This window comes from Prionailurus bengalensis, chromosome A1, assembly GCF_016509475.1.
Source record: "Prionailurus bengalensis isolate Pbe53 chromosome A1, Fcat_Pben_1.1_paternal_pri, whole genome shotgun sequence".
NCBI lineage: Eukaryota > Metazoa > Chordata > Mammalia > Carnivora > Felidae > Prionailurus > Prionailurus bengalensis.
This window is the reverse complement of record NC_057343.1, coordinates 69,167,088-69,455,445: the sequence shown is the minus strand read 5'-3', so window position 1 is coordinate 69,455,445 and position 288,358 is coordinate 69,167,088. Positions and strand designations below refer to the sequence as shown.

The following is a 288,358-nucleotide window of genomic DNA, read 5'->3' as shown; positions in this document are numbered from 1 at the left end:
CCTTTCCCCGGGCCAAACTCCCACCTACAACACTTTTCCCTAAGTTCTGTTGCTGCTTCCTCCTCATCCATCAGGTCTCTTTTTCCACATTCTCCCAGGAGCCAATTAGAAGCCTCTCCTATGTCCACCAAACTTGCCCTTAATAAACTATTTACTGTATTAAACAAAATAACTGCATTAGTGTACTACCAGCAGTTACAAACCAAGTGTTCCCTGGTTCTCCTTCTTACCTCCCCAACTGCCGTTCTCCTCTCTACCCTTTTGTGTCAATACCGCCCTCTATTTCAAATATTCTTTTATACATGTCTGTCCACTAGATCATGAGCTGTTGGAATGATGCCGAAATCTGAAGCTATCAATACATCCTTGTCAAATCGCACTGACCTGAAATAATGGCTCCAAAACAGTACATTATTTACATGGCTATTTTTTACTATCATTTACTTAGCCATTCTCTTACTTTTAGACATTTGGGGTTTTATTGTTGTCTACTGTTTGCATTACTGAATAATGCTGCGATGACAATCATTGTTATTAAAGCTTACTTCTGTTGTTTCAGACTATTTACACAGGTTTGAGTTCTAAGAGTAGAGTTATTCAGGCCCAAGGTATGATAATTTTAAAGACATCAACATGCATCTTCAAGTTGTTTTCCAAAATTGCTGATTAGAATTCCCATTTTTGTGACTGTTTTACAGATTGTATTTTAAACCTTTCTGTAGCATGAATACACATCTAAAAACATCACCGCATTGGAAAATTGCTAGTTCTAGCTGCACCAATATTTACCTTCTCTAAGAACATGGCCTAAGTGTGGAGGTCTTGAGGAGCTGGGATCTTGCAGGCCTTAAAAAGAAAATAAAAGAAAGGACATGTTCAAAAGGCCCCGTACAGATAGTGCAATCTACCAGGTAGGCAGTTTAAAAGGGCCAGGTACAAGGGCTAGGGATTTTTGAATTTTAGTCTCTCATCATTTCCTTCTCAGCTAGCTCAAGATGTAATAGTGATTGCTAATAATGGATGTTAAAGGCTATGATGCAATGTATAGACAAAGCAGAAAGACTTCTTTTGTCACTAGAGTGACAGTGTTCTCAGACCAATTATAAAAAGCCAATATCTCTTTGTTGAGTCATTTGTTATGAGTTACAATAGCCCTTGTCACTTGTAGTGTTAGAATGTTGAGAGACATAAAGGCATAATATTGATGTGGAGAGAAATACACGGGTCCCCCAAGTTTGTGACTATTGATTTGGTTCTCCTTTTTCAATTGGGATGTCTCTTCTGAGTAACGATTCAGCTGATCCAACAGCTAGTTATTTTCCCTGCATGCCCTGACTCAGCTAGGCCCCACAGGCCCTTCTGCAGACTAAATGTCTCATTGGCTTGTTTCTGGGTTCCAGCCTCATAGTCTGCAGGAAGAGAGGAGGATGGAGATGGTCAAATAGACAGGATGGAGGCTGGTGGGGAGGAGACAGTAGGTAGAAGGGGTTATTTAAACAGAAATAATAACTAGAGAGTAGAAAATGGAGATGGTCAAGATGAGTGTCATTCTCCTCTGGCTCTGAACTCTGTCAGTGACAACAAGGTTAGAAAGAGAAGGTCTGTCATGGAACCATCTGAACATGGTTTACGTCTGCACCAGGCCAATTGTTTTGAAATAAAATCAATTCAGTTCAATAAATATTTTTTCTTTAAAAAAAATTTTTTAACATTTATTTATTATTGAGAGACAGAGAGAGACAGAGCATGAGTGTGGGAGGGGCAGAGAGAAGAGGAGACACAGAATTTGAAGCAGGCTCCAGGCTCTGAACTGTTAGCACAGAGCCTGAAGCGGGGCTCGAACTCACAAACCATGAGATCATGACCCGAGTCAAGGTCAGACGCTCAACTGAGTAAGCCACCCAAGCGCCCCTCAATAAACGTTTTTTCTGAGTGTCAAGACTGTGCTAAGAGTATGATGGGAATGCAACCCTGCTTTCAGAGAGCTCACAGTTTCCTAAGGGAGATAGGTTATAAGCCAATCTAAATAGAAAGCATTAACAACATAAGCAATGCATTAATGACATAGGTAACCCGAAGGGGGGAATGTTCACCTGTCACTGAGGGTCAGAGAAGCCAAGTTTTCTCAATAGTTATTTTCTAGGTCATCAAATAAAGAAGTGGGGAAAAGGAGCTTTTGCAAAGACATAGTGGAATGATACACCAAGAGGTATTAGGGAACTACAGCAGTATGACATTACTGAGGAGGAAAATGCACTGTGGATTATTAAGATATGAGTAGGGTAGGAGGCTGGGGAAGTTTCCCCAGATGGGATGATAAAGGGCCTTGTAAGCCTTACAGAAAGACACTTTTATCTGCAGGAAATAAGGAACTGGAGAAGGGCCGTAAGCAATGGAAATGCAGCTGGCAGTAGCTGGGAGTGCAGGCCCTGATCAAACAGATGGCACTGATATCCTGGGACTGTCAGGTATCCTCTTGGAGTTTTGGGCAAATTCCTTAGCCTGTCAAATGCTGTTTTCTCAGTTTTATAGAACAATGTAATAAGTGTATCTGCTTCATCAATTCATTATGAGAATTAAATGAGAAAATGCCTAAAAAATACTGTGTATCATCATCACCATCATCTTCATCATCACCATCACCATCATCACCATCACTGTCATCACCATCACCATCATCATCACCATCACCATCACCATCACCACCATTATCATCATCATTACCATCATCACCATCACCATCACCATCATCATCACCATCACCATCACCATCACCATCACCAGCATCACCATCACCATCATCACCATTATCATTATCATCATCATCATCATCATCATCACCATTATCATTATCATCATCATCATCATCACCATCATCCTTACTATCATCAACATCATCATAATTTTTCTATTACCACTTTGGTTTCAAGACAGAGAATGATTTTTAAAGGGAGAAGGGAAAATAAGAAAGATAACCAGTTGTGAATCTATTGCAATGTTCCAGATGCGAAGTGATAAAACCCTGAACAGAGAGCATGGTAGGAGCAGGCTGATCTGAGAAATGTGTAGGAAGTCAAATCAACTGTTGTTAATGAATATAAAGAGAGGAGTAGAGGGTGGCCTATACATTTCTGGTTTAGAAGACCAGGGAAGAGCAACATCACCATGGTTAAGTAAAGCAGAATGAAGAAAAATTAAATGTGTTTTTAAATCCCTTGTCTAACTTGATGATAACAATAACAATAGCTAACATTTTACATAGACTTTACCATGTGCAATATACTGTGCTAAGTACTTCACATATGAGTAATTTATTGTACCTCACAACCAATCAGAATAGGTAATAACATTATTATTATTCCAATTTCCCAGATGGGGAAACTGAGGCCCAGAGAGGTTAAATAATTTGCCTAATGTTCCACAGCCAGGCACCCAGCAGAGTGACATTTTGAACACAGGCCTAATCCCTGCTCTTTATCTCTTCACTACACAGCCTCCTGGGGGGTGCTCCAGGAGGAGATTTCCAGCTCTTGGCTATGTGGGTTGCAGCAGAAAAGTGTGGCCTCATTATATATCTATCTCCATATGCTGTCAGTCAGCACACTGATTGGAGCAAAACTATGGAAGTAGATGGAGGTACTGACTAGGAAGACCAAGGAACTAAGAAGGATCAGCACAGAGGGATGGGCAAAAGGAGTAGATTCAAGGACAAGATTGCTGCAGGAGAGGTGGAAGTGAGACAGGAAATATGGGACAGAATGAATGTGTTAAGGATACCAGCCTAGGGGACAATTTCAAGATGAAGCATCTTGTCAGCATGTCCCTACACCACAGATGCCAGAATGGATTATTTCAGAGAGAGGGAGGGAGACAGGAAGAGAGGGAGAGGAGGAGGGAGAGGAGGGAAGGACGGGGAGAGAGAGAAAGAGGGAGAGAGAGAGAGGCTCAGAAACACGTCTTGTTGAAAGTTTAATGGTGCGATGACTTTGGCCAAAAAACTCTTCAGTCTGGTGGTGGTGCGAGCCAGACTCTAGAGGGCTAGAGGTCCCTAGTGGGGTGGGAATAAGTGCTATCTCACAAATAGACATTTGTGAGAAATTACTGATGAGCCGAATAGAGTATGGGGAGTTAGCTCATCATTATTGTCTCTGATACTGTCTCTAACAAGCAGGTTTCGGGAATTATGCTTGTATTTTTTTTTAATTTTTTTTAATGTTTTATTTAATTTTGACAGAGAGAGAGAGACAGAGAGAGAGAGACAGAGAGAGAGAGAGAGAGAGCATGAGTGGGGGAGGGGCAGAGAGAGAGGGAGACACAGAATCTGAAGCAGGCTCCAGGCTCTGAGCTGTCAGCACAGAGCCCGACGTGGGGCTTGAACACACAGACCACGAGATCATGACCTGAGCTGAATTCAGACGCTCAACCGACTGAGCCACCCAGGCGCCCCGAATTATGCTTGTATTAAATAGTTTTATTATTTATCATTTAAGTTTGCTAAATCCATTTATTAGTCCCCTATCAGAGATATATTGAAGATATAAACTATTAAGATAGCATAGTCTCCTTGTTTTATTTCTGCTTCACTTAGGGGTCATGAAAGGCAATGAGGAAATATTGTGGGTTTTTATGGGTCTTGATATATAATAGTTTATATAATAAGATATATAATATTTAATATAACAAAATATATAATAATATAATAAGATATATATATATATGTTTATATAATAAGAAAATCCTGGAGGTATGATTGACATGAAGTAGCATGTCTAGCATCTAGTGCCTTCCACATTTGTTTGTTGAATGAAAGCAGGAACCTAGTCCAACCATCTGTTTTCCAACAGGAAGGCACAAAGAACACGGGAATAAAATTCTAAATCCAGGCCTGTGGATTTGAAAGCCTATTTTAATGCTTAATCTCCTGAACCAATAGGAAGTTCCTCTGTAAATTTCACTCTCTCATTGGGTTTACAAACTATTTTCTCTAGACCGGCCTTCAGGAGAGGGCCAGATGTGAGTCTTGTGCCTGGGGAATAGGTGCCAAGCCATTCCTGATCACTGTTTCTGGATTCCCAGATTTCAACCCACCCCGGCACCTGCCCAGTCTCTCCTCCAGGACTCACTTGTGCAGAGTGAATGGGCTCTCCTCCCTGCAGTAGCCACTTTTATGAGGATAGCCTCCTCTCCTTTGCTAAATCAGTCTCCAAGTCTTCATTTTTCGTCTGCATTTCCAAAAACCATTTTACCCCCTTGATGTTATCTGTCCTATTCTTTGCTTTTGCTGGCTAGATTTCTGCAGTTTTCCCCTTTAATTGTAGTAGGTTCTTGGGAGGGAAAGATGAACACCTTCAACCTGCCATTTTGTCTCTCAACTCCTTATAAACAAAATTTGCTTCCGGTCTTTGGGGGTCACGGAAAGGTTATAAATGATCCTAAGTTCTACAGAGTCTTCATAGCTTTGGATATACTTAGCCTTGGGGATCTTCCTGTACCAGTTGGCTGGGCAGAGGGTATCTTTCCAAAGGGGACCACACCAGCAGATCTGGTGGAGGTGGACGGGGGAAGAAAGACCAGAGTGAAGCCTACCCTTCCCTCTGTGCCTGGGGGGTGTCTTCAGACTAGGAGGGTTTTACCTCTCAGCCCTCAGGTCCCAGCCCTGTGCACTTATTCACTAGTGACCTACTCAAGGAGTAAAAAGCACGCACACCTTCCACTGCCTGTCAGTTTTCCACCACCCCAGATACCCAGCAGCTGGCTTTGCATCTTTTTTGCTGAAGAAACCCACACTCACTGACTTGAGTAGGAAAAGAAAAGGACAAATCATCTTCACGGACATAACAGCTTGAACAACTCGATGACACAGATCCTATTGAGGCAGAATTAATGGAAAAACAGACCAGAGAGTTAACAAAAATGTAATGAGAAGTCGTAAGGAGATAAGAGAATGTAAAAGATTTCTGGAAACTTTTTAATTAATTAATTAATTAATTAATTAAAAATTTTAAATGTTTTTTATTTATTTTTGAGACAGAGAGAGACAGAGCATGAGTAGGGGAGGGGCAGAGAGAGAGGGAGACACAGAATCTGAAGCAGGCTCCATGCTGAGCTGTCAGCACAGAGCCTGATGCGGGGCTCGAGCTCACAGACTATGAGATCATGACCTGAGCTGAAGTCAGACACTTAACCAACTGAGCCACCCAGGTGCCCCTGGAAACTTTTTAAAAAGCTCCCCACCAATGTCCACATTGAAAGTTAGGAGGTGAATATCATCACAATCAAATTGATCACCTCACCTAAAATATGGAGTGCAGGAACAGTCGGCAATACAGATCAAAAATACAAAGAAACGAAAAGCATAGGTGAAAAGGGTGAAAAGACAAAAGACACAGAAGATGCAGATAATCTGAGTTATAGGGAAAGGGAAGAGGAATATATAAAAGATAAATACAGATTAAATAACAATAGATAAACCTCCCTGTGCTAAACAAAATCTTGCTTTTTCAGATTGAAAGGGGTTCGATTAACACCAGGAAGTATTTCTAATAATGACATATTAGATCTATCCAACTGAATCTTCTGAAATCCAAAAAGAAAAAGAAGGCTGCTGTTGCATCAAGAGAATTAGACTATCATCCAGACTTGTTATTCATAGCATAGGAAGTTAGAAAACAGTAAAGATCACTTACAGGAGTTTGAAGGAAATGGAGACAGTATTATATTTGTTTTGATCCTACATGTGAAAATTCCAAATATTTAAATTGGATTCTGCTTACTGTATATGTTACTAAATTTTCCTAGACTTACTCTTCTACTGAAAACAGAGTCTTCTCTCTCTCTCTCTCTCTATATATATATGTATGTATATATATATATATATGTGTGTGTGTGTGTGTGTGTGTATTATATACATATGTACATATATATGACAGTAACAAAAGAAGTCCTATCCCTGTTATGGACTAAATGTGTTCTCCCTGAAATTCCTATATTGAAGCTCTAAGCCCCCTTGTGAGGGTGTTTAGAGAAGAGGACTTAAGGAGGCAACTAAAGCTACATTAGAACGTAAGAGTGGGACTGTCATGATGGAATGAGTGGCCTTACAAGAAGAGGAAGAGAGAGATGTCTCTGTCCTCATGCAGCCAAGCTGAGGAAAGGCCATGTGATGACAAAGTGAGAAACAGGCTATCTGCAACTTAGGAGGAGAGCTCTTACTAGGAACTACATTGGTTGGCACCTTGGTCTTGGATTTTCCAGCCTCCAGAGCTGTGAGAAAATAGATTTCTGTTGTTGAAACCACTCAGTCTATGGTTTTTGTATGGTGGCCTGGGCCAACAATGACAGTACCTGATACACGATGATAGTAATAAGGGGTGAATGCCCAATGTATGTTGGGCTAATTACGACCTTCATAATATCCTCCTAAGTGGGGTGGAAAAACTAGAACAATAAATACTAGGGTCATAGAAGTTAAATGATTTGCCTGAAATCAATAGGAAAAGGCAATTTAGAATGCCTTTATTTCCAGTGAATTTCTCACAGTGTACCTTATTTGCTTATTTGATATGTGAAGAAATAATATATTTCTTTTTTATTTAAAAGTATCTATTAAAATATCTCAAACACCTAGACAGAAGGTTGAATGGTTTGCCTGAGTTCTCTCACTGGATTCGGGAACCAGGGTATTGCCAGCGCCCAAATCTAATTATTAATCATCGAATTGAAAGGGTCAGTAGGATTGGTCTCCTAGAAGTCCCACATGACAGGTTTTAATTCGGAGGGAAATTTCAGTGGTAAGGAGAATTGAGATTACTCAATTAATCAGGAAGCATTTAATTAATCAGATTAGAAGAGCTTGCAAAGGGTTTGCTGTGCTCTGTTATGTTTAGTTTGCACAACAGTGGATATGGTAATGATGATCTCCATATCACAGAAGAGGAAACTGAGGTTCAAAGAAGTTAAGTGATTTTTTCAAGCTCACCTAGCTGCTCTATGACAGAATCCAAACATCATTCCAAAGCCTTTCATGATAAAACTCATGATCTTTCTGCAGAGCTTAGGAACAACAGGAAGAGATGGGCTCCCTCATAGGTACAGTTGTCTGTCATGGCTGATCTCATTATTTCCTGACCCTTGACTCAATGCCAGACCACTGATAGTGACTGAGAACCAAGACTCTCTGATTCATGAACACCATGCTCATATAGTCACTGAGTGCTTAATAAGCCTGAGTTGATAATGACGGCCACAGCAATAAGACAGCTACATGCATAACACACAGTTGGAAAAGGCTTAGAATGGGGCCACCAACCTCAGGACATATAGGATATAAAAATCAGAGAGAAGAACCTGTTATCTGATCAAACAATTGACTGCCATTGACCTTTGAGGAACTGGAGTAAAATGAAAAGAGTAAGAAACTCAAATAGACTAATCCAAGCTGCAACAGAAAAATGAGGTGAGCTTAATGAGAAATGCAATGTCAAGCTCAGCTGACTTAAAGGAACCAGGGTTGCAGGAGAATAGTTTGTACCAAAAAAATGAAAGCTGTAATTGAAGCCATAGTTGTCATTTAAAATACCATGAAGCCATTAGAAGTGAATCAAAAATTAATTGATTTCACCTGAAAATTTGTTGAACCCTAATGAGAGGGTTGGTCCATGAGTGAATGCCATGAATCCACACAATAAAGATTCGATTAAAGGGTAAATCCGTAGAACATAAGCCAAAGTTGTAGAAATCAAGGCAAGGCAGGGGTGGTGCTGTTAAAATAACTCAGGTAAGGAAATAGAATAAAAAGATGATACTTTGGGGGCACCTGGATGGCTCAGTCAGTTGAGTGTCTGTCTCTTGATTTCGGCTCAGGTCATGATCCCAGAGTTGAGGTTGAGCCCTGTGTTGGACTTCAGCACTGAGTGTGGATCCTGCTTGGGATTCCCTCTCTCTTCCTCTCTCTCTTTCTCTCCCTCTACTCCTGTTTTCCTTAGGCTCTCAAGCAGCCTCCAAGCTCTCAACTCCAAATCCAACTCATGGCTTAAACTCAGGAACTATGAGATTGTGACCTGAGCCAAGATCAAGAGTCAGATGCTTAATCGACTGAGCCACCCAGGGGGGTGCCCCATATTTTGTCCTCATTCTTGAGAGCTGTTGTTGTTTTTGACCTCTGCATTGGCATTTATTTTCCCCCAATACATTGTATGTATCTGTTGTTTTCAAGTTCCTGTGGTTGTCATCAAGCTGTGGGCTAAGCACTACTTCTTGGAAGCCTGTGTCTTCTTGGTATAGAGGCTTTTAGCATCTTCTCATGGTTATTCAGTCTTCATTTTGCTCTCCAGAGTGGATTCCTTTATGTTCATCCCGCTTCCTATTTATAGTTGGATGGATGTGCTCGGCTATCTCTCTCTTCAAATATCGTTTCTACCTGATTGTTTCTCTCTCTCCTTCTGGCACCTCAGACCTGTGTTAGTCTTTCTCGTTCTGTCTACCATGACCCTCTCTTTCATGTTTCCCACTTCTTTACTTCTCTACGTTTCATTCGGTGCACTGTGTTGGCTCTACCTTCCAATTTGCAATTGTCCCTTAGGCCATATTTTACCTTCTGTTTCTGGGAATGAAGGTAGTTCTTTCAGACCAGAACTATATTTGGTTCTACCAGGGAAGTGGCACTGCTGCCATTCTGGAATCACTTTAAACTACATTTTTGACTTGATATATTTTGGACAACATCAGGTTGTGTGAATTAGGGTTGCAAACTAGCATGTGCTCACAAACTTTTAGGGGAGATTTTTCCCTTCTACTGAGTGACAAGGCTCCAGACAGTGCACATCCTCACTGTCTGGGGAGAGGGGTGGAGTGAGTTTATGTCCAGAGAAAACCTTTAGAGATGGCCTTTGGGGTCCCGAGTTGACGATGGGGTTTCCTGCTAAATCACATCTTGAAAAGACCCTGGTCCTTACCTTCTCTTTTCTAAACCTTTCAAGACCTTGAACCCCAAGGCTTAAGTTCATGGGAAATATGCTCAACACAAAAGTTGACTGCTTTTGTTTCTGGCTGCTTGTCATTGTTAATTTTTTTAAATCTGAGGATTCCTTAAGTTTTTTGCCAGTTTGTAGATGTAGTTAAGATAATTTTCTGCTTGTTTTTATTTTATCCATCATTTCTAGTTTTAAATGGAAACTAGTTACGCTGGATATCTAAATCTATTGTTATTTCTTGAAATCCACAGGACATGGGGCTGCTGCTGTGGGGAATTCTAGAAATCCACAAGAGTAGGCAATGGATGGGACTAAGGCACAGCCAACCTGTCTCTCAGGATGACAGCTGTTGCTAGGGAACCACAATTACCAAACAAAGGCCCTGGGGGGAATCCATCAAGAGGTTATGAAAAAATGAGCACTTCCTTTATGATTGACAGGTGTTTATAATATCTGCTTCTAAGTTACTAGTTCATTATTTTGTTCAGCAATCATTTAGCAAGTGCCCATAGCATTTCCAGCTTTGGACACTTAGTGAATATTCAATGAATTTTCTGAATTAGCAGAACTATGGGAAAAAACAGCCAATACACAGCCTTGGTTAATTACCCATGTCATGGATTCCAAGTTTTTTAAAATGCAATAAAATTTGACACAATTTAAATCACTTCTCGATATGTAAGAGAGACTAAATTTGTTACAAGACTTCATGTATTCTTTTGATTTCTTTTTCCAAAATATGGGATATTTTCACCATCCCTACAACTGAGAGATAATACTGATCCCATTTCCTCTCTGCTTTAGACATAAGCAATATTACAAACTCCCCCCACCCCATGGATGTCACTCTATTATTTTTAGCAATGTTAATTGAATATTTTTGCCCAGATTCAATGTGTTCTTGTGTCCAGATGATCACAGAAGTGAAACTCCTAGTTTTGATGGTGAGCTCAGGAAATACTGCGAATCATCTGTATGCTGTTGAGAGTTTCTCAACTGAATATTGGATCCTAAATTCAGTTATAGAGTGACTCAGACTTTGGTGATTTCTAGGTGAAACTTGGCTGGCCTGTGGGCACTGACATCTTTCTGTTCTGATATCTCCATATGTGACATTTCCTCATGCCGTCTATCTTGGGATTTTCTTTTCAAAAGCAATCACAGTGGTTGAACTCTTAAGGCCCTCCCAAATGCTTCCTCCAAATGCCAGCAGCTTTTGAATTTATATCAGGGTTTGTGTGTGTGTATGTGTTCCTTCTTTTGCTTCTCTCTCTCCCACTCTTTCCTGCTCTCTTTTCCACCCTTTCTTCTCCCTTTCTTCTGGCTCCCCTTTCCTTCTTCTTTCTTGTCCTTTGTTTCTTGTTACTATTTAAAAGCTAATGACTTGGAGACACCTGGGTGGCTCAGTCAGTTGAGCATTTGACTTCGGCTCAGGTCATGATTTCATGGTTCGTGAGTTCGAGCCCCATGTCAGGCTCTGTGCTGACAACTCGGAGCCTGGAGCCTGCTTCGGATTCTGTGTCTCCCTCTCTCTGCCTCTCCACCACTTGTGCTCTCTCCCTCTCTCTGCCTCTCCACCACTTGTGCTCTCTCTCTCTCTCTCTCTCTCTCAAAAATAAATAAAACATTAAAAAAATTAAAAAAATAAAGCTAATGACTTCTTTGGGTTATTCTTAGAGACTTCTATCTTCTTTTCCTCTGCTGAATTTTTATCTTATGCCCTCACCTCTTTAAATCCTTTATTTTTTGTACATGAGAAGGATTCTTTCTATCTAAGTTTCTCTTTTAATCCAGTAAGCCTGCAGCCATTGAGTTTCCAAGATCAACTGTTTGGGCTCATTTGATTAGTGATTATAGACAGTCAGTCTTTTTAAAATTATTATTCACTTAGCTCAGTTGGCTAGTTCCTTTATACTGGGTACACATGATCATAGAGAGAGTGGAAAGATAATTATCATCAACTTTGTTGCTTAGTCTACCCAAACCATTGTTTTCTGTTAATTTTTACTAGATTTGATTTGAATACATTTTTGCTTTGTTTCATTTTGAGTCCTTCCCCCTTCTAGTCTCTCTTTACCATGCTATTTAGACTCTAGATCTGTGCTAATTTAAATTGAATTTAAATTGGGGCATCTGGGTGGCTCCATCAGTTAAGCATCTGACTTCAGCCCAGGTCATGATCTCCCAGTTTGTGAGTTGGAGCCCCGTGTCAGGCTCTCTGCTGACAGCTCAAAGCCTGGAACCTGCTTCGGATTCCTTGTCTCCCTCTCTCTCTGCCCCTCCTCTGCTCGTACTCTTTCTCCTTTAAAAATAAACATTAAAAAAATAAAATCATAATAATAAATTGAGTTTAAATTAATTACATTTGAAATTCAGGTTATGGGTCACACCAGCCACATTTCATGTGCTCAGTAGCTACTTGTGGCTCATGGCTCTCATACTGGATGGAGCAGATTATTGATGCAGAAAATCCTAGTGAAAAGCCCAGTTCTGTATTCTTCTAGGTTCTTCCTTGAACCACTCGTGAGGAGTAAACCTTTCCTGTGTGTCCACCCTATATTTTCTTCTCAGATCCCAGGTGTAATGTTCCATCCTGTTTCAGTCTGTCTCAGCTTCATGGCAGCCTGTTGAACTTGTGACACACATAGTACCCCACACACTGTATTTCTGTGCAAAAAAAGCAAGGAGTCACAACATGACTTAGAAGGTCTAAGAAAGAATTTCCATTTGCAAATCAGATCACTGGTGAGCAGAGAACTGATTAAGTAGTCACAATACGAAGCCTCACTGTGAGGAGTGTTGTGAAAGGTGCTGTATTCTTGCTGCCCACAGGCTCAACACCTTCCATATGATCTGTGCTTTTTGCCTACAGACCCTGGTGGAATTTCAAGTATGGGGACTGTTCCGCAAAGGTGTTTTTCCGGAAGCCTCTCCTGTCGTCAGATTTATCATTCTGGAGCTTATCCCTATGAATTATGAGTTCATTTTCCCATAAAAGAAATCTATTGGAAGTGTGTTCCCATAGATAAAGAATCTCTTGGTTAGTCAAAACAGCATTCAAGTCCTTTAATATTAATAGATTAGAAATAGAAGGGGAAATGTAAAGAGAAAAGAAATCAACCGTGTGTACTTCTTTTTGCAATGTCATGGCTAATGGCCATCTAAAAAAAAAAAAAAAAAAAAAAAAGCTCTCAACTGTTGGGCTAGTTTTCTTTAAAAGGAGTTGACACTCATAGACCAGAATAGACTTGTTTACAATAGGTACTCCACATCTCTTCCCACATTCCACTCTGGGTTAAGAGGATCCTGTAGAAGGTGATAAGCAGCCTGATTGGACTTCTCCTGAATGAAACAGAAACACCACAGCTGTTGTCTTATTCAAAGTCACAGTTAACCTTTAAAAGCTGAGCTGATCAGAACTTGACCCCAGTGAAGGAGAATTTATAATTTTAATATTCCCCTTCAGTAAGATTTGCTTTGAATTGATCTCTGGCTTGACAGGAGCACCTTCTACTAACATGTCAGCCTTGGGTAAACCCTAGTTTAGATGGTCAGGGCAGGTCTGAGCTACGGTAAAAGCATGAGAATCTTGGTCTCCATGGAACCCAGGAGATTAAAGGGAATTGCCCTCTGAGGCCTGTGTTATGGTGGGAGTCATGGAGGTAAAGCAGAACCTCTCAGGGAGGGATCATCCACAGGACACAGAGTCAGGCTGCACATCCTGTCCTCTCTCCCCACTCAGAGATTTTATCACCAGAGTCAAAATTGGCTTTCCCAAAGGCATGCTTGACATCCTGATGGATAAGCCTTTGAGAGAAAGTTTTTAGTGGCAAGTGGGATTGAAAGTCACAAACTTTGTGGTATGAGAAGTGAAAGAATGAGAAGTCAATTTGTTTGGGAAGGAAGAAAAATAGTTACTAAAAACCTGGGTTTCAGATTAAATGAATCACCTTCATGCTCTGGCTCTATCTGTGATGGGGCATTTTGTGTCAAATGGTGAAATGATAGCATCTACTTAGTTAAAAAGCATTCAGGCAATTGGGTTATGAGCTTGTGTCAAAATTTTATGAAAACCTTGCAACAAGTGGGGGGGGGGGGAATCCTCTTACAGGCCAAGGAGGATTCACTTTTGGTAAAGATATTTTACAGGAAAAGACAATAAGTAGATTATCCTTGTTTGGCTGATTATTGAAAGAAAAAGAAGCTATTAGAAATGGCCACCAGACTCTGTCTGATTAGTCAGCTGTGTGGTGGGTGAGGATTTCCCCAAGCAAGGCTTAATCCCATTAAAGTGAATCAGAAAACTGTTCAAACATTTGATCAATATAATCCCAATATCTTTTTGGAAGGAGGCTATGAATTACATCACACAGACCAGGTTGGGGACAATTTTTTGCTATTATAACCTCATAGAGTTGTTGTGGAGACCAAACGAGATATTACAGGAAAGATGCCTTAGTCCAGTGCCCAATCCATAGGAAGCTCTTGATTCACATTCATTGTCAGGTTGTTGTTTCCAGAACAACACTCCTCTCCACTCCCAACTTTGAATGGGCCCTGATGGGTCTGGTCAGGAGCACTGCCTAAGAATCTGATGCTCATTCACTTGATTATTTGTTGGTTGCTACAGAAAGAAATCCTAGAAACAAGGTCCTTTGTGAAGCAGGGTCTCCTCAATACAATTGTTGACATTTTTTGGATGTTTAAAGGTAAGTCTAAAGCCTAATTTGAGGGGTTAGAAAATTTAACATAACAAAGGAATTGGAATTGGATGATTGAAGATTGGTAGTTGGAAAATGGAAGAGGAGGTGATGAAAGAACAAGAGAGGCAGGCAGATGACAGTGGGCTCAGACCTAAGGGTTTATGTGGCCAGTTTCCTATTTGGGGAAATGGCTACTTAATTCTTAGTACAACGATGTCAAATATTGCATTTAAGACTTTTGCTGGTCCTATGATTTTCTTGGGCAACAATCCCTTTTGGTAACTACAAAACTTACTTAACCAGCTTCCTCATTTACCCCAAAGGATGACTACATTGGGCTGTGGAGTGTAGCTTCCTGAACTCGTTAATTTGGTTGTGTTTGGCTTCAGAGAGGCCACCCTGTGGAATGAAGAGTACTCACTAATGGAAGCACTAAGAAACATGCTTGCAGGCACGTCTAATTTGGGAAGTGGGTGTTGTGGGCTCCTGGAACATACTCCCTTTAGTGCTGAGCTTGAATGAACCACAATTTTCCAAGATCCAGTATGGGAGAATTATGGATCCTTTTTGTTTTTGAAATAAAAGAATTCTTTTTAGAATAAAGTCAAGCAGAGAAGAAATAACTACATGTTATTCTGAAAATCCCTAATCTTCTCATTATCCCCAATTCTATTTCCTAGGGGAAATTGATGGACATCCCTTCAAATATTTTTTAAGCCTCTACAAACATATTCCTATTATACATAATTCATGTATACTTTTATATACAAATGAAAGGATTTTCATACTCTTGTAGTGAGTTTTTTGGCATTATCTCATTGACACAAATGCAGCATATTATCAGCATACAATCTGGGCATTTATTTTCCTTTGCTTTACTGGTTAATACAAGAACATGCATTTTTGTGCTTACCTTTCTTGGTTAACTCTAAGAGTGAAAAACAAACTTACATTGGTAGGCAACCAAACTCAATACAATGGAAATAAAAGCATGAACTGAGCATTTAAAACTTCCTAGAGAGTGGGCCCAGGGTCAGGGCTCAAGGATGAGTTAGCATTCCTCAAGCAGCATAAAACTGGAAGGGAGAGACTTCTAGAAAAGAAAGCAGTGGGAACAAAGCCTTGGAGGCACACGGATATGGATCCGAACCTGGAAATGAAATCATGGAGGTTCTACAACCTGCATCATTCTGAATAGAATTCACAGCATTCATTCTCGGGAGATATTTCCTAGGTGATCTAATGACATCCTCATGCAATGGAAGGCTTATTTAAGGTTTTGCTGAACAGAGTTACATTTTCTTGTTAAATTTTCTCTATTCCTCAACTCTGTCTTCAGTATGTATTATGGCGAAGGGACCACGCTTAGAAAAAATGGACTCAGGGAAAATGTCAGGGAAGATATTTTTAATTTTTGTCAAGAACTCTAGGACAAATTTTCTGATAAGGAAAACCCTAAAGGGATACGTATAGGAGGTTGTAAATTGAATTAAGTTGCAATGCCCTCCTTTACTTCCAAAACAGGTGTTGGGCTTCCACTGACCCAACCACTTTTCTCTGGAATCTTGCCTTAGGCTGAAAAGTCACAGGAGAGTCTCCACCAGGCAATCTCCTGTAAGAACTGTATCTGCTCTTTAAAACATGCCCTCACCTGTCCCACTGCTAAACAAATCACTTCCCACTTGCTTGTATTCATGGTTAATTTTTCTTTCTTTCAGTGTTACTTTATTTGGGGCTATACTTCTTCTACAGTGAGATACTTAAGGGTACCTATTGTGAAATATGTTGGAATTTCATGTGACTACTGATAATCAACCATTTTTTTTACCTACAAAAATGGTAGTTTCACATTATGTAATCCAAATCTTTAACTATATTATTTCTTGTTATTAAGACTGGGATTCCTCAGTACTTTCTTTCTTACTGATTTTCTCACTTTTACCTCTAGGGTTAGTCAAAATGAATTTTTATAAACTTCCAAATATCTTCATTGCCGTTCTTTCATTTGACTGTTACTATATAAGTTAGAACCCCCATCCATTACCTTGACTATTTGAAGTGTCTTCCTACCAGGCTTCCAGTCTCCTGAAAAATTTGCCAGTTTTTGCCAGTTTCTTGTTGTCAGCGTTACCTTCCATAAGCACGGTTCTTGATGGCCTATCAGGTTAAGACCAGAAACGGGAGGTTCACAAGACAAGCCAGCTACCTCTTCTCCCTTCTCTCCCTTTTCCTTTGACCACGGCTTGTATCTTGAGTTACCTCTGAGTTCATTTTTTGGTTACTTACTTCCATTTTGCTACTGAGCTCACTTTCCTGGGTATCATAGTTGCTTCTGTAGCAATCTTTTCCTGCCCCGGACCACAAGCTCTTTGAAGGCAGCCAGAGCCCTTCTCGGACTTTGAAACACCTGCAGCGTCTGCCATGATGGTCACGTGTATGGCCATGCAAGCTTTGGACAGCACGGTGCGGGGGTGGCTGTTCTGAGAGACCGTGGTGAATGGCTCCCCAGGAGTCACGTAAAGAGACGGCCATGTGTAGCACAGTCACACACAGAGCCCATTCTCCATCGGTAACTCACAGAGTTCAATTGAGTCTAAATTGAGATTCAGCCGTGAAAAGGGCTGCAGAAGCATTAAAGTCTCCCACCTTCTAGCCTGGAGTTACACTCTGATCTTAAACCGAAGCAGACAACCCTGGGGATCAGATGCTGAGGACAGCATCTCCACATAGTTCAGCAAGCCCTGGAGCTGCAGCAGGGTCTGTTGACAGTCTCTCCAAGGTTTGAAAATATTCCCAGCCTTTGGCCCCTCCTAGCAAAGGGCTTCCCTGCTGCTGTAGGGTGTACTGGCTCTCTGTTCTGCAGATATTCGGCACCATTTTCTGACTCGCAGGACGGCTTATGATGACGAAGTGAAGCTAAGAATTTCAGCAGAGAGTTTTCACGGGCTTATTCTGATGGCAGACAGGCAAGATATGAACTAGTTGGTTATACTTTCTGACTGGTGCACTCTCCCTTCAAAATGAAGAGTCACCTCTGTGAAATGACCCCCTGGAATGTTCTAACTGGAACCTTGTTCTGTCGGCATCAACCACTTCTGGTTTATCTTCATTGAGTCCCCACTTCCTGTTGCTGTGGTGCCTCATGTGTAACTAGAAGACAAAATCTGGTGCACAGTTACTGGCTTGGAGAGTTGGTGGGGCTTGTGTTACATGGCCAGCCCCATGAGGAGCCCTTAACACTGCAGTGAAGAGAAAATGATGAGTTTGAACCTAGGAAAGATGAAAAAATAATGGGTTCCAATTGGCTTTTGGAGATGCGTCCTATGTATGAAGAGGAGTCCTGAACAAGGCAATAGCGAAGATTTACCAAGCAAATAAGAAAACTGGTCTTACACTGGTCTCACACTGCTATGAGGTGTCAGATTAGGAGAAATGTCCCTAATGAGCAGCCCAGGGATTTCCTAAAGAGGGAAACATGGGGGGCAAATGATCAATTTAGGAATGCACACTAACTGTAAAGTTTCCTGTGGGAAAAATAAGCAAATATTTAAAACATCAGAAAGAAAATGCCCTGGGGAATTTCAGCCTCTCTTAAATGCAGTATGTCTTGGCGTAGATACAAGAAGAGGGTTGGGGTTACTACTCTCCGGAACAGGGCAAATGCAGCCCAAATGGTCAACTCAGGCAGAGGGTGGCATCCAAACTCTTTCATGAGGAGAATTAAAGAGGTGATTTTGTTGCTTTATATCTTTAAAAAAAAATCTTAAGGGCAATTTTAGTTAGCTGGAATTCAAATGTGGAGTGAGGATAAGGAGATGTGGTGAAGGCACAAGGCTGGAGATAAAAAGATTCTTTTTCTGCCTCCAGCGTGGGAAAGGGCAACAATCCATAGGAAAACAATTGGGCCCACAATGCATATTTGGAGGGCTCTGAAGGGTGCTCTGTGGGACCAGCTGAGCTGAAGGAACCCCGAGTGCAGAGGCTGCAGGAAATCCTGAACTTTATTCGTGTTAACTCTGGACTGTGTCCCAGGCCTGGGAAACCCTAGTTCCCACCCCATGCTGCAGAGACTTGCTGGCTCCCAGGCAAATGGGGGAGGGGTAGAAGAGGCCTATCCACTTAAGGCTCTAGGAACCAAATCTTCAACCAGTCCCCTACAGAGCTGTGGTAGCCAGTTATCCTCAGTCCTGCTGAGAAGTTGCCCCTCTGGACCATCATGGGAGCTTTGTAGACCTTCTCTAATCTTACCTCCACCCTGCGGTTCACAGACCCCTGGGGTTCTTGGATTGGAGGGTGGGTCACACAGCTTCTTTGCACACTCTGAGATGTGTGAAGGCTTTGTTTCAACCAGCACTGAAGGCCCTCTCATTGATCAGGGCAAGAGAGATAGTGGCTAGATGTTCATGCTAAGCTCTCATCTCGGTACAATGCTCCTGGAGTGGTTTTGTGAATGATTCAAGCTGGTTGGCCAAACCAGTGAAGTTTTCCAGGAGGTCATTTGCCATGGTTTTCAGTGTGTTCAGGGCATGCTTCAGATCAAGCCCTGCCCCCAGGGCCTGCTTTCTTACAGAGCATAGCACTGCTGGGTAGGCCTTGGCAAGTGCAAAGGAGGATTTTCATAGGTGACCACTGAGCCCTCTGATCAGAATTTCTGAAGCACTGCGTCCTTCCATCCATTTGGAAAATGCCCAGGAAGTGAAGGGAGTATGAGAGAATAGTTCCCTGGCTCACCCACATGTCCGGGCCCTATGAGTAAATGTCTACATCAGTTTGGAAAGCCTGTTGCCAAGTTGCCTGCATCAATCAACCTTTGTGTTCTGTTTCTGGACTTTCTGGGTGGACCAAGGTACCACCTCACTTGGCCCCATGGGTTACAGCAAAGGTGCAGACAAGAAGCTCAAGGCAGGGGATGAATTGCCACTGTTCCAGTGCTAAGAGTTTCAAGCCTCAGCACAGGTGAATTTTCCATAAATGACTTCTTTTCCTTTCATCCCTGAGGTGAGGATCAGATAGCCAACGACCTTTCTAGTACAATGATGGTGGTGTTTCTTCTGATAATGCTGAATGTTAAGGAAAGAGCTCATTAACCTACCACCATGACCGTGAATAGGGAGACTGTATTCCAGATTATCAATAGATATTTCAAATACATCAAGGGATATGCTACTTGAAGTTTCCCCCCTTCTCAGCCTAGCGCTCTCTCTCATCCTTTCTTGCTTTATTTTTCTCTGTAAAACTTATCACTATCTGGGGCGCCTGGGTGGCGCAGTCGGTTGAGCGTCCGACTTCAGCCAGGTCATGATCTCGCGGTCCGGGAGTTCGAGCCCCGCGTCGGGCTCTGGGCTGATGGCTCAGAGCCTGGAGCCTGTTTCTGATTCTGTGTCTCCCTCTCTCTCTCTCTGCCCCTCCCCCGTTCATGCTCTGTCTCTCTCTGTCCCAAAAATAAATAAACGTTGAAAAAAAAAATTTAAAAAAAAAAACAAAAAAAAAAACTTATCACTATCTGACATACTCTATGTTTACTCAATGTAACCAAAAACTTTTTAAAAGATATTTAGTTATTTTTGAGAGAGAGAAGAGTGGGAGCAAGTGAGTGGCAGGAAGAGAGGGAGAAAGAGAGAATCCTAAGCAGGCTCCTCACTGTCAGCACAGAGCCCAACACGGGGCTCGAACTCATGAACTGTGAGATCATGACCTGAGCCAAAATCAAGAGTTGCATGCTTAACTGACGGAGCCACTCAGGCACCCGGAAATAAATTTGCCTCTCTCCCTCTCTTACACACACACACACACACACACACACACATACATGTACACACACATAACCAGAATGTTTATGAGGGCAAGAATTTTATTTTATTTTTGCCTGTTTTGTTTGCTGCCACATCTCCTATACCTAGATGAATGCTCAGCATTGAATAGCCACTTAATAAACAATTATTGAATGAATGAATGCCTTGGAAGATACCATTTTCTCTGAAGTGAATATTTTTACTTTCGTTCTTAGCCCACACACTTGGAAGTCAGGTCACTTGACTTGCATGAAGTCTCACCCTTCACACAGCAAAGTCTGAGAAAAACCTGGCAATAGCTCAGGGACACAGTGAAGCTTGAGGGTTAGAAGCACTCAGAGACCTTTGGGCAAGTCTGGGGTCAGTCTTCATCTACCAAATCAATATTCCAGACACGATTCAGGAAACAGATGCAGAGAAGACTGATGTGAAATTCCATGTACTCCAGGTACAATTGCCAAGTGCCTCTTTCCTTCTTTTCCTCAACCAGCTCAAATCAGGATTTTTCAAATAGCATGAAGAAGAAAGATAACAAAATCCCAAACAAAGCCAGTTATGGACAAATGCTACACAATTCCATAGCAAGTAAATGCTTTGTGTCTCTTTAAGGGGAAATTTCTTTGGAGGATGAGGGCTTTGCATCTAAGTCCTTCCCTAAGCGCATATATGCTCAGCAGACATTCACTGGGCACCCATTCTGTCCTAAGCCCTGTGTTGTGAAGCGGATGCAGCTGTGAACAAGAGAACGTGACAGATGTATTTGCTGCCTTTTCCAAGTTTGAGTCAGGTAGTAGATACCAATTGACAATCACAGTCATGAGGTTACCATATATCACATTCCACTGTAAAAACCAAATCTAATTAAGGTGCCAGCCAACTTTATTGTAAAGGGACAGATAGTGAGTAGACATTTTGGCTTTGTCAGCAATATGGTACCTGTCTCAACTACTCAACTCTGCTGTTGTAGCATGAAAGCAGACAGTCCGTTAATGAATGACCATGGCAGCATCCCAATAAATCTTTATTTACAAATAAAGATGCAGGCTGGATGTGACCCTTCAGCTGTTGTTGGCTGGGTTCTGCTCATTGCCTTGTTGCATTATAGTCAGATTCTAGAGATGTGATTCTGATAAAACTACTGTTTTGGTTTCAAATTCCCGTCTAATTTATATCCAAAGATTTAGGAAAGTACTAAATGGATGGATAGGATAGGATAAGATGGATAAGTTTTGGGGATCTACTGTACCGCATGGTGATTATAGTTAATAACACTGCAGTATGTACTTGGAAGTTGCTAGGAGAATAGGTCTAAAAAGTGTCCTCACCACAAAAGATAAATGGTAGCTATGTGAGTTGTCAGAGGTGTTAGCTAAGGCTATGGTGGTAATCGTTTTGCAATATGTAAATATATCAAATCAACTTGTTGCACACCTTAAACTCACACGATGTTATATGTCAATTATATTGCAATGAAGCTGAAATAAAATAATTTGTTTTCAGGATTCATGGTTGTTGTCTATGAGAAGGTTAGTCTAAATAAAAGTTACTAAAATATTTTTTTAAAAAAAGAAAAGTACAGGTTTACAAAAGTACTTACTATTCATTTACAGCTTTTCAGCAAGCATTTCTATCAGGCTGAAGGATACAGGTTATACCACAACTTTGCCTCTGTGATTGTAATTGTCAAATCTGGGTGGTTTTCCCTGGGTCCCAGTGGACGTGGCTTTGTTCTGTCCCCAGATATTTCCTACACATCATTTAGTGCAATAACTAGGGAACAAAATGACCCAGTGACCCCAGCCAAAGGTTTTATTGATACCTTGAGATTGCATGGCTATTGTACCACTCTCAGCTTGCTGTGATTATGGCTGTGATTATGGAACAAGGCTAATTTGTCATGGCTCTTTGTTCATGGGTTGTTGTGCTGATGTCCCCATCTCCCATGCTGAATCTCTTTCCCACTGGTGTGAGCTCTACCTCAGCTTTGGTCTAATAGTAGTCTAGTTGACCCCTGTGTTGGATATTTGTCTCCAAATACCCCTCTCCAAATCCACTCTCCCTCTTCTCCCACTGTTCTCTGCCCTGGAAACCTGACTTTTATGGACTACATCAAAGGAATCTTAACATTTCTTGCTCCCTTTTGGCAGCCAAAAAGGATTCCTAACAAGAGATCTAGGATAATAAAAAGAGTGAGGATGGAGCATTATTCCCCAATTCTCTTCCTGGAAGGTCACCTTGGGAAGGTCCCACTTCTTGATTGAAGATGGGTGCTCCTCTCAAAGCAATCCAGAGCCTTGAGTCTTCTTGATGCTGTGGTCATTCCTTCTTCCCTCCGTCCCAGGTCTTGGGGTCTGCTAGGGCTACTGCTGCTAGCTCAGGTGTCTGAGCTTCCCCTACACCTCACCCACACCTTTGTACCTTTGTCACTTTATAAATAAATTTTCCTGGGTCATCCTCATTTGGTGGTACCATCGGTTCCTGTGTAGACACTGATCGTTGAAACCGATGTAGACTGTTGGCTGTGCCATTACTGTGCCCTCTCACAGAGAGCCCAATGGCTATGGAGAGACTTCAAAAAGCTTCCTAAAAAGGCTCCCTCCAATACAGCATTTCTAATTGTTAAGTCATCCAAACCTTGAGTCCTCCTGAATACAGTGTTCTCCCGCCAAGAGTAGGCAAGCACAAGCCTCAAACTACATGTCATGTTGATCTGCAGGGTGTGACACTCAGTAGTCAGTCTACAGGTCCATGAGTATGACCAGAAACCAAAAGTTCCAGGAGCTCCTACTCATGAGACAGAGATCAGGTGCCTTAGCAACTCAGCACCACTGACTCTCAAGCCAAACACAGTTCTCAAGCCTCTTTGTAGACCCCAAAGGAGAAGGTAGACCCTAGAACACTTTCTAGAAACAACTTGCAGAGTTTAGCTGAAAGATGTTATCATCAGGGCCCCTTAAAGAGGTTGGTTGTGTGGTGATTCAGGACAGATTCTGGATCCAGGTGTGTGCCATCCCAGCATTGTGTGATGTGACCTTCAGAACGCACCAGTGATATGACCTTAAGCAAAATGGCTTAACCATTGTCAGTCTGTTTCCTCATTTCTAAAATAATATTGGTAAAATATTTAGAACAGTACCTGATACATAGGAAGTACTGTAGGCATTAACAATTACTATTATTTAAGGAGAAACTTTCCTTACCATCTTTTGTGTTGAAATCTGCTTGTTTATGCTTGGAAGACCTCTCATTCCCAGATGCACCCCTTTTTAAAAAAATCTTTAATGTTTATTTATTTTGAGAGAGCACAAATGGGGGAGGGGCAGAGAGAGAGACACACACAGAAGCCCAAGCAGACTCCAGGCTCTGAGCTGTCAGCACAGAGCCCGACATGGGGCTGGAACTCAGGAACCACAAGATCATGGCCTGAGCTGATGTCGGATGCTCAACTGACTGAGCCACTCAGGTGCCCCAGCACCCCCCCTTTTTTTTTTAAATTAAAGGACCCATTATAAGGCACAATGACATGGTCTGCTCTTCAGAAGTTTTTATATTGGGCCACAATTTCCTGGTTTAGTTCAACTCTCAGTCCGCGAGGGAAGAATGTGCCCATCCTATGTGTCTCATCACACTAGAGAAGGCAGCTGTGAATAAGAAAAGCCCAGTGCCAACCTTTAAGAAAGTGGAAAAACACAACTCAGGCTGGGAGTCAAATGTCTTCACAACTACATTTAATTTAAAATCAAGCCACTTGAGAAAATTCAGCTGGTAAGCTTGGCCTTCTGTCATCTCCCTAACACAGGGCAGCTAGCTGCAATCAAGCTGCGACTTACTCAGACTTTTCCCATCAAGACCCTTATGTTCTTTCTGTAGAGTCCCTTGATATGAGAGTAAATAGAAGATCACAGGTCCTTAGCACCTCTACTTGGGAGTCTTCTAGCAGCATGAATGGATTTTCAGTTTTAAGTACTTAGAATCAGGAGAAAAAGGCTTTTGATTACTTTTTCTATAATGAACATGTACTGTTTTCCTTTTGAGAACTAAAGATTTTTCAATTAAAAAAAGATCGCATTGCAATATCCTTCTTAAAGTCTCATGAAGCACATTATAAGTAAGACACACCACAAGTTGACACTAATTGCACTCAAATGATGTGTCTAAGACCAAGTGGGAAAATTCTTAAGTGTGCATGCTTTCTTTTTCAACTTTGAGAACTGAGAGCCCCAGGATGAAGGGTAGACTGTTGAAGGTCATTCAGGCAGGTACACGTAAGAAGTAAGAACATCTACAAGGAAGATGACGACGTCAACAAAAATACTTTTGTCCATAAATCAAACCATAAGATCTGCAGAAAATGCAGTTAAAACTGTACAACAGTTTTTCATTGGCTTGGTTTGGGAACAGCTTGTAGAATGTTGAAGTCAACACTTAAAATCTAAATATCTTGATCCATTCCATTTCCACCCTCGTTCTCTAACAGAAGAAAAAGTTCCTGCTTCTAGCAAAAGGATCACTGGATGGTAATGCCTGATTTACCTGGATCTCCTGGATCAGCCTTTTTTCTCTTGTCCAAGGTTTGGAAAGTAGAGTCTATATTCTACTTAATCTTTATGTCCAGAGAGCCAATCATAGTGTCTTTACATAGTCAATGCCGAGTAAACTGTAATGGACAAATGGGTGGGTGGATGGATGGATGGATGGATGAATGAAGATGATAAAGGCTGGGATGAAGAAGACACAAACTTCCAGTTACAAAACAAAGAAGTCACAGAGGTGAAAAGTACAGCATAGAGAATATAGTCACTAATATTATAATAATGTTGTGAGGTGACTACACTTACCACGGTGAGCACTGAGTAAAGTAGAGAATTGTCAAATCACCGTATTGAGCATCTGAAACTAATATAACATTGTATGTCAACTATACTTCAATAATTAAAAAAAAATCTGGAAGCCAAGAATGTATGCGAAGTGTTACATGAATTCAGAGAGAAATCTCAAAATGTCTTTCAATCTTCTCTTAAAAAGTTTGGGATTAAGGAAAGGAGTTAAGATAACTAAGAGAATGCTTCTACTATTATTTGCAATAAAAGGTGTAAGAAAAGGAACACATTTTCTGTACTAAAGTGAGTTCTATTTGGGACATGAAACATTTGTGGTTCTGTGGCATGTCTATGAGTCTAAAGCAATTATACAATTCTGGGCTCATGGATAAACCGAGGGTTTGGACAAGGTGATCTCCAGGTTACTTTCCAGTTCTATGATACTAATTATAATGATTAAAGATGAAGCAGACTAGAATTTACCAAGGTCTAATAATGGTTTAAAATGTGAGAATGCTCAGTCATCGGCGAGAAGGCAACTGGGCGTTGACATATTAAAATATTTGGTTTTCTGATGCCTTCTTCCACTCTACAAAACAATGTGTACCATTTGTGCTTAAATTAAAGTGAATTCAAATTAATTTATCTTTAGCAGACAGTTCCTGAGATACTTGTCCAACATGTTGCAAAACTTAGCTGGACATTATTCTTTTAATATCTGTAGCCGGATTCTAAGAGAAGTTGGGAATGGTTTCCAAGACATTTTTCAACTAGGGCAGGCCTGGTGGGTTGATTACCCCGTTTACCGCTAACAGATAAACAAGATCTCTCAAATCTCTTTCAGCTCTTGGATTCTTTGGTTTTAGTCTCCACCTTCTACCTTTGAGCCAATGTTTCCATTGTCCAGGCCCAACACTTTGCAAACTCTACAGCTCTCTCTGCCAAAACCAAACGCTATCTTTTTCCTCCCCCTGGACGATTAACTCGCACAATCTTGGACCAAAATATACATCTACATGCCAGCAGTCAATGTTTTAGCTCCTCTTCTATCAATATTGTCCCTCTGCCCAGGGCTAAGAAAAGTCAGAAAGATCAGTGCCAAATAATACTGTGTTTTTCATATTGATCCCCCTTCTTAATATTAATTTCTTTACAGACTTCTGAATATTTTATTTGTATTGTCTTTTTCTTCTTCTTCTTCTTGAGTTCCCTAACTACTTTCTACTTTTCCAGCACGTTGTAAAGACAACGGGTGTGGATTTAAGATTTGGTCTGCTCTTGTCCTACTTATTTGCCCAAGCCTTGGAGATTTCTGACTTTTCTAAAGGTCAGTGTGTAGATTTACAACACAAATAACCCAAATAAAAATGCCACAGTATTTGATTTTTATTCAGTTTTTAAGGTAACTGTCTAAAACAGAGTCATTTAAAATATCTGAGTCCTCTATGTATATCTACATGGTCACTAAGCTCAGGAAAATCTGCTTCAGTTTATTTCTGATCCAATACAGGAGATTCCCAAAGTATTGGAATGTATTGCTATTTTTTCAATAGCTGTAATTATAACATTTGTTGTCACAAACTCTTATTCACAAAGGACACAGAAAGCCATAAAATGAAAACAACCGGGCTTTCATTTACCGTTTAATGTCAGTGATGTTTAATGGACAACCTGAGGCACCGTGAGTGTAAGATCTTGAGCTAACATTTGAGTCTATAGAGATTCAGATACAATCTGTGATTCACAATCTAAGATTATGTTCAGAGCATTTTCAGATGAGGTATATTTTATTAAAAGATGTTAGTTATTTGGGGATGTATAAGCTGTCTTTGGTATTTGTGGTCATGTTGGTGAATCAGAATATTCAATTTACCAGAAAATTTGATTTCTGACTCTCCCTGGTAGGAAGGAGGAATGTGGTGTGGTAGGGTGGGGCAGGAAAACCCCAAGGAAGCCAAACTAGTAAGTCTAGCTTCAAACACACCCTCTGGTCTGTTATTCCAATTTTCACTGTCATAAATGCAGTTTGTTTTTTTTTCCTGTGCTGCTGTAAGAGTGTATTTTATCTTCTGAATACAACACATCTTTAAATTGCACATTGTTTTCTATCTTTCTATTTCAAATTTTGTCTCCTAAATTTAGTTCTTTGGGGGTGCAAAACCTGGATTTTCTAGTCCTAGCCACAGGTATGTCAGGAATTATTCAAAACAAGTCTTACAATTGTCCTCATTGTTTAGTTGAGATAACTGAGGTTGGTAGAGGCGAAATGATTTGAGTAAAGTCAAGATATACAGTGAGCAAGTGAGTAAACTGGAATTTTCGCCCCGATTTGGCATATCTCAAGGGCCAGGCTGGGTTCCTCAATGGTATAGGAAATTATTGTATGCAGGTACTGTCTAATTTTCATTTTATAGAATTTTCATTAACAAGAGCCCAGATAACTGTGACTCACAACATTTTTTTAATTGAATTTCTTTTCTAAGAGAAAAAGAAAACTTTTAGGAATGGTAACTTTATTAGTAGCAATTAAAACAAACATGTATATATATACAATTTCAGGGAATAGTCTGTCATTAACCTAAAACATATTAAGTCTAACATCCTATTCTTTAATATTATAAATATAATAGAATGATTAATATTTTCAGAGATAACCTCAAGGCTTTTAATTAATTTTTTTTTTCAACGTTTATTTATTTTTGGGACAGAGAGAGACAGAGCATGAACGGGGGAGGGGCAGAGAGAGAGGGAGACACAGAATCAGAAACAGGCTCCAGGCTCTGAGCCATCAGCCCAGAGCCCGACGCGGGGCTCGAACTCACGGACCGCGAGATCGTGACCTGGCTGAAGTCGGACGCTCAACCGACTGCGCCACCCAGGCGCCCCTTAAGGCTTTTAAATAACTCAAATCAATTGAGTTAATCAATGAACTCAACATTAATTACACTGGTTAAACAATACTAACATAGAGAAGTAGTCTTATATATTTTATTTCATTTAAAAATGTTTAGATCTTATACTTTTCTTTAAATTCTTGATTTACAGCAGCCTAATTGTTTTCAGATATGTTACTTAAAGTAACATGTATTTTCAGGGTGCCCAGGTGGCTCAGTCGGTTAGGCGTCCAGCTCTTGATTTCAGTTCAGGTCATGATCTCATCATTCGTGAGTTTGAGCCCCGCACATCAGGCTCTGTGCTTATGACGCAGAGCCTGCTTGGGATTCTCTCTCTGCTCCTTCCCTGATCACATGTGCACTCTCTCTCAAAATAAATAAATAAACTTAAAAAAAAATAAATAGCATAACTTCTATTGTAAACAATAATCACTTACTGTAGAATATTAAGAAAACAGCAAAAGAGAAATTCAACAAGCCAGAGATACTATATTATCTGGCTTATTGTATTATTTCTTCCTGTCATAAACAGATACAGGTATCTACATGATTTTAATTTATAAAATTGAGATTATGCCCTATATACATTCTTTATTTTACTGTGATCATTGTACTGTGTCATTTATCATTCTTATTTGCATAAATATAGATAGCCTAAAAATTCTCATATGGGTCTATTTTACTTAACAGTTTCTTTTTTGAACATCTGAGTTTTGTAAATTACACAGCAATGAATATATTTACTCCTATCTATTTTTTTTCTGGGTTAGATTCCTAGAAACAGAATTATTGAATCAAAGGTAAAAATTTTTTTTGTTTTTAATTTTAGAGAGAGAAAGAGAGCAAGGGGGGAGAGAGGCAGAAGGAGAGAGAGAGAGAGAGAGAGAGAGAGAGAGAGAGAGAGAATCCCAGCAGACCCCAGGTTCAGTGAGGAGCCCCACGTGGGGCTCAATCCCACAACCCTGGGATCATGACCCGAGCCAAAATCAAGAGTCAGATGCTCTGAGCCACCCAGGTACCCCTAAAAGTAGAAATATTTTTGAGGATCCTTATAGATATTTTTAAATTAGTCTCCAGGGGCGCCTGGGTGGCGCAGTCGGTTAAGCGTCTGACTTCAGCCAGGTCACGATCTCGCGGTCCGTGAGTTCGAGCCCCGTGTCAGGCTCTGGGCTGATGGCTCAGAGCCTGGAGCCTGTTTCCGATTCTGTGTCTCCCTCTCTCTCTGCCCCTCCCCCGTTCATGCTCTGTCTCTCTCTGTCCCAAAAAATTAAAAAAACAAAAAACAAAAAACAAAAAAACGTTTAAAAAAAATAAAAAAAAAATAAATTAGTCTCCAGTAATTTTGCACCATTTTTCCCTCTAGGATCTACCTCACCACCCCATTACCCGCCATGGGTATTATTGTAACCTGTAAAGATTCACAGTGTGGCTTCAATGTCAATTATTACCAGGTTTGAAAAGTGATTCTCTTTTGGTTTATGAAATGGGTTTCCCTAAAGGTTCTGTTGTCTAATGTAATCACAGTGAAAATGTGGCAGTGATTGTACTAAGAGAGAAAATAATCTCTTAATTCTAACCAGCCATTACACACACACACACACACACACACACACACACACACACACGTATATATTCCAAAATGGAAACAAAATTGTCTCAGAAAAGCTTAGTCACTTGCCCAAAGATAACCCAGCTAGGAGCTGGTATAATTTCAACCAGGTCTGACTTCAAAATATATAAAATGTGATTTATTTATCATCAAACACTTTAAGATCAGGCACCCAAGATTTGTTCCCCCTCGACATTTCTCTACGTTATTAAAAGGTTTTGATCTCTTCCTTTCCCTTTATTTTCCAGATGAACTATGGAATCATTTTATCATTCCCCCAATTGGCATTTTGACTGATGTTGCATTATGAGTGTACATTAAATGTAAGAAAAATGAAATCTTAACAGTGTTGGATTTTTCAGCAACATCATGTCAAGACGTCTCTCAGGAACCTCATTTCATTTTATGGTTTCCTTCTTGCGTGGCTTTGTGTCTCGTGTTTAGGTGTTTTAGTTTGCTTGCTTTTTTCCCCTGCAATGATGAGTGGGATCTTTTCTTTATTATATTTTGATTGACGATAGTTAACACTGAATTGTGTGTATTTATTTGTGTTCCTTTTTATTAGCTACAATCGCTTTCTGATTGATTTTCTAAGGTTTTCCAAATAGACGATGGTGTACCTCTGATATTGTTGTCTCCTAATTTCTTCTATTTCTTATCTATCTTTTTCTTGTTTCATTGAATTGGGTAAAACTTGTAGAACAGTGTTAAATATTGACGATATGGTAATTATAAGAAATTGCTCTCTTCTTTTTTTCCTTTACTGTACTGGGATTACTTCTGGTATTTTGCCTTTAAGTTAATGAGGGTGTGTGTGTGTGTGTGTGTGTGTGTGGTAAAATATAGAAATATAGGGATAATGCAGTTAGTAGAAATCCCACCTTGATTTTGGCACTTTTGTTTTGTTTTTGTTTGTTTTTTTTTAAATTTTATTTATTTATTTATTTTGACGTTGGCGCTTTATCAGTTTTTAGTTTTCAGTATTTTCATGGGCAATTTAATGAGGAATTAGAAAAAGCGATATGGACCCAAAACCTTGCTACTATTATAACTCTGAAATTGAACACATAAATTTTAGAAAGATTTTCAACAAATGGTGCAATATATTATTGCCTAATTAACTTTAAAATTCAATTCACTTCCCTAAGCATCTCAGTCTTCTGAGGTAAAATTATAATTGGCTTTTCCTAATTAAATTTATACCACACTCCATTATTTTTCATTATACATGCTATTTCCACCTCCCACTAGGATGTATAGTTTTGCAGACTGGGAGTAGAGAAAGTCAAACTTGGAGTTAATCAGGAAAAAGCTCTTGAACTGAAAGCCCACCATTCACCTCATTCTAGTGCCCTAGAACCCATGGATTTCTGCTGTAGAAATGGAGGACTTGGCTCTGGCTGTTCTCAAATCCTGAGCTCTTGATGACATCATGGTCAAGTCTGGCCATAGGACTATAAGGAACTGTGATTTTCTGAAGTTAAAAATATATAGATAGCCTTGTCCATCAATGGGATGAATGGATAAAGAAAATGTGATGTACATGGGGCAGCTGGGTGGCTCAGTCAGTCGAGTGTCCAACTCTTGATTTTGGCTCAGGTCATAATCTCATGGTTGTGAGATCAAGCCTTGTGATGGGCTCTGCGCTGAGTGTGGAGACTGCGTGGGATTCTCTCGGTCTCCCTCTCTTTCTCTGCCCCTCCCCCGCTCATTCTCTCTTTCTTTCTCTCTCAAAATAAATAAGTAAACACTAAAAAATGTGATATATGTATATGTGTGTGTGTATATATAATAAAATTTTATTCAGCCACAAAAAGAATGAAATCTTGCCTTTTGTGACAACATAGATGGACCTTGAAAGTTGCTAAGAGAGGAGATTTTAAATTCATAAGAAAGATTCATAAGAAAGATTCATAAGAAGATTCATAAGAAAAAATTTTGTAGCTATGTTTGGTGATTAATGTTAATTAGTTATTGTGATGGTCATTTTGCAATATATGCAAATATTAGATTATTATATTACATGTCTGAAACTAACATAATGTTATAGGTCAATTATACTTCAATTTAAAACAAATATAGTCTTATAGTGTTGGATACACGGCATTATACATTTGTCAAAACCCACGGAATGTACAAGATCAAGGGTGAACCCTATTATAAACTATGGACCCTAGGTGATAACGACGTGTGAACACAGGTTCACTGATTTTAACAAATATACCGCTCTGCTGTGAGATGCTAATAGTGGGGGGTGTGCATGTGGGGCAGTGGGGAGTATATGGGACATTTCTCTAGCTCTATTCACTTTTTCTGTGAACCTAAAACTGCTTTTAAAAATTAAGTCTCTTAAAAAATGTATGAAACATACAATGTTATAGGTCAGTTATACCTAATTAATAAAAAGAGAAAAGAGAACACACACACATAGTCCATATGCGCTTACTACCCCCCAAACATTACCCCGATGCTGTGCCCAGAGAGCCCACAGACTCCAGCACTGCTTCCGTTGAATGTCTAGCATCTTCTCACAGGACATCCTCTGGGTCATGGTGGAGGACTCTGAATCCAACAGGGCTAACTTCTCAGGACAGCTCTCTGCTCCGTTTCTGTCTTGCTGCCTCTCTCTCCCTCTGTTTCTTCTATTCCTGCACTTTCCGTGCACACCATTCTCATAATGAAGGATCTGAGGAGGGTCTTTCTGTCAAATAATCTGACCCCTAAATTCTGAGCTACCTCACGAAGGTCCTTTCCTCATTCCCTTCAAAAAGTTCACTTACCACCGATTAGTTATCACGTGGTGCCTGAAAGTAACAAAAGTCCTCATCTTCCTGGAATACTCTAAATAGGACATTTCAAAACTCACCCCTTTGCTGAAAATCCAGAAAATCATTGTATAAACATTAAGCACTGAAAAGGATAGATGAGTGGCGGGAATCACTAGACTAACAACAGAACAGGCCCCACTATGTAGTTGATGGTACCATTTGCTACATCATACAGCGTGCCCTTTATGGGGATCCACAGAAATATCTAAAACAAATCTCCAGCGTTGGTTATTTTTAACCCAAGGACATTTCGGATCCCATAGTTTTGTTTTCCTCTTGACTTTGGCTGCCAGGGAACTCAGAATCAAGTATGAAGGGCTCAGCTTTCAGAAATATAGGACCATCCAGCATGCATTGTGGATAACTGTACCCCTGGGGGTTTTTTTTCCCCCAAGTTTTTTTCTTTATATTCCCTTTGCTCTTATTTCCTAGTAAATTTATGTGGTATGAATTCTTGCAAGTCCCCCCAAGATATTGAAAGGAAAGAATAATACTTTTTAAAATGACAGCTCAATGTCTCTGCCTTCGCAAATTTGTTTGGCCAGTTATATACTGTCTTCCCTCTGTTGTTTGGTACATACCTGCATCATATATGCTCACAGAATGCAACACCATTGCAATGTTAGTTTAACTCAAACGTAATTAGGAGTCAAAGTTTTCAGAAAAGCATGTCACACAGTGAATTCCAGAAGCAAGTGAAAATGACTTTGGTATTTACTGTGTTGTTACTTAACACTATTATTACCGGTGCTGTTTTTTCTTTTTCTGAGTGGTACATACTTTCTGGAAGAGAACTTCGTAACACAGTACATGAATCAGTCATATTGTTGCTACATTCATCCTGTTTTTATTGTTTTTGTTTCAATGTGACCATGGAAACGTGGAGAGCAGCTAATAAATCCTTGATGATACTCGGGCTGTGTTTGATTTTACTGTCCTCCCATATCTGCTGTTAATGTTGGGTTAATTGCAGCACATAATTTACCAGATGGCAACAGTAGGTCCGTGTCATATCATTTTTTATTCCTATCTGCAGCAGTGTCTCGTATATACTAGATACTTCAGATTTGTTGAATGAATGATTCGGAGAATAAAGGAATGAATAACTGATGAGTGGAAGTAACGAGGCTGAAGCTTAAACACAAGCGTTGGCAAGGCTGTTGAAGGGAAGGGGATTCCACTGTGGGCAACTCAGAATCCATGTTGGAAAACACCTGTTCAAAAGAGAATCCAACTTTCTCTTAATGTTGGAGGTGTTGGGACACAGTTTGGGCTTCAAGCATTCCTGTGAACAGATGTACTCAAAACTGAATCCCTGATGAGGGTCTCTGAGGAGACAGCCTAAAGGTTTGCAGGCACCTGAATTTTACTTTGTGTGCCAACTTCTCTCCCTCACTCTCTAAGGACTATAGGAGAGGAGGCTGGAAATGAACCAATCGCAAGGGAACGGAAATAACCCAATATCCAAGCTCCATCTCCTATATGCAGGACTGGCTACATATTTGAGAAGCCTAATGCATAAGTGGGGAGTCCCTTGTTCAAAAGTATTAAGAATTGCAAGATTGTGGCAACAGAGCATTAAACCCAGCCCAGGGTCCTGAGGTCCTACTTAAGTGCAAGTCCCTTTATGACTACTCAGATTGCAAGCTCACGAAACTAGTCTCGCATATGTGTTCGTGGTCTCTTACTGTTTCTGAGCAAAGAAAACTGAATAGGGCTGATACAAATGATCGTTACTGTAATGTAGGGTCGTTGGATAGAACTTCCTGCTATGATGGAAGTGGTCTGTATCTATACTGTCTAGAACACAGCCATTACCTACCTATGACTATTGAGCACTTAAAATGTGTCCAGCGTGGCTTGAAATTCAAGTAGTTCTACCGAAGATTTGTACTGTATTTAATTTTAATTAACATAGATTTAAATAGCTACATGAGGATGTGGTTAATGGCTGCCATATTGGACATAGAAGTTGAAGGAATCAACCCACCTATTCACCATAAAGAAACTAGTTCCATATAGGAAGAATTTGTAACCATGAAATTTGTAACAATGAAAAGCAAACAATGCCTTTTATAATTAACTGTTTTGTGCAACTAACAAGAGCTAAGTTTGCATGTTATCCCAGTGGAAATTTGCAGCATAGCTTTGAAACTTCTAAATAGAACAAAAAATTTCTTTAAGATACACAACTGTGAAACTTGGAGCAGATCCCTGCCTCCAAAATTTCCCAAGGAGAGAGTTTCCATGGCAACGGAGGATCTATCCAAATGTAATTAAAAGTGAGTGACTAGGGTATCTATATTGTTCAGTTCTAGTACATTTTACCTTTAATTATATTTTTCTAAGCCACTGATGTGCTAAAATGTCAGATGGTATTTGTTCAGGACTGAGGCTTGATAAGTCATTGTAGGAAGAAAGAAAAGAGGACACAATCATTTTGAAGGCACATTAGGAATTCTGCAGGGACAATTAAACAAAAAGAAAAGATGTATTCTTTTCCTACTCTTTGGAACTCCTTCAAGTAGTGATGAGAAGGCTGGCCATTACTTTAGGGTTTTCCGTTTCTTAGTATCACATTTCTCTGTTGAGAACTCCTGCCAGGCCTTAGCCTCCAAAGACCATCCCTTGAGTCCCTAGAAGGACCTGCTTGTGCTTGGCAAGTTCCAGCATCCCAGCCAAACCTGCCTGTGGGCCGTGGGCTTCTTTCCGCCCTCCCACCCCCCCCCCCCCCCCACCGCCCGCTGCAGACCATGGCAGCTTTGCAAGACTCTGACAGAGTCCCCACAGACACTAGGACAAACATTAACCATCACTGTCATCCGGTTTAAAGTTAATGCCGAGAAATCCTTTTGGTTGTCTATGATATTTGCAACAACAACCAAAAAAACTTTGTCATTTAAAAAAATTATACAAGGAAATACTTGTACGAGTGAATGAAAAGAGTGTAGAAAAATTTTAGTGTGTTTTGCTATAGTTGTAAATCACATGTCCCTGAGTGGTGAATGAAAATGCCAGGAGTTGCTAAAGTGAACTAATTTATTACTAGAGAAAACAACCAGAGTGGCTACTAGACCAAAATCCTTCTCAAAAGGAAATACTGTTAATGACTTAAATAGCAATTGTCTGGATTTAGGATGTGGAGCTAATCCAGCTCTGCGGGTCCATAGACAATATTGGTGGTAAATGAGATGGAAAGAAGGAAGGAAGGAAGGAAGGAAGGAAGGAAGGAAGGAAAGAAGGAAGGAAGGAAGGAAAGAAGGAAGGAAGGAAGGAAGGAAGGAAGAAAGGGAGGAAAGGAGGGAGGGAGAAAGGAAGGAAGGAAGGAAGAAAGGGAAGAAGGAAGGGAAGGAGGGAGAGAGGGAGGAAAGAAAGAAGGGAGGAAGGAAGGGAGGGAGGAAGGGAGGGGATAATGAAACTTTGAGTTGGTTTAAGGGAATAATTGATGTCTATCTTAAGTCTTTCATTAGGGTTCACAGGGTAGATTCCAAAATTACTTAGTTGCTTTCTTACTTACCACAGGGCAGCAGTACCCTGGGCCATCTTTAGTTTGTATTATTCAGCCATAAGGGTGGCAAAAGTTGGACCATTTGGATACTGAGTTGGGGCACCTGGGTGGCTAAGTTGGTTAAGTGCCAACTTCGGCTCAGGTCATGATCTCACGGTTCGTGGGTTTGAGCCCCACGTAGGGCTCTGTGCTGACAGCTCAGCCTGGAGCCTGCTTCAGATTCTGTGTCTCCCTCTCTTTCTGTCCATCCCCCGCTCATGCTCTGTCTCTCTCTGTCCCTCAAAAATAAATAAATGTTTAAAAAAAATTTTTTTTTAATTTGGGTAGCGAGTGTTATGGGCATCATGTATGTTAAAGGAAAAGTCCTGACTTATTTTGGTGATTCTCAGCAAGAAAGGGGTGGAGTACAAAGTTCAGGGGAAGGAGGTTTCTGAATTTCCACATCAGGAGAAATACTGGCTTTTTCTATGCGTATCCACATGCAGATTTTGATGCATTCCCTTGGGGGTGGAGACCCATATTCCTTTTCTTTGAGACTTTGTATGTGCAGTAAATTTTTGCTAATGGAACCACATTGTACCTGCAAAGGACAGGAGGCAGGGGAAATGTTGAGGCATTGTTTCCATTCTTTTCTTCTTAAACATCTACCTTAAATATAGAGCAGCATCCCATCCCCACTCCACTATTTTTGTCTTTTGAGACAAATGTTTTTGAAGCATCCAAACCTATTCTTGTGGAATGCCTCACAATGAGGATTTGTCTGATTGCTTTCCTATGCTTAGGGTCAGAACGTTTCTGGCAAGAACACCACATAAGTGACATGGGCCGCTTCCTATCACATCACAGCAGGGACTATAATGGGTTTCATCCCATTGTGGGTGGTGCTAAGTTGGATCCTCTGGTTTAGTTAGTGTCAACCAGGTCTTTCCACCGAAAAGCTAACTGTTTCTCTTCACAATGAAGAAGTATTTTGTGTAATGATATATTGAGACCATGTGAAGGTCCCATTTCCTCATAACAATTTGACCCAATGTTCTTAGCATTCATTGTTGATCCTTGCCTGATTCTACTTTTATGTGAAAAATTGCAAAATGATGATTTCCTGGTTCTATCAGTCTTTCTATATTTATTAACTAGTATCCTCCTATTTAAAAAAAAATGGCTGGGGCACCTTGGCGGCTCAGTTCATTGAGTGTCTGACTCTTGATTTTGGCTCAGGTCACAATCCCAGGATTGTGGGATTGAGCCCTGTGTCAGGCTCCATGCTGACAGTGCAGAGCCTGCCTGGGATTCTCTTTCTCCCTCTACCCCTCTCCTCCCCTGCTTGTGCATACACTCTCTCTTAAAAAAAAAAAAAAGACTAACCCTTTCTTATTCTTAGTGAAATTTTAATATATCACTATGGATTCTTGGATTTAGTTTTGTTCTTTTTTTACCTCTTTTTTTTGTCAGATATCATACCCCTTGCCTTATATTTACTAAACTCGTGACCTGTGAAACACTAGTCCTATGAAATGTTCTGAGAAAAAAAAAAAGGTTTCTATGGTCAAATAATTTAGAGACAGGATGCATCTATCATGTCTCTTGAAGTTGCATAATGTAGGTTAAAATGTTGAAGATTCCAAGGAGTTCTACAGTAGAAAACATGCTTAATTTTGTTTAACCAGGTGTTTTTCAAATTTATTTGATCATGAAATTCTTTTTCCTATTTAACACAGACTTAGTACTTGGTAAAATGCATTTGGCGATCCACTGACCAAGAGCCAAACTTCCCAGTTAAATGTTTCAATAAATCATCAATAATATGAAACAAAGACTAATTAATGATGGCAGTTTCATGTTTATTTGTGCAACAAACTCTATGATTAAAGGAATTATTCTACAGTTATTCTATGCATAAGGCCAACTCAGCAACCTATTGAGGAAAAAGAGGTCAAGAACATCCCTGAAGTAAGAAAGATTTCTTTAAAAGAATAAAAATAACTATAAAAGAAAAGATCGGCACATTGACTACTTTCCTTGTGTCAAGAGACTTGAACAAGCGTGTGAAAAGGCAAGTGTCAGACTAGGATGGTATATCTACAAATACATATCCAGAAAATATAAAGAACTTCAAATATAAAGGAAAAGACAAACAACACATTTAAACAATGGGCAAAAGACCTGAACAGGTACTTCACAAAAAAGGATCACCAATGGCCAATAAGCATGTGACTATTATCGGCCTTAGAGAAAAGCAAGGTAGAACGCACAATGACATACAACTACACACCCACCACAAGGACTCAGATGAAAAACACTGACGGCGTTAGGTATGTGTGTGGGTGCGTGGAGCTGATAGACACCGTGAGGCACTGCCTGGATCTCGTTTCAATACAGTGATTGTTGCCCCAGCTGCTGGCAGTGCTGACAACCTCCTTCTCCAATCCTTTAGAGACTGTCTGGGCTGCATCTCATCCAAGGTCACAGTGACTGATGGCTGGAGGGCGTAAAGGATTAGCCAACTTGACCCAACTGGGGACAATTCTGAGGGGCCATTCTAATTCCCCACCCCTCTCCCAGATTGCTGTCAGCCCCACACTGTATCTCACCTTCTCCCTCTGTCCAATCTTACTTTATCCCCCAGAAGTTGGTCCCAGTGGCACTTCATTACAAAAATCCTGCACACTAAGCTCTGTCGCAGAACCTGCGTCCCAGGGAGCCCGGCGTATGACATGTGCAATCGAAGTTGTCGCACATTGCTTGTTATTGTATAAACTGGTCCAACCACTTGAGAAAATAAATGGTCTACCGAAGGCAAACAGCAAGCACACCTGTGATTCAGAGGCTCCACTCCTGGATATCTATCTGGGAGAAATGAGCACGGTGCCCGTCCACGGAAGTTATGTATGAGAATGTTCACAGCAGCTTTATTCACAACGGACCCCAACTGGGAAAAACACAAACGTCCTTTAACCGTAGATTGTATAAACAAAGTATGTTCGTAAGCAAGAACACTATATACAATGATAAGAAAGAACAAACTACAGCCATAGGAGCAGCAAGAGTGGATCTCACAGACATAGTGCTGAGCAGAAGATTCTAGACACACAAGAGTACACACTATACGATTTAATTTATGTGGAGTTCAAGAAGGCAAAAATAATGTATGGTGAAAGAAGTCAGAACAGTAGTTACCGCTGGGGTGCATGTAATGACTGAGAAGGAGCCCTCTGGAGTGACAGGGATGTTCTGTGTCTTGATGTGGCTGGTGGTTACATCCGTAAAAGTCCATTGAGGTATGCAGACAAATTTGGGGCATTTTACTGTAGGTATGTTTATGGGTCTGTAAAAAAAAACAAACAGACCTCAAACTACAGTAAATTCTTTATTAGCTCGTTGCAGAAACTGTTTTATAGACTATTTGTTTTGGTTAAGGTACTACAGTGACCTATGATATTGTCATCGCCTGGGAATAGTGGGGTTGGGAGTAGGGTTGGTAATTAGTACTGATTACTGCAGTGACTAGCTTCTCTGTAGCAGAGAAAAAAAAAAAACAGAACAAACTTTGGGGCCCGTGGTCTAGTGGGGAAAGAGAGGGACCCTCCATGTTTCATGCTCCTAATTTAATCAGAACAGCTCCTCCCACTCAGAGATCTACCCACCAGATCTCATCAGCTCCTCCTTAATTACCAAGGCCCTCTGAGAGACAATCTCTGTGGGGAGGAAGATCCTCTCATTTCATGGGCCTGCTAGAATAGTCCATAAACCAAGCCAGTTAATTCGCAACCAGGTAAATGCAGTAAACTGATAGTAAATCAACTGTCACCAGAGGCTCAACCTGCTTTGTTACTGACAATTATGAAAAAACTTCACAAAGAAAAAAGAAACCAAATCAGATATTCACTATTTTTTAAATTAATTTATTAATTTGTTGTAATCAGCCTTGACTAAGAGAAGTTAAAGAGGTAGCAAGACTCAACCGTCCCATCCCCTGACTGCAGATGGCAGAATAGCTTCTAGAATCTACCCGTGGAAGAATACTCTGTCAGATTGCTGGTTTTTCATTTAATGAAGGCCAATCAATTTCCTCTGAAAACTGTACTGGTATGGCACATTTGGGAAATGTATTTGGGAATTGATTTGGGAATACAGTTTGGGAAATATTCCGTCTGGGTATTTGGGAAATTATTTTGCTTTAATCAGAAAAACTAAATGTAACTTATGCCTATGTAATATTCAATACTGAAACATAATTAGTTCCTGCCCTTCCAGTTAGTATCATAGTAGGTAAGGACTTCTGGCCTGTCTGTGGTGCCCTGGACATTTTTTCTAGATATAGTGCTACACATGATGGTAGGGGAGGAATTAAAATCAAGATAAATGGGAAAAAATGGCATACACTGAAATCCTTAGATTGGGATCATAATTCTCTAAGTAGGGAGATAGTATGGGATAAAATTTATAATAACATGTGGTAGGCAGCTTTCTAAGGTGGCACCCGATGATCTTTGCCTCCTGGCATTCTCACCTATATTAGCTGAATCTTTCCAAAGAAATAGACCAACAGGATGTATGTGTGTATGTTTGTATGCATGTATCGTCTATTTATATAGAGAGAGATTTGTTACGTGGAATTGGCTCATGAGATTACAGAGGCTGGCAAGTCCCGAGACTTGCGGGTGAGTCAGCAAGCTGAAGACCCAGAAAAGTCAATAATGCAGTGCCAGTCTGAGCCGGAGGGCTGAGAACCAGGAGAGCCAATGGTATGATCCCAGTCTGAAGGCTGGCAGACTAAAGGCCTAGGAAGAGCCAATGTTTCAGTTTGAGTTTGAGTGCAGGGAAAAGCCAATATTCTAGTTCAAAGTGCTGTTAGGCAGAAAGAATTCACTGTTATTTGGAGAAAGGTCAGCCTGTTTGTATTATTTAAGTCTTCGATGGATTGGAAGGAGACCACCCCCAACAGGGAGGGCAATCTTGCTTTACTCAGTCTGCCAATTTAATCTCCTCCAAAGATGCCCTCACAGAAACACCCAGAATCACGTTTGACCAAATATCTAGGCACCCCATGGCCCTGTCACATTGACACATAAAATGAACCATCCGGAGACTCTGGTGTGATCTCTGGAGTGTGGGCTGAACCCTGTGTCTTGTTTTTAACGAAGCAAACAGGGAAAAATGGTGAGGTTTCACTTCTGAGATAAAAACAGAAGACTGTGACTCAATTTTGCTGGTACTCCTCTCTTGCTCTTACTTGCCAGCTAGGATGAAGCCAGCTGCCACATTGCGAGCTGCCCTGTGGTGAAGCCCATATGGTCAGGCCTCCGGCTGACAGCCAACAAGGGAGTAAGGGCCTCACTGCAACAGCCCTAGAGAAACCGAATCCTGCCAACAACCACTGAAGGAGCTTAGCGGTAGATGGACCTCGAGTGAAGCCTTCAGATGACTGAAAGCCCAGCCCACAGCTTGACTGCAGACTTGGGAGTGACCAGAGCCATGGCTAGACTCTTGCCCCACAGAAACTGTGAGGTAATAAATGTTTGTTGTTTTAAGCTTCTAAGCTTTGGGGTCATTTGTTACACAGCAATAGATAATGAATACAGACTGTGTAAAGGAACCAAAACATAGTGAATAATGAAGCAAACAAAATAAATCAAGGGAAAACATTCAAACTTTGCTTCCAAGAAAGGTGTTTTCGGCTCTGGTGGAGAAAAAGCCACCCTCTAACCTGTACTGGTTTTCACTTTCGTCTCTGTTTCGCTCCCAAAAGGAGGAGGGCTGTTGGACAGCAGTCGGATTAAAGGCCCCTTCAGCCACGTGCAGGCTGCCCAGGTGGCCCTTCCAGGATGAAGGCCAGGGCCTCTCGATCCTTCCCTCTCCTCCCTTGTGAAGTGAGAGGAGAAGTCTGGAGGCAGCTCCCCCAGGAGCGTCCTCCTCCTGAGAGCCTCCTCCTCCTCCCCGCAGTCAGGCCCTGGGAGTACGGCCCAGGGGAACGCTGTGATGGGCACTAGATCAAACTCACTTCTCCTCTTTCGGTTCTTCTTGCTAGCGGAGGCAACCTTCAGGATTCAGATTCAGGCTTCAGGCTAGATGTAGACAGAGGACTTTGGTTCGCTTCTCCTTCTAGCTCCTCGAGCAGACCTCAATCTGTTGGGGTTCAGGCAGTGCACCAGAGCTCTGTACTGCCGCTTGAAAATGAAAGCTCCTGGGGGGCCTGGGTGGCTCAGTCAGCTAAGCATCTGACTTCAGCTCAGGTCATGATCTCAAGGTTCAAGTTCAAGCATTGCCTCGGGCTCTGGGCTGACAGCTCAGAGCCCGGAGCCTGCTTTGGATTTTGTCTCCCTTTCTCTACCCTCCCTCACTTGCACTCTGTCTCTCTCTCTCTCTCTCTCAAAAGTAAATAAACGTTAAAAAAATTAAAAATTAAAAAAAAAAAATAAATTGGAACTCCAGGGGTGCTTGGGTGGCTCAGTCGGTTGAGGGTCTGAGCTGTCAGCACAGAGCCCAATGCAGGGCTTGAAGTCACAAACTGTGAGATCATGACCGGAGCCGATGTCAGACGCTTGACCGCTGAGCCAGCCAGGTGCCTCGAGTGTCTGACTCTTGATTTCGGCTCAGGCCATGATCCCAGGGTTGTGGGATTAAGCCCTGAGTTTGGCTCCAGGCTGAGCCTGCTTAAGATATTCTCTCTCTCTCTCTCTCTCTCTCTGCCCTGCCCCACTCATGCTCTAAAATAAAAATAAATTAAAAAATAAAAATAAAATCTCCAGCAAGTAATTGCCATTCCCTTACCCCGGTGTTTTAGGGTGTGTGTGTGTGTGCATATGTGTGTGCATTTGTGCACATATCATTGTGTGAGGCTGCTTTCACAACGAGCTTACACCTCCCTCAAGGATAGGATCCAGGGATTCCTGGATATTTTGGACAATGTTCTCTCAGTGCCACTGCTAACTCACCATTTCCTGATATGGGCCGAGGTCAAGGATACTGGGGAGTCAGAGTTTATTGTTCAAGGGAGTATCTGCAATACAGCTCCCTGCCCCTCTCAGCTTTGCTGGTGTCCCCAAACTAGCACAGTGCCTCCAATGCCTACCCCCCAGGCCAGCCCCTGGCAGATTCTATTGTTAGCCTGAGTGTTTCCTGAGGAAGCAGACACACCCTGTAAATAGCACAGCCCTGGAGCCCTGCTGTACTGTCATCCACTCCCATCCATCACAGACTCCTCAAAGTCCCCAGCATGGACTCATTCGGGCTGGTCACACCTGCCTTGGGAAGAAAGGAGTCAGCGACAGCCCTATGGGCTGCGCCCAGGACTTTGGCTTGGCCCGGGTTACTGGGATTCTGGTATGTACAAGTAGGGAAAAAATTATGTTATTACCAGGGGGCTAATTTGTATTTGCCTTGACTTAAAGGAAAAGGCGAGATGAAAGACTGGTACTATAGACTGAATGTGTGCATCCCTTCAAAATTCAGATGTTGAAACTAAACCCCAGGAGGCCCCTAGGAGGGGATGAGGTCATGGGTTAGTGCCCTCACGGAAGACACCTGAGCGCCGCCTTCTCCCTTCTGCCATGGGAGGGCACAGTGGGCAGTCAGCGCAGCTGGAAGTGGACCCTTGTTAGGCACCAAATCTGCCGGTCTTGATCCTGATCTCCGAGCCACCAGAACCATAAGGAATACACATTTGTTCGTTAGCTACCCGGTTTATGCTTGCGTTAGAGCAGCCTGAATGGGGTAAGACAGCAAAGAGGTCTTTGGGATCGGGGATTATGTGTGGATGCCTGTTTGTTGCCACACCAGGCCTGATGTGACAGTCACCTTCCATGAGCGATAGCTGACCAGAGGTCACCATTCAGTGGTGGACACCATTCAGGAAGAATTAACAGGGTGCCCGGGTGGCGCAGTCAAACGTCCCACTTCGGCTCAGGTCATGATCTCACGGTTCGGGAGTTCGAGCCCTGTATCTGGCTCTGTGCTGACAGCTCGGAGCCTGGAACCTGCTTTGGATTCTGTGTTTCCTCCTCTCTCTGCCCCTCTCATGCTCTGTCTCTCAATAATAAATAAACGTTTAAAAAAAATTAAAAAAAAATTTTTTTTTGATTTTTGAGAAAGTGCAGGGACAGAATGCAAGTGGAGGAGGGGCAGAGAGAGGAGGAGACACAGAATCCAAAGCAGGCTCCAGGCTCTGAGCCGTCAGTGCAGAGCCAACGTGGGGCTCGAACTCACGAACCGTGAGATCATGACCTGAGCCGAAGTGGGACGCTTGACCAACTGAGCCACCCAGGTGCCCTGATACCTGATATTTTAAAAGATAAAAATGTAAATCATACCCCAAATACTGTCAATGTAAAATTGTAATCATATGATAAAACAATGAAATCTTTGATACTTCTGAGTCTTTGAAATGGGAAGATTTTGTAAAAAATTCCCATAAACTAAACCAAGTATTATTCCTACAGTTTCTTTTTTCCTAGTTCGTGTGTACTAAATAGGTCTTTGTATTTAATCTTCCAAGTTGATAGTCAGTCTTCTTTTTCTTCACTAATAGATCTTAGAGAAATCCTAGAAGGTAACATGAAGACTACTGTTCTAAGAAAGTATCAAAAGATATACTACATCATCTTACCTGGAAAAGCAGCAGATCTTTTAAAAAATCTAATACCTTGGGGCGCCTGGGTGGCTCAGTCGGTTAAGCATCTGACTTTGGCTCAGGTCATGATCTCGCAGTTTGTGAGCTCGTGTCCTACATCGGGTGAACCCTGCTTCTCTCCCTCTCCCTCTCTCTCTCCCCCTCGTTCACTGTGCCCTCTCTCTCTCTGAACCCCCCCACCCCCCAAAAAACCCCCAATACCTCAAAGAGAAAACAAAACCAGAGAAGCTAATACTAAAAAATGTGAAACCAGTTTATCCATTTGACAAATGAGTGCTACTATGGTTTATTAGTACTTACATGTAACATATATTTTGAAAATTAAGAAACAAATAGGTGAGCAGCTTTTTTAGGGAACTTGTGACCATTTTGTCTGCTTCACAGGTTCCAGGGGTCAGATGGGTTCCAAACTGGGCGGCACTTTACTCCTCCAGCTCCCGAGATTTCCATTCACGGCCCTCCAGCAATCAGTAAATAGTACAACTTGGGAGAATTTCAAAATACTGCTCTTTGGCCATAAAGAAATTCTCCCAATTGAAATTATAATTTGATAGGTTTAATTACTTTATAAAAGCTTCAAGTGAGACCATGAGGCTAACTCATATCAGATACTGATTTATTATACTAAAATATAGGCACGTTTTCCTTTAAATATTTGAGATCCTATCTACAGTGCCTCCGTTATATTCATTCAGATTATTCTTATATTCTAAAACAATGAAGCCTCTAAACTGGTGGAATGTTGCCAGAGGATTTCAACAGAGTCTGAAGGCAACATAACCAAAAGGCATAGTTTAAATTGGCTTAGGGAATGAATGGGCTCCTTATCAGGGCAGCTGAAGGCTGTACATAATTAACAGCCTCTGTCAACATTCACAGGGCCCCATATAGAACAGGCAGGCCCTACAGCCCTACCGAGCAGCAACCTCCAGCTTCTGGCACCTTAAAATCCACAAGACCTCAACAAAAAGACAGCCCCAACCCCTCACTAGAAGGATACATTTTAGTTACACTAGCAGGACCACAGAGCAACTGCTAATTAATGTTAATTACCTGGAATGATTGTGTTCACACTAGCATTGAGACTTCCAATGAGCTAGCTGTCCTCAAAAATATAAAACACTATTTATGGAGACAAGTTTGTATTTGTAATTACTGATTTTATTTTATTTTTTAAAATTTTATTTATTTTGAGAGAGAGACAGAGAGAGACAGAGAGTGCACGGGAGGGGCAGAGAGACAGAGAGAGAATCCCAAGCAGGCTCTGCACTGTCAGCACAGAGCCCGACTCGGGGCTCGAACACACAAACCATGAGATCATGACCCGAGCCGAAATCAAGAGTCAGTCACTTAACCGACTGTGCCACCCAGTAAAATCAGTAATTACCCCTGTTAATTACTAATTTTAAAGTCTTTCTTGTGTTATTATTTATGAAGGGTATGAAAATGATCTATTAACCTTCCTTTTTTTATGACGCATCGTCCATTTAATTCAGCTTGGATATTTCTGTATCAAGAGTATTAAATTCATTCTACGGCAATTCTTAGTTGTTTTCGTATATATTGAACCCGTTTCCCTCACGAACATGTACAAAAACCGAACCAAACCAATCCAGAGGAAGTTTCATTAAATAAATTTATTTGTTAAAATAATTTAACTCCAAATACAACTGTTGAATTTGCATTGAGTTATAACTACAATCCATGTTTTAATCGAAATGTCAAGGTTTAACAACTGACATTGTTACAAAACAATAAACTGTTGTTCAATTTTAAATGGTCAGTTGTATTAGAGCTCAACAATGAACTGTGAACTATATCTCTGGGAAACCCCAAATCAATAATGATAAGTCTGTTTCCAAAACCCACTGCGGTCATTCTTGAAACCCTGATCAAGATTTAATAGATGCACAATGACACGTTAATTAAAAAAAAAAAAAAAAAAAAAAAAAAAAAAAAAAGACCCCCATAGTCTCAAACGTTTGATTGGCCAAGGAGACAGGTAAAGCTTACCAGCGTGAACACAAGGCTAGTGAGAAGAACAACTAAAAACCAAAACAAACCAGCGGAAAACCAACAGCAACAAACAAAATAAGCACTTTCACATTCAGACACACACGGACAACATTCCCATCGGAAAACTCCTGAAAATACACAGCAGACATCCTTAGGCAACATTTCTTCACAAAGAAAAGCATAAAATATCAGTAGTTTTTCCACAGAAGAGTGACGGCAATTCTAGCACTTAGTCAAAAATTCAGTTCTAGTTCTACGAACCAAAGAAAAAGATCACGGAGCACCTTTCGATAGTTGAAGGAAGATTTTACGTAACGCTTTTGATCCGATGCTGGCGTGTATGTTGTAAATTGAACAAAATGAAAGGCATCCGTTACCATCACTATCACAGCTTGAAAAAGAACCCCCCCCCCCCAAAAAGCTACAACATAAAAGGGGGAAAAAAAAAGAACTTAAAAAACGCTGCCTGTGTTGAAAGTAAAACAACACAAAAGGAAAACAAAGGAAAAAGCTTATCACAAATAGCTAAAGAAAAAGTGGGTCTTTGGATCAAACCATAACATTTTTAAGGCATGTTAGAAAAACTTTCACTTATCTAGGTGCTAGTCTGATCAGGGCATAAAATAAATAGCGACACAAGGTCACCAACTTTTCTCTGTAGCCACGATGATTTGTGTGCCAACAAATTTAATCCTCCCGTTCTTAAGCTTGTTATTAACATCTCAACAAACACATTCATTCAAACCGAGTTATATTCATACCAGATGAAATACCAGCAGTTAAGAGCACAAGAGGGTTCCCATGTTTCTGGATATCTTTGATGCTTTGTCACTAAATATGAAGGGCTGTGTGCAGAACGCTGATCAGGCAGCCAAATCAGTTCTTATCAACATCTTTACAGTGAAAACCCACCTTACTGTCTGACGCAAACACGGGGGACGAAAATCCGGATTTTTAGTTAATCTTTCCACCTTACATTTTGCCGTACTTTTCATATTTGACTTCTTTTTCTTGTCTGCATGGCAATCCATAGTGTAAAACTGTAGAGTCTTTACAGATGTTTTTAATATGTGCTCTTAGTTGTCTGTTAAATATGGAATTCTAAAAAAACAATCATTCTGAGAAGTTAGACGCTTCAAGTCTCAACCGATTCACTAACAAATATTTCTATTTTTCAGTAGATAAATCGTACTTCTTGAATCTCTGGTTTCTCTAAAGGTTTGAGTCAAATCAACTGTTACATACTGAAATCTGTTTCAGTAAAATGGGTTAGAACTTTCCATCCTGTAAACAAGGTGCTTCACAATTGGGGGTTATAAAAGAAACAAAAGCAAAAACAAAAACCGATATTGAAGAATGCAAATATTCACAATTCAAAGATTTTTAACAATCACAGCCTGGTTGGATCCACATATCTCTGTTTTCTCACCTATGAAAAGTACTATCCACCTTTCTGCTATCCGCTAAGCTTAATGCCAGCTCACTAAACACTTGGGGGTTACCAAGGATTTCAGAAAGTGTCAAAAACACGCAAATAATTTAAAAAATGTTTTTGATACACTATATTCTGCAGTCGGGATGCTCAGTGTAGGCAATGATCTCTGACTTGTGCCAAATTCTCAGGAACAATAAACACACATGCACACGCAAACACACACTCCTCTCTCAGGTACCCACAGAAGACCAGCGGTTACTTGCCCAAGTGTGTGAAAGCAACAAAGTGTGGGGCAGGATGCAGATCGCAGGCTCAGCGCTATTGCAGTTCTGAAGGCCAAATCTATCTCCAGAGGATTCGCTCAGGATACTCTCTTCAGCATTTACAGCTCTGAAGTTTGCTCAAAACCCTTCTGCACTTGATTGTAAAACCTACGAATAGGTTTTTCCTGTGCCACTAGTCATGCAAATGATAAATACTTCACGGCTATGAAAACCCAAAATGTCAGAGCTTGAGCACCTTTTCAAAAGAAAATATTCTCTCTAGCTTTATTTGCCACTTCAGTAATCAGGGCAAAACTGTTATAAGGAAATCTTTATATAATTCCCCAGGAAAATTAAAGATAAAAGGGTTGGTGTTTTTTTGGTTTTGGTTTTGGTTTTTTTTTTGTCCCTTACCTTCCACTCTATAATTTATGTTCTACTTTTAAGCCCAAATTATTTCACATGGTTATTCAATTTTTAGATGCCTGCAATAAAGCTCTGCTATAGCCAACGTGATTTCGAAAGCAGGTTAGCCAAGAATCACACCACAACCAGAGCCCTTAAAGGCAAGAAGGTCTGCTGCTTTAACGAACGTAAAAAATGCAAGATGTGTGTACTGTCCTGTGAGGTTTCTGCAAACGGGAACACGTGGATGCAACATGGCTTCATTTTCCTTACACGATGGTACTAGTTAATCTACCAGAACGCTTCTTGTGAGTAAGGCGAGGCAATCTTCCCATCACATCGCTTTCTTCTTGTCAATTAAGACCATGCCCGCTTTGTTAACAGAGGGTGGGCTTGGGGGTTGAATTCGGATCAAACCCTTGTGAGAGCCTCCATTTTGGGTGGCAAAGCAGGTGATTTAACACATTCGAAAGCCAGATCGTATTCATACACAACCTGTTCTGATTTTTTTTGCTCTAGCAAGGATCGATGCACGAGTTAGTTCTGCGTCACACGTTAGGATAACATCTACAGTTAAGCATCAATTTTGAGGAACAGAAATGCGTCAGCTGAGGAAAGAATCTCTCCCTGTAATGCCGTTGGCAGGTCAGCTGTTACTGACTTGACGGAATACATTGGTTAGAAGCACTATCTCAAGTCCTGAAATTTCAGTACTCTCCGTAGGAAAATATTTCTCCTTTACTTATTTTTTTTTTTTTTTTCAAAGAAGACAAAATATCTTAACCGCAAGTGGTCATAGGGATTCTTCCGGTTTCTCTCTCATGATTATTTTGAATTTATACAATAGTTGCTTCTGTCAACTCGGTGACAATGCCACCACAGCTTCCGAAGGAGATCACCCTGTAGACTGGCTATGCCTTCAAGTTGCAGGTGCGTCCAGGAGGCCGAGGACAACGGTGAAGACTGTAGCTACTGACCCCAAGTGGTACTCAGAGATCTCAACTGACAATCACTGCTCGACGCCGAACGAGGGCGGCCGTTGCACTGCAGAGTCACCCCCCACACCCTGCGGACTCCGCAGTCGCGCGGACGAGGTGCGCCCTCGCCTGCGGTAGCGGGCAAGGCCCGACCGGGGCGGCCGCATCGGACGCTATTGGATGTTACAGGCGGAACAGCACGGGTCGTCTTTGTCAGGCTGCGCGGCGTAGTTCATCTGCCTCACGATTTCGGCAAAGAGTTCGTCCACCATCGTTTTGCTCTTCGCAGAAGTCTCCATAAAGGGGCAGCCCCACTCTTCGGCGAGGGCCCTGCCTTCGTTGGATGACACCTCCCTCTCACTTTCCAGGTCCACTTTGTTCCCAACCAAGATGACTGGCACTTTCTCATACCTACAAGAGAGCAAACGAGACCCAGACGTTATAAAAGTTGGCACTTAGAGGCTAAAACGTATCTTCTCTCTTTTCATTCTATTCTACCACAAACATTCTCTTTAGTTGCCCGAAACATCATTTGCCTCACTTGGCTTGACATCTCCCTGAGGGCATTCAGGTGCTGCCCTCACAGTGGATAGTAAATGGGGTTTTGGAAACGAGGCTTTACATGAATCAATTATACAGCTTCGAAAATCAATTTACCTTTCCAGATATATTTGGAAAATTATTCTCAGAATCTCAGAATAAATCCTGTTAGGTGGCTTAATTTAAACTTTTTCCATTCTAAGAGATGCTTACTCAAAATTTCGGTTGATGAAGTAATAGCTCTACTGAGCAAGCAAACGATTTATAATTGTCAGCATTTTACTCCGTTCCATAAATATACAAAACTGGTCATGTTGGAATAGTTCCTAAGACAAAAGACAGTAGAAATCATTAGGATGGAAACTATCAAATATGACTACATTCTATCCCTTTGATAAAACTGTTCCAGATTAGCCAGTTGAAAGACATCATGGTTCTTTTCAGCCTGCAAGGAGGAAACATTTCAGTCATTAGCTTTATTTGATGCCGTCCCTTCCTTCCTAACCAGCACAAGTGTGCCATAGGCCGAATGTTTGTGCCCCTTCTTCCCAGTGTTGAAGCCTAAGCCCCACTGTGATTGAATTTAAGAGTTTGGGGCTTTGGGGCAGTGATTTCATCATGGATGGGATTGGTGCCCTTTTATATGGAAAAGAGATAGGGGAGTGCTCCCTTGCCCCAACCCTATGTGAGGACTCAGCAAAAAGATGAGTCCAAGAACGAGGGAAGCAGGCCCTCACCACACACAGAAGCTGGCAGAGGCTTGATCTTGGACTTCCTGCCTCCAAACTGTTGTTTAAGCCCCACATTCTGAGGTTTTTTTGTTATAGCAGCCAGAAAAAGATAAGGCGTCTGTGAGTTATGACATCTGGAAAAAAGCTAGACTAAAGGATAACAAAACGGTATGAAAAGAACAAAGTAAAAAGGCCCTAAATCATTTTGATACCTAAAGCTGATCGATTCTCTTTATGATTGTTACTCACAGTGTAAAAATACATGGTGCTACTCTGCATAGTTATTTACTAATATTGTTTGTTTGTTCTAAGAAATGTTGCTAATATATTTTCCTAAGGCTATCATTTTTACTTTAAACATCATTTATTTATTTTCTAATTTTTTTAAGTTTATGTATTTTTTAGAGAGAGAGCAAGAGAGCATGAGCAGGGAAGAGGCAGAGAGCCAGGAAGAGAGAGAATCCCAAGCAGACTCCACGCTGTTAGTGCACAGCCAGACAGGGGCTTGATCTCATGAACCATGAGATCACGACCTGAGCCAAAATCAAGAGTCAGATGCTTAATCACATGAGCTACCCAAGTGCCCCAAATATCATTTTTAAAGCTTCTCGTGATTTTAGTATAAATCAGTGTGTCTGTGTGTGTGTACCTTCCTCTAAGCAGAATGCATCTCTAATCTATAAAGGAAGTAAACCACACCATTGCACATAAGGATAACAAATATGACAGGACGCGGCCACTCCATCAGAAGAGAAAACTACCACATAGGACTTCACTGAGGCGGGGTTCGTACAGAGTTTTTATCATTCAGGAAACTGAGTGCTGGGCAGGTGGTTAATATGAGTGAGAATCCTTCCACGGTCTCCTCACTCGGTGAAATTGGTTCTCTCCCCTCACTCACGCTTGTAAAGCAAACTATATTCCCACCAGAGTCTCACTTCTGTCTCTGGCACTCAAACTGAGAACTGTTTCAACAAGAGGGCTCCCAGCAGTGCGCCACTTAGCAATCTGGAACATAAAAACAACTTAAAAATGTGTGGGGACAACCGTATCAAAGGTAAATCTAGAACTTGGGTATTCTTTTGCAGGAAATGGATTTGGACAAACTCCAATGTGTATCAGTGGCTTTATCTGAATTTACTGTGGCCCAGCTGGGCCTTGTGCTTTGTGGCCTCAGATCCTACTGCGAGCTCTGGCCGTACGACACACGGGTTTTTCACACCTTCTAGGACTCTTCCCTACAAACAATTACGTGTGCCCGGTGGCCTCTGCAAGGACAAGTGGCAGCAAGGTGAAGCTGCATTACAAACGCTGCGGACCAGCTGCTTTGCATATGAGCCCTCTCAGCCTTCCGAACTTATTTTACTCGCAAGCTTTTAACTGCATTTTGGTTTTCCTTATGAGAGTATATACACTGCAGCGTTACTTTAAATCACCTTGTTTGGCAGGGAAAGAACATAAACATGAATACAATCCCGAAAGATGTATTGGTTGAATTTAATCGGGTTAAAAATTGATTTCAATCTCTGTGGACCATCCTTAACAGGGAAAGTGATGACATCACTTTCTCTTATTAGTTAAGCAGTAAGTGTTTTAGAGACTATGTTTTTAGTTTAAATAAAGTATGAAATCATGTTTTATAGGTAAAGAAATAGTTCTTACACTTCTAACTGAACGCTACAGCTGTGTGGATTTTCAAAACTTGCAAACGTATCAAATCATTAGCAGTTGTATCACGCACCGTTTGAATCAAGAATCTGAATAAATGTTGCCAACGGATTCTCAAAAGGGCAACAAGAACACTGCAAACATAAGTCCGTATGTAACAGCATTTAGTTAACTGTCCAGTGAAGGTGACAGTTTAGTAGCAGAGAGCCTGGCCATTATTATCACTATCTGAATGGTCAGTGGTCTTCTCTAAGACCCAGATGCTAAAACGGCTGGAGCAATTCCGACTGATGTCCTCAGAAGACTTTCAAAGCTCTTTGGGAAAAAGAAGTATTCTCTACATCTCGGAATAGCAGACGGTGAGAAGTTGTGTCTCTTGCTGTTAACATTAATACATGACACCGCAGAAAAGATTCGAAACTGGGATTTGGAGGCTCGGCTTCCAGCCTGGCCACTGAGGCTGCAAGACTGAGCAAACCTTGCACCGTATTCACCTGTAGTCACTTCCTTGTCGGTAAAAAGGGAGTCAGGGGATCTGTTCCCACTGAACGCACAGGTTGCTGTAAACCTCACAGGATGCCCTAGAAAGCCCCGAGTGCTGGGGAAACGCGGGGTGGTGCTTCTTTCCTGTCCCGCCTGCCCGCTGCTGCGAGGACACAGCTGCTCGAAGTGTCAGAAGGGAGGTGAGGAGCTCCTGAGGACCGACAGGCAGGAGAGACTGACCCCGAGTCAAGGAACGAAGCAGCCACCTGCCGCCAGCCTTCGCCTTCTCCAGTCCCCTGGGCTGAGCAGGAGGGGAAGAGGAGCAAGCAGAGCAGGAAAGCCTTCTTTCTCCAGATATAGCTACCTGTGCGGAAGGGGAGGCGAGGCTTTGGGTTGGGCTGACGGAACGGGTCCTGTGTGGAGGGGGTAAGATTTGGAGAAACCAGGATCCTCTTCAAGGCGGGCGGGTGAGAAGGCAAAGGGAAAAAAGCAAAAAAGCCTTGTGTTGACGCAACAGAGGGGGAGCGTGGGGAAGCCCTGCTCCCTGCTCCAGCAAGGGTGTGCTGAAAAACCAACAAAGCCAGACCAGGACTCCGGTCCCTGAACTGCCTCTAGCTAGTTCTGTGAATTTAGCAAATTAACTTCACCTCTTGGTTCCCAGTTTCTTGAACTATAAAGTGAGCTGGACTAGGTTTCCAAGGCGCGCTTCAGCTTCGAAGCTAAAAATCAGGACCTAGTGGGCCATTCCCACAATCAGTACTTATCATTGACCAAGTGATGGCTGACAGCTTAGCACTCTTCTTGGCACAACACCCAACAGGATGATCTTTTTTTTTTTTTTTTAGTGTTTATTTTTGAGAGAGAGAGAGAGAGAGAGAGAGAGAGAGGAGACAGAGAATGGGGGAGGTGCAGAGAGAGGGAGACACAGCATCCGAAGCAGGCTCCAGGCTCTGAGCTGTTAGCACAGAGCCCAATGTGGGACTCGAACCCACGAACCGTGAGATCATGACCTGAGCTGAAATCAAGAGTCAGACACTTAACCGACTCAGCCACCCAGGCGCCCCTCCTTGGTATTTAAGAACGTGAGCAGGTTTATGGTCATGCAGCTCAAATAATCTTGTATTTGTTTATAGTCTGCAAACAGTTGTTTTATCGACATGATTTTTACAGTGTTTATTGTATTCATGAGCATGATTACATGACATATTGATGAATAAAACTAGCTCTGCCTAATGCACTGAATGGATCATCAGACACTCAGGCTTGAGTATCACTCGGCTGTAGAATGCCGACAGGCTTCTCAGTGAGGTAGCTTCACAGAGTTCACAACATTTGATGCTTGCCAATGGATTCCAGTGGTTTTTTAATGGCTTTCCAATAGTCTCATGTTGTTTTCTCTTTTTTGGTAACTGCCCTGATATGTGTGTATGCATATGTATGTGTGTATGTATGTTTTACTTCTGGTTGTGCCTAAACTTGGCCAATTGTCAAAATAACTGGGGAATTAAAAAAAGTACTGATCCCCAGGCCCTACTCCAGACCTATTGGATCTGAACTTATGGGACCAGAGACCCACAAAGAGGCTATTAAAAAATATATATATCTACATGTGTAAGCTCTGAAGACTACTCGTGCGGGTCAGCAGGGTTTTGAAGACACTGGCCCAATCTGTTGCTTCGTGACCTCAAACCATACTGTGTTGACATAGTTCATAGTTTTCCACTGCGGCAAATCCAGAATCAATTCCTTCTTCCCTTCATTTATTCACCAGTGATAAGGTGTAGACAGAAACCACTACGGTCAGCACCTTTAACTTCCTTTGGAGGGAAGCGTATGAAAAGAAGGCCGGCTGAGGCTCCTGGGTGGCTCAGTCGGTTAAGCGGTTAGGCTCTTACCACTCTTGAATTCAGCTCAGGTCACGATCTCACGGTCTGTGTCATGCTGCATTCTTCTAAGTCACTTTTGCACAAGCAGGTTGAAGTACAATTGTCTCTGAATTCAGGAATGAAAATCAGGAAGATTTTTTTTTTTTAATTTTTTTTAACGTTTATTCATTTTTGAGACAGAGAGAGACAGAGCATGAACGGGGGAAGGTCAGAGAGAGAGGGAGACACAGAATCTGAAACAGGCTCCAGGCTCTGAGCTGTCAGCACAGAGCCCGACGCGGGGCTCGAACTCACAGACCGCGAGATCATGACCTGAGCCAAAGTCGGACGCCCAACCGACTGAGCCACCCAGGCGCCCCAAAATCAGGAAGATTTTTATAGGTCCCCTTAGTCAACCTTCCCCTCATGTTAAAAATCACATCTACCAAGAGAGTTTCAAGGCAAAATGTCAAACCACTCGAGGCTCCAACCACTTCCATGACAACCTCACCAAATGGCTATATTTGAACATCATTAGTGATGCGGAACTCATATCTCAAACAACCCATTCTGTCCTTTCTGTCAGTTCTGTTAAACATTAGTGTTAAAAAGCCAGTGTTAAAAGGTTTATCCCTGTCTCGTGAGCTGTCATTTGTAACATCTTGGCCCTTCCCATAGGTCCTAGTTCTTGTACCCTTTAGAATATAGAAATCTGTTTCTCCAGAATGCAAATAGGTTTTCTTTCTCCTCTCCCTGCTCAAATTAAGTAAGTACAGTCGACCCTGAACAATGTGGGAATTGGGGCGCTGACAGCATATAGACTCCCCCAAAACTTAACTGCTAGTAGCCTACTGTTGACTGGAAGCCTTACTGATAACAAAAGCAGTCATTTAACACTTACTTTGTTATATGTATTACATACTTTATTCTTATAATAAAGTAAGCTAAAAAAAGAAAATGTTAAGAAAATCCTAAGAAAGAAGGGCACCTGGGTGGCTCAGTCGGTTAAGCGTCAGATTTCGGCTCAGTGGTTTTTTAATGGCTTTCGGGTTTTTAATCGGCTCAGGTCATGATCTTGTGGTCCGTGGGTTCAAGCCCCACGTCGGGCTCTGTGCAGACAGCTCAGAGCCTGGAGCCTGTTTCAGATTCTGTGTCTCCCTCTCTCTCTGCCCCTCCCCTGCTCATGCTCTGTCTCTCTCTGTTTCAGAAATAAATAAATGTTAAAAAAATTAAAAAAAAAATCCTAAGAAAGAGGAAACACGTTTACAGTACTGTACTCTATTTATTGAAAAAAATCTGCATATAAGTGGATCTTCACTGTTCAAACCCATGCTGTTCAAGGGTCAGCCATAATAATGATAAAAATCCCAGCGATATTTAAATAGGTAAGGAGGAAAATGAAAGTCATTTTTAATCCCATTTCCATGAGAATAATCTAACTTTCTGGTATATATCCTTCCAGACTATTTTCCTATATGAATCTACATAAACATAGATATTAGTTTTTGTAAAAGGAGACTGTACCAATTATATTTGAAATTTCCATTTCAATAAATGATGTAAGTTTTATTAATGGCTAAGTAGTATTACATTTTATAGACTCTATACTCTAACTGTACCATAATTTAATTACTTCTTCCCCATTAATGCATTTTTTTACTGATTCATTTTTTTTTTTACTAACATAAACAGCAGTCTGATGAGCTACACTTAGACGTGTGATTTCTGTCTCAAAGGTATATGTAATATGTGTGTAGGTGGGCCAGAAAAATCACATTTCTAAGTTCATCAGATTGTTGTGCACACACACAGAGTCTTAACTGGCATCCCAAAAGTTGTATTACAACCAGTAGTGTGTAAGTTAAGAGTGCCTGTTTCTGCAACCGTGGGACTGATATTTTTAATCTTTCAGTAAAGTATTGTGGCAGTCCTGAAGAAAAAGGATTGTTTTTGGCTAGGAGGTGACAGCTTCTACCACAGCTTGCTAGCACGAAATATCAATACTTCTTGTAAGGATGGAAACCATGAGCTAAGTAAGGCTGCTCTCTTCCTCTAGACTGACTTGTTTTGAAGTGACAAATATTTCATCTTAAAAGGGCACTTCTGGTAATTTAGCTTGAATAATGAAACCACAGTCCTCTGCTCTGACTTTCTGCTGGTTTCAGAATGCATCCTGAGGAAGAGAGAGAAATCTGTAAATGTAATACAAAAATTAAGCGTGGAGAATAATGACACTAAAAAGACATTCAAAGCTATCAGGGATACTCCATACCAAGGTTAATAAACATAATCTGCCTTCCTAGAAATTAAGAGCTGGCACTGTATCAGAAGAATCGATTCCTCGTAGTTTGTGAGGGACCAATTGATCATGACAATGCAACTGAGACATTTTAAATGTCGTATTAAAAACCAACTGAAGGAGAAAATATTTATACATCTGATAAAGGATTTATTATCCAAAACACACAAAGGAGTCTTGAAACTCAACAATAAGAAAACCATCAACCCAATAAAAAATCAGTCGAAGACCTTAACAGACACCTCATCAAAGAAGATATACAGGTGGCAAATAAACATATGAAAAGATGCTCTACCATCATATGTCATCAGGGAAATGCAAATTAAAGCAATGAGATACTGCTACACTCCTACTAGAGTGGCCAAAATCCAGAACACTAACACCACCAAATGCTGAAGGATGTGAAGCTATAGGAACTCTCATTCACTTCTGGTGGGAATGCAAAATGTTTAGCCACTTGGGTGGTTTCCTACAAAACTACACATACTCTTACCACGCAGTCTAGCAATCCCAAGTATTTACCCAAAGGAGCTGAAAACTTGTGTCCACATAAAAACCTGCACATGGATGTTTATAGCAACCTCACACATAATTGCCAAGATTTGGAAGCAACCACGATATCCTTCAGTAGGTGAATGGATAAATAAACTGTGGTCCATCCAGACAATGGGATTTCATTCAGCAGTAAAAAGGAGTCAGCTATCAAGCCATGAAAAGACAGGGAGGAACCCTAAATGTACATTACTAAGTGAAAGAAACCAATCTGGAAAGACTACATACTGTACGATTTCAGCTATATGATATTCTGCAAAACACAAAACTATGGAGACAAGTTAACAGATCAAAGGTTGCCAGGAGTTGGGGTGGGAGACGGGAAGGGATGAACAGGTGCAACACAGTATTTTTAGGGCAGTGAAAATACTCTGTAGGATACCATAATGATGGATGCATGTTATTAAACATTCGTCCAAATCCACAGAATGTACAACACCAAGAGTAAACTCTAAGGTAAACTGTGGACTTTGGGTGATTACGATGTGTCAATGCAGGTTCATCAATTGTCACAAATGTACTACTGTGGTGGGAGATGTTGATAATGGGGGAGGCTATGCATGTGTAGGCAGGGATTATATGGGAAATCTCTGTATGTTCCTCTCTTTTTCTTTTCTCCTTTCTATCTTCTGCCCACTTTGCTGGGAAGATGAACACAACTGTAGAAACTGTGTAGCAGTGCAAAAGGCTATTAAACAATTTATCTAACATTTATAAAACACTCCATGCAACAAAGCAGAATATATTCTTCCCAAGTGCTCCTGGAACATTCACTAGGATAGACCATATTTGGGCTATAAAAACTGTAACAAATGTCAAAGAATTGAAATGATACAAAATATGTTCTCAGACCATAATGGAATTAAATGAAAAATTAGTAACAGGAAGATATGAGAAAATTTACAAATGTTTGGAAACTGAACCATATACTTCTAAATAACCCATGGCTTAAAGAAGACATCACAAGGAAAACTAGGAAAGATTTAATGGAAAGAAAATAAAAAAACACCCAAATTTGTGGGACACAGTTAAAGCAGGTCACAGAGAACTATCATAGCATTAAATGTCTATATTTGAAAAGAAGAAATGTCTCAAGCCAGTGATCTATGCTTCTACATTAAGAAACTAGAAAAAGCACAAAATCCAAATTAAGCAGAAAGTAAAAATAATAGGAAAAATCAAATAAATCAAAGACAGAAAAACAATATAATAAATCTAAATAGAAATAGACCTAAATAGAAAACTAAAAAAACTAGTTCCACATCAGTAGAATTGACAAACCTCTAGCCACACTAAGAAAACAAGGACACAAATTAATGATATCAGAATGAAATAGGAAAAATCACTACAGACCCTACAGACCTTGGAAGAATATGCTCCTGAAAGAGAAACTTAGGTGAAATGCATCAATTCCTTGCAATGATTAACTTACATGATGTCATCCATGCTCCCCTACTCAGGGGCTGACAACAGCTTTCCACTGTTAACCATGTCATATATAAACTTTTCCGTTTAGTTCTTCAGCTATCCAAACTCTTGCCCTTCATATCTAATTTGACCTTATTTCCTACAACTTTCCAAAGAGAATCTTCTGCTCTTAATTCTGTCTCTTTGTTCATGGTGGTCGTCTAACTATAGTGGTCCTCACCAATCAAGTTATTTTCAAGGTTTTATTTAAATTCCAATTAGTTAACATACAGTGTAATATGAGTTTCAGGTGTAGAATTTAGTGATTCATTACTTCCTACCAGTCAAATTCTAACTGCCATTCAAAGCTCAGGTCAAATTTCATCTCTTTTAAAATCTTCCCTTACTTTTGTAACAAATTAGTTCGGTTGTCTGAACTCTTATTTTCATTTTATATTGAGCATAGGAGTGCTGGGTGGTCTCTCTTTGTTGAGCATCTGACTTTAGCTCAGGTCATGATTTCACAGTTGGTGAGTTTGAGCCCCGCAATGGGCTCACTGCTGTCAGCATGGAGTCTTCTTTGGATCCTCTGTCCCCTTCTCTCTGCCCCTCCCATGCTTAAGCTCTCTCTCTCAAAAATGAATAAAACATTAAAAAAAGAACTTGGGGTGCATAGGGTTTCATGAATACATCTCTTGAGTACCCACTAGGCATTGTGTGAAGCACTGGAGATATACGACAAATGAAGTCCCTGAAGTTTACATTCAAAAATTGCAGGGAACACTATACACAAACAGACAATATAACGAAAGACTGTGATGGCTGTTACAAAGAAAATCGATATTACTATGTAATAACCTGCGTAGGCCAATATTAATTACACTGGGTGATCAAAGAAGGCATTTCCAGGAGATGAAATCTAAGCACAAGCTTGAGGATTGAGAGTTGAATGAGCCATGGGAAAAACCAGGAATGAAACCTTTTAGGCAGAAGAAGATTTTAAAGATAGGCAGTAGGAAAGTAGTAGGCTTATTCAAGGAACAAAAAGGAGACTAGCATGGTTACATCATAAAGAGCAAGGGGAGAGAAGAGCATGAGGGATGAAGAAGACCGATGGCTACTATTCTAAGGACAGGAGAAAGAGGAGAAAGCTACTGAAGGACTTTCGGCAGGGAAGTTACATGGCGTATGTGTTAAGAGATCAGTGTCGCTAACATACAGAAAATGGATTTTAGGGTCACAAAAGTAGCAGGAAGATAAAAGACACCTGAAGTGGTCTAGGCAGGAGACAGCAAGGACTTGAACTGGGATGATGGCAATGGCAGTAGAAAAAAAAAAAAAAGACATAAAATATATTTGGAAATTGCACCAACAAGACATACTAAGGGCTGGTTGAAAGACACAGAGCAGGTAGTGGTTCTGACAAAAAAAGAGAAATCAGAAATGACTCATAGGTAAACTATTGTTTTTATAAGTATAGTTTTATCGTATGACTAAGAATATAAGACCACAAAGGGAACTACCATATGCCTTCTATTACCCTGTTTCTAATACACTTTCACTGTGACCGTGTTTAAAATGATCCTGGCTATCCAAATCACTACTTCTTACAAAGAAGATTCTGGTATATCATGGAGTTCTTAATAAGCATTAAAGACCACCTCCTCTTAGCGTAGAGTTTACAAAATGATGATTTTCCCATAGAACTGGCTACTTCCTTTTCCTACAAAATTTTTATTTTTAAAATATCCTACTCAGGTTATTCACTTCATGTTTCTATTAATATTACTTTAGATTTCCACCCATCCTTCACTGATTATACCTGGGAGTCTCTTTAAAGGCCTATATGTTTTTTCCATATGTGACATGTTATCTTACTGGGTAAGGTAACAATCATTTTCCACTCAAATTTTACCTTATTGAAGGTCTTCCCATATACTCTCAACTTACTATTAATAAAAAGAGAGTGATATGTTAGCCTTCAACTCTTACCAGTTGGACATTTTGTTTACTTCTGAACATCTGTGAATGATAATCAAACAACACTGTAATTGTACTATTTTTAAAGCTCCTTCTAAATTATTGCTTTAATGAAGTCTTAAAAGTCTTAAAAATATATTAAATAGGATACGAAAAAAGAACTAACCAAAAAAGGAAAGGTTAATAAACTGGGCTTCATTAAAATTAAGAATTAAAAAAAAAATTTTTTTTTAACGTTTATTTATTTTTGAGACAGAGACAGAGCATGAACAGGGGAGGGGCAGAGAGAGAGGGAGACACAGAATCGGAAGCAGGCTCCAGGCTCTGAGCCATCAACCCAGAGCCCGACGCGGGGCTCGAACCCACGGACCGCGAGATCGTGACCTGAGCTGAAGTCGGACGCTTAACCAACTGAGCCACCCAGACGCCCCTAAAATTAAGATTATGTTCATGTAAAGAAACTATTAAGCAAGTGAAAAGGTAAGCCAAAAATTGGGAAAAGGTATTTGCAATACATGTATCTAACACAGGACTTCTATCCAGAATGTATAAAGGACTTCTACAAAAGAGAAGAAAACAACAGTACAATTTTTAAATGGACAAAGCACTGGAGTAGGTATTTCTTAGGAGAAGACACCCAAATCATCATGAAGCAAATGAAAAGGTGCTCAACACCATTACACACCAGGGAAACAAAAACTAAACTCACAACGCGGCACCATGGGAATCTTCCCAGGTTAGCTAAGATTAAGACAACTGACAATGTGAGCGCGAGATTAAGTTGGTACAAATACTTTGGAAAATCATTTGGCAGTATTTACTCATGCTGCAAATACGCATTCGTACCCAGTAATCCCATTCCGAGGTATACCCCCAAGAGAAAGTGTACATGAATGCAACCCCAGATACGTACTAGAATGTTCACAGTAGCGTTAATGGTAACGGCCCCAACCCACCCCCAGAAGAGATGACGGAATCGTGGTACGTCCATTCGAGGGGAACTACTGCAGCTTAGGAAAGAAATAGCTCCTGCTACCAGCAGCATAGATGAATCTCACGAAGGGTACCTGGAACAACAGAAGCCAGGAGCCCAGGAACAGACGTGACTGATTGTGCTGGTCTTTGGGCCTGCAGTGACAGGGTGGGACACAAGGGAAACCGCTGTGCTGCTCGAAATTTGTGTCCCGGACATTCATCCGGGATTTGACTATACAGGAGAGGCATCCAGCTGGACATCTAAGATGTATGCACTTTACTGCACAGAAGTGATACTTCAATAAAAAAAAATAATAAATTGAAACAAAAAAAATCAATAAAGAAGATAATTATCTAAATGATTTCCTCATTAAAATTGGAACAGAAAATAACCTTCAGGACAAATTGAGCGAGCATGCATGTTGGCTACAGGGTTTTTCAGTTACAGAAAGTGCAGGATTCAGTCGATCAGTTAGTTTATTACTCAGCTGAACACTGCTAATCAATTTTACATTTCTGTCCAAGTTCTGTGCTGTTTAATTTATATTCAAAATTGCCCGAGGACTGAAAGCGTAAGGAATGCTAATACTAAAGAGCATGTCACTGGAAATAAAAATGATAATTTTGAACATTTTCTTCACTCTCGGATTTATAAATTGGATCCATCTAACCTTAGTTCTTTTTGGGCATATCAAGATACCACAGTACTTCAAATACCTATGTTAGAAAGAAAAAAAAATCTTGATGACTACATTTAACCTGGCTTTTTATATATTAGAAGTGGGCATCTTCTACCCCAGGAATGTGTGTAAGTAAGTGTTCACAACTAGAAGCCTAAAACCTTGTCACTTAAAAACCAAATGCAAAAAATTAACCAGTTGATTCTCTTATTTTTTTTTTTTTAATTTTATGTTTATTTATATTTGAGAGAGACAGAGACAGAGACAGACAGAGCACAAGCAGGGGAGGGGCAAAAAGAGAGGGAGACACACAATCTGAGGCAGGCTCCAGGCTCCGAGCTGCCAGCACAGAGCCCAATGCAGGGCTCGAACCCATTAACCGTGAGATCATGACCTGAGTCAAAGTCAGTCACTTAACTGACTGAGCCACCCAGGCGCCTTATTTTTTTTTTTTAAAGCGTAATATCCAAGATACCCAAAATAAGGTATTAGAAAGCAGTTGTTGCTCTGTATTTGATACTTTAATATGTAGCTAAATTTTAGTGTGTGTTTTAATGTATATTTGGTCTACCAAATCAAAATCTATCGTTTTAAAAATCTGTCAACAAAGTATGGGTCTTCCTACATAATTTAAATAGCAGGGAAAGTTCACGTTGAGACACATAAATGAAGAACACACAGCTTTCATCTATCAAAGGAACAAATGTGTCCAGACATAAAATGTGCGTTTTACCTTTAGTGAGAGTTGAAATCCGAAACCTGTGCATCACAAAACAGGTCCCGCTCTTGTTCTTGAGAAGACTACACTGAGTCAGCTGCTCAGGCACATGCAGGTTGTCTGAACGGTTACCTAACTCTCCGTTTATTAACTTATGGAATACGTCTTCTCGACACTTCATTTTAGAATTTCTGATGAAAATGTTTATGAATGAGAATTCCTCTGTAGCTGGTACACAGTTAAAGTTCAATTACAAATACTTTTCAGAAGCCATCTCTCCGAATGGAGACGATTTAAAGATGCAGCAAAGCTATGAAGAGCTAAAACTTTTTAGGAACTTTTAAATTATGAATAAAAGAATATTTGCCTTGGGAGACTGTTCCACTATTGTAGTAAGATACTAAAATATTTCTTACTTTCCAAATTACAATACAAACAGCACCAGAAACACCTGGGTGGCTCAGTCAGTTAAGCGTCCAACTCTTGATTTCTTTCAGGTCACAATCCCATGGTTCGTGGGATCGAGCCCCGCACTGTGCTCTGGGCTGACGACCAGGAGCCTGAGGCCTGCTTCGCACTGTACCTCTCCCTCTCCATCTCTCTCTGCCCTTCCCCTGCTTGCGCTCTGTCTCCTCAAAAATAAATAAACATTAAAAAATTGCACAATGAAGGAGCTGGAAACTATCACCATTGGTGGAGATTATGGTGCCCGACAGCAACCATTGGAAATGAAGAGCTACAGATACTGTGACAGAATTCAAACCAACCCTGAAGTAAAAGAAGTTATAAACTGTTCTAAGAAGTCTCTGTGGGAACCAGCAAGGGAGAATGGCTGGTAAGCAAAAACGTCTTCAACAGTCTTTAATAGTCATCAGGTTTGGGATGAGGGGCTGTAGTAGGTCTAGTGTGGTGATTACAGAGGATGAGGAGAGCAAGGATTATTGGACGTGAGACAATCTGTCCCTTCATTTACATTCCTGCTATAGAAACCCTTCCATTTCCAAAATAACTCATTCCTGAGCTAAGTAACCGCTTCCTAACTGGTCCCACCTCCAATTCTTCACCTCTGTACTCTATCCTATATGCCACTCCCACAACTATTATCTTAAAACATTGCACAGTTTTCTCTCCATCCCCCCAAGCCACTTGACTAGACAAAGCTTATCCCTAGGCTAAGAGTCAAGGTCAACTGCAATTTGGTCAACGGCTAAAATCCTCATGGAGTGCATTATAAGGGAGAGAGAACTGGATTTGGGTTTCAGGTTAACTAGAAAAAGCTGAGCTCTGCTCCCTTGGATGTCATGTGACCTTTCTGAGCTGCAGGTTCCTTATTTGTGGCAGAAATTTTAACGATACTTAGGAATTATGTTGAGGAACACGATGGTGATGACTTTACTAATAATAGCTAGCATCTGTAGATGGCTTAGTAGGGGCCAGGCACTGCACTAAGCACTTTACATGAATTAGCCATTAAAGTATTATGGATACTGTAAAATACTACAGAAATGCTAATTACTCTTTTCTAAGTTCTCTCAAACCATCTGCCAGTAAGTCAGTTCTAGAATCTTAATTGTGGTGATATATCTGTAAAAATGTACAAAAAATGTCAGACATAGTATCTTACCTCCTCTGTGTCTGGCTCCCATTCGCCTGGCAAGGACGGCCAAATCTAACCGTCTACTGAAGACCATTTGGTTTTCGAAAAAAACAGGATAAATACTACTCCTTCTAATATCAAAGGCTGACAATCTTCTCCAAACCGAAGTTTCTTTTCTTACTCCGGTCACCTTCTCACCCCAAACACCGCTAAGTCGTTAGTATGAACCATGGCTCTGAAGCCCTAGTAAGTTAATGAAAGAAAATTGAAAACAAAACAAAACTCTAGGCCGAGTGAGGAGTTCTGAGATAAAGTCTTGTTTCTGCTTTACACCAGCTGTGCTACCTTTGCAGTTACATCAGGGGCCTCAGAAGGACGAGGGCTATGAACGTCCTACATATAGCTCTACCTCCAGTGCTGGAATCAATCCTCTTATAGACACACAAAATAAAGTGAGTTAGGGGCACCCGAGTGGCTCAGCTGGTTGAACATCTGGCTTTGGCTCAGGGCATGATCTCATGGTTCATGGGTTCGAGCCCCATGTCAGGCTCTGTGCTGACAGCTCGGAGCCTGGAGCCTGCTTCAGATTCTGTGTCTCCCTCTCTCTCTGCCCCTCCCCTGCTTGTGCTCTCTCTCAAAAAATAAAAAGCGAAAAAAATAAAAATAAAAAATAAATGGAATGAATTAATGAAATGATGATCTTCCAAGATGACAGCTTTTGCATGTAGACTACGGTGGAAATGTCACAGAAACAACTCAAGCATATCCAGGATCACCAGGCTGAAAAAAGCATTTTTGGATGTATACTACTGAGAATAGTTTCTTTTATGTTCTTTATCATGCCTTGCATTAGCTACTGAAATGCTTAACATGATTCATGGTGGCATGGGGGGGGGGGGGTCTCCAGATATTTGGGAGCAAGAGGGCCAAAATCCAGAAATGTAATGACCTGAAGGGACCTTTACTAATTCGGCAAACTTTCTAAGTGTCAGGTGCTGGATATCAAAATGGAAGCAGTTTAGCACCAAATAAATACATGAAAGAAACTTGTCTTGTTAACATAGATGGTAGTTTATGTCAAAGGGTATAAACCTATGCTTAGATTTTTCTGCGGAAACTAAACTTTAATATATTATGTTCTTAATACAATCAAATCTGCTCTTCAAAGTTAATTGTATGTAGGTGGGAACAGTAAAATGACACGGGGCAGGTACTCTGTGAGGACATGTACGCTGTGAGGGCAGGTGGTAGGTGCTCGCATCGACCTGCCATCTTTTAAGAGTTAAGATACAACATCAACTCATTCACTTATTGTTTACCTTTAATAATATTTTAAGACCTTCACAGAGAAAGATAGTGCTCTTCTATCAAAGTAACTTCTAAAATAACATGTTTACCTAAACATGTTTTGTTGTTTCAGATAATTATTGCTGCATTTAAAAACCAAACAAAAAACCTGCTCCAAAACTTAATGGCTTGACATAACCATTTTCCTATTATTTCAGGAATTTAGGCAGAGCTCAGCTGGGCAGTTCTTCTGGCGGGGCTCACTCAGTGGTGCTCGGTTAGGGTTGGGCTGAGTGGAAGGTCAAAGATGGCCTCACCGCCGGCCTGGAATGTTGGTGGGCATGGCTAGTCTCCACTGTAGTCTCAGCCCTCTTCCATGCTTTCTCTGGCACGGCAGCTCAGGGCTTCCAATGACCATGGTGGAAGGTGCTTAGTCTTGTTAGTGACTAGGCCCAAGACTTGCTTAGCATCACTTTGGCCACACTCTGTTGGTCAAAGTAGTCGCAGGCCAGCCCAGATTCAAGGGGAACGGAAACGGATCCTCCTCTCAATGGGAGTTGTGTCAAAGAATGTGCAGCCATCTTTAATCCAGCATGCTTAGAGAAAATGATGTCATCTTTAAAAACCGAATAAAAGGTCATATGTATTTGTTGATCCAAATTAACAAATGCAGTACAAAAGGATGTTGGCCAGGTCAAAGGAAGAGACTCTATACATAGACTAGACATCATGAACATCTATTTAAATTGTGATGATACTAAAAACAGGGAATTTGAGGTAAGAGTGTAGAATGGGCATATAATTTATTGCCCAGAGACACTTCTGAGATAGAAATGGGTACTGTAAATAATGTGCCATGGACACAGGCAGACACCTGAACTGTCCAGGTAGTCCCCTTTGGAGAAAGGGGACCAGATCAAAGCAGTGATACTTAATTAAAGGAAAAGATATAAGGGATTGTGAGAAGCCAATCAGTATGGTCTACAAAGAAAAGCTTCCAGACTCATTATTTAAACAGGATGTGCTGATGAGAGCCATGGACCCAATCTCCTTTCCCCAAACAGTCCCTTCTTCCATAAACGTCCAAGCGTTTCTTTCAACGAAACCAGATGACGTGCTCAGGGTGGTCTTAGGAGTAAGCGTTTTCTGTCATCAAGGGTAGCCTTTCAAAGGTACGTACCTCTGGGACTGGGGTGCTGACTTGTTAGGCCTGGGTGTAAACGTGCCATGAGGGCTGCTTCCCTCTGGGCAACTGCTGCTGGTGGCCACGGCATGGTCCCTGCTGAGCCCGAACGCAGCCAGAGGATCCTTCCCACCCAGCGCCCCACGCAGCAGCTCAGGTCCTTCCTCACTGAAGGCCACAGCACGCCGAACCCGGTTAATGGCCATTTGAGAGCAAGGACAGAGTTTATGCAAACGTTACTGTTCCTCGGCGTGAGACCACCGAAAAAGAAGTTGTGTGTCCTTACAATTGTGCACAAACTGAATTAACCATGAAGAAGTTCTTTCCTCATCTCCTGCTCTTCAAAAGTATGCTAATAAAGTTGTCTCAATTTCCAGTTAGCTCTGAAGCATGTGTGCATACATGTATTTAACTATCTGTCTGAGCCATGGCATCCAGCCCTCCACGGTACCAACAGTACTGATGGCCGGTGTTTGTTTGGAGTGTTGGTTCAAAAGCAGATAAAGAACAGTCTTGAGTGTATGTGGGTCATTTGAGTGGAGGTGGGGGTGACATTCTGGATAGTATAATTTTACATATACCGTATTTGGATATTTCAGTTTTGCTAAATGCAAAGACAAAAAATATACAAAGGTAAAGCTTATTCATTTCTTTTTTTTTAATGGCTATTTATTTTTAAGAGAGAGCGAGTATGAGCGGGGGAGGGGCAGAGAGAGGGGACAGAGGATCCCAAGCAGGCTCTGCACTGACAGCAGTGAGCCCGATGTGGGGCTTGAAACCACGATCCCTGAGATTACGACCCGAGCAGAAGCCGGACACTCCACCCACTGAGTCACTCAGGTGCCCCTACTCTTCATTTCTTAATCTATGTTCGACTATCCTTGATAATCAACTAGTATCTTTAACTAGTCCCCAGCTATCTTCCCGGAGGACTAGCTAATCTACTGTTCTTAATTTTCCACAAATTAGTTTACTTTTCTAATGCTTTCTAAAATAACAATTCTGCGTGCTCGCTTCGGCAGCACATATACTAACATAACAATTCTGCTCAAACCATTTTACAACCAAATATAAACAGAAAATAAGATTTCATTTCCAAGGAGGATCAAAATATACTAAACATAATGAAGTAAATATATAATCGTTGGCATTACTCTTACAGGCAAAGTTTTCATTTCTACAATGAGTTACAACACATGAAAAAAGTCCTTAGAAAAGGAGGCCCTGGGGCGCCTGGGTGGCGCAGTCGGTTAAGCGTCCCGACTTCAGCCAGGTCACGATCTCGCAGTCTGTGAGTTCGAGCCCCGCGTCGGGCTCTGGGCTGGTGGCTCAGAGCCTGGAGCCTGTTTCCGATTCTGTGTCTCCCTCTCTCTCTGCCCCTCCCCCGTTCATGCTCTGTCTCTCTCTGTCCCAAAAATAAATAAACGTTGAAAAAAAAAAAAAAAAAAAAAAGAAAAGGAGGCCCTGGTAAAAGCAATGTTTTTTGGTGGAAAAATGTTTTGGAACTTAGAAATCAAATTGTTTTAAAAAGCATTTTGTCCCTCTCTATATATATGTAATTAGCTCAACACTGTCAAATATATACTCACTTACAGTACATGCTGGCATACCAGAAGGCTAGATACTATCTTGTACTGATTTTGCTTAATGCCCAGGGCAATGTTATGCAAATGAAGTGGGTTAAAGCATAGTATTTAATGTTGACAGTGATGACTTTTTTTTTTAATGTTTTTTAATGTTTATTTATTTTTCAGAGAGAGAGAGAGAGGGAGGGCCAGAGAGAGGGAGACACAGAATCCGAAGCAGGCTCCAGGCTCCGAGCCATCAGCACAGAGCCCGATGCGGGGCTCGAACTCACGAACCGCGAGATCATGACCTGAGTCGAAGTCGGACGCTTAACCGACTGAGCCACCCCAGGCGCCCCGACAGTGATGACTTTTTTTTAAAAAAAAATTTTTTTCAACGTTTATTTATTTTTGGGACAGAGAGAGACAGAGCATGAACGGGGGAGGGGCAGAGAGGGAGACACAGAATTGGAAACAGGCTCCAGGCTCCGAGCCATCAGTCCAGAGCCTGACGTGGGGCTCGAACTCACGGAGCGCGAGATCGTGACCTGGCTGAAGTCGGACGCTTAACCGACTGCGCCACCCAGGCACCCGACAGTGATGACTTTTATACAAAGACAAATAAAACTTCTGGAATCAATTTATTAAAAAGCTCGGTCAACATTTCTCGGTCTCTAAACTATCTATCCCTACCTACCTACCTACCTATCTAAACTGGCCATTGAAGAGTATTAAAATGATCTTTAACCCCATGAATAGTTTCTGGTATTCATAAAAAGGTCTATTACCATTACCAACATTTTCAAGAAGAAGTGTTATTTAACAAATACTTACTATATGCCTCATCACTTTTTGTAATGTGTTCTTTGTACTTAAAATATATGTACTGAAAATCATCACAATTCTTCGTGAGTCACAAAAACATACTGTCACCAATTATAGCCAACACAGTCTCTACTGGAAGGCAAAGACAAAACCCCCAGAGTCTATGCTATAATTTCTATAACATACTGTACTAGGACTTCACACCCAGATGAGAAAGCAGTGGGAAAAAAATGGAAATGCAATACTAAATTAGCTATATAGCTATCTAGATACGGTAAGGCAAGTCTAACTCTGAAGAAAACGTGGGGCAGTATACTGTTTTATAAAGTCAGATGAATACTTTAGACTTCATTCCTATTTGTGTGATTTTCGGCGAAACTTTACTACTGGTATTTTAGGGTTACCATGTAAAGAAACACTACATTCATTACCTCATCAGTATTATACCCATATTACAGACAAGGCCGTTGAGATGCAGATAATGTTAACTTGCCTCTAATTACATGACTAAGTACTGCAACTCAGCTTTAACCAGTTAACACTTACCATATTTATAAATAAGATCAGTTTGCATAAGAAAATAAAATGCCAAATTAGAGCAATTATCATATATACGGTAGTTGTTACATTCCCTGGAAATCTAAGGATGGATGTATTTAGAGTTTAGAACAAAACAACAAAATTCTCCATCCCGGGGCAGAGAAAAACACCTGAGATTTCATTTACAGAAAGCTGTAAAGATCCCTAATAGAAAAGAAAATACGAAAATGTAATGAATTATTAACATGATGAGGTATTTCCACATTTGAATTATTAATTTGCAAGGGTTGCTCCTTAGAAAAGCATGAGAGATAACACTCCTAAATGTTTTAAGTAAGGGTTTATGATGTTTCTCTTGGGCATTTCTCCTAAGTGATATCAAGATATATATATATATAATTATGGTCATCTTCATCTATTTTTACTGTCACAGGGAGAGCTGAATCAATATCATCCTGGACAGAGGCAGCAAACCTCTTATAAAGATCACTTTCCAAAGCTTCTTCGGCAGCCTGTGGCAAAGCTGGACCATCCTGCAATCACACGTTCCAGTCTGAGTGTCACTACAGCATCTCTTTCTGTCTTAAGTCTTCATGAGGCAGGAGCTATCCTGCCTTACCAGAATGAATAAAATTACACAAGAAATGAGAAAAATGTCATGTTTTTAACACGCACAAACACATGCTTCTTCAAAAGGCAGACTTTATGTATCTTTTTGTTTAGAGTCTGAACTTCATCTTTCTCTGTAACAGAGGTTAGCATGTTACTAACTCAGGTTAGGAAGTGTTTCATTTTTGTAGCATTTATGTAGGGCTGCTGGAAACTGGGAAAGCAGGAAGAAAAGATAAATGTTGCTAACTATTACTGAGATCGTTGTATTTATTTTTTCTTGGAGGACAGACATTCTAGGACAGCCCTTTTCAAACTGTGTGATGAGATCAATTGAGTTGATCAAGAAGAACATTTAAAAACAATGAAATAGGGGCGCCTGGGTGGCGCAGTCGGTTAAGCGTCCGACTTCAGCCAGGTCACGATCTTGCGGTCCGTGAGTTCGAGCCCCGCGTCGGGCTCTGGGCTGATGGCTCAGAGCCTGGAGCCTGTTTCCGATTCTGTGTCTCCCTCTCTCTCTGCCCTTCCCCCGTTCATGCTCTGTCTCTCTCTGTCCCAAAAATAAATAAACGTTGAAAAAAAAATGAAATAAAAAAGAATAAAGTAGAAAAAATATTACAAACAACATAGGAAATTTAACTATTATTTCATGAAACTCTGGTTTTAGTTAGACATATTTATGCTGTGCATGTGCATGTGTGCTGTGTCACAATGTAAAACGTATCTCTTAACTTAGGGCCACGATTAAGAAAATGTGACAGCCACTGCTGAGTGAATGCATGGAAGCAGATACATAGATGTGTTATTTTTTCAATACTTTGGTTTTTTTGATAGATTATAACAATTAAAAAACAAAACATAAGCTACTGACGAAAGAAACTAAAGACACAAATAAACGGGGAAAACACTCCATGCTTGTGAATTGAAACAATACTGTTAAGATATCCGTACTGCTCACAGCAATCTACAGATTCGGTGCAATCCCTATCAAATCCAATGCCATTTTTCACAGAAATAGAACAAATCTAAAATTTGTGTGGAAGCACAGGAGACCCTGAACAGCCAAAGCAATCTTGAGAAAGAGCCAAACTGGAGGTGTCACACTTCCTGATTTCAAACTAAATTCCAAAGCTACAGTAACCAAAACTGTATGGCACTGACATAAAAAATAGACACAGAGATCAATGGAACAGACTAGAAAACCCAGAAATAAACATATGCATACATGGTCAACTAATTCACAACAAAAAAAGCCACAACTATACAATGGGGAAAGGATAGCCTCTTCAGTAAATAGTGTTGGAAAAACTGGACAGCCACATGCAGAAGAATGACACTGGATCAGTATCTCTACCATACACAAAAATCAACTCAAATAGATTAAAGTCTTGAACAGAAGACCTGAAACCATAAAATTCTTTGAAGGAAATATAGAGAGTAAACTCCCTGAGACTGGTTTTGGCAAGGATTTTTGGGATTTCACACCAAAGCAAAGGTTAACAGAAGAAAAATAAATAAATGGGACCACATCAAACTAAAAAGCTTCTGCGTAGCAAAGAAAACCATCAACAAGATGAAAAGGCAATCTATGAAATGGGAGAAAGTATTTTCAAACATAAATCTGGTAAGAGGTTAATATCTAAAATATACAAAGAACTCATACAACTTGATAGAAACAAAACAACTCAATTAAAAAAAAAATGGGTAAAGGATCTGAATGGACATTTTCCCAAAGAGGATGTACAGATGGCCAACCAACATATGAAATGGTGCTTTAATCATCAAGGAAATACAGATCAAAACCACCATGAGATATCACCTTGCACCTGTTAGAATGGCAATTATCAAAACGGCAAGAGATAACAAATGTTGGCAAGGATGTGGAGAAAAAGAATCCTTGTGCACTGTTGGTGGGAATGCAAACTGATACAGCCACCATGCAAAACAGTATGGAGGTTCCTCAAAAAGTTAGAAGTAGAACTACATGTGATCTAGCAATTCTACTTCTGGGTATTTATACAAAGAAAACGAAATCACCGTCTTGAAGAGGTATCTGCACTTCCACGGTCACTGAGGCATAATAGCCAAGACGTGGAGAAACCCAAGTGTCCACCGATGAATGAATGGACAGGGAAAACGTAGTATGTATGTATGTATGTATGTATGTATGTATACACACACACACACACACACACACACACACACACACACAGAATATTATTCAGCCACAAAAAAAGAAGGAAATCCTGACATTTGAAACAACATGGACAGACCTTGAGGACATTATGCTAAGTGAAGTATGCCAGAGTAAGACAAATACTGTATGATTTCACTTATATGTGGAATCTTAAAACAAAAACCTGAACTCATAGATACATAGAACAGATTGATGGTTGGCAGAATGTGTGTGTGTGTGTGTGTGTGTATGTGTGTGCGTATGTGTATGAGAAAAAGAGAAGAGAGAGGTAGTCAAAACATACAGATTTCCAGTTATAACAGCATGGTGACTACAGTTAGAATAACTATATTTGAAAGCTGGTAAGAGAAAATTGTAAAATTGTCATCACACACACAAAAATTACAGCTATATGTGGTGATGGATGTTAATTAAACTTACTGTAGTGATTGTTTTGCAATATATACACATATCAAATCATCATGTTTAAGGGGTAACAAACACTTCTAAATGTTTTAAATAACAGTTTACAATGTTTTTCTTGTGTAATTTCACTAAGTGAAAAAAATTGTCAGTTATAACTCATTTTTTATTTTACTTATATATATTATATAAATATATTATAAAATTATATATTATAGTCATATTACATTATATATATTATATATATTATATTATAAAAAATTTTTAAGAAACAGAAAAATTATAAATCACTGTATTTTCCCTTAAGAAATCAATTTTAGTATGTTTTCAAGCCTTAAACATATTAAGATATTAGAGAAACTAAAAAACAGAACAAAGCAAAAACAACAAACTATCCAATTCTGACAGTGAATATCTTTCAGCATTTTGAGTAAAAAATGTATAATTTCAAAGTGTACTTAATTTACACACTGTAATCTATTTAAAATAGCTTATTCAGATACAGTTTTTAGCAATGTGTAATATTTTCAACATCAGGTCAAAATGCATCAGATTCCAAAGACTTCCAACGTTGCTTTGTTACTGGACTTACCAAACCAAGACTTCAATACAATGTGCTGTTGATATTTGATTCAGAAACTCAATAATCTTCTTTTGATTCACAGGCCTAAATAAATTTTATTTCACAGCTGTGACCATTAATTTAAACTGAAATATATTAAAAATCAGGCTAATGTAGGTGTTTTGTTTTTGTTTTTTTTAGGGTTTTCCTACAAGAATAAAAGGTGAACTAGTTGGAATATTAGGTCCCATATTTCCAAAGAGATTTCAATCTTTTTTTTAAATTTTAACGTTTTTATTCATTTTTGAGACAGAGACCGAGTGCAAGCAGGGGAGGGGCAGAGAGAGAGGGAGACACAGAATCTGAAGCAGGCTCCAGGCTCTGAGCTGTCAGCACAGAGCCCAATGCGGGGTTTGAACCCATGAACCGCAAGATCATGACCTGAGCTGAAGTTAGACGCTTAACTGACTGAGCCACCCCAGGCGCCCCGAGATTTCAATCTTTTGGAGGTTTACAGTTAAATCTATTCAAAGAGTATTTAGTACATACCATGTTAAAATCTTCGCGACTAGAGATATGTTATTTTTAGGTATTTTGATAATCTTAAAACTTTACCCATATGTTTATACCTAACTTATATACTTTATTGAAATGCAGTCATCTAAAGTCATAGCATTACCATTATTGGTATTATTCCCCCAAAAGGCACAATTTGATCTGGTAAAGCATAAAGGTATGTTTTAACTTCTCTGTCAGGCTGACAATAATTTTTTTAAGTGTATTTATTTTTGGGGGGAGAGAGCAAGCATGTGTGAGCATGCCCGAACAGGGGAGGGACAGAGAGGGAGGGAGAGAGAGAATCCCAAGCAGGCTCTGTACTGAAAGCTCAGAGCCATATGCAGGGTCTCTATCCCGTGACCATGAGATCATGACCAGAGCTGAAATCAAGAGTCGGTTCTCAACCAACTGGGCCACCCAGGTGCCCCTGAGAATAATTTTTAATATAATAAGCACAGCTGTCAAAGTAACAAAAAGGCAAATATATATGGTGTATTTCTGCACGCTATTAAAATTTCATGATGCATTTCTTACAGAAATATCTCTACATTTATACTTTTGTAACTATTCTGTCTCTATCATTTGTATCTCGTTAGAATCTACTCATATCCAAACTGAAATATTTTTCCAAAAAAAAAATGTAGCATACTTAGAATTCTTTTTATTCTGTAGGCCAGAAAAATATAAGTATATATGAAAATAGTAGGTAAGAACAGATGGAGAGAAACAGATAACAAGGAAAAGTCAAAACAGAAGCAAAAAAACTCCCTTAAGAGTGGAATCACACATCCTTCCCCAGGGGCTTAGGTTTGAAGACAATGGCTAAGAAAAAAAACTGTGTAACATAAAAATTATCCTTGAAAAAAAATCTCTTGAGTTAAGTATGATATACATGCCTTTATGTCAAGTTCATTGCTTAGAAATATGTGTAAATGTATAATCTATGCATTGTAGTGTGCCACATATAATTTCCTGGAAGAGGACACAGAGAAAACACTCAAGTGTATTACTAACTGAAAAACTTTAACAAATAAAAAGATTCCAGCCTCGTTGGCTCTGCCTATTGGTTGAGTCATCTAGAACTATCTTATCAGTTCCTCCACCTCCTCCTTAGTGACCCTATTCATTACCTGATCTTTTCCTAAAGGAACACTAGAAAGTCAACATCATCCACTTGCCTGGTGACCAGAGTATTTCTCATTCAGTGGTCGGTGGTCAAATCATCCGTTTGTTCTTGTCAGAGGACTTACCAATATGCAGGGACAGTGGTATCTTTTGTCTGTGTGCAGTAGAATGGTTGGCTGGCTACTTAAATTACTTTTGACCCCTCTCCCTTAAAAAAAAAATTATAATAATGATCTCTCTGATTACAGATTTCATTGACACAACTGTCACCAAATCTTAACCAGACAAGACTTGCAGGTTATGGGCTGCTGATTCTTTAAGGTTCATATTAAACTGTGCCTCTTCCCTCACCACGTCCACTAGAGAGAAGAACCAACAGAATGTTAGAGCCAAAGGGAGATCATCTGCTCCATCTGCAAAGTGAACTTAAAAAATTCCAGTCTTGGGATGGCAAGGAGAAAACTACAATACTGTAATGTTCTAATTTTACAATGCAGCAAAAACAAGTTTCGCTTCCAGGAAAACAACACTTGGGGCTATAAAAAGTGATGCATGGCTTCTAGGCTCTGTACCTTGGAGGCCAAACTTTCAATTATAATTTTGGTTACTGGAGGTATCAAACTGGGGAAGGATGTGTTTGTACAGTAAAGAATGGTAGCAGACTCTAGAAATTTCACTTACTTGGGACAAACAAGTCCCAAGTCCCTGGTTTCAGCTCTACAACACCAACCTGTCATGGGTCAAGATCTATGTGTAGAAACTGACAACCAGCTTCTGCTTTAGAGAAGGTTTTTATAGATACTTATTGTGAAGAGGAAGAGTGCAAACTATCAGCTGGGTCACTTAAAAACGATCACTTAAATGATATAAAAATATTAGTAAATATTAGAAATAATAGTAAAATAATAAAAAGTAGTAAAATAGTAAAAATATAGAAAAAAAATTTTACTTTGGGTAGTACAAATCAACCACCTTTCCCCGTTCTTCTTCCCAATCATAAAACGCCCCACACCTTCTAGCCTCTAGTAATGTGCAGTCTCCTCTGTATATCTTACAAGTTTCAAGTTCTATCCTTGGCCATATTCACTTACAATTTCTATTCCTGGCCATATCCATTCATTTCTCTCTCTTTATGTATACTCTACCCAGGAGGTTTCATCTACTCTCCACATCTGAACCACAGGGATGACCCTGAGTCTTTATATTCATAGATAACGGGAACAGATCTTTCAGGGTTTATCCAAATATTCTAATTACTTATTAGGTGCATCTATATGGATGACTGCCATGTCCAATGTTGAAATCATCTCCCCCAGCTATCCCTCCATGAAAGAAAGACAGAATCTTTCTACTTGGCACAGAAACTAGATTATCACAATATTGCACGACTATTCCTTCTGACTCTGGTCTATTGCCACTAAGCAGTCAATCACATCACCTCCATGTTACCATTTTTTATACCAATTTTGGTATAAAACATGGTCCTTCACTACAAGATCAAGTCCAAAGTCTTCAATCTTCTGTAACTTAGCTTTACATTTTTTGAGCCTTACCTCCTTTCACACTTCTATATGAATTCCTAGTTTAGCCAATTTAGTCTATTTAACAGCCAGTAAACATATTCTATGCATTTCACATGCCACTTCCGGAAGACTTTGTCCTCCTGATTCTTCAAGGTTCTTATTAAACTTCACCCTTTCCGTGTCACCCTAACTAGATACAAGTGCCGTCACAGAATATTGAGCTGAAGGGAGATCATCTACTTCATCTGCAAAATGGACTTCGAAGAATCGTCTCCTCCATCTATAAAAGCAAAATGTTTGGGGAGGGGCGCCTGGGTGGCTCAACTGGTTAAGCGTCCGACTCTTGATTTCAGCTCAGGTCATGATCTCACAGTTTGTGAGTTTGAGCCCCGTGTTAGGCTCTCTGCTCACAGTGTGGGAGCCCTCTCTCTCCCTTGGGATTTTCTCCCTCTCTCTGCCCCTCCCCTGTATGCCCTCTTTCTCTCTCTCAAAATAAAAATAAATAAAACAAAACAAAACAAAACAAACTGTCTAGAGAAACTGAGGCCAAAGGACAATAAAAACACTTTTATTTCCAAATACTGTTTTTTTCCAATACATTTTTCCTGAGGGTTTCCTCTGTGCCAGGAGCTGCACTGGCCACACAGAATGAGAGTTTAATGAGAAAGACTGATTGCATGTCTATTATCACACAAATAGCTAGACTTCGGTGAGTGCTACGAGAAGAGGGAGTACAGCATGCCACTTATGTCTGAAGTATGACGGCTCAGGGAAGGAGTGAGGCATGAGGTTAACCTTGTGTGTGAAGGAGTTAACTCAGTTGGGGAAGACGAAGAAGGCTTCCCTGAGGAGGAAGAAATCTTTTAAGTAAGGGTGAAAGTGAGTAGGAATTAACTGCACAAGGTAAATGATTGCTACATGTAGAAGGGAAGCCCAGGCAAGCACTTCCAAGGAACTAAAAGAAGGTGTGGGTGCTGAGAGCTAAGGGACAAGGAAGACTGCACAAGGTGAGGCCGGAAAGGCAGGGATGGGCAGGAGCACACTGCACCTGGGAAGATCATGTGAGGATTCCTGGGCTTTATTCTAAGAACAACAGGCCTGGGACAGCATGTTCCAAGATACTTCAAGTCAGGACGATGGCTTACCCTAGGAGGCATGGGAAAAGCAACTTGAAATCAGAAAAAATTCTACTGGTTTTATTTCAATTGAAACATCTTCTGTATCCCTATCACACTTCCTGGAGTGTGTGTTCTCATCTGAAGTCATGTCAAAAAAGGGAACTCGGGTCAAAAAAGGAAAGCACGTGTATTTATAAATACTGCCATTTTTTAGTTGGTCCCCTTGGCTCGGACAGGAGGTAGTGTATGGATATGAATGTCTCTGCACCTGTCAACACTTAAGGCGGTACAGGCTTGTTTGACATTTTCTAAAAGCCCAATACTCCATACAAGGACAGTCCAATAAAAAGCTCTATTTCACTATCTGGCCATGAATTGGTGCTACACTTGAAGTTAAATCTTCATTCTCTTCCCCTTTCCCATAAAGCCATTAATAAGGGAAAATATTTTGAGAATATACCAACAAAATTTTTTCAAGGTGTTGTTTTAATCCCCATTGCTTTTTGTTCTCATCTTGTCTACACCAGGTAATGAATTTCAAAATGCACTCACAATTTATTTCCTCTAAAATTACATTTATATCAAGGATAAAATTTAAAGAAGGTTGGGTGACAACGTTATTCATAAAAGAACAGGTGGAATTTTGGAGTGATTTCTCTGTTCAAGGTATTGTGCTAGACACCTGAAAATGGGTTATCTCATTTAATCCTAATAAAGACTTTGAAAGGCGCATCTATCTCACAGATAAGAAAACCGAGGCTTATTGTTTCCCTACAATATATACACCTTACACCTGTGTTGTCAGTATGGTAGTCTGCAGCCACATGTGGCTACTAAGCACCTGAAATATGGCTAGTCTGAATTAAGATGTGCTGTGAGTGTAAATTACACACCAGATTTTGAAAATTTAGCATAAAAAGTAAGATTTCTCAATTTTTGAATATTGATTACATGTTAAAATGGCAATATTCTACATAGTGTGTTAAATAAAACGCATTATTAAGATTAATTTTATCTGCTGTACTTTAAAAAAAATAAGCTACTAGAAATTTTTAAATTACATGTGTGGCTCACATTATACTTATATTGAACGGTGCCAGCCTGGACCAAAAGCTGGATACTGAATTTGTCAGTAAACAACAAGTTCAAAGGCAGCCTGGTATAGAAGAAAAGAGTATATGGATTCTAACAGAACTCGGTTTAAATCCCTCCATCAATGACTAGTCTTGGGTAAAAGACCCAACATCTCTGCACTTCACCTTTGTCACTGGCATTATGGTGGTATTAAATATCCCCAAACAACTGTTGTATGTAATTATGTAAAGCAGCTAGTGGGCAGAAGGGAGGGAACACTTACTGAATACTTCCTATAACAACTAGTTAATTTAAAAATGGATTTCCCAAAAGAGTAGAAAGCTCACTTATTTGAAAATCATATTTTATTCTCTTTAAGTGGGAAGAGTTAAATAACTAGCACATTTAATGCCTGCTTTAGCATAATATATGCATTATACACTGTACTGAAATATAGATAATACACACAGATTCTTTCTTTCTATGTAAGTTATTCAGAATATGTTCTAGGCTGGAGGGCCAGATGATAACGTTAGGATGAGGTATAAAATGTGAGGACACAGAAGGGTCCACGGGACCCTCACAGATACAATGGATGAATTCCAGTGAAAAGAGTTTATGAACTCTACTTCAGCTGATCCCTGGTCTTTTTACATCAAGAACTGAGACTAGTGAGTAAAAAGACATCTAGGCAAGTAGAATTTTCCTCTTTTCATAGGCAAACAAATAAATTGTTCAGTATACCAAATTTAGACTAGCCTGCTATTAGTAATCTCCACTAAATCATAAGAAACTACAAAATTATGTGGACTAAACTAAGGATATTTTACCATATTCTGTCTCCTAGGCTTTTGTCAAGAAGTTTGTCCTTTGTATGTGACTTTATCAATGTCTGAGTTATATGTATACGTTTAAATGTATACAGTAGTATACATTTAAATATGGAGCAGTTGGGGCATTTACTTTACTATTTGACATATGTTTATGGCTTAAGATCGCCATGTGACAATGTATCAGACTGCCCTGTTCTGTATTGTTGTTGTTGTTTTTAGTAGTATGGGGGAAGTATTAATTCAGGATTTGAGTCACTTCAACATAGCCCCTTAAGAGTCAGACACCTATTAAATTTAGCACCAAAACTGTTCATTTGTTTCCTATAGCAATTAACTCTAAGAAAATGAGACTGGAGAAGTAAAAAGCTATCAGATTTGAAGATCTTAGAATAGCAAGAGGAGTCATGAAAATATTCACTTTATTCAAAAGTTTGAAATTTAACAGAAGAAACTAATATACAAAATTTTAGTTTAGCTATTAAAGTGCATGTGCAATGAGTTAACAGGGGGATGGGGACATATGTTGCATTAAAAATCCCCTGTGATTTCATATGTTGCATTAAAAATCCACGTCTTGTAATGAATTTTTGAGTACCCACTGAACACACGTGACTTGGGCTTTGCTCTTTCAGACTGACTTGAAATGTGATTATATCTACAGTACACTTACAACTACCTTTCAGTAAGTGTCTTCAAATGTGCAGCTAAAGCTAGAATTAGGTAGGGAAAAAAATTACACTAAATCAAAATTATTAGCAATTATTAATAAGAATCAGACAAAATAATAATGTGTAACTAGTAATTAGAAAAATTTGCTAAAACCTTGAACTAAGATATTATTATCTTTCTGATGCTGGAAATTCTAGGAAAATATATAGTCAGTTAACATAAGAGAAAACAAATACTCGAAACCATTTAAGCTACCAACCGTATTTTCAAAATGCATGCTTAAAAAGAGTTCATATCAGGAAAAAGCTTACTTGCATTAACTTTAAATTAGCTAATACTTGAGTTACACCTTTGAAGAAACTTCTGTTTTGTTTCTAGGAATGCTTTTTTCACTTCCTTTTCTTTCTTTCTTCCTTTCTTTTCCTTTCTTAGGGGGGTAAGGCAGTTGGATTAAAAAAAAAAAGTTAAGCCACATTCTTTAATGTGAATGGCATATTTGTGCTCCTATATGCTAATAACTCTCAATCTCACTGAGCTGTTACGATGTCTTCAAATAATTTAATAACGTCTTCAAAGTTTCATCTTAATTGCAGTTCATTTTTGTAAAACGCCTTGGCACCACTCGATCTTTTAAGAGACGAGAAAGGTCTCTGTCCTCTGGACTTGACATTTTTTGCCGTATATGCGTGAGCAATTTTTGCTGTCAAATATTGCAAAGGTAGATTTTTTGTTGTTGCTCAATCTGAAAATGTCTCCACTACGCTTGCACAGCTCCCCTCTTCCCAGTACAGACCTGCCCAACCCTTTTCTCCCCCTGCAAGTTTTAAACTTTGTTTCCTTTGGGTTTCTGTACAAGTGCTACTAACAATATCCAAGAGACAAAGAGCTGGGCTGTGGGTTCACGGGATGCCAAATTTGAGTTGTGAAACAAAGCACTCAAATTTAAGATTCAAGATGATGGTGGTGGTGATGCTGGCAAAACCCCCCACATATTATTATAGAGCATGAGACCCCAGAGCCATCTCCCTAGACAGCTCCCCCTGCCCACAGCCACCCAGAGCACTGGGGAGTGCTGGCCCCGGGACGTCGGCTGCCGGCCGCATCGCGAAGCCCCCTGCCCGCCCCCGGCCCTCTCACCGCTTCACTCGGATGATCTGGTCCCGCATGGGCTTGATATCCTGGAAGCTCTGCTGGTTGACGAGGCTGTAGACGAGGATGAAGCCCTGGCCGTTCTTGATGTACAGGTCCCGCATGGACGCGAACTGCTCGGTGCCCGCCGTGTCCAGGATCTCCAGCACCGACGGCGACGAGTCCACCTCGATCTCCTTGCGGTAGAAGTCCTCGATGGTGGGGTCGTATTTCTCGATGAAGGTGCCGGTCACGAACTGCACGGTCAGGGCGGATTTGCCGACCCCGCCCGAGCCCAGCACCACCACTTTGTACTCGCGCATCGTCCCTCCGCGGCCGCCGCCGCCGCCGCCGCCCGCGACATAGACCTACGCCCGCCGCGCTGCGCCCCCGGACCCTGCGCCGGCGGCCGGCCCCGCCGCCTCCCGCGGCCGCCCCCACCTCACGGCCGCCGCGGGCCCCCGGGCGCCGGCGGAGGGAGCAGTAGCCCTGGGCATGGGCCGAGCAAGGCGGCAATCCGGCCCGCGGGCGCCGGCAGGCACTGAGCACGAGCTGCGAGCGGGAGCCGCCGGAGCCACCGGAGCCGCCCGAGCCGCGGGCCCGCAGTGCCACCCGCCCGCCCCGCCCCTCGCGCCTCCACGCCCAGCTCCCCGCCCGCCGCCGCCGCCGCTTCCTCGGGCGCCGGAGCGCGCGCCCGAGCGGGAGCCGCAGCGCTGCCGGGGGCGGGGCCCGGCGGCAGGAGGCGGGGCTCCGCGGCGCAGCCCCGCCCCTGCTCCCCGTCGCCTAGGCGACCGGCCGCGCGCGCTCCCGGGAGACTGCGCGGTGCGGAAGCCTCGGCTCGCGCTTAGATAAACAACCTCCTCTGCCACCCAACAACACCTTACCCCGCACGCCCCGTCGAACCCCAGGGCCTGCGTACTGAGCATGCGTAGTTCGTCTGCCTGAGCCGGGAACCTGGTCAACTTGAGAATCCCACGCTCGGCATTGGGGCGGAGGCAAGATGTTAGCGGGGCCAGAGCAGTCTGCAGGCTTTAACCTGAGGCTGAGAGTGAAAAGAAGAAACGGGCAAGGACCAAAAGGAGGTATTAGGGATTTTGCTTGACACCACCCAGTCTCTCTGTACCCCTGAGGGCTTCGGTGTTTTCTTGTATAAACATAAAGAGAAGCTTTTTTAAGAGGGCGCAGATAAATACAACGGAGTGAGCCTTTTTTTAAGCATCAGAACACCGAAGGAGAGGACATAAGGCCCCCAAAGCCACTGCCCGGGGCGGCAAAGGCGACTCCGCGGAAGTCAGGCCCACGCCCGGTTACGTCGCCGGAGTCCCGCCCACCGCCCCCAGCCCCGCCCTTCTCCAGCGCCGGACTGGTGTCGAGCTCTTCCCACGCCCTCTCAGCTACGGGCGCCTGGAAAACCGGGAGAACAGAGCTCCAAGCCGCAAAAGAAGGCCCAGGGCCACCTCATAGCAACAGCTAGCTGGGGCACCTAGTAGGAAGCTGGGATTCATTCCAACCAACCAGATCACGTTTCTGTACCCCATGGTACCATTCTCGGCCAATAGAGAGCCGCTTCATACCACGTGATGCCCACCCGTCAGCCAATGAGGAAAACTCTAGTCGCAGGATCAACCAACTCACCTCCCCTCGCCTGGCCAAGCTGGGCGTTTGTTCCTGAGCACTCTCTGCCAACCAATCGTAGGTGAGCTGACGAATGACGGAGGCTCGATCTGAGCCAACCAGGATTCGCGATTCCCTTGCCACCTAGAGCCGGTGGTATGGAGACGGGGCCACTGGTGGGATCCGGGAGGGGTCGGAGGATAAGGGACCGGTCGCTGTGCCCTGTGCTGGCAAGGAGCAAGGTGTGTTGCAGGCGAGAGTGATGAATTCAGACGTTTAACGTCGTCTGCTTGGCATTCTGCCTAAGTGATGGGCTTGGAAATGGTGCTGAGCGATGTGGGCTGAATAGAGAAAACAGGGACTTTTGTCTTTAGGGTGAGAAATTTTCTGGTACTTAAGGAGACGTACTGCAGCAGTTGGCACGGATCTTCCATGCGTGCCTCCTGAAACATTTTTTTTTTAACTACTTAGTTTTAAAACTTACCGTTAGGTCTTTGTAGCCTTGTATGTTAGTGTCTCACGCCCATAATGTTAAATTTAGGAGAAGTTATATTCCCAAGTACTCCTGGATTGTATTTTGTAATAATGGGTTATTGGATTTACTTGATTTAAACTATGTCCTTCTCAGACTAGTCTACGTCCATAAGTTGCTAAATCACATTTCTCGGGAATAATAAATTTCTGCAGTTCTTACGTTTAGTCGTGGCATACCTCTTCGCCCTTTCCCTTCCCTACAAGGTCATCATGTAGAAAGGATTTTGGTCTGAGTTTCTCGAAAAACCAGGTGTTTCTTTACCGTCTTTTCTGCCAATTATCAAACTACTACAAAAGTGTACTCAGATTTAACAGTGTTCTATTGCCCTGTCCGTCCATTATATTAGAATGAAGAACTTAAGTTTGCATTATCTTGCTATAGTATAACATATACCAAGTTTTGGCTTAAAATAATTGAGGGCAAGTGTCCTGTCAAAAAGTGTAGTAAATATAACTCAGCCTTTATTTCTTGATTAAATATCGTCAAAGTATGAGAGGTAATATCCGAGCCTATGGAATCTGCAGATAAAGCAAACTGCAAAAGAACTAAGAATCAGAGGAACGTTTTAAGAGCATGGAAACTAAAGAGAATTCTAAACTAGTAGTGTGGAAAAGTGAATTAAAATGAAAGGAGCTCACATGGATGCATTATATCTGAGCTTTTTGGCAGGGATATTTCAAGAAGATGTTTATAAATGCGGTGTGCACCTACCTTTTTACAAGTCTCATGTTTTGTGTGAAACTTGTATGCTTATTTGAGATTACTTTAGCTTAGTAACAGCCACACTTCTTTTAAGAGCAAAGACAGACTGTCTCTTTAAGATCCAAATTGTGCATCATGGTGATAAGTTCCTAGGCTTTTTGAGGGTTAAATGGAGCCAAGAAGCATCAAACTTTCTTTGTATAGAGCATTACAACTCGTGTAGTACCTTAATTACAGTGGAACTGAAAAATCATTTACTTTGCAAGCAAAAAAAGATCCAGTGGCAGTTCGTTCGTTCGTTCTTTCTTTCTTTCTTTCTTTCTTTCTTTCTTTCTTTCTTTTCTCTTTCTTTCTTTCTTTCTTTCTTTCTTTCTTTCTTTCTCTCTCTCTCCCTCTCTCTCTCTCTCTCTCTCTCCTTCCTTCCTTCCTTCCTTCCTTCCTTCCTTCCTTCCTTCCTTCCTACCTTCCTTCCTTCCTTTGTATTATTTTTTTAGAAATTTCCATTGGGATTGTGGATCAAGAATGTAATCTTAAGCAGTTTTTTCACTTCCCAGGTCGTGAGAAGTTGAGAAGCTCTGGACTGTTGTGCATCTGATAGAAGTTGTCACACACAATAAATAGTGAGTGGGCTCTCTAGCCACTCCACTTAGCATAATAAAGAATAGGAGAGCTTTTTGACATTTTTCAGGCTGTTTTCCCTGACCTTTCATTACTGCTGACTTTTCTTGATAAGGAGAGGTATACAGAATGCAGCCTCATTTATATTTCTCACGTTGATGTTCGATATTCATTCTTGATGAATTCATATTCATTTGATATTCATTCTCGATATTTATTCTCAATGTTGCCTTAAAGGCGGGTTTTTGATCACTAAGAGGCAAAAGAAACATGATAAGTAGGGCATATTTCCTTTTCTATTCTGCCTTATATGTGGTGGTACTTACCTAATTTGAGGCTGTATGTGAAATACTGGCTGAAGGATTAGCTGCCATAGGAAAGGATGTCAGAACGTGTAGAGAATTTTGAAGATCTGGTTTGGAGATGGGTATTTGTCTCCTGATTCCTTAATCGTGTTCATTTTTATGCCAGCATGAACTATCTATTCTGACAGTGATTTTGGAAATAAAAACTTATGTCTCCATTCATTTGTTTGTGGGAAAGACAAAATAGAAATGAGATACAATGAAATTGAATTTTCTCCAAGAGCTATAAATCTGTATGATAGTGAAAACACTGTATACTGACACTTTAGGGTCTCTTTAGCTTCAGAAGGACATTGCTGGGAGAGAAAAAAAAAAAAAAGGAAAACTTCATTTCTCCCCACTAAATCTGAGAGTTATCTCACCTATGCCCAGATAGCCTCAACTGTCACACTTGTGTTACCATGGAAACCTAGCTCCTTCCTTGGCTTCTGTGAAAGATGTTGGAAAAGGTGGGATGAGGTGGGAAATACACCGTGTTCTGGGACTTTCTAACTAGAGCAAGAAGCAAGTATGCAAAGAATTTAATGTAAACAAGTTGGAAGAGGACGTTTGCAATAATAGCAGTGCTTCTTGTCTGTAAAACCCCGATGCTTATTGCTTCCTATTAAAGCCTGCATATATGTGATTAACCATAAAGGGGAAGGACAAGTGAAGTCTGTTTTGCACCTATGAAATTCAGGCTGGCAGTTATAAAGAGAGCAGAAGACATTTTCATGGCCTCTGAGGCTCCTAATACAGTTGAGAAACAGAAATATATATATAAACAGTGGAAAGGAAGGAGCAAAAAAAAATGTTTCTTTTTTTTAAATGTGATGTGTTTTAGTGGTTTTGAAAAGAAAGAACTGAAGGCAGAAATTAAATGAGGATGTAAACAAGTCAATGAAAAAACCTTCTGGTCGAGATAGTGTTGCTGAAGGAAATGGCTTAATGATTAAGATATTGGAAATAAAAAGAAAAAGCTCGGAGAATCCTAAAAGCTTGAATGTTTGGAGGAAAATAGAGCTTCAGTGTGGTTTACTTAACACGGCCAAAGAGGAAACATGGTGTTGCTTGCATCCCCAGCAGTTTCCCTTTCTTTTGGCTGAAAAACATGGGATGAAACAGGATTGATCGTTAATGGCAGTCCTTTCCTCTCTGCCCCATAGTTAGTCCACAAGTAGGCACATGACTTGGTTCTCATTAGAACGGGAAGAAGTCATTAGAACGGGAAGAGCTGGGGGATTCCTGGGATTCTGACAAGAATGAGTAGACATCCCCATTGTTTTGATGTCACTCCCCCTTGCTTCCTGCCTTGTACGTTGAAATAAGAGACTGTGGCCGCCGTCCTTGGGCAATGATGCCTTATGGCTGAGGTTGAAACCCAGCAAGCTTTGGATGGTGAGGAAGGTGGGGAAGAATCCAGGCCCTGGAAGACAACACTGAACTGTCATACTAATGCTGGAAATGCCCACCTTTGAACTTGTTAACTAAGTACACAGCCAGCATCCTTTGGTTTAAGTCTGTGTTAAAGTCTGTTATGTTTTCTCCATCTTGGAGTCAAATATGTCCCAACTCTTATAGAAAGTGTGAGAGTTTCGAGACAAAATGTATTTAAAAAAATCAGCAAGCACTTGTGAGCACTTTCATTCTATGTATATCCTGAATGGTATTTCAAAGACATTAGGGCATTAATTGAGCGCTTACTATGTATATTTTGTAGGTTCTGGGGATACAAAAATAGACAATTATCCAAAAGAGCTCGTAGTTATAGACATCATAAACAGAAGAGACTGATGTTGAATAACTGATCGCACACTTACATTACATAATAAGAGCTTACAATTCATGCTAATAAGAAAAAATTAGAGATTGCAAGGATGCAATAATAATATAAATAATAAGATATCACAAAATATATAACCACATAACTGAATAAAATTATAAAAACATACACTTTTCAAGGACATGATATTATGTGTAGTTTATATATATGAATTCTTAGAGGCCAAGAGAAAGAGGAATAAACTGAAGTGGGTTTTAATTATGGAAATCTGTCTGAAGGAAATGAATTTGGAGCCAGGCTTTGATGGAACTAGCCACAGAATAGACAAGATTTGGCAGAAGGGAGCACTCTAGGTGCAAGGAGCCGTGAGCAAAGGAAGAAAGCAGAATGATGTAGGAGCAAAATAAGTTAAATACAGAATCACCGGATTCTTTAATTCTCTATAGCAATGCCATTCTAGGGACAACTATCAGGGGGGAAGAATCAGAAGCTAGAAGTCTCAAGGCAAGATTACAAAAGGTATAAAAATAATGCAGGAAAAAATAATACAGAAGAAAAAGTAGAAAGTACAGGGGTAGGTTTCAAGAAGTTAAGGCATTATTCAAAATGATGAATAATTTATACTGTGGGCATCATGAAATAAATGTCATAAGAGTAATTACAGACTTGAGGGCATCAAGAAGGTGGAATTCAAACTTTCACAAATAGAAGTAGAAGGAAAAATGAGGAGTAGCAAAAAATGAAGACAGCAACACAGTTTTTGCTTATGGGTATTTTTTCATGTAGCTGTTACTGGCGTGCTTTATGTAAAAATGAATGGAGTTTGATTGAAAAGAAAAATTTCAATGGGCCAGTAATATATAAAGATAGTCTTTTAGGTAAATAATGTAATTTAAAATGTTTTTCCTAGAGTGCCTTTTTGTACCTTACCATAGAAAAGTCTTTTCACTAAAGAAGCTGTAGGGAATAGGGGCGCCTGTGTGGCTCAGTCGGTTAACTGAGCCAACTTCAGCTCAGGTCATGATCTTGCCGTCCGTGAGTTCGAGCCCCGTGTCGGGCTCTGTGCTGACAGCTTGGAGCCTGGAGCCTGCTCCAGATTCCGTGTCTTGCTCTCTCTGCCCTTCCCCTTCTCGTTCTCTCTCTCTCTCTCTCTCTCTCTCTCTCTCTCAAAAATAAACATCAAAAGAAGAAAGAAGCTGTAAGGAATAATAAGTTACAGATTAGTGACGCATTTTGGAAATTAAAAAAAAAACCACATTGATGTGCCAAATATAATAGTATAGCAACAATAATAAATACTTGTAACAAAAATCAGAAGCTTGCCAGATTTTCTGTGGTGTCTGGTCAATATGGTTGTCGCAATTTTTCTAATGCTATTTTCTGTACAAATATAAGAATATTTCTTAAAAATTAGGCTACAATAGGTGTATGAACATTTCTCGATATTGTTTATAATAATGCAGTGAATAATTATTGTGCTTTGCCATTGCCAGAGCATGTCCTACATGTCCAAGAAGCTTTTCATTTTTTAATAAAGAGTGTAAAAATGATTAGGAGCCATCATACAAATTATGTGACTCCAAGATGCTGAACTAACATAACATTATTACTGCTCCTTCCTGCAAAGTCATGGAAGCTCTTCCTCAAGTGAAGAAAACGAAGAGGTGATGAGAGGATTTGAGGGAGCTGTTTGGTCAGGGGACTGGGAGAAGAGGGTGGTGGTTCAGGCCCCAGTAATGAGCAGCCAGCCACCCCACGCGAGAATCAAATAGGAAAAGAACCATTACACATGTGCTTGTGCTTCTCACTCACTGGGAAAATCAGTGCCTGCCCCAGCACATGTGGTGACCCAGAGCTCTGGCCCAAATGGACTCAAGGGGAAAATCAGGGCCACACAGAAGCCCTCTGCTTGTCAGGAGCCAAGAAACTCTTAGGTCCTAACCAACTTGGAGCATTTGCCGGCCCACACCTTGTGCTCTTCCTTCTCGGGACTTGTGAACTGCACCCTCAGGACTGTTCCCTCTCTCCTCTCAGGGGAAGCAGAAGATGATCTCTAGACCTAAAGAGCGATCGGCTGTGATTTGCTTGGACTTGCGGTTCTCTGCTCTAGAGTTCATTTATTAAGTGACTCAGAATGGATCAACCATTTGGTTTACCTGGGATGGTCCTAGTTTTAGTCCAGCAGCCTGCAAAGCCTCCCTGAACCCTAGTGGGTCACCCTATGTCCTCATATGCTTTTGCAGAGGGAAGTGAATGCCCATGACAAGGTATTTTGAGAAGTACAACTATTTCAAAGGAGAAAAAGATTATAGATGCCATCAGAAGCACAAACATTAAAATGGACCGAGCATTTAAAATTAATCCAATAAACATGCTAAAAAAGATAAGGGATAATGGGAGACTTATGAAAACAAAGACACATAAAAGGAACCAAGTGGACATACTGCAAATGGAATATATAATCGTTGAAATAAAGAGCAAGAGAGAGAGGATAAGATGGCAGAAGGGACACCATTAAGGAACACAGGAATGAACTGGAAAACCAGATTGAGGTCATCTCACAGAAGGAGAAACAGAGGCTCAAAGAAATAGAAAAAAGAATAATCGAGAGATGGAAAACAGAAGTGGCAGCATACAGATAATAAGAATTCTCCCAAAAAATGACTTCTTAGAGAAATGATAATGGGAAATTTCCCACGAATGAATGGATGGATAAACAGATAAAACACCTCAGGTTGAAGTTTCAACCTGGAGTTTCAAAGGAAAGTGATCTGGAAAAGCTACACCTACACATATTATAGTGAAATTTGGGATATCCAAGACAGAAAATGTTTAGAATTTTAACAGTATGAAAGATTAACATTAGATTAAACATCAGACTTCTGAATAGCAGCATTAGAAGCAAGAAGAACAGTGGAGTAAGGTTTTTAAAATATTGAACAGAGAAGAGATTTAGAAACCAAAGTGTAATATTCAGCCAAAGTGACATTCAGGTGTGAGAATAAGGTACAAATATAATAGGCATAGAATCTATTCTCAGAATCTCAGAATATTGCCACACAGAGGCCCATGTTGAAAACAGTGGATAAACCCCTCTTACAGTGCATCTTTCTCTCTCAATTACTGATAACTCAAGCAGACAAAAACTACAGGGATACCAAAGGTTTGAATTAATAAAATTGAACTAGCAGACATATACAGAAAAATGTAACCTATGATTAGAGCATACATATTTGTTTCTGAGCACCTATAGAACATTTGCAAAAATTGATCATATGCTGGATCATAAGAAAATCTTAATATATTTATAAGAATAGATATCATTCAGGGGCGCCTGAGTGGCACAGTCGGTTAAGCATCCGACTTTGGTGCAGGTCATGATCTCTCAGTTCGTGAGTTTGAGCCCCGTGTTGGGCTCTGTGCTGACAGCTCAGAGCCTGAAGCCTGCCTCAAATTCTCTCTGTCCCTCCCCCTGCTCTCACTCTCTCTCTCAAAAATAAATAAACATTAAAAAGATATATTTAAAAAAAGGTATCATTCAGTCTCTGAATTCATAATTACATTAGAACTTTAAAAATAAGACAGACGAAGAACCATGTATTCAGAAATTTAAAAACTCATAATCCTAAGTAACTCATGGGTTAAAAAGAAATTTAAAAACACTTGGAACCTAGTGATAATGAAAATACCATCTATCAGAACTTGTGAGATACAACAAAGTGGTTCTTTGATGGAAATTTAGAGCTTTAATGTGTATACTAGAAAAGAAGATATAGGAAATTCCTGAACTTAACCTTCTCTCATGGACATGCTGGGTCTATAGCGACATGCAGAAAAATCCTCTCTTAAAAAAACCTAAAGGCTGGCTGAGTGACGAGTACAAATTGGGCAAATGAGAAGAAAACCACACTGAAATGAGTGGGAGAGGCTGGAACACAATCTCTCTAATAAGCCCTGTACCTGGCACAGTGTCCCACAAGTAGGAGGGAACTCAAAATCCAGAGCTTTTTCCTAAGTAGTGAAGGGTTCAAACCCCACAGCAGAAAATTAAAACACTAACTCAAAAAGATATCTGAATTCCCATGTTCATTGTAGCATTATTTATAGTAGCCCAGACATGGATACAAGTGTCTGTCAATGGATGAATGGATTAAAAAAAATGTAGCATATATCTGCAGTGGAATATTATACACCCATTAAAAAGGATAAAATCTGGCCTTTGTGACAACATGGATGGACTTTGAGGGTATTATGCTAAGTGAAATAAGTCCGAGAAAGACAAATACCATAGGATCTCTCCTATATGTGGAATTAAAACAAAACTTAAAAAAAAAAAACAAGCTCACAGATGCAAAGAACAGATTGGTGGGTGCCAGAAGTGGTGAGTCGGGAGGTAGGAGAACTGGGTGAACTGTTTTTGTTTTAGTTTAAATAAATTGAATTTTTTATTTCATTTATTTTATTATTTAAGTTTACTTATTTTGGGGGAGAGAGAGAGAGAGAGAGGGAGAGAGCGAGCAAGTGAGCATGTGCAAGTGGCAGGGAGGAGAAAGAGAGCATCCCAAGCAGGTTCCACACCACCAGCACAAGCCAGGTGCAGGGCTCAAGCTAACAAACCATGACCTGATCTGAAGTCAAGAGTTGAATGCCCAACTCACTGAGCCACCCAGATGCCCTGAAATAAACGGATTTTTTTTAAAAAGAGAGGCATCCTACAATTTAACTGACCAGTGCTTCTTAAAAATAAGAAAAGCCTGAAAAACTCTCACAGCCAAGATGAACCTAAAGAGACATGAAAACTAAATGTAACGTAACATCCTGGATTGGGATTCTGGAACAAAACAAGGACTTTAGGTAAAAACTAAGGTAATCTAAATAAATTATGGACTTTAATTATTGACATTGTATGACAAAAAAGAAAACCCTTGGGTTTTTAAAAGTTAAATTCCAAAATAAAATACAACGGATAGCAAAAAAGTCAAACATAAAATTAATATTTAAAGTGTATTTTGCTTAATCCGATATATTATTATTTCAATGTATAATCAGGACAAAATTATTAAGATACTTTACCTTTTTTTTCATACAAAACCTTTAAAATCTGGTGTGTGTTTTAGGCCTACAGCATCCTTACTGGACACATTTCAGATGATCAATAGTCCTATGTTGCTACTACATTGGTGATAGATGGTGAATTGTTCAGGGCAGCAATGGAGATAAGATTTGAGAATCTGTTTTCTAGATATTGACAGAACTAGATGATGGTTTGGATGAAGAGGTAATGGGAAAGAAGAGAACTCAAGAAAAACTTTCAGGTCTTTGGCCTGAACATACTAGTCTGTGTGTGGTCTCTGTGGTTGGGTCAGATTTTTAGAGTGGCTTTGCTTGGGATTCTCTAGACTTTTATTTCACTGGTTCCTTCCTATTTCCCAGGTTTCTCTTCAGATATCATCTCTTTGGAAAGACCTTTCTGAACCACACAATCTGGAGTAATCCCTATTTCAGGACACTGTGTTATATTACTGCTTTTTATACATCCATCATCACTCTCTGAAATTACCATTTAGATTATTTCTTCATTGTCTGTATACCTCACTAGAATGTAAGGTGTTGGTCTCTCTTGTTCCTTTTAATCCTCAGTACCTAGGTCAGTGCCTTGTACAAAGCAAATGCTTAATACATATCTCTTGAATGACTGAAAGGAATTTAGGTAAACAAATTACAATTCTTGCCAAAAACTTAGAAGATCAAATATTTGAATATCAATACTTCAAAAGTCAAAAGAGAATTAAAAAGATACCTGTGTTGGGGCACCTGGGTGGCTCAGTCAGTTAAGCATTGAACTCTTGATTTCAGCTCAGGTCATGATCTCATGGTCATGATCTCACAGTCGTGATATTGCACCCTGAGTCTGGCTCCATGCTGGGTGTGAAACCTGCTTAATATTCCCTTTACCCCTCCCCTTGTGCATCCGCGTTCTCTCTCTCTCTCTCTCTCTCTCTCTCTCTCTCTCTCAAAAAAAAAAAAAGATACTTGTTACAAAAATGTAAATTCTTACAACTCACATTATGCTATTTAGTTTCTAACATTAGCATTCAAGGGGTAATTCTAGACGACTAACTATGTGTAAGGTACTATGCTAGGAATAAAAGGTGATTTTCTCCTATCAGATAGATAGATAGATGGATGGATGGATGGATGGATGGATAGATAGGTAGGTATATAGATAAATAACCAAGCATAATGTTAAAGACTAGATTTCACTTTGAAAAAGTGGCTTACAGAAGTGTAGGTGCAACATTATTTAGGATACATCTCCATGTATGTATGGCCTATTCTCTAATTTTTTTTTTTCTGGTTTATGTTTAGGTTGTACGTTTCACAATCCTTAGCATACTTTTGTGGTTAACCTAACAACTTTGATTGAGAACATAATTTTCCAAAATTACTTTTCCCATTTGAAGTAAGGGCAAGTGCTAGTTTCTTGCGGGGTTTATACTCTTCTTTTTTACACAGTGGGAGTAATGTCTTCTTTTTAGCTCATATAGTTGTGTACACTGGAGATAGAATTTACTGCTTATTTCTTGTGACCCCTGCTGTAACCCTGAGCCGACTTCTGTCTTAACATCAATGGCACATTGCCATGCTGTCTTCTCTACTCACTGAAGATAGGAACAGTGTTCTGTTCATTTGGGTTTTAGCAGCACCTGGCACATTGTGTAAAACATTGTGGGAACTCATAAAATGTCTGTAAATAAATGAACGATTGAATGGACTTATAACTTTGCTTCTAAAGATCCTGTAACATCGAGGAGATGAAAACAAGGGAAGAGAATGGGGAGTTTCTCAATATCAAGGAGAAAGAGATATAAATATTTCTTTAAAACTGGCTTTATATCCCCCAAAGAAACTTCTAGCTCAGAAATAGGTCTGCAGTAGGCAAGGTAGGTGGCCGTCTTTGGGCTTTAGAAGTGCCAGGAATGATTTGGAAACTCAGCTTTTCTATTAACTGACTGCTGCCTGAAATTTTATACCTATGGTTTTAGTTTTTCGATGTGAAAGCTTCTTTTTTTTTCCAGTTAAAATGTAAGTGGGAGCTAGGCAGTTAAATTGTACTATCTTTCTATAAACTCTGGGGGCATTCAGCTGTGCTTAATGGTCAGGAAGAGAAAACAAGGAAAATAAAATAGAAGAAAAGTAGTTAAATGGCACAAGTGTGTGTCGAAAGTGACCATGAGCAGGTCGTGGGGACCCATTATATTTTGTGCCATATAGTAATTTTTTTTAATAAGATTAATTTCCTCGCACGGTATAACATGACTAGTAACAACCTTCTCAGTTACTGGATTCTTAGATGTGATTCAAATAGTATCTTTTTTCTAGTGATTACAAGAATTTTCCAGGCCTTGGAACTGTATCCCTCGTCTGTTTCCATCCATTTCTTCTGCTTCTCACACTATTACATTCAACAGTGATTTGGGGAGCCCTAGGGAAGACAGAGCAGTCACAGCTGAAGGCCTATCTGATTGTTCTTCTCAGCAGCCAGCCAGCTATTTTGTCAAGGAGAGTTATCCATCCTTCTTTCCAGGGTGATCTCCTCAAAACTCAGCTTCTGGCTCTTAACAGAACAGTACCTCCTCTTTTATTATTGTCTAGTTAATGCTTCTCACCCAGCTTCACAAAATATTAGCACTTAATGAGTAATTAACCACATGGAAATGGCTGCACTAGCGGAGAAGGAGAAATCTTGTTTACTTAATCAAAGCACTACCTCTGTGCAAATGGCACTGATGGCAAAATTGATTCCAGTTTACATCTGAATGAGAGAAGCTGAGGGAGACATTTCAGGGATACTTAGCCTTTTTATTTTCCTTGGCATGCCAAGTAGTTGAACAGGGTTAAACTATCCCATCATGCAGGTTGCCTTGACTTCATTCTGTGGGGGACTGGTCTCTGGGATTTTTTTTTTTTAAATGAAGACTTTGGTTATTTCCCATGCAAACTACTGTTGTTTCCAATGAAAAGATGCCACAACATATGTAAATTATCTAAAAAAATATTAATCTGTCAACATAATTAAGTTATATGAACAGCAGTCAGCTCCAAGACTAAAACCGAACATGTCCGTTTTGCACCAGATACTGACAAAGTCAAAGGAGCGAAAATAGGCAGCTTGCGGTGTGCTAAGGTTATGATCATGGCACTCAAAAGAAAGCAATCCAAGTAGAATTATTGAGAAAGGAGATCAATCAACAGCATATGTTACTGAGGTTTTACACGGAAAATGCAAAGCTCGAGGGGCTCAATGCTGCCTGTATTAAGGCTGTACATTGTCTGAAGCTGGAGCTGTTCTACCTGGATCTGTGACTAACGGAGTCAGGGAAGGGCTGAGACTCAGTAAGATGTTTATGGCTGGGTGAATTACCTGTGCATAGGATTGGGCCTGTTTTCAGTATTCCTCAAATCCTGGCTCTCCAAAAGCAGAAATAAAGAGCACTAATTCATTCAGGTCACTAGCTATCCATCCAGATATCTATCATCAACTTATTTTTATTTATTTATGTATTTTTGCTCTACAAGTTTCCAGAAAGGACTAAAGTACATTTCATAAATACATCTAAGATAACCTTGAATAAAAATTAACTATAATGATACATTTTGTAATTTTAAGAGTTAAATCAGATCTTTCCAAGAAACTTGAACAGTTATCTGTCCAAAAAAAAGTATTTATAGAAACTATTTCACATTGAAGTTCATGTTAAAGCTTTCACCATGGCATTCACACTTTGTCTCACTTTGTGTGTGTGTGTGTGTGTGTGTGAGTCCCACTAGTTAAGAATATGGGGGACACAGGAGTGGGCTTATGTTTTTTGAGAATTGCATATTTGACAAAATATTCTAGATGATTCTGACACACCTCTGTGTTGAATATCAATGTGCCATACTAATTTTGTATTTTCTGAGGTAAAAATCATGCTTAGAGTAAGTGATGATCTTGAAAATTACTACTGAGGATATTGAATAACCAGATTACATACCTCAAGTCCAGAACCTAGTTAAAATTCCCTTTCCTCGTGTGTCCCTCCAATTAGAATTAATCTCTCTCTCTCTCTTCGCATTCCCCAAATACTTCATACTTCTCATATTTACTGCATTTTCTCTTGTATTTTGTTTATTTTACCTCCATCTGTTATGTGGACTCATGGATTTTTGGGCCAGTGGGGGAGAAGGATGGAGAAGGTACATCCCCCCCCCCCCATCTCTTAATCTCTGTAATGCTTTGGCTAGTCAATAGTATGTATTCAATATATGGTGACTGGATTAAACATGAAATGATATTAAAATTATGATCAAGTCCCAAATTACTGAATTATCGTATTGCCCTCTCTATTAAAAGGTGTTATTTCTACTTTCATAGTACTTAAAATCAGTGATGTTTTAAAAATGAGTGAAGCCAACTAAAATTATAACAGAATATGTCTTCAAAAAGAGTAACTTTGGCTTAATTCACAAGAACGACAACTAAGTCACATCCTTTAGGTAATTATTTGTTAATTTTCAAGCCAAATCTTACATTAAAACACAAACAAACTCTGGATTTGACAAAATAGTGGAAAATACAGAAAAGCGCCCATTTGCTATCTCCCTGTATATACATTCATTCTTAAAAGGAATCAATCACATCATGCTCTACTTCAGTAAAAATCACCAATAAGACAATTACAATCAGGTAAAAACACAATTATAAAACAAGTCACAAAGGCAAATGAGCTTTAAATGATATGAGTCCTCAAGTTTAAAAAATTAGGTAAATTTATAAAAACTCAAGCCTTTGGTATACTTTTGTCTGTGTCCCCTTAAAATTTCAGGAGCTTTTCATGTTGGTTGGGAATCGAAGATTTCTGAATGGCAAGACTAGAAAAGCTGCCTAACAATATATCTATTATGTCTTAAACCCTTTGTCAAAAAGACCCTATCTTCCCTTCCAGCCTAAGGTCTGAGGTAAACAGGATAGGAAAACTTGGAGATGGTGGGAGGCCCAGGAGTTTCATGGGGGCTCAGGCAAGAATAGCCAGATGACAACAGAGTAAGGAGTAATGAACACCACTGGCTTCCTCACTGTGAGTCCACAATGGGTGCCTTGGATGGCGCTCCTTGTATTGACTCTCATGAATTACATGATCTGATCTTCTGTATGGACGTTTCAGAGCGTAGTTGAGTGTGCTAAAATGGCATTACTTTCTACTCAGAACCTGATGTTTTTCTGTGCCTGTTTATGGCCAACTTATTTCCAAATGCATTTTGGAAAAATAAAAAAGAGGCTTCCTTGGGACTAGAGAAGTACAGTTAAAATGCACACAACCATTTTATACCCATTTGTAGGTTCCTTTGGGAATGTTTGCTCAAATCAGGCTCCTGAGGACCCATATTTGTATTTATTTTATAAGTTCTCTTTGGTCGTAGCTCACTGGTACATCATGCCCAGCTCATGGGCCAGTCAGATTTGCTTCCTCCTGGGAATTTAGAATTGTAATCTAAAGGCTGGGTGTTTGAACAAGGAAATGACAGAAAGCTACAATGAGGATGCCTTTTGGGGGGCTCTGTATACAAAGAAATCAGCAGAGAATGCTAATATACAGAGGAAAGCCATAGAATGAAGCAGATTTATGTAGAAAGGTAGAGAAAAGCAGTGGTGACCCACTTTATTCCAGAGGTCATAGCTCACTTAGTTACTGAGAGCTTTCTGCCTCATGAGGAGATCTGATCACATTTTCCACCATTGATGTGTCTGATGCCTCTCCCACTCCAACCTTATACTAAATTTTTCTTTAAGCTAACATCAGTGGATTTTTATTACAACCGGAATATTCCTGACAAAGACAAGCTTATTCCATTAGGATGTGTTCCGCTAAACCTCTGGTAGGCTTACGCTGGAAATGAACAGCATTCTGCTGTCAGTGTGTCAGCATGAATTATATGTAATAGCCCAAGCCTTGTTCAGAACCTAACTATGTTCATGACAGTGACTTTAGGAGCTGCCGCCTGATGGTTAGTTAGAGGGTCCTGGTATATTCTCTGGAGGATATCCTGCGTCCTTTCTGTAATGATGGAAATATTGTCCCTCATGTGTGTTACTATTTGCATTAATAACAGAATGCACCACAGAAGCTCCAGGCAAAAGCCAAGTCATGCATTGTGAGGCCTGGGATTCGGCTTATCTCACAGACCCAGGCAGATGGGCCTCCAAGAGTGGACAGTCCAGGAGGGTTTGAATGTTTCCTGCAGCTATTCACGTAGAAGGAGGTGTTTTGCTTCAACTTAGCATGTCTGTTGTTATGTAAGTAGTGTCGTTGTGTTCTGGAAAGACTAAAAGTTCATCTGAAATCTTCTAGTTCCTCTGTAAGACAGCACATGGCATGGGGCGCCTGGGTGGCGCAGTCGGTTAAGCGTCCGACTTCAGCCAGGTCACAATCTCGCGGTCCGTGAGTTCGAGCCCCGCGTCAGGCTCTGGGCTGATGGCTCCGAGCCTGGAGCCTGTTTCCGATTCTGTGTCTCCCTCTCTCTCTGCCCCTCCCCCATTCATGCTCTGTCTCTCTCTGTCCCAAAAATAAATAAACGTTGAAAAAAAAAAAAAGACAGCACATGGCTTACCCGGAATACAATTGGAGTTTTCTCCTGTGAACACAGGGAGCGCCTGCTGTCCTATCTGCAGGGCATGGAGGCTTCTGGATTGTAGCCTATATTGCATGTGTAAATTTGCCATCATCTCTAAAATAGCTTTATATTTAAATTTTTAATCAATTTGAAAATGAACTGCTTAGACCATACGTTCATCCATCCAAATTGGGACACTTTTGAGAGTAAAATGGATGGTATTGATAATAAAGCTACGTCACCAAGCATAAATTGGGGCCGCCCCAGGCAAACTGGATAGTATTGTCACCCTACCCTAGGCTTTTTTATTCACTTTCTGAGTACTCATGTATTGCGAAGCCCATGAAACATTTCAATTATATGTTCATTCGAAACCAGACAAGAACTTATACAGTAGGTGAATACATGTGATTGTGACTAGATAAATCATGTAGCGAGTGAAGAATGCTGTTGTTGTGCAGTGAACACAAAGACCACATGTGTATGGATATAAGGTTGACCAATGTGGTGGGGCCATTAGATTCAGTCCCCTAATTTTAATATAGTCATGTTGTTAACAATGATAATAATAACCTAGCTAACATTATGCTACACATAGTGCTATTTGTTTTGTTTATTTTATCTTCACAATTGGTATGGCTTTTCACCAAATCACATTTTAGCTGTCATTTGGAAAACTGTTCACGATCTCACCACTAGTCAGTGGCCATATAAATTGGAACTTCTCTGGGGTATCAGTTTCCTCATCATTAAGATTAAGTGGGTTGTGGGGCACCTGGGTGGCTCAGTTGGTTAAGCGTCCGACTTGGGCTCAGGTCATCATCTCACAGTTTGTGAGTTCCAGCCCCATTTTGGGCTCTGTGCTGACAGCTCAGAGCCTGGAACCTGCTTTGGGTTCTGTGTCTCCCTCTCTCTCTGCCCCTATTCTGCTTGTGCTCTGTTTCTCTCTCTCAAAAATAAACATTAAAAAAATTTTTTAAAAAGATTAAGTGGGTTGTACTCCATAAGCCCTAACGTCCCTTTCAGCTTTTAACTGTCTATATTCAGACAGATAAAATTCAAGATTTTATTTTTTTGCGGGGGGTGGGGGGGAGTTTTGATTATTTTGATTTTTGTCCTTAATACAAAATAGAGAATATACATGTTGATGAAAGAATATATTATAAATATGTTTTGTACACAAACACTTAGTATGAAAGCAACCTTAATGATGCATTTATAAAGTCACACTGGCGGTATGGTGTAGCATCAAGCACCTGGACTAGAATTCAACTACGTACTTTCTCTGTGAATTTGCTAAAGTTACCCAGCCATCCTAAGCCTGAATGACTTCAACTGTAAAATGAGAATAAGAATAGAATCTTCTCAGTGATATTATGTGGATTAAGCAGTATGTAGTATGTGAAGTGTCTGCTATATACCAGATAAATAGATGTATCCAATCAAGAAATACTTTTTTCCTATCGGAATGATAGCATCATTACCGAATATTTATGTCATAAATGTATACCACATCTTCTTATAATTAAACTAAATATTGCCAATGGGCATCTCTATTGTCAATATTGACTTTTACTGTTAGAGGCAGTAATTACACTGGATAAAAGCACATCCATGATAATATACATTATCAGGGTCCAACATACCTGGACCCAAATGCTTTTCTCACCTTCCCAAAATGACCTTGGGAAGGTTGCATAGTCTGTTTCCTCATTTGAAAGCAATGAGTGAGTACTGTATATAAATTACATGTCGCAAGTCCTTTTTTACAGTCAATAATATGCACTATCATTACAGGTAAGATAAAATTGGGGGTGCCTGGGCAGCGCAGTTGGTTAAGCATCTGATTCTTGATTTCAGCTCGGGTCATGATCTCATGGTTTGTGAGTTTGAGCCCTGTGTCGGTCTCTGCACTGACAGAGGGGAGCCTGCTTGGGATCCACTCTCTTCCTCTCTCTGCCCCTTCCCTGCTCTCTCTCTCTCTCTCTCAAAATAAGTAAATAAACATTAAAAAAAAATAACGGAGAACAAAAGTCAAGCTAAACAGAGATGTTTCCCTAAGAAGAGCTTTATATGGTGCATGTACACTACCAAAGTGTCTGTAAGTGAAGAATGGTGTTTGAGAGAAGGAACCCACGGGCACTCCATCAGCACTGTGTTGTTCCCACAGAGCAGAATCTCATTCCCGGTCGTTGTTGAACCATCTGTCATGGACGGGCCGTGATGCTGCGACTCCAAAGAATCCCAACCGCTTGAGATTTACAGTAGGGTTGAAGTTACGTTTCTCCACACAGGGCACCTGACAGTGAAATCAAAGGCCTGATCAATGAACTCTGTAAACAGTGCTAAGCTGCCCTTAATCATTTTATTGATGAAGCAGAACAATTTGATTAATAATAAGCCAATCTTGCCTGAGCCCTACTTGCTTCTCTTGTGAATGTACTTTTGGGGGAATTCATTTCTATGGCTTGTTAATAAGAAATCTCTGTGCAGTTTTGATGATCATGTTTAGAGAATTATAACTGAGATATTAATTAAGACAGATAATGTGGATGATGATGGTGATTCATTTCATGTGCATAAGAAACAGAATTAACAAGGGTGCCTGGGTGGCTCAGTCGGTTAAGCATCTGACTCTTGATCTCAGCTCAGGTCATGATCTCACGGTTTGTGAGTTCGAGCCCCACGTCAGGCTCTGTGCTGACAACTCAGAGCCTGGAGCCTGCTTTGGATTCTTTGTCTCCGTTTCTCTCTGCCCCTTTTCCGTGCATGGTCTCTCATTCTCTCCCTCAAAAATAAATAAGCATTTTTTAAAAATAAAAAAAAACAGAATTAACAACTTGCGTTTACCTGCACTGTCTCAGTTAGTACTTATTTTTAAAAAAATGACTTCAACAAGGGTCAAATGTATCACTGTTTCATAAGGATTTTGAATTTTCTGGCCTTTTCCCCAGGCCTTTTCAACCGAGTCTTAAGTTTGCCGTCCAATTCTTCTTGAGGAGGAGGATCTAGACTTAGTATATTTTTGGTCAACTTCTGGTACCTACCTCATGAATTTGGCAGATGCCTTTGGGTTCTTTGCTGAGGTGGAAACTATGGAAACCACATGGATGCTAAAAGCCCAACCTGGGGGCGCCTGGGTGGCTCAATCGGTTAATCGTCCAACTCTTGATTTTGGCTCACACAGTTCAAGGGTCGAGCCTTGTGTCAGGCTGTGCACCCTGACAGCAGGGAACCTGCATGGGATTCTCTGTGTCCTTTTCTCTCTGTCCCTCCCCCCCTCACACACTTGGTCTCTCCCTCTCAAAATAAGTAAATAAACTTTAAAACCCCAACCTGCTGGGGCACCTGGGTGGCTCAGTCGGTTAAGCATCCAACTTCAGCTCAGGTCATGATCACACAGCTCATGGGTTCAAGCCCCACACCGGGCTCTGTGCTGACAGCTCAGAGCCTGGAACCTGCTTCAGATTCTGTGTCTCCTTCTCTGCCCCTCCCTTGCTCATGCTCTGTCTCTCTCTCTTTCAAAAATAAACATTAAAAAAATTTCAAACAAACAAAAGCTCAACCTGCCCTCCATTCTCCAGGAGAACTTGTGTCAGGCTGCCTGGTGGACAGGCTAAGCCTCAATTCCTCCTTTCCATGCTAGGTTTGAATTTCTTCTCTGTTTCTGTATCCAGTGGTTTCCTATTCCATTTTCTAGTTTGGGCATTGACATAATTATATTTTATGTATTTTATACAACGTATATATGTTTGTAATGGGACCAGAGGCCCATCAATTCCGTATTCAGTTTCAGCATAAATGAGAATTTGACTTCTCCTCATCTTCACATCTCCTGGAATACTGTGTCTACCTTGTTGCCATGAACAGAATTGGCACAAAGAAACCAGAGCCAATACCTAAAATCACAGAGTCCATCACCACATGATAGGTTGTTTGGGAAGACAAAAGAAAGCAAAACAGTCTTCTTTCTACCCTAGAATCTTTAATATCTGAAATAAAAGTCATAAACTTTAAACTTTGATATCAGTGAGACTGCAAATTTTAACCTTTGGCAGGGAGTAACTGGGATTATTTGCTCTACTAGAGATAAGCACAAAAGGTCAGATAGTATTTGTGGAGTGTTCACTTTTGAGTAGGAGTCTCGCGGTCACCCCAGGAAGATATGCCAAAATCAATGCAGCGCTCTTGGGATGCAGAGTGCATTTGGGATAGAGATGTATGCCTACCCTTGTAGCGTCAGGGTTCGTCAGGATTCCTACCCACCATCACACTGTTCTCCATTTCTCAAGTTCTGCAATCTTTACCCCTTTTTTGTTTGGTACCCTTAATTATACTACTTAGTACCTTAACTGCCTTCTAGAGAAATGTAAATCTCTGCAGAAGCCTCTTGTTTTCCTTAAACACTAGTGTTCACATGTACACAGGGTTTTCCTTGTGTGTGTTTTCCCTGCAGGTTGAGCTGGCCGGCTTTTCTAGGCTCGGTGACAGTACTGGGCAGTCTGAGCAGGGCTGAGCTCTGACAGGGACAGATGAGACCTGGAGCAACAGAGATGTGCACAGACTAACAATAGTCCGTTCTTTTTTTCCTTTCTGGTGTTTAAAAAGCGTCAGATTGCGTCGTGAGTAAATCCATAGTGGAAGGTTGTTAAAGTGAGTGGGCACCGCTTTGCCAACTACGTAAATTCACAGGCTTCCCAGAGGAAAGCTGGCTGAAGGTCGTTTCGGGATGCCGGCACCTGCCTTCCCAGAGTCGGGTCTGTCTGTGTTCTGATGCCTCTGATAGAACTGAGAGAAGGACTAAGTGAGGTTTTCCTGCACTTCCACTGCCCCCTCTCCTCTCCAGCCTCAGCACTCCCTTGTGAAAAAGGCAAGTTAGGAAACAACGGAAGTGTCCTTCAACAGACAGCAGATGTGGCCTAGCCATACACTGGAATATTCCACAGCCATGAAAAGGAAGGAAATCCTGACATATGCTACAACACGGACAAGCCTTGAGAAGATCATGCTCAGTAAAGTAAACCAGACACAGAAGACATGTTGTGATGCCACTCACACGAAATATCTAGAATTGGAAAATTCATAGACGTAGAAAGTAGACCAGAGGTTCCACGGGCAGGGACCGAGGGAAGGAGGGGCTGGGGAGTCATTGAGGTTCTGTTTGAGGCATGAAAACAGTTTGGAGACGGATACTGGCGGTGATCATACAACATTGTGAGTATCATCAGTGCCCCTGAGGTGTCACGTAGAAGTGATTAACCTGGCAAGTGTGATATACATTTTACATTTTAACACACACACACACACACACACACACACACACACACCACACACACACACACACACACACACACACACACACACACGGGCAAGTTAAGGGGACTATAACCTCTGGAAAGATGGAGTAGAATGCTTTTTCTATTTCTCCCACCAAGTACAGTAAAAACTCTAGGTAGGACATATCAAACTAAGAAGACTGAAAGGTAGAAAGAAGGCCAACCTGCCAGGGGCCTTGAGACCCAAAGAATGACCCAGTTGTGAGTTCCTTGGGTTTTCTTTCTGCTTCCGTATACCCCACAATGGATTCTGGAGAAGTCAGCAGCCTGTGAACACCAACAGTTGTGGGCAAAAATATTCTTTTTAAGCCCTAAGAAAAGTCAGGTTGGCTTTGAAGGTGCCAAATTTGATGGGGGCAGGGCAGGGCTGGAGCTGACAACAGGGTGACTGTCTGTAGGCCTAGAGAGCAGCCCCCTGGGTTGTTGTGGCTACAAAACCTGCCAAAAGAGTCTTCAGAGACACCTATTCACTCCCCCAACACCCCCTTTGACTCAGACAGTGCAAACCCTGTGCTTTTTTTAAAAAAGTTTTTTTTCTTAATGTTTTTATTTATTTTGAGACAGAGAGAGACAGAGCATGAACAGGGGAGGGGCAGAGAGAGAGAGGGAGACACAGAATCCGAAGCAGGCTCCAGGCTCTGAGCCATCAGCACAGAGCCTGATGCAGGGCTTGAACCCACAGACCGTGAGATCATGACCTGAGCCGACGTTGGAAGCTCAACCGAATGAGCCCCCAGGCGCCCCTGTGCTTTCATGTGAATTCTCACTCTTTTCTAATTGTCCCAGAAAATTTTCAAAGACCAGTTTAGTGCTATATGCAGTGAGGGACTTCTTGGTTATTATAGCTGAATACAATGCCTGTAGAGACCGAGCAATCTGCTATGTCCGAAGTAAATAGAGTAAATGTGGTTACTGGGGAGAATTTATACCCAGAGACATCAGTATTGTGGCGCTTTTAAACAAGAACCCAGGAATTCCTAAAATTCAAGCCATCATCTCTGGTAAAGATTAGTTAACTTTTAATCCTATGAGAAGAACAAAGTTTAACAACTTAAAGGACCCCCAGATGTAGTCTCTGCTTCTCCATAAAGAAATAGAATAGAGACTGAGGTAAAGGCTAGAGGTTGAATTTCATTGTCCCTCACCGTCTTTGCTGCATTGGACAAATCACTAAACTCTCCTCTCTGTGCTTTTGTTTTCTAATCTATAAAATGGGAATGATAGTCACAGTAAAGATTCTTCTAAAGGTGAAAAAAAGATAGGATTAGTTGCTTACAAGTCCATTATAAACAATTCTTCTAAATGCTTGGAAAGTAGAGACTCTCTTCATTTTTAGAATATTCCAGAAAAACCTAATATTCTGCCTTGTAGACACTCAGGGAGGACTTCACCAACCCAGAGTCCAATGTTGTGCATTGAGTACCACCACTCAAGCACTCTCTGAACTGCTGAGGACCTCCCAGGACTCATCTGTTCATCCCTGGGGCCCAGAGATCCACACTGCCTGGTCACAGATCCTGCTCTTGTTGTTTTAGCGGCCTAACCATTCTTTAATTTCAGGCTGGAATATTCCCGTGGCAGGGCCAATGGGCACAGTTCTTCACTAAAGGCCCTAGAAAACAATCACATCATCCTTTATTTATATATCTCCCTGGGAGGATCTCAGGATTATCCTGACTTCCTCAAATCCAAATAAACCATGAAACCACCCTATGGAATGGACTTCTTATCCCTATCTTGCAAATAATGAAAGCTGAGGGGTTAAGTGATTATGCTGATGAATTTTAAGCATGGGAGGGTATGAACCAAGTTCATCACTTTACTCCCTATTTTATTCACTGGGTCCTACTCTCCTGGTTCCGAAGGAGAAGAATTCTTTTTTTTTTTTATTTTTTTTTTACATTTATTTATTTTTGAGAAACAGAGTGAGACAAAGTGTGAGCGTGGGAGGGGCAGAAAGAGAAGGAGACACAGAATCCGACTTTTAATTCCTGAAATCACAAGGTAGTAGTTCGACTCCAGTGTAAAAACAACCGTAATCACAGTGATTCCTTTCTGAGGGGTCTAGATACCAAGAAAACCTCTAGATAAGGACAGATAACAGAATTTCCTTGATCTCTACACCGGTTTCTATTAGACAGTGGTTCGTTAAAATGTATTTATAGGACATCCTGAGTCAAGAGTTAATGAAATTTGTCATTTATTTCATCTGCTGTTGAAGGATAACCACACAACTTTATTCTTGGGTATCTTCTCTTGGTTATTTGCATGAATTATTTATCTTACGTCTGGAAATTTAATACATGTCATAGAGCTGCAAATTACGCAATCCATCTTAGGTTTTGTCGTTTGTTGTCTAAATGGGTCATCCATCTCCGCTATTAGTTTTATTTATTAAACCCAGCTCAAGAAGTAGAGGTCTGACCCCATTTTGCATTATGCTAAAAACATAGATACGGTTAGTCCGAGATGTTGGCTGCAGTGAAGGTAAGAAAGCAAACCAATTTAAGTGAGAGGTGAATTAGTGCTGTGCCAATCCTGCACAGCAGGACTCAATATTTGTTGCAGGGCTGTGGGAAGAGATTAATGTTATTGCGGGTGCCAAGGCACGAATCAAAACACGCTGGCCAGTAGGTACAAACATTGGACGAAATAACAGTTTCAAAAGTCATTCTGCATCAGTGAAACAAACTGGAAACGTCAAGAAATGTGCAGAATGGACCCGCTACTTTTTATCTGATTTTTTTTTTTTATCTGCTCTTTTCCATCACGGGATCTCCAGCAGAATGTACCAGAATACTACATTAGCCTCGCTGGTAGGTCCAGTGACAGACTGCCCAGAGAAACGAGTCATGAAATCCTTTCTGAGTTGGCTTGTGCATGGCTGCCTTTCATTTGAAAGAAAAAGTACAGAATAAAGGAAAGGAAGATTTTGACCCTGCGACTGTGCATCTGAGCTCAGGGAGGAAGTGGAGGAAGTGGGGAGGAGTTTCAGAAACAGAAACAGAATTTTAAAAATTCAGGACACACTCAGGTGTTGACATCTCTTTTTTTCCCTCCCTCCCTCCCTCCCTCCCTCCCTCATATTAGGACTTAGGTTTATCACCCAACTTCTCCAAACAGTCTGCAGTTTTAAGCTCTCCAAACTGCTAAGTAATTGATTTTTATTAAATAGAATAGTATGAAGGATCCCAGGAACTTGGCCGCTGAAGATCTTGCAGACAGAGAAAGGAGAGGGTTCTGTGGTCACAATCACTGGCTTTTAAAGCTGTTTTTTCCTCAGTGTTCATAAATAGCTTTTCTCAAGGAGCGGAGCCTTTGTGTACGCTACTTTCTCGAACATCCCTCTCCTCACCCTCCCTGCAGTCTGCCAGTTTAACTTGGAATCAACCTTCAAATGTCAGAGGGTGTGTCTTTTCTCGGAAGGATTTCTAGTTCTCCAGACTAACTCAAATTCCTTTGTTGCAGAGTCTCCTATACTTTCTTTCCATAAGACCTTCTTTCATAACCGTTATATTTATGTGTGTCCAGGATTTTATTTTATTTTATTTTATTTTTTTTGGTACCTGCCTCTCCCAGTGTCAAGTAAACTCTATGCAGTCAGGGGCCGCGCCTGCTTTTTCTCATCATTTTGTCTCCAGCTCTTAGCACCGTGCTTATAGGGTAACAAGAACTCAATATTTGTTAAATAAATGGCTGAAAAGCAAGAGCAATGTTGCTTTTGAATTTGGTGGGAAGAGGAATGTAAAGCACAAACTTTTGTGCCTTTCATTACAGAAGCAGTGTTCTCGTGACCAACACAAGAGTTCTCCGTAGTGTTTCAGCTCTGGGATGACCATGTAAATGAGCAGCACCTTCATGATAAGAATATCTGGCTAGTTTGGAAATAACTAAGAAAGGTGTTTACATGGTTGTTTCATTATTGTGCAACAAATACATAACTGGCTTTAAAACTCTTGGCAATTTTCTATCATTTGGTGGAAAGAAGAGGCAGGAGAAAATTGAAATGGACCCATTGGGCACCTTGGTTACTTATAATTGTATCATTCCTGCTTTTTCCACCATCATAACATCTGCTGACCTCCTATGACATATTTTATTGCCCTACTGAACAGAAGAGGTCAGCAACTGGACCGTCTTGTGGAGATTACAGTATGAGACTTCCTTTGTTCCATGACCTCCCGCTCCATCCCCCCTGTGAACCCTAATTCCTCTTTCCTTTGTCAGGGAAGGTGTCGTCTATGCGTTTCTTCTTCCAAACTGCAAAGGAACTTCATAATTTTGTTCCTTTCCAGCTTGCTGCTTGGCTTAGTGACAAAACCCAGCTATTATTTTAAAGATAAATATAAAGTCAAGTGGTAAAAGTTGAGAGGAGTAAGAGGCTCTTTCTGGTTCCTTTTCATCTTCAATTAAGTCAATACATGTTTGTTGCATGTCTTTGATACAGAAGGCACTATGGTATGTGTTGGCTAATAAAAAAGACTCAGATGCTAATGGAGATATACAGGTGTATCAATATAAGGCAGATGGTGATAAGTATTAAAATAGACAAAATATTATAGGAGCACAGGGGAAGGGAAGATTAATTCCAATTTAAGGATTTTGAAAGACTTTGTGAGGGGTTTGGACCTTGAATGTGGGTTTTTAATAATGGGGAAGATTTCAGTGAGCTTAAAAAGGAAGAGAGCCTTCTTGGCAGAAGGAACAAGAGAAACTTGGACAAGAAGGTAGGAGAACACAGGAAATACTTTAGAGATATATATAATAATACAGTGTAACCGGAGTTCCCAATGTTTGGAGATAAAATGAGAGATGAGAGGGGTGCCTGGATGGCTCAGTCGGTAAAGATCTAACTCCTGATTTGAGCTCAGGTCATGATCCCATGGTTTGTGACATCAAGCACCACATTGGGCTCTGTGCTGACAGTGTGGAGCCTACTTGGGATTCTGTCTCTCCCTCTCTCTCTGCCCCTCTCCCACCCTCTAAATAAATAAATATTAAAAAATTAAAAATTGAAAAAACTTCTAAGATAAAGCAGAAACAATAAAAAAGCTATAAGAGGCAAGACACAGTGTGTATAAAGGAACAAATCAAATCAGCAGTTGACTTCTCATGTGTGATCTCTGAGTTCATAGATAACAGAAGACAGTGAAATATCTTTAAAATGCTGTAGGACAATTATGCTGTGTATCCACGCATAGGTCATTCAAGAAAAAGCAAATATTCTCATACATTTCTAAGGAAGATTACCACTCACTGACTCTTCTAGTGGCTGCTAAGGGATTCACCTCAACTGAAAGGAAGCTGAAACTGAACCCAGAAGGATGGGTTAGGAAGCCAATATGTGTAGAAAATTGTTGATGTCTGAGCGGACCCTGCAGACCAGTGGGTAAAAGATACATGGCTCACGAAATAGTGTGGAGCAGTCCATTATTCTCAAGGGAAAAACAAAATGAAATTGGGTACCTGCTTTACTCTAAATACAAAAACCAGTTCTCAGTGGAATAGTTTGAAAGGCAAAATTATTACCGATGAAAATGTAGGAAGATATCTTTATGACCTTAGAGTAAGGAAGAATTTATTAAACTGTAAAGAAAAGGCTTGATAAATCTGACGATGTTAAAAACTCCCCCCTGAAAAAAAAAAGATTAGCATGTAGAATAATTTTCAGAAAACTCAAATGGCCAGGAACTTATAGGAAAGAGGCTTAATGGTACTAATAATTGGAGAAATGCAAATTAAATCACAATGGGATAGACTGGCAAAACATATACATTGGCAATATCAAAAGTTGGAGAGGATTTAGTTCAAAAACTGGAAACTAATGCCCATTCATGGTAGTAAATGAATATTTATGGTATTTACTAATCAGGACATAAGTTATAATATATTCACACAGTGGAATGCTATACAGTAGTGAAAGCTAATGAACGTCAACTATATGTGCATGGGTAATTCTCATACATAATGCTGAGTGAGTAAAGCAAAAGGCGGGAGAATACATATTGTATGACATTTACATGAAGTTAAAAATTCAAAACAGTGTTGCTTGTGGTTTGAGGATACATACATGATAAAATTATGATGAGGTGCATGGGGTTGGTGTAGTTCAAATTTGGGAGGAAGAGGTATGCAATCTACCAGCGTTCACAGGAGTTTCCCCTGCCTGTACATATGTACATATGTTCCCCTGCCTGTACATATGTTATTTATTAGGCTGAGAGGTAGGTACATGGACATTTGTTGCTTTATTCTGTATACCTTTTTAAGTCTTCAATATCGCATAATGCTTTTCTAAAACAAAAAGTAAATCAGACATGAGGGAATGGAGGTGGCAAGTGAGGACTGTTTGTTCCACCGTTTTTTATACTGAGAAGGGAAGAAGAGAAGAGAATGTGTTTCTGTTTTTTGACATGAAATGATTTGGAAGGATTTGAAACTTTGTGCAGTTGTGTAGATAAATGGACACATGACGCTGCAAAATTATGAGCTCATACCCGATCTATTCAACTTTGTGAGGTACTTTTTGTTATTTGGATAGTGCTAGGTACAAGGTCTGAATTGTGAGACACACAACTTGGAATTGTGTTGAGTTGTTAGGAAACAGAGTTGTACATGATTTATTCCTTTTTATTCCTTCTTAATCTCTAAGTAACCTAGCTTTTTGAGAAGAACCAATAGGACACATATAGAAAGAGGACCAAAATTCAACATACTGAAAAAAAAATTCAACATATTGAATCATTGAAGATGTTTATAAAATATATTCTTCCAAAGAAGCTGAAATTTGATGATAGGAAGGTCTTAAAATCTGTCATCCAAATATAGATTGTTTGTGGTTGAATTATTTTGTTTATTGTTTTCAATTCCATACACTGAACTGGGTATCTTTATACATTTTGTTTCATTTACTGGCCACAAAACTTTCAAAAATGAAAGAACTCACCAACAGCATCCATATCTCTTTGGTAGGTTTGGGGTAGATATTTTTTTTTTTAATTTTTTTTTTCAACATTTTATTTATTTTTGGGACAGAGAGAGACAGAGCATGAACGGGGGAGGGGCAGAGGGAGAGGGAGACACAGAATCGGAAACAGGCTCCAGGCTCTGAGCCATCAGCCCAGAGCCTGTCGCGGGGCTCGAACTCATGGACCGCGAGATCGTGACCTGGCTGAAGCTGGACGCTTAACCGACTGCGCCACCCAGGCGCCCCTGGGGTAGATATTTTTAAATGTGTGTTGAAAATTATATGCTTTAATTGCCTCCCCTTTAAAACTAAATCATTTTCTGAGTAGGGTACAGTGTGTTCTGTACCAAAGGAAAACCCCTGCTTGGAACAAAGGTGTTGCTGAATAGCTCTGCCAGAGACCTCTATTTCAAAGGCAGAATTTTATTTCACAGGAAATGTGAATCTGAAAGTATTTTACTAGTAATTAGCTTTTAAAATAGCAGAGACTTCATATTCTTCATTTATGCTTGGAAGCTGCACATGGAAAATGTGGGGATTTTTCCTGACTTGCATAAAATTGTTAGGAACATGCTCTATTCTAGCTTGGAAACCAAAATATACCACACTTGGCCTTCACTTGAGACAACAAATTGAGGGTGGTCTTGGGGAGGCAGCAAACCCAGAAGATGAGTAAGCTCTGGGTGTCCTCAGCAGGTGCTGTCCCAATCCGGGCCACCCCAAACCCCTTACACTTTCATCCTCATCTCCAGTGAAATTTTAAAAGAATTAGTAATCATAATAGCATTTATTAAATGTTCAGTCTTACTGTCCCCTTTTAGAGATGGTAAAACTCAGGCACAGAGAAGCTAAGGGTCTTGCAAAGGCCCACAGCTAGTAAGTGGCCAGAGTCAGGTTTAAACTCAGGCAATATGATTTCAAAACCACTCACTTAACCACCAGGCTATGCCTCTTGCCATATTTGAAGACATTAAACCACAGCACTGGTGTGAGTTACTGGTATAAGTAAGTTCTATCACAGTTTCGTTATCACTCCTGGCTGCTGTTATCACAGGTAAACTGGGGCTTTGATCTTCACTCCCAGCCCTTGACCCAAGCGATATGCTACTAGGTAGTAATGCTAAATAGTTTTGTAGAACAATGATACCAGTTTAAAGTCTGAACAACACTGTACGAGAGTATGCCTTGTTCCACATTTAAAGTTTTTACTGATCTGATGGGTGTGAAATGTTATCTCATTGTGGTTTTAAATTGCATTTCCTTGATTACTGATGCAGTGGAAAATTTTTCACATGTTTTTGGCCCATGCATACTTCCTCTTCTGTGAAATATCTGATCATGTCTTTTGCCCATTTTTACACTGAGTTGTTTTGTCTTTTTTCATATTGATGTGTAGGAGATTTTTACATATGCCAGATGCTAATCTTTTATCTTTACATATGTATCAAATATCTTTTCTTATTTGGGTCTTCTTGTCTTCCTTTAGATCGTCTTGATAAATATAAGTTCTTAATTTTAAAGGCTTTAAATGTATCAGTCTTTTTCCTTTATGATTTAGAGCTTGAAAAAAAATTTAATGTATCTTACCCTCCCCCCAAGATGGTGAAGATATTCTTACATATTATCTTTTCAAAAATTTATGGTTCTGACCTCCCTCATTTAAGCCTTGAATCTAATTGGCACTGATGATTCTCATGTATGGTGAGGGGTAGGGATCTAATCAAAAAAAATTTTTTTTATCCCTCATGGAGCCAAATATCCAAGTACCATTTATTACATCGTTTCCCTGTTTCCACTGATTTTCAGGGTCTGTCACTCTGGCATGAGTGAATCTTTCTGATAAGGACAGATTATTTTTGGCCCTTTGTTCCATAGGTCTGCCTGTCTAACACCTTATCAGTTCCACATTGTCTTACTTACTATAGTTTTATAATTAGTTCAGCTGTGGGCTAGGGAAGTCCTTTACCATATTCTCCTGTGGGGGTTTTGGCATTCTTAGTGTTTTGCTTTTCCATATACATTTTGGAATTAGTTTGTCAGGTACCATAAACAACTTTGTTAGTATTTTTATTTGATTGCACGAAAGTTATCAGTTAATATGGGAAGAGGTGATATCTCAATGACACTGTTTTATGTCTCATTTGTGCACATGGGATATCCCTCTGTTTATTAAGGTTTTTTCCAAAAAGTTGAAAACCTTTCTCAAAAAGGTCTTGTACATCTTTTGTTAGAGAAATTCCTAGGTACTTTATACTTTTGTTGCTATTATGACTGATAATCTTGTTGAAAAATTAATTTTTAAACTGCCTTTGGGTACAGTTCTACAATTTTTATTTATTATGTGGCAGAAACAACCTTGCTTTTCACCCGAAGTGTTTCCCTTTCTTCAAGGACACACATTTTTTTCTCCCTGGCCATCCTTTCAATCAGGTTTGGTGTGGCCATATGACCTTGGCTGACCAATGGAATGTGGGCAGCTGTGATGTATACTTAGTTGAGGTCTGAGCCATGAAAACCTTCTCTACAGGGGCTCCTGAGTGGCTCAGTTGGTTGAGCATCTGACTTGGGCTCAGGTCATGATCTTGCGGTTCTTGAGTTCGAACTTCGCATTGGGTTTGCTGCTGTCAGCGAGAGCCTGCTTCTGATATTCTGTCCCCCCCTTGCTCTCTGCCCCTCCCCCGTTCTCTCTCTCTCTCTCTCTCTCTCTCTCTCTCTGTATCGCTCTCAAAATTGAATAAACATTTTAAAAAATCTCTATAGCTCCCACTCCTTTTTGTATGTTGTTGGATGTTAATGCCAGGAAGGCTTCGGAAGCCACATATTGAATAGGGTGGCATCTCTATCAGCTGGGTCCCTAAGAGACTGGGTGGAGCAGAACACTATTTCTCATCTGCTCCCACCGAATTAGCTTTACATGATGAGAAATGCACTGTTATTTTGTGAAGCTGCTGAGGTATATCTATTACAACAGCAAGATTATCTTAATTAATGCATATTAATTTTAATCCCAACAATTCTATAAGCACACCTATTAATCTACATATCTGTTGATTCTTTGGTGTTTTCTGCAAAAAAAAAAATCACGCCATCTGTAAATAAGGAGTTTTGTTTGTTTTCTTTCTTAGTTTTTCAGGCTTTATTTTTTTTCTTGTGCTACAGTACTAGCTAAGACCTCCTGTACAATGTTGGACAAAAGCAACAATGGTTTGCAAGTTACCTTGTTCCTGGTAGTAAAGGGCAACTTTGAACATTTTATCATTAATTGTTATTTCAGGTGTAATTTTATGTCCTTTATCAAGGTATTGAAATTCCCCCTTTTATTTTTAAGTTTATTTATTTTGAGGGAGAAGGAGAGAGAGAGAGAGAGAGAGAGCCCGCACGTGCACATATGAATAACTGGGGGAGGGGCAGAGAGAGAGGGAGAGAGAGAAACCCAAGCAGGCTCTTTACTGTGAGTGCAGAGCCCCTTGTGGGGATTGAACTCACGAACAGTAAGATCATGACCTAAGCTGAAATCAAGAGTCAGATACTTAACTGATTGAGCCACCCAGGTGCACCTGGAATCCCCTTTTTATTACTAATTTGTCAAGTGATTTTTCATCACAAATGGATGTTATCTTATTTAATGATACATTTGCATCTTTCGGAAAATCATGATTTTTTTTTCTCCATGAAACTGATAATGTGCTGATAGATCTGTTTTCAGGGGTGACATTCCCCATAATTTGAGCTGTCTTTTACTGTCCTTTCCTGATTTTGTCATTGTTTTGGTATTAACATGAATTGGGGCATGCTTCTATTTTTCTCTCATTACAAAAAAATTTGTTTAACATTGGATCTTCGGTTTCCTGAATATTTGGTAAAAATTACATATAAAGTTGGCTGTGCCTAATGATGTGTGTGCATGGGTGTGTATGAGTAATTGGCTTTTTTTTTTTAACACTGATTCAATTATTTTGATTGACCAGTAGATTATAGAATCTGCTTTTATTTTCCATTTCTTTTTGGAGGAATTTTGGTAATATGTGCTTTCCAGGGATTGTATTGGCATAAACTGTGTGTGTGATCTGTTTACTATCCTGTTAGTCTGCACTGTGATTTCATTTATGCCATTTCACCTTCATTATATTCTTTATTTATGCCTTCTCTCTCTGTTTGCTTGACTAATAATTTCAAAGGTTTGTCTGTTGAATTATTCTTTTCTGGTAGCTGCATATTTGATTTCCTGATTCTCTTTATTATAGCTTTTTTTTCTATTTTAGGGAAAATTTGTCTTATATTTATTATTCTCTTCTTTATGTGTTTTAGGGATTTTCATTGCTTTTTTTTTCTAACTTATTAATTTGGATGTTGATTTACAAACTTGGGGCCTTTCTTTCATAACATAACTATTTAAGGGTATACATTTTCCTTTATCATTTTATTTGTACCTTTAAAGTGTGTGTTTATTTCATTATTGTTCTGCTCAGTGTTTTCTAATTTCCATTTATGCTTTCGCTCAGAGGACTATTTTTATATTTCTAAGCAAATAGAATTTCTCATTATTTTATCATTAATTTCTAACAGCTGCATTTTTTTTTATCAGAAAAAATGTGATTGGATGCGCAACACTTGTGATTTATTACTGAGACCTGCATTAATAGCCTGGCACAGAGTGAGTTTCTGTAAATATTTCCTATGTGCAAGAAGATAATTCATATTACTTAATTTTTGAGTTCTGTGTTTATTAGAACAAGCATATTGATAGTGTTATTTAGATATTTCAGATATTTCCTCATGTACTTGATCTTGCTTGATCAGTTAATTACTAAGCAGATATATTAAATTTCCTACCATGATGAGATCTTTCATAGTTCTATCAATTTTTGCTTATATAGTTTGCATTCATGTTTTTATGTGCATACCGGTATAGAACTGATTTTTCTGGTGAATTGACCCTTTGATCATTAGAAAGTGACCTTTTAAAATCTCTAGTATTGCTTTGGCTTTAAATTTTATTTTATCTGATATCGATGTAGTTATACCAGTGTTCTTTTGGTTCCTTTTTCCTAACACCCGCTCTTTCATTTTTTGATTTTCCAACTTTCTGTGTGTTTATGTTTTTGATATGCTTATTGTAAACATCATACCTAGATTTAAAAATAATCCAGTCTGGCAATAATAATATATACTAATAACATATTAATAAGTTATATTTATTGTCATTAATGACATATTTATTTCTATTATCATATTTTGTGACTTCTATGTATTTTCTTTTTATAGTTTCTCTCTTTTTATTTCTTTCTCACCTTCTTATGGATTGCTTAATTTTATTTTTCTCAACTTTTGTTTCCATTTGAAAGTTATACTTGCCATGGTTACTCTTAGTAGTTACCCTAGAATACTGTCTTTCAAACTGTGGGTGGTAAAATCAATTCCCACAGGTATTGATCAGGACTTTCAAAAAATTCTATAGAAGAAAATAGTAAACAGAGAACAGTAAATAGAATAGTAAATGTATAATAGGGAAAATCTTGTTTTCATGGCAATGTTCCTTCTCTCTGTATCTTAGAACAGAACTTACTGCCTCCTAAGTCCATTGATTTTATTTTCAATCATTCAAACAATCACTCAAACACAGCCAGATTGCAGTTCCCTGTAGAGCCCTCTTGGAGCCTGAAGCAAAAGGAAGAATGTGTGCAATTTTCAAGATATCCTCTCATATTCTATATATATGCAATATATTTAATATATATATATATGTATATTAAAATAGCCTCTCACATTGTGGACCAAGGGAAAAAAGTTAATGAAAGTTCAGCAATCGAAAAACATGACTACATAGAGAGCCCCATGTGGCCCAATCTGATGTCAGGCCAGCGACTACCTTCACAAACCCTCTTTGGGGTTGGGGGGTAGGGGACCGGCACCTGGATTAGAAAGGGCAGTTTCCCCTGCACAGTGACATCGGGCGGCAAGTCAAACAAATAGCAACAGTCTTTGTTAACGGTTTTGCTATTTTGTTCATCGTGGGCTTTTTCCATTGTTTGGATTTTTAAAGATATTACATTAACAATTTTATTTAAAACATTTTTTTAATGTTTTATTTATTTTTGAGAGAGAGAGAGAGAGAGGGAGAGAGAGAGAGAGAGAGAGAGAGAGAGAACACACACTGGTGGGGGAGGGGCAGAGAGAGGAAAGGAAACAGAATTGGAAGCAGGTTCCAGGTTCTGAGCTGTCAGCACAGATCCCAACGTGGGGCTCAAACCCATGAACTGAGAGATCATGACCTGAGCCGAAGTCAGATACTTCGCATACTGAGCTACTCGGCGTCCCTACATTAACAATATTCTTTATCTTGCTTACTGGTTTCTCTGGTGCCCGAGGCAGGCGAGAGAACATTACTCCAGCCCCAAAGGTAGGCCCTGGGGCTCTGGCTTCTGCCCACTCTCTGGCAGGACAGGTCCAGCCTTGCTTTTGGTCTCCTGGGCCACGTGGAGATGCCAGTTCACTGGAGTTTGGGCACGTGCCACCAGGCAAAGGGTAGATTTGGTGCTAGCTCACAGGAAAGTCGTCCCTTTTTTTTTTTTTTTTTTTTTTTTTTTTTTTTTGCCTTTCAGCATTTCTTACTTTCTTGATAGCTCCATAGTGCAAAGAGATGTTTTTAATATTTTATTCCTCTGTCTTTGTTATTTTCCACCAGGGACTCATTCATTGTATTTATTCTGTTGTGCCCCCAGAAATGCAAGTCTCGGGAAGCTTCATTACTGTGGGATATAAAATAAGAGGAGCTGTCCACTGAGCTCAGCCAGTGTCCGATGACCGGCCACTCTGGTTTACCTCATTCCGCTGGGAGGCAACCACGCTCTCCCAGTCAGTTTGCCAGGAGCCCCAGGGAGAGGCTGTCTTGCTGGAGAAATGCTACACATAGAGAGAGGCTCCTTTCACTTGGCTGACTTTTTCAAGTTTGATTTGGTTTTCAAAGCTAACTAGTGCTTTTAGGTTCCAGGCACACCTCTAGGAGTTTTGTGTATATTAACTCACCTGCTTCTCATTGTCCCCTTATGTGCTCGATACTCCTGTTATCAGCTCCTTTTCACGGAATGAGGAGTTCACACCCTCACTGAGGGTCACACAGACGGAAAGTGGAGAGCCAGGATTTGAACACAGCCTGCCGGGCTACCAACGCCACGCTCTTAACCACAGTGCTATGCTGCCTTTTAATGTCACAGGATGGAGTGTGGTTAGTGTTAGTCCCGACCAATGCTCAGCAAAGGGCTACCACACTGACCCAGTTTCCTATCTCCCGCCATGGCTCCTGTGAGTAGAATATATGAAAGTTATAGTCCCCATGTTTTTAGCTAGTCAGGCACTAAATATATCAACTGATCTCTGTAAAGATATTTGCCAGAGCAAACCCACCAAATATGTGGTTTTTATTTGAAACGTGTTGATGACTCTTGGAGGAGTTGGGATAATCTCAATATTGATTATGTGTATATGCTTTCTTAATTACTCCTTGCTGTCTCAATGGAGATTTTCATCATCAATAGTGCATATCAACTATTAATTCCCAAGTGTGACCCACTTCAACTTGCAAATGCTATGAATGATATAGAAGAATCGCTTCCATTAGCTTTGAAATGGCTTTGATGTGTTGAGCAGGCCACATTCTGGAGTTTTATGTTCTTTACATTCTATAGCTGAATCTGGCTCTAGGATTGTAGTTGTCAAATGCAAACTTAGTGCGCTTTGTTTTAACCTTATATGAAGATGCTTGGCTTTCATAAGAACCAATTGGATCATTTTTCTGGTTTCTTTTCAAACAAGAATTGACATATAAAAGGAATATAAAAGATTAAGAGTAAAAATTTGGACCAAGTTAAACCTGACTTTCACTGGTGTCTTTTTAATATAAAAGCTGTATTTCCCCTTAGAGTATGTGAAATTTTATCGTGTTTTGGAATACATACTAGAAAATACTTCAGTTTTGACTTCTTTCTTATCATTCTCCTTTTTTTCTATGATTAATTTGGTACTCTCTCAGGCAAGACACTTTTATAAGCAAATAATTTGTCAAAAATAATCAAATCGTGACTTTAGATGTATTTCTGGCCTCAGTTTAAAAGGAAATCAAATGCTTGCATAATGGAACTAATCAATGGTAGATTTGTTTCGGTATCAAAGTTTGGGTTCCCTGAGAAGCAGACTCTGAGGTGGAGAGTCCAACCCCATGTGGAGGGGAAGGGAGCAGGATTGAGCAGAGGAAGAAGCTGGGCTGTGAGACAGTCTCAACAAAGGCCTCAGCCCACCCCATGGGCAGCAGGGGGTGAGCCTTCACTGCTGACTCAGTTGGGCAAAGTTGGGCCTGTGAACTCCATCAATCAACTGGACAAAGGCCATGCTGGGGAAGGGGGCAGATATTGGCCAAGGCAGCTCTCGTTAGTTCGTGAAATTCCAGTTGGTCAATGATTCTGCCATGTCAGAGGGAGAAGACAAACATTTCCGGCAAAGGAGCAGGGATTCAGCAGGCAGAAAGCTTCCAGAACTGGGAGAGAACACATTTCTGTTGTACGTGGCTCTCTGTGGTGTTTGTTTTGTTAGCCCTGGGAAACTAATCCAGTGTGCTGCATCCTTCCTCTGCTGCTCACAGGTTTATTTTTCCTCTTCCGCCACACGGGAAGCTTCTTGAGGGTAGGGATGGGACTTTGCTTATGTTCACATCCCTTGAACAGCCTAACAGTGCTTAGTCAGGGCTCAGTGAGCATTTGTTGAATGGAAGTAATTGTAGGCTTCCACAGAAATAATGCGGTTCATTATTTGTTATTATAAATTCTCTATAATTTGCCTGTCAGCTCTTGACATTAATTGTCATCGACGAAATAGCAGAGGTGCCTCTTAGTTGCCAGGAGTTGTTTGGATAGGGCGAGGAAATAAATATTTACGGGGAAACACAAGAGCCTATTTTAATATTATTTTAAGAACAGTCACTAACATTCACTGAAGAGTCCGCTACGTGACAGGCTCTGTTCTGCGGTCAGTGTGTATTCTTTTATTTAATCCTTACAATGTCCTGGTGAGGTAGACCCTATTGTCAGCCCCAGTGTACTGATGAAAAACACTGAAGCTTAGAGGATGTAAGGAAGCAGAGTTAAGAGTCCACCTTGGGCAACATGACTGGAAACTTTGCTCTTAACCTAAGAGTCTTAACTCCGACTCTTAGGAAGCACAGAGCCTGATCTTCCCTTTGTGCAGAACTGAAACATCCTCAACTTTGTGTTTATGGATAACAAGTGTTTAATTTGTTCTCCATATAAATGTGTGTGTGTGTGTGTGTGTGTGTGAGAGAGAGAGAGAGAGAGAGAGAGAGAAAGAGAGAGAGAGTTGAATGTATATCTAATCTGTAGCGTGTTTGTTCTTTCTGTATACATCCTATCAGTTTGCTCAGACATCTTTAGAGCCTGGGAAGCAGGTCTCCTAAGCTGTCGTGCTGATGTACTTCTCTCCCTGTCTAAAACGACAGGTTTTCTAGTTAAGTGAGTGGGTCTCCAGCTCTGCACTGCCGAGTTGACCAGAAGCCACAGCTCAGCAGGGGAGAGCCCCTCGCAATTAGAGCACGTCGCTCCTGTCTTGCCCGAGAACTTCTGTGGGGGAACGTTTTGTTTGAAGGAAGGCTTCTCTAGCAAAGGAAGAGTTAGACTTCCCTAATTTAGATCATCTTAGTTTATACATGAGGCCTGGTAAATAAACTTCTTCCTCTGTTTATATAAACCAAAGTCCTGGGAAAACCCTAGTAAAGTTACCAGAGAGAGGAACACCACCAAAATCTAACTTCTCAGACTGTCTGGACTCAGGTTGGATTTTAGGGCTATGTGACCTCTGTGTCACCTTTGTCCAGAAATTCGTTCTTTCCAGGGGCTGCCCCATCATGATTTAATGACGTGTCTTTATTGAGAAAATGAGCAATGGCTTTCATTATTTTTGATTTCAAGAGAATGGTATGGAAGCTTGATGAGAAAAGGGCGGGGGTAGTGGGGAATAACACTGGAGAGGTGGTACAATGTAACATTCCTCCCAGGAGCGTCTGTTCCTAACATCGCCTTTTTTATGTTTATTTATTTTTGAGAGAGAGAGAGAGACAGAGCATGAGCGGGGGAGGGGCAGAGAGAAAGGGAGACACAGAAGCCCAAGCAGGCTCCAGGCTCCAGGCTCCAGGCTCTGAGCTGTCAGCACAGAGCCCAACATGGGGCTGGAACTCACGAACCATGAGATCATGACCTGAGCCGAAGTTGGATGCTTAATCGACTGAGCCACCCAGGCACATCTGTTCTTTTCTTTATTTATGTCTCTTAAAACAAAAAAGGGAAGAACGAAAAAAAAGAAAACCCCATAACCTTCTATGCTTTTGCTGTTGTTTTTTTAAAAATTTTTTAAACATTTATTTATTATTGAGAGAGAGAGAGACAGAGTGTGAGCAGGGGAGGGGCAGAGAGAGAGGGAGACACAGAATCAGAAGCAGGCTCCAGACTCTGAGCTGTCAGCACAGAGCCCAACGTGGGGCTCGAACCCACGGACCACGAGATCATGACCTGAGCCAAAGTCGGATGCTCAACCGACTGATCCACCCAGGCGCCCCACCTCTGGTCCTAATCAAGAAAACGAGGCTCCATCCCAAATCTACAATAGTACTGTGCAGCCATCGCTTCAAACTATTTCATAAATCATATTCTTGTGACAGGAAAGAAAACTAGTTTATATAACCTAGTAAAGGGTTCTTATTATAGTTTTACCTTAAGCCTGGACGGAGGCTTTAGTCTGATTCTTTTATGAAATTTTGACCAGAAGGGTGCTCCAAATAAACCTCATGTCAACCTGACCATGGAGTATATAATAGCTCCTTCCTAATGCTAAGGAGTGTGTAAAGCATATGTGAACAAGGCAGAGTTACTGCCTGGTTATACCTTATTTCATGAAAACGGTTAGATGGGTTTTCACCAAATGTGGAGGAGATACCTGAATGGTTTGATTAAAATACAGGCCCAGTAGCACATGTGACATTTACACTGGGGGAGGGGGTGGATAGCGGGGCGCCTCAAAAGGGGGGGGCAGTTACTTTTCAAAATAGCTGAATGAGAGGGAGACACCGAGGCCACATGCCATTGAAATGACCCAAGCCGAAGTTTTCGGCCGAGCTGTAGATCTAGTCAAACTGCGGACAGACGCCAAAAAGCAGTGTTGATCCAGAGTGAAGCTACTCTCACAGCAGAATCTTCTGTACACCTTGAGTAGGAATCTTTGTAAGTAGTCGGAATTTACATATCAGTTATTAGTAGTTCCGTTCAATGACACGGGGTGGGCTTGTTAGAAACCTATATAGACCGCTTAGCTTAGGACTTAGCACATGAATGCGTCCCTAGTGAACGTTCTCAATTCCACCCATTCTCCATTCCTGCCACCCACCTCCTCCACCAGGAGCATGTAGGGAAGCTTTAATCATGTTCCGTTTTGTATAAATCGTACTTAGTCATAGTGACTCAGTCATTTCTGTGGGGACAGACTGGTCCAACGACAATAATAGCCTAATATGGCAGACACACTAGGATGTTTTGGGGGAAGAAGAAATCATTGTTTTAGCAAGCTAGTGTCTTTATTCCCACAAATATTAGAATATTGAACTACATTTTGGTTTGCCCGGCTGCCCCTAAAGTGTTGAAAGTGCTGTGAAAGAACTTGAATTAATAACAAAAGAGCCGGGGCACCTGGGTGGCTCAGTCGGTTGAGTGTCCGACTTTGGCTCAGGTCATGAGCTCTTGGCTTGTTCGAGCCCCGCGTCGGGCTCTGTGCTGACAGCTCAGAGCCTGGAGCCCGCTTCGGATTCTGTCTTCTTATCTCTCTGCCCCTCTACCGCTCACACTTTGTCTCTCCCTCAAGAATAAATAAACATTAAAAAAAAAAAGACTTAAAAAAAATAAGAGAGTATATTTTTGTGTTTGAAGCATTATTTTTCATTTGACCCCACCCCAAACTGAAATGATGCTTTTTCTATTGGCAGATAAGTATAGAATAACAGATATTTTTATATTGAAATATTTTCTATGCGGAGATGAACTAGCCTTGCTCTCTCCCATTTAAGTTTCACTTTTGATTTTGATGCGGTACCATAAAAAGTCAGTCTACTGATGGAAATGACACTTTATAAACCCAGGTGTGAAAATTTTAAGTGCAATTTGTCTTAGATCTTTCCTTTAAAATAACAACTTGTTCTCTAAAGTCGATACCTCGAACTTAGAACTATTAACCGAGAATGTTTTCTTGTAATGCGTGACTGATATGATAGCAGCTTTTTTCTGCATTACAGTGAAAACATTGCTCGTCCAGACAGGTAGCCAGTTTTTCCAACATCCACAAAGGTGTGAAAGTATTTTTTACCCATGGAAATCCCGATGGCACAGTTTAAAAATACAGGTGACTTTATTTTGCATCTGCCTGATGTGCTGCTGATTGTTTCCTACTCTTCCCTGTGAGGGCTTTTGTAACCACTCAGAGGGCTGAAGCTTCAAACCTGCTGTGGAGCAAACGTTCTTGTCTTCCCCCCGTTCCTGCCCTGGCACACAGAGGAGGTGATTTCTGCCAAACTCAGCGTGACAAGGACCGTTTAAACCCAACAGCTAATACCCCCCTCCTTGAGAAATACTGTGGGCCCCAAAGGGCTGAGGAAGGAGAAATGGGAGAAGGTACCCACCACCTCTTGGGGGAACTCTCTTTGTTGAACACCTGCCCTCAGGTGTCATGCTAAGTTTCTGTCCTCTCCTTAGCCCACCTGGCCAGGATGTCCATATGGAACAGGACTCACCATTGTGCCTCTGCAGCCACGGGGCTGAGCCTGTTGTCCAGTCAGGCTCTCACCAGAAGCCTGTCTTGTGGATTAATGGGCACTTCCTTGTCTTAATGAAACTAATATTTTGTTCCCATTTGGTGGCTGCGGTTCTCTTCATTATCAGGCAGAATCCTGAAGAAGAGGGCTGAGTGGTGGGATTTATTGTTTATTATTTTTTAATTTGTTTAAATATGAAATTTATTGTCAAATTTGTTTCCACACAACACCCAGTGCTCCTCCCAACAGGTGCCCTCCTCAATGCCCATCATCCACCCTCCCCACTCTCCCACCCCCCATCAGCCCTCAGTTTGTTCTCAGTTTTTAAGAGTCTCTTATGGTTTGGCTCCCTCCCTCTCTCACTTTTTTCCCCCTTCCCCTCCCCCATGGTCTTCTGTTAAGTTTCTCAGGATCCACATAAGAGTGAAAACATACGGTATCTGTCTTTCTCTGTATGACTTATTTCACTTAGCATCACACTCTCCAGTTCCATCCACGTTGCTACAAAAGGCCAGATTTCATTCTTTCTCATTGGCAAGTAGTATTCCATTGTGTATATAAACCACAACTTCTTTATCCATTCGTCAGTTCATGGACAGTTAGGCTCTTTCCATAATTTGGCTATTGTTGAAAGTGCTGCTCTAAACATTGGGGTACAGGTGCCTGTACGCATCAGCACTCCTGTATCCCTTGGGTAAAATAAACAATAAACAGCACTGCTGGGAATTTACTGTTTATTTTAGTTTCAAGGAATACTAAAAGAACTTCCAAAGTGATCCCTTTAAATTGCTTTCCTTACGGTTAAAAAACCAAAGTTAAAAGCAAAACCTGTCAGTCTCCCATCTGAAGACCAGAGCTTGCTCTTCTTTGAAGTCCCCAAATGTTTTCTGTGCGATTGTGGAGACTGTTTTGTTTGGCTAATTACCAGTCTGTCTCCACACAAAAAGGAACAAGACTAGAAATGCTTTTAAATGCTTCTTTTATTTCATTGGTTGTACATTGGGTGAGTGAACTGAATATTACAACCAAAACATAGAGTTGATACAAATTAGACTCCTGTTTACACTGTAAGGTAATGAATGAGGGAATTCTTTAAGTGGTACAGAAAGATTTAGTAGAAATGTTACCAGTGGTATGGCTGAAAGAATATTTCGGTGAAGTGCTGTTATATCCTGAAAACCAAGAGTGAAATGTAGTTCCCATACAAGTGGTGAGTTCGTCTCTTAACTACAGTATTTGTTGAGTTGCTATCTTCGTGTCTTGGACATTGGTGATTTTATTTTTGTAATTAAACAAAGCATTTAAGATTTATTCATCATAGTCAGACTTCTGAATATAAACAAACTTTTGGCAAATAATATTTATACAGAAAAATAGTTTTAGATCCTCTCAAATCCTGGAATTATTCTATAAAATTACATTATAAATAAATAAAAAGCAAAATCTGTTGTACATATATTTGTACATCTATGCATTTGCCTTGCCTCCTCCTTATTGTAAATGGCATATTTATGACTCTTTGCATATTATAATCACAATTCTGGAAAATGGATATCATAGTAAAAATACAGTCTTCTATATTCATTTGGGGATACAGGTGATGTTTTTGATGCTGCATTATTAAAGGGCTGAAAATAGCTGTGTGCTAATAATTTTAAAAATCAAAATCATGAAACAAAAGAAAGAAAGACAATGTTACAACAATTAGTCTACAAAAATATTTCAGTGATTCCTGTAATTGACCTTTTAGTAACGCATACTATGTTTTCAATGAGTGTAAGTGAAATAACAAAGAAAAAAAAAGAAATGAAAAATGGAACAAGTTTGAATGTTTCAGGCAAGTTGTAGCATAACTACATTGTTATAGTTGAGAAAATTACAAATATCGATAATACATAAAGATGAAACTACCAAAGAAATACAAGTTAGATACGATACTTTCCCACAAATTAAAACAAATGCAACGATACAAGCACTATGTAAGATTACACTTAGAATGTGATTTTCTTTTGATGGGGTTATCAAATCTACAATAGAAAGAGAGTCATTAGACTTTGACCAACGTTAAGTAAAATGGTGGATTTCTTTTTGCTCAAACGAAAATGATATGGTTGGTGCATCCAGTTCTCAGAACAGGCAGTGATGCCAAAATTTAAAATATTTTACATTCAATCTCAAAAGTCAAAATACTTCAATCACTAATATGTTCACAAAGAAAATGGATGTTTTAAACAATTACACATAATATTCATTTATAACAGCTGTTTTGTTTTTTAAACAATAATTTAAAAACTATGTAGGTACTGTATAGGCTATGTGCAACATATAAAATGTGAAATATGAAATATTTGGTACGATAGTGCTTAAAATAAACTTTAAAACAAACTTTCTGAACAAAATTTAATTGTATCGCTATTACCTTGAAGATCAACCAAGTATTTAAAAAAGTAAACAACATTAAAATATGTTTCATCCATATATAGTATATATATGTATGTGTATATATAATATGTATGTACTTGTATTAAAGTTTTTTATACTTTTGAGACATAAAATATGCTTTAAGGTGAAAGAATTAAAAGAACTATTTTTTTTCCATGCTGTAGTCAGTTACAACCCTTTAATCCAACTTTTGAAATGCAAAACAGTAATGGATTTTTTAAAAAGTGAAGCTATCTACTTTTTGTTTACATAGTAATTTAGATTAAAGTCACAGTCAAATTTTCAGTGACTAAACTCAAACTTACTTAAATTAGAATATTATACAGATCTCCTCACCTACAGCTTCGTTGTTTGACTAGGTGTTTAGTTTAGAAGTTATTCTGTAACAGGCAACTGGATGGTGAGTTTGAAAAACTAATCCCTCCGATTAGACTGTTGGCATGGGCCTCTCATTCTGGTCAAGCTGGATGAAGTCTGGCAAAATCTAGGCACTTCTACAAAGTCTCTCTTATAAAACAACTTTAAAAATATACTTGTAAAATAATACCTTCAAGACTTTGTTTGGTGGGGTATGAAGCTCATACCGTGCAAAGTTTCTTTTTTCAATCTAGTTAATGTTATTCTAGAATCACATGATTCAATGCGGCATCTCCAGGCAAACCAAACAACCACACTTTGATGTGTCCCCCGTACTTGTGCTTGAACTTCCATTCAAATTTTAGACCTGCGGGACAGGCGTCCGTTTTACTTCACTTCCCACCTTTGCTGCAGCATTCATGTTGTGAAGAAGCGAAACATACTCTTTGATCCAGCGGGTAAATGAAATGACAGTAATTGGCGTTAGAACCTGCCCTCGGAATAGATTTTTTTTTTTTTTTAACTAATGCTAATCGCTTATTGCTAACTTGGAAGTATTCTCAATCGAAATGAGTACATTGGTTGGACTTTCTGCATCAGCTATAGTTATGGAGATAAGACAATATTCCTAGGACAGAAACTATGTTTAGAAACCCTTGAAAAGTAAACTTTATTCTTTATGTCTTTAAACGTCACAGCTGGTCTCAGGTAGTTAACTATCTTAGGTTGGAATATACTAAGCATACCATATTTAATACTCATATATGATATAGCAGCACTAGCTTCTTACAGTTGTGGTCTGTCCAGAAGAACTAAATCTTTATTTAGCATGCAGTTTGTGGCAATTCTATTGAGGAGGAAACAGGATAGTATGTACAGTAACAATGTTTAGTTATTCTCAATGCGGATTCTTGGCATTCCATTCCGTTTCTGCTGATTATTTCAGAATTATCTGTTAAAGAAAAAGACAAGCATGCTTTAGACATCCTGCTGGGAGGGAACATAACGAGTTTCAGTTTTTTACTCTTTGAAAATAGGAATTTTCTTCAATTTCTCATTTTGATATATTGTGATCTTTTGATGCAATCGTCATCTTCAACGCTCCCCACCCTCCATGCTGAAAATTTTTATACTCAGGCGCTGATGCTATGTGGCCGCTGTAAACAGCAGTGAGGCAAATGCACAGAATTTTATTTTCTGTAAAACTCTGATAGCGGATATGTGGGCATGCAGTGTGTTTAGACCCCGATCTCCTTTTTAGTCTTTGCCTCATATCTCTTTCTTGTATGTTCACATATTCATTCAATTAGTATTTGCTAAGGTGATCAGGGAGTCTAATCAGAGAATTCATTTGTATATGAAAAGTTGTGGGAAAAGTTTAAATATAAATATTTTTAAATGTATAACAAATTAAGTATTATCTATTATTTATGCGCATGTAAAATTCAGAGGTGTTTTCCCATCCAAAGTAATTTTGTTCCCAAGATATAATAACCAGTAGAGAATGTACGAACGTCCCAAATGAAAGAGAAAAAGGGACAATGTTCTAATAAAGCAGTTAAAGCATTCTTAATAAATCCAAAAGCACAGATAAAGCTAAACTATCAGATGCAAATCGTGGTCCCAGGAGTCTGATTTCCAAGCTCATTTCCAACTTCATACCTTTGCAAAAGACAGGGAGTTTGCCTTGGGTGACCCAGTCCTCTAAAGGTCAAGCATTTAAAAAGCCAAGCTTTTAACACGTTCTAACAGAAGTATTTATTCTTTGTGCAATACTTCAACCAAACTTTGTGCAATGGATGAAATATTTATTTATCAAAGTGGTAAGAGTGTTTAGGAAAAAGCCAGTAAAAATTCTCTATGGCCAAGCTAATATTCCTGCACACTGGGATGCAACTCCCAATTAAAGCCTTATTTCTACAAGCATAATTTCTTATCCTATTATGTTAGAATTCACACGTGGATATTTTTTCCTTTTAAGTGGGTGCTCCTGCAGTTTACATAAAACAGTTTTAGTATATGCGCAAATAGTACAAACTCAAATTAATTCCTCCCATGAAATAAACCATATCCTTTAATTTATTGGAACATACAGATGTGTATGGAATTGATAAAAATAGAGGAAGAACTCATTTATATTAAATATTTATACTAAATATAAACTCAAAACTTCTCAGATACGTTCATTCTTTGTTTTTTTTTTTTAAGTTCCTAGGAATTTAAAATTAACTGGGAAAAATAGCATTCCTTGTCTTGTATACTTATATACTGATGTCCTGGCACACTGATACACAAATAAAAATGAGATGTAATGATTTTATATGTAAATATTATCACAGTATCCTTGAAGAGCCCGTTGCAAGTTGCTAATACCAAATTCAGCTGGTCGTATTGTAACTTCACTTTTGGATTTAGAGACTTGACTATTAAATAGAAATTATTCTATTTAATCCCTCAGCTTCAGTGCTGTCTATAAGGCTTCCAAATAAGAATGTGCCCCAGGACATCAAATCATGTCCTTTTTCTCTTTATTCTTTTACTTCAGCAAGTCTCCCTAAAATATTTATGGGACAAAATTTTGCAATTTCTTAAACTGATACATAAATAATACATATTTTAGAATATATTTACATTCTTGCTTACTCAGTGACACTATATTGCCACATAGAGTGATATTCTGAACTGCCTGGAAAGGAAGGTATCCTACAGAAAGCCTAGCAAAGGGGAAATTTGTATGACAGAAATTAGTCGCAGCAACGCTTTGGACTTACATTTGACAAAGAGACATGTACAACCACTCGGGTTTAAAGGAATTGCAAATTAACCTTGAAGTTAACTGAGAGAGTTAACTGGACTCACCCAGCTTGCCTGGACCCTCCGCCTCAGTTTACACAGGATTCGTTATATGGATAAAGACATAAACAAGAATGGCCGATGCTACTATCTGTCAGCTGTTACTGCCACCTGGCCTCTACACCGGGAAACTCTGGCCATGTCTTTGGCTAACTTGTGGACTATGGTATGTGGTATAAAAAAATGAATAACTCTCCTGGCAGCCATGAGCTTCAAGAAGTCCAAGAGATTTGATTTTAGAAGAAAGCTTTGAGTGTTTCATTTTTTTGGATGGTAGCATTTTTCTTGAAAATGTAATTTGATTATTACTTTTTCTCCCCCCTGAGAAATACAGCTTGCTGGTACAATCTGAATTAAGTGTACTCTGGGGTGAAATACAGTCTGGAGATGCAGACAGGAGTCCAGATGAGGAACAGTTACCAACTGAGTGCCTCTGATACAGCTACCGCCCATTTGACTGCTGCTTCTGATGGTATAGGATGTGGGACACGACAGGCCATGGGGCCCACGGAGGGGACAGAACAAGTTCCAGCTGGAGGGAGACCCCTGGAGGGAAGAGAAGAGCCAAGTGTGTGTGTTGGGGTGGGGGGGGAAGGGAGTATAGAGGGTAGGGTGTAGGGAAGCCATTTGGAAGTAAAGAGGGCTCTTCTGTCTAGTTTGAAATCTGGTTTTTCTTTAGTCAGATTATATTTTTAATTCACAGCAAAGAAACATAATTTTAAAATAAAGACAAACAGGTACATTTTGTATGCTTCCCTGCTGCCTCTTCTCAGAGATTTTCTTTCTTACTAATTCTATATGGACATATAAAATTTGTTCTACACATAAAGATTTCTTCAATCTCCATTGTAATTTTAATGGCCAGCAGGATCAAAACCTTCCGTGGGTGTCTGAATATTTCAATTTAGGTACAAAATGTGCATTCTTAAAAGAACAGATTTATACGTGGCCCTGAAACATGGGCTATGAATCGGATTTTGACAAGTCCTAATCCTCAGCCTGTCCATTTTAAAGAGCAGTTAATTAAATCACAGTCCACCAAAGTGACCTCGATAGACTGGCTGTCAGTGGCACCCTTCTTGTCCTGCACTTGCCCAAACTGAGACTGATCTCCTTCCTCAACCTCCTGTGTTTTCTTGGAAGGGGCAATCGAACATTCCCCTGGCCCCTGGGTCTGCCAGAATATATATATATATATGTATATATATATACATATATACATACATATATGTCAGAGAGCTGGCTACCACACTGGATTCCCCAGAAATCTCCTCTCTGAAACATCATTGTTGTTTTGGTGTAATTTGAATAGATGCCTCCTTGATTTTCTGGGAGGCTCTGAGCGATTTTTTTTTTTTTTAACGTTTATTTATTTTTGAGACAGAGAGAGACAGAGCATGAGCGGGGGAGGGGCAGAGAGAGAGGGAGACACAGAATCTGAAACAGGCTCCAGGCTCTGAGCAGTCAGCACAGAGCCTGACGCGGGGCTCGAACTCACGGACTGAGAGATCGTGACCCGGGCCGAAGTCGGACGCTTAACCGACTGAGCCACCCAGGCGCCCCGGCTCTGAGCGATTTTTACCAGAGCCCTAAGAGCTAGGTCAGTATTGCCAGTCGTATTTTGCAGACACACAGGAAAAGCAGCACAAACGGTTTTAACCGGCTTGCACGACGTACAAAGTGCTTGTGCAAACCAGCATGAGTTAGAGTTGTTGGCTCATTCTGTCTGCTGGCACGGGAGTCCCCTCCAGGGTATAGTGACAGTCTGCGATGACCGGGGAAAACAGTGATTCCAAAGGACATGTCTATACCTCTCATGGGGCCGGTGGAGATCAGTGCTCAGAAGAAGCCCTGTGGGAGCCTGGGAACCAGGGAAAGGCGGGGCTGTGGGCTAGAGTCTAGAGCAAACAGCATGGAGCCCTGTGTTGGAGGCAGCAGTGACTGTCCGCAGGAGCCATGTGGGGAGAAATTGCTGAGGGACCCTGGGGCTGCTTGGTCCTTGCCGGGGGGTGGGGGTGGGGGGTGGGGCAACCACATCCTACCCAGGGCTCCTCCCGGTGGCTGCTGCACATGTGTCTGCTCACAGCAGTGGAAGCCCCTCCTCCCAGTCACAGGTCCACTGCTTCAGCCTCAGGGGACCCCAGTATGGTATGTGATGGGAAAGAAATCAAATACACTGAACAGGATGTACTTCCGTTCATCTCTCTGATAGACCAGTCTCTCAAATTTAAGTCTTTTCTCATAGAAGGAGAACCATGATGAAGAAAGGTCTAAAATAAGATTTTAGCCAATCTTGTATGGTAAATCAATATTTTGAACTTTTAAAAGTATTATTTTTAATTCCTTTTTCCACTAAAGGAGAACCCACAAAAATGAGACTAGCTGATGTCCACAATATTGGGCAATTTAAAACATTTTAAAACTATTTTTAAAATAAAGACCCACTCGATCTCAAATTATGAGGTCAGGGATAACTCTTTGGTGGACCCTCTAGTTGTAACAAGAGTATCGGTGATGCAAAAAATATTACTTGGCTGCAGTGGAGTCTACTTTTTAATTAGCATTTCCTTCAGGTGGTCAGATTTGAGAATCTGATGATTCTGCTTAATCCATATCCTTAAATTATTCCCATATGAACCCAGTATTGTATAGACTAATTGTATTAGTCTAATACATATTTGCTGAAGACAAAGCATGAATGGCCCCAAAGAATATCAAATGGGTTGTTTTCCCCTCAAATGTGTTATGAGCAGCCATTTAATAATCTCTGCATCCTCCGGGAAGTGCGTATACCATTTGCTTCATAGTGCAACAGCAGTCAAATTTATTAAAAAGAAGACAGGGTCCCTGCATATTAAGCTGACTGACTGAGGGGCCCAGGCAGGAAATGCACATGAGTGAGTGGGTCAGGTAGGGAGTGTGGCAGATGGGAGGGCCCGTGCCTGGAAGGAATGGCGGAGCAGCTAGTCAGCTCCAGCCAATGGCTACCTGCAGAAACCTGGGCTCCACATTGCTTGGCCTTTCTGTTTTCCAAAAGAGGATGGGAATTCAGCAACTACTTGACATTATAGAAAACAACTCTGTGGGTCAAATATATCTTTGGGCTGAATGCCTTATTTACTGGGAGGAGAGATCCATTAAGCCTGGATTGCTAGCTTCCTGAGCCAGGTAACAGTCAATGCTGTAGGCAACACTGGGGAGTTAATCCTGCAACTTGCAGACATTTGACTTTCACCCAAAGGAATAGGGTACTTGACCAACAGGCACCCTCTAAGAAAAAATACTGTCCCTCCCTTTACTGATTCACCAGATAGGAAATATCCACATTGCCTTCTCTCTTCCAAGATGATGTTAGATTTTGGCTGAGCCAACCATATGCTCTTACCCTTGGTGGACACTTGAAAAACAGCTGGCCAGAGTAAGAAATGCACTTGGTTGAAAGCAAAATAGTCCATGCAGAGGCTGAAACACTGAACTTGAGTGCATCGGCATCATCCACTCAACCGCTGAACTAACTAGCCCTGGTTAGCTAGTTAGCCAAAGAAGAGAGATCAGCATAGGATTTCTCCAGGCTTCAGAGGCACCAACTACTAACACTTTCTGAGTTTTCTGCCTCGTGGTGGATAGCCAGGAACTGAACATATGAATACCCTAGGTTATGGTGAGCTTCCAGATGACTTCCAGAAATATTCATACTTGTTATATAAATGTGTTCATGACAAAGATTCACGGGATGCCAGATGAATTATCTTTCAAAATGTTAGCTCAATATTAAAGTCAGTAAGGACTCTTACTGCTTGGCTTAATTGATATGAAAAACATTTCAATGAAAAGACCAACTGTTCCTACGGATCCAAACCACAAAATAATTAGAAGAGAAGAACAATGTTTTACTTAAATCTTCCTGTGAATAGCCATCCAACAGTGTCTTTGGAGCGTTGAGTTTGATGATGTAGATAAAATATGCCTCATACTATGTTTGTATGGTTTTGCTGAAATCTGAAGGAATCTCAGTGGATCTGAATACTAGCATGGGATCTCTAATGCACATTTCTGAGCAAGGCTGTTGCATTAACTGGGTCCACAGCAAAGTTTTTAAGAATGAGGCCATGTTTCATTCATCTTTATATCTCTAGTGTCTAGGGAGGCACGTATTAACTGTTGGGTGCACGGAGCGCTTAAAAAGTATTTACTGAGGACACGATCCCACAAAGCTGCCATCAGTAGCATACCAACAGACCACTCACAAGTGCGATATAGTAATGGGGGCAGGAAAAGAACCCTTTGTGCAACATATATCTCTGCAGTCTTTCAGGGAAATTCAGGATTAGGGAATATTCGAGAAAAATAAACCATTCCCCTACTCCCTGTTATATATCGATAAGGGAAAAATATTCCAGGCTGGAGAAGAATCACTCACAAAGACGGAAACAAGGCGGATAAAAAAAAGAGCCACTTGAAGAAAACTTCTAGACTTGGTTGATTCCTTAGACAATCTGTTTCATGGTTACAAGGCCCTGTTTCCTTGGAAGGTAATTTTTAAAAGGATGTTTCGCTATCTTTTTAAACAGAACTTATTATTAATTAAAAAATTGAAAACCGAATGGCATTTCCTACAACTATGGCCAAGCTAGGGAAGCTTGCTTGTTGCTCACCAGGCTAATATTTTTTTTCTTTATTTACAGGGTTTTTTTTTTTCTTTCTATTCTGTCGTGCATGTTTCTCTTCACTACTATCTACTGGCATCCCTCCCTCCTTCAGTCTGTCTACTGTTTAATATTCTCTCCGTCTTTTCTCTAGTACTTCTCATGTCAGTCACAACTGTCTGAAACTCCCTAATTTTGTCTGAGAGGCCAAACTTGTGAAGTATTTTGGTTGAGGTGAAATGTACAAAGGCAGAGGCCCATGGGTCCATTTTTGGCTGCAAACTCATTCCGTACTTAATCACAGAATGGATTACTAAAGTCAAAAGCAAATGTCTTTGGTCTCAGTGACCATAACCTTATCAGAGCAGTTCTAATGATACGGGTTAATAAATGAACATTTGTAAGCACTCTGGCCTATTTCAAGACTATTTGTAAACTTGAACCACACAGACAATTCAAAGATAATTAGTGGTATATGAAAACACACTTTGGAAAATAGTCCCAGTCATCATTTGGGGGAATAGTATTCTGAGAGAAGGCAACATCTTGTGCCACATTTGACTTGATTTCAAAATGGGCTTGCATGTATGTAGGAAGGCTAGGCACACGTGCGGGTTGCGGAAGAAAGTTCTCAAATATGGCAATGAGTTTCACACTCAAAAAGAGCAACCCAAGGCAGCCGGAATGCCCACAGTATTTAGCAGACCGTAAAGAGTAGTTTAGTCAGATGATTGTTTTGTCCTCTGTTCTTCACAGAAAGTTTACATTCAAAGTTCTAATTCCTTTGTTTTCAATGACATATCATTTTGCTGAGGACTCATTTCTAAAATTTTCTATCCTATATTTGAACAGAAAGATTCTTCAGATATACTTTCTAATACATAAAAATTGATCATTTAAAAATACTAATAATTGAGGTTTTGCATGAAAGTCAATAACCCTGGTCTCACTGAAGATTACTGACCAGGGTCCACACTGACAATTTGTATTATCTGGATTTATCTGGATAAAATACATACATGGAAGTTCTTGATTTGAGTAAGACTGCACTTCTCACATGATTCCATGTCACATGTGGAAAAATCTAGATTCTTTTAAGTATGGGGTGAGGCTCTGCTCATGATCCCCTTATCTATCCCACACCTAGCCTCAACCAATCCAAGTCCCTTGAGGGGATTCTGAGGATCACTTCTGTTGGTTTTACAGTGAGACAGGAATCTAGCCCTCATGTCGCCTAAAAATCCATAGATCATCCAAGGATGACACTTTCTCCTGTAGGATGTAAATGAGAAAGAAGGAAAAGGCCTATGAGAGACTTTCGTTCCTCATGCTTCCTGTAATGCTACAGAAGTGTTCAGGGGTGTCGGGTGCTCGTTCTGGAAGAGAGGAGCCGTAGCACCATGTTTGCTCTGCAAATGCCAGAGGAAGTCAAGACAAAACGAAAACGAAACCAGACCCTAGACTGGAGGGGCCACACGACAGCCAGGAAAAAAAAAGAAGTGGGTGGATCAGGCCGTGGCAACCAAGGAAAATGGGAAGGAGGGTGGATGCATGCATCTGGTGGTCGGGTAGGGACAAGTCCCAGGTTTTCTCTTCCTATTCATGCCTGACACTTCTGTCTTCCACACCGTGCATTGCATCCCTACCCTACCGACCTTCCCCAGCAAACATCCTAGTCAAGGAATTCACCGTGGGTGATGGTTCCTCTACTCCCAGCGGATAGAGAAAGTGAAGGACTTTTCTATCACACAGCTGTCTGGGGCTTTGAGTTAGGCATATGCTTTTGGCATCTCTCTTGAGTCTCAAAGATACAGAAACGTCCATGCACATGGTATTTGGCCTGTCCCATGCTGTTAGTACAGTATTATCCTTGAGCAATGTCATGAGCTAAGTAAACTATGATAGGCCAACCTGGAGACCTTACCATCAAGTTCCTCGCTGTCTCTATGGGAAAATTATTTGAGTTTCAAACCAAGTGACAAAGGGAATTTTGAACAAACACTTTTAAAATTAAGGACTTTTTATATATGAAAGAAGGCTAAATTCCTCTACTATATCAGACACAGTATACAAGATTTGTACCACACTATTTGAGAAAATATTCTGAGGTGCCTGGGTGGCTCAGTTGGTTAAGCTTCCAACTCTTGATTTCGGCTCAGCTCATGATCTCACAGTTCGTGGGTTTGAGCCCCATGTCAGGCTCTGCCCTGACAGTGCAGAGCCTGCTTGGTATTCTCTCTCTCTCTCTCTCTCTCTCTCTCTCTCTCTCTCCCTCCCTCTCTCTCTCTCTGCCCCTCCCCCACTTGCACATGTGCGTGCTCTCTCTCTCTCCAAATAAATGAACTTAAAAAAATATTCTAAAACATTATAGGAAAAAATTAGAAAATATTTTTCTAAATATGACATTTCATATTTAGAATATTTTCAGTGAGATGTATAGCAAGTGAGGCTACCGGGGATGAAATAGGCTGCCCACCTCGGAGGCTATTTCACGGAAGGTGACCCCTGGACATGAAGGTGGAATCCAAGAAAACTTTTTTTATGCCTTTAAAAATCAGTTTATGCAGCAATGGAAAAGAGATTTCCAGAGCAGTCATTTATACCTGCTCTTTTCAATATGGGGTTTTGCTTCCAGTAATAAATTGAAGATTTGGGCCAAGAAAAAAATCACAGAAACAAGATCCTGTTGGATTCCACATAAAGTCCTCAATCCTGCTCAATACCCTGCTTTTATATCCACCTCCATTATGTTGGACTTAGAATCCTGAGCACATTTTGGCTGTGGTGTTCATTTTAACAGTGGAGCAGAATGTATAATCCAGCCTGCTAAGAACTGGCTTTTAGGACACTTAAAGGCGGAAAAGTAACCAAATGCTAAGATTCGGTAAAAGGAATGGAAAGATTAATGTTGCACGCGAGCCATGAAATGTGTCTCGTACTCATCTTGCACATTTCTGGAATTGGTGGGATGACCCTGCCATCTAACAAAATTTCCAGCAAAATTAGTATTTTTTTTTCCTATTTTAGTTCTTTGCCTGTGTGTCTGCATATGTGAGTCAGAGAGAGAGAGAGAGAAAGAGAAAGAGAGAGAAGGTGGTGAACAAAGCTACTTAATTGTGTGTAAAATCATGGCGCAAAGGAAAAATCAGAGTCCTGGACTGGAATTTCAGGAGGTTTATCTGTGCCATCAGCAAGCTTCGTGACCTTCTGAGCCTGGCTTTCTCACTCTGCTTGCACAATGTTGGTACCTCTGCAGGCTTGTGGGTAGCTAAACCAGGTTACCATCTGTCTTCCCTAATAACTCCCAGGGGGAGTCAAAATACCAAAAATGGAGACCGAAAAAAGAAAATATATAAAGAAAGCTCCTATATATTCTCCTTTATTTCTTTGTGGCTGTCCTCTGTCAAAACTCAGTGGCTAGGACCATTCTTTGAGCATTTCTACTTTTTGAGATGATCCTTATTATATGAGAAGTGCTTGGACTGTCACTGTTTGCATGTGGGTTTACTGCCTGGCACCCTCATTAGGTAAGATTCATGAGAACATGGACTGTTTTGTTCAATACTGTATTCCCAGGAGTGCCTGGATGGCTCTGTCAGTTAAGCGGCTGACTCTTGATTTTGGCTCGGGGCCTGGTCTGATGGTTCGTGAGTCTGAGCCCCACATCGGGCTCTGCACTGACAGTGTGGAGCCTGCTTGGATTCTCTCTCTGCTCCTCCCTGCCTCTCTCTCTTTCAAAATAAATAAATGAACTTTGAAAATTTTTTGTAAATGCTGTATTCCCAGAAATGTCAATTTTACATGAAACATACTAGGTTCTTAGTAAATGTCTGTTGAGAAAAGGTATGAAGATGCATTGCCACCGAGTGAACACTGGGCTGTTGTTACGGCCTCACATCTCAGCATAGACCCCGCTTCCAGCGAGGATGGCTCACTGAGGACAAATCTGCTTGTGTACGCAGCTGCCTGCTTTACGAAAACAGAACTCTTAAAAGACAACACAGCCACAAAAAATAATTTGTCAGGTAAAAATAACTTTATGCGATGGACCTAATAAAAGTACAATCACATGTCTTCTTTCTAATCCTAATCCCTGCTTGGTTGGAGAAATGTCTATTCAGATCCTTTTTCCAATTCAGAAAATTGTGGCAAATAGGCATAGCTTAAAATTTGCCATGTTGACCATTTTTAAATGTACAGTTCAATGGTGTAAGGACACTCACTGCTGAGTAACCATCAGCACCATCCATCTTCAGGCCTCTTCATCATTCCAAAATGGAACTCTATGCCCATTAAAGAATAACTCCTTACACCCCTTTTCCCCCCAATACTTATTTCCTTCTTCCTTTTTCCTTCTCTTCTCCCCATTTTTGGCTTTAAAATGGGACCCCTGGCTCTCTGTTTCATACCTGAATTGTCATCAGCTTCCTAGACTCACTTTCTAATTCAGCTCCCCGGCTTGCTTACAACCAGACATCCTCCTAGTGGCTCCTTTGAGTTGACTCCTCCAAGCCACCCCAAACGTTTATTCCCAAGTAGTGATGTTCAGTTCACCTGAGACAGGTGTGAAGGTAAGGTTCTATGGAGACTGGGAAGAAAAACAGTGTCTCTCCTTTTAAATTATCGTTGTTTAGGAGTGCCCGGTGGTTAAGCGTCCAACTCTTGATTTGGGCTCAGGTCATGATCTCACGGTTTGTGGGTTTCAGCTCCACGTTGGGCTCTGTGCTGATGGTGCCGAGCCTGCTTGGGATTCTCAACCCTGTCCCTCTCTCTCTCTCTCTGCCCCTCCCCTGCTTGTGCTCTTTCTCTTGCTCTCAAAATAAATAAACTTAAAAAAATCTTAAAGTTGTCATTGTTTGAAAAATTAAAAAAATGAAAAGCCCTGGATGAGAGGACTCCTCTTGGTAGACTCTTTCCAGCCAGAAGTTATTTGCCAGTTTACCATCCTGGTAAGGGTGAAATGGTGACCTTGTCCATCTGCTTTCTAGCTGTTGTTTTCTGGACTAAAATTTGAATTTCCTTATGGTTTCATCAACCAATAGTATTTTCAGACTATTTCTGATACTGAGCTTGGATTTCAAGAGGTTTGTTTCTATTAGAACTTCCTTCTTAAATGGTTACAACTTTAAAAACTAATAGTTAAACTCAATAGACGTTTTAAAGGGAACCATATAAAGAGATTTATCCCAATCCTACATTGACCATAAACTCCAATCTCATTCTATGGTGGAGACCCAAAAGAACAGGATTTGGAGGCCGGTAAACCTGAATTCTAAAACTGTCCAGCCACTTCCTACCTGCTTGAATCTTAAACAATTTATTCTTTAATGTTTGCTCTCCTCTGGAAAATGGATAAGACACTTCACAGAGTTCTGTTGAATAGTAAATAAAACAATGTATAGTAAGTATCTGGTTTTGTTAAGTGTTGGTTCCCTTTTCTTAAAAGGGAAGGGAATAAATAAAATTTTGTTTCAGCTTTCATTTAAAATGGACATTCAAATAATAATATTGTGCATTTAAGTATTATATGATCTGTATTGCACTCCATCTATGTTGTTAATAAACCTGATTTTTAAAAAAAATTTTTTTTCAACGTTTTTTATTTATTTTTGGGACAGAGCGAGACAGAGCATGAACGGGGGAGGGGCAGAGAGAGAGGGAGACACAGAATCGGAAACAGGCTCCAGGCTCTGAGCCATCAGCCCAGAGCCCGACGCGGGGCTCGAACTCACGGACCGCGAGATCGTGACCTGGCTGAAGTTGGACGCTTAACCGACTGCGCCACCCAGGCACCCCAAACCTGATTTGGATGATTTTAAGATACTAAAAATGTCAAATATAGTTACTCTCCTTTCTATATTCGTGTATCCTGACCTGTCACTGACAACTAAATAAATATAAGCTGGATTTCTCTGTTTATTCATTAAAGTCTTGACTGTCACTCATATTGATCATTTTTCAAACTAAAATCTTTGATTATAAAAGCATCAAGAGTCATCAGTGTATGATGATCAGCATCCACTGTAGTAGAAAGTTAACATCCAATGACAGGCAGGATTCTTTTGAGTTAGATCCCGTCCAAGCCCGCTCTAGGCCCGTTCGATGTGTTATACGGGCAAGTGATTCAACACTTATCATTCTTAATGTTCCTCATTTCTACAGTGTGGATCAAACATTGTCCCTAACTCATGAGTTGTGTGGATCAGATCATGTATTTAATGAGTGCCTAGTGGTAGGAAGCACGTGCGACCACTGTTATTTGGTAATATTTCACCTAAGTTAGCTTCCTAGGCCAGGCCACAAAACATGGATACTTTGACAAGGTATAGACAGCATTTACTAATAATTTGTGTATCGCTCTGCTTAGAGCAAACCACGATTTATGGACACTTCTGCACACCAGTCTCGTCTAACACACATCCTTGCTTCTGTCTTCAAATCTTCACCTGTCCTGTCCTGGGGTCCCCTATATACCTGTCCTGTCCTGAGCCCCACATACACCTGTCTTTTCCTGGGCCTCACATACACCACAGACAGGGGACTTATGTTATGACCTTATGTTTAAAAAAAAAAAAAAGCAACACTTAAACACCTTTTTTTTTTCCAAGGCAAAGGAGTACAATGGGGTTTTCTTCTCGTTCTTGACCTATTCCTTAGCTTTCCCTTTTTAAACTTCTCTCCTTGTTCAAGGCCATCCTTCACATTGCAAGGGCCAGAGAAGAGCAAAGAAAAGGTGAACAATAGGAATAGATTCAAGCAATTCCTTTTCTCCCAAATTCTCATAACTAAGATGGTTCTCTGGCCCTTTCAAACATTACAGTGTAACAATGACAAATATTGAAAGAATAACTCATGCAAGAGCTATGAAATTATTATTGGAAAATATATTTGGAGAAAAAGAAGGAATCCAGTTTAACATCCCTGGGTATCTTTTTGATTCCTCAAAAACTTTTCTAAGTTCTAAGAAGGAAGCAAAGCTATTGATTGTTCAAAAACAAATGTGTAGCTCACATATGCTTGCTGCGTTGTGGTTTGACAGTGGGGTAAGTGCGGTGTTAGGAGGCAAGTTTCAAACCCTCATGTAACCTTGAGCAAGTCACTTAACCATTCTAGGTCTTTCTCACTGTGCAATGGAAAGTTAGGGGCTTGGAAAAGTTCTGAATCTGGTTTTGCCACTTGACCGATGATCTCGGACAAGCCTCTCAGCTTCTTGAAACTAGTTTCCTCATTTGCATACTGGGGATAAGACTAGTCCCTTACAGGGCCATTTTGGGTTTTAATAATTCATATAAAAGGCTTATTAGCACAACGTCTGGCTCTTGGAAAGTCCTCCATAAAGGAGAGCGGTTGAGTTGTCTGTGTGTTTTCTCTGCGCTCTCTACTTTGTGGCCACGGGAATGATCAGTTAAAGCACGTTCTCAGGAAGGCAGTGTGGTGAAAGAGAAAAAGCAGTACTCTCAGAAGGACACAGATAATTGGGTGCCAGCCCTGGCTCTGTCAATATCTGTGTGACTTGGATAAGTTGTCCTGCTCACCTGGGCTCCTGTTCCAATTTGTAACTTGCATTTTAGTTTCCTTTTTTATATTACTGTGGGAGTATGGCAGGACTGCAGTAAATTTCTCTTACGGTGTACTGTCTTTCATGACTATGAAGAGTTGATGCAGGTCTGCAGTCAGACCTGCAATGCCTGATGTAACCACGACTATGGAAAAATGGGTGACATTTACAATGACCAGCTTAATGACGCTGCTTCCAGACTGTGGTGAACAGTGAAGAGTGTCTGTATTTGATGACAGGAAGCTCATCGACATAAACTCTGAGGATCTTTGAAAACGCCAGAGCGAAGGCAATGATAGAAAGAATAATATGATTTGATCACTGAAAGTGAAACAGACCAAAAGCTCCAGCAGATTAGATTCTAAATGCTACACTTTTTCATGAACCAATGTCAGAGAATAGTGGTCAACAAACTGGTCCTTCATAGTACAAATACAAGTGAAGATGTGTCAACAAGAACTGTTCTTATGTGAGTCATTGGAGAGATGTCTTAGAGAAGGCTGGTGTGGCAGGGAGGAGGAAGTTGGTGAAATCCAGACACTATAGAAGCGGGAGAAGACCCTTGGGAGGCCAAAGGATCAAAACGCGCCTTTGAACTTTCCTGATTCTTAATTATCCCTCCCCATATTTCCTCTTTTCTCTCCATCCCAAGTCCATCTTTTCATTGATGAGGTAGCTTCCTCCCCAGTGAACATGCCCTCAGCCTGTCCCAGCTAGTTCCCACCCACTCACTTGTGGTAGATTAGCGTTTCCTAGTCTCTGATTTAACACATCACTGCCCTGCTCCCATCCTGCCCTCCTAAGCCCTCAGTAACTAATCCCTTCTCACTTCCACAACTGAACTTTCCGGCCCTGCCCAAATGCACCCTCTCCTCTTTCTCCCACTCACTATGGCCTAGAGCTCTTCGTTTTGCCCATGTGAGCCAGGGTCCACCCGCCTCCTTTAGATCTGATAAAGTAATAGCTGTTCCATCAGCCTCTGTTGTGGGATAAAGTCCAGGACTGATTCTAAAACTCTTGTGTGAACCACATAGGCTACTGAGGAAGAATGCGGGGCAAGGGGGAGGCATAGACTTCAGGGTCAGATGGACTTGGGGTCAAATGCAGGCTCTACTACTGATGGCACATGTGGCCAATCTAAGCCTTGATTTCACCACATGTAAAAGAAGAATAGGACCCATCTGACAGGGTTAAATATGAGGACACACGTAAAGCAGAATGGTGGTACGTTCATATGGGTTGTCCCCTTTCCCCCTCACCCCATGCCCATCTCTGCCCCTTATGCTTCACAGTGGTCGTTATCTGTCAAATTCCTACACACCCCTCAAGACCTACTCCCCAGCCCCTTTAGGGATGAGACCCTGCCACGGAGCTTACCTCCCATATAGTAACGTTTGAGTATCCGACTATTTCGTTTGCTGGCATTCTCCCATTGCTCCGTGTTTCTCTGACTGGGCAGTAAACTCCTGGTATCTAGCCCCTGTCCACAGTGGCAGCCTCCAGAATGATCAGCAGACTCAGCCAGGTCTGACCTTGGAGTCGTCACCCCCAGCGATGTGGCCCAGAGGGAATGCTAGCAGGGGCTGAGAGGCCAGACCAACTGGCAACTGTCTGTGGCACGTGGTGGCATCAGATCCAGTAAGTGAAGGAACAGTCTGGTCAGCTGGCTGTCCCTCCCCCCCTCATCAGGAAGCGGTGGGGATGTCTCCTCTCCATCTGCCCACACAGAAAGGCTGCCAACGCCCCAAACATGCTGGTAAGAAGTGCAGGAAGGTGGGCGGCAGCGGTAGAACTTGGGGAGCTAAATGCCTATAAATCAAAATTGTACTCTGTTCCTAACAACTTTTATTAAGAATGAGACCCCATTCATCTTTCAGCCCTTGAAAATGGATTTGAATTCCTGCGTGGTAGCTAGTCTCTTTCCGTGCAGGTCTACAGCTGAAATAAACACACATACAGGATGAAGAGTATATTCACTCTGCTCAAAAGCGGAAACCTCAAATTAGGAAAGTTGAGCATGATTTTATTACCATCAACAGAAGCCAAAATACTACTGGGAAAAGAACTTCTCAATCTAAAAAGATTCCCCCCAAATTCCATCAAAATGCAAAAGAGGATGGGATTTGAGTCATAATAAGTAGGACAATCCACCAGGCAGTAAAGTCCCACATAAGGACCCTTGACATTTTCTCTTCAGCTGCACAAAATTGGAGCTGATATGTCTTTAGGTGCTCCATAGAAAAGAATTCTACCCAAGTTTCTCACCATGAGGTGTAAATTATTCATGAAAAATGAAAATGCACTAGATTACGACACTTACATAACTTAGCCTTTCCTTTGAGAATCTGCAGACACATTTATGAACTGAACCTCAGGGTCGTTTGGCCTGCAAAGCAGCTGCCTCTGAGGCAGAAAGCTAAAAGATCTATTGTCTTCTTATTTTCTGATTTCTTGAAGAGCAAAAACAATCTGCTTCTGTACGGTTCTCCTAGATCCAAGACCCACCCCTCCTCCAAAAGTGTTCTGACCCGGATCGTTCCCTCTGGATCCTGATGCCTGAGCTGCACTGCGCCATGGAATTTACACTTAAATTGCCAAGCAGCTTTAGCCAACAGCGTTAACTGAATGCAAGTCCTGCAGTTTCAAACATTTAGCTTTTTTTTTTTTTTACTTAGAGCTATAGCAGGCTCCAATCTCCCCCCCCCCCCACCCAACGCTTACTCACTGCTACCTCTTTCCACAAAATATTTAATATGGCAGTTCTGCCTCATTTGAAGCAACCTGATCCATTACTGAAACGGAACCCCCTTCTATTGTTAGGACATGAGCAAAATGTGCAAGGTGGCTAAGGAGCTTTAGCGGTGGGAAGTCAAATGCTGAGATGGATGTTCTCCACCTGAGTACTATTCACAAGGGCTTGATTTTGACACTTGCCCTCTGGGCCTCTCTGGAGCACAACATAGTTGGGTCCCAGCTGCTTTCTACAGTCTGTTCCCAGGATTGAGCAAATGGTAAGAAAGGAATTCGAGCATCCATACTTGGAGGCCAGTTACCACCATGTGTTTTGGCAGAGGGTCTCCCAGGAACCCACTTCCCCCACACCAATGCTTTACAGAACCAAGATTTTTCTTGTGGGGGGAAAAAAAACAGGCTCCAAATGGGTCAAATGGTGAATAGTGGGGAGTGTTTAATGCCTCCTACGTTTATCTGAATATAGTCCTGGCAGATGGCTTTGCATAATAGATGTTTTATAAAACTCTTTGAGATGAGAGTTTAAGTAAAACATGACCTTACCTTTCTAGATTTCTTCATTAGTACAGGCTAACTTACATATCCAAAAATCTTTATACAAATAGCTTTGAGGTTGTGTTCACATTTATTTGTGAGAAGTAAAATTTGATGCTTTTAATCTTTATTCTTCCCTCTCAAGTAATTTGTAGCAGGCCAGATAAAGCATACTATTATGAATCTGGTTGCATGTAATTTTTTTTTTTGGTACGATATTATTGAAGTTGATTATCAGATACAGTAAATTTATAACTGGCATGTATAGAAAATGGGATTTTTCTGACTTAGATATGTTCTCATAAATAGAGAATTATATGTGTATATTACTAATTTTCAATAAACTCTTCCTAAGGTCAACTTTTTGTTAAATGGATTTAATCTTTGGAGGAGTGTTTAGAAGATGTGACAAGACTTTGAGGTCATAATTTTAAACCTGAATCATCACTTTTTGTAGATATGATTGAGAGATTTTTAACATATTGCCAGAAATATAATTTGTTTTCCCTAGCTTTAAAGGTACTGGTTGGGGGGTGGGCACCTGGGTGGCTCAGTCATGATCTCACTCTTGATTTTGGCTCAGGTCATGATCTCACAGTTCAGTGGGTTTGAGCCCTGCATCGGGCTCTGTGCTGAAAGTGCAGACCCTGCTTGGGATTCTCTCTCTCCCTCTCTCTGCCCTTTCCCCCTCTCTGAAAATAAGTAAATAAACTTAAAAAAAAAAAAGTTAACTGGTGGGGTGCTCTATAAAAAGCTTCCTAATACCCAAGTTCAAGAACTTTTTCTTCCTAGCACAGGCTCATTTCCCAGAATGAATTATATGGATAATCGCCCTCACTGCCCATGTAGCTCTCACTGTGGAAACATGGGCGGTGTGTATTCACTCCAAATCTGGAGGGGCTCTTTCTTTCGAGCAAAGGCTTGGGAGGTCTTTGAGCTTCTGTGGCTCTGAAGTCTCATTTAGGAAGAAGCGGAAAGGCACATGTTAGGAGTAAGCACGCTGGAGACATGGGACCAGTGAGTCCACTCAACTGCTGTCCCTGAAGGGACTGAATTCAGGTCCTACGGGAGCGACTTCCTGTGGCTAATCTTTCACCTCAGCCAGAATTTCTTTTTGTGCCATAGGATGTTAATATTTGGATGCGTTTGCCATGGGATGAGTTTTTATGTTTCCCTTTGGTTAAAAGTAACTCTCCCCATGTATGTGGCAAAGGTAAGACAAAGTATGCCACTTGCCAGTGGCCACCGTCTCAGTCAAAACCTTTCAATGGTCTCCATAGACTCTCCAGCCTCACATCTATCTGTTCACTCTCCCCAGACTTCTGTTCTGTCAACTATCCTGTTTAAAGACCTCTATTGGCCAAATCAGGCAAAACCCTTTGCCTTGGTCCTGTACGGTCAGAATCAAACCCAACTGCAGTTACCACCACCCCTCCCACCGGAAACTAAGGCTCTGACCAATCAGATTGCCTCCTCCCCGGAAACTGAGGCTCTGGCCAATCAGATTGTTAGCTCTTGGCCTCACCTTTTACACGCCCCTGCCTGCCTGTGCGCGTGTGCGCTTGCCTTCCTTCTCTCCATCGATGCTCGGAGGAGCGTGCAGGTAGAGTCCTTTCAGAACTCAGAGGCTAGAAAAAGCACTTCTAGCTGCCGGGATGAAGGGAAAGACTGTCAGTATAAACTGTATTTTAACTGGGTCTTCAAGGATGTTATTAGGTAAACTGAATGAACTCTGTATATAAATGAAGAACTAAAACTTGAAGTGTATTTGTTCGGAAACTGTTTTCTCCCCTCTTGAAACAGAATGTAGGTTTGAAATAAAACATAGCAAAGCAATGACAGCATAGAGTCCTATAATAAGTCAAGTTATAAGAATTTCAATCTGTACTCTTGTTAAATGAAATTTCTTGCAATATGAAAAAAACTAGGCAATCCATATACTAAGCTGTATACCTCTACGTCTTTTAATGTGTACTCTGAGATCAAATATTTCCCAGTATAGGCATCTATAGATTGATACATTCTATCTGTTGGGCTGAAACAGACCGCTTTATATGGTATTTTCATTTTCATGTCTGACCTTCCTTGTTACCAGGCACTTTGTTAGTTGATGGGCAGAAGTAAGAGTCAAGTCTGGGCAAGGGTTTCACCCAAAAGAAGCCCGTGAGCCTGCTTCACTAGGACTAAGGACGAATTCTTTTTGACTTTTTATCTTCTTGCTTCTTATCTTACTTGTATAAATCCTGTTTGTAATTTTCACTTGACTCACTGTTATAATATTATGCAGAATATTCATATGTGGTTATATATTGTAATAGTGTATATCAGCTATATGGTTTCCAAACACGACCTGGCAATTACATAACTAGCTCAAAGCTCAAGTTCAGGCCATCTCCCACCCCCCACTCCCACCCCCCTTAGGATTCACCATAGTTTGAGCTGCACGAGCAAGGCTTCTTCATTTCCTCCTATAGCAACAGAGTGTGTTGCTATTGGGTCTCACTTGAAAGATAGTTTTATTTGGGGAGGGAACTGACTTTTGTGTATTTATAATTATGAGAAAGGTGGTGTAGCACGGTGGTTAAGAGCAAGGCTTCTAGAGTCAGATTGCCCGGGATTCAGTTCCAGCAAGACCCTTCATTCGCTGTTGAACTTTGGCTAAGGTAGTTAGTTAACCTCTGTTTCAGTCTTACCATCTGTGAAACAGAGATGCCCAAAGCTGTGCTCATAAGACTGTGATTAAGGCTTACATGAGTATATCTATACATACGTTCCCTCTCTCATATAATATAAAATATATGGCATGATATATAATGTAACATATATGAGAGAGAAACCATTTAGAATAGTATCTTGTGCAAAATAAGTAGTTGGTAAATAATAATCTTATTAGGTAATGATTATGTAATGTAATTTCTATAGTAAGGCCCAAAGACCTTAGCTGAAAGAGGAAATAGCTAATAAATTTGTTCATTGCATCTTTGTTTATAAAGCTATGCCCAGAGTCAAACAACCAAAAGGATTATTTTATATTTCCCCCAAAATATTTGGATTTTGTCTTCACTGCATTTCAAACTACAAGTCTAAGTTCATTGAAAACTTTCATTGCTGGCCCCTTGATTCAGCCCTGAGAACCTAATTTCGAGGTTTGTACCTGTTCGTCTTGGCTCACCACGGGCTCACGTGTAAAGGAAGCCTGGACCAGAGGGTCTGTCGTGGGATGTTTTGGTCTATCTTTCTTCTATGAATGACTTGTCTCTAATTACAAATGCCTGTGAGGTTTGAACTGTTTGAACTGCAGGTATAAATTGATCAAATGCACTGAAAGACTGTCAAAACCCTAGCGCATTTTTTGTTAAAGACAGATCACTCCAAGAAGGAAAAAGAAGGCAAGATGCTTATTGTGCCCTGAACTCTGAAATCGTTAGCACTACTTGCCATTCCGCAAGTGTCTAGCTTCATACATCCGATACTTTGGGACCAGCATAGCAGCGAAGCGACCACAGGTTTTCTGGATCTTAGGGCTGGAAGGGACTTTGGGGTGATCTAATGCTGTATTCCCTCTCCCAAATGAGGAAACTGAGACTTACTTTGTTTAAAGGACACATCATTCACATGGATATGATTCTATTTGAGTTTAAAGGGTGAGATTAACAAGACAATGACTTGTCATTTAACGGCCATCAGCATCCTCTGAATTCTGAATTGTGGGGCACTGGAAGACATTCCAAGTTCTTGTTTGGCTGCTTCGCTCTTTGAAACTTGTTGAAAATACGTAAAAAATATTCTTTCTGAAAAATTTATATTTACGACTATTTCTTTTTCTGTAGTTTTCTTGAGCAAGCTGACCTTCCTGAAGAGCTGCTAAAGGATTTCTCTTCTTCATCACTGAAGTGGAGCCCAGCAAGTAGTATATCTGATAAACTGCAAGACACAGATTTAGGATTCTCGAAGCTACTGTCAGGTACTCCTTTAATAGTATCTCTTTAAATGTAGCTGGAGTTAAACTTGTCAGTTCCCTTGCCAATCACAGTCTGCTGTAAAATGATATATCTTAGCCTTTGCATATCCCATGCTTCCTACCCCTGCCACCCTCCCACGTACAGAAACCCACACACGTGTGTGCAATCTCTCAAAGTTTTTCCCAGAAAAGGGAGCCAAAAAAAAAAATCACCAGGCTGGAAAAAATATTTATGATATGTGATTAAGTATTTACCATATGAATGGAATTTATGCCCAAACTCCACAGTGTTTCTTTATCTTGACTTCCTTTCCATTCTTAGGAAAGATCTCTCAGCATTAGAAGCACTTAGCTTGGGGTGCCCGAGTGGCTCAGTCGGTTGGTTAAGCGTCCGACTTCAGGTCATGATCTCACTGTTTGTGGGTTCAAGCCCTGCGTCTGGCTCTGTGCTGACAGCTCCGACAGAGCCTGGATCCTGCTTCAGATTCTGTGTCTCCCTCTGTCTCTGCCCCTCCCCAACTTGCTCTACGTCTCTCAAAAATAAGTAAAATGTTAAAAAAAATAAAAACCCAAGTGCTTAACTTGCCATAAAGTATAGTAAAATTCCATCATAATGAATGCCAGTATATGATACTTCAAACTTGTTTTTTTAGGAGAGGACTTTCTCACAAAAATTCTGTCAACAACCACAAAAACATGGTTCAAGAAGGCAGGACTCAGACCTAAATATCCAAACATCCAGCTTCCTTATTACGAACGAGCAAATGAAAGGGAACCTAGTTATAGCTGTGAACCTAGTTATAGCAGGGATGAAAATTGTCTCTCCCTCTTCCAGCCCATCCTATCTTCTGAATCTTCTTCCCAGCTAAGAAACTTACTTGCTATTCTTTACCATATCTGTCTGGAAGCTGACTTGGCTTTCCTTAGAGGTAATGTGGCACTTTTGAGGTGGTGAGGGAGAGCTGAAGCGTTATCACTAGTTTATATCTGCCTCTGAGAGCACGTGTGGGCGCCCCCCCCATCCCTGCCCCGCTTCATCACATTTCAGAGGACACAGTCGGACCTATCACGGGATTTTACTTTTATTCCTTCATTCAAGTACACTCACACTTGTCGCTTCCGTGATGGGACGCATAGCACTGGGATCACTTATGCACTTGAACATAGAAAGAAAGTGTGAATCGGCCCTTTTCACTTGCAAAATGCAGTCTGGAATCTGCATTTATGACCTGATGTGATTTCTCCCAGTTTCTCCCATTAGCTCAGACCTTCCCTCCAGCCTACTCCTATATCTATTTTTATCTTTTATCAGTACGGTCGATTTTACTTTAAAAAAAAAAATTAAGCTAAAAAGCAGAACCAAAACCATTGCTCTTCTATGAAGGGAGGGCATGCGCAGTGACGTGTTTTTCTAGGCGAGGTTAAGAGTTTACGCTCACCAGTCCTCATGTGCCTCTCCCGTGCGGGAGCACATGTTTGCAAGTTGGTTGGCTGGGGTTAGGGTGACGGTCAGCCTGTGATTACAGAGTGGGAAACAGCCAACTGGTTCTCACTGAGAAATAGGACATCCATGGTCTTTCCGGCACATGCGTTAAACCAACAGAGTTAAACACCCCTAATTAGTTATATCCAGCCTTTGTGAACTCAGTGCCTAGTATTTCTCTTCCAGTATGCTCTGGTTCTTAGGCCAATATCTCTACACAAATTGTGAAGTGGGGACCAGTGAGTTTGGGAGCACATATGACCAAGGCGAGATGTGGACAAGAATCATTCAGACCTCAAATTTGACATGAAGGAAAAAGGGGAGACTTTTCTCAGAGGAGAACTTTTTTCCTCCCCAGTGGGTGATAGGGTCTGAATGAACCGAATCGAAATATAGCCAGTTTTCCGGCTCAGCTTTTACAGTTTCTCTGTGGCAATTCACAAACCACTGGATACGTAATGCTGTACTAAAAGGAATTTAAGCCTGTCAGGTTAATTACACAATATTAGGTACGAAAACAAACAGTGCAACACAAAACATAGCTACATCATTATTTGCAGTAAATGTTAACTCTAAATAAGTGCAACCTGTCCATAAATGCTGGCTATAAACTAATTAAAAAATAAAATTTGATGGATAAACATGAAAAAAAAATTCTCACCGAGAATTTTTTTTTTAAATATCAGCACTCATTTAGAGTTTGGGATTTGTGAAAGAAAGCTTTAAAAGGAGCAAACCTGATTGGCTGTGGCTGTTGCTGCGAAGGGGACACTTGTTGCAGGAGTTGTTGCTGCAGAGACAGTGGCTGACGTAGCGCTGTGCATCATGGGTACTTTCAGGAGGGGTACCATGGGAGCAATGAACAGGAGGGTGTAGCATTATGGTAATAGAAGTGGTATTTTGGCATGGTGAATATCAGAGCAGCAAGCCATCATGGGTTAAACCAGCAGATGGCATGCAATCACAATGCAAAGCAAGGAAGCATGGGAGAGAAATAAAAAAGGGAAAATAGCTTATTACAAGTACAATTAAAGGAAGTTTTAAAACATAATCAGTGATTCCCAGAAAGGCCAAAGCGGATCACTTTGGTTGATGTATTCATAAACATTTTACTTCTAACAATAGATCATTCCCAATCCGGCGTCTGTGGTTGTTACGTACTAATGGTCTCCTCTAAAAAAGCGACATGTAATGTCCAATGAAGTAAGGGTATACGATATTCATTTTTGTCATTCTAAAACATCCAAGGCTCAACGTGTAGGCCCAGTTTGGGGTAGGACATCCTTTGGAGTTCATTGTGGTGGGACGGAAAATTTTTGTCAATTTGGGGCTGCTTTTTTGCACTGAAATTGCTGGAGGTTGTGGGGTTTTGGGGGTTAATAAATGGTAGAGCAAAAACTCGAGGCCTTGGTGTTAATTCTAACACAGTTACTGTGAAACAGCCCAGGAAAGTTGGCCAATGTTTATTTCTCTTTATTCTAAATGGGACGAATCCGCGTGTCCTAAAGACGGACTTTTGTACCAAGGCACTGGATGTGTAGGGATAACGATGGATTATTAAAATTTAACATCTAAGGGAGTGCTAAGGTACAAATCATCATCACAAATAAGTCAACACTTAAAAAAGCGATAATAAAGCAAAGCAGTTCAGACATTGGTTTTCAAAATACATCCATTCATAATTTTAAAAAATAAATACTTCTGGGAAACTCTGATAACTCTAACACACAGCAAAGAGGAGATAAAGGCACACCACTATGAAACTTTAAAACACTGATGAAATTAGCCTGCCTTTCTGATAAAGTAAGCTTTTCTTTTTCTTATGCTAAACCATATAAACTATAAAGAGAAACAGAATACAGATCATTAAAAAAGCAATACTTGTGGTTTTATGTTTTGTAGTGGTTGCTCTGCTGTTCTGGTCACATTGAAATGGTCATTTTCTTCAAGTTACAAGTACATTAAAAAAAAAAAAAACCTATACATTAACTCTAAAGCCAAATAAGCCTTCAGATCTACCATTTCCTCAAGCATTTCTACCATCTTGGAAATAAATTTCAAGCAAGTGAAGGTACTGTACACAATATAAAAGACACATAAAAAAAGGTTGAAACCTACCAATACTGGTAGCGGGTGTCATGCACAAAACTGACCCTGCATGTCATGCAATGGCAGGTGGAAAAAGTGAATAAAGGGAAAGAAACAGGTTAGCGGTTTAGAGTTAACATTCAAAGTGAGATTGAAGCACAACCAGAAATCAGTAGGGTTAGTTAACACAGTCTCTTAGAGTTACTCACATTTTTAGTACAGACACAAATATATCTGACTTATTGGAAGCCAATATTACTCAAAGCTCACTCTTTACTTTTCACACTTCTTATTCACATCCATCGAAATGATTCTTATAAGAATGACATGTGACAATGCTACAGTGTCCTTCCTCTAAGACCTCAAGGTATTTTACAGACAATATCAAGGTCATCCTGTAAGGTAGGAAGTAGGTATTTTACAGATGAAAAATCTGAGGCATAGTAACTACTCCAAGGTCATGCATAGTGTGAGTCAAGGGTAAGGCTCAAAATAGAATTCTATTCCTAAATCCAGGTCAGGTTTTGTATTTACTAGATTACGCTGACCTTACGGCATTAAAACTGTGTCTGTTTCGTGTCAAAAACAATGTGAAAATAAAAGCAGTAATTAAGATTCCATATCCTCCAAATCAAATGCTCGCAGGTCATGTGAATTTGGGATTATTGCTCCTAAGCCCTACAGTTTAGGAAGACTGACATTCTGGTGACAGAATGACCTCGATGTGTATGTGATCTGTTTTCTGCTACGAGATTCATCATTATAAAGAAGTGGTGCTGGCAACAAAGCTTGAATATCGTAGAGGCAAAATAGTGCAGAACTGGGGCTGAGTTAGGACCAGGGCTAGCGATTTTGTCATGGCTACTAGTAGGTGATCTCTGAGGGAGACCTTTGGCAAAACTAGGAAATCAGGTTGGCCTCCAGGTGGAGGGAGGGAGGGAAGATTTCATTCCTTCCAGGGGAATAGCTGCCTTCTCTGGGGGTGGTCTTATTAATGTGCTTGAATCAGAAAACTCTGACCATGAAGAGAAATGTGTGTTGTAGAGTACCAAAAAAAAAAATGAATGACCTACTTCCGGTTGAGTTCCTTAGACTAAAAATCAAGGTAATATAAGATACCTGAAGGTTGGGGTCATGTAGGTGACAGAACATTCGTTTGTAATGAATAAAGGAAAACTCTTTTTAACGAATGGATGTACACACTTAGGGTTTTAGAACTGTCTTCTGAGATACTAGGCAAAGAATCTGAGATGTGAAGGCCTTTATTCTCTCTGCCAAACTGTTCACACCTGACGGGTACTTTCTGCCTGATGTACATTTTGGTCAGGCTAACATTAACTAGTCAGGAAAAGAAGCTATTTAACTGGGCTTTTAATGGATTCTTCAGCAAACACGTGCTAATATGTCTGATTTGGCACACACACATACACACACACGCACATCTCAAAATCCTGTTGACGACAGGATTCTTTCTCCTTCTCTTTCTCTCACCCTATCTCTCTAATCTTCATAACCGAACTTCTGAAAAGTTACCTGCACAATAATTTTCACTTCCTTGACCCCACATATTCTTCAATCTTTTCCACTTTGGCTTTCATTTTCATGTCTTCCCTCCCAACTGCTAATGTCACCAAGAACTCTGTATTTGTGCAATCAGTAGGAACTCTTCCACTTTCATCTAACTTCCTGAGTCTTGGTAACATTTGGCACTCAGCCCCTCCCTCCATAATAAACTAGTCTTTTCCCTTGGATTTTCTGTTACCCAGACACACACGTGCACGCACACACACACACATACTCTATATCTCTATATGCTGGAGTTTTTCAGGACTCACTTCTGGCTCCTTTTCACCTACTCTATGCTTTTTCCAGGCATCATTCAATTCATGATACCCTTCAACCCGGGATTTAAATACTATCTATGAGCTCAAGGCTTCCACATTTATGCATCTGCCTTCCCTCTTGAAATTCCCTGCTCCGGCTCACCCAAAAGCCAAAGCAATCCTGCTTCTAAAATGCATCTTGCATTTGTCCGTCTGTGCGTTCCTACTGCCACTTCTCCGGTCCTGATCGCCATTGTCTCCAGGCTTGGCCCTGTAATGATGTCCTAACTGGTCTTCTGCTTGCCTTCCTGTCCCCTGCCTAATCCAGTCTCCACTCTGCTGTCAGAGTAAACCTTTCTAAATACAGGTCTGTTCGCTTCTCCGCTGGAAACAATTCACTGCCTTCTCATTGCTTTTAGGATAAAGGTACCCTAGGGTCCAGTGTCTATCTCCCTGGCTTGTTCTATACCCCTCTCTGGAGGCTGGCACTGTGACCCGGGCAGATTAGTCTATCATTTCTTTGAACCGAACACATCGCACTTTTGTCCTACTTTTGGGCTTCCCACAAGCTGTCCCCTCTGCCTGGAATTATCTTCGCCCTACTCTTTTCATCTTCAGGTCTCAAGGCACATGTCACTTCTTTAGAAAACTGTTCAATTGCTCCTTTACCTACCTCCACATGCCATTTAAATCAGTTTTCTATTTTCAAGCGTATTGAACTCTACTTTTTCATTCATAGGATTTATAAAACATTTAAGTTACATATTTATATGGGCATTTCTTGAACATCCATCTCTCCTCCTCTGCTGTTAACTCTGGGAGGGCAGCGTTCATTGTCTGTCTAGGTCTTTGGGGCACACGGTAGGTGGACGGTCGGTTGAATGGGTGTTCTCTGCCATTAGTGAGTGCAGTGGGATCAATCTTTTCCTAAAATGTATGTACCCACTTTGTAAATTATTTCATTTCAGAGTGAACCATGGCTGGATTCAAAGTTAGGCCCATAAAAATTCTGTTGCATTCCCATGTGGAGGAGTTTTCTTGGAGGGCTTTCTTGTGTCACGGATGCGAATGTCACTGGGCTGAAAACCATCTACAGCAGCTCCAGCAGCCACACTGAGCCGGGATCGAATGTGTCACTTCAGCTTCAGTTCAGGATGTGGTTGAAATGCTCAACCAAATTAATTTCATGAGCCTCTCTTTCTCTCTGTGTGCTCTGCAAACGATATGAATATTGGAAACAAATAGCTTTTGCTCTGCGTGGCTGTCTTACTCAGTGCCAGATTCTGGTTCTCATCTTCTTTTCCGCTCTTGCACCCTCCTCCTGCCCCTCAAATACTTTATGCTGCAGCTAAAACGGATAACTTGCTCTTCCTCGAATATGCTCTCCCCAACCTAGGCTGTCTCCCCTGCCTGGGATGCTCTTCCTCCGCTGGGAAAACGTTCCTTTCAAAGTCCTAAGCAAATTTCTTCACCTTTGGAGAATTCTTTCCTTCTCAGGATCCTTTGTCACCACCACCCACTGCACATGCTGATGGCCCTAATGCATTGCCTCTTGCTGCCCTCTCAAATAGCTTTGCTCATGCCCCAAGGGGCCCTTAACGCTCTGCATTGTATTGATTTTTGCCTCTTCGTTGTATTCTCATTACTGGATCTGGAACCCAGAACTTACTATGTGTTCAAGAACTGAATTAAGTGGGACAAATAGATTCTGCTGTGGTGGTACAGATACAGTTTCCACTGAATGCTGACAATCTTTCACCAAGGTGTGTGATAACCTTACATAACATTATGGTTTCTGATCATTAGGCAATATTTGTGCTAACACTTTTCCTTGTTCTGGTTATTCTGTACATCCAGTACAATGAAATACATCAAGGAAAGAGTCGGTGGGTCGTTTTGTTCTGACCGGCTGAGGCATTTCACTAAGGCACTAACTCTCTCAACAAAGACTTCTCAACTATTCTCTGCTTTGGTTGCAGAAATATTCCAACTCTAGAATCTGTGAGTTAGGGTTCTCTGGATATTTCCATTAATTATATTTTCCACTTTGCAGCATAGACACAGCCTCGGTTTTTCCATCTGCAAAATGCCAATAATTACGCCTGCTGCTGCCAGAATGATCTTGAAGAATAATGAGAAAATGCCTATAAGAACACTTAGAGTAACTCAGAATAAACCTGTCAGAGAAATGCCAAGAATTATTACCCTGCTATTTTTGTAAGTGTGTGTGGTTTTTGCTGCTTTCCTAACATAGCAAAGAAAAAGTATAACTCCTAGATTAAAATAATCCCTATCAAAAAAAAAAAAAAGGGAGAAAAGGAAAAGTCCTACCCACCACAAACGTGCTAGGGCACCAACCAAGGTGATAATTATGTTAGCATGGTTTGGGAGAGGAATCCCATATTTTGCATGATATTTTACATTACTATCTCCACAGTCTGGAGGAAGAATTCCTAAAATCCAAATTCATACTGTGTCATTGGGAGAGTTCTAGTAACATATCAAAAACTTCACTATGGGTGACAGATGGTAGGTAGACATACTGTGGTGATCATTTCACAGTGTATACAAATATCAGATCATTATGCTGTACACCTGAAACTGATAGAGTGTTCCATGTCAATGATACCTCAGTGGGGAAAAAAAAAAGAAATAAAAGTTAGGGATCTTAAAAAAAAACAACCCCCAAAATTCCACTATGAATGACTTTTCGGTAAAGGGTGGCCTCCAGGAGAACACGAAATGCTTTTTGTTTCATATAGGATCGATATTAATATAAAGTATTTATAGAAAAATCAAAATCTGTCATGTTAAAAATAATGGGCCCACCCATCTGCCAAGTTACAAAACTTATTTTTGAACATCATCACTTAATTTGCAGACGTTTAAGACAACAGTGATTAACAATGATCATTATCATTACCATTTTAAAATTAAGTTGAAAATGTGGTTTATGAGAAAGAAAGCCTGAAATAAAAGCTAGAGCCAAGATAAACACTAAAATTTCTGTTCTGGGTTTAAGTGGGGGAAAGATTACACTAACTGCCTTTTGAGAAAATTATTTTCTCTTTCATCATTTAAGAAAAACATGTGAAAACTTCTTAGAAGTTGATATACCATTTCAGAGCACGAGAGCCACATGGTTGTTCACTATGATATTGATATCATGTTACAGATGGAAACACTTGTAATTCACAGAATTAAGTGGGCTAGGACCCACTTTTCGGCTCCCAAAGTGCACACAATTGAGGGTTGCCGGACACACGGACAATTTTTAAACAATCCAGCAGGGGGCAGAAGTACTCAAGCACAGCAACCAGTACGGCCTATCGCTCCTCGATACAATCATTTCATCAGCAATAATCAGGTCACTGCATAAAGGATGTTATCCATTCTTGCTTTGGAAGTCTTTAAATGGTTTCCAGGTGAAACGTTTTTAAGTGAGGGTTCTTTCAGTGATTTAATAGAGCAGTCATTATTGGATTGAAGTGTTAAATACGAGTTAAGAGGCCTTCACATTTTTACACGACTAAGTTCCAGGGTTTCAAAGGCATTCTCAGGAAATTGTTCTGAAATTATTACCCAGTCTCCAGAAACAGACTTGTCCTTTTATGTTTTACCCCTCTGTACATTCTTCCCTGATTTTTTTCTCTTCAAATATCTAGTGACGAGGTCTATAAAATAAGATGCTTCTAGAAATCCTATGAGACCTCGAGGTAAGTTTACCTACTAGTTATTATTTTACAAACATGTTATATCTAGTGGATTACAATGACAAGTCCTGCTGTGCTATCCCTGCACTGAAATGTCACTAGTTAAGGTTGTGATAGAACCTTAAGTACAATAAGTCCCAATAAGTACTGATATAGAAACTCACTCCACAGGTCTATGAATCTACTTAAGAGAAAAGCGGAAGTAAAATAGGAAAACTAAACACTAAGAACCATTTTCCTCACATAACTTATATCTTTACTGTAATAAATATTGTTAAAAGGTTGACAATTCATTTCAAAGTGTAACTTTTACACAAAGAATACCACAGAAATAGTGATTCTACTCCCTTCCACGTTAATTCCTGATATGTGACAGGATTTAAAGAAATGGAAAATAAACCCAAAAAGTCCAACCATGTGGATTAGGACCAACAAGCTCTTTTGGATAAAACTGTTGTTGGGGTGCCTGGGTGGCGCAGTCGGTTAAGCGTCCGACTTCAGCCAGGTCATGATCTCGCGGTCCGTGAGTTCGAGCCCCGCGTCAGGCTCTGGGCTGATGGCTCTGGGCTGATGGCTCGGAGCCTGGAGCCTGTTTCCGATTCTGTGTCTCCCTCTCTCTCTGCCCCTCCCCCTGTCATGCTCTGTCTCTCTCTGTCCCAAAAATAAATAAACGTTGAAAAAAAAATTAAAAAAAAAAAAAACTGTTGTTCATCTATATTTACCTTCCAGTCACTATCATGGGATGAAAATTTTGACTTCCGAACTAAGAACTCAGTGGACCATCTTCTCACAAAAGCCTAAGTTACTCTCTGATTCTTCTTCTTTGCTTTTTTTTTTTTTTAAACAGTAGGAGGAAACTTTATTTATCTTGAGGACATTATCCCTGCTTCTAACACAGACTAAAAAGTCAATACCATGGTCAATATATGATGACTTTGTGTTCGTATATGGTGTGTGTGGGTCTGGGGTCAGGGAGGTGGGTACAAAAGGGAGGAGGGTTGACATGCTTTGCACTTCTGCTTCTTCACTTTTATCTGATGTTTTATGTCTGCTGAACTGTAAGGGAGAACTCTGTGACTCCACATACAGAAGCCGGGTGGTGTCATGTCCCGGTACGTCGGACCGGTCACGGGGAAACTAGGTGCTGGGTCCTTGTCTCATTAGCTGTGCCACCTTGGGAAGTCACCTCACATTTAGGGGGCCTCAGTTTTCTCATCTGTAAAACGATCGACTGGATGAGGAGATCACTAAGAATCCTTTTAACTTCGAGATTTGTGATTAATAGAATTCATCTTTTAGTGGAATGATACAGTTAATGGACCTGAGCAGCTAAGACTATCAGGCATTGGCTCAGAAACTGCGAGTAAGAGCCCTATCTATTTGTGCACTTGGTGAAGCTGAGAGCGATGGAGAAAGAGAGAGAATGGATGTAAAATATGAGAAGAAGATCACTTTAATTTGAACAGCCTTGGTTTTTTGTTTAGTGCTCTGAATAGGAATAGGGAAAAAAAAAGGTTAGTATTTACTGGAATTGCTATTTTTAGGTCATTCAGGGTTAATGACAAATCTGAACTGTCACACAAAAAAAGGCCCTACTGACATAAACAATTTTACACAGCATGTGCAGATACAAGAAACCAAGAGGCCTAACTGACCACTCTTTGCGTCTCATGGGTTCAGTCTGTCACTCAACTCTCTAAAATATTTGGCTTTAGAAACCTGACAGTCTTTCGCTATCATCCAAGCAAAGTAAACGTATCTAGCTAGCTAGGACAATGATGAGCTTAAGGCTGTACTGACTGTACCTTTACAAGCAAACTAGATGCCACCGAACAGCTTTGAGGGATGAGGAGAAAGCACATGACCGGAAGGGCACACGGACACGGGACTTGGAGCTGTCAGGGCACGTACCTGTTGGAATAAACGCCGTGTGTTGCTGCAGCTGGGCGCTGGTGAGAGCCTGCTGGTAGTGCAGCACGCTGGGATTGAACACCGTGCTGGCACCGTTGTTTTTTTCAAGTGCTTGTCTCTTTGGTAAAGGATGAAGAGCACCGGGGGGAAAGGCCTATGAGGAAAGAATCGGATAGGACATGTATAACTCAAAGTAACCACACCTTCCGTGTCCACAGAGATCATCAAGTCCAACATTCTCTTTCAAAATGACAGCTAAGGAGATGCCTCTGCCATGCACCTTAATTTAAACAGCGGCAATGTCGAATGAGTGAGAATTTGTTATTGAGAGCGGAAGCATGATTTCTGTAACCCAAAACGGTAGCATCTCAACTAAGGAAAAGAAAAACTATCAAGCAACACCAAAATAAATAAATAAATAAATAAATAAATAAATAATAATAATAAAAAAATAAAAAATGACTTCAGCTTTTAAAACGAGTTAAACTATTCTAAGGGGGGAAAGAAGCATTTGTGTTATTATTAATACCTATTCTCTTCGTTAACTTAACGGCAATTTCTTGGATTTAAAGGTTAATAAGAATTATAATGCGCATTTTTCCGAGGCAAGTAATTTAAATTTGCTTCACTCTTTTGGAAAAGGTATTAAAATTTGTTAGGATTAATTTATTTCACATATTACGTATGAAAATGAGATGGCTAAACACCTTATTTTTTTTCCATTAATTAATAATAATGATCATTTGCAACCAATTTTTACAAGTAATACAAATCTCAGATGGTTCTCTGAAAAGCTACATGCAAAGCGAAAGGTGAAAGGTCAAAGTACCAGGTCTACAGATGCTTCGAGAGGTCGCTTCATTGCTTTGGCAGTCGACTGAGTCTTTTAATAACAGGCAGCGAGCACATGATGGCAGTGGGCCAATGGGATTCAAGCGAATTAACATACAGGTAAACAGCAAGCAGAGGTGCATCATGGGAACGGCATTGCATTGTGGATAGGTGAGAAGGAAAAAAATATTCTGAATGCAATATACAACGTACAAAACACTAGGCATGCACAACAACAAAAATGTTCTCTAAAGAAATGAATATTACACCTTAAATTAGTATTGAAGCAAAAATGCATCTACTATACCTTAGTTAAAAGCATATAAGAGAGTAAAATATAGATGTTTGAAATTCAGGAAAGTTAATTAAAACAGCAGCTTGCATACACACCATAAGCATTTTTTATATTGCTTCAGAAAAAAAATGCAAAACTTTCAAGGGCCATAGGATTGATGAACTTCTGATAAGTTAGTTTTCAAACGTAAAATAACGAATGTACTAAGTGGAAGATCCAAGTGAAAAAAAGATATTGCCTTTAACGTTCAGAAAAATAATTGTTAATGAAGATCTAGCCTAACAAAATGAAGTGGCAAACTGAGACAAAAAATTCAGGCAAAAAAATATTCAAACGCAAGATTATTTGGGCAAAACTGTTTGGGTTTGGATCTTAATTTTTTGTCTGAATCATGTGGATAATTGTCTCAATTCTTCTCTTCACTCTGCTAGCATGGATCTGGCAACACAAAATAAGGTTCCAAACTTAACAAGTTTTGAATTTGAATAGTAAGTTTCTCAAATTTCCCACTCTCATCCCATTGTACTGTTTCTAATGACTAACTTATCATCCATTCTGTGTTTTCCACTACATTTGAAATTATAATTCAATTTATCTCAAACAACTTACCGGATTATGCTAAGAAAATACCCTTTAAAAAGGTATTTAGTGTTCTCAGGTATCAGAATAATCTCTATTTAATAATTCTATTTGTAATTTCAGCTATAATCAGTGACCAACCCAGTTAATTAGAAGTGGAACTCGTGGCTAGAACAAGTTACAACAGCTAAAAAGAGCAAACAGCTAAAAAAAAAAATAGCCAAGGACTGCTTGAAATATTAGATGTAAAATTATATTTTTAACTTATAACCATATTTGGGGGCAGACTGTCTCATTTAAGCAGCTGAAATAATAACAAATATTGATCGATTTAGACCACGGTGAAAAAATGTTCCTATTCCTGGATCATTGCTGTAAAAAATGGAAAATTCTATGATGGAATTCTGTGAAAATAAAAATAAAATAAAAGGAGTAGCTCCAATGCAAATAAAAAATGAAATACCCCTTTTTCAATGGGTAGCACAATAGGTAAATCCCTAAGGTTTGTGTAATCAATACAAAACGTGATATTCTAAAGTTCTGAGCTGGAACCATGGCATTTGCAATAATATGAGGTACTACTAAACTCTCAAAATGGGAAACAGTTAATGACATTTTCCTCTGCAGATAGAGGTCTTTTCATCATCATTTGATGATTCGAGATCAAAAGTATAGAGGTGCCAGGAGGTAAAGACGGGCAAGGTAGACAGAAAGTGGGTGAGGAAAGGATTGAAGGCAGAGAAGAGATTCAGAATGTCCAACAGAGAAATGTTTGGGAAGGCAGTCTTAATAGAGGCCATCAAATAATATAAAATGAGTGTTCTGGAAGTAGAATTACAACATTTTTAAAACCCAGAGAGCCTCACAATGAGAAACCTTCTTTGTACTGGATATTCTTTCTTCAGACGGAAGTTCCCCATTATGTAACTTCCATGACACCACATTATTTAAGATCTTCGGTTGCTGCAGAGTCTTGACACTGCTTGATAATGCATTTCTTTAAGCTTAAATTCGTCTGTGCTAACTGTATAAGGCTGCACAGCCCGTTCTCACAACGTGCACCGAGAACACAAACTCAGAATCAGTTTGGTCTCAACGTTCTGGACTCAGTTCTTCTCTTCCCTTTTCCAGTCCTTGGGAGTTCCAAAGCAGGTCTACTGTTGGGCTGATTTTGTCTGCTATGCTAACTGGAAGAGTGATCATGTCTCCAAAGGATGGCATTTATGAATGAAATTTTGATTGAACAAAGCATCATTCAATGACGTCTCCAAGTAGAAGAAGAAATAGTAAACATGTCTCCCTAGGATCCTCACCTGGAAGGTTAATGCTCTTTTTTTTCTGATCTTAGACTGATGAAAGTTCATGTCCACAGAAATCAGAAGAACCTAGGAATGTGAGGACACTGAGAGCTCTAAACTGAGCTGGCCAGCATCTCCTTTTCTCCCACTGCATACTGTGAGTTATCTTTCCTAGACACAAATATTGTGTCTTTTCCTTTTTTTTTAAAGTTTATATTTATTTATAAATAAATAAAACATCTCCCAGACAGGCTCTGCACTGTCAGCGCAGAGCCCGATGTGGGGTTCCAACTCACGAACCGTGAGACCGTGACCTGAGCCAAAGTCAAAAGTCGGACGCTTAACCGACTGAGCCACCCAGGCGCCCCATATCATGTCTTGCCAAGGAAACAGTAAGTTTTCAAAGGTTGGGCATACATATTAGTATCTTGCATACCTCATGCTTTGAAGCACATGCGTAGAATAAAGCTTAAAAAAATCTGTATGGATTAATAACCACGTTATAGTATGGCTTTGTAACACAGAGATACTCTGCGGTAGAAGAATGACTTGACTGCTGTCATATGTTTACCTACATTGAAAGGTCTTCAGGCTTAGACTAGACTTTAGAGATCACCAAACATGGCTGGTCTTAGAAGCTTCCTTAGGTACCTAAGCAGAGAAAGAAGTTCTTTATTTGGGCCTCTACTATGTGCCGGACACTTGGCATCCATTCCTGCTGGCCTCAACAACGTTTTGGACCCTCTGCCCTTTCTGGACCACCTGCAGGTTTGTGTACATCCAGCCAGATATTTCCTTCTCTGGATCAAAGAACAACTCAACCGCGAGTCAAGGCACACAAACCAAGGGCCCGTGCCAGGCATTGTGGGTGAAGACCAACTCTGAGGAGTCAGAAAACCCCAGTGACAATAATCAGAGCTGCTGCCTTCTTGTGGAAGAAAGGGATGTAGACAAATAGGATGGAATTCAAAGTGCCTATACATGTTTTCTTGGACGGTTGAAGCTTATCTAGCTGACGGCAGCTGGCCCCGTTTCCTTTCACAAAACAGGACTCTCCCATGTAGCCCCATGTTGTTGGATTGTGAAGAAAGACGGCTTGCTTAAAGATCACATACCCTTTGTGTGAAAATTACCAGAGAGACGCTCTGTCTGCCTTGTTTTCACATTTAAAAAAATTCTGGTGAGGATGAGGCCCACGTTTTAAGACGTATTATGAAAGAATAAGGCTCTAAAGGAAATAAATGTCTCCTTTTCTGGAATCAAAGCTTTAAATGTGTTTCAGGGTCCAATTAATCAAAAGAAGGGGAAATCCCTGGACAATAATACAAATTGCATTACAGAAATTCTTTGTGTTCAGATATGGAGCCCAGGTGAATGGAATATTAAGATCTTCTGACTGCAGTCATCACTCTCATTTGTTCTTTTAAGTAAGGAAATAAAATAAGAGGGTTTTTTTTCCCGTGTGTTGGGCAATCTTGTTCCTAGAGTAAGAATACTTTGACTTTACCCAACTGCATCTCAGTGGGTTCACATGAGCCTCTCACTTCAACTAAAAAGACATGACAGACTCAATAATTTTCATGTCATTGTCAGAAAGAAGCTGGCTTTTCTTCTGAAACTACATTCCTTTGGCTTGTCTTTGACGATGTTGCAAGATCCCCTGAAATATCAGAACTCCAAATTTGGGTACAGTATAACTATCTGGGAAAATACGGTAACTACATATACTGACATCCACTGCAATACCTCTATGCATCTTGGTAAGTGTGATGTGAAAATGCGCAGAAGGGCACGCGGAAGTGCACACAGAGAAGGAGTCTTGACTTTAAAATATCAAGCTGAGGAAGGACGTGTTTGTGTAAATGCCTATTTCTTCTCTTATCCCCACCAACCCAAGTCACCTACCATTGACATAGAGTGGCTGCATTGTTCCCTCAGTGACTGAAGTATAGATAGATAGATAGATAGTGGACATTACAATTGCTGCTTCTAATAAACAGCCAGATACAATCAAGGCTCAGATAAATTCAGGACTTAGCCCTAAGGTCACTATTACTACCAGTGGCTTGTTGTATCAACAGGTATTTGAGATAGAGGGACTAATTTTTTCATATTCCCAGAACCTCGTCGCCTACCCCAGTGGTCAGAGATGGCTGTTGTGACCCAGGCTGAGCCAATCATAGCACGCTCGTACTCTAACCATGAAGACAGCCCCCAAAATGACCTTTCATTGCTTTTTTAGTTTTTCTAATTAGAACTGCTGTAGTAGATACTGTTTTCTCTCTTGTCGAAAGACATAAGAATGTATCCCTATAGGTGTCTGGCCGTGGTCAATGTTGCATTGGAGAACTTGGTCTTAGAAAACAGAGTTGATACACCAAGAGAGGCAGAAAAGAGAAAAAAAAGAGAGACCTACTGTTTTTCTAGTTTCTGGATGCAGGCATCCTGATCTCTGTTTTACTTCTACTCCCTTTCAAGGGCACCACACGAAGTCCAAAGTTTTTATTTCAGCTACTTCGGTTGGCTTTTTGTCTCCTGCAACTGCAGTCCTCAGAGGAAAAAATGTGTTCTTTGGGCCTAACTGTCAATACACCGGTTAGGATAAATTGGGGCCGGCCTAAAACAATGATTGCAACGAAAACAGTTTTACTTCTTTTTTTTTTTTTTTTAAGTTTTTTATTTATTTTTGAGAGACAGGAGGGGGCAGAAAGAGAGAGATTGGGAGAGAGAAAATCCCAGGCAGGCTTCGCACTGCCATCCCAAGCCCTAAGTGGGGCTCGATCCCACAAACCATGAGGTCATGACCTGAGCTGAAATCAAGAGTCGGATGCTTAACTGTCTGAGCCACCCAGGCTTTCACTTCTTATAGGATGAGATCTTCACTAAGAGGATGGGAAGACAGATTCCACATAGGAGAAAGGTAGAAAAGACCTCACTTGCTCACTAGAAGAGTTCCTTTTCCATCAGCATCAAGTAACCAATTTACTCTCCTCCCCACGCCCACCCCCATTCGGTTCCCAATTACAATCAGTTTTGCAAACTGCTCTTTTACTAGAACAAAAGAGAGGGAGAATTTCTCTATATTGTACGACAGACTCTCTCTCTTGTGGTTGCATACACCTGTGCATATATATATAGAAACTCACACATTCAGAAAAATCACTGTTCTGTCCGGGGACATAAGACTAAGAAGATGTGAGGCAAAAGCACCAAAGCCTCAGAGACTCTGAGGAGAAACCGTGGGAGATGGAGGACCAGTGCTCAAGCCTCTTGGGAACAGGATCCGATTGGAAGGGTCTCTGTGACCACGCACTGCGCCCTACGCGGTCATCACGTGAGGGCAGGCTCTGTGCTCTTCTCTCTGTATCCCCGGCACACACAGGGCCAGGCCTTTAAAAACATTTGTGGGAAGAATGTTGAATAACAGGAGCTTTTTACGTGTAACAGCTACGCTTGCATTTTGATCAGTTATCCAAGTGTGAGGTGGCAGTCGCTAGTTAGAATACTGTTTTATTAAAGTATACCTTTCATCTCTGAAGCCCCGTCTGTCTCTTCCGAGGGAGCACTGGCCACCGAGTCTTTCGTTCCCCGCTGGGACCCATTATGCATTTCCACCATCACGGAAAGGAATGCTGCTCTCACTAAACTCCAAGCTCCTTGAGGGTAAGGAAGCCCGCTTAATGTGTGTATGCTCCCGGCAAGTGTCTGCTGCATGGCAGGTCTCATTAAATGTTTTGGGGGCGCCTGGGTGGCTCAGTTGGTTAAGCGTCGGACTTCGGCTCAGGTCACGATCTCGCGGTTCGTGGACCTCGGGCTCTGTCTGTGCTGACAGCTCAGAGCCTGGAGCCTGCTTCTGTGTCTCCCTCTCTCTTTCTCTGTCCCTCCTCTGCCTGTGCTCTGTCTCTCTCTCTCAAAAATAAATAAACGTTAAAAAAACTTAAATGTTTTCAATGAATGAGTGAATGCGCAGTGTCTATCATATATTAAAGTGAGCTTCTGATAAGCCGGAGACCTCATGTTAAAACAAATTAACTAGAAATTTCTACAGCCTAGTGTGATGGTTCTCATGCTGCACAGGAGAATCCCATGAGAGTTTCAAAAAAAAAAAAAAAAAAAAAAAGGCCACCGCCCAGGCCACACCCAGACAAATTAAATAAGAAACTTTGGGGGAAAGGACCAGTGTTGAAATCTTTTAAGACCCCTCAGGTAATTCCAAAACATAGCCACGTTTGAGAACCAGTGTTCCAGGCAGGTGCTTGCCAACTGTTAATGTGGATACAACCCCTCCTGAGCATATTTTAGAATTAGAATTCTGATCCCAAAGGTCTGGGGTGGGGCCTGAGAGTCTGGAGCTGTAACAGCTCCCCAGCCATGATGATGATGATGATGATGATGATGATGGTGAGGAGGAAGTGGAGAGGAGGAGCAGGAGGAGGTGGCAGAGACAGCTGGTCTCTAAGGGACAGTACAGTGACTCAGGGACTCCAGGCTGTGTTACCCGCCCCCCCCCCCCCCCCCCCTTTTAAAGCACCAGTCAGTGCAGCTCCATTTTCATCTGTTTCGTGACTGGATGCTCTGCAGACAATTGCATTTACGGGGGAGGGGGGTGGGATAGTTTGAAGGACGGGGTGGGGCGGGGGGAACAGGAGTAGGAAGAGCCCGTCACCGGTCACCTGTTGCTAGCCTCCCCGCCCCCAGGGCCGCGCAGCGCTCAGCCGCATTTCCCACGGCTAAGCTCTGGAGCCCACCTTCCCGCCGGCGCCGGCCACGGAACCCGCTCCCAGGAGGAGTCCAGGCCAGCGCAGGCCGGACTCACAGCAGGACGGGCCCCGGGGCGGGGCGCTGACGCCTCGCCGGGGTTCCCTGCGCCCGAGGGATTTACTTATTGTGCTGAAGGAGGGAAGGAGGGGGAAACAAAACAAAACAAAACAAAACGGGGGGGAAACAACAACAGAACTTAGGCAGCGGAGCAGCAGGAATAGCAGCCTTCCCTAGGTCCCGATCGTTTGGGGGGAGAGCGTCTGAATCCCGCGGGGAAAGCGCCGCCCGGCGCCCAGGGCTCCCGGGCGGAGGAAGGTGCGCGGCGGGCGCGCCTCACTTACCATGACTGTGGCCGCGGCCGCGGCTGCCTGGGCGGCCACCGCCGCTTGGTTGGCTTGGTGCTGCGCAGCTTTGATTTTGGCCTGCAAGTGTGCAGGAGGGTGAAAATATTTGCATTTCTCCCTCATGCAACGCCCCTTTATGTAATCCATACAAACGGTTACGGTGTTGTCGTTTGTGTCGATCATGGTGCTGTCTGCGGGGTGTGCAAAGCGGCAGTCGGTCTCTCCCCGGGCACAGTTTCCTCGCTGGAACTCCCTGCATACCTAGGACACAGGGGGGAGAAGCAGACGATGCAGAAGAGAGGCTGATGGCCGCCGGGAACTACCTCTGCGAGCGCAGCCATTTAGGTTGAAAAAAACAAAAAAGGAATAAATGCTTTTCCTTTCTTTTAATGGGGGCTTTCGTGCCATTTCACTAGAAATTTGTTGTGCAGAGCTCAAGTAACCAGAGTCCCTGACAAACTAATTTGAGTTTTGCTTCGCCCTCTTTGCTGGGGTGGGACTCTGTTGAGAAAATAAGTCAAAATGCGCAGTTTTCGCTAAAATAACAAAAATCAACAAAGCCTCCATTTGTCCCTGGGCTAGTGTATATACATCTCTAATAATTAGGACATAATATATGTGTTTAATGACATATAGTAGATTAATTTGGACATCTGTAAGCACATCCAAATCTTTTCCTACTCTGACAACCCTGGGATGCCATAGTTTTTTGGTTGTTTTTTTGTTTTTTGGTTTTTTTGTTTTTGCACGGAGGGATAGTTTCCTCACAGGTCAAGCCACCAAGTCACAGCTGTACAACTCCAGAAGGGATTGGGGGAAACAAGCTTGTTCCTTCTCCGAGGATGGCAAGTGGGTGGGGTGAATCTGAATACTCCTGTTTTCCCCTAGGACGCCCGGGCTCTAAAAAGATAACTTACGCTTATAATCATAAGTCAGAACAATCGAGGCTGAGATGTTGAAACTTGCATTTAAGATCACTCTATTATTATTTTTGATGGCACCGGAAGAAGATAAAAAACAAAGAAAAGACAAAAAGGAGAGAAATATGGGAAGAAGGGGGAAGAAATAAGTGGAGGGAAGGAGGAAGAGAGTTCCAAGTACTCATGTGTTGTTGCTATTGCTTTTTTGGTCCTTAATCCTTAGTTACCCTAAATGCTCCATCACCTAAGAATTCTGATGCATCAAGAGTTTATTGTATAAAGAAAATTTTCTTTAGAATTTAAAGCGCATTCTTGATTCTGCCCTGAATATTGATAATATAAGATGACATGACTGACCTATAGACATAACACTTAGGTTTATAAATATCATTAGCAGGACAGAACTACGAGTAAAACTGTAAGTTATTTTCCTTTTAGGCTCTAATTCCAAAGCCAGTAAGCGGTGGTTGGCATCTCGGCCATCAGTGACGTTATATGAAGGGTCACTGATGTGACAGTCAAGCTTTGTGACAGTCAAACTTACTTGGGAAATACAGTTTCACCGACCAGTGGCCAAGAGGGTGTGAAGGGTAAACAGAGAAGTCGCAAGATTGCTCATCATTTCCTCCTGCTTTGGATATAAGCCAATATTCTGATCTTTAGTTCATAAAATGTACAAATAAAAACTACTAAGATGTTCCCATCAATTCTGAGTAAGCCTTCCTCTCTAAATGGAATCCTCCAGTCTGAGACCACATCAGAGGTACAGACCAGCCGTCAAGCATTTACCAAGGGTCGCCGTGTGCAGGACAAGCCGGCTTCATTCCTGGCTTGAAATGAACTGCATGAAGACCTGCTAAAGTCATTGTAAATTATTTTTCTATGTCTTTGTCTACCAGTCCTGTTGGGGAGGACAATTTGTTCCCAACTCGGCTGATTTAATTTGTTTTCTAAACCACACAGTCACGAACTGAACACTCCATGGGTCCAGCAGGTGGAGCCCCAAACACTTTTCTAGACCATGAAAGGTCTGTTCTATATTCACAGGGGCAGGCTAGATCAAAACAGCAGTGTTAGGGTCTTTAGTCTTTTCGTTTTGGGATTCATATGCTCCAGAGTGAAGCTGATACCAGGCAGCAACATTGTATTGCCCTCAAGATTGATTGGGTAAATATTTAAGCAAATGCACATTGAAAGAACATCTTCCAATGATCCAACGTAAAGCACCGTGTACATCCTAACCATACATGTATCACCTAACAACTTAAATAGGTAATGGAATTAAAGGAGCTCTTTAAAAAATCTATCAGAATCTTTACACTACTGCATAAAGTGCTCTATTAAATATCACAGGATATAGTAGCTAAGATAAATCCTCTTACTCTGATTAAGGAGAAATTTTACCCAGTAAGGGTTGGCTTGACTCATGACTTAAGAATCATCTTCTATAATTATATGAACGTGTTTTCTTGACTTTTACCGAACACTTGAACTTAAGTTAAAGAAAATATCTCAATCAATACTTAATACGCCCAGCTTCCAGTTCCCCTGTTTACCAACAGTACAACCAGGGCTGATATTCTGGAACGTTCCAATATAACCATATTAGCTCTTAAAATATTGAAATGTGATCATACCAAATGGTCAATAGTCATAGTTCCACTTACCCCTACCCCTGTCCCCAGGCGTTTCAAATTCTTCTGATTTGACCATTCTCAGACCTTTCCAGGAGCCATGAAAGGTTAATGCCAGCACAGCTGGAGGCCTTCAGGAGCCATCTCTATGGCCTACACAGTGATTGATTCAGTGTTCCACTGGTTGTTAAATATTTTGCCCCTGAACACACATTCCAAACAGCTGAATTTTGTTTGTGCTAAACTAATTCTTTCCCTACAGACTAATTTCCTTTATAACTCTGCTTTAAATTGAAACCACAGAATTACGAATGCATGGCTTTTAGATGAATGTGTGTGTGTGTGCGTGTGCATGGCTGTTTTGCAAGACTGAATTAATATCTTATAAGCATTCACTTACACAGAAGTACACTTGTACCCCAGATGCATCTCAAACCACAAATATAATGAAGTACCTCCAGTTTGTCAGTCCTGAGAAGTTTCTGAGTTGCAGTTGAGCCCGGGACAGTGACGGGTGGACTTCCGGGAACAATAACGGGTGTGGTGGGTAGAATTTCCGTTGGGACTAACCCAACTCCAGGGGTTACAGGTGCTAAGTAAGGAGCAAAGCTAATCGCCGTATTTGTCCCTATTGCGGGACCTACAGGAAAAGTGGGCTGTTAAAGGAAGACAACACAGGACAAAGATTTCTTTAGAATAAAACTTTAAAAAATCACCAGTAAGTGTCATTTGAGCAAAACTTACTCACCATACACAAGACCCTTTGTGTTACTTGCGTAAATCGATGCTGGCCTGTGAAAGTTCATTAGATTGCCTGTTTTGTTTTGCTTAAAAAAATAATATCCATGTATATCCTCTCTTCCTAAAACCATACAAAAACATGCGAGCACATTATAGAAACCTAATTACAGGGAACGGATTAAATTTTTATTCCTATGAAAGTTTTCTCAAGAAAAAACAATAATTCTCACTGTCATTGCTCATCATTCCAAACAGTGAATGTTATAACAGGAAGGGGGTAAACCTATGGAAAACTGACTCCTAATCTTTGATTTCTCCTCCTTGCATCTGAAAAAAGGACAGGAGGAAAGAAAAACCTTGATTAGAGCCTGACTTTCAAGTTGATCGAGTACATACATTCTCAAAAACTGGGGATTATCTGGGACTGTATTTGCTCTGATTCAGCATCATGTTCCCACATTCCGTCACTAGCCTGTATGTAGTGTTCATATGGACCTGCTGTTTCTCGGTCCAGTTCAACTGTGTCTAGATCTAACCTTCCCTGCCTAAAAGGTTGGATGAGAGAACATGAACTTTTTAATTGGCCAATTTTTCAACTGGCCACTAAAAGTTGGTTTGGTTTCCTAGGTTAAAATCAATGCAGCAGTGATAAAGGCATACCGTACTTCATTTAAACTTCTCCATCGCTACACTCCTTGTCCAGAGATAAGAAAGAACTGTGCTAGGGGGTTGATGGGATAATAATTTTTTTTTTAATTTTTTTTTAACGTTTATTTATTTTTGGGACAGAGCGAGACAGAGCATGAACGGGGGAGGGGCAGAGAGAGAGGGAGACACAGAATCGGAAACAGGCTCCAGGCTCTGAGCCATCAGCCCAGAGCCTGACGCGAGGCTCGAACTCACAGACCGCGAGATCGTGACCTGGCTGAAGTCGGACGCTTAACCGACTGCGCCACCCAGGCGCCCCTATGGGATAATAATTTTTAAAAGCCCCACCTAGAAATATGCTTTCCAGAAAGGAAATAATGTAAGAGAACAATAAAGTTTGCTTCACTTTTCTAGAACCAATGTTAAAAGTGTAAGACGCTAAAGATTTTTGTTAGGATGAATTTTACACTAAATTGTCCCTGAACGGTTTTATTGGTTGGTTGGCTTTTTAGCTAGTTGGTGACTTTTACCCTCTTTATTTTTAGGAGCAGTTTGCAGATATTTGCAATCACGTGTTAATGCAGTTTTCTAATAACCAAACTGTGCTCTCGGCCATGTCACGCTACCCCTCTATTTATATATTGTGAGTAACATTCTTGTTTTCTATTTACGGCTCTGAATGAGTTGTTGAACATATGGGAAAAATAACAATCTATGTTTATTATTAAACAAATTTTTTGTTGACAGCAATAACGGAAAAATACCTCTTATGGATGCTCATGTTAGAAAACAGTGAATTACTGATAGTTTGTTCAAGGAGTTCTCAGAGGTTCTGGAGGTCTTTAGCGAAGTGGCTGGGGGCTGTGAGAGGTGATTCTAATGGCCTGCGAGGGCTGTTATAGCCCTCCCACGAGGAGCTCTTAGATCTTTATGGCTCAGACATCAAATTCACTTTGGGACAGGGTTGCAACATGAGGTCTCAACATGGGAAATAGATGGCAGTTAGGATTTTTTTTCTCCCAAATTTTATATGTGTATGTTTTCCATTTTCAACCCATTGAGCCATAATTACAGAAAGTTGCGGTTTTCAGTAACTATAGTTTTTATGAGTTAGCGCCATTGAAAAAAAGCCAAGTGATTTAAATGGTATGACTATCTAATGTTAGAATTAAAAAAAAATCAACTCTGAAAGGTCATAAATCACAACAGATCAGGGATTCAAAGAACCAGCTAAATCAGAAATGCCTGAGGGGAATTTCATAAATAGAAATATCGCCAGACTCGATAGGTCTAGGCAGGGACCCTGAAATTTGCATTTAAAAAAACTTACTATGTGATCTGATGTGTGGCCCAGTTTGGGGACCACTGTCATAGATGGAGAGTGAAAATAGGTATTAAAACACTTGTACTGAATGTGTAATTTAACACAGAGACCATTATCAAAGTAAACATTTAAAGAAAACAGCCCTCCCCCACAGGCCCGTTTTTCATTTTCTGCAGCAGCGAATTCCCAACCCTCCCTCTTGTGGATCATTTGAAGCCACGGTCAGTGTGGTGACATAAATACAGGTTGTACCTTGACTGTCGGTGGGATGTCAGAACCTCAAAAGTCATTTCCTGAAAACTTTTTGGATATCAATAAATCTATTAAAATCAGAAAAATTTTGCTTTCCAAAATGTAAATTACTTGTTCATCTAATTTAATGATCTAAAATGAATGTTGCAGGGGCACCTGGGTGGCAGTTGGTTAAGCGTCCAACTTCGGCTCAGGTCGTGATCTCACAGTTTGTGGGTTCAGGCCCTGCGTCGGGCTCTGTGCTAACAGCTCAGGCCTGGAGGCTGCTTCAGATTCTGTGTCTCCCTCTCTCTCTGCCCCTCCCCTGCTCATGCTCTGTCTCTCTCTCTCTCTCTCTGTCTCAAAAGTAAACATTAAAAAAAAAAACCTTAAAATGAATGTTGCAGTTTACTGATGATAGCTGTCACATAGCTCAGAGAGAGTATTATTTCAAAAGAAAAACACAAATTTTAGACTGAGAGTGATCTGGATTCAAATCCCGAGCTCTGCCAGTGAACTGTTATCCTAGGCAGTGAATTAACCTCTCTGAGCTTTAGTTCTCTCAAGGAAGTAAAACCAGTTGACTTGAAAAGTTGGGCTGAACAAAGTGCTACCTCTTCTCCACTTCCCATGGTCAGAACTCAGCAAATAGCAGGTGTCATGGGTAGAGTAAAAATTGGTATTAATAAAGTTTTCCCCCCAAAATCATCCACTGATTCTATAACAGGCATATAATCAGCATGGCGATATAATAATAGAGGTATAAACTCTTATTTAATGATAGCAAATGTTTTCTCCTTTTTGAAATATGGGCTGGGGAAAATACCTATTTTCTTTCATGTGAAGCTGACAGTTAAAAGTTGATAGGACAGATTCAATGAGATATTTTCTCTTTTTTTAATACAGTGTTTTTGATTGAAGGTGATTAGTAAAAAAAAATAGTTATAGTCATTCTCAGAGACGGGCACTCCATTATTATTGTTGACAGTGCTGCCTTACGCGTACATAGGAGCCGCTGTTTCCAAAGCACTGTCACACACAGTCTTCTTGAACCTTCTCGTTATCCGTGAGGAGCAAGTGTGGCATCACAGTAGGTGGAAGCAGGTCGGACTATAGACTCAATAGATCACCCAAGGTCAATGCTGCTGAGGCAAAGCACTCAGGACTCCTGACTCCCAGGCTGGGGCTATTTCCATTCTTCTGCACTCCCTAGATTTTTTTTTTTTTTTTTTTTTTTTTTTTGGTAATTTCTTAAAACAGAAAAGGAGAGAAAAAAAAACCCGGCTGCCCTGATGTGTTTGAGTGTAAAGCCAGAGCCTTGGCGGGGAGCCCTGTCCCACAGTCAGCCGGTGCCTTCTCCAGACGGGAGGGTGAGGCTGCTCTGAACAGCAGTGCCGCTGCCCTGGAAGAGTGGATCTCAGATCCTGGATTCAAATGAAAACTCCCCAGGTAGAGTCCGGGCTGACACCGCGTCCTCGCGTCTGAATTCAGTGCTTTGCTGCAGCTGAGAAAAGAGAGAGGTGGCATCTCCAGATGATTCCGTTCTGCACACCACCAGCTAGAGCCCCGGGGGAGTCGGCCCCGTGCTCTGTGCAGAACGGCTGCTGCCAGCTTGTCTGAGATGGGATCCATTTGGTCCCCGGCATCGCTCAGAACGAGCGACCGCCAGAGAGGCCAGAAGACCAGAGCTACAGAGTCTCGTGGAAGAAAATGGCTTCTGAAATGCTGGCTTTGCTGTTTCTAACCTCTGTTCTTTACTTCACGCTCCTGTGTTTTTCTCTCCTTAGCGTTTCACACGCTGGTCTTCTTGTTCAGTGCACTATACCAGTAGATCCAGGTTCCAAGATCCTCTCTCTCTCTCTCTCTCTCTCTCTCTCTCTCTCTCACACACACACACACACACACACACACACACATTCAGCACGCGTTCTTTGATATTTTGTAGTGGCAAGGAAGGATCAGTGCTGAGCAGTAATGACTAAGTGGCCTGGGGTGTTTTATGGTTCTAAAATTTAGTCAATTGACTTTTTAAAACAGGAGCGTGAGAGTTCATACATTTAGAAAGCTTTCACTTCAAAGGGTAGGTATTTGGCACTCAAACTGAAAGGCTTAAAACATGGCATCCCTTAAGCCTCCTCTCTTTACTTCCAGAAGCATCTCTGGAGGGCAGAATACTCAATGCAAGACCTTGTCCCCAAGGACTGGGTTGTATAGGCTTTTAAATCTCTATCTTCCCCCACCCCCACTTCTTTTTCTTTTCTTTTTTTTTTAAATTGAGGTAATACCGACATACAACATTCTATTAGTTTAGGGTATACAACACAATGATTTGATATTTGTATATATTGTGAAATGATCGCCACAGTAAGTCATTAACATCCATCGCCATATGTAGCTGCAGAATTTTTTTCTTGTGATGAGAACGTTTAAGATTTGTTCTCTTAGCAACTTTCAACTATGTAATACAGTATTCTTAGCTGTAGTCCCCGTGCTGAATAGTACATCCTCACGAATTTCTTTCTTTTCTAATAACTGGAAGTTTGTACTTTTGACCCCCTTTACCCATTTTGCCAGTTCCTCTCCTCTGCCTCTGGCAACCAGCAATCTATCTGTATCTATGAGCTTGTTTTTTGTTTTGTTTTGTTTTGTTTTTTAGATTCTATGTACAAGTGAAGTCATATAGTATTTCTTCTCTGTCTGACTTATTTTGCTTAACATAATATAATGCCCTCGTGGTCCACTCATGTTGTTGCAAATGGCAAGATTTCATTCTTTTTTATGCCTGAATAATATTTCATTGTTTATATATATCACATTTTCATTATCCATTCATCTGTTGATGGACACTTGAGTTGCTTCCATATCTTGGCCGCAATGAACATAGGCGTGCAGATATCTTTCCAAGTTAGTGTTTTCATTTTCTCTGGATAAATACCCAGAAGTGGAAATGATGGACCATGTGGTAATTCTATTTTTTAAATTTATGAGGAACCTCCATACTGTTTTCCATAGTGACTGTGCCATTTCACATTCCCAATGCAATGGATTTCCTTTTCTCCACATCCTGGCCAAACTTGGTACCTCTTATCTTTTTGATAATACCAGTTTAATAGATGTGAGGTAATATAGTGTTTTTTATTTGTAAGTCTCTGATGATTAGTGATATTGAGCACCTTTTCATGTACCTGTTGGCCACCTGCATATCTTCTTTGGAAAAATGTCTATTCAGATCTTCTGCCCATTTCTTAAATGGGCATAGGATTTTGTGTGCTTGTTTGATATTGTGTTGTATGAGTTCTTTATATAGTTTGGATATTAGCCCTTTATTGGATCTATGATTTGCAAATTGTTTTTCCAATTCCATTGATGCCTTTTCATTCTGTGGCTGGTTTCTTTTACAGTGCAGAAGCTTTTTAGTTTGAAGTAGTCCCACTTGTTTATTTTTGCTTTTGTTGTCTTTGCTTTTGTTATCAAGTCCAGAAAATCATCACCAAGACTGATGTCACCACTTATATTTTCTTTTAGGAAAGGAGCTTAATGGTTTCAGACTTTACACTCAGGTCTTTAATCCATTTTCAGTTAATTTTTGTGTGTGGTGTAAGAAAGCAGTCCAGTTTCATTCTTTTCCATGTGGCTGTCCAGTTTTCCCAACACCATTTATTGAAGAGACTTTTCCCATTGTATATTCTTGGCTCCTTTATTGCAAATTAGTTGACCCTATGTGAGTGAGTTTGTTTCTGGGCTCTCTATTCTGTTATATTGATCTATGTATCTGTTTTTATGCCAATACTACACAGTTTTGATTACTATAGCTTTGTGACATAGTTTGAAGTCAGAGAGCATGATACCTCCAGCTTTGTTCTTCTTTCCCAAGATGTCTTTGGCTATTCAGTCTCTTTGACTCTATATAAATTTTAGGAATATTTGTTCTAGTTCTGTGAAAAATGCCATTGGAATTTTGATAGGGATTATTTGAATTGGTAGATCCCTTTGGGTAGAATGGACATTTTAACAATATCAATTCTTCCAATCCATGAGCATGGGCTATCTTCCTACTTATTTGTGCCTTCTTCCATTTCTTTCATCAATCCTGCATTGGTGGTATAGTGGTTAGCATAGCTGCCTTCCAATTTCTTTCGTCAATCTCATATAGTTTTCAGTGTACAGGTCTCTTATCTTCTGGGTTAAATTTATTCCTAGGTATCTTGTTCTTTTTGATGCAGTTGGAAAGGAGACATTTTTCTTATTTTTTCTTTCTGAGAGTTCATTATTAGTGTATAGAAAGATGACAGATTTCTGTGTATTGATTTTGTATCCTACAATATTAGTGAACTCATTTTTTAGTTCCAACCACCAACTTCTTTATCTTGAGTGTACATATGAAGGTTGTGTGTTGGGGGAGGTGCAGCGTGTGAGGAAGGAAAGGAAAAGAATTACTCCCATTAGGAACTGGGGAGAGAAAAACTGCCAGGAGGAAAAATTTAAGGGGACTTTCAAAATACAGTCAATTGGAGACATAAAAGGAAAGAATGGTTTGTGTTTTCATTCGGTAAGTATTCAATGGTTTAAACATTGTACAAGGACACTGTGTGCACATTTACTGAACTTAAACCCTAATGGGAAAGAACAAACAAATAAAATTACAATTTATATTTATGGATAAGCAGAAATGAGAAGGCCTTACTCATAGTGATGGAGATTGGTGGTAGGTCACAGGGGATAGATTTGGAGTCCTTATGCATAAGATGAAGTTAACATGTGAAGAGCAGTAGGATAGATACTTCCAGCAAGATCAAAGGCCATGAGGCAAGCAAGAGCTTTGTCTATGTGTGGAACTGAAAGTTCAGTTTTAGTGAACACAGAAAGAGTGGCCCATGATGAGTTGGTGAGCTGATGGGACCAGACCACAGATGACATTATAGATCATAGTCATGGTTACATATTTGGCTTCGTCTCTAATGAAATGGGAAGGCACTGCAGAGTTTTAAGTAAGGGAGTGGTATGATGCATTTATGTGTTAAAAATATCCCTCTGGTTGCCGTATGCAGAATACACTGGAATAAAGCAAGAATGGAAATTGAGAGATTAGAAAGGAAATGCTTCCAAGGTATTTTGAATGAAAGATTGATGGTGGCTCAGATGGGAGTTTGGGGAGTTCGAGAAGGGAATAGACTTGAAAGCAGATATGACAGGACTTGCTGATGAACTGGATGTGAGAGAATCTGCTTAATTTTGGTTTTGAAGCTGCCGGTTGCATTTACTGAAATGGGAACTTAGTCAGATAAAGAATTTGGAATTAACCATGTCAAGTTCCAGGGAGAAATTTAAAGGTGAGTCCAGTAGGAAGTTAGATATGCGAGCCTGGGGCTCAGAGGAGAGGTCTGGAAACATATTTGGGAGTTCTCAGCCTGCAGATGATTTACAGCCATAGGAATGGATGCAACCATGAAGGAGAGGGTCAATAAAAGAAATGTCCAGTGCTGGGAACCTCAATGTAGAGCAGCTTCAACATACAGCAAAGGAACATAATGGGCAACATCTCCAGCCTTTTCCAGAAGAGGAATACAGATTAAAGAAGAAGGAGCATTCCACAAAGGAGAGGCTGATTACATATGTTGCATATGGCTAAGCGGTCAAATGAACACAATGAAGGCAAAAGTGACCACTGGTTTAGTAATATGGCAGGCGGTGGTGAGATAGTCAATGGATTAGGTCTAGGGTGGATGGAAGTCAGAGGGAGTGGAAAAAATATCCACCGTTTGTTTTTTTTTTTTTAGAGAAATTTAGCTTAGAAGGAAACCTAAAAATGGCGTGGTTCCTCTACTCCCATGTTTATCAGTTTATTTGTCTTAAGCAATTCCTGCATGTATTAGTTTCTTGTAGCTAGTCTGAGAAATTTCCACAAACTTGGCAACTTAAAACAACACAAAATTATCCTTTGATTGTTCTGAGGGCCAGAAGTCTGAAGTCAGTTTCACTGGGCCCAAATCAAGGTATTGGCATTTCGTGCTCCCTCTGGAGACTCCAGGGAAGAATCTATTCCTTGTCTCTTCTATCTTCAGGTGGCAGCTGGCATTCTTTGGTTTGTGGCCTCGTCACTTGTCTCTGCCTCTATGGACACATTGCTGTTCTCCTCTTCTGTATGTGTCAACTCTCCTTCTGCCTCTTTCTCATAAGGATACTTGTGATTGCATTTATTTCAAGAGGATTGCCCCATCTCAAGATGCCTAACTTAATCATATCTGCAAAGACGACTTGGTTTCCTTAGAGGTGACATGTACAGGTTCCACGTACCTTTCAGGGCCATTATTTGGCTTACTATACTGTACGACGTCACTAACGCATTCCTGAGATTCTGAAGTTATTTGTAGAGTTGATGATTTTTAAGTTTATCACACTTTTTATTCTGAGATTTCTTGTGATTTAGAAGCCTCTACTAAAATATTTAAATGTAATATGAAATGTAATATAAATATTAAATGTAATATTAAATGTCTTTTTCATAGACAAATCATGATTATTAACTTCTAATTAATATTTGAGACAATATATAAACATAACTTTCAAAAATGATTTCAACTAACAGCTAACAATGGGAATGGGCTTTTCTTATTAACATTGCCACTTTTGGGGGGGGGTCAATCTTTATGAATTCTAAATAAATAAGAAGTGAATGATTAAAGTGAGTGAGACAGACACACAATACCGTGTGACTGTGTTGATCTCGGTGGTTCCAAATTTATTCCTACAGACATTATTCAAGACGAAAAACTAAATTATTTTAGCCTTAGGTAATTTAACAAAATAATTTATGTGCGAATATCAATAGAGAACCATAAATTATACATGTGTGTGTGGTTTTAAACAGATCCACTTAAATGCCTATATTTGGTGTTAAATGTATGCAGAACTCTGTCTATGTTGTCCTTACATTTAGGCTCCCAACTACTCATCCTTTGGGATATAGTTATTTGGGATTTTCTCCAAGTAGCATTTCTTGCCTCATTCAAAATCATAATTCCCTGTGCCTGAATCTTACCTCGCCCTTCTTGTGACTCTGTCTACCCCGCAAAGACTGTATCTTATTATTGCTGGATCCCCATGCACCTGGATTTTTTTTTCCCCCTCCCTGGGCAGAGCTGGGTCCTGGCTACTTTGTCCTGTCCACCATTCTTGAGCAGAAGCACCAGCAGAGCTAAGGATCTGCCCAGATTCTCCCTTCACCAGGGCCTTCCCACCCTCCCCACCTCATCCCGCAGACACTCAAGAAAATACATCTCAGCTGCAGCGTCCTTTTTAATTTAGCAGCCTTCAATCACAAGGACTTTTCACACAATAAAGACTAATTTTTAAACAATAGTCTTTTGTGTATGTACTGCTTTAAAAAAGCAAGCATCTCTCACTTTACTGGCTTTGTTGTGTGTGTGTTTTTTTAAAATTAGCTTGTTTTTGACAAATAATTCACAGATGTAAATGAATTCCACTGAAGCCCAATGCGCTCCTTTCCCCCAGGGCCTCATTCCTAAAACAATTTCCAGACCTTTAAGGAAATACTTTCAAACACTGAAATCAGGGAGAAAATATGACACCATACATATTCAAAGCCTGAACTCCCTTGAGCATTTACTCTTGGGGCCCTGGCCACAGCGCCACACCCTTCCCAGGCCTCTGAGAGGCAGCGGAGTGTGGGTGGCTAAGGCAGCCTCCTCTCTGGCTGCTGTGGGGCTTCAGGCCCAGCACACTGCAGACAGCGCCCTGTTCCCAATGTCTGAGCCCCAGTGCCCGAAACACAGCGTATTAGCTGCAAGACATCAGGTAAATGGTTCAGCCTCTCGGGTTTCTCCCTTCGCTCATCCTTAAAACGACACCATTGAACGGAAGAGTCCACCTACTAGATTGCTAACAACGTGCTAGGCATCGAAACCTGCTCTTCACATAGATCATCACTTCGTACTCTAAATGAAAACGTCGAACTCTTTCTGTTCTAAGATGGTTCAAAGGTGGAGTTTACCGGTGAGCCCGAGTTGGGAGGGACACAGATTTCCCAGACACTGCTTAGAAACTGTCTTTGCCTACTGTTTCCACACACACTTTTTCCATTTAAATAATTTCAAAAACCCTATTTTCAGAAACCATTTAGCTTCAAAGCTATTTGCTTTAATTGTAGCCAGAGACAAAGTAGAGCGAGGCCGTTTTAGGTCAATGTGGCGCTGCCCGTACCAACACTTTAATCATCAAGCCCATCATTAGATGCGATGTACTCACCACTGGATGGAGTGGGGTTCCTGGAAACATAAATTGCATCTGCTGGGCAAGCATCGCTGCAGCAGTTTTTTGCTGGATCAAATTGTTCCTCCCATTAATTTCTAGTTGAGTTTTTAAATGTGTTGGAGGATGAAGATACTTGCAGTTTTCTCGTGAACAACGGCCCTGTAAAACGAATGTTTTGGTTTTAGGACTGTTAGGAGTAGTTTTCATCTACTGTCAACCATTTCACAATCGCTCCATGTATACAAAGGCAAGGAACCCGCGTGTGAGTGTGGGCGTGTGCGCGTGTGCACGTGCACGCACCCTCCCGTTGGAACATACAACAGACTTGGAACATACAAGGAGTGAATCAGGCATTAGGTGATTATCAATCTTGCTGAAACCTGTTCAGCAGAGAAGCTTCTTGAGATTTTTTTTTCTGTTGTTCTTTCTAGCGGATTCCCACTCTGACAACAGACTCTAAAGGAATGTGAGGGCTAGGAGGAAAGGCAGACCCTTAGCCTAGGCAGTGTGGAAGGCAAGCAGAGGAACGTATTTATCGGGACTTATCAAAAGGAGTCTTTGAACTTGCTCTGCATTGGTTTGTGCATGACCAAATATGAATAATCATGGACTGAGTGTGTGCAGTGGGGACAGTAATACTAATTCCTTGAAATGTGTGTTCCACATTGGCTGAAGATATCCCTAATTCAAATCATTAAAGGAGACGCAATGGAAGTATAGGAGTGGACATTTCTTAGTAATCGATGCATTAATGAAATCTCCAGGCATAAACTCAGATCATTACCTGCGGCTAATTTGTTTGGTACACAAAAGTGGTTACCCCATGGCCCTGCCCTGTTCCCATGACGACTATATCAAATGTTGTATCCGAAGAGTGCTTATGGCTAAAGTAACATTTGGATGTTAAAGTTGGCCCAACAACAACAACAACAAATAATAATTGGGTGGCAGGTGTGCATAAAACCCATCTTGGAGAGTAATCGCTGATGCAGGGTTCATACTGAGTTCCCAAGTTTCCAGAAGTACCGATCGAGACAATCATGTTAACGTGTGACTCATGCAATTTCTGGAGAAAGAAGGGCAAATACTCTTTTCTTCTTTACAAGAGCCAACTGGTATGAGTATTATCATTCCCTAAAGAATTAGTCTATTTGCAACCAAGAGAATATGGCTTTGTTTACCAGATATAAAAATAATTTTAAACAGCAAGCTTGGCGGATCTGGAGAAACAAATTTGTTTATAGTCATCCTAATTCTAAACATCTGGAGTTCTCACTCTGTCTCCCACTAATTCCGGCTGCACTTTTGGCTGTGTTGGCTCCCTCTCCAGTCTGAACCTTTCCCCACCGCAGTGGAGAGGGGGCAGATGTCGGTCGTGGGCTCAGTCCTAGTGGTCTGTGGTCATCAACCAATGCTGTCCTCAGGCTCTACTATTAGCAGCATTAAAGGTTGTGTCACCCACTGAGTGTAGGACATAGGTACTGGGGACATCAGAGGGAATTGGTCACATTTCTGCTAATAAAATTCTATAACAATGGTTATATGTCAGTGTGTCCCCTTGGTCTCAGGCTCATATTGTGAAGGTGTCATGCAGCTTCCTATGTGTGAAATTGCCATCCCCGGTCAACTATTGGAAGGTCTATTGTGAAGACAGATAGACTGAAACCACAATGAAAGAGAATGTAAATCAAAGTGGTCTAGGAATCCCTTTCTTTCTCTCTCCATCTCCTTTTGTTTGCAATTTTGGGGGATAGTTTTTATCCTCACTTCACTTCGCTCTTCGTTTTGTGATGTCCCAGGGTCCCTCCAGCCCTACCAACTTGCTTTAGGTTTCTCTTTGTTTATTTCCCTTTCTGTCCTCCTTGACAATTGCCTGCAAGTTTCTGTTTGCTAAAATCCAGTCCTGAAGAGGCATTCGTATCGGGCCAGCTCCTACAACACAGACGTGTGGCCAGTCTCTGGATTGGCTGCCTCTCTGCCAAGTGCCCACATACACTCCTATCATCTGTGATGGGAGGTGGTTCATGGGATACAGGACGTAGCTGCTGCCCATCGGCAGGGGTGGAGGCGGATTAAACAGAACGATATTTCTCGTACAGAAGAGAACGCACCTCAGGCTCCTCTGTGACAACCTCAATCCACCCTCTTTCAGCACAATCATTTGACCTGGAGGCTGACCCCAGCAAGGCTCAGGTATACAGAGTACCTTTACAGGCCTGTGTGCACAGACATACGGCTGGGCCCAATGCGGGGGATTCGGGAAAGTAGAGTTCCATGGAATGGTGAAAGAATTTGTGACATGTCTACACTTCTACCAATTTGGCTCTTCGGTGTTGCTCATTCATCTAATTGTCCATTTGACCCACTGGTCTTCTAATGTAATCCTTTGTAGCTACATGTAAAAATTTCGATTAGGCTAGAAGAATATGGTTTTCTTGTAAATGCTATTATCTTTTGATAACAGCCGGGACACTTAAGGAATGGTATAAACCATTTTCAGCCAAGAGAACATGATTTACAACATCAAATTAGTAATTTATTGATGGGACCTTCTTTTTCATGAGAATTAATGTAATTTCCTAGTGTTCTCATTTACACATTCGGAATAAGGCGTATTATTGATCACCCACGTGCCAGGCAATTTATACACGGTTATCTCATTTTCCCCTTACAACAGCTATCATGATCCCCATCTTACAAAATAACAAAGGGGTTCACAAATACTTAAGGAACTTTCCCAAGGTCAGCTAATGGGTAAGTGGTAGAGCTGGATTCTAAATTCAGGTCTTCCTGACTCAATTACATCACTATACCAAGCTAGTTCTTGGCAATAGTTAAAATCTAGGAAAGATTAAAATCTAGTGTTATCCTTGATAAAATAACATGGGCACATATATATAATATAATAGTTAGAATGCATAACACAATTTAACATATAGTAAAATATATATGAGAATTTGGGAATAGAAAAGATTATTTGCCTTGGTCTATTCCTTGGTAGTGGTCTGTCCTTCGGTGGGGGGATAAAGAAATGGTTAAGCTCACAGGCTCTGGAGGCAGACTCCTAGGCACATAACTTGGTTCTGTCCCTCCTCACTGCATAACTTTGAGCAAATTACTTGAATTTTTTGTGCATCAGTTTTTTTAAATCTGTACAATAAAAACAATTGTGTTTTCCTCTAAGGGCTGTTGTGGGATTAAATACATTAATATATGCACAAGGTTTAGAGGTACATCTTCCTGGTACATGGTAAGTGTTGAGTAAATGTTGTTAATATTACCAAAAAAGAGAAAATATTTACACATGGCCATTTTATTTACAATAAGTATGGATCACATTTAATTGCACTGGCTTTTTGGTTCTTCTGTGGAATAGAGTTTTACTTAAAAACTTGATGAAAGCTACTTAATTATGCTTATTCAAGTATTTTATATTTAAAATTATTTTCAGTTCTACAGGGTATTTCTGCAAGTACCCATACTTAAAGACACACCCCTGCACCGTAGTTCAATCTAGCGTAAATATTTTGAAGCGTGTTGCACCATGGATGTTTGGGGCATACTAACTCAAGAACTGGGAAAATCCAGGCAGAATCTTAGTAAAGGATCCTACAGGACTCTAAAATCCTAAAGGAAAAGCTACTGTCAAAACATAACGAGCTATTTGACACAGTAAACAATTTGTAAGGAAGTTTTTGTTAAGGCATACGATTCGTGGGATACGCATCATCGCACAAAAACTGTTGATTATCATAGCAAGTTGTCATAACCGAATGGGAGAGGGCAGCGTGCAGAAATGTAAAGTGTCTTTGTTTGTCATTGTGAAACTCAACAGAAGTGTCAAAAGTAATGTCTCCTGATTTTAGTCCAAGAAATAAAGATAAAAATGTCTTGGAAAAGTCTTCCTGTGGCCGCTAGGATGTTTTTTTGTTTTGTTTTGTTTTATTTCAATTCTTCCTCCTTTTTAGTTCTTGGTTAAACACTGTTTCTGGGGAAATGAGAGAGGTAGGGTGCAGCCTCTAGAGAAGGGGACCGTTCGGCTTCTGTGGGATGGAGATCCGAGGATGCCATTGCAGAATCTGTGTGAAGAGTCTTAGGGAAATAAACCTCAGGAGCCCAGGCAAGGGCAGGCAGGTGGGCCCATAGGAGGGGCCGATGTGGGGATCAAAGCTCCTGAGACCTTAGCTTCAGGTCGTATGAAAACCATAAGTGGTCTGGATCACATTCACCATTGTTCTTCGTGTACTTTCAAGCTTGGGTCTCATTCATTCATTCAACAAATATTTATTGAGATCCTACTATGTGTGTGTCAGACATTGTGGTAAGCGCAACACCCTGCCTACCTTCCTAACGCCTGCAGTCTAGGGGTGAACAGGGGTACTAACCAAATAATGACACCCATAAATGTATAATTACAGATTGTGATACGTGTTCTGAGGAGAACGCTGAGACAGGAGAGTGGGAGAGGGTCAAAATTGGGACAGGTGGGTCAGGGAAGGACGCTATAGAAGTACATTTACACTGAGACCCAAAGGATTTGAGAAGGAATGAGGCAAAGGAGTGAGTGGTGCCTAGTGTGTGTGTGTGTGTGTGTGTGTGTGTGTGTGTGTGTGTTGAGGGGAGAGAATACAAAAGGAGAACCAGAGGAAGAGAATGTGCAAGATGAATGCACATGGGGTTGGGGGTGGGGGGGAAGGGGCTTGCATGGTTTCCCGAGGCTGGAGTACAGGAGCGGGTGTGGGTTGGAGCAGGAGTGAGAACCTTTACAAAACAGGCAGCAAATGGAGCCACGTTAAGGGGTTTGAACTTCATTGCCCCAGAGTTTTTAAGCAGGAGAGTAGCACCGTTTTATACTAGCTACATGCAGAATCTCACCGTGATTATTGCATTTTATACTTTTTGTTTACTACTTTAATTTTATTATAGTTTGCATTGTCTGGAGACAGCTTAGTTTAAAAGAATAGCGGATTCTGACAGAGTCTACGTAGGGTTTGTGCAGTTTATTTTACCTTCACAATAATCTCTATTCCAGGAATATTTAGATTAGGGAGTAGCGAATAAAAATTTCAAGCCGAATTAAGTTTATTAAAGTAAGTGACCGTGGAAGATTCTAATACAGAGTATCTATGTTGATTCTCAGCAGAATGGGGAAAGATGCTAAATAACTATAATCTGTAATTTGGCAGAACAACAGATTGGAGCCATCAGAATTACACGGCCCTTACATTACATGGCGTGGGATCGAATAAACGCAGCCTTGGCTAAGAAAAGATTTCAGAATCAGGTCGGTGTGAGGGGGGGAAGAAAGTGTAACTGGAAAATGAGATTTTCTAAATGCTTATTTTAAAACAAGTAATTTTTAGAATCTTTTTCTAATATGCTCCTAATTGAAAAAGTCAATTAAAATATGGAAGCCAAAAAGAAAACAGATTAATTAGGAGATTGTTAAAGGGATTAACAATAGGAGTTTTTGCCCACAGGAATAGCTCACAGAACACGTCCCATTAGTTTTCCATGGGAAAGCTATGGATTTTATATATAACAATTCAAACAGTTACGAGGTTCCCTACGGTACATATCACTTGGGAATAATTGGAATCGTGTCTTGGTGTGGGCTGAGCCACGGATCCGCAGACTCTAAAAAGATCCTTTTCGGGGGGAATCATTCCAGGGGAGGTTCGGGAAACACAGTCTGACCTATTGAATTCTGCCTCTTCCAGTTGGGTCCTGGCCACGCCCTGCTTTCAGCACATGGTGGTATTTTCCAGCCAGTGGCCAGCTGTAGAATGGCAAGGGCTGACTAACCATCGAGGGGAGACGGCATGTGCTCTGAGACTGGCCTGCGGGGATACTCTGAGTCCAGGGGTCTGCCATGGACCCCAAGGCTGGCCGTGAGAGAGGCTCTCGGATTCCCTTGCATTCCACACGCGTGAGGCTAGCTTAACGGAACCCTGATGTGACGACAGATTCTCGTCCTGGAGTGACACTCCTGAGACCTGTTCTGTCTCGGAAACCCTTTTGGAGGAGCCATTTGAACTAGTGGTAAAGGGAACAGACTCTTTCCTGAACTACTTTGGCCCCAAATCCAGCGTTGCTCTTCTTGCCACGGGGCTTGGTGGCCTCCAGTCGCCACATCCACAAAACAGACATAACAATAGTTCCTACCTCTAGACTTTCAGTAAAGATTATGAGTTGATGCCTGTAAAGCGTTTGAACAGTTTCTGGCACCTAGTAAGCCCTCCGTAAGTTTTTGATATGATTACTCTTATTATTTTCAGCCTCATCTTCACCCTTATCATTACTATTACTGCTAACACCGTCATTGCACAGTAGACAAAGATAAATGGAATTAAAAACAACTTCGCTAATCCTACTTTCGGCTCTCCATCCCTTGCTTCTCTCTGGCCTGTCTCCCAAGCTCTTTAACCCTTTGTTATTGTTGTTGTCACAGAACAATGGCCAACACAGGCCATTTCTGTCTTCAGAAGAGCCTCCGATCTGTTTTTCTTTGGTATTTTTCCTGCTGAAACTTGCCAGGGCTGATTGACATGGCATGACTAATCTAGAATCAAAAGCAAATATGCATTATAGTGGGAAAATCCTGACATTCTGGTTGTGGCTTCATCCCCAAATGGCTATACTAACTTTTACAAATCATCATAATGGTCTGTGTCTCCATTTTTTCATCTGTTCAAATGGGGGCCATCGTATTCCCGTATCTCAACCCCTTCTGATGGTTGTGACAGCTGGAGAGATAGCAGAAGTTGCTCTGGAAACATCGTAATTTTCTATGCATTGTCTATTCCACATCTATTTCCTCTCGAATGTCCCTAATCTAGTGAAAGGGGACAACTACGTACAGCAACAGTTACAGTAAAGAGTGACACCAGGGACTTCTGTTGGCAACAGCTCCAACGTGTTCGAGAATAGTTGAGAAGTCTATGTGACAGACAAGGCATGAGATGCGCCAACAGAAGTGGCAAATTAAGTCAAGCTGATTAAGTCTAGGAGGATTTATTAAGTACCTACAGTGGTACACAGCTTGAAAGTGAGAAATTCAGTCAGACCACCGTTTGGTTCTTGTGCATAGAAGATGTCCAGCAGACGTTTCCAAGTGACTGAACTGGCCTGACGACCCACCCGCCGCCTCCGTTTCCCTACAATTTCAGACCCTCTCCAGGTTTTTTTCAAAGTGGGGAAAAATAAAGGTCTTCATTGATATTTATATTGGGCCATCATTTTTATGGGTCGCTGTCAGGTGGCAAGAGGCTGAGTTTAACATTTGGCCTAAACCCCTTTCTTCCTTCTGCAGCACATTTCCGGAAGGATATGGGCAAGTAAAAGTGTAGGGGAATAAAACGGTTATTCACATCAGGGCCTAATTTATAACGTTAACTATGCGGCTGAAATAGCTGTACTCTAAGGCAAGTGACAGATTAGGCTTTTAAGCTTCTTTTGAATTTAAATAAACTAATTGAACCACATGAGCTCCTTGTATTATTAGTTCCAACTACATAATAGAGCAAATAAAATACAACCACATAAGGACTTTGGAATTAGAGGAAACTGAATTCAGGGAATCGCTACAAGCAAATGATAACCAGAACTTTCATCAAAATGAGCAGTTGCCCAGATCATCAATATTATGAATGAATTTAAAATAAGTACTTTCTGTTCATTAGTGATTTAGTTCAATTTGTATTACAATCTACCTTTTGTGGTCCATATATGCACTTCTCTTTTGGTAAAGAGCATAAAACATTGCCCTTATTAAAGACAGATTAAAAAGGGAATATTTATGATCTGATCTTCTCTTTTCTAGGGAGTGTTCCTTTATCTCTCGCTCCCACAGTATGGAGGAAACGTGTGGGAAGATAGAAGGAAGGCTGGAGAAAGCAGCCAGATGGGGAAACGAGGGAAAATCACAAATGCTGATAGGCAGCTACCAACACCTCCAATTTTACCCGCCTTTGCACAGCTACGAGCTGGGAGGAGCTGGGAGGAGGAGGGGGAATGAGGAAGCCTGAATCTCACTGGGTAGATGGCTGGCCCAAGTAAAGGTGGTAATGGTAGCATTTTCTTTCCAGAAACTGGCATTGCCTGTCATTCCACTGCTGCACCGGTGGGGTGATATTCACGGCTCTCCCCCAGTGCTAATGCTTTTTACCTTCCTTAGAGAGTGCTTCAAATGCTTCTGAGTCTTCCCATCTTTAGATATGCATTGAGGACCTTTTATTATGAATAGAGGGCTGGGAAGACCTTAGGGCCATCCCCAGTGTCTCGTCAATAGACTTGTGACTCAGGCTCCATTATGCCAGTGCAACTGCCCTGTTCTTTGTTTGTATTTTTAATTTTTCAATGGAAGTATAATTAACATACAGTGTTATATTAGTTTCAGGTGGACAGTGTAGTGATTCAACAATTTGATACATACTTAGTGCTCTTAATCCCCCTTATCTATTTCACCCATCACCCTACTCACCTCCCCTCTGGCAATCACCAGTCTGTTCTCTGTATTCAAGAATCTGTTTCTTGTTTGTCGCTTTTTTTCTTTCTGCCTTTGTTTTGTTTCTTGACTTCCACATATCGGTGAAATCATACCCTATTTGTTTTCCTCTGACTTACTTTACATGGCATTTTCCCCTCTCAGTACATCCATGTTGTTGCAAATGGCGAGATGTCATTCTTTTTTTACGGCTCAGTAATATTCCATTACACATAGACACATCTTCTTCACCCATTCATCTATGGATGGACACTTGGGCTGCTTCCATATCTTGGCTACTATAAATAATGCTGCAACGAACACAGGGGTGCATTTATCTTTTTGAATTCATGTATTTGCTTTCTTTGGGCAAAAACCCAGTAGTAGAATTATTGGATCATATGGTAATTCTATTTTTAATTTTGGGGGGAACCTCCATACAGTTTTCCACAGTGGCTGTTCCAGTTTGCATTCTCACCAACAGTATAAGAGGGTTCCTTTTCTCCACGTCCTAACCAACACCTGTTGTTTCTTGTGCTTTTGATTTTAGCTATTCTGACAGGTGTGAGGTGACAGTTCATTGTTGTTTTGATTTGCACTCTCCTGATGATGACTGATGTTGAGCATCTTTTCGTGTGTCTGTTGGCCATCTGGATGTCTTCTATAGAAAAAATACCTATTCAGGTCCTCTGCTCATTTCTTAAATTGGATGATGATGATGATGATAACGATTATTATTATTTTGGTGTTGAGTTCTGTAAGTTCCTTATATATTTTGGATATTAACTCCTTATTGGAGGCATCATTATTTACAAATATCTTGTCCCATTCAGTAGGTTGCTTTTTTTGTTTTATTGATGGTTTCCTTCATTGTGACAACTGCCTTATTCCTTCAAGCACTATTGTTAAGTGCCATTAAGACCTAATTTTGTGGGGCACCTGGGTGGCTCAGTCAATTAAGCATCCGACTTCAGCTCAGGTCATGATCTCATGGCCTATGAGTTCCAGCCCTGCTTTGGGCTCTGTGCTGACAGCTCAGAGCCTGGAGCCTACTTCGGATTCTATGTCTCCGTCTTTCTCTGCCCTTCCCCTGCTTGCTTTCTCTCTCTCTCTCTCTCAGATAAACAAACATTAAAGAAAAAGTCAGAAAAAGACCTAATTTTGTAACCATTTTAAGTAGGCAAAACATAAAAAGTGATGAACGAGGAAGAGAGACAAAGAGGGTTATTTGTTTGTAGCTTGCCATTTCAAAGCACGTTGAAATTTTTATTTTCTTAAATGGATTTTGGTTGCCTGTGCAGTTTTAGTTTTCTGGTACCATTTTTGTCATGTATTTGGAAAGAGCTGTTTGTCAGTTTTAATTAAGGAGCCACACCCTGTTTTTACTGGTCTTTTCAGTTCATATGCTAACTGAAAATGTGCCAATTAAGAGACATCAATGAGACTAAAAACTGCCCCCGTGTTCTCGAGAGATTTAAGGAAACTAATATCTGGGCATCAGATGCCTTATTTGAAAATTATTTTGTTTAATTGGAAGATAACTGTCTTTTGTCACAGAGGTACATTGGTTAGTGTGAACTGTGATAAAATATCAACATAACACAAAACCAGTCTAGTGGTTGTTTAATTCCATGGTGTTTAGATAGGCTAACGTGTATTACCATGGCCATGGGTGAAACAGAAGCTGTATGAAATATTAATATCACAGCAGTAGCATTTTTCCTGTGGGGAAGGGCACACCTTTCTAGTCTATTTATTATACCTCTCCTGCAAATATCTGCAGTACAGGGACTCTTAGAGAGAGTGCACGTTATCCAATGATTGCCCTTTTTTCTTTTTGATAAATCTTCTCGAGCCCCTTCTATGTGCCAAGCCCTGTGATATGAAATGGGCGACTAACACAAGTGACCCATGCCCTGACAGGAGGAATTCAGGGGTGCTGTGTGGACATACTGTAGGGAGCCCCAACCAGTTTAGGGCCCAGGGATCGCTCTAAAGGAAGGGACATTTCACATCTAAACTAAGATCTTTATCAGATTCTCTAGTTGGATGTACGTGGAAGGGGCAAATTAAAACAAGCCAGACTAATTCACAACCACTCTGTGGGAGTTACATTCCTGAGGCCTTAGAAAGGCCTTCGAGCAGCACCTGGAGCAAAGTAAATGCTCAGTAAACACTGGCTGCCATTTTTATCAGCAATTCCAGAAGCTGGCCATTTTTTAAAAATAAGTGACATCTATCCAAAGGCATAAAACGTTATTATACATCTTCATTTTCCTACAGACTTTTCCAGTCTGATTTGTAAAGTGAGTAGTGAATCACCTACCCCCTCGGAGGCCTTCCTGGAATTCGGACACAAAGAGACCATCAGCCCTAATGGCTGATGTTTAGGGGGTATGCTCCTGTATAGCTGTGCTATTTATCAAAATACTGGAAGTCCTTCTGTCCCAGTTTAAAAAGCAGCTGCTGTCCCGCCGCTGTTCACTACTCTGGTCACTCCAGCCACCCCCCCAATCCTAGCACCTCCCCCCACCACCCCTGTCCCCCCCCCCCCCCCCCATCCCAGCAATGGAAGTGTTAAATCCTGCACAGCAGGGGGCCTCCCTGAGCCAGCTCTGGTGCCACTGACTGGTGGCTACCCACCTGGGAGGTATTTATTTTAAAATATCTCGCATATCACACCTGATTATAAATATACTTGTGACAAAGCTGGAGTGCCCTGGTTGCTGGTATTCGGGCTGGGAGGGCTGCCAGGAGGAGGTGGGGGCGGGGTGTGTGAGGAATGGTCTGAGCCTAGGGAAGCGGTGGGCAGCAAGGGAAGATGAGAAAAGACAGCAGGGGAAAGAGGAAGATTGGGGGAAGAAGCCGTGGAAGAAGATGGGAAAGCTAGGGGGCCCTTTCAAGAGTGCGTTCGTTTTTAGCAACACAAGCAGAGAACACTTCTCTCGGGCTGGTCTGCGTTACTTGGTGGCGGGGGACTGGCCTGCGAGCCAAACTGCAGCAGAAGGAAGCGGCACTTTGTTCAGAAAAAAAAAACAAAACCGCCTGGGCAGGTGTAGGCATAGCGGCTTGTCCACAGGTGTGGGGCTTCTCCAGGCTGTGCCCTGCGGGCAGAGCCACATGCCTCCATTCCTTTATTCACTCGACAAACATTTTGTAGAGCATCTGCTCTATGCCAGAAGCTGGGCTGGAATTACACACAGGGTACTAAGACGTGGTCCCACCCTCCATAAAAATAGCTGAGGCTTATATAACAGCGTGCGCGCGTATCATGCACCAGGCAGCTTTTCGTAGATTACATTCTAATCTTCAATACAAGATCTGAACAGAGGTGCTGTTCATGTTCTCATCTTCTGGGATGAAACGGAGGCCCAGAGGGGTAAATAACTTCCCAAGGTCACACAGGGAGTAATGGCAGAGCTGGGCGACCAAGGCCATTCTCTGCAGAGCCACTATTAGGAAACTTGAAGTCCAATAGAAACATTTGTATCACACCTTCAAAAGCATTCTTGAGACCCAGTAGCTTCTTACAGCTTCATAACATTCTTGTGATCTGGCCCCCTAATTTAAAGGTAAGGAAAATAAAGGAGGTTTGAAGGTACTATCCAACGCCGGGTCAGAGTCAGCCAGGACTAAATTCTGGTCCCAAGTTACTAAAAAGTGTGCCCTCTCCACTGTCCCTGGAGGTCAGTGGAAGAACTACGGTTAACAGTTTTTTGGCCCAACATACGAGAGCTGTGTTTAGGACAGAATTAGCAGCCTCGTGTGGCAATGGACATCAGGGAGGTGACACTGGATGGTCAATGTTACAGGGTGCATTGTGTCATCCCAGAAGGGTACATTGATGTCTTAAGCCCCTGTACCTAGAATGTGACTTTATTTGGAGATAGGGTCTTTACAGAGGTAATTAGGTTACGATGAGGTCATCAGGGTGGGCTTACCCCACTTAGACTAGCATCCTTATGAAAAGGAGAAATTCAGACACAGAGAGACACATGCACAGGGGGAGGATGATGCAGACACAGGGAGAAGTCGGCCATCTCTAAGCCAAGGAGCATCTGAAATGACCAGAAGCTGGGAGAGAGACCTGGAATAGATCCTTCCCTAGTTCTTCAGAGGAAGCATGGCCCTGCCATGCATCAAGGACATGCTCCTCAATTTCAGACTTGTAGCCTCCAAAACTGTGACAGAATACATCTCTGTTATTCTAAGCCACCTATTTGGGGTACTTGGTTGAGCGGTCTGAGCAAACTAATACGGTCACCCCTAAGAAATGCTAGATTATGTAGTGTGTCATGAGACCTGAGCCTTTACCAGCAAAACACCCTGCTATCTCCTAACACAAAGATTCGGGTCTGTGAATGTGTCTTCTAACTTTTTTTCATCAACTCGGCTAACAAGATCCCCTTGCCTGATCAAAAATGAACTGTAACAACTCCTAAATCCTTCCCAAGCACAATGATTTTCTACAAGTCAACCTAGCCAGCTTAAATGCTATCAGATTTTTCACATGGAAGATTTAATAGGAGAGATTTATTTTAGTAAAAGACAAAATGTTTCACTAAAGAACTCATTAGTAATGCATAAAGGCCTACTGAGTCTCTGAAGATCCATTTTCAAAGAGAAATGTTGGGATAATTTTTATATCCTGATTACAGAGAAAGACTTGATAAAAATTGTCCTTGATATTAAAATTGCATGGAGTTGGGGTGGTGGGGGGAGAGTCATTCAGTGAAGCAGGAGGGAAGTCAAAGAAAATGTGTAAATTTGGCCGGCATTTTGAAGTTGCTTTTACAAAGGTCGATATGCATTTCTGTGGTCTCAGGAGGTGAGGCCACCTTCACAGGCAGTTTGATGCACCTCCGAGGATAGATGGTAGAGAAGAGGGTACAGAGGAGAGGCCTGCTGTGTTCAGCTCAGGTTTCCTGTTATTCCCACCCTTCTGAGCTCCTGACCTGTTCATTCTTTCCCAGGTTCCTAAGACAAATCCTGAACTGAGACTAGGTCTTTGCCCTGGCTGATAACGACTCAGGCTCCCCAGTTTTGATGGCTGCATGGCTGTTCTGGCCCAACCTCCAACTTTCTGCCTTCCTTTTGACCTTATTCACTCACTGGGCGACCTCCCTCTCTCATGCTAGATAGGGTAACACAGGCTTTCTCCCTTCACGTCCCGGTTCTAGGCCTGCGAACCTGCCTCCATTCAGGCTCCTTCCCTGACCGGAGCTTTGCTTGGCCTCTGCATCTGGAAAACTCTGCTCCCAGTTTGGGGCCTGTGGTCCACTAGGGACAGTGGCTCCCCATCCACAGACCCACACAAGGATCATTTTCCTGATTTACCCTCACTGTAACCCAGCCTCAGTAGACAGACACCCTGCTAATTTTTCTCAAGCTCCCTGCCGCTCAATGTTTCTCCAAAATGTACGCAGGAGGGTAGAATCTTTGAGACAGAACTCTTGGGTTCATGGGAAGCATCTCTTCGATCCAATGGGCAGAACTGTCTTCAGAGCCTGGGGTCCCTTCCTGTCAGATCTAGCCAAACATTGAGATATGACATTACTCCCTCTCCCTCCTGGGTCCTCCCCATACCCAGTTTATGGAAGAAGTATTTTCTCTCAGCAAACCCCAAATGTTCCCCGTCTTTTGCTACTGGTTGGATACTTAAGCTTCTGATAGTCCAGAAACTGCTGGTCAGATTTATGTATAAACTGAATCAATTTATTATTTGAGAGCCTAATGTTTTTTTTTTTAAAGATAAATACTTTCATGATAATAATACTTGGAAACATTTAGTGAATGTAGATATATACTATTATTATCATTACTATTATTACTATAATAGTTATCATAATATAAATGTACATAATAAAGTTATTATATCCATGCTAGGCACTGTGCTAAGTGCTCACACGCATTGTCTCAGACAGATCTATGAGACACAGAAGTACTGGTAATACCTCCTTGTGACAGATGGGACAACTGAGTCCTGGGGAGATTAATGACCTTGTCATAGGCCATCTAAGTAGCACGAGATAGAACCAGGAGTTCAACCCAGGCAGTGTGACCCTTGAGCCACTGCTCTCAATCACTGCGCTAATCTCACATGTTCATATAATCATGAAAATTATGTCTAGTGGATGCTTATGACCTGCCAAGCATGGTGTTAAGCGCTCTGTATGAATGATCTTGTTCATGCTCATAGTAAGCCTCTGCAGTAGGTCTCATTTTTATCCCCATTTTGCAAGTGCGGAAACTAAGGCTCAGAAAGGTTAAGTTACTTGCCCCAGGTCACACAGCTGGGGAAGATCCAAGATTTGAATCTACTTAGCCTGATGCCAAAACTGCCACGCCCTAGGAATATAAATTATTGATTTCTACCATATGCCTGGTATGATGATGCTAGGCCCAAGTGAATACAAAGATGAAAAATAAATTGTTCCTATCTTTGAGAAACTCTAGACACAGAGATTTGCAATGCATATACATATGAAGCGAAGAAAGGAAAGAAATCACAGTAATAAGTAATAGTTAAGCCCAGTATTAGCCGGAAGGATCTATGTAATGTTTCATAAATCATACATTCTCACAAATCCAATTAAAGTGACTGAGTACATTTTATAAATATGGTTGAATTTTAATACATCAAACTAATAATTGAAGGGAATAACCAAAGTAGGCCACTCTCAGCACCTCTCCATGTATTACAACAGCATGATGACCACTCCCAGCCCCAGGAGCTATCCTGTTAGGAGGAGATTGCAAGCTTTCAAAATCAGTAGGTGAGGCCCTTGGATTTCAGGGAGATAAATGGATTATACATGTATCAAGCTATAGTTTAAGGATTATGGAAGGGGGCACCTGGGTGGCTCAGTTGGTTGGGCATCCGACTCTTTATTTCGGCTCAGTTCGTGATCTCCTGGTTCGTGACTTCGAGTCCTGCATGGACTCCTGCCTAAAGCTCGGTTCCTGCTTGGGATTCTCTCTCTCTGCCCATGCCCTGCTGGTGGTCTCTCTCAAAATAAATAAATAAACTTAAAAAAAAGAATTATGCACGTATGTTTTAGGCACATATCTATGCTTTGCTTATAGGAAAGGCCAAAAGCCCCAGGGGAGGGCAGTTTCCCCAGGAAGTTTCTACCTCCCTTGGATGACCCCAGTACGATACTTCTGCCAGTACAGGGCACAGAGCTGTTTTTATAGGGCCAGTATTTTCTTCATTTTCATCTACTCAGTTTCACCTAGTTGCTTCCGTGATCAATAAATAAGGACAGTTTCTGGCTCTAGAGCACAGTGAAATTTACAGGACCGTGTGGCATGGATCCTGTGACTGGTGCTTCATCTACTACAAAGCCCCACGTCTCCCTCATGGGGTTATCTGGCCCTGGATACATGGCCACTAGGTCTCCTGCATCATGGCTCACTTTTCATTCCCACTGTCACCTTCAGGCTGGTGCAAGCCATTGAACGTGGCCCGATGCTGACAACAGACCCTCATCCACCTCCCCTCCAGCAGCGCTCTTTCACCCAAAACTCACAAATACCCCGTCTTCATGGAACTTGGCTTCTATTTGGGACAGACAGGCAATAAGCAATGAGTATTAGAAGTAAGTACATTATAGAGTAGACTATGCCAAGTTCTGAGGTTGGGGGGGCGGGGAAGTGAGGTCAGCGGTGGGCATGCTGTAGTGGGGTGGGAAGCCTTTTTTAAATTCAGTAGTCTTTTTAAATGAGGAAGTAATTTTGGAGCAAATACCCAAAGGGAGTGGACAGCTGGGCATGGCCTGTGTCTGGGAGAGGCACGTTCTAGGCAGAGAACAACCAGTACCAATGCCCCAAGGAGGAAGCATGTTTGGCATGTCTATGGCCAGGGAACCTGGAAGTGTACCAGTACCTGGAGTACGCTGAACCAGAGCACAGCCAAAAAAGACGTCGGAGAAGTAACAGAGGTTTGGTCACGGAGGGCCTTGTAGGCCACTGGAAAGACTTTGCTGACTTTGAAGGGATGGAGATTTTGAGCAGAGGAGTGACATGATCTAACTGACATTTGTGGGAATAGACAGGGGAGCCAGAGTAGTCACGGGGACCAGCTATGCTGTGGCAGTCATCCTGGAGAGGGACCATGATGGTCTAGACCAGGCTGGTGGCAGTGGTGTGAGAAGTGGTGGGTTTCGGTGATGTCTTGAAGGAAGACCCAACAGGATTTCCCAACACGCTGGATACGGAGCGTGAAAGAGATCAGTGAGAGGACAGTGAGGGTTTGGTCCTGAGCCACTGGAAGGGTAGAACTGACATCGACTGAGATGCAGAAGGCATTGTTCAAGCAGGTTTGGAGAAACTGCAGGAGTCGTGTTTTGGAGATGTTGAGGTTGGGATGCCTGTAGCTTACTGAAGTCGGGGGTTTCAAGCAAGCAGGAATCTCAAGTTCAAGAGAGAGGTGTGGTCTGGAGATGCACGTTTGGAAGGCCAGGGCATGTGAAAGGTACTGACTGGCATGAATGAACCTCCTGAGTTATGACTCTGGGTGCATTTTCCTCCCCCTCAGAACCTCACAGAAACTCCATTCTTTCCTGAATCATGTCCAGATGTCCTTATCTGTGGTCAAGGCCTCCACACTGTCAGACAGCAAGCTTCCTTTCCAGGCTCACATCTGCTAGATCCACATATCCTAGACCCAACCCCAGTTGAAGCTGGGAAACCCAAGGCCTGATGACTTCCTGCCTCCTCTATGGCCATGTTCAAGCTGTTTCCATTCCTAAGTCTCCTTTCCCATGTCAAACTGTCCAATTCTACTTCCCTTGCAAGGCCCAGTCTAACCGGCCTTCCTCCATGTGAACCATTCTCCAACCTCTCCCCAGCCACCCTTGAGAAAGTATTTTTGCCTTCCCGGCACTTCTGGAACAATCTGTACTTCTTGGGCAGCACCTAACACCCAATGCCTGCTCTTATCATTAGGACTCAGTCTCAGGGCTTTATTGCTAGTTGTTCCTGAGGGGAAGCTCTCCCACTTGCCTCAGAAAAGTCAGTCACGGAGAGCACAGTGCCTGGTGGAGAACGTGTATGCCATCAATGTTTGTTTAACAAATGAATCTTTGGAACACACAGATTTTGCAAGGCCAGACCCTCATAAACCTTGTGAGATGACATTTGGAGGTGGGGGAACTGATATAACTGGAAGATGATCTTCACTGCCTAAGGGACCATTTCTTCCTATTTAAGGATCCTTTAGTAGTACCAATCCACACTGGAATGAAATACAAGTGTATATAGGAGACTCTTTTTTTCCTATAAGGACAAAAATACTGTTGCAAGGAGTTTTAAAATAGACTCAATGTATTCCCTAAAATGAAAACGCCAACAAGCATGTGAATTTCTACTTTTACCAATAATGCAAACAGCTACAAATTAATACAAATGATGAACATGTATGAGAATAGCTTTCACTTTCATGAAGGCTTGCTATACACCTGCTGTTTTATGGACATTGGCCCTGATTCTCACAACAACCCTGGACTTTTGTATCATCATCTTTCTTTCACATATTGATTAAATTGAGAGAAACCAGTCACCTATGTCAAACAGCTTGTCAGTGGTCACAGAGCTAGTGGGAGGTAGAGTTAGGATTCTAACAAGTCTCTTGAGAGCCAAGGGCAAAGCTTCTTGCACCTTGCCCCCTGGCCTCCCCCCCTCCACTTGGAAGCCTCCAGACCTAGTGTTGTTGACCTCGGTGCCTAAGCTGCTGATTTTCTCAGTAGAGGAGAGCTGTCATAGCAAGATGCTTCCAATCGTTATGTCCCCGGACTACCATCTCCAGTCATTCATTCACTCAGTGCACATTTCAAACTTCCTTTGTAGCAGGCAAGCCTCTCAGCATTTGAGAAAGAGTGATGAGCAAAAGAAGCAAAAGTCCTTAAACTCAGGGAACTTCCATTTTAATGGGGCAGGACAGACCTTGAACAAAGTCAGCAAGTGAATTACAGAGTGGGTATGATGCTGATAAGTGCTAGGGAAAAAAATATATCTAAGGGGGAGAGGAAGTGGGTGGGTGGGTAACTTTGCAGTTTTTGTTAGGCTGTCTGAAGGAGGTCTTGAGGAGGACTTTTCAGGTAAGGGAATAAGCCTGGTAAGAGGAGACAGGAAGTACAATGATCCTGAGGCAGGACTTTGCCTAGAGTATTCTAGAATGGCAACCAGGACAGTGTGGCTGGAGCAGAGCAAGGGCAAGAGTGGTAACCAAGACTGGAGAGGTGAGGGGAGGGAGGTGCAGACAGGGCGGGGGTGGGGTGGGGGATTGGGGGGAGACCCTCACGGGTCATCAGAAGTACTTTGGCTTTTACTCTGATTGAGATGCAAAATCAATGGAGGGTTAATGCACTGGACGATATTACCCCGAGGTTTCCATGTTCTTCACAGATTTTTCAAATGTATTGCAACTTTAATAAATTATGAGAAAGTGCATTATGTCAGCCTCCCAGTCACTAAATATTGCTGATCTCATACAGATCTCCATTTAGCACCGCTCTTGTGATCAGGCAGCAGGCTGGAGGCCAGGAGAGCACGAAAAGCTTAAATACCAGAAACGGGGGCCACCATATGCCTGGCCAGCCCCCAGACCCTTCCCGCTCTCCTCCTTGAAAGGACGTGGGTGGCTCTTCTGCAGCCTCCACCTGGGCCTTAAGACCCAAACAGCCGATCAGGCCATCGGCACCATCCATCAAGGGCTGCTTAAGCAACAGGCTGCAGGCACTCCTCTAACAACAGCAAGAGGAGAAAAGATCTTTTCAACAGAGCACGGAAAAGTCCCGGTCAAACTCTGCCAACCCCATTTACACCTTACAATGTAAAAGAATCCTCAAACCTCATTGCCCCCAGTTTTTCCTTCTGTTCAAGAAGATCCTTCTCTTTTGGAATTTGATGAGTATCCCACAAAGAGAACATTGACTATTTAGAACATGGGTTTCTCCGTTTGTGCAGGGGCCTGACACGGTGTGGTGAGAGGGCAGGCATGGAGCTGGATGTGTGGAAAAGAAGGAAAAAGCAGAGAAAAGCACCAAAAATTTGCCTCAGAATAATCAACTTGACAGCTCAGTTTCCATTTTCAGGATTTAAAGTGAACACGTTGGACCTACCTTTAGCCTGGCAAACGTTAGGATGCTGAGAGACATTAGACCTTTAGAACTTAAGGTGTACCACTGAGAGCCTCCACTTTCAAGTTCATAGTCCTGAGGTAGTGGGTCATTGACTTCCTTTCAATATAGGTACATGCAATTCCTTCTAAGAATTTTTTGGAACTCACTTGACTTTGAAATGATCAGTGGAGGGGAGTTTTTGTCAGGGGAACATGGATGCATGTATCACCAAACACTGCTGGAGAGTGAATAAAGAGTGTCCTGCGAATACTATGTATTAACAGCCTCGGAGGTTATAAAATGCTATTGTTGGGAATAAAATGAAGATTCAAACACACAATAGTTCATTGAATTCACAGCAACCTTCGTAAGGTGTGTTCTCAACATACAGATAATAAAAACATAATTGGGAGTATAGGGGCTCTGGGAAAAATGTTCAGTGTTAGAAAAGGAATTTGATTCTTCAAAAATGTGTACATCATAAGTGATAAATAATAAATGAATGTAAGTTGGGGCTACTGACATTTCAATTCTAAACTCAGTGGCTGTTGCTGGAGTAAACTAGGAGTTAGTAAGACAATGGAAAGAAGCAACATTCTGCTTTCCTGGGTCTGAGCCTCACCATGATAGACTCATTTCTGGGGGTATCTCCCACTCTTTTTGGTCCAGGCCTTTTAATGAAAATGACACTGAAACTATTAAAACTTCAGTGTGAAGTAATTTCATAATCACTTTGCTCAGGTAAAGGAGAATAATAGACATTGTGGGAAAAAAAACATGAAATTGGGAAAAGAATCTAGAAAAGAGAGGTGAGGAGGGAAAAATACTACTCACAGAAGAGGAGCTTACCTCTTTGTATCACGAGAGGTGCTGGATTTTTTCAAGTGCTTTTTCTGCATCAATTGAAATAATGTAGATCCCCCCTCCTTCATTCTATTCATGTGGTTTATTACATCGATTGCTTTTTGTGCGTTTGAAGGCGCTTTGCCAGAGGCCTGGCGGGTCTGTGATACATGCACCTATACTCTTCTTCTAACCAACATTCCCAAGTTATCGCCTAGGCTGGCTCATTTCTAGACTGTTCTCACACGCCACGGGGATTTGAAAATTAAAACATTTTCAATGTTTCAACTCAACGTGAAGAAATAGTCCTTGGTCATAATTAGTTGGTTTCAGTCAGACGAATACCAGGGGTAGAAGCTCTTTTCCTTTCTTCAAAGAAATAACAAGAGGGAGAGGAGGGGTACAGAGGATTAGTATCTGTCATGAGCAATGGAGCAGGCTAAGCAGAAGGAGGAATAATGGCGGCTGGGTCACTAGAAGTGATTTAACCAAGGGGTGGAGGCCTGGAGGGTGCCGCGCACAGATGACCAATAGACCTAACCCATCACCAGCCCCTGACTAGGGGACATGAGCTTCGTTCAGCCGGCTGCAGTCACCTGGAAGCAAACAAGGAAGGCTTCTGCATGACTGTCAGGGCCCACTCACGTTTTAAAAAAAATCATTTCTGAAAACCAAAAGCTAGTTCAAGAAATTAACAACTTTTTCCAAATAATACAATTTCAGTTTGTTGTGTTCGCATTTTTGAAATCTTTTCCTTTCCTTTTAGCTGAGCAACAACAACAAATGTAATCCCATAAAGCACAACATATGTGAGTGGCTCATTCTTTTCAATTGTAAACATTATTAAAAATTTGGGATATATGAAGGGGTGATCACTCTTCAGAGTTAGTATTATTGCTGTGTTTGAGGACTCCCTTTGATGTTTTCCATATCTTTATGTAGTTATAATCTTGGTGAAGAAATCATTTTATCTCTTGATTATTCTCATGGAGGCTATCATCAGCCAGTTCCACTCAACAGCTGGGGAGTCTTGTTTACGATGCCTATATTATACCGCCTGCTTGGATGCATCACAATTAAGTTAAACTATTTCTCCCGTTTTGGTGTTTTACAGTTTTACACATTCACAAATAATTTTGTGACAAGTGTTTTCTCCCACATGGCCCCTCCCTCCTTTTATTTCCTCAGTGTAAGTGGAATTATTGGATTAAGAAGTATAGATTTTTTTTTTCCGTGATGCTTAATGTATCTTGAATTGGTGTATTTTTAAATGTAATCTTATCTGAGCACTCAGCATATCTAGATGTTTTTCTCAAGAACTAATCAAATTACATGGATTTTTATCAGACAATGAGCACATGCTTTTTCTTTGCCTTCACTGCCAGGAAACTCAGAGTTAAAGTTCAAATACAATACTGTAGTGAGTTCACCTTAGATGACCGTAATAAGTTTCTCATTTCCTTCGGATTGATTTTCTACTTTGTTGTCCGTTTTAAAAAAACAATGATGCTGAATTCTGAAAGTTCCCTCAAATTGCTCCTAGAAACAGGTTGGAGCTCACTCTCTCTCACACACACTCACACTCATACACACACACACACACACACACACACGCGTATTTATCGTATCTAACATAAAACTCATGTAATTAGCATTGTAAAATCAAGACGTTCTTGGATGTGGAGTTTAAGATGATCTGGTGCAATCCCCTCCCTCTACGATGGGCACACTGGGCCAGAGAGAGGGTGGGACCAGCTTGGGATCAGAGCCTGGACCAACTAGGACCCTGGCCTTTTCATGCCTAGTCTGAATGGTGAACAAAGAACCAGGAGCCCATTATTTGCTGTACCTGACACCTTGACATTTCTGCCAGCAGCCTGATCAGGAAGCGCCTCTCTCTGCGACACTGTCATGTCTCTTTCGCCTCTGATTTCCCATCACCACCATCCTGTGAGGCCACATCTTTCATTCCTGGAGCACACATTCTCTAGCCCACGTCACAGACAGTCTCTGCATGAGTCTGCTGGGGCTGCCTAACACAGTACCCCAGCCTGGGTGGCTTTAACAACAGAATGTGTTATCCCACAGTTTGGGAGGCTTGAAGTTCAAGACCAAGGTGTTGGCAGGACCACCCTCCCTCTGAAGGCTCTGGGGAAGTGTCTGTTCCAGGCCTGTCTCTGGCTTGTAGACGGCTGTCTTCTTCTTGTGTCTCTTTGCATTGTCTTCTCTCTGTCCGTATCTCTGTGTCCACATTTCCCTTTTTAGGGAGAACACCAGTCCCACTGGATCAGGGCCCACCCTAATGACTTTGCTTTAACGTGATCACCTCTGTGAGGGCCTATCTCCAAATAAGGCCATTTTCTGAGATATCCAGGGTTTGGACTTCAACATAAGAATCTGGTGAGGTGATGGAATTCAACCTCTAACAGTCACGAAGGTCATTTCTCTAAGTTTTCATCTCCCTGTTCAAAATCTTTCATTGTCCTATCTTACCAGCTTAAGTCCAAATTCCTCACTTTGGTGTTCAGGCTCTCCCACAACCCTGTTTCAACATATCATTATTATTTTATCTCCCTACATGCCCTATATTCTTCTATGCTGCAGTCCACCTGGACTGCTCTCAAATTCCAAACATCCCACACTTTCCTGTCTCTACCCCCATGCTCATGAGGCCCTTTCTGCCTAAAATGCCCTCTTCCTCCTCATCTACTGGCCCATCTCAGGCACCCTCTCCTCCACTACACCTTCCTTGTCCCACTCAGGCATGTCTTCCCCTCCCACAGGGCATTTTCTTGTGTACCTGGCTGACAGGGAAGGAATTGATCAGTGTATTACAACCAGTTTGTGTCCCCTCCAGCTGGCCTCTATCCTCCGTAAGAGTCAGGACTTACCCACCATCTCATCCCTCCCAGTACCTTTTCTTTTCTAACTTAGTTAGAAAACATACAACATAGTTGCTGCTGCCTTTCATGAACACACGGGAAGTAAAAGAGATATTCTGCTATAGAGATCAAGAATATCACATAAAGGGTCATCAGAGGCAACTCTCGTCATAGTAGTATGCTGATTAAGCATCATGTATGTTAATAGTGGAATAAATAAGGATTGGATGTATCATTTAAGATTGTTGGTTTGTGGGCATGGCCAGTGTTGAATGGGTGACAGATATTTTTACTAAGAGATTCCCTTTGTCCTCACCATTTTCCCCTCTTGACAGAAAATTCCATGAAGTTCATTTCTAAAGAAAAGTAAATATCCAGATGGCCAGAGGAATGACCTTTCTCTAATGGAGGGGATGAATTTGTTATCCAGCCAAATGTTTGAAATTCTTCTACCAGCATGCATAATTGAGAGAGATGTGTTAATTACCCTTAAGTGACAGCTGGTAGGACTTCCTAGACAACTCGGAGAGGTATTGATCTGGAATCATTGTAAGTGACTGTCCTGTGGTGATATACAGGTAAGGCCCTCGCAACAATTTTTGCATGGGCAGGTCAATGCACAGTTCTCTATGAACCGGGGCCTGCAGGCACTATGGCAGCTGGCCAATGCTGGTCCGGCAACAAAAGCACCAGTGTAGCTCTTTGTATGACATTTTGATGAGTGACATAGGGAAAACCCCAAAGATGTAATCCCTATTGTTATAATAGCTCTTCTATGGGTCAAAATGGGCTGTTACCAAAGAGAAAGGCAATTCCAGAAAGTGAGGCTGAAATCTTCTTTCTGCCCCCCTATAGCCGTGACTCTGTAGCAATGATCCACATCATTGATTATTACTTAAAGGAACTGAGTGCACATCTCTTGACTCAGCACTGTGGACATTTTGAAGAGGAAGCAAAAAATACAATCCTTGCCCTAAAGGAGTCACCATCTTGGCATTGGGTGGAAAATAATTTAGCTCTCTAAGGTCTTTTCCAGATCCAACATTCATGACTCTATGATCATGACAGGGGAACTGTTTTGTCTTTCAACAGCAAAAATGTCACGATTATTCTTTTGTCTTAAAAGTAACATACTCCTTGACTAATATAATTTGCCATATTGCTTCTACATTAAATTATTCAGTTTTTATATCACAAATCTGAACAAGAGAGCTTGTGGATTTACTTTTCCTTTTCCTGTTGCTGACTAAGTATCTTTTCTTTCAACGTTTATTTATTTTTTGGGGGACAGAGAGAGACAGAGCATGAACGGGGGAGGGGCAGAGAGAGAGGGAGACACAGAATCGGAAACAGGCTCCAGGCTCTGAGCCATCAGCCCAGAGCCCGACGCGGGGCTCGAACTCCCGGACCGCGAGATCGCGACCTGGCTGAAGCCGGACGCTTAACCGACTGCGCCACCCAGGCGCCCCAAATATCTTTTCTTTCACCTGGAGTCATATGAAATATGAAAGTACCTGACCTCTCTGAAATCCAATATAATGGCATGTCAGCTGCTAAAGTAACCACTTTGTTGTTTATTCATACATTTCTGGAGAAACTATCTGGTTTTGGTTTAGTCTAGGGAAAACACATTCAAGTTTTTCCCCCTTAAAAAGTGTAGAAGAAAAATATACATCTCTCTTAAACAACTGGAATCAATTTAAGGCTTTGGCACGTACAATGGAAAAATCAATGGAAGTTAAAAGTTGAAAGGTAAAGCTTGCTTCTGCAAGTGTCACTAAATTTGGGCCCACTAAGAAAAATAAAAGGAAGGTCTTTGACAACAAAGTAGAAAGGTAGATCAGATAATCAATCAATTAATATGGTTTTATTGACGATATGCTGAATGCTGGGAGGTAGGACTCAGAAGATTTAGGCATCCTTTCTGTCCCTCAAAAGAGTTTTCAATTAGGGAGAGAACAGGAACATGCACAAAACAATTCTGAATAAGACGCTATGTCGACAACAAGAATCAAGATTCTGAAGGGCTAGGCATGCTAGAGGACTCATGAACACTGAGTGATCTAAATCAAGGTTGAGCCTCCCTTATAAATTTCAGAAATCTCGTTTGAGAACCCATCCAAATATGCTTCCCAGCTAGAAGGGAACTTAAAGTCCTTGAGCCTTGTTCTTGTTGCTTGGCAACCAACATCAGTCTATACTGAGTCCCAGGAGACCAATGTCCAAAGGCTCTCTACTTCCCATGAATGTTTTTTCCATATGGAAAATGAACTAATAAGTAGGACACCTATTTTTCTCCCTCCCTTTCTGGTATTGGGAATCCCTTCAGGTTTTTCTAAAAGCATTTGCTGCTTTGTCCCTTGCTCAGAGGGGGCAAGGTAAATGAGGATCACCACAGGGTGAGCTTTCCATTTATGTCCCAGGCATTTACACTGGTGGCCCAAGGCCAGCTTCCCAATAGTGCCAACAAATCATTGCAGTACCGTGTAATATGTGTCATATAAGTTACAGTGATGGCAAGAAGAAGCCATCACCAGTTTGGTCTCAGATGGTAATTAAAGGCTCCACAAATAGAATTCTTGAAGGAAAGGAAAACAAAGAGAGGGTAAGGCGTGGACAAACTGGTACCGGGTAAGAAAGTGAAAGTGCCCAACACTGTCAAATACTGCTGAGAGGTCAAGTAAAATTAAAAGTTGCAAAAGTGATCACCGGATATGGCGTTTAAAAAGTTGTTGGTGATCTCATCCAGGTTAATTCTGGTGGAACGCTGGGAACAAAAATCAGGTTGCGGTGCAGTAAAGAAGGGTTGGGGAGTGGTTATAGAAATGTTCTCAGTTATTCTCCCTTCCTCTGTGTAAGGAGACAAATGGAATATGTGCACACCAGCAGCGGGAGCCGCTCAGCCGGCTGCCCCCACGCTTGAGGCAGAGAGAGCCCCACTGGAATTCTGCTCTGTTGTGTTTTCCCTTAAGCAGTGTATGTGTGCATGCGTGTGTGGGTGCACGCATGCCTGAGAGCATGCGCGCGTGTGTGCGTGTGTGTGTATGTGTGTGAGAGAGAAAGCGGGAATGAATGTATTCATTCTGTTCCTTTCCTGTGCCTTCTTCACCTCCTCCTCTGCTTAGTCCCTCTTAGGAATGTTAATGACTGATGGAGGAACTTTGTGTCAAATGTCTTGAACTCTTCATGAGAAACCTACTATAAGAATCTGAGAAAAAATAAAGATAGCTTGCAGATACATGATTTGAAATTTTTAAGTAACAATTTAGGCTTTTAAGCAGTTAATCTAAGATCATATCAACCCAATATTAGCTGAGCACTGGGGACTGATCAGTTTCATGATTTGCTCATTTTGTCTGATACATGTGTAAGTCTAAGATTTCACTCTTATTTCCAAGTAATAGATTGTAATTAGCTACAAAGGAATTCTCTTATTATAATAATTTCTTAATTATGCATAGGGATCGAAAGAAAATTAGAGAATAATAGTAATTCATCTAAAAACACACTTTAACCATTAGTTTTAAATTCACCCCAGGAATTTAACTAGAATTCCTGATAAGAAGTCAAGGAAGGAAACTAACTGGAATTTTACCTTTTTAGAATTTCTATAAAGGTGATAATGAGCAGTTACTTGTTTAAGGTTGGGCTGGCAATTAAAGAAAGAAGAATGTGGGCAGCAAGCCAAATAGAACACAGAAGAGTGATTTTCAACCTCTTTTCTCTCCTCTTCTTTTCTTTTCTTCTTTTCTTTCCTTTCCTTTTCTTTTCTTTCACTTTTTTTTTTAGCAGCAACTTTCCAATGAAGCCTTAAGCAGAAAACCAACATATAAATCATATAGAAAGTAGAAAAGTCAAACAGAGCTTTGTCTACATTAAGCAGAGTTAGAATCCCTCTCACTTCTCCCCTTGGGGACTGTTCTAGAGGAAACAACATAGAGCTTCTTATTTTAATTCTATATGTAATGCATTTATTTGTAAGCACTTAATAGTTCTCAAAGCACTATCATTTTCAACACATCATTTGATGCTTCTGAAATTTCTATGAGCTAACAAGCAGACTAGATATTAGCATTGTTATCATTTGTTTGCAAATAACCTGCTTAACGTCAGCTATCTTATTAATGATAGATATGGGATCCAAACAAAGCCAGGTCTTCAAAGATCTTATATTTTTAATACTATAAAATCCTTCATTTGTCTTATCATTACACTCCCGGTCCAGGATACATGAGAGAATTTGGACAACATACCAATAGCAACATACCAATAGCAAATATCATTACATTAAAAATTAAAAGTAAATAAATCTGTGTTTATATGTTTGCCCAATGTAAAAAGGTACACAAAAATTTTAATATAAAATTTTAACTTATCATTGGTATAAGCAATGATCAAATAAACACCTCTCTACTTAGCCCAACTAGGTCAATCCCTGCGAAGTTGAGGTAGATAAAATATGTGACAAAGCTTTCCTCTCTGAAAAACATAGAACAGTGTTTTCTAAATTTGACTTTCCAAGAGAATTAATCGGAGAACTTTTTAAAAATGCAAATCCTTGCCCCCACAGTTGAAAATATAAATCAATAGGTCTAAATTGGAGCCATTTTTCAGATGGAGGGATTAGGATGGCAAAACACATATAAAATCATAGTGTAGACTCAATTTCCCCAGTTACTGGCAGAGAGTGAGCTAGAAGTTTTGGGAGAGAGCTTTTCAGGCCACAACAGTATCATTTATTCAATTATAGCATTAAATTTATCCCAGTGACCCGAAAGAATCGGTGCATATCCAATTATGCCTAATTTATACCCTGGGATGTGCTGGTCTGGCTCAATGTAAAATCCTGGTAGAATCGCAATTTAACAAGCTTGACAGGACATCAAATTGCTATGTTGTTTCCAAACCTCATTCAACGGGAGCCTACACTTTCCTATAATGTTCAGAGGGAATATACACTATTATTATTTTTCTATTTGTTTATGTAAGGCAAATGTTCAGCAAATACTTTATCAGAAAACCAGTTAGAGGCATATTTTCTGAAAACGGCATTTACCACCCAAAGTAGTGGGTGCCCAATAAAGTAAATACTTCATTGTCCTTTGTGATTACAGCGTGTAACGGAATGTAATATATTCTTTATGAATTTGACATGATTCAAAACATCACAGTAGCAGCCTGGGCTGGCTGGAGTGAACTGACAGCTGGCTTGCTGAGACACGCTTGGATTCAGAACTTTTTGGACATAGCCTCCGTGTTGGGAGTCTCTGATCATGGCAGCCTCGTATTTTCCCCTCTGGTGCTATCTCCATCTCTTTTGCTGGTGCCTATGGGTTTTCCTGGCCTCTACTTGTGGGCAACCTTGCTGCCCACCCCCAAGTGCCCTCCTCTTCTGACTCTACTTGTTTTTCCCTGAGGGGCTGGTGTCGACCTCATGACTTCTGCTGTCAAATTGCAACTCCAGTCCCCAGATACCGAAGACATTTCTACTCAAACAGACTCCTGCCACCTCACCCTCAAAAACGTTATCGTGCCCATGCCTACTCACATGTTTTTCTCCCTGAGGATTTCCCCACTTCTGGGAATAGTATTGTGATTCCCAGTCCCCCCCACCCCCCATCCCCAGGGCTCGAGCTGGAAGCCATATTGGAAGCAGCGCAGTAAGGCGCCACAGACACCAGATTGGGAGGCACACAGGGCACAATTCAAGTCCCTGCTCTGCTACTTGGGAGACGTAGAGTTATCTCAAAACTCTAAACCCATCTCTTCAACCACAAAACGGGCAAATAAGATCTTTTCCACAAAGTTATTGTGGAGATTGAGGACATGACCATGACCTGTGTCTGGGTGCTCACTAAGTGTCTTCTCCCTCTGTTCCTTGTCTTCCTTTTTGCTCTCAGTCTGCCAGTCTTTCCTGTGAATTCCCCCTCCCTTCCTTTCTGTTCTATTCCTGGAGCCAACAGAATCTGGAGTCTCATACGTATGGACTTCACACCAGTCTCCTGGGAGTTTCTGTGTCTTCACTCTATGGACATATTTGTGCCTGTTGCATTTGTATTGAAATCCTTGTGTGGGTCTGCCATAGGAAAATCGAAGTTCTCTAAGCTTCAGTTGCTATAGGCACAAAATGGGCACAAACTTCATAAGGTTGGTGGTGAGGATTCGGTGAAATAATGTTTTTCAAGAGCCTGGCATAGTGCTGGGCATATGTTAATACTCAGTAATCGTGGTGAGACACAGTCTCTTTTTCACTTGAAATTAATCCTACATGCTGTTACCAGCCTGCACATTGTAAACTTCAATTTTATCCTTTTGTTGTCCTTCTCAGGGACCCCTAAGGTTTCCCCAAGACCCCAGTAACACCCCAGACTAAAATAGCTTTAGGAAAAAGTGTGAACTATGCTATTTGGCATTCTGGTCTTCCGTAATACAGGATACTCCTGCCATGTCTTTCTAATTTTTTAAATAATTTTTTAAAAGTTGATTTAATTTTGAGAGAGACAGAGACAGTGTGAGTGGGGGCGGGACAGAGAGGAGGAGAGAGGGAATCCCAAGCAAGCTCTGCGCTGTCAGCACAGAGCCCGATGCAGGGCTTGAACTTACAAACCCATGAGATCATGAGTTGAGCCAAAACCAGGAGTTGGATGCCACCCTGGCACCCCCATATCTTTCTAATTGATTGAGATTCTTTTCTCCCATTTGACCAATCAGAATAGTGAGACTAGTTCTAGAGAAAAGCTCTTCAAACAGCATTTGGGACTTGTTTATGTACGGTGTGGGTCAGAGAATGAAAGAAAGGGACATAGCGAAGGAAGAGAACTTTTGCTTAGGCTTTCCGGATGAGAGGGGCTTCATGACGAAGAGGCAAGTGAAGATGTCTGCAGTACCAGGGAGAGACAGACGAGCAATCTCCAAGGCCGAGGATGTGCTAAAGAATGACTACAGAAATCCGGAGGTGTTTCAGAGGGGATATTCTCTGGGAAGACACTGCAATACTGTCACCGTATGAAGAACTGAGAAAGAGTCCAACTAGAAGAAATGGGACAGGAGTAGGTGGAGCTTGCTCTCGATCCCACATAGGTCTGGGACACGAAGACCCTGCCTGCTCTCGTTTCTGGTGACCACAAGTAACCTGGTGCAATGCAGGGCTCTCATCACTGTTTAATATTGGTGAGCTAATATAGGGGGTGTTTTATGTAAACTAAACCCCTTTTCTAAACTGATTAAACTGTTCAATTGGGCCAGTGGAGCCGGACTGACTCGTAGAGCTTCTTCTTCCCAGGGCTGGGGGAGAACTCAATGGCAAGCAAAGGATGAGACAGCATTTCCTTCAAGTAACTCAATCTTCTTGTCCCTGAGCATTCAGAAAGCAGGGTGACCTCAGCCCCAAAGCATATGTAATGACATTCTGCTGCTCAGCGAGGTCTCTTCCCTGTGCCTCAACAGACCAGGCTCAGCTCCTTCCCATCACATTGCCCCAGCTTTTCCTCATGCCTGAAAGGCTCTGAGACACAAAGAAGTCATCAGAAAAAAGACAAGTCTAGATCTATCCAGAAAATATTACTGTATCATGTATGGTATAGCATGTTATATAATATATAATATTTACATGTGATTTATTTTACATAATCATATATAATATTGATAAATAATATATTATTTAAATATATAACATATTTATATGTTATATATATGTTATATATATGTATTGCATATATAATATATGATATATATTACATGATATATATAACATATATATTACATATAATATATATTACATATATAATATATATTACATATATAATAGGTACATTATATATGTACCTATAGAAATCTATCTTTTGGAATGTAAAGTTTTTAAATGTTTTATTTTTGAGAGAACACAAGTGGGAAAGGGGCAGAGAGGGGGGGACAGGGGATCTAAAGCGGGCACTGACAGCAGTGAGCTGGATGCAGGGCTCACGCAAACCTCAGTATCACGACCTGAGCCGAAGTGAGACGCTCAACTGACTGAGCCACCCAGGTGCCCCTGGAATGTATTTTAAATGCAAACAGCTAATAGTGTACAGAACACTGCAACTAGCTCTTTTTTCCTACTAAATAATATGCTTTGGAGATTTTGCCAAGTCAGATGTGGATGTGTTTGATATAGATGTTAGAGTAATTCCCCTCAGTTTTTAAGTGTCACGTGTATTTCAGAGTATCAGTTATCCAAAGCTTATTTAACCCGTCCTGGATGACCTCAGTGATTAGTTTTGTGATTGTTTTTCACTCTTATTGATACTGCTGACATGAACACGTACATGCCTTTTTATATGCATATCTAAGTATTTCCTTAGCATAAATATCTAGAAATGGAATTGCTGACTTGAATGCTATCAACATTTAAGAATATAATTTATATTTCCACATTGTCCTCCAACAAGTCTAAGCCGTTTTAGACTTCCATAGCATATGAGAGTGCATAATTCTCTATAACACTGTCAGTATTAGGGACCTTTAATTTTGTCCAACTAATGGGGAAAAATAGAAAAGAATATTAGAGAAAGAACCAGAAAAATCTAGATCTAGAGAGATGAAGGTAGCTGCAATCTAGTTTGATAAACTCCCCAAAGCCTCAGTGATCACACTTTGTAAAACTGAGTCACTTAGACTCTTCTGATGATCACAGCAGACTGCTGCCTTTCTCCCAAAGCAGCCAGGCTCATGACAAGTTAGGCACCTCGTTTCGCTCTTGTGCTCGAAGATTAGTCTGCCCACACGTGCCAGGTCACCATAATGATCTTAATGATGAGGATGAGTCGTGACACACCAGTGAGTCTGTCTTTACATTTTAATAATGCAAATAAGTCCTGATGAGGAGACTAAGCTGCACTGTCCCAATAGTCCAAGGCTCGCTGTGGCTGTAGGGGATAGGCAGCCCATTCTGTGTATTCCCCCGTTCTTCCGGCACAAGCAGGAGGAATAAAACTTTCCCATTTCTGGGGCGCTTGGGTGGCTCAGTCGGTTAGGTGTCCAACTTCAGCTCAGGTCATGATCTTGTGGTCCATGAGTTCGAGGCTCCCTGTCGGGTTCTGTGCTGACAGCTCGGAGCCTGGAGCCTACTTGGATCCTGTGTCTCCCTCTCTCTCTACCCCTCCCCCACTCATACTCTGTCTCTCTCTCTCAAAAGTAAATAAACATTAAAAAATTAAAAAAATTAAAAAAAAACCCTTTCCCATTCCTGTTCCCCTCACCCCCCATATTATTTTTTGGGAAAGTTGATAATTGCCATTACTAATAGGTATGTGCTAAATATTCACCAGTATATGCTATTGTGCTAAGTCTTTTCAACAAAACTATCCTAGTGAATTATAGACAGCCGAGTATCTCTGAAACTTGAGCAGGCCTGAGATAATGAGAGAATGTACAGAAGGAAAGTCTTGACTGGTGTGATGTAAAGGGAGGAAGAACACAGGTTGACCTGGGATCAAGTCCTACATGGTCTCGGTTTATGTGTAATTTTGCATAAATTACTGAATTGTGCTGAGTCTCTGTTTCCTTGTCTTTTAGAGGCGGCACAGCATTGAGTGCCTGCCATGTGCCAGCCTCATTCTACATGCTTGGCATATGGAAGAAAGCAAAATGAAGTGCTTGCCCTCAAGGAATTTTATTTTCTAGGGGGTGAAGGAGGTGAGAGACAGCCACCAAGCACACAGAAGCATTTATATCTTCATTCATTCAGGAAATAGTTACTGAGCTCATAGTTTGTGCCCAAGACCGTTCGAGGACTTGTTTTAAGAATCCTGTGGGGCGCCTGGGTGGCTCAGTCGGTTGGGCGTCCGACTTCGGCTCAGGTCACGATCTCACGGTCCGTGGGTTCGAGCCCTGTGTCGGGCTCTGGGCTGATGGCTCAGAGCCTGGAGCCTGCTTCTGATTCTGTGTCTCCCTCTCTCTCTGCCCCTCCCCCATTCATGCTCTGTCTCTCTCTGTCCCAAAAATAAAATAAACGTTAAAAAAATAAATAAATAAAAAAGAATCCTGCCTTCCAGGATTGTTTTCAGAATCACATGCAATACCCGAACAATGGCTGGTACAGTTAACAATGTGTAGATATGCTTACTAAATGGCGGCCATGATGGTGATGATTATTTTCTTTCATTTCTCTCTTCTCCTTTCAAGAAACATTTTGTTTATCCATTTTAAAAAACTTCTTGAATGTGTGCATGTATTTATTGCTGCTCTCTCTATAGGTTAGCCTTTTGTCTTTAATTCTTGTTTTAGGCCGTTATTTCTTCTTTGGAGAGGCGAGCGGAGCCACAGTTAGGATTTCACGTGTACTTGTGTACAGACCTCTTGGAATCACTGTGGGAGAAGGAAGAGTCAGACTCCTTGCTCAACCTGCAGCCTCCTTCCACCTGCAGCAAGGCCTTTACACAGAGCTGATTCGTCATTGTCCTGTAATAGTTTGACGGATGGCCCTCACAGGGGCTGCTCTAAAGCAAATAATGGTCCAGTAGGGAGACACGGAAGATGGGAGTCGTGTGAAACCAGGCAAAAGGACAGAGATGGGGTGACTAAGAACACAGGTGGCCTCATGGAGTCAGAGAAGGAAGACAGAGGCGGCGTGTTCTACCCTCTTACCCACTAACGCCACCTCCATTTTCCTACTTAAGTCCGATGAGAAGTTTCCCTCACCTCCTTAAGCCCCAGTCTGAATTGGCTAGCCCCTAGTATGCTTCCAGAGTATATACCCCGGAACTTCCCATGCTCTAGGGCACACAGATACCCTTCCTAGTACTTATTATACCGCATTCTAGATGCCCGATACTCATTTTTGACCCCACCTCACCCCAACCCCCAACCATTAAACTATCACCGATTTGAAGTCACGATGATGTCTTCACTGCTGTATTCTCTGTACCAAAGACAGAACCTGGGATATATCAGGCTTCGGTAAATTTTCTGATGAATGAATTAGGCAAAGACAGAGAGAGAAAGTAGAAAAGTTAACAGGTCCGTGGGGCCTGGGTGCGGGGCACCTGGATGGCTTGGTCAGTTAAGAATCCGACTTCAGCTCAGGTCATGGTCTCGCGGTTTGTGAGTTCGAACCCCGCATCGGGCTCTGTGGTGACAGCTCAAAGCCTGGAGACTGCTTCGGATTCTGTCTCCCTCACTCTTTTCCCCTCCCCCGCTCATGCTCTGTCTCTCTCTCTCTCAAAAATAAACATGAAAAAAAAAAACCAATTAAAAACAAGAAAAGTTCACAGGTCAAAGGCTTAGAAGGAAGGCCCAGGTACCAAATGAATCCTCACAACGAGTAAAAAGTAACATAGGCCTTCAAATAGTGACTCTTATCCCACAGTTCTGGATAGACAGAAAACGCCGAGAGAAACTCAGAAAAAGGGCTACAGAGAAGACCTCCAGGGTGGGAAGACTTCCCATCAGAGAAGGTGAAATTGGACTCTTGCTTTCTGAAATCCACTTATTTGAGTTTGCATCCAGTCTGTGTTCAGCCACTTAAATGGCCCTGCTGTTTAAATGGCAGTGACGAAGGTTCACACCATGCTTTATGTTCAAAGCCTTTTTGAGTTACATGGAGTCAGACTGGATACTTGGGGCCAAAGATCTAGAGATCTTCTGCGGGTCGGGCCTTCTTCATTTTCTTGTATGTATAGTGAGATAAATAGACCTTCTCACCTAATAATAGCCTTTTTTCCTCTTTTCAGTACTGTTTGCAACTACCTGCAAATTTAAGTGCTAAAGAAAAATGGACAGCATCCTCTTTGCTATCTTATTAAACCATACTTCTATGTTCACTAAGGTGACAAGAATAGATACATGAAAACTTCTATAGCATATTAATGTGTGAAGCATCATACCATACTTAGTTCCTGATATAATTTTGAGTTTCCTCTGGGGGAAAAAACAGTTCCTCTGGATTCTTTTTATAAAAAAAAAAAAACCACCTTGAAAAAGCTTTCAGATACTCAAAGACATGAATCTTGCTCTAGTCCCTTGTGTATATCTGATTTAAAGGTTAATAAGTAATTAGGAAGAACACTCATCCAAAAATTACCAATTAATATACCATCATTTTCATTAAAAATGCTATTAATTATATTGTTGTACAAATGTCCTAGACTGGCTAATAAAAAGTTACCTAAAGCAATTCTAAGCCTTTTGGGGGGGGGGAAGAGAAATGAATCAAAATCAATCACTTTTTAAAATTATGATTTGGGTTTAAGAGGTCAAACAAAAGAGGGTGTTAAAATAAAAAAATCAGAGGCCAGCCTTGAAAATTTCCTGAGCATACACAACCAGTTTAGCCATACAAACAAAGCTTAATTTATCTTATTTTGCAAGGTTAACTTGACCTGGATCACTTCTGGCTTATGACTCTGAACATCGTAAGCAAAACTGGGAACTATTTCCCGAGGTTGATATGAGGTCGCCACTGACCAGTTCCCTATCATTTGAGAAAATTCTAGTATTGTGTCCAGTCACTGTGAAGAATAAACTTTCTCACTATATAAGCTGCTTTACAACAATGCACCCTGGAGCCTCATTCCCTGTTTTGGACTGAGTGCTCCCAGTTTGCAAACTGTCTTCTTGGTTGTGCGCACAGTAAACTTATACTGATTACTCCTTCAGCGATTGGCTGGTTTTACTTCTGTTATTTATGATCTTTTGACAAGGGGAAGCGAATGTCTCCGGTATTTAGTATGGAGAGAATCTGATGGGGTTCCATGATTTATTTTATGTACCCAGTCATTATCACTAAGAAAACCTGCCTAAGAAGATATCCTGGCAGATGTTTAATGTGGAAGCTTGACAAACAGCTGTTCTTTGGTTCTTATAATGTAAAGCAGTCCTTTATAAATGAGACCAAACTTTTAACCCATCCACATATGTTTTTGTCAGTTTTCTAGGAGACTGTGATTAGAAAGTTATGATTGCAGTATCTTACACATTTTGTTCTACACCTTAAACTTTGCTCTATACCATAAATGCTATTAGTCATTTATTAGAAATGCACACAAGTCCGAGGTTGGAGAGTTCATGATTAAACCTCTACCCTGACACTTAGGGTTCCACCAGATTTCATTTGAACCATTGTACATATCTCCAAAAGTATTGTGCTCTCACTGTCTTATCCTGTCGCCTCCTGTATGGACCAAACATCTATTACTATTGTGTGCCTTTGGGCTCGGCGAGGCAGCTGGCTAGTGTTCAGCAAAGATCGAAACTGTGTAAAGCTGCAGCTCAGCACCATTTTGATATGTAACAGACTATAACAGGAATACTTATCATCAATGAAATGAACCAAGTGTGGTATTAGGAACTATACAATCAACCCAGACGCAAACTAAGGATTTTCCATTGCATCATAGATATTTACGGGTTGCTAGGCAACTAAATATTCCACCACTGACACTAGGGAAAATTTCTCTTGCTAAGCTAGGATTGGCCGTTTTAGTAATTAGTTCTGCATGAGACTGCCTCTTAATATCCCCGGCGTAGAACATTTTAAAGGACACAATACAAATCCCAAGCTTGCATTATTTGAGCAGTTCCCTAGATGGAAACTCTTATCCCTCCGGGCATGTTCAGATATTTTTTACTCATATTGAACAAATACCTGTCTTCATCCTTTCCACAGAGCAACTTTACCTCTTCTTCACCATTCTAACTCTGAGTATTTGGCAATAGCTACCATGTTTTCTCTGAATCTGTCTTTCTTCAGAGTAAACATACCCAGATCATTTGCTGATTCATTCCCATTGCTTCCCATCCTGGTTGCTCTCCCCTCCCGGTGGCACCAATGGCAATGACTGGGATTGGCGGCTGTTGTTTTACGGTGCACGGTTACGGGTAATGACTTGTAGTCTGTTGTGTTGTTGGACATTTCAACTAAAGTGGGCACAGGAACAAGAAGTCAAAGGCTATGGAACAGGGGGCTGACCTTTTTTATCCTGACTTGGAAAATGCTACCTGTGAGACACCATACTTTTGTGCCGTCTTGGAACCTGGGGAGACAAGCGGAAACTTTAAGTAAGACTTTCAGGGATGCTTACTAGGTTCATGCGGTGTTGAGAACAAGCAGTTTCAGTGCGTGATGAGATCATTTGGAGGAATACTTTCGAAAATGGGCATATGAATCACTGGACAGCTTCTAAAAATACAGATTCCTGGCATCCATGTACTCAGTCTTACTGAATAGGTGCCTCCAGAAGTCCCCAAGGGAAAAACGGGTAGAAGCCACAGTTACAGGGTATCCAACGTGAAGGTCAGCCATTTCTTTCAGCTGACGTCTACGTAGCCTGTGAGGCTCTTTTCCATGACATGCTCTGGCTCCCTTTTGCAGTCCATCCTTCTCTTTTCTCAAAAGGTCTTTTTCCAATAATTAGTACCAAACAGTTTAGTATTTAGTTGTTAATTCTGCATGGCTCTTTGTCTCCTCGGCTATTTTAGAAACCCCGTCAGAGCACGAACTCCGTCTGACACGTCCATGTCTCTCAAGGAATATGGCACAATATTGAACAGCCATTGATGGATGGCGAGGGGTTTTGGAGGCTGTGGAAAAAGAAGTTAAAAGACAAAAGGGAGCAAGATGCAGGAGGCCAGCTAGAAAAGTTTAAGATTACAGAGATTAAAGAAGTCTTTCTTGTGAAAGAAGTTTCTTTTTTTTGTAATTTTGTTTTAATGTTTATTTATTTTGAGAAAGAGAGAGAAAGATAGCATGAGAGGGAAAGGGGCAGAGAGAGAGGGAGACACAGAATGTGAAACAGACTCCAGGCTCCAAGCTGTTAGCACAGAGCCCGACTTGGGGATCAAACTCATGAAATGTGAGATCATGACCTGAGCCAAAGTGGGACCCTCAGCCAACTGAGCCACCCAGGTGCCCCTGAAAGAAGTTTCTTCTGAATTGCACTTGTGGCCTGCTATTAAGTGATAGGGTTCATGCAGGGTATTGGTCTCTCCCCATCAAACCTGATCTTTGTCTCATCAGGCAGTAATTCACAAGACTATGTCATATAAATATGGCCAGGAGATCTAGAATTTCCTGCATTCCTTGCCCATCTGAAACACCGGAGGTAAATGAATTATCTCTCTGCTGGTGCAATTCCATCATCTGACAAAGCCTACAGCAAGGATACCGTGGGCCACTGATAAAAGTTCCAAAATAAGCATAAAGGGGTCCTTTAGACAGTTACGTAGGCTTTTTAAAAAATATCAAAGACACATAAGATTTCAAAATTGCTTCAGTCTGGACGATGGAAAGACTCTCCAATGATGTCATGGCCTGGCCTCCTTCTGCAATTCCTTCTCCAGGCAGAGTGGCCTTCTCCTGAGGCAAACGGGAACGTGTCAACCTCTTGTGGAAATCTTAGTATTGAGCATAAAACTCAGACTCTTACATGGTTTCTCTCTTATTCATGGTCTCAGGCTTCTGTCCCCCTGACCAATGGATTGTGCTGTAGTTGCCCTGCCTCGTTTCTAGAAAGAGGGAAGTACTTTTATCCCAAGGCTCTGGAGCTCCTTTTCCCCCACGCCTGGGGAAGGTCTTCTCTCCATCTGGCTGCCTCCTCCGTGTCCTTCAGATCTCTGCTCAGAAAGTAACTCCTTGAAGACAGCATCCCAGGTCACGTTTTCTATTTAAATTCTTCCTCGATCACATTGGCTTCTATCCAAGTTTATTTCCTATTTAGCATTTCTCACAACTTGAAAATAACTAATTTTTTTAGGATGGGGGGGTGCTGTTTCTAGCCATTTGATTTCTGTCTACTCTCATTAGAACAAAAGCCCCATGAGGTCGAGAAACCGGGCTGCTTTTAGAACAGGCTGTATTGCCCGTGCCTAGCCCGGTGCCTGTCATTCTGTGGGCGCTCGGTATTTCCTGAATGAAGAGCGGTCTTGATAAGTTGTGATTATTTGATTAGTTTGTTTACTTTTCTCTTGTTTCCTTCACTCGACTGCGAGTTCCACGGGAACAAGGTGTCTGTCTTTTTAGGCATCAAACATAGTGCTCAGCACTTGGTGGCGGCCCAATGACTGTCGAAGAAGTAAATGAGCAAAGACATTGAAATTCTCTAGGAAACGAAACTTCTTCCTCTGCGGCTTTATATACCACTCAGAACATCTGGAGCTACTAGAATTCTTCATTAAGAATTCTGCTATCCCAATATTTTCCCGCGATCACAGTTCCTGTTAACAACCAAGTGCCCGACGGGAGCAGAAGGGAAGCGATATGAATTAAATTTCGCAAATGAGGTTGCTGATGATTAATTTTACATCCCGAGCATCTGGGTCAGGGCTTCGTTTCATGGCAGGTGTGGAAATAATATCTTTGGTGTCATTATTCATGATTTTACTAAGGGCTGGGAGCACTTGAAATGTTCTTCTGAATGAGATGTGAGATGTGGACCAGATGTGTAATTTTAAGTTTTTTTTTTTTTTATGTTTTTTATTTATTTTGAGAGAGAGAGAGAGGAGAGGGAGAGAGAATCCCAAGCAGGCTCTGCGTTGTCAGGACAGAGCCTGACAAGGGGCTCGATCTCACAAACCGTGAAATCATGACATGAGCCTGAAATCAAGAGTGGGATGCTTAACTCACTGAGCCACCCAGGCACCCCAACCAGAGGCTTATTTTTAAAAAACCTGTATGTACTGTATTCTCCTTTTCGAGAAACAAATTTTCATATTAAGATGGCTCATTAATGTACTTTGGTGTCCATGGCACTTACTCAGTTGAAAACTACAAGTGATTAATTTTTTAAAAATACAAAGTGTCACTTAGATGACAGCAGACTGAGTGAAATGTAAACATGCCTAAAATTGAAGCCAATCATTTCGTTTTGCTTGAACTGGGTAAAAACCTCCGAGTCATTTTCCCTTCCTCCTTCTCCTGGCATCATCTCATTTTCCAAGGGACCTGCCATTCATTGTGGACACACGAACTCAGTCCTAAGAAAATGGTCTCATCAGACATATCCCCCTAATGCTGGTTGGTCAGGCAGGAGAGCCAGGTACGGCTGATCACAAATAAATATGTCAACATCCACTCACTTCCTGAATCCCAAAAGTGGTGCTCTGGGGGCGGATTCGTCCTCTTATCAGTTTTATTCTTCTTGGTCTTGACAGTGCTGAGAAAGGGTAATAGAAACTAGGCTATAATCTTTGAGCCAGAGGAAATTGAACCAAACCAAGTGGAAAGAATATGCTACTTAGCATTAGCAGGTCAATTCACGAGGAAATTGTGAAACAGGTGCAGCCTGTCACTGGTAAAGCTCTGCCAGAAGAGGCCTGGTCTCCGTAGCCCCAGAGGAGAGCCCCCTGCTGTAGTTTAGACCTTAGTATTGGATGCCTGCTACCCTGGGCTTCTGGGGGACCCGCTCTCATACACTGAAACGGGTATGTTCTAGGTCTGTTCTATGTCTCAGTCTCCGCTCGGGCTCATTTCCCACCCCCAACCCCCGCCAGTGAAAACCCACTCATTTGATGGATCAAGCTGTCCTTGTTTGCTAAGAGAAAAAGGCTTGCAGAACTTCTAGGCTTCTTTCAGGGAACGTGTGGACTTATCAGTGACTTTGTGATGACAAAGCCTTCTCTGTGTGCAGGGTCCAAACGAGTGAAATGGGGATTTCAGGCCAGATAGTATGAGCCGGCATGTCCCTACCTTTCAAGTTTATGGAGTTAATATTTCCAAGAAGAATGGGAAACTGACATAGAATTGCTCGCTTTTTCTTTTGCTGAGTAAGGCCATTAAGGGAAAAAGAACAAAACTCATCTGCTAAGAAAACCTCTTTTAGAGACAAAAGGAACATTATGATAATCAATTAAAAAAAAAAAAAAGAAGGTACAGAGACGCCTGTGCAGTCAGTTAAGTGTCCGACTGCAGCTCAGTTCATGATCTCGCCGCTCGTGGGTTCTAGCCCCGTGTTAGACCCTGTGCTGACAGCTCAGAGCTTGGAGCTTGCTTTGGATTCTGTGTCTCCCTGTCTCCCTGCCCCTTCCCTGCTTGTGCTCTCTCTCTCTCTCTCTCTCTCTTTCAAAAACAAATAAACATTTAAAAAAAATTAAAAAGAAGGTATAATCTCTGAATAAAAAAGAAACTTTGAATTGAAAGAATTCAGCTTTATTTAAAAAAAACATTTTGTACAGTTTCAGTTGTTTAAGACGGATACATCCTAGAGTATTACAATAGACCACTATGCCTGTAGATAACAATACGGTGTCGTGCCTTTAAAAATTTGTTACATGGGTGAGGTCATAGCTCGTGTTATGTGTCCTTACCACCATAAAAATGAAACAAAACTAAGAAAGAAAGTATTTCAGTGTCCTTATTATATAGACTAGTGAAAATGTCGTCCAATGCCAGCGTAAGTCTATAGCCAGGCTTTCGGGATCTGCTGAGTTGCCCACGGTGGTCCAACAAGCCACTCCATGAATTTTAACAGCTCTTCGCTGACACTTGTGGGCAAATCTCCATGTGATCTGTCATTCCAGAAACATGAGCATGACCCAGAAACACCTTTTGGGTTGTAAAGCAAAGAGCTTATTTGTACAGAACCTTTAACTTTGAGGTTTTATCTGTCTGTGGGTTGACAGAAAAAAATTAAGCAGTGGGTAGCCAGAAAAGTGATTTGAATTTTGTTGGAACAGTGGCATTTAAAAGTGTAAGAATTAAGGATACATTTATGCATTTGCAAATCTGATTGAGCACCCTGCACGTGCTGGCTGCAGGGACAGAGCAACGAGATCCCTGCCTTACAGCCTCACCGTCTCGTGGTAGAGACAGACGCAGAGGAGACACAGAGATAGATCACATCCCTTAAGGATAATTTCTGAGGTTGCTTTTGTGGGTAGATGTGGGCCATGTAAATAAAGTCCAGATGAAAGTGGAGAACTGAGGCTTGCAGCTACATGGGGGAAGAGCATTCCACGTAGAGGGAACAGCTGGTGCAGAGGCCCTGAGGAACAAAGAGGCCACTGTGATAGGAACACAGTCGTGAGGGGGAGCGTGGTCGACTTATGGGGCCAGAAGTGCAGCAGAGAGCCAGAGCACAGGGGGCCTTAAGGGCTGTGATTGCATAAGTGACACGGACAGCTACTGGAAGGTTCTGAGCTAGAGGATGACGTGACCTGACTTCCAGGTCACGCTGTTCAAGGAGGGAGTCGCAAAAGTGTGAGCTACCGTAGGCTGTTGCAATAGTCCATAGGAGACACATGGTGGCTTGGGCCAGGGTGGTCATGACAGAAGTGCCAGAAAGTGCTTGGATTTAGGATGTCTTCAGAAGGTGGAGAAAGCTGGGCTTCCTGATGGACTGGATATGGTGGTGATGGTAAGAGAAGACTGAAGCTGGGTTTTAAGATGTTTTACTTGATCAAGCAAATAAACAGCACCATCTGCTGAGAACAGGGACAATGGGAACAGGAGGTTGTAGGGGAAACCAAAAACTTAGCGGTCCTATTAAATGTGAGACGTCACTTAAATATCCAGGTAAAAATGTCAGGTGGGCAACTGAATACATGAGTCTAGAGCTTAGGGGAGAAATCGGGGCCAGAGACAGAAATTACGAGACGTTCAGCATACGAAAGATGTCTACAGCCACTGGGTTGGATGAGGTCATCTAGGGAGTCCAGCTCTCTGGAATATGGGCCAGAAAGTACAAAGGTTCTGAGGCAAGATCACGCTTGGTGAGTTATAAGGGTAAGGGGGGTCACTGTAGGTGTGAGGAAACGTAGAGACGTTCAAAGTCTGGAATGATGCCAGTGTTCAGAAGGAGGAGGATTCAGGAAGGCAGACAGAGCAGGAGTGGCCAGTGAGGTAAGGGGAAACCAGAGAGTGAATCACCCACACTACACACGTAGGGTCTTTCAAGCTTAGGTCCTTCAGAGCAGTTTATAATTTTGCTCTGCCCTCTGTGATCTCCGCTGATGGAAGAAGGGGTGTCTGCTGTTCCACTCCCAGTGTTCACCAGCACCTGTCCCATGATCAATTATTGTTCGTTTTGAGCAGAGGTTGAATGTGGCAGTCTACAGATGGAATCCAGCCTGTAGATGTGTTTTGCTTGACCTTCGGGGTCTAAAAAATATTTTCGTTGGTTGCCAAGGTTTAGGGATTGGGAAACTTCACACCAAAATATGTACCTCTGGTTCTTTTTTAAAAAATCCCCAGGAGTCTCAGAAGGCAGACAACAGCTGTTTGCGGCTGAGTGGTGGCCGCCACGGTCGGGGGGTCACATGCTTTTCAGTTACTTTCCTGCAGTCTGTAGTCCTCCTTGCATTCCCCCCACAGCCAGCGCTGAGTGCCTCACTCCCATTTCTTGCTGAGTCCTGCGGATTTTGGTTTGGACCTCTTGTTCAGTGAAAGAGGGAATGAATGAATGAATGAATGAGCGGACTAAATGAATGAGTATTTACCAATGAGGCACCTGGAGCCCGCTCAGAGAGGTGAAATGAAATAAGATTATGTGCAGGAAAGCCAGGGCGCAGATATAGACTCCCAGGCCAGGGCTTTTTAAATCTTTGCTTCCTAGTTTGCATTGTATTAAAAACATTCTGGGGCGCCTGGATGGCTCAGTCAGTTAAGCATCAGACTCTTGATTTCGGCTCAGGTCATGATCTCGTGGTTCGTGAGTTTGAGCCCTGTGTGGGCTCTGCGCTGACAGCGGGGAGACTGCTTCAGGTTCTCTCTCTCCCTCTTCCTCTGCCCCTTCCTTGTGCTCCCTCTCTAAATACATACATACATACATACATACATAAAACAAAACCACATTCTAAAATAAAAGCAAAAGTTTGAACGAAGGAAGGAGGGTGCTGACAAGATGCTATTTCCATTTTCAGAAAAAAACTAGAATCTTAAACAAATCATGATAAATGTTTCTTTCTCCTTAAGCTTTGGTGAGAAATGGTTTCATAAGAAACTGCTACACAGACTAGCAAAAGTTAGCATCCCTGCCCAAGGCTAAGTGAATAATAAACAAATGTAATTATTCAAGAACGTAATTAAGGTTAAAAGAGATATTTTTTTTTTTTAAATTTTTTTTTTCAACGTTTTATTTATTTTTGGGACAGAGAGAGACAGAGCATGAACGGGGGAGGGGCAGAGAGAAAGGGAGACACAGAATCGGAAACAGGCTCCAGGCTCTGAGCCATCAGCCCAGAGCCCGATGCGGGGCTCGAACTCCCGGACTGCGAGATCGTGACCTGGCTGAAGTCGGACGCTTAACCGACTGCGCCACCCAGGCGCCCCTAAAAGAGATATTTTGCTCCGTTTGATTTTTGGAGAAAATAAGTTTTGCCAGTTTGCTCTGCGAATTATTTTAATCTATTTTTACATGTTTCAAACACAGATTATTGTAATCACAGAATGTCAGCTTATCATCTTTCTTTCGTCTACCCAGTACCCAACACTGGAGTTTTTCAAGCCTCATCTCTCTTGCCAACTCCAATGATGGCTAGTGGCTGTTCTGAGCAGTGTGCACAGGTAGACTTTGAAAGTAGTCTGGGCTCAGGAGTTAGACTACAGTGTTTGGTTTCTGACATTTTCTAGGTTTGGATACGATTCTTACGGTTGAACGGTGTCCCCCTCCACCCAAAAGATGAATTAAAGAATTAACCTCTGTCCTCCAGACTGTGACTTGATTTGGAAGTAGGGTCGTTGCAGATATCACTAGTTAAGATGAGGTCGTACCAGAAAAGGTGGGCCCCTAACCTAATGTAACTGGCGTCCTTGTGAGATGGGGAAATTTAGACGCAGACTCAAAGGGAAGACCATGAGAAGAAACACATGCAGGAAGACAGACATCAGAAGCTGGATCCAGAGAAGACACTGAGTCACCAGAAAAGAGAAGAGGCAGGGAAGCGTTCTCCCACGGAAGCTTCAGAGGGAGCATGGTCGTACCAATGCTTGTCTGGACTTGCAGCTGCCCTGAACTGGGGGACAATACATTTCTGTTGTTTTAAGCTGCCCAGTCTTTGGTAGTTTGTTATGACCGCCACAGGAAACTAACATAGAGATTATTTTGTCTACCTCTTAATTTTAGACTGGGTTAGAATGCAGGTGTCTTGAGGGTAGAAGCCATGTCCCTAGGAAGGTGGCATCACCCATAAACGCCATAGATGTGCTATCCCTGATAGGACATTTAGGGAGATGCCACCTTGAGAATCCTCATTCCTTTGCTCACTAAAGGCACCGAAACTGATTCCACCTGCACTGTCCTCCTCTTGGCCCTCCTCTTGTCCTGGAAGCTACAAGTATATTCTTTCTTTGCATAGAAATATCTTGAGTATCAGGAAGAATCTGGTGCTAATTTTGACCCTAGGCAAATTTGAGAAACAGCCAAAAAGTATCTTTAATGACCCTCTGGTCATCTTGTGCCCACGTTAATGTGTCAGACTTCTCTGTAGATGAGAGTTTCTTAACTTGCAGTCCATAGATAGTTTTTAGAGGCCAACATGAAACCCTTGAGATCTTAAGATTGTTGTAATAGTCTGTATCTGGGTAAACATTTCACAGTTTAATAATTTATGGATTCTTAAAGTTTATATATTTCCCTACAACCAGAACAAGAAAGAAAAAGAAAGACTAAGGATCCTCGGCATGATGGTCAGTATCAAGCTAAGGTTTTGTGCCTGGGGAACAAGGCACATGGAGTGGGATGATGACTGGGGGTGGATGAAGAGTTTGGATCCAGGAATGTTCAACTACAGGTGAGTATGGAGCCTGCCTACAGGGTGTTTGGTGGGCATTTTGGCCACGGACTTGGCCAGGAAAGGGCACGCACCCAGAACCTGGATTGATCGACACAGACGTGGGAATTGAATGCTGAGCACAGACACCCTTTCAGAACTCGTCACCGACCTGATCTAGGAAAAACCAATGCTGAGTCTTGGCAAGTATCCACAGTGAGGAGCAAGGAGAGGAGAGGTGGCATTAGAGGCGAGATAGGAAGGAAGGTTGCAGTGGTAGAAGAAGTAGGAGTGGGGGGAAAGAGGAGGAAAGAAGTCCAAGGAGGGGCTGGCCAGGCTTGCAGAACAAAACGGAGAAATTTAAAAAAATGGTGAACAGCCACGCAGAGCAGTTTGGTGTCTGAGGTTCACTGGCAATCATCAATAAGTTCGTTTTGAAAAGTCGTGGGGATTCCTTCGTTAATTTATGCACTCTTGGAATGGTTATTGTTGCACGTCCTCCATGCATCAGTGCCACGCTAGGTGCTTGGGCACAGAGATGACTAAAACATCATCCTGTCCTTGGGAAGCTTACGGGCTTGTACGGGGACACATACTTAGAGGAGTGAACTGTTACATGGAGGTCTTCATACTATCACGAAGGGGCAAGTGGTTGATTTGCCCCGGAGGGCAGCAGTCAGATGATGGATACACGGATCTCTTACACAAGGAGTAGAATTGGTGGTCCGGGCACCGTTAAAGTAGAACATGTCCTTCACTTTATCGTGATATCTGAAATCCTATGTGTCAGAATCGCACGGGCACACACACACACACCAACACCTTGGACCAAAACTACTTTTGCTACTGAGGCCTAGTAAGTGATGTATAATATCTCTAGACAAATACAGACAAAAAGAAATACATGTGCCTCACTGTCTCTCCTTTTCAAATATGTAACTTTTTAGTACCTAGATCAGTTTATTCCTGGGGGCTTCTATTTTAGAATGTTTTTGACACTTCCATATGCTACATTTGTGAAACATGGATATTGTTAAGATATTAGGAGCTTTAGAATTCATTAGACCGATGAGTTATTCCATAAGAGGAATTAGGAGGAGGGAAGGGATGAGGCGGCTTTGGAGTGACACTTACCTTGGATCATGTCTCTTCCCCACTATTTGTAAGTTATTTGTTGTTTCCAACCTGTATCCCACAACTGTAATGGTTGACTGAATATTTACCTTACAGAGTCGTTGGAAGGAACTGATAATTCATGAAAAATACCTGGCAGAAAGTAGCCTCTATGTGACTACAGAGATTTCTATAGATAACAAAATAATTGTCTGAGATTATATCTTCAAATCAGGCCAGAATTGAGGACATAACTTAAAAAATCCTCAAGCAATTTCTGCAAAGAATTAGCTTCTATTTGAAAGCAATTCAAGAACATGAAGTTAAGGCCAAGGCCAATGACATACATTTTTTAGTATGTTTTGAAGAACTGTCCCAAACGATCACGTATCTACTACCATATTCGATTTTAAAATTTTCACCCATACACATGAAGACTAAAATTTTATTTGTCATCAGCCAACTTATAGCCAGCATCCCACAAATAAGTGAGTAGGATCTATTTTTATACATTTTCAAACTTAGAAAGAATGGGAGAGTAATAGTAAGTAGTTTCTGCAACACTTCAGAGAAACTGAAGTAATTTACTTGTCAATTACTTGTCAGTTTTCTTGTCAATTTTCTCATGTTGTATTACACTTCCATGCTGTATTATACTGGGGCCTCTAATTCCTGCACAGAGCCCCCTGATTTTGAAATCTATTGGACTATTGAGAACAGGGCCATAGCACATTGCCGTACAGGTTGTGCACTGCACAACTCCAGGGGGTGCTGGTCACGCAGACCATATTGAGAAATGCACCCACACAAGCCGTATGCAGCAGCCCTACCTGAGAGGCTTGAATCCTTTCCTAAGGAACATGCTCTACCGTGCAACAAATACTTATTGAGCATCTAATACGTAGGAGACACTGTTCTAGGCTCTGAGGACACGACAGTGATCAGAAAAGATACCATCCCTATCTACATGGACCTTCCATTCTAGCAGAAGGGAGGGGGACAGATAATGAACCCAAACCAAGTATGTGTTCAGTTTACCAGAAGGCGGTGTTAGGGAGAAGAAGAAAGCAAGATGGTGAGCAAATGGAATCACAGCCGCGGGGAAATTACTATTTGAAATAAGGTTGGCAGAAAGGCTTCACTGTTGGCAGTTTGGATCAGAATCCAGAAGGGAATGAGGGATAAGCTGTTCATACAATTGAGGCAGGAATATTCCAGGCAGAGCAAAGAGCAAGTGTAAACACTCTAAGGAGGAAGCCTACTTGGCACAGCCAGGGGCCAGGATAGAGGTGGGGTGGCTACAGGGGACTGGATGGGGGAACAGTGGTAGGACAGAAGTCAGGGGGTTGGGGTGAGAGTCAGATCTCCAGGGCCCAAACAGTTTTGTAAGGATCGGTCTTTACCCATGTACCCAGGCGAGCTGGGAAGCCACTGGGAGGCTTCCAATGGAAGAGTGACATCATCTCACTCAGGTGCTCAAAGAATCACAGGGTCTTTGAACTAATTTTTATTATGTAAAGCCAAAACAATTTCCCCAAAGACTCTAGGAGTGCTTTTTGTTTTTCTTTGGCCAAAATTAGCAACATGATTTTTTAAAAAATTATTTCCTATTTTAATATCAGTTTGAATTAAAACGTTTAAGCAAAGACATTAAATACTTGATGAAAGTGGTAAATGCCAAAACCTTTAGTCCCAATAAGCATGAAAGCTAATTCATTTATTCCCTTCCGGATGTTTCCGTCTGCAAAACAATCCAGACTAGTTCCTATTGGTTACAGGGAAAAGAACCTGAAAAGAAAAAATCTCAAACATCTCAACTGTGAGGGAGACTGTTTTATGGATTATAAAGGAACAGAGATAGGGCCAACATGGTCAAGGATACGGGGAGGTTAGCTGCTCACGAAGCAATTTGCATTTTGTCAAGTTAACCTATCTTGTGGAACACCATGTTCCAGGCCTTCCAGAAAAATTTAAGCAACTGCACTGTTAAAAAAAATATCACAAATGCCTTTTCTGCCCAGTGGTTTCATTTAAAATGCAACAAGGTAACAGTTGTGAATAAAGTACAGTTGTCATTGTAAGAACTGTGCTCTATTTTCTGAAACATTTCTACAAAAGTATTTATAGATGTACAACTCTCTTTCCAAAGACCTCAGCAAATCTCCTTTTTAACCACCCACTAATTTGTTTAGTATGTTTTTATGGATGTTTCCTCATGGATGCAAATAGTCCATAACAAAAACTGAAAAACAAAAAGGAATATGTCAGGCTTATAGTCGACTGGTCTCTATATTGGTATGCCAACACAGATTCCTCTTCCCTATTTTTCTGAACAAAAATAGTCCACAGTCCTTGAGAAAATACCTTGTAAGAAATACTAACCACAAACATAATGTCGGCGTCAAACTTGACTTGCTTTAATGTCATGACTAATTTGTATCACTGAGCTGTTATCACTCACACAGTAGATTCTTAAGAGTTTGGACACATTAAGAGTTGAACGCTTTATGAGTTGGACACATCCTGTCTATAAAGCCAGTCATCAAAATCAGTGTCTATGCTGTAATACTTTATTATGAAGGGAAAATAACAGGAGCTGGCTCTACTATGTCCCGCCCTCTGCTAGGCATCTGGCATATCTTAGGCCAGGTAGTCTTTGCAGTAACCTTATGAAGTTGGAATTATAATATGAATATTGAATAAGAGGAAACTGAAGTCAAGGAGGTAAAATAATTTGTCTCAAATGCTATAGCTCACTTCTAACCAGCCAGAACTCATTCAAGCCCTGGCCTGACAGCCAAGCCCTTTCATTTCTGTCTGTCGTAGGCTGGTTCCACGGAGCAACACTGTCTTATTTATTATATTAAATGAAATTAAAATTAAATAGCTTAATTATTGTTGTCATCATAATTTTCCTATTTAGCTACCACTGTTGAGTGCCTTTTTTTTGAGAGAGAGAGAAAGAGACAGAGACAATGTGAGTGGAGGAGGGGCACAAAGAGAAGGAGACAGAGTCCCAAGCAGCCTCCACACTGTCAGCACTGAGCCTGATGTGGGGTTCGAACTCACAAAACCATGAGATCATGACCTGAGCCGAAACCAAGAGAGCGTGACGCTTAACCAACTGAGCCACCCAGGTGCCCCTGAGTGCCTTTTTAATTTACTCATCCTTATTGTAGGAACTCATCATTCTTACATCCACCTTGCAAGGTGAATATGCCCGCATGGTGCCGGGCAGTGTGCATACATTAGCCAATGTCACTGGCAAATGTTCTCATTTCACTGATGAGACAACAAAGCTAAGAAGTGACAAGGGACCCACCCAAGTCGGGGAAGTGGTTGAGCAGGTATTTATAGACTCGGGTATGTCTTACTCCTTTGCTATGGGCTCTTTTCACATTCTTCACAGTTTGACAACTTTAAAAATAAGTGACACCACGCTCAAATTAAATAATCTGAAAATGTACAATTCTAAAAGGGAACTGATAACTTAAGACAATCTGTAACCATGCTTCAACACTGCAAATGATTCCACTAGACACTTCTGAAAATGGTCCTTAAAACTCAAATCTTCATGCTTGGTTCATGCTTTTATGTTAAACTTAACTGTTCTTCACCCTTTCTCCATGGGTTGGAATTCCTCCAACAACTGTGGTCCCGGAGAATCCACATTGAGGTAATAAATTGTAAGGACTGGAAGTTGCTGTCCTCTTGATATTCAAGAAGTACTTAGCCTTAATGTGTTGTATATATCTCCCTCATATTTCCTTAACTAGCTGAAAGAATTAAGTTTTAAGACACTTCCTAAGACGTTGGTTTCCTAGTCAATATCCAACCAGTGAAGGCTTGGATCAATAAAACAAAGGAAGTAGGATGACCTGGGAAATGAATTTCTTACCTCTGACCTGTTTCCATATCTTGAAGCTCTTAAAATCTAGTTTTTAATCTAAACTGCTTTTTATAGTGAATGTTTCCATGGGTGATGACCGTAGAAGCAAATATGTACTTAGGTTACTTGTTTGACTAAAAGCAAAATAAATACTATTATAAAAATATGCTTATAATGTTATACTTTATATAACTGTGATTTATCCATCTGTTTATTTCTGTGTAGACAAAACAATTCATATTTTTAAAGTCTAATCTAATAAACTTTTCATGATAAAGAGGAACAAAATAGGGAAAGTTATGGGATAAATGGCATATCTAATTTTTCAAACTTTAACCCTTAAAAGACTTCTCTTGGGCTACAAATGTATCCTTCTGCTTTTTAGTGTGTAGGCAAATTTTCCCTTTAAGATATACTTAAATATACAAAGTCTTATATTTTGACTTTGACTAATAAATATCGTAAGACATAACTTTTCACTTTAAGATGAAATTCTCCCTCAAAACATACCCAATCCTTCAATATCCAAGAATAGGCTAAGGTCACTATTTTGTAAACTCACAGAACTAAGATTTCCCAAGAGCATGGACCACCTTTTTTTTTTTTTTTTAACTCTTTGGTAAGCTTATTTATACAAAGTTTTGCAGAGATGTAAACATTAAGCTCTTATCTCCATTGAAAACTATATCATGATGATGTTAGGACTGTCCTAGATAGTCTGGGATTCATAGAATCCATATTTTAGGGCAAAATAAGCCTCAAAGAATTATGGGCTAAGTCACACCTACTTCCTTCAATTAGATATTTCATCATAATTCCCCCAATTTCTGCAAGTCCAAACCCCACCTGACTTAGTATACACCTCGGGTTGCAACAACCTTCTAGAACATGTCTTGAAACAGTCAGCTGGAAGCCAGCTCTCCCTTCTATGGACCCACATAGAAGCCTGTTTCTCTCTTAAGGCATATGTCCCTTTCTGTCTTGCATTATAGTTACTTGCTGACATGCTGTATTTTCCCTCCTAGACAGTGAGCTCAAGGATACCATCTTGAATCACATTCAATTCTTCCGTGATGCTGTTAACTAACACATAGTGGGTTCTCAAGGAGCACTAAGTATGTACTCAATGATTTCTGTTAGCCATGGCAAATCGTCAGAAAGAATGAAAAACCTATTAAGAAGTATTTTAGGAAGCCCTTGGTCAAGAAAGAAAAGCATAAGAGTAGAAAATTCTTCGAGAGGCGAATCAGAATAACTGGCACATAAAAGTGACACATTCAATTTCTTCACCTTTATATAACCTCCAGAAGATCAAACGTTAATAAAATATTTATCTTCAGTTGTCACAAGCCAGACTTTGATTTAAAACTCTTGGGTACATGAATGTCATGCCAGACCCAAAATATACCGTCATGTATTTTTAATTTAAACATGGCTCTGTAAAAAATTTATGTATGCCTGATATGAAAAAACGTGGGTGAAGATCTCCCAACAGTCACCGCAAACAAGAAAACAGAACCTAAAAATGACTGTTGAACTTCTGTGAAGCTACATGGGAAAGCATTTCATACGAGAGTCCACTGTGCCATCAACACGACACAGGAAACGCATCCCCTTACCTTCAGGGAGTCAAAGCAGGCGATCACTCTTCCGTTCTCCACCTGGCAGCTCTTGGGGGGGTGAGCAAATTTGCACTCCTCATCGGAGCGCGAGCACGTGCCCCTCTGGAACTGCCTGCAGACCTCCAACGTCAGCCATTTTGTGTCTCTGACGGGGGCCACGTTCAAAGCCATGATGCTCGAGCTACCGGGATTCTGTTTGTTTGTGTCAAATGATGAAATCGATCCAGGTCCCAGTGATTCCGAGACTACTGTTGTGAAAAACCCCACATGTGAGTCTGAAGGTAAGTGATCAATTGCTTAGGGAGGCCCAATCCAGGAAGCAGTGAGGAGAGAATTTATCGGCAAGCAGTCACTCATCAATCAATATGCCCCACTTGAAGACAGTGGGCCGCAACAGAAGCACACTCAGTGTCATCTCTGGTGGTAAACGTCCGAGTCTCTCGACCGATCTGCAGACACAACTGTTTTTAATAAAGTGACTTCAATATCATGGCACTCCTTGGGAGGATATTCAGTTCTGACACGCGCAGCTATTGACGGTGCTGGAGAATAAGCCACCTAGACGTTCAGGTCTTGGCAAGATTTCTCTTTCTTTCCACCCTTCTAAATCCTGAAATCGAGCAATTGGCAAAGTCAGACAGTTGAGGTATCTTCATCCACCGTAAGGTCAGGGCTACGTGCATTTGACGGAAGAACAATTTGAACACAACAAGAGCTCAGGCTGCAGTTTCCAGCGAAAGTGACTTCACACAGGCACTTTGAAATCATGAACCTGCAGAACACAAAGAAAACATCAACTTACACCCAAACTCAATGGAATCAACACTTTGATAAACTGTTTTAGGTCTCATATAGAATTTGCAAAAGTGCAGTTCAGAACTTTGAGGTTTAAGGCTAGTGAGGAAAGTTATGCATTAAAGAGGGAGAGAGAGAGAGAGAACAAAACTGCAGCCGTATTGCAGAAATCTAGGCAGCAGTCCAGAAGTTAGGAATGACTCAAACACATGAGTGTGGCAGACACAATAATTAAGCATTCTGAAACAATCCCATCTAATGTGCTTCATCGCCAAAACAGTGTATTAGAACCGTAGCTTCAGATTAATTTCACATTTAGGCCATTGATCTTATTGTTGGAAATGCTATAAACAATTATTCGGGATGTGTCTTCCTAGGTAATAAGGGTACTGTCATTTTGGGTGCAGTGTGGGCTCCTTATTCTTTGTATTTTTTCTAGTTTACAGAGATCTGAACTTAGAAACGGATAGGGAGAAGCTTCCCAATATTTTTTAGGTCTCTTATACTTTCTCTCTACTGTTATTACTTGCTTAATGTTAGTATTCCCCTCTCTGCAGTAAGCACTCAGATGGTAAGGACTATTTATATTTGTCATTTCTGTGTCCCTAGTGCCTTAGTTCATGGCTATTAGTTCCTGAAAAAATATTTACTGACCGATTTAACTGGTGTCTGGCTCACTGACCAGAGGAATGAATGCAAGTTCGTTTTAGTTTTAGTTCAGTTTAGTTTTTAATGGACTCACAGTCTCCATTCTGTGGAGTGCTGGAGTTAAATCATACACCTACAACAAAAATATAACTAGAAAATTCATATTTCTAAAATTATATTTCATTTATTTTAATGTTTTGAAGGATTATGAAGTAGTTAAAATGTTAAAAATTTAACATTGTTGGGTCCAGGACGAATAAAGGACTATATATTAGAAGCTGATCGTTTTCAGATATTGTATACGTTGCCAGCTACCTGAGACACATGGCCTTGATGTCCTTTTAAAAATTTCTTTAAGTAAGAACTTAATGGAAACTGGACGTAGAGCATTTAAAATCAGCATGTATAAGTTCAGACAGCAGTAACTTTTGAGTGATTCACAAGTGTCCCCTGAGGAAAGTAGGTCCCATGATAATTAAGTTTAGTTAACTCCAGGTAAACCAGGCTGAACACGCTTCCTTGCAATAGGGCTTTTTTCGGTCTTGAACGAGTCTCCAATAGAGTAAGAGAAACAATGGTGTCTCTCAAGCTTATCCGATCGTGGAAGGTTTATTTAGCAGGACGTCTCTTGGGATGGTAGGCAATGCTGCTTCATCCCAGGACTTCATTTACTTGCTAGCAGAAGTGTGTAAATCGGTAATAACTGTATGTGCATGTAAGGAAATTGGCCACCTTGACGGCCATGACACATGCCTGACTCCAGCTGTAAAATACTTGAGGGGTCAGGCAGGCTACTGCTTGTCTGTTTGGCAGCATTGTGTTCCCAGCAGCTAACATCAACTTGCTTAACTAGGCAGTTTAAGAAGATGAGTTTAATAACCAAATTTACTCTGGGTCAGGTTTCACAGACCAGCCTGAACCTGCACCTCCATTGCCTCAACCCCCGTCTCTAACCCCCATGGAGAACAAAGGATGAGGGCAGCAGGGGACAAGAAAACATTCCTGCCTGTGTATTCAGTGGAGCCGAGGCACTAATAATGAGGTTTAAAATGATAGGTTGGACACATCTAGTTTATATTTGTACGATATTTTATAGAGTCCCTGAGTCCTACGGACCAGGGTCTGATGGGATTACAGGATGACAAAGATCCAGGAGAAGCTCAGCCCTAAAGACAGCATGGCTTTGGTCACGGCTTTTCACGTGTAGGAAAAGAAACGGGCAAACTTGTATTTAGGCACAGATGGCAAAAGAATAATTACTCAGGTATTCCTAAAAAACCACACAGAAACAATGCCCTCAACCCAGTCCAGTGAATGGGGTAGACTTTCGCGTGTATTTTCAGGTAAGAAATAATTGTTTTCCTGGGAGAAACAGATTGCCATTTGTAGTTACTATGAAAATCCAACCAGAATTTAGACAGACTCGAAGGAGATGAACTTGCTTTATTTTTATTTTTATTTTTATTTTTTTTTATGTTTATTTATTTTTGAAGGAGAGACAGAGCACGAGCCGGGGAGGGGCAGATAGAGAGGGAGCGACAGAATCCAAAGCAGCCTCCAGGCTCTGAGCTGTCAGCACAGAGCCCAACGTGGGGCTCCAACTCATGAGCCATGAGATCACGACCTGAGCCGAAGTTGGATGTTCAACCGACTGAACTACCCCAGGTGCCCCTGAACTTGCTTTTAAAAGCAGAGGAGCCACACTTTCTGCTGGCCAGAGTCCTGTGTACGTCAATGGTGTTCCAGAAGGAAAAGAAGGCACATCATACTATACATAAGTATATTGCTATCCTCTCACAAATCCCCTCTTCCTTCCTGCTTGTTCTTGGTTTCTATCCTAAAAGTTACAGAGCTAATGTTATCAAAGACACTGCCTCCCTTGGCCCATCACAACCTCCATCTTCTGAGACGGATATAAGCAGGCAGTTGTGGGAACAAGGAAGAGAGCACAGACTTGAATTAGGTTAAGGAAGGCCACCAAAGAAGATGGCTGATGAGGGGTAAGGATGGAGAAAACCAACTTTTGACACGGTTATCAAGGGACAAGACTAACCTCTGCTAACACACAGACCAAAGCACATATTGGATCTGCCAGACTAGATTTCTTGGGAGGAAGGGTTGTGTTAGGGCTTCATTCTCCTGTATAGGAGCCGCTAGCTACATGTGCCTACTGACCACTTGAAATGTAGCTAGTGCCACTGAGGAACTAAATTTGAAATTTGTATTTCTTCTTAATTAATGTAAATTTAACTAAAACGTTGATCCTCACTTTAGTTCCTGGAAACCTTTCAAGTGGGCTTGGACTGACCTGAGTACATAAATCTACTTTTCAGTTGTAAATTCTATGAAATCTAAATACAGATCAAGAATGTCCAATGGGTTCAGCTCCTAATTGAGTTGTGCTTTGAGTATAAAATACATACCGATTTCAAATGCTTCGTATGAAAAAAGAATGTGAAAGTATCTCATGAATATTGTTTCACATGTACTACATGGTGAGTTGATAATATTTTAAGTAACTGGTTTAAATATTATTTAGCTTATATTAAAATTAAGCTCACTTGCTTCTTTTTAGCCCCTCCAAAATTCAGAGCTACATGTACCTCTCATTATATTTCTACTGATGGCAATGTCTTACTGGCTTTTGCATTTTGTTTTCTTTCAGCCAACACAGAACATTCTGGAATGGTGGAAAGTACCTTGTCCTAAGAGCCAGCGTCAAGCCTTTGTTTTGCCAAGGTTCCTTCATGTGACCTTGAGTAAGTCAATTTCTCTAAAATGTTGATAATAGTTCCTACCTACATTACATGATTGATGCCATGAAGGACAGATTATAGAGAGAACAAAGAATACTTTGTAAGCAGTAAAGTGCTGTCCCAATGCAAGGCAATGAAAGGAGGAGCTACTCTATAAATATTTATTGAATAAATCCACTTTCAGGCTTCCTCTCTCTCTTCAGTCATTCTACATCAATGGCCAGGCTTATGCCTTGTGCGGATCTGCTCCAGCTACAGAAGCTGAGAGCAGGGCGGTGCCTTAGAGATCAAAGGGACCGACAGAACTGTGTACTCAGGCCACTTATCCGGAGCATCCCTCGGTTCTCAAACTGATTTATTTCGCAGCCGGAAGGAACCCACAGAGAAGCTGCCCCAAGTACAAATCCCACAGTGTTCTTCTTACAAAGGCCTGATGCTTGCTTTCTTCCCTCAGTTGCTACTAAACCCAGAAGTGAATCAAACACTTTTAGGGCCCAGGCATTGACCCTGGGTGTGATGCCTAGTCCAAATATGCGGGGAGCACTGCTGGGGTGCCTACTACGTTTGAGGGCTTGCTGGAAATGCAGCGACAGATGCCATCCTCCAGTGCTCTGGGTGAGCGGGGAGGAACCTGTGGCATTTTCTAGTTCATCTACCCAGAGGGGCCCCTGGGAAAATGTGTCTGAGTGGAGAGGGCACCCTTTTCTCATTCTCAGAAAGGTCCCATATATGCTGCCATTGGCCCTGCTTATATGCAAGACGTTTCTGGGTTGCCCTAAGAAGCTGGGGCTCCTGCCTACAATATTTTCCGGTTTCTCCCAATGCTTCGCTTATGCTTCTATTTTTCCACCTTTTTTTTTTTTTTTTTGACTTGTGCTTCAGTTTTATTTCCAACATCGCAATCAATGCCATCCCAGTTAGCTCCTTCCGGTGCAGAACCCAGGCAGAATTCAAAAGTAATTGTTCCCAGTTCTTTCTCTGGCCTTGTTCCTTCTTTGGCGTTCCTTTCCTTGTCCTCCTCAGGCATTCAGCGGCCTCGTGTTCTCTCCCCCTTCTGGCTTTCTAAGCCCCTCACGGAGGAGGAGACGCCCTTGCCCTTGAAGGCTCAGCTGAGCACTGATCTGGCAGGCCCTCACTGCCCTGTACCCTGAAGTGCTGTTCCTGCTGACCTGCTTCACCCCCTCTGGTGACCTCTGGGTAGCCCACTTTCTGATAGTGCCTGGTGATGATTGTTAAGTATTACCTCCTAATTCTCCAGAACTTACACATTGACTTCTCCACCTGCCTGCCCCCAGCTCAAGGTTTCGCCCTATGTATGTAATAGACTCTGCCTATTATTTTCAAATCCTCAGTGCTCAGTTACGTGCCTGGTGTCAAGAATACACTCAACAAATGTTTGTCAAACGAACTCCTGATCCTCCTCCAAGGAACTTTTGCGTTTTAATGTGGACCGAAGGCTAACCTAAAGGAATAAGGCTCTGCATAGGGAATTTCAGTATTATCCTGGGGGAAAATTCCAGCAGGTGCCACTGGCTTACCTCATTGCGGCCAAGAAGGCCCTGGTGACAGGGAGGATCTGCCCCCAGGACAAATTATTTGATCTTCGAACCCCAGCATCCTTAGCCCAGCGATTTGCAGATTTGCAAAGTGTAATACCTGGGCCAGCATGGCAGCAGCCTCTGGGAGCTTGTTAGGATGCAGATTCTCAGGCCCCGCCCAGAGGCACTGAATCAGAAAGTCCGGGGGTGGGGCCCAGCAAGCTGTGTTTGAATAAACTCTCGGGGTAACTCTGGGGCACGCTCAAGTTTGGGAACTGCCGTAGTATGCATTTCTTGTTGCCCCCCCCCACCCCATGTGCTGGGGGAACAAAGATGTCTGCCCTGAGTTGATCACAGGGTCTCGGGGTCACTGATTCCCCCAGAAATAATTGCAGGAGGGCTGGCTGGGGGCTTCTTCCAGTGGCTGTTTCTGATCGATGAAAACAAAACACAACTACACAGAAAACATCTGAGAGATCTGTTCTTAACAAGACTTCATTCTATGAGAATTACAAGAATAAATGAACTCGTAGCCTGTAGGTTTGGTTCAGGATGAAGCAGGCCTTTGGTCCAGGTGAGTGGGGCTTTGTTGCTAGGATCCTTGCCTGAGGGAGGACTGCCTCAGAGGGCTGGTGGCCCTCGGTGACCAGCAGCTCAGTCCTTTGCCCCTTCCTGCTAGAGCTCTTTACAGAAGGGCTGATGTGTAGCACCCGGGTATAACGAGGGTGGAGGTTCACCACTGGACGCATCTTCAAAGGAAAAGCAAGATTGAAGTTCAAGGGTAAAGAAACGCTGTAGTATTTCCTGAAACACCAAAGGACTCGCTGTGCAACTCTACAAAACAATCTCAGTCTATTTTTAGGGGTTTCACTTACATGACACTTCATTTTTCAAAATATATTTAAAACCCTCCTAGGTGTTGGATTTTCAGAAAGCTGTGACTTCTGACTATAGAACACTGAGCCGCGCAAGTTCCCTTGCAGCTGTTCAACGATGCGGCAGGCCAGTCTGGAAAGCGCGGCCTCCAAGCCAGGCCACCTCCCTTCGTTCCACACCTCTCAGCAGCCAGACAAGCCCGGGCCGGGGACCCCAGGTGTCCTCGCCCTGCTGACGCTTTGTAGCCAGTTTGTACATTTCTGAAGGGAAAAACATCAGTCATGTCGGATCGTGAGGCTGAGACTGATCAAAATGTAAGACCGCCTCAAGGAAAATAGTTGTGCGGTACGCGGCTCCCTCGCTCACTTTTTGGTCAGCTGTGGCATTTAGCCGTCTGCCAGACACCGGCCTCCTAGCGAGCTGATCAAAGGGTCCTTGCAAAACAAACCGATTTCTGAGTCAGACAGCCAAGGACTCATTATCCATTAAGTAATTTATGGGATGCCTTTAATTTTATTTTCCATAAATCTAATTACAATAAAGAAACGATGCTTCCTTGAGTCTCCTAATTTCTCATTTTGAGATTCCCTGGGTTTCCTCTTTTCAATTTTTAAATTCTCCAAATATATTTTTAAAGAATGATTTCTCCTCCCTGCGAGTCGCTTGATGTCTGAGCATCCCTACTTCTATTTCTGGAGCCTGATTTAAAATAGCTCTCAGTGTGCTCTCGCCCCTGATCAATGGCTGGCCTCAGCCCACACCTATCAGATGCAGATCCCCGGGCAGGAGAGGAATCTCGAGATGCTGCTGGCTGGCGTGCTGGGCTGAGAGCCACTTGACCTCCGGGAGAGGGTGTAATCCTGCCCTGTAATCACAGCCACTGAGAAGAGGTCCCTCACTGGGGCCTTCCCACAGGAAGCCCTATGCACCAATAAAAATACAGAAACTAGAGAGGCCCCACTGCAAAACGAATAAAGGACCTAGCTGACTTTTTGAAGAAAAGGTTTGTAAAGGGAGCAGCAGAAGTGACAGTCCTTAAGAACATGTTTCTTTATAGAACCTTGAAACTGGTTTCTTTATAATTTACTGGACACGTAAGTTAAATGGCATTTTGAGACTTCTGCGTGGTTTTGAATGGAGAATCAGTTTTTCTACACGGGGTTCTAGTTGCTCCTCTCTCCTGAATAGCTGCGTAACGTCTTGAGTTACGCTCTCTGAGTGTCAGTTTCCTGTTTGGAATCAAGGGGTTGAAAATACCAAAGCCATAAATATATGTCCTGCAACCAATGTAGACATAGTAGTATAAGTCCTCTCAACATTAGATACAACATCTATATGCTTTACATCTATGTGCATGTACACACACACACACACACACACGACAGGTGGAGATAAACTTCCACTCAGTAAAAGTTATAAATTTCTGTAAAGTAAATGAAGTTTGAGTCACAGAAACTAGAAAAGTCCTTTCTATGAAGTTGGTACACACTATGAAATCCTTCCCAGAAATTAGTGAGACAAACTTTTGATGGATGCTCTTCTAAGACGAATTCCAAACACACATTCATTCTAAGCAGAGAAAGAACCGAGGCTAACAATGATGCCTCCATTTTATATGGTACTTTGTTCTTTTGAACACACTTTTAAATACACTTCAATGAGAAAAACAAAACACTGGCCACCCAAGGTCACAAGGGCGGGTCTGCTGAGCCAGTGTTCATGACAACAGTAATAAAAGAAATTCCCAGCTACAATTTTTCTCTTGTATCTTAAAATACAAGCGAAAGATTCATAAAATCCAGGTCTCATTTTAACACATGAAAATTTCCAGTCCATTTTCACTGCAGTTTCCAGGAATGGGCAGAGAAAGAAATCTCATCTTTAATTAGAAGAGGAGAAATTTCTAAATATAATCCTGAAACTACAGTCAGATATAATATATTCAACACACATTTGTATTCAAATTATGTTTTTTTCACTGTGTCTGTGTTTTCTATCTAAACATTTATAATTCAGTTAGGAGACGCTCTTATTAGAATAAACGCAATTGTATTAGATACCATTTAAGGCTGACCGCACTTACCGGTTTCCTGGACCCAGTGGCTGCTGTCAGAAAAAAATGATTACTGAGCGGCAGGCTGCAATCTAGCCCCTGAATTCCCAGAGAAGTCTTTGCCAGAACCTTCCATTTCCTTCCCTGGCCACCGCCCCTGGTGGACAGGACTGCTTTTCAGCTGACCTTTTTCCTTTTCTGTCTCTCTCTCCCTCCATTATCACCAGCCAACTGGCTATTTCATCTGCCCGCACGCTTACAAATGCCTAGACCCCCTTTTGCGACAGAAGTTTTGTAGCATAACTTTCATTATCACTGAACAAAAATAATCAATAGTGCGGCCAACAAGCATATATTACCATACTGGAGTAGAAGCTTTCAAAGGAAGTAATTGTTAATAAAATGAATAATGTGTGTTTTGAAATTTCAGTGCTTAGGTACATACATATATGCTACCAAATAGAATGAGGCGGTCAGAGGCTCACACCTGTATGCATGTAGCATTATTTTCAGTGTGACAGGCACAAATGCAGACTGACAGAGGTATGACAAGTGATGTGTCTTTTCAAAATGTCAAAAAATTCCCGTTACAGCTCCTAACAAGTTAAAGAACAATGGTGCCTCAATTTACACAGGTGTTATGTTCTTAACAAATTCAGCTGTATTAAGATGGTCTAAAAGTAAAAAACAAATCAATTAAAAACACACTTTGTACAAAAAAATACACTTAAGATCTTGACCAAGATCACTATGAACAGGATTTTTATCTATGTGAATGTCCAGCAGGACACTCAAAGGTCATGAGCTACAGGCCGGTTCTTCGCTCTGAGGGAGTCACAGATAGACATCACAAGATGGCAAAATCCTTCACTCCTGCCCACTACATTTTTAAAAATATTTTTTTAATATTTATTTATTGTGGGGAGAGTGCAAGCAGGGGAGGGGCAGATGAGGGAGACAGAGGACCCGAAGCCAGCTCTATGCTGACAGCAGCGAGCCCAATGTGGGGCTCAAACCCACAAACTGCGAGATCATGACCTGAGCCAAAATCGGACGCTCAACCGACTGGGCCACCCAGGCGCCCCAGATTTTAAAGATGCTCCCTAGTCCTTTGGACAATGGGAAAAAATGTTCCCTTAAATCTCCAAAGAAATGTTTCCTTTCTTCACAGGGCGGTCCTATCCGCACTGAGAATGGTGTTGTAGGGTCTTAAGCTGTATAAATCTGACTAAGGTGACTCAGGTATAAAATATGAGGGTCACCAGTATGGTGCATTTGGGGGGGGGGGCACTGGAGGAACCCAGCTAAGACCCCAGCTAGAGGAAGCTCTCTCTGATAGCATCACCCAGGATGCATTAGAATGAGAAGGTCTCACAGGTGGTAACACTGGATATTGATTATAGCAATGGTCCAGAGAAAAGGGATAATTGAGGCCCCAAATTACATTGCAGTAGTGAGAAGGAAGAGGAGGAGGGTGTGGCTGGGGTGAATTCACTAGAAGTGGATCAGCTTTGGGAATATAGACAGCAAGGGAGAGATCAAAGAGGACTTCAAAAGTTGGATCCTGTGTGGACACTGACGCTCTGCCCAGGAGGAAAGATGTCGGGAAGTGGAAGCCAATTGGAAATAGGGGCATTGAAGTTGAAGAGAGGGGACAGAGAGAGAGAGCAAGCGAGTGAGAGAGAGAGAGAGATTTATATCTGTATCTACATCTGTGTCTACATCCAGGGGAGAAATGAGAAAGCCTTGAACAGAGTCAAGGACAGTCTGTTCAGTTACTTAGAGGTGATGGAAAGAAGAGGAACAAGCGAAACCATAGACCAAGAATGACGAGAGACATGAGATCCTCTGAATAGTGCAGGGTCAAGGGTGTGTGGGGAGAGTTTCAGAGCTCCAAGATGGAGGGAGTAGCCAGAAGAGTCCACTGCCTCCAGGAGACCATGGGCATGTGGATGGTTTTGGGTGGCCAGACATCCTAACGAGGCTGCCACTGCTGACTTTCCAGATGGCAGTTTCCCTGGCTCACAGCTGTGGGGGGAGGGGTCAGGACAGCTGGAAAATGAAGCCCTCGGTGCCTGGAGCTCTTGGGAGTATTTGGTGCTGCAAGAACACCATGTAGCAACAGGGGAGGCTTTGAACTGTCTTTGCTTTGCAGTCAGATGGGCGCTGATTACCTGCGTGCTCCCAGGGCGGGTGACCCTTTGTGAGCCTGGAATGTGTTCGCAGAAGTGGAAGGAGGGACCAAGTGAAGCACCCAGGAGAGCAGGAGAGAGCCTGCTTCTCCTGTCTCACTTCCAGCCTCTCGTTTCTTTCCTGAGTGGAAGGAGGGAAACACAACAGCAGCTTGGGAAAAGATGGCAAACTGAGGTGCGGGCTCGAGAGCCGGAACTGTGGCCCAAAGGAGGGGGAGGGATGAGGCCACCAGCTCCAGTGGAGGCCCAGCCTTGGCGAGAGAGAACATGCTCCTTTCTCAGACGCAGGGCTGAAAGAAGGTGGGGAGTGAAAAGAGCCGGGTTTTCGGTTGGAGAGCAGGAAAGTGACATGGGGCAGCTTCTGTGTTGTGGCCCCTGCCCTCTGGGTCAGTAAGAGATGTTCGACCTGCTGGGACAGGCAGGTGTGGGGCTGGGCCCCCACCAAGAGCTCCTGAAGCTTCCGATGGCCCTTGCGGGCAGCTGCAGCAGGGACAAGAGATAAAGCCAGAGAATGTCAAGTGGCCCAGAAGGCACAACCTCCACGCGATAGCATGAGCTTGCTCTGAGATGAAAGTTTGGTTTCGTCGCTTTCTCCATCTGCCCTTGGCATTTGAGAGCAGGGGCGGCGAAGGGATGCTGTCAATTTCAAAAGTCAAGGCCTCAGAGACGGGGCAGTTTAAAGCAACAAAAAGACCTGGGTTATAACAAGAGCACACACGAACGTGATGGGAGTTGAGGACGTGGGGGACCAGGCTGTTCTCTCCCTGCGGAAACTGGATACGCCATCAGGAGACCGTATCATAAAGCATCTCGGTGTGTGTGCGTGTGCGGGGTGGGTGTGAGTGATGTCAGAAGCCGGCGTGGCCGTACCCCCACCAAGAGGGGCTGGATCAGATCACATGTGCTCTGGAAATGAAGAGCCAGTGGCTTCCCTTAGATCAGCACAGAAGGGGCCATGAGCAGCACGTGTCTCAAAGAGAAGAAAAAGGCAGGGGCTGGAGCCAGTCTGCGTGCAGGGCAGACAGATAAATTCCTGGGACATCTTTAGTGGCGAGATAAGACCCAGGTACTGGCTTAAAACAAACATTTGTTGAGAACCTTTTGCCAGCATGTTTTTGAGGTGAAAGGTTAATAAAGAGGAGGGAGATCAAAGCGTTTATGCCTGGTGGCCAATGTTAGCTGGAGGAGGAGGGGGGAGGAGGAGGAGGGGAGGAGGGGAGAGGCTAGCATACCTGCAGCTGGTGAATGTGGAGGGGGTGGGGAACAGACTAGAACTGCAATGCAGGCAAAATCCACCAGGCCTCTGTTTGGCCGTTCTCTCCACCGGGTGACAGGTGACGGCTCGAAGCCCACCAGACAGGGACGACTCCCCAGAGTTGTACCCTTTCTCTGTCTCTGCCACCGCTTCCTCCCCCCTCCTCCCTCTCTCTGAAGCCAGCCCACATCTGACCCATTAGGAAGTTCCCCTGGCTCCGCCTTTCCAACAGATCCCAAATCCAGCCCTTTCTCACCACCCATGTGGTTGCCATCATCTGGATTAATGTCACAGGTCCAACCAGTGTCCTCTGCGGCTCCCCATGCCCTGCTGCAGCCCCTCCAACACATAATTCTGGGAAAGCCTTTGAAAATGGAACCAAATCATGTCATTTCTCTGCTCAGGAACTTCCAGTGGCTCCCCACCTCCAGTGTCAAAGCCAAGAGACTTATAATAGCCCGTCATGACCAGCCCCACACCTTCCCTGACCTTCCCTTTGCTCCCCCTCAGTCACCCTTGCCTTTGGCCGGTCCTTGAGCTGTCAACTGTCGGCCTGCCTCGGGACTCTGGCCTCGCTGTTCCTTCTGCTGAGAATGCGCCTCTCCCAGAGAGTCATACGGCCCAGGTGTCAGCCTATGGGGAGGGGAGGTCTTTCCTGATGTAATATTGTATCAGTCCTCCTTCCCCACGCGGGGTCACCCTGCTTTATTTCCCTCCAAAGTCCTCATCATGATTGGAAACTCACACACGTAGTTACTGATGTTTTCGTTTTTCTCCGCCAACCAGAATATAACATCTGTAAGGGCAGGGTCTGTCTTATCCCTGACAGCTAACGTGACACGGAAACTTTTAAGACATAGTAAGCACTCAGTGGATGTTTGCTGAATGAGTGTGCGGATGAATGGACACATAAATCAATGAATACACTACAAAGCTCATAGCTTGTGCCTTAAGGCTTGTTTGGTTCCATCCTCATGATGTGATTTGAAATCTTTCTCGTCCATTGTTGTTCTTGCCACTATGTCGGTTCTCTGGGGCTCCAACTTCTTTCTTAGCATCAAACTGGAGAGGGTGCAACAATATTTTAAGGCCACTTCTGCCCTGAAAGTTCTGTGATTGTACAGTGATTGGCAAGGCTGAGTTAAGGAGAAATGTATTTTTAGGAACTCTTCTGGAAATCTTATCAGCTCGGCTGGGTTTGGCCTAGATTTGTTAGCAGGCTGTTTGAGCTGTGAGATCTAACAGGAGCAACTGTACCGGGGAGGGGGAGCATTTGGGGAGTCCATTGTGTTCCTGCTCCAGAGTCCAGATCCAAGGGGGCACCCAGGGAGGGTGCAGAGGTGACAGTGTTTTGCATTCAGCATGAGGAAAGAGCAGGTGTTGAATACTTAGGCTCCAGTCTGCAAAAAGGACACAGATCTAGGGGTGCCTGGGTGCTTCAGTAGGTTGAGCGTCCGACTTCAGCTCAGGTCATGATCTCGCAGTTTGTGAGTTGGAGCCCCGGGTCAGCCTTGCTGCTGTCAGTGCAGAGCCCACGTCAGATCCTCTGTCCTCCTCTCTCTCTGCCCCTCCCCTGCTCTCTCTCTCTCAAAAACAAATAAACACTAAAAGAAAAAAGAACACATATCTAGGGGCTGTTCCCTCTGCAGAGAATGCGCCTCTCCCAGAGAGTCATAAGGCCCAGGTGTCAGCCTATGGGGAGGGGAGGTCTTTCCTGATGTAATATTGTATCAGTCCTCCCGGGGGGGCGGGGGGGTTGTTAATACTCCTTTACATTTTCTCTTCTACTAGAACAGCACATAAAATGCTACTGTGCACCAAGAACTCACCAACACCCCCAGCCCAGTCGTCACAGTATGGTGGTCTCGGACTTTCCGGATGGGAGCAAAACTGGCTCCTGAAGGCTGTCAGCAGAAAAGTTTGCTGAAACTGGCTGTGAGTAAGTTCTTTGATAAGACTGGGCCCCAAGTGGCCCCATCCCTGGCCCTGGTATTCTTAGCAAGTGAATGCCCAAGTTTTGAGCCACATGGACCCTCAACACAGTGGACTGGGGGGTTGACATATCTCTGGAGGCAGACCAGAGAAACCAAGTCTTCCTCTGCCCTTGTCCCCTGAGGCCATAGCCAGGTCCCCTTCTTCTGGAGGTTTGTAATCCAGCTGTTAAATACACCCCAGAGAGGTTCTGATAGGAAGAACCTTCTAGTTCTGCAACCTCTGTTGATGTCCAACCCCACTCCACTGACTTCGTAGAATACGATCATTCTGGCACGGAACCAGATATGGGGGATGTGGATTGAACAGCCCAAAGGTTCAGAAGACCCCAGAAGGATGCAAAATGCTACTGGTTTCTTTGAACACTGAAAAAGATACCCCGAGGGTATCACATCCAGGTGATGGTATTTCATTAATATTTAACAAAATAAAAATTTCTCTACAGAGCACCATTTGACTTAAGCAGAAAAGTACAGAACCCAGAAATGCAGCATCAGGAAGAAGTCAATCTATGAAAGGAGGATTTTTATTTTGATGTCATTTCACTCACCCTAGAAGTTAAAAAAAAAATCAATTTCCTGCCATAGTTTTTAGAATGGCTGTGGACAAGGAGTGACTCAAGCCCCAAGTATAAAGCAGGCTACACAAATGAGTCTGAGTCAAAGATTCCTCTTATCTTTCAGGAAATTGAACTAACTGCTAGAATTGAAATCAACAACAAATATTTACTGCACTTGAAACCCGGAGCTCTAATAAAAAAAAAAAAAAAAAAAAAAAGGACAAACCTGGCAACAAAGTGCACATTCTATCAAAACTTAGCACGCTCTGATGTAACCCAGGCGGGCATTATTAGGTCACACGATGCTAATCGCTGGAGGCTGGCAGCACCACAGGACCTGTCAGACCCAGGTCCCCTCCTCCACAACCCCCTCCCCAAGCAGCGTCTTTTGTGGCCTCTCCGCCTAGATGGGGCACTCCTCCCAGGCTAATCACCGCTGGCTCAGCCTCCCCGCTGCCACCGGTTGTGGTTATTTCTAAGCGACGTCACCCGGTGCTGTGTCACTATGGCAACAGCGGGCCACCGCTCTGAGAAGTGCAACAGGGAAACTGGGGGAAAGGAAAAATAAGTCACAGGGCTGCACTGCCCCTGGTCACGGGCAACTTCTGAAGTGGCGAACGTGCTTCCCATTTTATGGAAGGGGAAACTGAGGCGCCAGTGCTCTCCCCAATTTCCTGTGAAAGGAGGGGCAAAATGTAAAGCCTGATGATCACCGCCTACCCATGGGGCTCTGCTCCCTTGTGACTTGGAGTTCACTGGGTCATTTCAACAAGCATCAAATGTGAAGGAAACAAACGAACGGGGGTGGGGGTGCTTTGGGATTATGTAGATGAATCATGAAATCTTCAGGCATCTATTTTAATGTACTAAACACGGCTCTCTCAACTACATATTCTGCGTTTTTTTCCAAATACACAATTCTTATTTAAATGTACGTAGTTTTGCTTTCCCGGGTGACTGACCCGTGGACTTCAGTCAGTTCCTTAATCTCCTCCAACAACTGCATTTCTTTCACAAACGTATCCCTTTTCCTTTAAGTGTTTTTTAAGAGGCATACTGCTGAGCTGGAAAATTAATAACCTGGCATAACCTGTGATACCACCCTCACGACAAGCTCTCAAGTTACCTGTTCATTATTTTCCAAAATGATTTTATCACCTGCGTTCCCATGTGCATACTTCGATTGCTCGTCTAATGCTGCTTTTTTCTCAAACTGGTCTGACCTCCTTCTCTAAGAGAACCAATAGCTTTGAGTCAAACCAAATCTGACAAGATAAAATGAGAGAGAGAGAGAGGCAAAAAGAGAGAGTCTGAACAATACCTTTTCTGGCATGCGGATCATCCCATGGCTACCTCCTTATGCTCTGTATACACCGCCCCCCCGCCCCCGCCAAAGTTTTGTCATTAACGGTATGCTATGATCAGGCAACTCCCCTATACAGCACTGCTTCTACATTTAAAGCATTATTTTGCTCATGAAGTCTCTTTTAAACTTGGGGTAAAATGTGAAATAATTTTTATGATTACAATAAAGCCTTGTGTGCAGATGTAAATGATGTTTTGCTCATTGAAATAGAATCAAAATGACTTCTTAGGGTTTAACAAAAGTGTGTGTCTGGATGAGAAACGTATGACTCACATCCGCAACTGCTAAGAGTCAAGAGATACGGTTTGTACAACCACATGCCATTGAGCCGACCACTGAACTTGAAACTTCATCGCCCCAGCTACACTGTTGTTGCCGAGCCTCAAGCGGTGGACTGTCTGTGCAGGAGTCTGGACGACTGGAAGCAGAGCACCACTACAAGGCATCTCATCCCTGGGTTCTTCATGGAGCCGGGGTAGGGAGGTTGCAACATCGCTGGTGGAAATTTTGGTTAAGGCCACACAGATAACCCCTGCAGCACTTGGCAGAGATGATCCTGTCTGCACTACTTTTTCCAGTAAGAATGACTCAGCAGCAGAAAATATTTATTATGCCTGGTTACGACTTCTGCACGGTGCAAGGCGCTTTCTCTAACTCCCTGTCAGCTCTGCGAACAGGCCTCCCGAGGTTCATCCAGCTTCTCAAATGGTACCTGCAATATTTTCAGAGAGCCGCTAAGGATGGAGATCCTGTCTCTAAGCCAGCAGTTTTAAAGGTTCCCACTTATCTGCCTTAGGCCAATGCTTTAGGCTTTCCCAAGGTTTCCTTAGAAGGAGAAGCACTTTGGTTTTCAAGAGTCAGGAAGACGATGGAGAGCTTGAAAACACATAGGTAACTGGCTCCCTCACCACACCTCCTACTAAAAAACGCACTTAGCTCACTAGATCCCAGGAAGTTTCTAGAAAGAAAGGGCCATCTGCACTTCTTTTCCCAAAGTGGGAAAGTGTAAAAAGGAAGGGCCCTCCATCTGAAATACACTTTCCTACCCTTGGGGAGTAGCCCAATTGCCTAACTATCACCAAACGGGCAGGGCTGGCAGTTAGGAAAGCTGAGTTAGTTTTCACACGGTCACAAGGTAGGCAGGAGACTTGGGGTGAGTCACAGCCCCTCTCCAGGCCTTGGCTTACCCAGCCATGAAAAGGAGACGCTGGACCAAGCAGTGGTTGTGAGACCCGGGGGTGAGTAGCTACATAGCCACAGGTAAACATATACTGTAGCGTATGGAAGGATCAGTTTTACTAAAATAAAAAAAATAAATAAAAATAAAAAAAGTTGGGACAGAAAGGAAAGTCAAATAACTTCAGGGGTAAGTAATTTTAAATTTTTTGTATTAGAGCAGACATACATAATGGAGTAGAAGATACCATTTAGAGACTTCAGATAAATAAGAAGCCTTCTTCTGTCAGTCCTCCTAAACCTCAGGAGACCATCTCGTCTCTCCTCTGTTTTGAGGAGGTCTCAGTGGAAACACTTGAGGGTCTCCAGGGCCCCTTTGGCCTTGGACACGCTAGGAGTCGTGTTTCTTGCCTATTAGTGACAGGGATCTTTAGGGAGACACCTGTGGTCCGGTGGGGTTTGCCTGGTTCCCCTGCAGCAGAAACACAAAGTTCATTTAAGCTAAAGATTTCATCTGAATCACTAACCCTCCTCGGGGAAGAAAAGAGTGCTTCTCCAGATCATTCACATGCCTGAAATGATCATGGGGGTACATGGATTTAGTATCACCTTTGGGGCTGGGAAATCTAATGTTCTCACTTCTTCACGACAACATCAGAGACAGCCAAGGGCACCTGGGATGTTCATGCCACTGAAAAGTACATCCATTTGGTTTCAATTGTGTTTGCTCTCACTTATTAAGATCAATCTTGATTTAGGAAATCCATCAAATTAACTAGTTTTCCTAGGAGTTTGCACTATGACTGAGGATAATATGTATTTGTAATTGTAGATCATTTTATGTTCCTACAAGTATGAGAATTAAATATTAAAGGGGGGACTAGATTTAGGGTCAAAAGAAGTTAAAACGCAAGTTCAAATAGATTGAAAATTAATTTTTTTAATGTTTATTTATTTTGAGAGAGAGGGTGTGCATGCATGCACGTGAGCTGAGGAGGGGCAGAGAGAGAGAGAGAGAGAGAGAGAGAGAATCCCAAGCAGGCTTCATGCTGTCAGCACAGAATCCAACAGTGGGGCTCAAACTCACGAACCATGGGATCATGACCTAAGCTGAAATCAAGAGTCGGATGCTTAACTGACCGAGCCATTCAGGTGCCCCAAATATATTTTCAAAATAGAGACAAACGCTTTGCAGAAAGCATTTTAGAGATGAATTAGAGTAAATGCATTAGGGTAAGTTAATGACATTGGTTTTTGCTTTAAACTTTTACAACCAAAATTGTCATGAGCCCTTCCTAGAACATTGCTTACTGCCTTCCTCTTTATCATAGTGTAACAAAATCTTCCATCATGCTTCAGAAATCAGTATATGTTATATTTTACTTTATTTTTAGGTGTGGATCACAGTTTGTTTTTCAAAAATAAATCATATATATTAACAAACTTGAAGATTCAGTGTTATAATATGTTAATATAAGTATCTAAATGCTTCTTACTCAACATTTGTCCATCAAAATTTTATTTGCTTGAAAAATTTTATTGGAAAACATTTCAAGAATGTAAGCTTCCAAAAAAAAACTATATGATAATTTCTATAGCATTAAAATCAGTATGGTGGTGGGGCACCTGGGTGGCTCAGTTAGTTAAGCATCTGACTTCGGCTCAGGTCATGATCTCGCAGTTTGTGAGTCCGAGCCTGCCGTTGGGCTCTGTGCTGACAACTCAGAGCCCAGAGCCTGCTTCGGATTCTGTGTCTCCCTCTCTCTCTGCCCTTCCCCTGCTCACGCTCTGTCTCTGTCTCTGTCTCTCTCAAAAATAAATAAACACTTAACAAATTTTTAAAAATAAAATGAAATCAGTATGGTGTTATTATAAAAAGAAAATTTTGTGCATCACTATTTTACAAAGGGAGGATTATTAATGATTTTTTATTGTGGTTTTTTTGTTTTGTTTTTGTTTTTGTTTTGTTTTTTAATGACATAGAATCCGAAGCGGGCTCCAGGTTCTGAGCTGTCAGCACAGAGCCCAACACGGGGCTCGAACCCACAAACTGTGTGATTGTGACCTGAGCTGAAGTCAGACACTTAACAAACTGAGCCACTCAGGTGCCCCTCAAAGATTTTTTTTTTTTTTTTTTTGATGCATGTGCAAACCAGTAAACTCGAAACACGTTTACTTTTCCCACATTCCCCTGTAGAGCTGCAGACTTTCCTCAAGTGAGAAAATAAAAGAACTGGACAGACAGGCAAAAAGAGAAGCCTTCTGATAATGAATGAACAGGATCCACAAGTGATATTTGGTTTTACTCACGTGTCACAAGTGTTTGTTTTTCAGAGAATCAAATTTTAACTCCGAAGCATATAATTAGTGTAATAAGAACTTAAGTATATAAGTATTCACTCAATATCATTTAATCAAGCCATGAACATTTTGGGGTGCAGTTATGTGAGCAGAACTATGCATCCCTAGTAAGTGTCAGCTGAGAGTCTGTAAGGTTGGGACTAGACTTTTTCATTCTTTTGCTTTGAGCACAAGGTTCAATAAATATTTGTTGAGTAGATAAATGGATGGATGGATGGATGGATGGATGATACAAAGCAAAAGAAAATAGCTGGCTCTCTTTATTTTACATTTATATACCAGAGTGATATTTTCTATGAGGCAGGAAACTTATGTGCAATCAGTCTAAATGGACTACCCTGCATTTTTTAATATCGTAAAACTAATATTTATGAGATACTTAAGTGTCTTAGATTTCAGTTAGCAAGATGAAATATCTAGTGCTGGTTGCTATAATTAGTTTAAAATTCCCTAGGGAACTTGCATTCATAGCAGGATATAAAATATAGAGAAACCTCTGTCACTAACCATTTATTTTTGAAAATTTTCAGAAAATCAGCTCTTCAAAAAAAATTTTTTTTTAAGTCAAGACATGGTGCAGGTCAATACATTAATATGTAACAGAAATATATGGTATAGCTGTTAAGAAAGAGGAGAAAATGTTGTCATTACCTTGATTTGATATGATTATATACCCAGAAAATTCAAGAGAATTAAATGTGAGTCTCACAAGGAAAAAGCGAACTCCGTAAGCTGCCAGAAATGAGAAAAATAAATAAAATTAAATGGAACCAAGTTTTCTTGCTTTCTAGCAATAATCAGGTAGAATACATAGTAGGAAATGTATCATTCATAATAGCTACATAAAACAATTGGGAATAATGCTAACTGAAAATGTTTTGGACAGACAAAAAATTAACAAATTTTACTTGGAGACACAAAGTATTATTTTTTTAATTGAGAGATATTTCTGGATTAGCATTCTTACCATTTAAAGATGTTAGTTCTTACCAAATTAATTTATAGATTCAAGACAGTTTTTTTTAATGTTTATTTATTATTGAGAGAAACAGAGAGAGAGCACAAGTGGGGGGAAGGGCAGAGAAAGAGGGAGACACAGAATCCGAAGCAGGCTCCAGGCTCTGAGTTGTCAGCACAGAGCCCGATACGGGGCTCGAATCCACGGGCCATGAGATCATGACCTGAACCTAAGTTGGACGCTCAACTGACTAAGCCGACCAGGGGCCCCAGGTTCAAGACAGTTCTACTAAAGTCTCAAAAAGAATTTTTTTTTGTTCTTGTTGGAGAAGGTTTTTGTAAATATGGAAAGAACTTAATGATTTTGAGATTTTTCTAGAAAAAGAAATAGATGAAGACAGAATCATAATATATGGGATCAGCCTTAGTAGATGGATGCATATAGTGTCAATAAAAAACAATTAAAACAGTTTGTTACTGCTGAAGAATAGATAGCCGAATCAATGCAATTGACTAAATGCATCTTGAAAGGGATGTTAGTGTACCCAAGAATTCAGGATCCAAGATAATAAGTACCACAGGTGGAGAAAGCATGTCTCATTCAGGAGGTACTATTTAGGAAAATTGGGGAAAAAAGAGAGGATAGATTGAGTTTATTAACTCAACTTGTACTATTCACCAAAATAAATTGCATGTTGATTTGATTAAAAAGATAATCCACAAAAGGGCAAAAGAATATATAGGTCAATCTTTGATAACAGGCATCTAAGTCTTTCTGAGAATAAAAAACAAGCAAACAACAAAAGGTCAATCTATTTTTAATGGCTTTGATACATCTTAACTAAAAACTTCTGACTTCTTGGTACACTGTCAACTTGAGCACATGTAGCTATTTAATTACCCCCCTGCCAAATCCCCAGTGCAATAACTAAAGGTTGATCAACATACAGAAAAAGGAAACTTGAAGAGTGTTAGAAATAGGGAAATGGTATCACTTACATGGTTTGAAGTCTCTACTGCTCCTAGTTTACAGAAAAATCCAACATTTTGCTGAGTAGCCACACTAACTTGAAATCCAGCAGCTCAGTGGGTTTGTCTCCCTTGTACCATGGGAATAACAACAGTAAGGAGGCTTGGCTGAGTCGGAAACTTGGCATGAAGGCCAAGCAGAGGAAGAGTGGGTAGAGAGTAGTAATCCCTAGGGCAAGAAACCGAAGCCAAGATGACACATCCCTGCTGGGTACCCCACGGCCCGAACTCCCTCCTCGCTACACCCCTGTATACCATACTGCTGAACTCAATCTACACCCAAAAACCCTCTGCCTGCCATCTGAGAAGACGGTTCTACTGACAGTCAGGTGGCAAGTGGGGAGCTATAAAAAGGTTTCTGTTCCCTGTCTTGAATAAAAAGAACCAGGCCTGGACAGACCTCTTTCCATTCAAGATGGATGAATGAGTAAAAAGACCAACAAAAACTTAAATATGCAACAAAGATCCAATATGACACCAGTCATACTACAGAAAGATTTTGCAAATCAAAAAAAAAAAAAAAGTCAAGATGGAGAGCTTAAGGTCTATCATAAAAGAAAAAGAAGAAAATGTTAAGATAGCATCTTGCTTTGTGTTTTCAATAAAACCCAGGGAAGCCCATCCTTTCTTCATAAACTGAAACAGGGAAGGAAAAAATGGTAACTGAACTGAAACGGGACTGAAACAGCCACAGATAAAAATGGCGGTTGGATGGCACAAGAAAGGAATGTGAGGAAACCAACATTTCAGTAGCAAAATTAAAACCTTAATGTTATACAATAAAGAGCACTGTCAGTGTACAAAAATGGAATCAGTGAGGTGAAGAATACACTTGAGACATATTTCTAAAACGAAGAGAAAAAGGAAAAAGATAGAAATGATCAGAGAGCTGCTTACAGATCTGGAGGCCAGAAAACAAAAATCTAAACTAAGAATGATTCATGTCACTGGAGAGATAAAAATAAAGGAACAAATGAAACAGCATAATTAAAAAATATGGACTAGAAAATTTTTGGAGTTCAAAGGGAGCCAAGAAAGAAGAGATTTCCATGTCCTAGGCAAAGCCAATGAAAAGCTCTGTGAACTTAGAATATTCTAGTAATCACCAAGACAAGGGGAAGTTTCTAAAATGATTTAGCCCCTCTGTCCCAAAAAGAGTTAGCTACAAATAAATCGATCAGCTTCTCTTCTGCAGTACAAAACATTACAAGCCAATAGAAAAATGTCTATAGAATTTTGAGGGAAATTATTACTCTAAATAATATACTCTATCATATATTTCCTACATGAAAGTGAAAAGTATTCTCCAACATTCAAAGGGTGAAAACATATATAGTTCATAGAGATCCCATTTTGAGGGATTTATCCTAAAGGAATCAGTCATGGGATTAAATATTTACATATCAGGATGTTAACCGCAGTATAATTTATAAAAATAAAAAATTAGAACCAATGTAAAGTGACAGGAAATGCTAAAACAAATTATTGTACATTCATATTATTAGATATTAAGCAGCTCTTCTAACAATGTAGAATGTCAGAACCAAATGCTTACCATGTGATATGGAATATTGTATATCTTCTCTTCAGGAAGCAACTATCATCAGAAAATAAAACAAAAAAATTGCAAAAAATTCTAAAAATGCCTTGTGGGCTTTTATGCTTGCAAACATGTCATTGTCTCGTTTAAAACTGAACCATAGGTCAAATGCTATGAAGATCAAGAGACATTTATAAAGTGGATATAATTTCCAGACTGAACATCCTAGAAGGCAAGCGAGTAACCAACTAGGGAAATCACATTATTTTGCTGAGTCTGGACACACTTTCATTGACAGGACCCTTGCCCACTTAGTTGATACAATAAGCAGATTGCGTAGCATAGTCTGTTGTCCAAACTGCTCAGCAGAAATTATAATAATGTTGCTGAAAAGTAAGTCACAAGTAAAATGCAGTTTAATATTTAAACAACTTGATGTTAATTTGAATAATTCAAGCTCACAGTGAGTAGGTTGTGGTAGGGGGCTGGCCAACTTTTAAGGAAAGAGATTAAATAAAAGAATGAACAGAGTGACAATGGCTTGCAAATTGTAGCTTCCTAATATAGTAAAATTTGCATAACACTTTTCATAGAACTTGGCATAAAAATGTTAAATTATAACTCCTTATTATTACATCTAATAATAAAACATAACTAGTGTAAAATTAACCACTAAGGCACCAAATGAGACAGTTTTAACATTACATTTCGGATACAACTCCACCTTCTCTTCCCCTCCTTTGATTTTGTAGGGTTTCAGAATAAAAGGGGAGATTCTCAGGAAAAAAAATCCACTATCTGGATTTTATTATTCTTAACAGCAACAGTGAACATGGAATTTCTTTTTGTACGTTACGTGGTTGAAGATATCATGGTATGGTTTGACCCCCTTGGGGACTCAGAGCACATATTTCTAGAAGGGTTGGCTAAGGTCTGGAATGGAGCATAAGTCCATGGTATCAGCAACCCATAATCATCGTCTCTTGCTTTAATCAACTAAGCTATTCAACCATGTAGAAGAGCTTCAAACATGTCTGTGAAATACTACGAAAAGTAAATTGTTATGCAATATGAAAATAATTACATGTTAAATCCACGACTACTAATAAATGGCGGGGAGGATATTTGCCAAGAAACACCGTTTCCAGTGCAACTATCAAACACTGAACTAGAATGAGATTGTCTGATGACAAATCATTTTAGGCTTAAAAAGTATAATGAAGGTGGGGCGCCTGAAGGTAGGTCAGTTGGTTAAGTGTCTGACTCCTGATTTTGGCCCTGGTCACGATCTCATGGCTGTGAGATTGAGCCCCGTCCGTCTCTGCACTGAGTGTGGAGCCTGCTTAAGACTCTCTCTCTCTCCCTCTGCCCCTCCCCAACTAGTGCGTGCGTGAGCTCTCTCTCTCTCTCTCTCTCAAATAAATAAATAAATAAATAAATATTAAAATTTAAATTTAAAAAGTAAAAATTAAAAAAAAAACTTTTAAAAAGTATAATGAAGGATTTGCCTTATCTGCTTTGATGCAGACTAAATGTTTTCAAAATTTGGGCACATGTATGTTTTGGGGTAAAAATCACAGGTAGAGCAATTGGTCTGCAGATTCAAATATTAACTGCTTATGAAGTGTCTAAAATAGAAACAATACCACCGAACCAAAATGTGATTAAAATAGAGTAAGTGACATTATTAATCTTCCAACCACTCTGCTTTTTTTTTTTCAGCTGTCTGACTAATGAATGAACTAAAAGCATCTAGAGTTCTAAACAGTTTTCACGTAACCAAGAATACCACTGCCTCAATAACCTCGACGCTTTACATTTGAATCCGCACAGTAGTGTCCCAGATCATATCATTAACTTCAGCCAAGAGGCAAGAGAGACAGGAGAGAAATGATGCTTTCCCAAAGAGCTCTGAGAAGAACTACAGTAACATTCTTCTAGAATTAAAAGCTCTGCTAGACCTTAGGAAATACCTCTTTCGCCTGTTCCTCTTTCAAAGGGAATCAAAAGACAATTCAGAATTTTAAAACTCAGGGTACCATACCATTTTAAAGACAAAAAAGTCTCAGCCTGTTCTCTGATGGCTTTTAGTGATTCACATTACAGCCAGGATTCCGGTGCTGTTCCTCCAAATATTCTGGACCATAAAGAAACAAATAAAGCACACTGCAGTTTTTAATGAATTCTCTTTTTCAAGAAATATGGTGGGCAATCTTAGAGCTCTCTTCATGTCTTAATTAAAATTTTAATACAGTTATTATCATTAATATTATCAGCTGGCATTTATGGAGCATCTTACATAGTGAATAAAGTGCTTCCCGCACGCAGTGTCTCAGTGAATTTCAGAGGAAGACAACAGGCACTCAAAGGATTAGTTTGGAGACTAACAGCCCGCACAATTAGAAAGAATTCCAATTACTAGTTTCATTACTGAGTCTACTTAACACTTCTCCCCAAGATTACCAGTATCTGTCTCATTTTGACCCCATAAGTGATTCAGATTCATGATTGCGCCCGTGCTATTTACAGAACAGCAATAAGTATATTAAGAAAATCTACTGGCTTTGCGATAAAGCTGACTGTAACCAGCTCATAAAGCTGCTATCTGTGTCCTTCAGCAGGAAGGAAAACTCCCTTCTGGGGAGCCTGTCCTGTTGTGTGGTTTGGTACAATAGCTCTCTTTTTCTTTACAGGGTCAAAAATTCAGGAAAAGAAATTAATAAAAAGCCTTCTCAGAGAAAAAGGAAAAAAAATAAAAGAAGTTTCTCTCTAGCGCCAACCCCATACTGCCCCCTCCCACCAAAAGAGAGATGGAGAATTTTAGAAACAGGGGTTTATTCACAGCGTTTAACTAAAAGCAGACTTCCTCTGGATTAGAACTACAATTTACAAACTGTATGAAATGTCGGATGATATTCTAGTTTCTTACACACACTGCTGATTTTATTGCATACTTTGTAGTCTTTATCCTCCTATTAAAAGTTACCCTTTCTAGGTTTAGATAATTCTCTAACATAAAAAGTAGCCATTCACTTTTTCTTGAAATAAAAAGGCAAAGTGGTTTGCAATAAACATTTGAAGTTCCACAGACATTCACTACACACACACACACACACACACACACACACACCTATGTATGTATATGCGCACACGAGAGAAGAGGGGGAGAGAGAGAGGAAGAGAAATAGTAGTAGCCAATATTTATTGAGGACTCTCAAAATGCTAAAGTTCTAGAATTACTTGTCAATATTTAAAGTGTCACCGCAAAAGTCCTGTTTAAAAGTTGGCACAAGTGGCTTATGTTTAAATTCGGAACTTCACACAGACGTTTCAGCCTGCTTTAGAAGCGGGTTCCAATTTAAGCTGCATATTGACCTAACAGCTAACCTGCCTAAACCTCATTTTTCTGATCTCGAAAATGGGACAATATTCTGTATCTCTCAGGGAAGTTGGGAGCATTAAATATATATATTTTTTAACATTTTGAAAACGGTTGTCAAGGTGCCTAGAACACAGTGGGTGCTTTAAGAGAGCTGGTTCCCTTCCTGTGTCCTGTGTGTTATTTGTTATTAAACTTAGAAATGAAAGAAAATCAGCCTGTCCTGTGGACCTGGCCCTGAGTTTCAGATTTGTTTTGATGAAGGGAAATAAGCACCTGTTCACCTTCTTTCCAAAAAATGCAACGACTATGCTTGAAATATCAAAATGCCATTTCGAAGGGCTCATCCCCGTGGAACAGCCCCCCTACTCCCTTCCCCAAATATCACATCCAGAAAGAAGCGTTGTAAATAATTCTGTTCTTCAAACTTAGGAAGAGTAAAAATGCATTTCTATAGCTATACTCGTAAATTCAACTTACTTTTCTTACTCAGAGTTCAGGCGGATTAAGATACTTCAACGGCTACCATTCTTTTTTTTTTTTTAATTTTTTTAATGTTTTATTTATTTTTGAGACAGAGACAGAGCATGAACGGGGGAGGGGCAGAGAGAGGGGGAGACACAGAATGGGAGCAGGCTCCAGGCTCTGAGCCATCAGCCCAGAGCCCAACGCGGGGCTCGAACTCACGGACCGCGAGATCGTGACCTGAGCTGAAGTCGGACGCTCAACCGACTGAGCCACCCAGGCGCCCCTCAACGGCTACCATTCTTGTAGAAAGAACCTTCGACTGTGGATTTTGAAGGTACCTACCAACTGCATTGGTAGTAACTGAAGTTACTACCAGTTTGCAGTGCGTTCTGGAGGTGGCTTTGTGACAATGCCAACTGGGCAGCACTTTTGAAGGCTCCAGCCAAGGGTAGCAAATGGATGGCCCTCAGTTCCCCTCTTCCCACCTTGCCCGTCCACAGCAGGCATGACTAATCAATCCTAGCACTTTCTCCCTATGAATCTAGACTTGGCACTGGAAGATTTCTCAAAACAAGTTTCCAGGCAGGCAGCCACCACCAACTGATCAGAGTTCCCTTGTGAGTTGAAACCACCCCCAGACTAGGCTAAAGGTTACCTTTGAATTACTTACGAAAAAAGGGGGGCAGAAGGGGTGTGCGCTTGCTGAAAAAATTAATAGTCTTAGCGTCATTCTAATGGGATTATTTACCCTACTTATGAGACCAAACTTCCCAGGCATTTCATTACCATTCATTTAGATATAAATACCTGTAAAACTACTTATAAATCATTCTTATCTCTTCATTAATAAGAACTTCTTAAGAGCCATTATGAGAAATACTCTTGGCCGGTACAAATTGCTGTATGTTGGTATAATTAATAAAAGTGTACATCTTTATGCATAGCCTATAATTTGGGCTCTTTAGTAATTACATTGAAATGAAGTTTTATTATATTTCAATTTCATTTTCTATAGTAGTGGATACATGGACGCCCACCCCAGTGCAGACCTGGGGTATCTTTCACGCAGATGAGCCTCTGTTTTTATAGGCAGTGTAAAGATGTACCCAGAACTGATTTCTTCAAAACAAGCACCCGTGAAACAAACGTCTGATTCTTTGGCCAGTGTGCATCAGCAGCAAAACAAACAGGCCATTATATTTGTGGCAAAGAATGAGATCGCAAAGTCAATGAGGAACAAGGCACATTATCAGCTGGTCTACATTGTAAAACAATGGCACAAAAGGGCTGTTAATACACGAAAAAGCCAAAGTTTCATGGTTCTCAGTGAACTTCAAGGGTTCGTGGGACCATCCTGAATACAAGTTGACTTGTCTCTATTAGTTTCCAGATTTTTCTTAGCTTTCCTGATCATGTTCAGTTTGGCAGTACTATTGGGCACTGGCGCCCTTTTCCCTGTGTATCCCTCAATTTGTTGCTTTCGAAATTACAGCCGTGTTTACTCAGGAGAGCTGAAAAAAAAAGTCACGCAGGCAAACTTCAATTCATTACAAAGATCTTCACAAGTGGGGTTTTCCTTGGGGCGTGTGGTAATATTTGAAACAAACTGAACAGAACTAAATAATCACACTGGAATTTTACAGGCATTTCTATGACCTAATCCTGTAAATCAGCCTTTAAACTATGAGGAATTTTGAAACCGCCATGATCCGATGTCATGTGAGATGAATTGTATTTTTATTTCGTCATTTTAGCCAGCGGGGAGGGCAAAATACTATCCACGCTGTGGCCAAGAGAAGGGTGTGGTTCTCTTTCCTGCCTTTTTGATGCTGTGGGAGACAGAGATGTAAAGAGAACAGGCAGGGATCTTCAGAGAAGTTTGCACTCTACCCCCCTTTTTTTTTTCTTGCTGCTTCTGATGAATGATAACAAAACAAGATCTATGCTGGAGGATAAAAAATCTCCCTAAATATCCAGCCGTAGCCATGCTGAATAACACAGTTTTGCTTCCGTGCGTACATATTATGCTGTTTGCTGGCAAATTAAATCTTAGTTCATGTGTTTTTCCCTTGAAGGGTAGGGAGGAAAAAAGCAAAAAAAAAACCCAAAAACAAAAAAACACAAAAAAACCAAGAAAACCAAAAAAGCCCTAACTGCCTATTAGTTTTAGTTTACAGATGAGACTTGATAAGCCTCAGAAGCCGCTAATTAGAAGGCACATGCTAATTAGAAGGAGATTGTGACACCCTTCGCCCCTTTCTTTGCTTGCTGTTGTCTGGAGCATCTCCACTGCCTTGAGAGCCGCTCACCCTCCCGGCCCATGGTGCCCCCCTCTACTCTAGTCCTTATGTCCTTGGAGTTGATCTTGTTGCTGTTGTGCCTCACCAGAACATGATTTAAGGACCCCAATTTTTCATCCTCCAGAGTCAACTGAAAATCCATCTACCTAAACCGCAGCGGAACCTGAGATGTTCAAGAAGCACAGTGCACTTTCTGGAGGGCTTTCTTTCCTACATTCACCGCGCACGCCCGCCACTGGCCACTGCCGCAGACGGTCACCTGGGGGAGGACGGAGGGAGGACGCCTGAAGCATACCATAGCTCTGGGGGTTGAGGCAGAGGCGGGGGAGAGAGCCCGATGGACGCTCCTTCACGGGAGCACATCGCTGGGGCCCATGTCCAGCGTGGAGCCCTACTTGGGCCTGCACTTTGCCTTCTGTGGGCACTGCTTTCAGAGATGACGTCAATAGAAAGGACTCCATGATACATGCCACTTACAGTAGCATCCCCACAAATCCAAGCTCAACTGTATTCAAACTGTCAATCAAGCAACACAAAGGAGGAAAAAAAACCAAACCCACAAGTCCTGATCATTCCAAGCTTTTAAACAATGCATAGGTGCCCCCCCCCCTCACCCCAGGGGCTCAGTGGTGCCAGGGAAATTTCCATTTCTTATGATGTTTACTGAAATGAATGCTCTTCTTCTAGATCCTAAAGTCTTTGGGGGCTGGGAACGTCATGCCTGTTTCTGTGTTCCCCATGAGGCACCAGGCCGCACCAGGCTCTTACCCTAGAGAATCGAAAGCTCATGGTCAGGACTGTATTTTGGATAGAAGCTGGCAGGTAGCAAGACTGTTGATGCCACCATTGTCTAGCTGAGACGCCTGCATGTAAAACCCATCTGAGCCCAGCAAGAAGCCTTGTCCCAGTTGGCCTGGCCCACCCCAGGAAGCCAAAAAGGGCCCAGAGAGGAGTGGGTCTGCCAGGCTGAGCCTCAGCTGCCTGATGGAGCCTGAAGAATGAGCTTTACCCAAAAAAGTACCTGAACATTTGAGCCAAGTGCCTGCTCCCCACCTTCTCCTAGATCCATATACCTTAAAGCACAAACAAGAGCATAAGGAATCGCCTTTTGGGTCCCCAAGAACACATCTTGTGATAGAAGTTTCTAGAAGTCTAAGAATGTGGATAGTCTTGCTAAAATCCTACCAGTTTCACTGCAGCCAACCCTGGCTTGAGAAAGACACTCTCCAGGTTGTGGGAACACAGGCCCGGCCTTGCCTTGTAGCTTCAGGAGGCATCGGACGTGTCCCGAATCAGGCAATTTCCTTTCTGTGGAACCCCATGTGTGCACACAATACGAGCTCATTTCCTCCTATTGGCTTTTGTTTGAACAGTTTCCTCTGATACGGGATGTCTTCCGCTCTCCTTGGCTGTTACCTAAATCCAGGCATCCTTCTCAATTCAAGACCCACTCCAATGGGAATTCGGCCCGACCAGCCACATTCTGATGGCCTCTCCCTCCCTCCTGCCTTAGATTAATCGTTAAGTGTCTGGGGCCCCCAACCCAAACAGGGCTAGTCTCAGGAGTCCCCCACTGGCTTTCGCAGTGAGTGCCTGTGTGCATGCACACGTGTGTCCTAACTCCTCACGGCGATCGCTGGCTACCCATCAACTTTGTTTTGCTTGCTTTACGGAGCATCAGTGCACCAGCAGACGGCTGGATTTTAATCAATGCTTTATGAGCGGAGGGAATGAGCATTTTGAAAATGATTCACAATGGATTTGAAGATTTGCAGATATCCCTTGATTTGGAAGCATTTAGAAATCTTCCCCAACTGCAAGCTGAAAAGGAGACTTTCCATCCCAGAGTACATTTCTCTTCGTACTCCCTCCTCTATTTTTGAATTTCTTTTTCACTCTTCTGTCCTTAGGTTTTCCCGTGGGCCGATCAAATCAGCGGACTCCACACCACCCTTCTTTCCTCTGTGTTTGTGTGTGACCCAAATCTCATGACCCGGGGCACCAGCAAGCACCTAACTTGTGAAAGCGTCTCTGCTGTCGAAGGGTTCTCGTGGGGGGGAAACAGGACATGCCACATCGAGTCTTCCAGCACAGGCAACTAGGTCACTAGGGCCAGGAAGGAAGGAACGCATGGTTGCAGGAAACACCTTGCAGCAAATCCTTGCATATTTGTTCTCTAAGCAACAAAGGGCCAACCTTTCTCCGGGGACCAGAAGGCCAGGACAGACTGGCAGATGTCAGGAGTGTTTCTTGGCCCCCGAGGAAATCCATTCATTTATTCATTCACTTCCAAAAGTTTAAGTTCAGGAGTTTGGTCCCAATGTGAGCCAGTTACCATCTGCTCGAATGACCTAAAAACGGCCCGAGTGGGGACAGAATCAATTTTATCTGCCGAAACAGCTCAAGGCATGGGCTGTCACAGGGCCGGGTCAAGTGCTCCATTTTCACACATGCACTGTATGAAGCTTTCTGAATGTGGCCTGGTCCTCCTGTTGTCAAAAGCAACCGCACTCCTCTGGTTTAGGGAAATATGCCTCACTGTCTTACCATCCCTACCAAACATAAGTGTGCCCAGAAGTCCGGCCTAAAATTATTTTGAGGAACAGCCTTCTTGCACTTTGTGGCAAAACCGGTAATGTCTTTGTGAGCGATGCAAGACTGTAAGAAATTGCAGAAACAGTCACGATGGAGTCGCTGCTCCTTCTGGAATTGTCTAGAAGGTCCGCAGCGTTCCTTGGGGACCATTCCCCAGTAGCTTCATGTTGGGTCAAAGAAATACAGCCAAAATTATGTGTTGTTTATTCTGTGCAGGATAGAAAGTTCTTGGCATGGGTGATCCCCTTTAAGCCTAATCGTCACCCAGAGAAGTATTATTAAGTGCATTTTTTAAAAAAAGTTGAGATTCAGGGGGCACCTGGGTGGCTCAGTCGGTTGGGTGTCCGACTTCAGCTCAGGTCATTTTCTCACAGCTCGTGAGTTCGAGCTCCGCGTCAGGCTCTGTGCCGACAGCTCGGAGCCTGGAACCTGCTTCAGATTCTGTGTCTCCCTCTCTCTCTGCCCCTCCCCTGCTCATGCTCTGTCTCTCTCTGTCTCATAAATAAATAAAAACATCAAAAAAAATTAAAAAAAAAAAGTTGAGATTCAGGTACAAGTTAAACTTTGCCTGAAATGGAGCCTGTAGTCTGTGAAACAGCCGGGATCTGAGTGCAGGGTTTAAATGGTCTCTTTAACCCGTGGGCCCAGAGGTCTAGTAGTCATTTGTGTTCACATCACTCTGTTTCTGTAATAAATGTAGATTCCTGGGCCCTGTCCCACACATCTCAAGTGAGCATCTCAGGGGCCACGGCCTAGGAATCTGTCACCTGCTTTTTAAACAAGCTTCCAGAAAATTTGTGTAGCCAATGAAACGGGCGTTTGGAGTAACTCGTAAGGGCTTTGAAATGGGTTGGGAAGGAAACCACATTTGTTTCTTCTCTAGGAGCTGGAGGTGGGTGGGGCAGCGAACGCAGAAGAGAAATAGGACCTTGTCCTATGGCTGTAGGAGCTCATTCTGGCCTCGACTGGGGGCATGCCTGTCCTTCACTTAGTTTTCAGGTGGCCCTCAAGGGTAAATAAATAGGCCAACCCATCCTGTGAGATGTGCTGGATACACTGTGCAACTGAACGTCAGCAGAAGTATGCGTCCTACAGCAATTAAGCAACTAAAACGTCCTGTGAAAGTTAAGGGGCTCCAAATCCCTCCTCCATTTGTGTGTTTTGTTCTAAGTCTCTGACCGCCCATTGCCTTCATCAACTAACTACTCTGAGGCTTAAATGCAAAAAAACAACCCTTGGCCGAAGGGGCTGGGGCTTAGCTGGCCTCTCTTTCAGTACCAAAGTACAGCTACACAGACACGTGTGCAGTCTCCTGGGGGCAGAACACATACCCTCTTCATCCGGAATAGAAACTTCTGGGTGCGTTTGGGTGGAGGATGGACTGTGAGTTTCTGTAAGTATGACTCACAGCTAATAATCATCTATACAAATGCCTGTCTCACTAATAAAACACTTCAATCATTCCACTGGATTCCATGCACATTTAGTGAACATCTACTACCTACCAGGTTCAAGTTGAAAATGCATGGGGGAGTGGGATGATAAGGAAGCTTTACAAGTGGCATCTCTATTGGCAGGTTGTTATTTAGGGGAAGAGTGCCAGGCCCGTGATTATCCTTTTGCTGACCTGAAGCAAAATGAGGGGAAAAGCTAAGGAAAATGATAAAAAGACAGAAGAACAACAAAAAGCTTCGACGTAACACTTTGGAAAGAAGCCACAGTCGAGCAGGTGCCATGTCATAGAGAAGCCTGCAATGAGGTAAAGCCCATCTCTCACTAATAACTGGGGATCGATGCCGTATGTCGGTAACCCCACTACAGTTACTTTGAATAGAGCAGGATACATTTCAAGGCAAAGGCTTCTGGACTCTCCCTGGAGAAGCATTTGGTCCTCAACTTACTCCTTCCTTCTGATTTATCGGATGCTTTTCACCTTTCCTGTTAGAGCAGAATCAGACCTGTTCCCACAAATTTTCAAAAACCGGGTGGTTTCATCCTATCCATCACTCTGCCAGCCTAGTCAACCTCCCTTCAGTCCCACACGGTCTCACCTTAGCCCTGATTCCTCTCCGGCTTCCCTCCGTCATCCCTTCGACTGCTTTAAATATCTCACTCCCTCTGAATGATTTCACCTCCACTGTCCTGGCACCTTGCCTTTCAGCCTCCCAGTCGTCACCCTCCAGCTGTCTCCCAAAGGTCAGGGTGCCGTCTTAACTTCCGCACATCAAGGTACCAGACTGAGTCCTCATTGTCACTGAACTTTCTTTCTTTCCCATTAGCACTTGGTTTTAGGAGAACCGAATACTCATCCATATTACATCACCCGCCCACGTTATTTCTAGGACATAGTGAACAGCATGATTGCTTCTCACAGATCCAAGGGCATTGAGAGACGCCCTGAGGCCCACACACCTGTCCCAAGAACACCTGCTGTCTCTGCAAGGCTCTTTGCTTTCAGATTCCCTGCCACCGGGAGTGTGCCTAGGAGATCCCCTCAAATGTAAGTGCTCCCCAAGGCTGTGCCATCAACCATTTTCTAGTTCTCCGAGGGAACCCCTTAGCTATCTCAAACTCCTTTATGATTTCAAATTTCACTCCTCTGTGGATGAGTCCCCAATGGACTCCCAGCTCTGCACTCTACGGAAGCCCAGACCTATACTTCCATGACAACATTCCAACTTCAAACTTCCAGTGACCAGAACCAATCTCATATCTTTCCCCATCCTCCTGCATGTGTCTGTCTCCGGTGTCATGAATGTTTCTGTCACTGAAGTTCATGGTCTCCGGGTCATCCCGGACTTCCCTCCCTTTCCCTTGGCTTCCAACGGTCCTGCCCCAGCACCTGGGAAGCCACTCCTGTATGAGTGCATGACCCCTGCCGGATCTTTGTCACCTGCTCACTCCTCCATGACTTCCTGGGTGCCCACAGCTCTCAGCTCTAAGCTGTACTCACAGAATTATCTCCCCAAGCAGTGTCTGACGTCTCCCCCCGCTCCCCCACTCACCTGCTCACAAACATTTGGTGGCTCTCCGCCATACTTGGAATAAAGTTCAAAATACAAAGTTTGGCATTCAGGGTCCTCCACAATTGAGGCATAATCATGCCAAACATTTTAGCTGTGCTCGCATGAATACTCTCTGGATTCTGCCCTACTCTCCAGAGAAACCTGCATGGGTGCTTTCCTTCACAGGCCGCATCAGAGGCTGCCTCCTCCAAGAAGACTTCCCTGCTTCACCTGCACAGCAGGAGTCTACTGACAAGGAACCTTATACCTCCCTTGTGGCACGAATTACCTTCACTGTTGCGGTTTATTTATACATCTTATCTGTCGCACCAGAGAACAAATTCCATGACAGGAAAGGAAATGAGGAAAATTTAAGACATATTTCCTCAACCTTTCACACGGTACTTTTTTTTTTTCTGCAAATTTTTATTTTGCCAAGAAAACTTCACTAAATAGAATGTGCTTGCCCCGGCAAAAGAAGTAAAGATTAAGTGAATGATGAACAGCCTGTTGACACAGGGCTTTCGCTGTGTGCAGGGCACTTCTGGTATCTTGTGGCCCCAAATCTAAACAAAAATCCTGAAACACGGAATGATCACCTTGATCGACTGGGCCAATCAGGAGATCAAAGTTCCAAGTGACTTGTGACTTTTGTTCATCCTAAGTAGGGGAAGCCAGGATTCAAATCCCTGTGGATGGCCCCCAAGCTTTACATTCTTGCCATCCTTAGTCACTCTTATTTATTTTTTGAGACCTGCACTCTCTTGACTTATACGCACTCCCACAAATCTAGGGTTACACGGGAAGAAAGGGCAAACGGTGCGGCCATCTGTGGTCCTCACACAGTTCCTTCCCTCCACTGGTCTTGTTTGCCAAACAGGATTAAAAAAAAGAACCCCAAAACACTTTAAGCACGACTTGCACGTGTTTGTAAGACATAAAACATAAGCACGGGAGGAGAAAAGGACATGCTTTGGAAACCATACCAAAGTGGCACTATTATTATGGTTATTATTTGATGTGGATGATGATGATCTCCTTTTCAAGTCTGAATGTGAAGCATGAACCTCCCCCTGGCCCGGGGGTAGGATGCGATGGTGCTTCAGGGACCTCACTGGTCGTGGGAACAGAGCTAGAGCCCAGAAAGAGGGGAGAACAGATAAGGAGGGGTCGGGGCCGCAGTGAGAAAAGGATATGGGGTGCCGTCCCACCCACTTCCCTTTATCTTACAATAGACAGTGCCGGGTAGCCAGCTACACTTTTAAACATTTTATTAAAAACAGAAAGATCAACACATCCTAAGTGTCCAGTCACTGGATTTTCACAAAGTGAACACATCTGTGTGACCCACCCCCAGACTGAGGAATAACGTATTAGCAGGACCCTGAGAACCCCTGTCGCCAAAGGGTGACCCCTCTCTTGAACTAGCTACTACATCTCACTAGCTGGCTACATCTTAAATTAACCCTTTGACTGTTGTGGAGAGGACGGCAGTGGGTTCTTGGAGAAGCCCTGTCTGGCAGCAATTGCCATTTCAAAGCAGGGGGTAAAAAAAAGTGTGTGTGTGTGTGTGTGTGTGTGTGTGTGTGTGTGTGAGAGAGAGAGAGAGAGAGAGAGAGAGAGAGAGAGAGAGAGAGAAATTTTGCATGTAGGAGAAAAGTGTTTCTAATTTTCAATCCTGAAAATGTGAGGGGAAGAAGGAAGATGGGAAGAAGGGAAATAAGTCAGTAAATGCAGTCTCTTTCTGCGTTTCCCACTAGAAGCTGAAAGGCTCCAGCGACGTGCCATTTTGAGAAAGGAAGCAAACAGAATGGCCCTTCTCTACCTGCCTCAGCCTCCGGCCGGAACAGATCAGCTCCCGTGCCTGTAGCCTTCAAATATGGGGCTAGGTCGGCGGTGATTATTTGATAGCACAGTGTTCACTAGAAGCCTGATATTCTGTGGAACATATGGTTTTGATTTTGGTGGGGTTTTTTTTTTGTTTTTTTTGTTTTTTCTGTTTTTAGCCAGTGAGCAAGATGGAGAGTGTCACAAACCTAACTCCAGAAGGTGCTGGGATTTGCCAAACTGTAAAGGGAAACTAACGCCCGAGCCCGTGTCCCTCCCGCTTTCGCAGCTCGGGGGGGCCCTCGGGGGAGACACAGAGGGCCAGGATGGAACTGCACTGACCGGATCTACGACAGAGACTCCCTACCGTTGACAAAGCACAGAGCCCAAGTCGTGGGGCTTCCCACGACTCTCTGCACTAATTGTCAGCCTGGAAGGAAGAGATCAGAACATCAAATAAAAATCCACAGGCACACAGCCATTAACTCAAGACCCAACATGTATCTGGCTAAGAAGACTAATGCTGACTCCGGTTTCCACCATGTTTTAAGCAGCAACATTCTCCAACTTCCCATCTTGGGTTATCGGCTGCCAACATTTCCCAAAATAACCACTCCTCTCAGTTACGTTTTCTGATCAATTATTTAGCACGGTCTGGGCGATACGACATCAATCTTACCCCGAGGGGGAAGAAATTTATGCTCCCTCGTGGTCCGCTAGAAAACTTGTAGTTTTAATTAAAAAGGCACATTTTCAGCATGGACGAGAGTGCTGGCTGGGTTTATGGACATTAGTAAGACTAGTAGTAAAGAGAGAGAAAAAAAAAAAAAAGGCAGAGTCCAGGCCTGGGGATCTTTAGGTTAAATATCAACCTGGGAATTTTCCTAAGAGAATCTGGAAGGCTTTTCTCAACTCATGTTTGAGAGCCCTTGAATGGGCTTTTCTCTAGATGAAAACCTGGCCAGCTAGTCGGGAAACAGTTGACCAGCCCTTCCTTTGTTTGCACAGGGTGTCCCTGAGTAGGCCCCGGGCGGAACTGAAGGAGAAAATCCTTCCTGGTTTCTCCCTCTCTGAGGAAGGAGGACAGGTTAGTGCAGCTCGCTGTCGACTGGAGCTGGGATTAATTAGTTCCTTCGGTGACCTTGGCATCTGCTGATGGCGGAATATGTCTCCAAGCTGTGGAGGGGCTGTGCTCAGCCACGGAGGGACTCAGGAGGACCAAGAGCCACGGCGACAACGATCACCATTTTGTTGAGTCCCAAACCAGAAACAACACAACAAAAGAACACCCCGAACAAGTGCTTTAGGTCTAAAAGCCGCCTTAGTGTGGTATTCAAATTGTGTGGATTATCTGTCTGTGTCTGTGTACACACTAATCTAGATCTGTTGTTGTGTGTATACATATCAATGTATATATCTGTGTGCATATATCTATCTGTGTATGTATATTAATCTAAATACATAATATATATTAACCTAAATCTCTACCTAACTTTATCTGTATATACAAATATTTATCTGTAACTATCTACATATATTAATCTAAATCTGGGTCTACGGCTCTATATATGTTTATGTATATTAATGTCTTTCTCTACCTGTCTCCATACATATATATCCATCTAAATCAATCTGTCTATCCATCATCCTATGGGTGGTTTTGCAAGTCAATGCCCAGCATCTTGCCAGGTATTTCCAAAGGCGTCTATAGCCTCTTGTTGGGATTGACAAAAATTTTTAAGCATCCCACGCCATTGGGGAAGATGTCTGACCTTCCTCACTTCACCTGCACAGAGCTGAGGGAACACGGCGTGCCCCACCCCTTTCTCTAACACAGCTGGTTCAAGGTTCAAGTAGGATAGCGATGTGGGTCAACGTGAGAAACTCAGAGCGACCCAAGAGAAACTCAGAGCGGGCTAAGTTGCATAAATAAATGTATTACATCCTAAATAAGGGAGCTGCCAGCTGCTCCTATGAGAGGCAGCCTGATTGCCATCTTTCAATATATGAAGAGACTCACCCACTGAAGAAGCATCTGGGTCACTCCAAAGGCCCAAACGAGGGCCGGAGAGTGAAGGTCACTGGAGTCACATTTTGTCTCAGCACAAGGCTGAATTTTACAACAGAATGTTGTAGTTCGTAAGCACTCTGGGGCAGTGATTGTCCAGTCAACAGAGGGGAAAGAAGCCATGAGAACCTGGGTAGCAGGGCTGTGGTGGGGGGTAGACATGAGCTGTGCTAGATAATCCCTCCAATTCTTCCCAATTTGGGATTGCCTCTGATCTTCACCTTATGTTTGTGGGTTTTGTAAATCGGGAGGAGGGGCTGTTAAGGTCTCGCGTGTGTGAGGAGCCCCTCCTGAGGCCCCGAGGCGTCTCCCCAAGCTCCCGCAGCCCCAACACCTGAGCACCAGCGGAACAGAGAGGTGCAGGTGAGCAGATCACAGGGAGTAAGGAGTTAAGGAGACCAAAGTTCTTGGTGGGTCCCTGCAGCCCCAGAGGCAGCTAGTTCCCTTTGATCCTGACTCTTAATTGCAGCCTACTAGCAAACAGGGAACTTGAAAGAAAAGAAACAGGGGAACTCTGGAGATAGGGTTTGTTTTGTTTCCTGAGGGGATGGTCTTTGTGGTGGCTGCCAGGAAGCTGATACTGTAGGGTTGGAAGGATGGGCTTCCTAAGGGGGCAAATAAATAGACCTTTCTATCAGCTAAGAGCCAGGTGTGAGCGGAACCCCAGGAGCAGTGGGCAACTACGTGTGCCCCGTTAGCAGGGGTGCCCGGGAGAGATGCCTCGGCAGAGAGAAGAGCAAGAGAAAAGAGACGATGGGCTGGCTCAGGAGCAGGCCAAGCAAGAAACAGGATGGTGGGTCCACGCACTAGAAACAAGCAGCACGGGCCTCGGCAGAGGATGGGAGACACGCGTGTGAGAGAAGAGGGAAGGCGGGGGACAAGAAAAGCGGTTTCTAAGAACTTTCACAGAGCACAGCAAAGCCACAACACAACACATCTCCCTCTTGTACATGCCCCACAGCCGATAATGGGCTTTTACATATGTTATCTATTTAAGGTATCAATAAGTTGACATCTTTAGGTCTTTAAGCTTCTTACACACACACACACACACACACACACACACACACACACACACACACACGAGATTCAAGAGTAAAGAAAAGGCCAACTAATGACAACAAATAACGGAGAGAAGGCTCTGGCCATCCCTGGCGATTTATCAGGTCCCTTTGGGAAGGGGAGCTCCTGGCTGAAACTGAACTCATGCCCGAACAGTATGCCAGTAATTGCTTGTTTGGGGTCTGTCTTACACACAAGTGTAAGTGGAGTGAATTCGGCTAGCAGTACGTGCAAATGTAAGACAAGTTTTTCTGAAGCAAACCCCCAAGGAAGCACCTTTGGAAAAGGTCGGGGCCTTTGGGGACCACCGACTGGGGTTTCACCGCTTGCTCTGTCACTTGTTAGTGTGTGACCCTCGCAAGTAACTCAGCTCCCGGGACTTCATTTTCTTCATAAAAATTCTTCATGGGTCAATGTCCACAAAGCTCCCAGCAGAGGGCCTGGCATATAGTAGGCACTCAATATACTCAACCGACACTCGTTTCCCTTCATTCTTGAAAGGCTACTGGTTAAATTAAAAATGCAACAAAACACCAGCCATCTGTGTGTGAACCGAACCAGCATCTGGGCAGGGAAGACTTCCTCCAAATCAGTTTAGCTAGACTCGGCCCAGGAAAGAGGGGCCACGTGCAGATGGACAGGAAAATGAAGCATTCAAGGGAGGAAAGACAGATGGACACAAAAGAAGGTGTAAGACTTGTGACAAGATACAAAGCTGTCCACAATCAGGCCTGGACATTTCCCTTAAGCCACCACCTTAGACAGCTATCATTTCTAAAACTGTCTTCACTTCTACTGCAAAACATTAAAAGTAGCATTTTTAAACAGATGCGATCTTCATCACCTTTAACATGTCCTATTCTTCATATTCTTTGGAGAGAATAAGGAAAGAATGACATTCTCTGCACCATGAAGGGAGATGATGAGTTGGTCAGAGTTCCACTACGAGCATGGGGAGACATCCACAGACCAGCTGTCTAAAGCACAGAACTCCTGGAAACAGCCCAAGGCCCTGCCTTTCACCCTTGACTACAGAGGCTTTGGGGCAAGGCCCACGGCATAAGTCAGTTCACCCTCGCCCCACTCTGAGCCTGAGCAGTTTGGAAAGGCTTACTGTGTCAGGGAGGTAGGTCCTGGCTCCCAGCCCCAGAGAGCACTCCTTGAAAACCATGCCAGACGCAGTGGTCTGCCGCCATCTACGTTTATGTTAGCAAAACTGCCATTGTGCTCTAGAGCTTTGCTGATGAGCAGCGTGTTCATCGTCCGGGAGCTTGTTAGAAATGCAGACTCTCAGGCCCCACTCCAAATCTGTTGAATCAGAATCTCATTTTTAATAAGATTCCCGGCTGATTCCCTATGCACATGGAAGTCTGAGAAGTGGTGCTATGGTTTACGTACTGCGGGGGTCTGCTATGAGGACAGCAACCGTTTACCCACTTTGAGTGCTTTTCTCATTTTCTCGAGCTCCTAATGGCTGGGTTCAGCAGAGACCTGCTGGATTCAAGAATAAACAGACCTCTGGGTCTGTGAGAATAGGATGACCGGTGTCCAGAGAAATCTCCAATCGCCCTGGAATTAACATTCTAACCAATGACACCACCCCAAAAGGTGTATTTCAAGATACAGACGCTGAAGTCCCGATAGTTGCTGGTTTTAAGTGTTTTCTTCTGGTTATTACTGAAAATCTATTTTTTTTTTAAAAAGGCTACCGTATATATGAAAAATGCAGCAGGAAGATCTCCCTATCCATCCAGTATCCTGCGACTCTCACCATTACAGTGAACCAATATTTGCCTTCAAGAGGGCCATGGCTTGAGCACTCATGCCAAAGAGGGTCAACCATGCGCAGCAGGATAATGCAGTGTGGGAAGCCACACTGTCATCCCGTGGAACCCCAGAGACTGCGGTACGGAGCTTAAGAGTCTTGGAACTCACTTTTTGGTTGACAATTTTGCTCTTTTGTGGCTGTTTATTTTCCCGATTCTTTGCTAGCATTTCTGCTCTTCTAGGTCCCTGGTAGTCCTCTCCCAAGGCCCATCCTTGGTCATCTGCCTGTCTCCATTTATGGTCCCTTTGCCTTGGAGGTTGTCAGCATCCTTGGCTTGGATTATGACTGCAACACAGGTATGTCTCCATTGACATTTGAAGCCCTGCATCTAAGCTGTTCTCCGTTCCCACATTGTCAGATGTCTATGGAATAGCCCACTTGGATGACCCACCATTAGCTAAAACACCACGACCAGAACGCACCATTCATCATCTTCTTCCGTTCCACCACCCCGCTCCTACTGATTGGTTCCTTTTCCCATAAGCCCCTGTTTTCTGTTAGGGTTCCATAGACATTTTTCCTGATAACTCCAGTGCCATTTTGGCTCTTATAAGCTGTCACTAGTTTCCATTATTTTCTCTTCAAGGACCTTTTGGATTTGCCCTTTCTCTTCTATCCTCACAATGCTATTGTAAGCCCACTTTTTCCCACATCATACCTAGAATATGGCAAAAGATTTTTTTTTCCCCCAGTGGCATCATATGTTACAAATTTTCAAATCTCCAGCCCTCTCTTACAAGTTGTAATTGAACACTTTTAAAACACTAGATATGATGTTATAAGTAACAAAATTAAGCTCGACATAGCTCTTCAGGTCTTCCATATTCTGACTTCCCCCATGTTCTATTTCCCCACTACCCCTATTTCCTACTGCTCCCCAGAGACAGGTTTAAGCTTCCGCACTGCCCCCTATATCACATCATGCTGTTTCCTCCTCTGGAGATGACTTTCTTTTCTCTAATTCTGACTCCTGTCCTCTCCGAACTTTGTTGAACAAATACCCCTACCAGAAAAATATCTTTGAGCAGGCACAACTGTCATGAGGTTGTTACTTATTTATAAATGTTACACTTGCATAACAATGCTAATATGTTACATACATTATGCAACATATGTGAAAATCGACATTTTAAAAGGATGAGCTAAATAATGTATAAGACACAAGTTCAGCTATTCCTTACCTAGTGAATCATCTTGCCCTAGGTCGGGTGTAGACCTCCCACGTTAGGACCACTGATCTGGACAAAATATATCCATTCAGAGCTACAGGATAGAGCTTCCCTCTATAAAGTTATCTACTACTCCAGCCCGAACAAAGTTCTGCTTGCTTGAACAACCAGGGCATTTAAAATTACAAGTAGTAAATCACTAGTATAATGTATGCTTCACCAATACTTTTAGTTGATTAATTGAAGTTTGCATCTAGGATGCCAGAAATTTATAGATTTTTCAAATAATTCAATATCTTAATTAAAAACATTACTGTCTTTCCAAAATTGCTTGGGTTGGGCTCTATCCACTGTGCAACATCCATTACAAGAAAACTCCAAGTCAGACTGCAGTGTGACTTCATTTAAAGACTTTTATCTCGGGGCGCCTGGGTGGCTCAGTCGGTTGAGCAGCCGACTTCGGCTCAGGTCATGATCTCGCGGTCTGTGAGTTCGAGCCCCGCGTTGGGCTCTGTGCTGACAGCTCAGAGCCTGGAGCCTGTTTCAGATTCTGTGTCTCCCTCTCTCTGACCCTCCCCCATTCATGCTCTGTCTCTCTCTGTCTCAAAAATAAATAAACGTTAAAAAAAATTAAAAAAAAATAAAGACTTTTATCTCATTGAATATCATGTGCACAGATTCCCATAGCTTTGAGGACTAGATTTTCTGCTTTTTTTGGCTACTGAAAAAAAAAAAATCTTTGAACACATTGGTTAACCTCACTCAAGTTCAGTTTTTGTTTAAATTATAAAACAGGAACAAGAAGGAAATGTTGTGACCATTAAAGAGATGATAAAAACTGAAGGGATACGTACCTATAAGACATCACTGTTATTATCTCACCTAGCACTTTGGTGTCATAATATGAACTGTATCAGGCGTATCTGGGATCTCTAAAAACAATTGCCCTCCTACCTCCACCTATTTCTTTCTGAAAATGAATGAGTTTTATTTTCTCCTTTTCATTTGCTCAGCTGAAAACACGGTGCTGCCTACCCTGTCAGGGTCTGAGCTTACATACTGGCTCTAGCAAGTATTAGCGATGGGCTCACGGGTGTGTTATTGAACCTTTGGGAACTTCTCTCGTTCTATGGACCATCATTAACTTTGCGGGGAGAGCATTAACGTTGTGATATTCTTCAAAGGCTCAAATTAAATGAGATATGTTGTAAAATATTAATTTCTCCCCCACCCCATTAGCAGGCCTAAGAGGACTCAATGAGACGCTCTCGTGGGCAAAAGGAATACTTCGAATTTTGGTTTTTCCCACGTGTGCGGGCAATTTACAACCATTAATGAACTTTATGTTCTAGAAGCACCTCCCTGCCATCCATAGCCAAACTTACCTGGCTACTATGTGGCTAGGCTGGTGCACGAACCCAGGATAGGTTTTGTCCCCTGGCGCCTTCTGAACAGTCAGAGCTGAGAAAGCAAAGCCAATCAGCCTCTCTTCTTGTTCTGCCTTGGGAACCAGGCTGTCTGCAGTACTGGTTACACGGAATTGTCCAAGAAAGCTTGTGGGGACAGGAGATAGTGACATGTGTACATGCACCAGGGACAGTTAGAAGTTTTTCCTGCTTTTCAAAATTCAAGTCACTAACCACGGGCAAAAATAAATGAATAAAAGTTGTTGTTTTTTTTTTTTTTAATCCAGTTTATAACTCATCTGTTCCAGGAGCTTTACCCAGTGCTCTAATTTTAGGCTCCTGGATTTTTTTTTTAAACCCTCTTTTTTGAACTGTTAATTGAGATAAGGTCTGTGAAAGCCCTTTGTAAAGTGTAAGAAACTATACATATGTTAATTATTCTTCTGAAGACATTTGTGTGCTGACCTATTCTTATCTTGTTTGTAAGTATCTTGTTCCCCAGCGATCGTGGATTGCAAATGCTTAAGACCCAGGACCTGCAGTGCTGGGTGTTCCTTGCCTCCTCCCTCTGTCCTCTGAGGGGGGCTCACCCGCCCCCCCACCCCAAGCTCGTACAGCAGCCAGCTGCCTGGATGCTCCTAAACCTTAGAACAGCCCATCTGCCTGCCAAGACTCGTAACTAAAAAGACTTCTTTAGGCTCGTTTACGTCCCTCAGTCTCCCACTCAGTTCTCCACAAAGTGAGTCCTTAACCTTGCAGTTTGTCTGCACCCACAAAATACACAGAGATGTTAGAGTAAAGAAAAAAAAAGTTAGAGTAAAAAGAAAGAAAGAAAGAAAGAAAGAAAGAAAGAAAGAAAGAAAGAAAGAAAGAAAGAGAAAGAAAACAAATAAGCAAAGGAAAGCAAAAACTTTGTGTTTAAAAGGGGAAACCGTTTTTTTTTTTTAGGTAACTGTTTTTAAGGGGAAAAGTGGGGGTAGTTTAATCCTCCAGGGTGGGGAATCAGGTTTCCTTACTGGGACGGGGATGGCGAGATAATTACATCAGGGGCTCCCAGGTACCCCGAGGCTCTGGAGTATGGAAGAGGATCTAGGATTTCCTTTTGGTGACTGGTGTTTAAGGCTTTTAGATGATGCGTCCATATTCCCCAGTCACTTTGGGGCTGAATCTCAGCTTGCTGAGACTGGGTGATTGCTCTCAGTGGCCTCTTATTTGGGACTTTTCAGCACATTCTCATAGGTCTATTGCTCATCTTACATCTTTATATGTTATTTAAACAGCATTTACGCTGAGGAAAGTAACAGAGGTGAGGAAAGTGCATATAGACATTTAAAACTCAAAATCCCTTCCCTTATTCTCCCCCCACCAAACACCAAGAACGATCTGAAACCTACAATTAATGCCTGATAGTCAAGGTGAAATTAACATTAACCAGTACATTTATTAAAGTCTTTAAAACTTACAATTTTGCATCATTTCTTTCTGCCGCTGATTTTGCACATACACTAAGTCAGGTATTAGGTAATTGACTCGTTTTAACCGAATAGCAAAAGCCAGAGAACCCAAGAGGTGTTTAATAAACACTTGTTGACTGATTGATGGAATATACTGACCTAGCATCTTCTAGACAATGCGTTCTTTGTCAGAGCGCTAAGGTAAGTCGGTGGGTCCACTTTTATTACCAAGCGTTTCTCCCGCGTCAAGGGGAGCGGGCCAGCTGAAAGTTTGTCCACTGGCCTGTGGCTCAGGTTCACAAAAGAAACCCTGGGGCTTTACCTTTCACACCTGTTTTCACTCTCACAACAGAAGCGGGACTAGCCTCGGCTGCCGAGCCTTCGGAGGCACCGACCTGATGCAGCCTTGACGCCACCCTGTACTGCTTACTATGAATGTTATCACAGCTGCAACCCCCAGTTTGCACACAAAACCTAAGAAACAACTGAGCTGAGTAAAAAAAAAACAGGAGAAAAACACTGTATTGTAACTAATTTAAAAGTCCAGCTACGTCTTCCTGCCTCGTTCTTCTGAGAGAAACCAACTCGTGAAATACCAAGTCCCTGGCTCCACGCGGCCAAGCGCAACTCCGCCCATCTGGTTCGGTGGACCATTCCAGAAAGGACGCCTGGGCGCATGACCCCTTTGCTTCTCTCTGAAGCCCCTTCCTCTCTTTCCTTGCCAGGCCTTCGGGCAGACTTTGTGAAAGGAGCGAAGTCCTTTACCCTGTTCCTCTCTGTCCCTGGGGTTCCGTGCTCACCTGGCCTGACTCTGGACCTACAGCTTTGCCTTGACTTTGCTACTGGCTGATGGTTTACACCCCCACCTTTCTCTAATGCCCCTCGCCTCCACTGCCCCCGCTCGCTCGAGCTGCCAGATTTCTCTGCCTGATATGACACAGTAACTGTTTCTGACCCTGTCAGCTCTCAGGTGCAGCTGTACCCAGAGATATTCAAGGCCCCCAAACTATGTTTTCAACAAACATGCCCCACAGTTTTATCACCTTTCATCAGTCAGAATCCTTCACCCATTGCAACGTTACCAACCTGCTTCTAGGCTGACGATACGTTTTGTCATTTTGGAAAATGTAAACAAATCAATATGCCTTCTTCCCCCATCTTCTCTCATTATCAGTAAGAAAGCGCAGGAGGAAAGGGAGAGGAAGGGCATGAGAGACCGAGCCTGGTCAGTCTATCGTCAGGAATTCTCTCAAACTCAAATCTAAATGCTTTTCTCCCAATTCTCGCTCGGAATCTTGAGTGCCTGATCTTGAATTTCGATGGCGCTCCCCGAGCGCGGGACTGGCTGGGGGCCATGTGATATTGATTTGTTTTCGCCATAGCAACAGCAAATTAAAACAACTAGCAGAGAGGAGGCAGGCCGGTAACCAGTAAAGCTACATAACCAGTATATTTTGCAAGCGTATTTTCCTCTTTTCCTCATATTCTCTCTCTTATTCAATCTACTCTTGCAAATTTAATGCAAAGTCAAAGCAAAAATAGCACTAAATGCTTTGGGCACTACAAGGCCTACGTCTGAAATAGTCTGGTTGGCACAGCTTCTGGTATATTGCCTGAGATCGATGGAGAAAATGCAAACAGCAATGCTCTGAATTCCTTGGAAATTTTGTTTGTTGGTTTAAGGATAAATATCCCTAGAAAATTGACCTGAGCACACAGTAGAGTGAAGGGTTCTGGAAATATGACTATTTATCTTAATACCCTAAGGCATTTGCCAACTGTTTCATTAATACGGAGGTTTTATCCCTTTGTACTTTAAATAGCTCATTGTGGCAAGAGACAGATGACTTCTTTTTATTTTGTTTTATTTTATTTTATTTTATTTTATTTTATTTTATTTTATCTTATCTATTTTTTTGGTACAAGGTCAAGGCCTCTCAAAATGAATGCTGGAATCATGAGAGAAAAGTGTAGCAAGTATTACTCAGTTCTATTAAGAGAGAGGAAAACGAAGGTGGGTGCCTGCTTAGGGCTACACGAGCAGCTGGAAAGGGAATGTAAACTAGAACCGGGAACTCCCCAGAACTCCGGTCTGTTCGTCTGGAAATTCTCCCTTCAGAGGCCCCATATTAAACGCTACCTTCCCCTGATCTCTCCGACCCAGGTTACCACCTGTGACACAGATTAACAGCCTGCGGTACTGGACTTCCCTTCCTCCAGCCCATCTGCACCAGGCATGGTGCTCTCTATGTAAAAGCAGCTGTTCCCACCATCACGGCCAGCCACGAACTTGGTGGCATAACCTTGGTCCTACACAGTGGCTCCGAGGGAACTGGGAATGAGGCCACAGGCACTATCCACCCAGGTGGCAGTACTGGGCTGTGCCAGGCGAAGTTGGGCCAGAAGCAAAGCCCGTGCTCCGCTCCCCACTGCTCTTCGCCAGCACGGCCAGAACCCTGCAGAGAACCTGCTCGGACCCGCCCGACGACGTGAGGCAGGTAGGAGATGCCCTATTTACGCTGGAGATGGGCTTTAGGGTTTAGAAAGGACGGGCTGAAATATGAAGACATAACTCAAGACCTGCCAAGTGAGAGTCAGAATGTTCCTGGCCAGGACGTAAAGCAATATTCCTCTCCACGAGCCTGAATAAAAGAACACCCAGCAGAAATAGTTGGGGGATGACGTCAGAAGTTCTGGGCTAGTGTCCTGCACTTCTCCTTGAAAGTAAAAACAGTGGGTCTGGAAGAATCTACGTGGCATTGCCCTTATTTAAATGAATATTTGAACTGCTCCTCAGAAAACAGGCAGGATAGCTGAAGAAACTTCATCTTATTTAAAGATTATAAGCATGCCCTCCTTTTTTCCCCCACTTTATTAGCTCCCCAATGCACATATTACCAAATTAACAAACTGTCTTTCCACTTAACCTTTGTCTTTTAAAAGGACAGTAATGTTTCTCGAAGAGCATTCACGGTAGTAGTGGTTAGGCAAGTCAGATTTTTTTCTTCGCTTCAGTGCTTGCTAACTATTCTAAAAATGTTACACATTTATTGTAAACACATGCTTCCGAGGCCTAACAAAAAAGCACAGTTTCCTCATGCCTGGCAGAAATTTAAAACGGAAAAGGGCAGAAAGAATTCTTTAACAAATATATCATTTCCTTCTCTTGGGCCAAGTGTGTTAAAAATAAATCTCCATCATTTCTCCCTGCTGCTTCTCGGCAAGAAAGTTGATATGGTTCGGCATAGTGAAGACACAGCTTTAAAAGCTAGCCTGCCCTCATTAAATTATTCTGCTGGCTGTGTGTTCTCATTAAAAATGCATAAAGATCAGATAATTGCAGTAAGCATTATTAACCCAGCTTTACTTTTGAATATAATGGTTCCACTTTTAAGCTGGAAACAAAGGCTCAGAAAAAGAAATGTAAACATTGAACTACAGTATCGAAAACTTGTCAGAAAGCTACCTCTTGCTGGCTTGTTAAAAAATGTGCTTTTGAAACTCAAAGCCGTGGCATTATAGGGCTAGGTGGGTCCCTAATTTCTAACACATAGACGTATTTTTGGCTAAACATTCAACCGATGGTTATTTACTACGAAGTTTTCCTTTTCTTCTTCATTACGAGTCCGTTTTCAAATAGCAGGATCAACGTAAACTTTATTTATTCGGGAGCGAACTGGGGCAGTAATGAAAATTTTCTAGAACAAGAAAATAAGAACGCTCCCGGGAATTCACAGTTTTTGTTGAGTATTAAAATGGATCTCTTCTTTGAAATAAACACTCGTTTTATGCCTCACCCCAGTCAGGCGGCACAGATTCAAGCTTTTGCCGTTTCTTTCTTTCTTTCTCTCTCTTTTTTTTTTTCCTCAAATCAAAATGTTACGTAAAACTCCAGGGTCCCCGGCAAGTGTTACATTTGAATTAGTGGAATCCGGTTTCCCTGGCTTCCCTAAGCAACACACATGGAATGCACCATATACTGCAGCAAACTCTTTAAACATTCAAAAAAAAAAAAGGGGGGGGGGTGATTCTCTTACCTTGTTTAGCTCTGCCTCTTTTTCCCTTTTACAGTAACCCCGGGAACATCTGGCAGAATCCAGCGGCCGAGGCTTCTCCGCTGCATCATGAGGCAGAAATTTCCATGTAAATAGTCCTCATTCCCTGTGTATTGTACTCTGGGAGCCGTCTGCCGTATCTGGAAAATTTTGCCTTCAGATGATGAAGCAAAGACAGTCTAAACTCTGTTGCTGTAAAGCTGCAGCCCTTCCTCCCCACAAATCCCTCCCAGCCGGGGGCAGCCAATCCCCGGGCAGCTCGTCAGCCCTCCTCGTCTGAAACTGGCTCTTATAGGATGAGTGACACAGCAGCACAGCACTTGCGGTGTGTGAAAACAGTGCGTCCATACTGATGAAAGAGGAATTTCCCTCTCCGAAGAAAGCAATCATAGCACCAAGACAAAGTGGCACATAATTGGCAGAGCCGGGAGAGGGGTAGCTGGAGAAAACACCCTCCAAGACAGCCAGCCCAGAGCCTGGGACTGCGCTGTAAAGACTTTCGACGATACCAACTCCGCAGATTCAAAAAAGAAACCCAGGTTGTGCAGGAGAAGCTGAAGTCCTTCTCCCATCTGACAAAGCATGGGTTTGGTTTTTGGGTTTTGGTTTTTGAAAAGGGAGAAACAATTCAGCGTCTGCCGTGGAAATTAATACCTTACAGGGAGGGCATTTACAGCTGATTCCTATTAGTGAGGGAGAATGTGTGAGCCCAAGTGCATATTCAAAATCAAAACATGCTTAACCCCCTTGCACACAGTTTTCCTGTAGAACATCTGTTACTGCAGCGGTTAATTACTGTGGCTCGTACAGCTTTCATCTAAGTTTTCCAGCCACTGGGGTCTTCAATTAGGGAATTCTGAACAATAAAATTGATATCTACACATTACCCTTTTGTCCTGCTGGCAGGCCGCGGCGAGACGACTAGGTGTGCTTTCACCTAATCCTAAGGTACCTCAGGTACCATTTGATAAATACGGTGCCTTGGCCCATATCGTCATCAGTGAAGCAGTGATTACAGGAGGATATTCACAGCTGAACACACACGGCACATGATCCAAGGGGCACCATCGGGTGCCATCCCCCAAAGGTTGTCTAGACGTGCCGAAGTTCCCTGAGATAAAGCAGGAAAAGAGAAACAGAAAGGTTAGTATGGGTTATTTATTTTTCCCCCCCAGTCAACAGTGCTCCTGCAAGCTCTGAAAAAACTCATATGGCATTTGGAAAACACAAAAAGAAGCATACATTTTCCTTCCACTTAAACACAACATTCTGAATTTAAAAAATGAAGTGTCATGATTCCAAGACCAGACCAAAGCAGGAACAAAGCCCCATTCATCCGGAAGGTTGAACCAACGCACTATTGTTTATAAGCAACTGTTCAGTGCATCTGTAATGAAGTACCAGTTGGGGTGGGATGTAATGGTTTCCCTTGATTTTGCTAACTGCAGTTTAAAAACACAGCATTTCCTGGGATTTCTAGGCTATTTCTTCAATAGAATATCACACGTTATTCCCCTCTGATTTTATACTTACAATAATAATTACAACAGTTTTCATCCCAGTGTAAATCTGTCACGTATAACTTTTAGGTTTCTGTCTACTACCATCTTTTTCTGAAAATTTAAATAATCTCTATGGTCAAACAGGTAGAAAATTATTTTTAGCTAGCGATACACTCAGTATTATACTGCACGCAAATGGACAACCATAGGTTGTCTCCTCTTTCCCATCTCTCTGGTTCTGCCTATGAAATTACCATTCCCTTCATTTCGTTCCTGAAATTCGAGTCATCTTTGACTCGTTCTCCTACTCTCATTCAATGAAATGAGGTCTTGTTGATTTTTCCTCCTGGCTAGTGAAGAACTCTGATCTGATACCTGGATAATATAAATGCCAGTAAGTTGGCCTCTGGGATCAAGCCTCCCCACGTTCAAGAAGATTCCCTGTTGCCAGACAGGTTTTCCCATCATGCAAAGTCATGCTCCTCTCATATTCAATGCCTCCTTTCTTAAAATCCAAATCACAGACTCTCAACGTTCTTCATAACCTGCCCCCCCTCTTCTAACTCAACTTTTTCTACACTGTTTTCCTAAGTGAACCTCCTGATGGAGGCATGCTCATTTCTCCGGGACCTGGCTCCCACAGTCCATCCCCAGACCTGACTCCCAAGGGCTTCACTTAACAAAATCTTATCCAACCTTTAGACCTCAGCTTGCATCCTCGTTTGTCTGTTATGGCTTCTCTGTTCACATTGTCTTCTCTGACGTTCTCCTCCTCTGAAAGCGTTCTGCGCTGTTCGTTTTACCAGGCCATTAAACCCCTAATGGTGAGCTGATCTCCCCACCTCGGAAGGCAAGGTTTGCCTAGTATATCAAGATAATGTACTTAAAACATCTATACAGTGGCTGACACACGACAAATGTTCACTAAACAATGGCCACTCTTACTGTTCTTTCTACATTTTCGTCGTATCTAGTGAGGTGCCATGAGTAAACTTGCTGATTTCATGATTCCTATCTCGAGAATTGCTATCATACCCATCCAATTGCACAAGCCAAAAACCTGGTGGTCATTCTTGATGCTCTCTCCCCAACCGCCATGCGAAAGCCATTATTAAAGCCTGTTAGGTTCAGTACTAAATGTTTAGAAACGTTTCCCTTCGTTCCATCTCTGCCAATGCAGTTTTGTCCAAGATATCTGTGTCTTTCACCACGACTATTGAAACAGGCTCTTAGCTGGCCTCCTGCATATTTTCTTGATCCCTTCAGTCCCTTTTCCACACATCAGTCAAAATAAGAATTCACTTGAAAGTAGAATTCTGATGATTCTACATTCTTCTCTCTGCTCAAAATCTTTGCGATGGACTGAACTGCGTCTCCCCCAAATTCCTGTGTTGAATCCCTCAGCCCCAACGTGATGGTATTTGGAGATGAGGTCTTTGGGAGACAATTAGGTCATGAGGGTGGAACTCTCATGATGGAATTAGTGCCCTTAAAAGAGAAGACATCAGGGAGAGAGGTCGTTTCTCTCTCACCCAAGTGACAACACAGCCAGAAGCAGGCCGT

The 288,358-nt window shown here is 41.6% G+C and overlaps 2 protein-coding genes across 10 annotated transcripts; both read right to left on the bottom strand.

Moving 5' to 3' along the window:
* Positions 1-46,367: 46,367 nt before the first annotated feature.
* RAP2A (RAP2A, member of RAS oncogene family) lies at positions 46,368-83,188 on the bottom strand. Its single transcript, XM_043581934.1, has 2 exons — positions 82,553-83,188; positions 46,368-50,261 (listed from the first exon to the last, which is right to left on the bottom strand). Exons 1-2 carry the CDS (start codon positions 82,864-82,866, stop codon positions 50,024-50,026), a joined length of 552 nt encoding a protein of 183 aa, XP_043437869.1. The 5' UTR covers positions 82,867-83,188; the 3' UTR covers positions 46,368-50,023.
* Positions 83,189-125,915: 42,727 nt separating this feature from the next.
* Positions 125,916-285,529, bottom strand: MBNL2 (muscleblind like splicing regulator 2). Of its 9 annotated transcripts, none has more exons than XM_043581849.1 (10): positions 254,576-254,586; positions 254,093-254,100; positions 235,582-236,356; positions 182,945-183,109; positions 172,191-172,391; positions 169,179-169,442; positions 161,903-161,956; positions 161,074-161,227; positions 153,657-153,692; positions 125,916-128,704 (listed from the first exon to the last, which is right to left on the bottom strand). In XM_043581849.1, exons 3-10 carry the CDS (start codon positions 235,753-235,755, stop codon positions 128,577-128,579), a joined length of 1,176 nt encoding a protein of 391 aa, XP_043437784.1. In that variant the 5' UTR covers positions 235,756-236,356; positions 254,093-254,100; positions 254,576-254,586; the 3' UTR covers positions 125,916-128,576. The 9 variants fall into 9 exon arrangements, with proteins under 9 accessions (XP_043437784.1, XP_043437773.1, XP_043437814.1 ...); XM_043581860.1 differs by lacking the exons at positions 254,093-254,100; positions 254,576-254,586 and adding exons at positions 152,276-152,370; positions 285,276-285,523 and having other exon boundaries at positions 128,550-128,704; XM_043581838.1 differs by lacking the exons at positions 254,093-254,100; positions 254,576-254,586 and adding an exon at positions 285,276-285,523.
* Positions 285,530-288,358: the final 2,829 nt, after the last annotated feature.

Bases quoted from the DNA above. Each gene is read 5' to 3' on its own strand.
- MBNL2 (XM_043581838.1), bottom strand. From the start codon at position 235,755: ATGGCTTTGAACGTGGCCCCCGTCAGAGACACAAAATGGCTGACGTTG. The intron at 153,693-161,073 runs GTACGTGCCCTG...CATGACATGCAG, and splicing joins CACGGCGTTTATTCCAACAG to GGTCAGTTTTGTGCATGACA. The intron at 128,705-153,656 runs GTAGGTTTCAAC...TTTCTTTAACAG, and splicing joins GACACCCGCTACCAGTATTG to ATAATTCTGAAATAATCAGC.
- RAP2A (XM_043581934.1), bottom strand. From the start codon at position 82,866: ATGCGCGAGTACAAAGTGGTGGTGCTGGGCTCGGGCGGGGTCGGCAAA. The intron at 50,262-82,552 runs GTGAGAGGGCCG...GCTCTCTTGTAG, and splicing joins CAGATCATCCGAGTGAAGCG to GTATGAGAAAGTGCCAGTCA.